At 42.0% G+C, this 270,504-nt stretch overlaps 6 protein-coding genes across 12 annotated transcripts; 4 read left to right on the forward strand and 2 right to left on the reverse strand.

Annotated features, from left to right (window-relative positions):
- The first annotated feature begins 872 nt into the window (after positions 1–872).
- Positions 873–23,414, forward strand: LOC149307254 (sodium/nucleoside cotransporter 1-like). Of its 2 annotated transcripts, XM_089538750.1 has the most exons (18): positions 873–932; positions 1,991–2,100; positions 2,189–2,277; positions 2,557–2,654; positions 3,718–3,907; positions 5,313–5,454; positions 6,104–6,217; positions 7,972–8,049; positions 8,437–8,517; positions 10,508–10,588; positions 11,096–11,221; positions 11,815–11,945; positions 12,909–13,077; positions 13,803–14,000; positions 16,336–16,417; positions 17,243–17,341; positions 18,150–18,264; positions 21,632–23,414. In XM_089538750.1, exons 2-18 carry the CDS (start codon positions 2,032–2,034, stop codon positions 21,753–21,755), a joined length of 1,986 nt encoding a protein of 661 aa, XP_089394876.1. In that variant the 5' UTR covers positions 873–932; positions 1,991–2,031; the 3' UTR covers positions 21,756–23,414. The 2 variants fall into 2 exon arrangements, with proteins under 2 accessions (XP_089394876.1, XP_089394877.1); XM_089538751.1 differs by lacking the exon at positions 21,632–23,414 and having other exon boundaries at positions 17,793–18,241.
- A 32-nt stretch (positions 23,415–23,446) lies between these two features.
- ALPK3 (alpha kinase 3) lies at positions 23,447–75,610 on the reverse strand. Of its 2 annotated transcripts, XM_089538747.1 has the most exons (14): positions 75,358–75,610; positions 65,553–65,591; positions 61,172–61,293; positions 52,984–53,101; positions 49,285–50,731; positions 38,262–40,077; positions 35,902–36,049; positions 33,057–33,184; positions 32,600–32,635; positions 30,165–30,439; positions 29,392–29,480; positions 28,853–29,073; positions 26,856–26,904; positions 23,447–25,262 (listed from the first exon to the last, which is right to left on the reverse strand). In XM_089538747.1, the coding sequence occupies exons 1-14, from the start codon at positions 75,531–75,533 to the stop codon at positions 24,914–24,916; spliced, it is 5,013 nt and encodes a 1,670-aa protein (XP_089394873.1). In that variant the 5' UTR covers positions 75,534–75,610; the 3' UTR covers positions 23,447–24,913. The 2 variants fall into 2 exon arrangements, with proteins under 2 accessions (XP_089394873.1, XP_089394874.1); XM_089538748.1 differs by lacking the exon at positions 65,553–65,591.
- Positions 75,611–98,803: 23,193 nt separating this feature from the next.
- ZNF592 (zinc finger protein 592) lies at positions 98,804–150,943 on the forward strand. Of its 2 annotated transcripts, XM_089538752.1 has the most exons (9): positions 98,804–98,888; positions 112,852–115,232; positions 137,648–137,826; positions 139,732–139,908; positions 141,114–141,273; positions 142,660–142,923; positions 143,853–143,965; positions 147,244–147,379; positions 148,521–150,943. In XM_089538752.1, the coding sequence occupies exons 2-9, from the start codon at positions 112,860–112,862 to the stop codon at positions 149,025–149,027; spliced, it is 3,909 nt and encodes a 1,302-aa protein (XP_089394878.1). In that variant the 5' UTR covers positions 98,804–98,888; positions 112,852–112,859; the 3' UTR covers positions 149,028–150,943. The 2 variants fall into 2 exon arrangements, with proteins under 2 accessions (XP_089394878.1, XP_089394879.1); XM_089538753.1 differs by lacking the exon at positions 147,244–147,379 and having other exon boundaries at positions 98,819–98,888; positions 148,521–148,700.
- A 5,866-nt stretch (positions 150,944–156,809) lies between these two features.
- On the forward strand, positions 156,810–164,730 carry LOC149307257 (signal peptidase complex catalytic subunit SEC11A-like). 2 transcript variants are annotated; one of them, XM_089538754.1, is made up of 6 exons: positions 156,810–156,942; positions 160,248–160,357; positions 161,489–161,638; positions 162,475–162,594; positions 163,912–163,969; positions 164,454–164,730. In XM_089538754.1, the coding sequence occupies exons 1-6, from the start codon at positions 156,892–156,894 to the stop codon at positions 164,502–164,504; spliced, it is 540 nt and encodes a 179-aa protein (XP_089394880.1). In that variant the 5' UTR covers positions 156,810–156,891; the 3' UTR covers positions 164,505–164,730. The 2 variants fall into 2 exon arrangements, with proteins under 2 accessions (XP_089394880.1, XP_089394881.1); XM_089538755.1 differs by lacking the exon at positions 156,810–156,942 and adding an exon at positions 159,776–159,836.
- Positions 164,731–181,463: 16,733 nt separating this feature from the next.
- On the reverse strand, positions 181,464–191,722 carry LOC149307258 (dual oxidase maturation factor 2-like). Its single transcript, XM_089537676.1, has 7 exons — positions 191,695–191,722; positions 190,441–190,602; positions 188,784–188,841; positions 187,218–187,352; positions 186,533–186,746; positions 185,362–185,576; positions 181,464–183,365 (listed from the first exon to the last, which is right to left on the reverse strand). The coding sequence occupies exons 2-7, from the start codon at positions 190,585–190,587 to the stop codon at positions 183,163–183,165; spliced, it is 972 nt and encodes a 323-aa protein (XP_089393802.1). The 5' UTR covers positions 190,588–190,602; positions 191,695–191,722; the 3' UTR covers positions 181,464–183,162.
- A 150-nt stretch (positions 191,723–191,872) lies between these two features.
- Positions 191,873–261,060, forward strand: LOC149307259 (dual oxidase 2-like). Of its 3 annotated transcripts, XM_089538756.1 has the most exons (35): positions 191,873–191,911; positions 208,529–208,629; positions 209,400–209,483; positions 210,132–210,296; positions 213,720–213,907; positions 215,085–215,286; positions 217,636–217,802; positions 218,841–218,904; positions 220,188–220,284; positions 221,711–221,801; positions 223,078–223,180; positions 224,345–224,505; positions 225,576–225,742; positions 226,964–227,082; positions 228,647–228,784; positions 229,248–229,361; positions 229,981–230,183; positions 230,950–231,135; positions 232,205–232,430; positions 233,086–233,179; positions 234,625–234,800; positions 236,813–236,876; positions 238,706–238,783; positions 239,375–239,467; positions 242,785–242,963; positions 243,636–243,866; positions 245,588–245,687; positions 248,341–248,390; positions 248,490–248,617; positions 249,432–249,585; positions 250,757–250,989; positions 251,256–251,414; positions 253,218–253,373; positions 254,693–254,821; positions 259,140–261,060. In XM_089538756.1, the coding sequence occupies exons 2-35, from the start codon at positions 208,545–208,547 to the stop codon at positions 259,260–259,262; spliced, it is 4,707 nt and encodes a 1,568-aa protein (XP_089394882.1). In that variant the 5' UTR covers positions 191,873–191,911; positions 208,529–208,544; the 3' UTR covers positions 259,263–261,060. The 3 variants fall into 3 exon arrangements, with proteins under 3 accessions (XP_089394882.1, XP_089394883.1, XP_089394885.1); XM_089538757.1 differs by lacking the exon at positions 238,706–238,783; XM_089538759.1 differs by lacking the exons at positions 238,706–238,783; positions 239,375–239,467.
- The last annotated feature ends 9,444 nt before the right edge of the window (positions 261,061–270,504 follow it).

The following is a 270,504-nucleotide window of genomic DNA, read 5'->3' on the forward strand; positions in this document are numbered from 1 at the left end:
GGTTCACATTCCATAAACTGGCATGACACAACAATGAATGAGAGACCTCCAAGTGCACCAGTGATGAACTGCCCTACTCAGGCCTTGCAATCACAGAACAGTGGCTTCCTCGATTGAACCAACCCACCTGTACTATGATCGCCCTCTTTTCCCACTGCCTTCCACTTTACATTTTTCTCAATGAAGAGAAAAGAGTTAAGGCTTGATTTTTCCATACCTTGTCTCAATAATCAATAATCACTATAGTCAAGAAATCTGAAGAAGATAGACTTGGAAGGGCAGCTATGAAGGAACTAGATAAGATCCTGAATTGTAAAGATCTATTATTAAATACTACAGTTAGGATTGTTCTTGCCATCGTATTTCCAATTTTTGTTTATCATTGTGACAGCAAAGAAAACAAACTGATTTGAAATGTGGTAGTGTAGAACTTTTCTATGGATACCGTGGACTGCTAAAAAGACCAATATATGGGTCCTTGAGCAAATCAAGTCTGAACGTTCCCTAGATGCCAAGACGACTAAACTGAGACAATCTCATGAGAAGACATGATTCACTAGAAAAAACAACGTTTGGTAAGGTAGAAGGATATAAGAAGAGAGGAAGACTGCATTTCAGGTGGACAGACTCACTCAAGGAAGTGCTGTCCTGAGTCTGCAAGATCTGAGCAGGGCTGTTGATAACAGAGTGACTAGGAGGTCTCTCATTCAAGGGGTCAATTTGATGGCAGTTAACAACAAAGATAAAAGATTCTGACTCAGGAGTTAACAATCCTCAGGTGTACGTGTGGGGAGGAGCAGGATCCGGCTGGAGTTCTGCCTCCAGGTCTTTGGACTGTGCTGTTAACTGATAACTGATCCATTGCTGAGCATGCATGAGCGGCGATGAGAAGGAAGCCTCTGTGAGGGAGCTGGACAGAACGTGATTCTGCTGTGAGTTTATTTGCCAGTCTCTCGGGGTTAGATCATAAATGCGATCATAGTGGGCAGCACTTGAAAGAGGGGCAAGGCACTGTGGTGCCATGCAGGAAGGATGGGAGGGGTTGACATACGAACCTGTGTGCAAAGATTTAAAGGCAACCTAGTGTAATCATATGTTATGGCTGTTTTGGAAGCATTTTTTTTCTTGGGCAAGAAAGAATTAGAGCGTGCAAAAGTTGTAGGAATTTTTGGACTTCAAAGTCAGTGGCTATGCTGGCTGAGAGAAAAGTAGTTTTAAAAATTACCTCTAAAGCATGGCAAGAATGTGCAGCATGTAATTTTAGGGCCAGTCCAAAGCTGGGCAGAGAGAGGGAACTGCATATGGTAGTAGATGCTGGCTGGCAGCTATTGAGGGAAGATTCATCTGTCAGTTCAGACAGCTTCAATACATGGAATGGAGAGATGCTATCTTGTCATTAGCCAGCAAAGTGTCTTACACTAGCCTTGCAAAAGAGTCAAGATGGGGAAATCACTTTCCTTTGAGAATGATAGTATCCAAGGTTCTGAACAGATTGCTAGCCAGTGTGCTTGCCTGCTCCTGGATGGTTCAAAACATCTCTGCCTCTGTTCATTTGCTATTTCTTTCTCCTGCTCAGAGCTCTGGGCCTTATCATCTCTCTGCTCAAAGCTGGAACTACACACAGTCTGGCCCTAGCATTAGTTAGAGCGAGGCACCTGCCTCAGGAAGCAGATGCCGAGGGAGCACAGAGAGACCTATGAGAGCCACATAAACCACCCTGTGCCTCCTAATCTATACTCTTGTTTCCTGGTATTAGTAGACCTTCATTAGTATTGAAGTAGGATTTAAGGCCAATTCGGTCAGCATGTGGCTGAGGTGAGGGAGGTGGCATTGTAGCCTTCATCTTAGGTTGCAAAAGAGTCTGGGCTGGCCCCAGATCTAGGAGTGCATGACTAGACAAAAGAATGAAGGCATGATTGTGCATCCCTGAGACTGAGAAGGTACTGAAGCCACCATCACTTCCAGACTGATCACGCATCATGTCTTCCAGTGAATGTTAGGGCTGTATACCAGCTACACAGCACCAGGGAGATGGGAGAAATTCGGATTTCGATGGAAGATGGTGACCATGGATTGGAGAACCCAGGCTTAGAGCTCACGGTAAATTCCACCATCACTCTTCCATTCTTGTTATCTTAACCCTTTGCACTTCTTTCAAAGATAACAACCGTACTTGTACTGTTGGCAGGAATCAGATGGAAATTCAAGAGCAACAAAGAATTATCACTCTTCTGAGATTCTGGGACAAAACAGCACTCAAGATGCTCCTGTCTGGAGGTCAGAGAAACCTCTTGTAAAGGAAGGGGTAGGAGGTAATCTCCTCTAGACTCTCCCACTGGCTTTAGGGTTGGGAAGGACAGGGTAATCCATACCCAGCATCCCTCTTCTCCATCCCTGGGCCACATAAGCCTCTTCCCACATTGCATAGCACAAATATGGAATTGTCAGCAACCCACAGGCCAGATGTGACTTCTCAAATAGCCATCCCTTTTCAGCCTTGCCTTTTCTGCATTTCCGTTTTTGCCAAGCTTATCTTCTTGATGTAATCCTTCTCAGGAATAAGACTGTGGCTCGGCCCTTTTCTAATGCAAGGCGCTTTTGCAAGTTGAACATCAAGTTACTACAGAAGATCATCTGGTGCATCTTGTATGCAGGTGAGATTCTCGCACACATACAAACAATCGACAAAATATTTGGGGGAGTGAAGAGCGAAGTAGCGACATGGTGATCAGTTTTGAAGTGCAGAAACGTATCATGAGTATGTGTCTCCGCAAACACATACACACCAAACCACAATGCAGCAATACATAGCATCATAGCCAGTGTATTAAGATCAGTATGAAGTGTTTGGAAATTATGTGGGTTTTGGACTACAATTCCCAGGATTCCTAGCATGGCTACTGGGGAATTCTGGGATTTGTAGTCCAAGCTTTCTAAGCACTGCATGATATCAATCATAAACACTCTTTCCGGGGAAACTTATCAATTTATTATCTGTGCAATATGCTCAGCCAGCTTGAACAATTTATCCTAATCCATGATAAAGGCATCCATGGTAAAAGTGATAGCAAGGACAAAGGTTCTTGGTTTTCTATCTGGTGATAAGCTACATACAAACCTGCTGATCAGCTGATTTACGTCTTTGCTAATGACCCATGGAAATTTACAAGGACTATGTAATTTTCTGTTTTGATTGACTGACTGAAGTTATTTGTTTAACACTCTCAAGCCACCAGATCCCATCAAGGTGAAGTACAATAGATTAAAAACATTTAAAACATTAAGTACATGACATGCTACTTTTTTAAAAAAATAGTTGTAAAACCACAGTCAATTAAAAATAACTAAGACAACTAGAGCAACTGACCTTTACTTTTGAGGAACCAAAGCAAATTTTATGGAACCCACCAGAGCAGCTGACCTATAATTTTATGAACCAAAATGCAAATGAAACAGAATGATCTTTGCTGCCCACGGGAAAATTTAAAAAGGAGGGACCCAAGTCTTTAAACAGAGGCTGGATGGCCATCTGTCGGGTATGCTTTGATTGAGAGTTCCTGCATGGCAGAATGGGGTTGGACTGGATGGCCCTTGTGGTCTCTTCCAACTCTACGATTCTATGGTTTCCCCTTAGAAAGGAGTTCTGCGACAGGAGCAGTGGGGCTGCTCCAAAGAAAGCTTGTACAACTCACGGATTTTTATGTCTCCTTTCTCTAGCCTACCTAGCCTACTTCATTGCAGCCTGTTGGCTGGATTTTGATCGAGCCTTGGCTTTGGTCATTCTCACCGGCCTGGCGATTGGTCTCATGGCCTACAGCTTGGTGAAGAAATGGTGGGGGTCTGCAGCTGTCAGAATGTTGAGCCCTTGTGGGAAATACTGCCGGAGGGCCTGGCCATGGCTGAAGTGGTGAGTGAAGGATTAGCCTCCTTCAAGATGATTTGCATGGCAGCTAAGAGGAACTATTTTCCCCCTGCCACCATTTAAATAGTTGGGCGTGGATGGGAACAAAGGTTCCTCCCCGACACATGTACATTTATACAATCGACTCTCCCCTTCCACAGGCTTGCCATCTGCAGATTAGAGCATCTGCAGATGGACCTGCCCTGATCTCCTCAGTGGTGGTGCATGCATGCGGCCGTGCGCCATTGGGAACAATGGGACTTGAGGTCTCATAGATTTTGCTATCCACGGGGGGATGAGGTGGTAGTGGTCCAGAAGAGAACATGGATACAAAGAACTGACTGTATATGCTTGTGACAATAGTCAGTATATAGACCCATCCATTATTGCCAGAGGTGTGGCCATGGAGTGATGTATCTGCTCTGGATTTTAGTCTGACCTCTAAAGAAACTATTAAACTGTGGGGATAGGGTTTTCATATAAAGTTCAGACTTTAACTTCAGAAACCTGCAGCAGATTGACCAAGCACCACTCCTTATTATGCGGGTCCTCTAAAAAAAATTTAAATATACCAAAATGTACAAAATTTGGAGTGTTACATGGCATGTCCCACCCAGAATCCTCCTAAATATCTAAAGTGCTGTCACAGAGAGGAAGGTGAAGATTTGTTCTCTGCTACTGCAGAAAGTAGGACTGGGTCTAATGGTTTTCAATTACAGGAGGCTAGATTTCAATGGAACATTAGAAGGAACTGCTTGATAGTAAGAGTGGTTCAGCAGTGGAACCAGTTACTTAGAGACATGGTGGAGTTTCTTTCTCTGGGCAACTTCAAAAAGAGGCTGAAAAGCTACCTGCAGAGAGGGTTCTGGCTGAAGTTCCTGTATTGAGAGGAGACTCAATGGTTTATGACAGCCCTTCTGGCTCTATTATTCTATAGAATCATAGAGTTGGAGGAGACCGCAAGGGCCATCCAATCCAACCCCTGCCATGCAGGAAATTTAAATCAAAGCATCTCCAACAGATGGCCATCCAGCCTCTGCTTAAAGACCTCCAAGGAAGGAGACTCCACTACACTCCGAGGGAGTGGACTTTATCACATGGGGAAATCAGAGGAAAATCAGGGGTTTAAACAGTGATTATCCCATAAAAATTGCACAATCACGATTAAGATGTTCACACAACGTCGCAATTAAAACACCATTATCCCAGGAATAACCAGCAAATAAACAGCAACAAATGATTCCCTGGATAATGATGCTTTAATCATGATGTGTGTGAAAATCTTACTTCACAGGATAATCACTGTTTAAACCCCCGATTTTCCCCCGTGTGATAATAAACTCCTATGTTTCTGGGTCTCAAATGTGTCTTGGTGTACCTCCATTATAACAGCAGTCTGCTTCCCTTGCAGGGTTTTGTGTGCCCTGATTTTGATTGGGCTGATCACGTGGCTGGTTCTTGACATGTCCCAGAGGCGAGAGCAGTTGGTGTCCCTGGGAGGCTTTGCTGTCTTGGTGTTGATACTTTTTGCTTGCTCCAAGCACCACAGGGCTGTAAGTGGCAGCATTTCCTTCTTTTGGGGCCTTCCAACATGAAGGGGATGAGAAGGACCATCAGTTTTCTCTTTCTCTTTCCACTCCTTTTGCCGTCCCTCCTATCACATTGTCTACTTCTGCACACTGCAATTGATATAGATTTCAATCCTACCTAAACTTCCCTGGGAGTAGCCCCTAGGCTTAGGATTGAGCTGTTATTCTTTTGTAACTCAATTGCAGTCAATAAAAATTGGCAGCTGAACCAGAAAATATAAGAACATTTTATTGACAAGTTGATTGGCGCTCTATATATATATATATATATATATGATATTTGCTAGAAAGCCAGCATGTGGTTTGAATGCTGGGACACTGGAAGACCAGGGTTCTAATCTCCATTCAGCCACAGAAACCCCCTGGATGGCTTTGATCAAGTCACAGCCTCAGAGAAAGTCAATGGCAAATCTCTGAATAAATATTGCCCAAAGACACCTGTGATAGGGTTTTCTTAAGGTTGCCTTGAAGTCATTTCAACAACAACAACAAACCTGTGTACTGGCAGTGGCCATACTGGTAGGACAATTCTTGAAATCGTAGCTCAAAATCCGCAGTTCTCTAACTATTTGTACTCACAATATTGCCTCTTGTATGTGCCCTGGGTTTCCAGGTGTCTTGGAGAGCTGTGTTTTGGGGACTTGGCCTGCAGTTTGTTTTTGGAGTCTTCATCATCCGGACGGAGCCTGGATTTCAAGCTTTCCAGTGGCTTGGTGCACAGATTCAGGTATGGAACCTACTGGTGGGAAAAGGCTGTACCTCTGTGACTGAGCTCACAGTCGGCATGAAGAAGGTCCCAGATTCAGTCTCAAGATATCTCCAGACAGGGCTGGATGGAGAGCTGTTTGTTAGTCAGATAATGTTGAGTTAGAGGGACCAGTGGTCTGACTGGGAGTAAGACAGAAGATTAATGATGTAGCAGGAATTCTTTATAGGAAAGGAGATGGCCATTGGCATGCAGCCTTTTGTATCTCCAGAGTCACAAAATGGCTTACATTCCCGCCCAGCATAGATCCTTTCCATTTAATTTTATGTATATATCAGTCTCCAGTTCGAATTGCTAGGTTTTGGACAGGCTACATCTATTGCCATGAGAGTGGTGAGTATGGATTTAATTCTTCACTAAATTTTTTCTCATAGACAGCAGTGAGTGATTACAATAATTTTCTTCCCATTTCAAGAAAGTCTTCAAAAACCTCATTTTTTAAAAAGACTATTCGCAATTCAGGATTTCTTCTGTGCAAAATTTGCATGTGGTTGCTTTGGGTAGAAAAGAGCAAGATTTTTTGGTGTCAAAAATAATATTTCAATGCAGAAATATTAATTCCCATGCAGAAAATGTTGTTTGCTCCACAGAAAACACTGTTAGATACACAGAAAACACTGTTTTCTATGTAAATCAACCATATGCAAATTTTATGCAAAATAAATCCCCAATTATAGCATTTTTCATGCAAAAAACAGCATTTTCTATATAGAAGTTAATATTTCTGCATTGAAATATTTTTGCAGAAGATGCTATTTCCTGCACAGAAAATGCTGTTTCTGTGAAGAACAACCATGTGCAAATTTTATGCAGAATAAGTTCCAAACTGTGAAGATTTTTGTCAGTTCAGGTTTCTTCTCATCAGGATTTCTCAAAACTTGAAAAGCATGTTTTATAACCATTTTTCTGGATATCTTCAAATATTCTTTCCATCCCTAGTAGTAGATCTGCTCTTGGTTTTACTGCTTCTCCTCCCACAACTGCTCTATGTTCTACAGCCATCCATGCGCTGGACCTTTTTTCCGCACCAGAAGTTCAGCACTTGGGAGAGCTCCTCAACTCTAGAGTAGCTGTTGGGGGAAGTAGCCATAAAGGGCAGATTTGCATTCCTGTGGCAATTCCTGTTTTGGACATCAGCTCTAGTAATTCCCCAACTTGTATGACCTTAATGGTTGAGAGTTTCTGGGAGTTGTAGTCCAAAGAAGGAAATTTGCTCAGCTGTGTTACAGCCAAGATACTCGAAAAAATCTGTACAAGATCTTGTCTGATGTAATCAGGGAGCTGGGGATGTTTAGCCTGGAGCCAAGAAGGTTAAGTGGTGATATGATAGCCCTGTTTAAATATTTGAAGGGATGTCATATTGAGGAGAGAGCAAGCTTGTTTTCTGCTGCTCCAGAGAACAGGACACAGAGCAATGGATGCAAGCTCCAGGGAAAGAGATTCCAGCTCAACATTAGGAGGACCTTCCTGACAGTAAGGGCTGTTCGACTGTGGAACACACTACTTCCTCGGAGTGTAGTGGAGTCTCCTTCCTTAGATGTCTTTAAACAGAGGCTGGGTGGCCATCTGTTGGGATGCTTTGACTGAGTTCCTGCATGGCAGAATGGGGTTGGACTGGATGGCCCTTGTGGTCTCTTCCAACTCTATGATTCTATGATTCTAATCAGGCAAAGACTCATCCAGATTCATTCTCTCCACAATCTTTTTCCTTATAGACTTTCCTGAATTACACCATTGCTGGTTCCAGATTTGTATTTGGGGACATATTGATCCAGGAAGTATTTGCCTTTCAGGTGAGCATTAGGATCAAGATGGGGACCATCTCATAAGCCCTGGGTTGAATTCAGTTTCAAGGGGCATGGGCACACAGGCAAAATGATAGCACCAAAAATAGCAATATATTTTAGCTTAGATCTTACTGCCAACGACTGATAGGAGAGGCAAGCATGGGAGGAGAGAGAAAACTGCCAAAAAAAAAGTTGGTGATTACAAAATGATGGTGTCATGGAGAAGGAGGCATGGTCAGCACTAGAAGCCCAGCAGGTCAGATTCAAGCCCAGGAGCGGGGTTCCATCCCTTGCTCTGGCATCCCCTGCTATGCTTCAGATCACCAGCAGCAATGTGAGTTCTTGGCTGGCACTTGCTAAAAATCAACATGTGCTGTATTGTCCTGTGTCTAGGTATTGCCCATCATTGTCTTCTTCAGTTGTGTGATGTCCATTCTCTACTACCTGGGAGTCATGCAGTTTATTATAATTAAGGTAATGCAACACACTAAGTTCTAGATACTGAAGGAGATGCCATTGAGTTCCCATTATGGAACCAACTGATATATTGTTATTGTTGTTGTGTGCCTTCAAGTTGTTTCTGACATATGGCAATTCTAAGGCGATCTTATCCTGTGGTTTTCTTGGCAGGTTTCTTCAAAAGGGGTTTGCCCTTGCCATTCTCTGAGACTGAGAGAGTGTGAGACATGCCCAAGATCACCCAAGTGGGTTTCCATGTCCTAGAAGGGATTTGAACCCCGATCTCCAGAGTTATAGTCTAATGCTCAAACTAGTACACCATGCTGGTCCCCAGTCAATAGGCCAGTCCTTTAACTTTACCACACATCCGCTTGTAAGAGGTTTCCAAATCCTCAGTGGCTTCCCAGAACTGGAAACCTCTGGATTTTAATCTGAATTTTAAAGAAATTAAACAAGATCCAGAACCCTATTTTCTACCACCAATACCACCCAGTAGTTTCAGCATCTTGGATAGCTTCTTTAAATTTGGACTAAAACCCGGAAACAGAGTCAGTACCTCGAACTCCTATTGACACAGAAGCTCCAAACACCCCTGAATGGCTCCAAATCAGAACTTTCTATGTTTGCAGCCCACGTGTCCTACTTTACAAAGAACAGTCCTCTTTCAGTAGATGTCATCTGTTGGAAGGAGTCCTCAAACCAAGTCCAGGTTTAAAAAAATGTTGAAAGGGAGAGCAGGAGCCTTGAAATTGCCTACCTCAGCGTGTAGATAGCAATCCAAGTATCAACTTATGGGTTACCAGCAATATTTCAGCACTACACAGTTATTGTAATTTGATACTACTTTGACTGCCATGGCTTCATACTATAGAATCCTAGGATTTGTAAAATGGTGGGAGGCATTGAAATATTTTGAATTCTATCTTGGAGACCTCTAGAGCTCCCAAGACATCTTTAGATCGAGCCAGGGCAGTTATAGTGACATCATACTGTTACAGCTGTATAGTCTAAATACACTCCAGGTTACTATGATCTGTACTATGTTGAAATGCATTGTATTTCTGCTTTGACAGTACACTCGTCCCTCCACGTTCACTGGGGCATAGGACCCCCGTGAATGTGGAAAAACCATAACTAACTAAAACACTATGGCCTGTTACAGACAGGCCAAAATAAAGCTGCTTCGAGTCACTTTGGAGGTATGGTATTTCAATGATGCATGCATCCTAAGAGTCCAAATGCCGCACCAAAGCCACGCTCTGGTCCTAAGGATTGGAGTGCAGCTTTGGTGTGGCTTTTGGACTCTTAGGACTCATGCATCATTGAAATACCATACCTCCAAAGTGACTCGAAGCAGCTTTATTTTGGCCTGTCTGTAACAGGCCTATGTTTTGACCTGAGAGGACACCTCTCTAGGAATCTCTAGATCCTCCAGTGCAACTCTGTAGTCAACATCTGCCAGACATTGACCATAGAATTGCACTAGAGGAACTACAAATGCCTAGTGGAGTGTTCTCTCTAGGGAGTTTATCAAATGGGAGGAACGCATTCACTTAAAGTTACTAGTTTAGCACAATTACGTGAATGCGCATTGTGTTTGAACTGGCTTCCCATTGCCCGAAAATAGCATGCCATTGCCCGAATTTGTGTGTGGCAGTCTATCACACAATAATGTGAAACCACATGATTGCGTATGGACTGACTTCCCATTGCCCAAATTTGCGTGTAGTGTGTTATCGCACAATAACGTGACACCTCATGATTGCGTTCAGATTGCCATTGGATTCTACTTCCAATTTCCCTTGTCTGATAAACTTAGGAGTCTCTAGGTTCTTCAGTGCAACTCTTGGTTTGCACTCAGTAAATTCTGAAAGAAGGGAGAGGGGGCAAAGTCTTGCTGTCAGAGCTTGAGAGGGGGCTCTGAGTAGTAACTGTAACTAGTTACTTTTTCCAAGTAACTTTCCAAGTTGTGCTGTAACTGACCATCTCTAATTCATTCTTACAGTTGTCCTGGCTCTTGCAAATCACGATGGGCACGGCACCCACAGAAACTCTGAGTGTGGTGGGGAATGTATTTGTGGGGATGGTAAGCTGGCACTTTTTCTTGCCCCTAGTAACCCTGGCAAACTGTACCCTTATTAATTGCAGCAAAACTCTGATCGGAACACAATCTATGCCAAAGATTGGTAAAGTTAAATAAAAAATTGGACTGCAGCTTCCCAAATCCCTCAGCTGGTGTTGGAGTTGTCCTAAAATACAGCATTTATTGTACTTTTCTCTTTGTCTGCTTGGGTGTTTTAGTCTACTGAGTTGTGTGTGCCAAGGATACAAAATCATTCTCAGTATTCCTTGTTCTTAAAACTTTGGAGAGCTAGGTCCTGGGAAATCCTTGGCAAAATTCTAGAACAGGGGACAGGTCAGCTCCCATCAACTTTTGGCTTCCAAATGTTGTTCGACTGGAAGTCCTATCCTCCTCAGTTTTGGCTTGGCTGAGTAAGTCTGAAGATGACAATTGCAGTCCATTTATATACTGAGAGAACCGCACATTGGCCTTCCTCTGCTCAACTGTATGTGTCTTTCTTTTGTTCTCCAGACAGAAGCCCCACTACTCATCCGTCCATACCTGAAAGACATGACAGTGTCAGAGGTTCATGCGGTAATGACGGGAGGCTTTGCCACCATTGCTGGCAGCGTGATGGGAGCATACATTTCATTTGGGGTGAGTATGTCGCACCAAGAAAGAAAAAATGATCAAATGCGGATGCTAGCAGTGAAGGAAACTCTTATAGAAAGAAGGATTATCTCTTGCCAATACAATAGGAAGCAATGAGCTGCCCCAGGGGTGCTTTGATTCTGTGTTCTTGCCTGGCAGAGGGTTCAGCAAAGGAATGAATTGCCCAGAGAGGTAGTGGGCTCTCCTTCTCTGGACATCTTCAGAAAGAGGTTAGGCCACTAACTGCTGGCGATGCTCTAGCTGGAGTTCCTGCACAGATGGGATTATTTCAGCAGACTGTTTTGGACCATAGTAACCCAATTTTTGTACTGAATGCTAATGTCGTGGATCAGTGATCAATAAGAATGGCTAACAATCCACTGTGCAGTTGCAATGCACAATGCACAGAGGCAAGGCATACAGGCCACATGCATTTGCGTACTACCTTGTCTACTTCAATGTGCTGCCACACATGCAACAGCCCGGCATGCGCAACTCTGCTTAAGCTGCCAGCAGCTCGATATAACTGTTATGCATTGTCCAGAGGTTCAGTACAACTTACATCTGTGCAAATCACTAACATGATGCTCTTGCTGCAGATTGAAGCCTCCTCCTTGATTGCTGCGTCAGTGATGGCTGCACCATGTGCTTTAGCGATGGCTAAACTTGTCTACCCAGAAGTGGAAGAGTCCAAGTTCCAGAGACGGGAGGATGTGAAAATTGCCTGTGGGTGAGTTGGAACACCTGAGACTGTATAGTCTATATAGCCTGTCCTGAATCCCAGAACTGCTATCCAGGTATGGTTGAGGACCCCTTCCTATTGTCAGCACTGAAGGAATTTCAGTCCAGCCAGCTTCTGTATATGGAATGAAGGGGGGGGGGGGTGCCATTTTGTCCTTGGCATTAGGCAGCCAAATATCTGGGACTGATTTTTTGTGAGTTTTTCAGGCGATGAGGCCATGTGCTAGTCTAGAGTTTATTCCTGATGTTTCGCCAGCAGTTGTGGCTGATATCTTCAGAGAATCCTCTGGGTCTGTATAATATACAACCTTCCCATTCACTAACAAGATGAGGAATCTTTTTCCTCTGAGAGCACTGGTATTCAAGTTAAGTGTTAACTGCCTTTACAGTTGATTTCTATATATGAAACGGGAGGAGACACACACACACACACACACACACACACACAATTTCTATATCCTTAAGCAAGAATCAAGAAGTCAGTAAGTTATGGTTTATGTTTTACAAGAAATCAAAGTCCAACTCAGGTGCTAAGTAGATGGTGTATTATTAGTAGTAGTATTAGTACTAGTATTAGTATTATTAGAATTCAAAGATATAGCCATGTTAGTCTATAGAATCAGTACATAGAGAGATCTTGTAGCACCTTTGAGAATAACAGTCTCAAAGCGTTAGTCTCAAAGGTGCTACAAGATCTCTCTACGTATTATTATTATTATTATTATTATTATTATTATTAATATCCTGCTCTTTTCCCAGAACTGGGACCCAGAGCGACTCGCAACATTAAAAGAACAATACAATTAAAAACATATTTTAGTATAGTCATCAGCCACATAAAGCAGTTAGAGATTTACTTTAAATCAATTCTCCTTTTAAAAAGTATATAGAATTTGGCACCAGGCTCCAGGCAAACCTTTCAGTTTTGTTCTCCCTTTGTATATTGCCACAGGGAAGAGAAGAATATCCTGGAAGCTGCTGGAAATGGAGCAGCCATCTCCGTGGGGCTGGTTGCAAACATCGCAGCCAACCTCATTGCCTTCCTGGCAGTGCTCGAATTCATCAATGCCACGCTCTCTTGGCTGGGGGCTATGGTCAACCTGCCAGAACTCTCTTTCCAGGTACTACCCGTAAGGCAACCACCCTCGCTGTGAATCTGCCAGGCAGGATTCTGTTTCCTCATCTCCTCTCTGTCTCCCAGGTTATCTGAATATGAACAGTGAAGTCAAAGGCTTTCATGGCCAGCATCCATAGTTTTTTTGTGAGTTTTTTTGGGCTATGTGGCCATGTTCTAGAAGAGTTTATTCCTGACGTTTTGCCTGCATCTGTGGCTGGCATCTTCAGAGAATGCCAAAACATCAGGAATAAACTCTTCTAGAACATGGCCACATAACCCAAAAAACTCATTAAAAAACTTTGAATATGAACTACTTGTGCAGTTTGAATTCAGTTTCCAGCAGTTGGAGTAAGGTGATGAGGGGGAAGAGGAAATGTGTTAGAAGGTATAAATGGGAAATTTTAAAAGCATCTGAACAAGTGTGGCAACAAAGCACTAAGCAGTACCGTGTCTGTCAAAACAGGACAGTTGGAGAGCATTTACTCCTCAGCTTCCAACCATATCCTGTCTAAGACTTTCTGCAGAGCCTTGTTGTTCCCGATGCTTTAATTATCTAGTAACTCTGAAAGACATGGAAACTGGAAGAAGTGAGTTAGTGTGGAAGAAGTAGGGGTGATCATGGGTGCCAGTTGAGGTAGATGGGGAAACTGGAACAAAAGTTCTCAGTAGCCAGAGTGGTTACAGATTTGCCCCTTGAGTTTATTTACCAACTCTTCTTCTTGCTTCCAGTTGATCTGCTCCTATGTCCTGGTTCCTTTCGCCTTCTTGCTAGGAGCAAGCTGGGAGGATGCGCCCCTTGTTGCTCAGATGCTGGGAACAAAGATCTTCTTAAATGAGTTTGTAGCCTATCAGCAACTGTCAACCTACAAGCAGAGGCGACTGGATGGACTGCCCGAGTGGGATGGCGATCACAAGCAATGGGTTTCGGCAAGTGTCCCAGATACGTCAATTAGGAATCATAAAGGGTGTGATACTGCATCAGGAGGCAAAGCTAGAGATGCAACTATGGGCGCCTCCTGTCTGTCCCTCTATTTACAGTTGCAGCCTCCCAAACCTGGCCATTTCCAGATTCGTGGAGAGCAGGTGGAACAGCCAACCAGCCTCCAGCTCATTTCCTATAACTGGACACACATCTTTAATCTGTGTCCAGCTATCAGAAAATAGCTGGGTACTTGTTTTCTGCTTCTCCTACTCTCCACCAACTAGGAAATGGCAGGGTTTGGGAGTGGGGGCTTTAAATGAGAAAATGGGCCAGTATGGTGTAGTGATTTGAGTGTTGCATCGTGGTCCATAATTGCTTGATTTTACATGATTCCCAGAAACGTTACTTATACCAAACTCTATCTAGCCCAGCATATCTGCTATGACTGGCCACTATTCTCCAGGATTGTTTCCCACCCCTGCTACTTGCTCCCTCTAACTCAATGGTTCTCAACCTTTGGTCCTCTGGATTTTTGAGACTTTGACTCCCAGAATTCCTGAACAATGAGCATACTGACTGGGACTCCTGGGAATTGAAGTCCAAAACATTTGGAGGCCCAAAGGCTGAAAACCACTGCTCTTCATGGAGATGTCTGGGATTGGTTTACTGATAATGTTTATTGATAATGTTTAAATAACTTCGGGATACTTTAGTCAAAGACCATAAATGAATGAATGAATGTCTGGGATTGAACTTGGGACCTTCTGCATATGAAGCAGGTCCTCTATGGCTGCTTCCCAAAATCATGAGCCACTTCTCAAGTCCAGCATGAATACCCTCTTAGTGTCTGCTTGAGCACTGGCTGATGCTCAGCTCCAGACTGTGTTACCGTTCATGATCTTCTCCATCATTAGGTTGCATAACATGATCTTGTGAGCTTGCATATCCCTCAGAAGCACCAGTCAATATGGCCAATGGCAAACACTGGCCAGAGTTCCCCACACTATATAGTTTTCAAACTATGGAAAAGTGTTTGACTTTTTTTTAACTACTTGGTATTTGTTGTCAGCTGAGGAATTGTTATAGTTACAATAGTAACTTTTCTAAGCTCAAACAGTTTTCGGATAAATTTCATTTCACCAAGTCAATATAAAACGGTGGTGAAATCCACTTTCCGCAGCTCTTTTCCCCAGCCATTACTCTTGAATCCAGTTCATAGTAAAACAAGCACAACATTTATTCAGGAAAGTCTGGAAAGTAATACAGAATAGGTGACATTTGAGAGAAACTAGAAAGAACTGTACAGAAACAAACAATAATGAGAAAGCAGTGTCCACCAGAGCATTTAGACTTCAACCTCAGTTCACACGGCTTATCCCTAGGTTTCAGGGTTTGGCCCTGAAATTTCAGGCCCTGGGATAGTCCTTATCATGCAGCCCTGCTTATTGGAAGCATGTTATCTGTCTGCTAAATCCAATGTGTTGTGAGCCACACTGGAATGAAATGGCCTAGCATTTGCCAGACATAGAACCAACAAAGCAAAATGTAATGCTTTCTCAAAGAACTAGGCCCTTCATACTCTAGCTCATTGGGTATGACAGAATTTGGAGGTATTAAATGAGCTAGTACTGAGTCACACTAGGAAACAAAGACTTTGCCTAGAGCCGAGTCCGTTGAGCCAAAAGGCAGTTATGCAATAGCTTTATTAGGACTAACCAAAATGCCATAAAAAGTTGCATGCCTTTGTTTTATCCAGAACACTTCATCAGGCCACTCATTATACAAAAAAGGGGAGGGCAAGGGGTGGAGGAAAAGAAACCAAACAGTCAAGAAATTAGGCCAGAATGATATTGCGGTCATAGTTTTTGGCTGTTTTAAGCCTAGTTTCACAATGGAAATTTACTGACATCTGCTAGAATCCTGGTGGAGATATACGCAGGCATCATCCTCTGCATTACTCTATTTTTTTTAATACTGCAGAAGCAAATACCCTGTACCTCCTTTTAAAATGCCTGTACAGCTGCTGCTTTTTCCCTAGGTGTGCGTCTCAGATCTGACTTCTCCCTTCCACAAATCATACAGCTTCGAGTCCCCCTGGTCAGCAGCCATGTTAACTGAATGATTCTGCAATTTGTTGTTCCCAAAATGCTTATCTTTTTTCCAAGCTCTTTCTTGAAATGCTCATTTGCAACTGAGTTCTTATGCTTCTCTTCCCCAAACATCCCTGCTGTGCTCATCGACAAGGAAAGGCACAGAGAGATACCAGCTATTACTAGAATGGGTGAAGAGGGATTGGTTGTAGTTTTCTTTACACTGATCACCTTGTCTCTTATTCCCCAGGCCAGGGCTGAAACCATCACTACCTTTGCCCTGTGTGGATTTGCCAACCTGAGCTCCATCGGGATTATGCTGGGTGGCTTGAGTGAGTTGTCAGGCCACTGGGAGGATTGCGCAGGGCTTGAGGTTGGGAGGAAACATAAGCTGAGGGAGAATACCTTGATGCCTTGCAAAGTAAAGCTGGTTTCCTTCCTGGTCCAGAGTTCACCAGTGCTGGCCCTACCATCAGGCAGAGTGAGGCAACCACCATAGGCAATAGATATTAGAGGCAGTAGTGGCAGCTACCAAGCTGTTCATTCTGAGCTCCCTGGCCTTTCCCCATTCTTGGAGGGCAGGACTGCCTGTCCTGCATCACCTAAACCAGTCTAGTGCCCGCAAGCTGTGCTGGAAGGCCATCCCATGACCCAATTTGAACAAAGGTCCAACTGCCTGTCCAGTCAGACATAGAATCATAGAATCATAGAGTTGGAAGAGACCACACGGGCCATCCAGTCCAACCCCCTGCCATGCAGGAAATCCAAATCAAAGCATCCCCAACAGATGGCCATCCAGCCTCTGCTTAAAGACTTCCAAGGAAGGAGACTGGAATAGAGGTGGTGCTATGTTGTCCATTGCCTCAGGCAGCATACTGTCGTAGGCTGCCTCTTGAGCTAGGTCCCACACTGCATGAAATTCCCTGACTAAAAAGGCTTGAAAAATTCATTTTTGGACCACAGACTCCCCCAACCAGCATGGCCAATGATGTGATCCAAAAAAAGAACGTTTCCAGCTCTTTTTAAATATCCTCAGCAAGGGCATTGCAGATATCCAGAAAGATCTGCTTGATAAGTGTGTGGAAGAAAATCTACACCTAGCACTGCATTCCTATCCATCCTGCTCATCCACCTCTACCTTGCTTTTTTATTCTCAGCATCCATGGCACCGCAGCGCAAAAGCGAATTTTCCAGCATTGTCCTGAGGGCTTTGTTCACTGGGGCCTGCGTCTCCCTGATCAATGCATGCCTTGCAGGTACAGTCTGGGTGTTTTCTATGGAGCTGGGGGAGCAGCAGAGGTTACAAAGGTTAATGGAAAGACATGTCAAGTTTAAGAACAGAGGTGACAGGAGAGGGGAGCCCTGAGCGAGCAAACTGAGGAGCAAACAGCATGGCTGAGTAAGGACTAGAACCTGGATTTCCCAAGTCCCAATCCAACTTTCTAGCCATTGGTACTTCAGAAAGTAAGGATTGGTCCATGCAGCAAACAAATCTTTCCTATAGAGGGCTTTCATCCCTCTGTAAAGGGTCTTTCTAGGGGAATAGAATGAAGGGCAAACCTGCTGGCCTTTCAGGAGAGATGTGCAGAAAGAAAGAAAAGAAGAAATCTTTAACAAAATTAGCAAAGGAGATTGCTGGTAAGTCATAGAATCTTAAGAGTTGGAAGGGACCTCAAGGGCTATCTAATCTAACCTTCTGCCATGCAGGAATACACAACATGCTGCAGACAGCAAAGCCGTGCTAGAGCCCAGCAGGTGGAGTTACCCATTCAGCAGTACTAGCATAGCCCACAGACATAAGTACAGGCCCCATGAAGAAACACAAGCCCCTTGGAAAGGTGTCGCTGATCCTGCAGAACAATCCACCACAATGTCAACCAGCAAGAAAAGGTGTGAGCAGACCTGAGAAATGTTATTTATTGATTTGGGATAACAATTTCCCTATTCCAGCAGCTGACATGCCTATATGCTAGTCAGGAGAGTTCTGGGAGTCCTGATCCCAAAATAGAGACCTTCCAAGCTCTGAGGGTGAGCCTGTTTCACAGCCTTTGCAACTTCTCCCAGGTATCCTCTATGTACCCAGAGGAGAAGTGATTGATTGTCTAGACTTCTTCAGCAGAACTGACCTCAACTCGACCAGTTATTCTGCCTACATTTGCTGCAAAGACTTGTTTTCCAGGTGAGCAAGCAGCCCCTTTTGAAACTCTTGGTTGTACTGATATTGGCAAAGGGTACAGTGCCACCTCCGGGCATCAGAGAGAGAATGAAGGATGAGGTGAAAGCAAACCATGGAATAGAGCTGTAGTAGAAGACAAGCGTGTTATGGCTTATCACATCCAATTCTGCTATGATAATTCTGTACCTTCATTCAGTAGCAGCTGGTGGTTTTCATGGCAGTGGAGTGAAAAATCCACTCCAGGTTTTAGTCTGAACTAAAGGAGTTGTCCAAGTTGCTGAACACTTTCCCTCATAGATCTTTGGCACCTTAAATGCCTCCTTTAAAGTTTAGTCTAAAAGCCATTGTGTATTTGCCACCCCTTGACATCTCAGTTGCCTCTTGGTTGGCATTAAACCATCATGGCATCACAGACATGTGGATCTTCTTTTTTCTTTTTTAAAAAAGAAAAGGTCAAATTCAGTGGTTCATTTTAAGTTTACATTTAACCAGGCCTCAGAAAGTACGAGTTGCAAGTAGCATAATTACGTGTGCTACTTACTTTCTGGCGTGTACTGAGAGTGTAACCAAGTTTTATGTGAAGAGTATTGCAATGAATGAGATGGACTGGTGTAACAAGTTAATGGTTTCTATTTACTTTCAAACGTTATTTTCAAGGGCATCTTTGGAAACATTTTAACACAAAATTTTCAAGTCTTATGCCATTCTCTTATTACAGTAGTCCTAATGCATTTTCTTTCCAAAAAAACAATCAATCGATAGAAAAAGAATAAGCAGTGCAACAAGTAACACAATTGTTTCGTGACATAACAATGGCCATGGGAATTACAAGCAAGTCTCAATTGACATTTGTGTTCCTGGATTTGTGATGTAAATTGATATTGACTTAAATGGGTGGGAGCCAGTTCCATAGGGAACCACTGGAGATTAGGAGGATGTGAAGTAGCCACAAAGTTAGCAGTTTTACTTAATCCACTATCAGTTTTAAAGAGGTTTTAAAAGATAAAAGATCAGAGTTGACCTTTTCCAGGTTAGAGATCCCAAGACTCCACTTGCTTAGCCTCTCCCACCAAAGGAAGCAAATGACTCCCTTCCAGCTACACCAAAACCTGAAAGATTCCAGTTTCTTCTTCCCCCTTACAATTCCCCTCTCAGCAAGCAAAGGAAGCTCCTTCCTTGCAGCAATGCCAAGACTGCCGTTGCTTTGTTCCCCTACTCACACCCACAACCTTGACATAAAAGAAACTCCATTCAGTAAGCTTTGCTTACTGCTCACCTCCACACAACCTTCCTCAACTACACAAGTGCACTGGGAGAGCTATGCAATGTGGGTGAGGTTTTCATTTATTTTCTGGAGAAGTGTGGCAAATTTGAAATGCTGAAAACTGAGGCACCACAAGTTGTGACCAGACAATTCCCTGTTGCTCCGTTTTTCAGTTTCCCTGAAATTCTTCCTCGGAGACATGAGAGCGGCCACCAGATGGCACCTATGCTCCTTGGAATAACTTTTACTCACACTTCTCCTTGTATTTAGCTACTACAGGTTTGACAGCTTTTGGAGAAAGTTGCTTTTTGGACAACAGCACCTAGAATTCCCATCAGCATGGATATTGGTCATTATGGCTTGGAGATGCTGGCAAGTCTAGTCTAAAAATGTAACTTTCCCAAGCTCTGGATTCAAAAAGCTCATACGAAGTCATTAATTTCCCAGAAAGTATAACATTTGCCAAAGGAGTGTGGCGTAATGATTTTAGTGTTGGACAAGGTCTCCAGGAAAAGGATCTAAATCCTCACAGTTATGGAAACCCAGTGGGTAAATCTGGCACGTTGCACCCTCTCACCATGAGGAAGGCAAGGGCAAATCTCCTCAGAAGAAATCTTCCCAACAAAAGCCTAGAAGAGGGTTGCCATAAACCAAACTCAGCTTGAAGGCCCATAAGGTGCTAAGCACTGGTTAAGAATGCTGCTGGTGATCTTCTGGATAGTACTGATTCTACTTCTTATTAGATCTACAACCTGCTTGAAGAGTTGTTTTTCCCCCCAACTTACTCCTTCCTTCCACTGTGCTAACATCAACCAAGCAATATTGGAAGGTTTCAGAGTTTCCAGGCCAAACCACTATAGAAACTGAAGAAGTTATTTCAATGATTGAATCCAGTCAATAAAAAGCAGCCAAAGAAGTAAAAGGAGAAGATATATGGTCATAACAAAACAGGCACAAAGAAAGCTATAAACCAAATCAGGCCATTGGTTGAACTAGCTCAGTTTTGTCCAATACAGACTTAGCAGTTTCAAGCAGCAGTCTTTCCAGACCTACCTGGAGATGCCAGGACTGAATCTGGGACACTCTGCCAGTAAGACAGGTATTCTACCATTCTTCGCCTCTCCAAAATAACCAGTTGTGACCCATGACACAAGACAAGGATTGGATGATGCCTCCCTTTCTTCTTACTCCTAGCTTCTTATTCTTATCTTTGGCTTTTGAATCAACACCAAGAACACCTTTTTATTATAGCTGGTGTTCAAGAGATGACTAACTGCTTTCCTGAGATACTTCCATGTGGAAAAGTGGATGCATTTATGATCTCAAATATGCTTCCAATGATAGAGGGCTAGAAACCAGGACTCAACATTCCTACAGTGACAATGTCCATCAATAGCGCCAAAGGGAATGCAGAACTGTACTCACAAGATTACCATACCTAGAAGAATCCCACTTGCCATCCTATACCAAATGTTCTCACAGGGATGCCTTTATTTTTAATGTTAGAAGCAGCCCATGCCTTCAAACATTCAAGCTCTCTGCCTTGACCGTGAACAAGTAACTTGTCTTTTAAAACAATGCTTAGATTCACAGGACTTTAAAAAGGACACTATACATACTATAAATCCCTTTAAACACACTGGCATTTACTTCCAAGTAAACATGCACAGGGTTGAAGTAGAAAGGTACCAGAATTCCCATCAAAGTCAAATAGCCCTGTATTGACAATGTAGGTTTCTGATCCCTTCAGCACTGGGGTTGCACGTCTCGTATTCTACTTTATTGGTCCTTATTCCAGCACACCTTACTTAGAACAACATTACAACTTCCAGACTCCAACCTACAGAACAGGGGTGCTCCTTATCAAAATTTTCATTGGGGATAGTAAGCAAAATGCTTAGCAGTTGTAGTCATACAAGAGGACAGCTAGGTATGTCTCTCTGATTATGTGTGACTAGGTCAAGAGTACAAAATTGTCAGATACCCTTTGCTGAAACATTAAGTTGCACGTCAAACACTAGGCAGAAATATTAGAGAGCCACGTTGATGCTTGGAAACTGTAGAGTTTGCGGCCCTTATTTTCTTGTCTTTTCCTCTCTTTCACAGCACTTTGACAACATCCAACGGGTCGCTCTCTTTCTCTGGTGTCTGGGAAAGTTTGCACTTCAGCACATCAGTCACTTATCTTCAGAAGTGCTGTGGCCACTACAATGCTACAGTCTGTACTTAGCAAACTGTCACTGCCACAGGAGCAAGTACAGTGCAAAAAAGACACCCCACTTGAATGATGAGAAACCACCAAGTTATCTTTAGTAGAAGAAGGCGCATGTAGTTATCCCTGTATATATAAAACACTGCAATATGGATCCAGTAGGGGCCAAACTCCAACTTCAAATGTAACCGTGAGGTATAAACCAAGAATACAAGAACTCTAAGGGTACACCTGCGCAGGCAAGACCTTCCTAGAACGATCAGTGCAGCCACTGTGGTTTGCTTATCTTGGTTTTGTGATACAGAAATATCTGGAAGGACAACAACAGTTTCCTGGTGAGAAGTTGAGCAGGGACCTATCAGGTGGGTTCCCAGTCATCAAGTGCCTTTCCTTGCATGGTAATGAGTCCTAAATTCCTTTTCACTCTTGGTTCAACCAGAAGGCTGTGTTTCTTTTCATGTCTTTAGATTCCTGATTCATGTTTGCCCTTCCATTAATTATACACATCACAACCATGCCTTTTCAGATGCAAATTCCATTCAGAAACAGGCTTACCACCAGGGAAATGGGTATTGGTATAAAGCTTTAGGGTACAGCACACTGTTGGCCCTTAACTTTCACAGTTAAGGGTGCAACCCCTGCCCCAGCAAAAGTGGAAAAACCATGACTATAGGATCATTTAACCCACAAATGTGGAAGGAAGACTATATTCTCACTTCTCTCAGAGTAAGAGCCATTGAGTTCACAAGGACTTAACACCTGAATAAATCTTCATGCAATTCTAAAGGGTTAGTTAGCTGGATAGAAAGTAGGTTCTAAATGTTATAGATAGGGTGAATCAATACAATTTACTGATGTACCAACTCATCCTTCAACAACCAATTGAACAGGTTTTAGTTGGGACTAAACAACAGTATTTCAGCCTAGTGTGGTCATCTGTGTTTTTTCAGGGGACATGCAAGAGTTCAGATCTAGTTACCAGTTTTACCACAACTTTGGGAAGAGGTCAGATTTCAGATGTGCGTTAACACCCCAACGCCTGAAAAGCCATTCACAGTGTTTCCACAGGTTGTGCCCTGCCCTGTTCTCTTGACCCTTGATCACTATATCTTGGTTTACACACCTGACTCTGCTGCCCCTCTGGTTCCAGATGACACATCCCATTCCATACGTTTATCTCCAGGGAACCTAATCTTTAATCCAGGAGTCAGCAAATTGTATGCAACTCCCAGATGTTGTTGGACTGCAACTCCCACCTTCCTTCACCAGTGAATGTGCTGACAGAGGTTGTAGCACACAATCTGAAGGGCCACATGTTGTTCACCAGTATTTAAGATGTTTTGTTAGAATACATGGCTCAAAGGGATAGGGCCTGCAGACAGAGTACTGTATGCTGTAGATCAACCTAGGTTTGTAACCCAAGATATGCTGATTAAGGATGTTCTGACAGTAGAAAGTGAGACCCTACATGTCTTGTTATATGATGTTCCAAAACAGAGTCTTCTCCACAGCCTGATTTAAGCCTTTGTAACCATCAAGATTTAAGACAGAACAGGAGTATTTATGTCAAATCATCATCCAAACTCTCAAAATGTACTAAACCACACAGAAAATGCTACTAACTGGAAGAAAAGTCAATTCCTGTATCCTTACTAACTCCTTGTTCATAAAAAGTGCTCAGTGTATGAAAATGATAGTGACAATGAACAGAAGAGAAACATATTATTTACTTACTAGTGTGGCAGTTTGAATAAAGCGAGGACTTCTGCCCAACCCCACATAGGCATTACAATTTACAATGATCAAGCTGTCTGGTGGGATTCTGGAAGCTGAAGTCCCCAAAAGTAACTTTTCTAAGCTCTGGAATAGTGCTATTTGATGATAGCCACCATGGCTCCAGGAAAGTCTTGGTTGTGGGGTGCATACTATAAATAGGAGGGTGTATACAAGCATGCAGGGGGGGGGGGGGACAGGGAAGCATGTGCAAAGTTTGATCCTGGACTAAGCAAGAAATTAGTCCAACCAGCACAATGACAAAGAGAGATGACACTGTGTGAGGTCATGAGCAGGTTAGGAACACATGAAAATGAATTATCTTGCAGGTACTGTAAGTAGCAGCAGTTTCTCAGGTGGAGGAGGCATTAGCCAGCACTCACTCTCTGTTTGAACCAGAGGTAACACAGAGGAGGCTTGGACCCCTCTGCATGCAGAACAGGGGCTTCACCTCAATCCCTTTTGTAGCACTATGGGAAGAAAAGTCAGGTCTATGTTGGGGTAAGCAACTGTGGCCCTCCAGATGGCTTTGGCCTATGACTCACACCAGCTCCAGACAGCACCACCAAGGGTCAGGATTGTGGCAGCTGAGGTCAAAAACATCTGGGTGGGCCAGAGCTGCCCATCCTGCTCTAACCCTCCATGAAGCTCAACTGCCCAGGCTTAACAATTTTAATTGTCCTGAAATACAGATGCAGACAGACACCATCCCAGCCTCCTCAGATGTAGTTATATCGTGAAAGCAGAGGTGGGTGGATGAAACATTCTCTTGTTGCAAATGCCAATGGGAGGGATGCCAGTTAACGGGGTTGAGCAGACAATGGTGAAAAGGCCTCACAGGGGTTGTGGCTGACACAATCAAAGGGAAAACAAATGAAGGACAAGACTTTGGTGAGGAAAGAGCTCAGCATCAGAGTCATGTGTGCACAGAAGTCCAAAACAGAGTGCTATTTGCACTTGTCAGTCCAGTTGTCTGGCCTTCAGCATCATCCCACTGAAAAGCCACAGGGGTGGCCTGTGGCATTTGTCAAAATACATCTACTGCACATAGAGAAGGTGTGCACACAGGCGCACAAAGAAAGGGCCAGGCTCCTGCCTAATATGCCATCACTGCTGGCATGCGAATACCATTCTGTGAGGCAGTATGGATTAGACAAAAGACAAAATGGCTGCCTTCTCACAGTCTTTTGTTTTTTCCCACATCCCGAAGACCTTTTTCCAAGTTTCCCAAAGAGCAGTGTGTCAGCAGGGCCTTCTCCCAAGGCACAACACAGCCCTTCCCTTCTTCAAACACAACAAAACAGACCTCACACTTAGAGAGGGGGAGCCACAGGAGGGCAGGCATGACTAGGGCATCCCCTCCCCCATGCAATACACGTTGGCATGAAGACTCCCCAAGCCCATTAATGCAGCTGGCTAGCCTTGCCATTGTCTCCTCCTTTGAGTGGCCTCACTCCCAACTGTGACTCCAATGCCCCATTGTCAGGGCTTTTACGGGCACTTTTGGGGCTCACAGAACCTTTCCTGAAGGCCTGGGGGCTGGCCAGGCCTTTCTTCGGGAGCTGTGGGCTGGACTGAGTCGAGGAGGTCTTTCTGCCGATGATGGGGCTCCGAGAGCCCTTTCCTTTTGGTGGCGGCTGAGGGATTTCCAGGCGCTGGAGAGCTAGGAGCTCGCAATAGTGGTTACACTGGTGAGAAGCAGCAAAGTGGTCGAGCAAGTTGGGACTGCAGCTCTCCTTCAGGCCTTGGTACCTGGCAACAGAGAAAGGGTTAGTACCTGGGCGACCCGCCCCTACTGCACTTTTACACAGAATTTGGAAACAGTTTATTTTTGGAGAACAGCTTCCAGAATCCTCTGGCCAACATGGACAATGATCATGCTAGCTGGGAGATTCTGAGAGATGCCATCCAAAAATTAACTTTTCTAAGCTTAGGTTCTACATACATACATTATATATATGTGTGTAGAACCTAAGCTTAGAAAAGTTAATTTTTGGATGGCATCTCTCAGAATCTCCCAGCTAGCATGATCATTGTCCATGTTGGCCAGAGGATTCTGGGAGCTGTTCTCTTATATATATATATATATATATATATATATATATATATATATTCAAAAGTTCCATGTATCCTTTCCCCACTTTGTCCCATGCACACACCTAAAACATAGAGTACTATACAGGGAGCACAGATCAAGTTGGAAGACAGTTCAGTGGTCCCTGTTCTTTGGCTCAGTGACTACAGCCAAGTACTCCAGGCCATTACAATGTTAAGACCTCACAGCCTTACCTCAACTACATCCAAGTCTTCTACAGCAAGGGCAGACAGCCTGAAGCCTTCCATGTGGTCTAGGACAATTTTCATAATGCCCACCAGGAGTGGAGTATGGGGTGCCACCTACCCCATAGAGCAGGTGGCACCCACCTTGCTCCTACCAGACAGATAAGGGGTGCCTGGGGAGCAGAAGGGGGCACAGGGCAGCTGGTAGGGCAGTCGGCAGAATTGGGGGTGCCAAGCCGGATGCCACCTGCTCCATGAGGGACAGGGGGGGAGGCAGCCCCACAACCAGGTCAGCTGGGAGTACCATTGCAGTAGCACAGCCTCCGCCAAGGCCACCACAGGCACCCCACACCCCTCTCCTGGCTGGCACCCTCGCCTCCAGTGCCCAGCAAAATCTCCCTTGGGGCAACAGGCGCTCCTAGCTGGTCTGGGGCTGCCTGCTGGTCCTCCTCCCTCTGCAGGCGCAACCGCGAATGCGATCCCTAATGGCGGTATGGCGGCATACACGTGCCACCATTACTAATACTATAATTATTAATAATAGGGGGCTTGCTATCCATGGATGCTCTTCACTACACACCAAAGTCATGAAGGCTGCAGCCTCAGGGCCCAGACAAAAGGTCACAATTTTACATTGCCCAGTGTACATGTTCCACAGGTAAAACTCTACTATGGCTCTCCATTCACACCCCCAGGACTCAAGGCTTTGCTTAAAAGGTCATTCTCAACTGATGGAGAGTGAAGAAGGCCAAAGACATGTCTGCCTATGGGCTGCTGGGGCCTCTGTGGATGATGCCATCAGTCTGCATCTGGCTATGGAGCCTAGCAATAATGTTATATATTCTTCACCAGCCATGGAATGGCCAAGGGGGGTGGGGGCTATTGCAGAATCTCTGAGTGCTGGGGAGGCCTTGGTTATTGTGCAGTGTAAAAGAGAATACCAACCTCTACAGTGAGCAAAGAAAAATATATGCAGCTATAAGTGGGACCTATGTTGACGTATGTCACTAATAGAATGCTGACAAGAATCTCTAAAGTGTTGCTTGTGGCCAGATGATCACTCACCCCTTTGTTTTGGTAGCAATCCTCACATTGGTGACCTTCCATCCAACACCTATAAAAATATTGGAACATTTAAATTTAAAATGAGCTAGGTTGTTCTTGTGATTAGTTGTGCAAATCTGCCTCAGCATGTTGAGATTGTTCATCCAACCACAAGGGCTTCTGCCATGTTCCATGAGGGAAAGGAGCCCCCCCAGCAATGCTTGGCTCAATGAGTAGCTCAGGCATATGAAAGGGGAGCGGGATTGTATCCACTGTCTCTGTCCTCTGCATCTTCAGCCGCAGGAGAAAATGCAGTCTATTAGATACACTGGTCTGTGAATAGGGACGGAGTCCACAATGAGAAGCAGCAGCTGCTTCAGGGCTCCAGTTCACAAAACTCCCCACACATGCCCAGTTCTACACACATAGACTCTGTTAACATCAGCTGAGTGCACAGAGAGCAAAACCAAGCACTAATGCAGGGTGTAAAATCTGTAGTTCTCCAAATGTTGTTTACTGCAGCTCCCATCATCCTTCACCACCAACTATGCTGGCTGGGGTTGGTGGAAGGTACAGCCTAAAAACAGGTAGAGGGCCACATGTTCTCCACCTCAGAGAATTCTCATTCTGAGAAACAGAGAAAGAAGCCTTGGCATACGTGTTATAGAGCCAAAGTGATGAAGGATCATACCTTCATCCCAAAGCATTCTGGGAACCCCCCAAAGCAACTCAACATCTGATTCCTTACAAATTCATTCATTAGCTGGTATCTTTCTCTGAGGCCCTTTCCCATGTTCTTCAGAAGCCAAAAGGAGTGGCTACTAAACAGAAGGTTTTTCTGTGGGACTGCCCAAGACACAGAGCTCTCTCCCTGAACATTCACTTTACCTCCCACAAACCCTTTATTATGTGGAGTCAAAGGCTTTCATGGCTGCCATCCATAGATTTTTGTGGGGGTTTTTTGGCTATAAACCCCACAAAAAACTATAAACCCTTTATTACTTTGTGAAGATCAGTATGGTGTTGTCCTGCTTGCCAGAGCTGCTGGCAGAATTTAAAACTGAGTTACTGTGCCTGCTCTTTATCTGTACAGTACATATTTTGCCATTTCATTTACTTCTTTTTTAGGTAATATAACTGTTTTAACTGTGCTCTTCTTTGGAGCTTGTACTGAATTTCTCAGGGGGTTTTCTGAGATGATTAATTAAGGCCTCATTCTAGCCTTAGTTCCCTTCCACTGTGGGTGAATGATCAGAGGATAACTGGAAAAAGTAAAAGCACAGTCCCTTTTAATGCTTAAAAAAAAAACCAAACACCCTGACCACTGGATTTTCTACAGAGGCCAGCAAAAGTGTAATAGGCTTGGGCATACTCCTGAACTCAGATCTGAGCCGGGATACCTAGATTTCCACAGTGGCCAGTAATGTATTTGAACAGATAAACTCGGTGCACTAGCTGTGCCTGTTCCTTGAGAAGTCAGAACTGGCTATAGTGACACATGCCTTGATTACATCCCATTTGGATTACTGTCATGTGTTCTATGTGGGGAGGCCCTTTGAAATTGTTCAGAAACTTCAGCAGATCTAACATGCTGAAGCCAGAAAGCTAAGGCTGGTTATAGGGGGCATATAACTCCCACTGACTACTGGTCTGTTTCTGGACAGAATGCAAAGTCCTATAGAGCTCGGGTCTAAACTACATAAAAGAGCATATCTTTCTATACATGCCTGCTCAAGTTTTAAGGACTTTGTCTCAGTCCCATGACCATCATAGGTATATTCCATGTGGCAGAGAGCATTGTCAGTAGCTGCTCCCAAGTTGTGGACCTCCCTCCCAAGGAAGGCTGCTGTCTTTCTGCGAGCAGAAAAAGACCTTTTGATTTAGGCAGGCCTTTGGTTTTTAAATTTGTTACAACAGATGAAGTGTTCAATGGAATGTGGTGCTTCTGAGTTTAAATCACAATAAAACACAGACACAAAGAGTAAAGAGAGGTGATAGCTTCCTCTGGAGAATCTCACCTTCCAAGTCTGTCACCAAGATGTTGCCGTTTGTCCATTGGTAAAGCCAATGCTGGAAAGTGCAGCACTTCTGCCCAACCTCAGAGGGGTTGGCTGGGGCCACGCTGCCATCATCTGGCTCTCGTCTGCAGTAGCGCTCAAACTGGCCAGGCAGATCCTCTTCCATGGTTGCGTAAGGGATATTGTTGGCTGGGCGGTAGATCAGGTAGAGAGGGATGATTCTGTGTGCAAATGTAGATGGTAACTTCAGTGCAGGATAACTGATTATTTGAAAAGCTGCTTCACACAGGGAACATTGTTCCAATAAAATTATGTGTCCAAGCTAGAGCTTAGAAAGGTTACTTGTTTTTTTGTTTGTTTGTTTTTTGTTTTGCGGAGGGTTTTTTTTTTGTTTTGTTTTTTTGAACTGCTACTCCCACAGGCCTTTTTTAAAACATGAAGTGGATTGTGAACATTTCCTTTGGTTAAAAAAGGTATCTCTTAAAGCTAAAATTACCCAGGAGGAAAAACCCTAGCTGAAGCAAAGACATAGAACTTACTCAGGCACTTGCCCAAAGTCCGGGACAGCTCGTGCTTCTGCAGCAAAGATCTTGCAGTACTCTCGACTTGAATTCTGGATCTTACACTCCTGTAGAACACACACACAAAAAAAACCCCCACAAAATCCTTCTTGACCCTTCATAGCCAAGCAGGTGGAGAGGAGGAGCACTCAAGTATGGCACCCATGCAGAATGGTGTAATGGTTACAGTATCAGATTACTGGGGAATCCTAGGTTCAAATCGTCACCTGGCCATAAAGCCCAGTGAGTGGACAGGGAGTAAGTCACTCTCTCTTAGACTGACCTACTTTGTAGAAATATTGCAATGAGAAAGATGAGGAGGACCACCATGTGTTCTGTCTTGATGTTCATGAAAATAAATTTAACAGATAATCAGAGACTGGAAAAGCTTTTTGGACTATAACCTCTTGGAATCCAGCTGTGGCCATGACAGCTGGGGGATTCTACAGGTCATACATCAAAAAAATTAATTCTTCCATGCTCTGCAGATAACAATAGCACATGTTGATGCCCAAGTCCAGAGGCAAAGAGAGCCAAAGCAAAAGGCCCAGTGATAAAGCTTCTGTTCTTCAACACAGAGGCTTATGGGCCACAAATTCATAACATAATGGATTTTTTTCAAGAAAGAAATACATAAACAAACCAGAAACGCTAGGGATCAAACCTGGGATCTTTTGCTAAACATATGCTCTATTTCCATACCACCATGTCCAACTGGGCACAGGCAGGGTGCCAAATCTCCTTTGACCCACCTGGATGGTGATGTCATAGTTCCTCTCCATCACCGTGTTCTCGCTGCGTCCGCCAAAAGCAATGAAGTTGCGGACTTTGATGATGCCTGTGTGACCTGACTCAAAGACTGGCTCAAGGCCATAAATGGCCCGGGCTCGGCATGCCTTGCGTAGGAAACTTTGGCCTGCATCCAGGTCCTCCACCATGATCCGGCCAAAGAGCTTATCACCCCAAAAACCAGAATCAGCCAGGCCTTTGGCAAACACCATGGGAGTCATTTCAATCTCTTCACCGGCTGCAAGAGAGAACAAACAAACAAACAAACAAAAAATATATGGAGACAAGGCCAAGCAAGAAATGGGGGTCATGATGGGAAGAAAAATGTGCAATGCAGGAAACTCTGTTTGTGAGACAGGAACCCTCTTCCAAGTGTTTCTCAGCTCTAGTTCATCAGATATTTTAACTTACAAATCCCAGAATCCATGACCTTTGGCCATGCTGGTTGGTGTGCCTAGAAGCTGAAGTCTAAAACATCTGAAGGCCAAACGATTAAATAAACAATAATCTAGTGGGCATGAATTTTGCTGAAGCAACAAATGAGAGAGACATATTTCCTGGTACATCAACTCTGGATGGAAATGAGTGTGGGCATGGTCTTATTATCCTGAGGACTCAGTGTTTTTTATTTGTGTTAGATTAACATAAAATAACAGAATATAGCAATAGCAAGTACATTTCTATTCCGCTTATCAGTGCACTTAAGCACTCCCTAAGCGATTTACAACTGTAAGATAATTGCCCCCAACAATCTGGGTACTCATTTTAGCAACCTCGGAAGGATGCAAGCCTGAGTTAAACTTGAGCCCTTTTGCTGGTATTGAACTCACAACATTATGGTTTGTGAGTGAGTGGCTGCAGTATAGGCATTTAACCACTGCGCCACCAAGGATTCAGATCAATTACATTTCAGTTGAATTCTGTTTTAATGTGTGTTCTATATATACCAAAGCTGGGAAAGGTCACCTTTTATGCTAAAGCTTCCAGAATCCCCCTGATACTATGGTCACTGATAACTTTTCCAAGCTCTGGAAAAAATGTATAGTAGTTTGTATTTGTATACATATTTCAGGCAATTCTAACAACAGTAACTAGGGATTAATAGATTGACTGATTTCAGCTTCTGGCCACTTCAGCTTCTGGTTATGTTGGCTGCAGAATTCTTGCGAGTTAAGTTCTGTTCATAAAGGTAACTTCACCATGTTCTGGTGTATATTCAGCAAGCATTTAAAATCTACAGAAGAATGCCTGCTCAGATTTTCTTGTTATATGTTTGCTCTTTTTGCCTCTTGGACTGAATACTGAATAATAGTTGCAAAATGTTACAGTGGAACAGAATGTGTTTGGTTACATTTCTAAATTGGTGATCAGTCTGCTTTGATAAAGTACAGGCAAGTAAATTGTTTCATGGCAAGGAGAGCTGGGTGCATCATCTTTCAGCATCCTGCTCTCAATCATCACAGAACTCCTTTGGTTGATGCAGCTGCCTAGCTTTAAAGTGGGTTTCAGGTGTATTTGCAGTCATTACAATGGTGCCAAGATCATAAATGTAAACAGCAAAATTTACAAGGTCATAAGTCTAATTTATTACTTCATAAATACCGAAAAGGATGCCAGCCACGTGTTTATATATCATATTCACTGTAGGTCTGGAGTGGGAGAGGACTCTTCCTTCTTGCTGATTAGCAGGTAGGAAAACAGGTGGCCCTCTGAGGCTGGACTGTAGCTCCCATTAGTTATAGCCAGCACTGCTAATGGGATCTAATCTAATCATCTAATAATCATGAGCTACTGTCCAGAACTATTTGGGAGGACCACACTTTCCTCACCCATGATCCTGAATTAGAAATCCATCCCTAATACCACCATCACACTGCATGATACTTAGTTGGAGAGTCTGGGGAAAAGAGGGCTGAGGACAGGAGGAGACAAAGGAAAACCAGGGAAAGAAGAGACAACTAGTGATACTGTCCAGGATGTTCAAGTGATCCAATTGCCAGATGGACAAGATGTACTGCATCAAGACCCAGAGAGAATAGAGTGAGTAAGAGAGAGATCCCAGCAAGGACCATATACCTGGAATAGTTATGGGAATTTTGGGAAAGGGCCATCTTCAGAAGATGAAGGAAGATCACTAACCTGGTAGATGAAGGATGGTCAGTCAGAGAGACTACAAGGATGACAGAGAAGGTCTGCCCAAAACAGAAATAAGCAAAGCATATTTGTCTCCCAGGCCTGAAAGAGAAGCCTGTCTTACACATCTCTCCCACCTTCTTCCTGACAAGTGTTGCATCAGACATCAACTGCACTGGAGGAGCATGTGGGGTTCAGGTGTGGGATGGGACTGTGTTACCTGGGGGGCACAGGCTCACCATATCATCTCCTAGGCACACTTTACCTTCTACTTCTTCTTTGAAGATAAATCCCGACAGAACTAAAAAAAGAAACACACACATTATCAGTTATGGACTTCCACTTACTCGGCCCAAACAGCCATTCCATGCTTCATGACAAGCAGACAGGGTTGGAAAAGTGTTGGGCATGAACTGATGAAATCAGCACGGAAATCTGCTTGGGTCCTCAAGGGGTCTGAGTTGTGCTTATATCATTATGCATCCAGCTAAGGGGACATGGCCAGATGCTTCTCTGATCCTGCCTGATTGCCACGAAGTACGGAATAGCTATGCGAGGCAACTTTGGAGGTTTACAGTGTTCAGGAGGGTATATGTAGTATATAGGTTTACATTCATATATTTACACTATGCTGAGGGGATGGATGTTGGACTGTAGGGGCATTGCTCTGCTGCACAGAAATCACTGGATGAGAGTATCTCCGAGGAGAACCTGAGCCTCACCTTCAGCACTCAGCAGGAAGTCAGTGGAGTCCGTACCATATTCATTCTGGATGGTACACTGGTAGACGCCACAGTCCTTCTGGGAGACCTGCACAATGGCCAAGGCTGCCTGTCCTTCATCCCCTGAACTGGAAGAGAGTCACATGAATTTAAGACTAGACCCACCAGATAAGACCAAAGGCTTTTCTCATCCTCCATTCTTTTCACACAGTGGCCAGCTTCAATGTGAAGTTCATAAGCAGGACCTGAGTGTAACAGCAATATGGGCCCACAGCCATTGATTTCTGTTCACCTTCATAACTTGGAAAAGTTGCTTCTTGAGCTACCACTCTTAAAATTCCCAAGCCAACAAGACCAATAGCCATGCTGGCTGGTAGATTCTGGAAGTTGTAGTTCAAGAAAGTCAGAGCTCAGGTCCAAGTTATTTGATGGATCACATACTTTCAAACAAATGTGCCCAAACAAACAAACAAACAGCTTCATTTATATACCACTTCATACTAAACTAACAGTGTCTAAGCGGTTTACAACTATAAGCTAATTGTCCCCAACAATCTGGGTACTCATTTTAGCGACCTCAGAGGGATGCAAGCCTGAGTCAAGCTTGAGCCCTTTTGCTAGTATTGAACTCGCAACCTTATGGTTTTGAGTGAGTGGCTCCAGTACAGATATTTAACCACTGTGCCACTGATGTTCTGGGGAGGCTCTGCTCTATCCTTCCACCTTGACTGGTGCACATGGTGGGAACACAGGAGACGACCTTCTCAGTGGCAACTCCGAGGGAATTTACACTGGCATCCTCCTTACTATCTTTCCACCAGCAGGTGACAATCTTTTTATTCTAGCAGGCCTTTGAAAATTGAATTTTAGGGGAAACAGGCTTGTATAATATGCTGGAATTTTACTTGCTATTGTTTCTAATTGTTTATATTTTAACTGGGTTTTTTAAAAAGTTTAATGGCTTTTTAACTTTGCCTGATGCAAATTTTTAACTATGTTTGTTTGCTGTAAGAAGATGATGATGATTGTTGTTGTTCCAGAATCACTAGTCCTGAGAGGAGGGAAAAACACTTTACTATGGAAGATTCCACCTGTCTTACTTGGAACAGGGAAAGATTATGTGAAGGAAGATTCTCAAAAAATAAATCTGTCAGCTGTCTTGTCTGGCCCTCAAGAAGTTTTCCTCCAGTCTATTATGTCTTCTCTGAACACTAAATACATTTATATGGATAACTGAGCAGCCAGTGGCGCAATCACTTGCTTAAGGCTTTATGTTAATAACCCAGTTATGTTCCATTTCCCAGTTCTTACATGAAAACAGCTAACAGCCAATTCTCTCAATTTCACACATTCTGTTGGTCCTCCTGACAAAACAGCACTTTGATGCAGTTTCTATGTTTCTGTTTCTCTTGACAGATCAAGATACAGTAAGTTGTTTCAGACTGGAGCTTTTCTTTTGCTAACAGCTTGGGTCTGTGTGCTTGTGCTGTGACAAGCTTCTTCCATAGCTGGGAATAATTCACAAGCAGGGCCTCCAAGAGAAATTTTGCACTGGAAGGGGAGGGGCTGCTCTCAGAATAGCTGAAGAACTTGAAGAAAACACCTAAGGAGCTACATGTTTGCTAACTTTTGCAAAGTAATGCAAAGGAAGGGGGCTGTGAGGTTGGGAATTTTTTAGGAGGGGACTGTCAAAAATTAATGGGCCCCTCTTTGGCTCTCTGGGCCCCAGACCGATATATCAGTTGAATCCTGCTCTTATAGCCCTGTTCACAAGGCCAGGCTGGCTGGGGTATTCTGGGAGTTGACATCCAAAACAGTGGCTTTTCCATGCTCATGATTCCCAGAAACTGAAATAGAGAGGCATAATGTCCCTGCTACTGGAGGATGTGTATATCTGTGGGTGTGTCTCCATCCATCATGACTAGCCTCATGCTCCTAGTCCCCTAAGAGAACAGAACAGAGTGAATGTGCCCTCACATCAAACCAAGCTGAGACAGGAGAGAGGGAGTAGGGTCTGCTCCAGATCTTGGGGGCTCTTGATAAGAGAGGGATTGGATAGGGCATGCCACACTACGATGCTGTCACCCACCATGGCCATTCTTCCTCCCGACTTCTTTTGGGGCTTTACCGGACTTCTCCTTTATGCCACATTAAGCCTCTCGAGCCATTTGCAGTAGAGATGCTGAATTCTGAATCTGTTCACTTTGCTCACTATTCCAAACAGTCTCAGATGATACCTTTATCTTTCAGTCACCTCAGATTAATCTTTTTAATAACCCAGATTTCTTCTATGGCTTCCTGCCACAGAGAGGAGAAGGAGTGCAGTTTCCGGGCTGCCATTTTGAGTGGCTGAGTGTTTGATTTTTTTAAAAAACCCTTGGGAGAGTGTGTCTGTTGCTGAGGGGGTGGACCTTCTGTGAGTCACATCTGTGAGTCACTAGGGGTGGAGCTAGGAGTCTAACTCTATATAACTCCTCCCAGAGCCTTTCCAGTTTAGTTCCTGCCAGAAAGAGGAGAAGGAGAGAAGTTTCTGGGCAGAGGAAAGGTGTCTATAAATCAGAAGTAGGTAAGTTGTTGGTTGTGGCAGATTGTGACCCATGTGCAACACTTTTGTGGCCCCTGAATCTCCTCACCAGTCCCCCAAAGCCACCAATTCCCCCGCCCCATTGTTCACCTGCAAATACATTTTTAATTAATTCAAATAATCTTAACAGGGACTTACATGAGGAAAAAGAAAATTGGGTACATGATAGTTAAGAACAAGATGGCATGGTAAGAGACCCTTTATTTGCTCACCAGAAACCCCACCGTGACTAGTCAGAAGAATGGTTTGTACATGACTAACCTCCTTTTGACTTCTGCCATAGGGACCTCGTCCTTGTACCATGTCAGCTTTGAGTCACTCAAAATATTGAAGAATTGGCACCAAAGCTTCAGGTTTCCAGAGGCATCTGAGAACTGCTCAGCTCGGATCTTTCGGATCACCTGTGGAGCTACAGAAAAAATGAGTGTCAATGGAGAAGTGGGGATCAATATACATCATGGAAACTGTCTATGTTTCTTCAGCGTCCCTGTCAAAATGGTGAGTAGAAGTGACATCACATAACTTCCAATCATCATTTTGAGACGGACTCCAATGTAAATAAAGATATATGAGGGTGGTGGGAGGTTCTCTTAAGAGATTAGTAGTCGGTGGGCTTTTTGTAAGACTGAGGCTCTTTCTGTGCAGTTTTCATGAATGGATGTGGTCCATGGGCCACATTTTCTCCATCCCGACTTAATAGTCCCCAACTCCTACTCCATCTTCTAGTTTGGCAAAATGGAAGAGAGGATGTTTCAGTGAGGACAGCCCCTCACCTGAGGTGAGGAAAGAGATCCGGACTCCTCAAGACACTCTGCTTTTCTTACTAATCCCTGGTGGTGCTCTTAGCCCCCTAACATCCCTGAGGGCCATCTCCCAAAACGTGGAGGTTCTTCTTCCAACACTTACCCCACCTCTGGCTAAATCTGGTAATACTATAGGAAAGGGAAAGGGTGAGGTTTCTGGTACTACTAAAGCAAAGATGGAGAACTTACCACCCTCCAGATGTCTGTGGATTGCAACTCTCATCATCCCTAGGCACCAATTATGGAAGATTAGGGGAATTTAAGTCCATGAACAACGACTAGGGACCCATATGTTTCCCATCTCTGTGCTAATGATCCATTTCGCTAGGAGGCCTTTGAGAGGGCAGTTAAGACGGATCTCTTCCGGAAAGCTTACCCACCTGAACTCTTATAAGACATATTCTTCTACCTCTTTGACCTAGATTGAAACATCTCTCTCCTCTTTCGCTTTGATAGTATCGTTTTTAATTGTTATCTATTTTTATATTCTATATTTTATATTCTATTGCTGTTTTTATTGTTGTGATTTGTATTTGCATATTGTATTGGGTTGTACTCCTGCCTCGATCCACCTGGGGGAGATGGGAAAATACAAATAAAGATGTTGTTGTTGTTGTTGTTGTTGTTGTTGTTGTTGTTATTGGAAGGCTCATGTCCCATTCTGAAAACTAGGAGCTCAAAGAAACACTGCCAGTTGCTGAAGAAGAGGCAGATCTGCCTTCCCCATTCCACCAGATTTGGTACATTTCCTCAACCCCAGAGCATAAGGTGGAAGCTGAGGAGCTCATGGTATGCAGATGCCCATGAAGACCTCCTCTGTGGTCTCAGAGACCATTCTGCTTTTTAAAAAAACAGGCAAGCAAGACATGGAGAATCACTGATTTCTATTTAAGCTTGGGTGGGGAAAGTGCAGCCTTATGGCCACGTGCAAACCTGATATTACTTCTGTTGCCTATGAAACACCCCATGCCATTTTTTTTAAAAAGGCACTATTTTAAGACAATTTTTTACCTGAAAACTGCACAGAAAAGCCCCCCAAATATATGTGTGAACAAAATGCCTACATTTTACTCTCAAAATGGGTACAGTAAGTGATATGATGGCACTTCTGCTCGCCATTTTGAGAAGGAATGCAGACAAAATGAGGTATTTGGGCTTGCTGTAGGGAGGATGCAGCCCACTGAGCAATCCAAGGAACGAATTGGCCCTTGCTCCCCACTCTTTATTTAAATGCTACACCAGCCCCCACCCACATTTTCATCTTTTAAAGATCCAAAACAGCATTTTTAGAAAAATCCAGTCAAATCTTGTTTTGAAAAAGATGAGGAGTTGTTGCTTTTAAAAGGAGCAGGAGTGGAGTGGGGAATGGTATGGGGAAAGGCAACTGTTGGCTTCCACATCATGGGATGCAGAATCCCACTTTGAGTCCAAACTTTAAAGGAACTATCCAAAGTGCTACACCTAGCTTGGAGGTACTGTTCAGTACCTTAGACAGATCCTTCAAAGTTTTGAGTAGAAGTAAAATTTATCATTACCTAGAAAAATTTAATCATGACTTAATATGTCTTCAAGAGACAAAAATAAAAAAAGGAGAAGAAAGAATATTCAAAAATACAAAATTGGGGAAATAATTTGTGTCAGTCTCACAAAAAAGTAGAACTAAGAATGGATCTGCTGCCTCACCAATATGGAAGCCACCAAATGTTACAAGGGGTAGGAGTGGACCCTCCAACGCTACTCATTCCTCCTTGAGAGGAAGGTCATCCTTTGATCTTTAAATTTTTTTAACCCCTTTTAGGAAGAGGGATTCTTTCTCACCTTTAAATCGATCATTAACTTTCCTGGATTCTCCTACTTGCATTTCCATTATGTTCTCTTGAAGACTTTCCGGGGGTGTTAAGCAGCTGTCTGACACACTCTTGGTTTCTTCTGCAGGTTCCTCATATATTTTGGGCACCTCTAATGTTGCCATCTTCCTGGAAAGGGTTGGCGAGCGCCTCTCCCCAGGAGGGGAAGCTGGGGTCGGAGTTTGCAGGAGAGTGGTGCTTCTGCGACTTTGTTGTGGAGACACAGTAGGGCTGTCCCTTTTGCCCCGGGGCATCTGGCTCTCTGGGGCCAATCCTTCCATCTCATCAGCCTGTTTGGTTTTGGGCAGGAATATTTTACGACGTGCCCCAGATGCCAACTCCTGTGGCGTAGCACTAGGCAAAGCTACAGGTGCTTCGCTGGAAACCTCGGGAGACAGATCTGAGGGACCCTCTGGTTCACTGGGAGCACTCCCCACAATAATAGATGGCACACAGGGCAAAGGGACTACCTCTGGTTCATCCATGAGGGTCTCTTTGCAAGCAAGCAGCTCTTCGTTGATCATTCCTGTAAGCCTTCTAGAAGTCTTGGGTGTCAGCTGCAAGCTCTCTGCGCTTTGGAAAAGCTGATTGTTCTCAACCCGCTCAAAAATCTTCCTTGATGTCCTGGGAGTTAGCCCAGCAACACCCACATCTGCCACATGCTTTGGAATTAGGGTAGGTGGGCTCTTCTGCTCCACCATCTTAGTTTCTTGCTTCATCTTGCTTTTGCTTTTATCCTTCTCTGTGGTCATCTTCAAGAGGAGAAGTAAATAATTTTTCAAGGAAGACACAAGGTTTTTGTGCTGTGACTTTTCCACTGCTTCATCCTCCTCCATTGCAGTCTCTGGTTGCTGCAAATCCTGGATTACATTGTCCTCTGAGGTGGTCTCCCTTTCTCCAGCTTGAACCTCAAGTTTCTTGCTAAGAGGGTAAGCCTTTTGCTCAGTCGCAACAACCTCTGGAGGCATTGAGAATTCTTCTTCATCTTGGATCTCCTCTGCAGCAGTGCTGTGGACTTGTTGCTCTGTGGCTTGTGGCCAGGTTTCTATTTCTCTCTTAACATCCCTCAGCAAATGGGTCACAGATTGGTTTCTTTCAATGGGACTGGCTGGAGAAAGCAGAGCTGGCTCTTGGGGTTCACAAGGCACTGGGGACATCACCACTACTGGAAGTTGCTGAGGTTTCTCTGGAACATTTTGGTGAAGAGTTGGGGCTTTTAGGGCAACCTCTGAGACAAGTAATGGTCTGGGTGTTACTTTTAGCAGCCTCTCATCCTCAAGCCTCGAATCCATTTGTGGGCTAGGCCTATTGTCCCCCAGTGACTCAAATGTTTTTGCTGCTTCGGTCTGAGGGACAACTTGACCCAACTGGTCTGTAGGTCTTGCTTCAAACCTAGCATTCTGGGTTGGTGATCTGGAACCAGCCAGTGCCTCGTTCCCATGACTTGGAGCTTGTCTGTGCTGAATTTCCTGCCTCCTCAAACCTTCTTCCAAAAGCAGATGCTTCTTCTCAGTTGGCTGTGTGAAATCAAAGGAAACTGATGGATGATTCTGGGAAGTCTCTGAGAAATACTGGTTGACTTCCTGGCTTGGCACTACCACGTTTGGCTCTTGCAGCTGTGTATTGGGGAGAGCTTCCTTTTTAGACTGCTTGATCTCTATTTCTCTAGGGACACTTTTTCTTATTGCAAAGTACGTAGAATCCTGATTTCTTTCTGTTCTAATGTCTGAATCTGGAGTTTGCAGATTGGAGGCAGTGGATGAGACTGGCATTACATCTTCAGCAGCCTAGGAGCAAACAGGATTGTTGGAAGTGTATTAGTAGCTAAAACAGTTGTAGGCAAAGTATGGTTCCATGGGTCTGCATGCAGCCTCTAAGGCTGTTTGTTCTTCCTTCAGATTCTTCAAACCACACTCTTTCTTACCAAAAATAAGATGAAGAACTGCCTCTCCTGGAAGCCTCCTGGAGTAGCATCTATTTATTTATTCATTTAATATCCTACCTTTGTCCAATGGAATTCAATACAGCTTACAACCATTACAAAACTAAACTAAAAAATATCTATTAATACAAAACTTAAAACACAAATAAAACAATTCTGTTTAAAAAACACACGTTAATAACACTTTTAAAGCATATTTAAAAAGGTAAAGGGCTCCCCTTTGACGTGATTGTCTAGTTATGTTCGACTGTAAGCTGCGGTGCTCATCTCCATTATTTAGCCTAGGGAGCCAGTGTTGACAGAGACAACTCCGTGATCATGTGGCCAGCATGACTACACAGAGCGCTGTTACTTTACCACCAAAGTGGTACCTATTTATCTACTTGCATTTTAAATGCTTTCAAACTGCTAGGTTGGCAGAAGCTGGAACTAGCGATGGGAGATCACTCCATCATGTGGTGATGGCCAGATGACGATTTGGCTATTTTAATGACTGTGCCTGTATCTTTGTGTGCTTTTATTGATATTTTGTAATTGTATTGTTTGATTTTATCTGTTGTAATCCCACCCCAATCCGCAGGGAGAGGCGGGAAATATAAATACATTTTATTATTTATTATTATTAACCTCCATTAAAAATAATTCTGGCCCAGATCTCTGAATCATGCTAGTTATGGCTGATTCAAGGAGCAGTCTAACACACTAGGAAGATGTAGTGGTTAGAGGAAGGGTATTTATAGTCAAAGCTCAATTCCTGACCCATATTTTCTCAGTCCCCTTAACTGGTGAGAATCATGTGAGCCTTTTGATGTTGTTGGATTGTAATTCCCAGCAGTCACCACCAGTGCCTATACTAGCTAGGGCTGCTGGGACTTGTATACTAGAATAATAAAATCATAGAGTTGGAAGAGACCACAAGGGCCATCTGCCATGTAGGAACTCACCCAACAGATAGCCATCCAGCCTCTGTTTAAAAACCTCCAAAGAAGGAGACTCCTCCACTCTCTGAGGCAGTGTATTTCCTTGTCGAACAGCTCTTATTCTCAGGAAGTTCTTCATAATGTTGAGCTGGAATCACTTTTCTTCTAGTTTTGAATCCATTACTCCTGGTCCTATTCTCTGGAGCAGCAGAAAACAAGCTTGCTCCCTCCTCAATATGACACCCCTTCGAATATTTAAACAAGGCTATGGTATCACCTCTTAACTGTCTCTTCTCCAGGCTAAACATCCCCAGCTAGCTAAAGCATTCCTCATAGGGCATGGTTTTCAGACCCTTCTCCATTTTGGTCACCCTCCTTTGGACACACTTCAGCTTGTCAACATCCTTTTTGAATTGTGGTGCCCAAAACTGGACACAGTATTCCAGGTGAGGCCTGACCAAAGCAGAATAGAGTGGCATATTACGTCCCTTGATCTAGACACTATACTTCTATTAATGTAGCCTAAAATTGCATCGACCTTTTTGGCGGCTGTATCTCACTGTTGACTCATGTTCAACTTGTGGTCTACTTGGACTCCTAGATCCCTTTCACATGTCATCCTAAGTGCAGAAATTACATTTTTCCCTGTTGAAATTCAATTTCTTAGTTTTGACCCAGTTTTTTAATCTATTAATGCCATTTTGAATTTTGATTCTCTCCTCTGGGGTATTAGCTACTCCTAATTTGGTGTCATCTGCAAATCTGATAAATATGCCTTCTATTGAATCAACAAAGTAATTTATAAAGCTGTTGAACAGCACTAGGCCTAGGAGAGAACCTCATTACACTCCACTAGTCAAGTCTCTCCAGGATGAAGAGAAGCCATTGCTGAACACCCTTTGGGTTTGACCAGTCAACCAATTACAAATCCACCTAACAGCTGCATTGTCTATGCCACATTTTACTAGCTTGTTTGCAAGAATATCATGGGGGACCTTGTCAAAAGCCTGACTGAAATCAAAATACGCTATATCCACAGTCCAACAACATCTGGAGGACTGCTCGATTCCCACTGTTGGCCTTTACCCTCATAACAGTCCAATGTTTCTTCAAAAGTCCCTTGATCATGTCTCTCTGAGCCCCAAACTCATCAAATTGCATTTTGGATAACTATCATCATCACCACCACCACCACATTGTTATTATTGTTGTTATTTACACACACACACTTTTCCCCAAGATTGGGATTCAAGATGGCTTACAAATTAAAATAACTACAGTACAATGAGAGTTAAAACATACAAAAAAACCAACAATAAAACCTGTGTGAATTAAGCTCATGATTCATTCCTGGAGGTGGAATATAGACCCCTTTAAACAAAACTATTCTTAAACAATACTATTTGGAACAGAATATGACCAACTTTTCATATATGGTTGCCATTCAGACTCAGAAGTCCATGACTACTGTGGGGCCCAGAAATAATAGTTGGAGCAGGAATAGCAGCCTTGAACATAGGCAACAGCTTCCAAAACAACACCAACAGGCTGAAAGGAGCATCAAGATCAGGTGGCTGGAAGAACTGACGTCTGGAGAAGATTAAAAGAGCTATATCTGTCCAGCTTGGCTAAGCAAGGACTGGAGGAGAGGGAGGGCAGAGAGGGGTCTGAACATGTGGGGAGTGAGAGCGAGACAGGGGGATGAAAATAGAGACAATCTGTACAGAGAAAGCAACTGAAAGGAGAATAATACAAAGAAGGAGGTGGTAGTTGAGGTAGTTTTGTATATTTGAAATCAGTTTCTGCAAGGTCATTTTGATAAATGGGCAGAGAACAGAGTTCTTCAAAGTTTTTTAGATAACAACCTAGAAGCCCCCATCTAGCATGGTCATGGTAAGAAGTAACTTTTCCAGTCTGCTGGGGAAAAGCCAAAAAGTCAATCTCCATAGGCAGTCAACTAATACCGAAATGATCCCTTTGTCTGTAGTATGATCCTGTCTGGCTTTGCACATCTTGCTACACTTCTAATGTGTTGGGTTACAACTTCCACACAGTATACTCATGGTAGCTGAGGATGATTGTAACTGTGGTCCAACCAATAATGAAGTGGAGCCAGAGATCACAGAAAGGGATGGGATTTTGTGATTAGTATAGACAAAGACTATGTGTGTAGTTAACCCTATAGAATCATAGAATCGTAGAGTTGGAAGAGACCACAAGGGCCATCCAGTCCAACCCCCTGCCATGCAGGAACTCTCAAACAAAGCATCCCCGATAGATGGCCATCCACCCTCTGTTTAAAGACTTCCAAGGAGGGAGATTCCACCACTCTCCGCAGGAGTTGTTCCACTGTCAAACAGTCCTTACTGTCAGGCAGTTCCTCTGAATGTTGAGGTGGAATCTCTTTCCTGGAGTTTGCATCCATTGTTCTGGGTCCTGTTCTCTGGAGCAGCAGAAAACAAGCTTGCTCCCTCCTCAATATGACATCCCTTCCAATATTTAAACAGGGCTATTATATCACCTCTTAACCTTCTCTTCTCCAGACTAAACATACCCAGCTCCCTAAGGAGTTACTCCTAGGGCATGGTTTCCAGACCCTTCTCCATTTTAGTTGCGCGCCTTTGGAGATGCTCCAGTTTCTCCACGTCCTTTTTAAATTGTGCTGCCCAAAACTGGACACAATATTCCAGGTGTGGCCTAACCAGAGCAGAATAGCGTAGCACTATTACTTCCCTTAATCTAGACACTATACTTCTATAGATGCAGCCTAAAATCACATTGGCCTTGTTAGCTGTCGCATCACACCGTTGATTCATGTTCAACTTGTGGTCTACTTGGACTCTCAGATCCCTTTCACATGTAGTCTCATTCAGCCAGGTGTCGCCCATCCTATATCTGTGCATTTCATTTTTCCATCCTGTGCAGGACCTTACATTTCTTTGTGTTGAAATTCATTTTGTTAGCTTTGGCCCAGCTTTCTAATCTATTAAGGTCATTTTGAGTTTTGATGCTTTCCTCTGGGGTATTAGCTACTCCTCCTAGTTTGGTGTTATCTGCAAATTTTATAAGTATGCCCCCAATTCTGTCATCCAAGTCACTGATAAAGATGTTGAATGGCACTCGGCCCAGGACAGACCCCTAGGACGCCACTGGTCATTTCTCTCCAGGATGAAAAGGAGCCATTGTTGAGCACCCTTTGGGTTCAGCCAGTCAACCAATTACAAATCCATGCAACAGTTACTTTGTCAAGCCCACATTTCACTAGCTTGTTTGCAAGAATGTCATGGGGAACCCTGTCTGCATATGCTTAGTTTTAGTTACTATGGATGTTAATATTCCCTTCCTCTATAGCCACTCCACACCAACCTACCACAGAGTCACTGATGCTCCCCCCATCCATGGCCATTCATGCCTAGAAGAGAATGGGGGAGATAACAGAAGTGTCTGGCTATGTCTTTGTAGCCAGGCATAAAGTGATTTTACATCAGATGTTGAAATCTCATAGATCTGGGGATGTTAAATGGCTCAGTGTAGTCTAGTTCCTCATGCAGAATTATTGCTCTATGCTGAGCCATGCAGGATTGCATCCCAAATGATTTAGACTACAATACATCCAATACGAGGATGATGGGAGCTGTGGCCCCACCAATATTGTAGCAGAGCCAGATCTCACAGGGTCAAAAGGGTAGCATTTGGTGATTAGCAGAGATAAAGACATTGTCTGCCACTCCACTCAGTCTTCAGACCTCTCCACTCTCTCCAAGCTTAACTGCAGCCTTTGCAGTAGCTGGGAACAGATTTTCCCAAACTCTCCCCCCACTGTTGTCAGTTATTACTGTTGTAATCCTGTGTGTGTGTGTGTGTGTGTGTGTGTGCATGCGCGTGCACAAAATATACACACATATAGAGAGATGGATCAGTCCATCTGTCTGCATGTTTATCTAGTGTTTCAGAGTACACCTATTTTACAGGTGACAGATTCCAAGATGAAAGAAGGTGCATCTACCTCTATTGGCAAGGGACTATATCTAGACCATTCCTTGGCTTCTTCCCTCTCATTGATTCCATAATTCTGCAAATGCTTTGGGGGACATTTCCACCTGCTCTGTTGTTTTTTCTCCCAACATGGATTCACACTGGAAATAGATATCTGGAGAAAGGATAGCAACCATGCAGCTTTGTGTGAACAGCTGCTCCTGCATTTTGTGGGTCAGGTTGCAACACACACAGCTCGGGCTGTTCCATGGACTGCAGTCGGAAGTGTAAAGCACCCAGATCAAATGCAGCTTCAGAGGAAAAGCTCACAACTTTGATCAGGTATAGCTATTTGGCAATTGCTATCAACTCCATGCATGGCACAATGATGCAATGTCCACAATGGAGTCTTCCTGCAACCTACTCAAGATCAGGGTCCAAGAGTTTGGCAGACAGATAAACGCATCCAAGGGATTTTCCTGATCAAAGAGCAGGAAAATGCAGAAACCTGCCTTATTCTTGTTTGTCATGGATCATATAGGTCTTCCACATCACAACTGTTTTGATTCTGCAAACCTGCAGAAGGGAGCAAACACTCAAGTGTTTGCTTGGGTTAGCTGCCTTGAATTCCATTTTGGGAGAAAGGCAGGATATAAATCCAATAAATAAATAAATAAGAGATAAATAAGTAGTCACCACCAGGTGTGAGATCCGTAAGCACACCAGGACATCAGCAGCCATTCTTGTTCCCATTATTAGCTCAGAGAGTCTCTTCCTTGCTGACGGCCAAGACTCTTTTGCATCTCCTAAAATGGTGACACACACAGCAAATTCCAACAAGATTGCAACGTCATCACCAACACAGCCTCAAGTGCTGAAAGGCACTTTGAGAGACTGATAAGGAACTTCAAAGGGAAGGAAGTCAACTGGCATGTTCCTCAGCAGCAACAGAGGCTCCCTCCTTAATGAAGAACTTGGAAAGTTACTTTTAAGAGTACAATGGCATACTGAAACCATACATAACTGAGCAGTGACAGAGTATGGAGGAGCAGTTCTCTCTAGGTGAAGTGCACTGGGTCCATGGCTTCACCCTGCTACTCCTCAGTGATGCACAGTTTCAGAACATCATTGCATTCTTGAAAGTAACTTTCCCAGCATCAGTCCTAACAAACCTGCATATCACTGTATCATTATATTCAGTCTTCATGACATGGAGGACTGAAGTGACATGGATCAAGCAGGCTGGAAGGGACAGCAGTTATTCTAACATATCTGGAGGCACCAGGTTGGGGACCAACCATGTTAGATTAACTATACTATGGAACAAAACAGATATCGGACCTTGTTTTTCATTAAAGTGTTGGAGCGTTGAATACAACTGCTTCCCCCCAAGGGACCTTCAGCATTGTTGAGGTATTTCTTTACTGCAAGTAACTGGGGGAGAAAATGATCGATAATATATTATCCACCAGGAGTTGTTCTCTGGTCAAACATCTAATAGAGCTGAAGTCCCTTACAACTTTAAATGGAAGTTTCTTTTTTGCAGCTTCTGCTTCCTTAATTGTTCAGCAGATACATAGTATTAATTAATTTCCCTTTATGATCATTATTCTGAGGGGAAGAATTTTAATTATTCCTTTCCTCTCACTTTTTTTTTCATTTTAACAATGCTGTTCCACAATTTTAAAAGAAAAAGAAAGGGGGGAAATTAATGAGAGAAAGCTAGTAATTATTCCCTCTCCCTTTGTTTTTAGTAATGTTACAGCCTTGCTGAAAGGAAACAAATATAAGGAGTTTATCTCACGTGGGAAAAATTGGGGGTTTAAACGGCCACTATCCAGTGATATTCGCACGATCGCAGTGAAGATTGTCACATGCATTGCGATTAAAGATGACTTATCCTGGGAATAACCAGCAACAAATCATTCATGGAGAAGTCCCATGAATGATTTGCTGCTGGTTATTCCCAGGTTAAGTCATCTTTAATTGCAATCATGTGTGAAAATCTTTACCGCAATCGCACAAATATCACTGGATAATGCCCGTTTAAACCCTCCTGGAAAAGCCTCAATAGCTCTTTCCCTGTCCATATTAGATGAATTTGAACTATAATTATATTTTAAATGGTGATGGAAAAAGGTAAAGGAATTCCCTGTTGACAAGGTTCCTCCCAACATGGTGAATTTTTAACAGTTCTACACATTTTCCCATTTATTTATTTATTTTGCATTTCTGAAAATTTTCTAGTGAAAATTTGATGCAAAAAACTAACAACACTGGCTTTTGTGTAAAAACATGGTGTTTTGTTTAGAAAACAAAAGGTTGTTTTTGTGTGTGTGCATAAAATACAATCTTAACTGGGGGAAGCTTTGAAAGCAAAAACGTTTCTGTGAAAAAAACTCAGCAAAAGATAATTTGTGTATATATACGCTACATCCTTCATGTACAGTAGATACCTGCTGAATTAAACGTGACAATTCCCAATGAAGAGACAATTCAATAAAGCTATTTCAGATATAATTATTGCAAATGTTTCTTACAGTAAAATCCATTAAAGGTTTTTGTAAAAAAAAAATCTTTGCACACTACAGGTTAGTTTCAAATTAAGGGGACTCTATAAATGAGAGACCTACAAGGCACCTTGTTATTAACAGCACTGCTAAGATCTGGCAAACCCATGGCCATGACTTCTGGGATTAAACCTATTCATTTGTAATGGAGTCTTTCTTTTTTCCTACTGCCTTCTGCTTTGCCGAGCATTATTGTCTTTTCTAATGAATCATGTCATTTAATGATATGTCCAATGTACAATAGTTTCAGTTTAATTATGTTGGCTTCTAGGGACAGTACAGGCTTGATTTGTCCTCACACCCATTTATCTTTTTGGCAGTCTATGATATCCACAGATATCATAGACTCTAGCACCACCTTTCAGAGTGGGATTGATTTAACTCTTGCATAATCTGAGAGCTGGCTTCATCCACATGCTGGTCATCCTACCCTATATCATTAAAGGAGTTAAAGGGAGATCTCAGAGAGGAATCTCCTTCATACCTGTGTATGTTTCTTTTTGTGTGTATCCAGGCATAAAAAGTTATTTAAAATGGAATGCAGTGGGTTGGAACAGCTTGACAATGTTACTTTTAGATGACAACTCCCACAATCCTCAGTGGTAATGAAAGGCTATTTTTGAAGAACAAAGACAAAGAGTGCCTGCAGCCTGTCCTACCTCACAGGATTGGAAGCATAGACAACCTGGTGGTGTGTCATAAGCTTGTCAATCTCTGGAGAACATGATAGCAGGGAGAAAATGATACCTAGATGGGCCAATGATCTGACTCAGTACAAGTCAGCTTCCTAAATTCGCATTCCCAAAGTCTGCCTCAGTGTCACCCCCACCCATCCACCCCACCGCAAGCTAAGCCCTGGAGTTCCCAGGCAGGGCAAGCCTGCATCCTCGGGAAACCTGAGCCAGAAGGCCTTCACAGCTGCTCAGGCTGGGAAGCTGCTTGAGCTCTTCAGTCCAGTCAAGTCTTATGCTGAAAGACCCACCTACGCAATTCTCACAAGTCCCACCTACTCCCCACTCCTACGCAGAGATTGTTTGGATGCCAATCAAGTGAGGAACACAAATTTCCAATCATGGGGTCCTGGATGAGGAAATCCTGTTAAAAGCAGAAACACACAGAGTCTCTTTTCCTACTGCAGAATTATATGGAAAACACTGCAGAACAAATGACAGAAATAGACACCTTCCCAAACCCAGAGAATGAGTGTCAGGGACAGCTGCAGCCAGGCAACACAATGACACCTCTTGGAGGTAGGAGAACAGTTAACCTAGGAGTCCAGGTGCTCTGCATCACCCTGTAAGCAAACTCAAAGTTTTGCCTGGATCTCCCAATGCATTTGACACCTTCATTAAGATCTGCAAAGAAGGAGGGGTGCAAATGGGGAAATGGGTGCCTGGTTCATAGCCAGAGGTCACTGTTAGCCTTATAAGTGACCATCCAGTTTCTTGCTGGTGGTGCACATCCCTGCAGATCGCAGCTATAAATAGCCAACACAGCTTTGGCAGTTGCTGCTAAACTGATTTGGAAATGTTTTGTATGAGGTCAGCCTCAGCAAAAAAAATAAAATAAAATAGAACCTTACAGTACCTTGCAAAGCCCTCGGGTGTGCAGCTGCTCTTCCAAGACGTCCTTCTGCAAGTTTTGCCTGGCCTCCTGCAAGGATGAGGATATGTCCGTATCCCCTGGCTCCCTGGACTGACTCTGGGGTTGTGGGGCTGGTTCGACTTCAATGGGGAGGGAGTCCAGCAAGTCCGTTTCACGGATATGTCCATCAAGGATCCTTGTTTCAGTCTCCTTTGAAAAGGAAGGCTGTACACTAAAGCCAGTCTCTGAGGCTTGACTTGGATGCTGAAGATCCCTTTCAAAAGCATTCTTATTGGACATCTCTGACACAGTTCCCATTTTCAGGGAAGGCTGCACCTCTGTCTTGGGCTCCATTGACCAGATGGGATGCTGGAATAATGTTGTATTGAGATCTCTGACCGTTTCAGTGACTGCCATTTTGGCATTCTCTGTCTTTATGGCCTCATTTTCCTCCATTTTCTGCTCTGTATATGCCCTGGTTATGGGAAGGGACTCTTCCAAAATGGAAGCATCCCCAGCTGGTTGGCCTACACCAGTTCTACCTGCCTTTGGTTCTGGTGTCTGCTGTTCAGCTTCAGCTTTTGTTCCAATATCCAAATACATGTCCTTCAGAGAAAAGTATACATCTGATTTTGAAGGCATAGAGGATGGCAGGGATGTGGTCTTTTCTGTACTGTGGCTTGGGAAGTCTTTGGGCTCTGCTTCTGTTAGGCCCCTGTTTGCTAGTGATGATACACTTTTGGACAAGGAACTGCTGGGCCTTGTATCTTTCTGGGCCAAGGCATTTATCCTTGACTGTGTTCTCTCCTCTTGCTGGGAAATGTCCTGATTTGCACTGGGCAGAGTGTTTGTGTTCTCCTCTTTCTTCTTCTTCTTAGCAGCAAAGTCTTTGGTTGCTGGTTTGGCTTTCATAATCTCCACCGTCTCATAGATATACGTGAGAAATCCATTAGTGTTTTCTTCCCCATTTTCCTCTCCACTCTCAAGAGAAGAGTCCCCATTGGTCTTCACATCTCCTTCTAGCTGTCCTGTTATGAAATTATTTGAGAACAGGGAGGTAGTGTTTAAAGGAGACTCTTTGTTCTTGGCTTTATCTGCCTCACCAAATCGTGGTTTCCCATCGGGAATGCGCACCTTTGCTTTCTCCTCTTTATCCCACAGGGAGGTGCCTGAGTGCATCCCAATCTCCCCGGTCAGGCGGCGTTTCCGCTGGAATCTGTCTGGGCTCACTCTCCTCAGCTGGTCTATTTCCACATTCTCCTTCCCTCGCTTCCTGCTCTGCTCAATCTCACGCAGCTTGGCTTCAGCATTCCGCTTAAGCTTGGCAAACCACCGCTGGTGAATTTTATACTCCGTCATTTTCCCAACCTCCAGGACACCAGAACAGGACACAATGCCCTTGCTGTTCCTTGCTGAGGCCTGGTAAATGGCTGCATCTTCTTCTGTGCACCTGCCAGTAAAGAGAGACATCCCTATGAACAACCATGGAGAAAGAAAATCATCCCTTACAACCTTTCCTGACCCACCACTCTGCCACTATGTTGGACTACACAGTAGCAACTAAGCATGACGAGCTGTAGTCCATCATATCTGGTGAGTGGCAGATTGGGGAAGGCAGCACACCACATCTTGCAGGAGGTGCAGGAATACATATCCATCTTTCTCTCAAACACCGTTATCCATCAGTCAGGTTAGGTCAGAACAAACATCATGATACCATTGCTATTTGTATATGATAAGGATGATCAGAATGCAGTAAAATTAAAAATGGTATACAGGAGAGGGAATAAACAGGACACATTTTAACAACAAAAACAAAAAACACCTGCTTTTTTCATTACTGCATGTAGACCTGTGACCATTTCTAATTTGGGGGGGGGGGAGAGTGGGGGAGGCACTGGTGTTTCACAAAACTACAAATCCCAGGATTCTGTAGAATGGAGCCATGGCAGTTAAAGTAGTTGCTTTATTTCTGCAGTGCAGATGCACCCCCAGTGAGCATAACTGGTTATAATGTTGCTGTCTATATATATAGAAAAGAAATTTGGCAAAGTAATTTTCTATATGGCGAAAAAATGGAAAAGTAAAGACATTCCAACGTTAAATGAATGGATTAGTAAATTATATGACATGATAACTTCTGATAAATTAACATATATGTTAAGAGATGGAATGGAAAATAAATGTGAAAAAGAATGGGCACCAGTTATGGCATCTCTTGATAAGAGGAAGGAGAATAAAAAGGAATTTTAAATATGTAAACATTATTAACGTAACGGACAGAGAACTTAAAGCGAAAATAAAAAGGTATGATGGGTTTAGGGCAAAGAATATATATATATATATATATATATATATATATATAAAAATGATAGTGTTGAAAAAATACAGTGTGAATTAATAAAAAGGACTATTAGTAGAAAGGAAATGTGAATAAAAAAGATAGTAAGTAATAATAAATTGTAAGATAAGATAAGAAAGAAGTTAAGATGTATATAATTATGGATATAAAAGAATATATACAGAAAGTGTAAAAAAAACCCACAAATATTCAGTTTAAAGGATGGGAAGTTTTTTATTTTTGTAAAGTGATGTCAATGTAGGTTGTAAATGTAAATGTATTGTCTGTCTTGTTTGACTGTCTGTTTTTAATCAATAAAGTTTTATTTTTTTAAAAAAAACCAATTTAATCAATAAATCACATGATTTTCACACACACACACACACCCAAAAAATGAAATGACACCCTTCACTGCCTGGCTGCAGGAGATTCCTAGATATCAGCACTCTCTACTGCTGGAATAGGCAGAGGATAGATCTGAATCTACTGGTAACATTTGCAAAGTTTTCAGTAATTTCTGACTCTCAGTAGTTTTAACAAGGCTTTAAAAAGGCTGTTAAGACGAATCTCTTCCGGCAGGCCTTCCCAGAATAGAGAACCCGGCCTCAGAAAAAACGTCTGGGAATAAGATACTGCCGCTCCCATTGATGGTTTGCTGATGTGATGTTGTTGACCTTTTGGTCAGTTATTAATTTGTATGTTTTTCATTGTTTTTTGCTTGTTTTTAATTCTGCATTGGATTTAATACTTTTTTATGGAGGGGAGGGCACCAGGGATTTTATATGTGCTGTATTTTTAACTTTGTTAGCCGCCCCGATTGTTCTCAGAGGGGCGGGATAAAATAAATTTTATTATTATTATTATTATTATTATTATTAACAACAGCAGCAACAAAATGATTCTACTTTAAGAGCCATCATTTCCTCCTTTGGGATCCAGGGTTTTGTACTTTAGGCAGAGGTATGTAGCATTCTTAGCCAGAGACCTGTAGTGCTTTCCCAAATACTAACACCAGGTTTCCATAGATCTACATAGTCATAACAATTAAAGTGAAACCACAACATTTTAATTATACAGCATGGAAAAGCATGAAGACAGCTAAACACAGAACTCAGAAACTCACTTTTTTATTACTGTGACTTCCAGTGTCCCCAGGGCAGTAAGGACACTGCCTATACTGGCTAGGGAATTATATATGAAACTGTAGAGTCCTAGAATCCAGGTAGCATATTTCAAGAAGCTGTATTTTTATTTTTTGGTCCGGCTGAAAAATATCTTGTCTGCGCATACATCCTCATTCAAACCAATAACAGTTAGTAAACCAATATCTGCAGGACACAGATACACTTCCATTTCCTTACCTGTACAACTGTAGTGTGTGTCGGTTCCCATGACGGAAGATCTCGTATTTGGGCAAGCCACAGTATCTGTCCATCTCTTCATCATCTTTGTACCAGGTCACTTCTGGCTGTGGGTATCCTGATTAGGACATGACACATTAGCTGCCATTGGTGGTATAAATCCCATCAGCATCCCAGCCAGTCCCACACATCTAGAGGGCATCATGTTGGAAAAGACAGCCTTAGAACCATAAAGAAAACTCCTGCATGTGTCAAACATCTGAAGATTCCAAGTGTGGGATGAAACAGCCGCAACAACAAAAATGTCTTACTGGAATGGCTGGAATTTATCTCCCTCTTTTCTGACAACTTTAAATCAGAAAGAACTACTTTTTTTGGTACTGCTGTAAAACCGGTAGTAACTCAAAACCTGGGGGCGAGGGGGGGAGGATTGGAGCACTTTAGTGATGCCTAATATAAAAGAATCTAAGGGGTCATCTACACCAGCCAGAATACTCCAACTGTCCCCAGATATCTCCACACTCCATAGTTGACACCAGACAGCTGTCTACACTCACATCCCACTGTGCTGCTTGGTGCCACTGCAAAGTTTTTAAAAGTCCTTTTAAGGGAGTGAACAGGCGGAGTTGGTGAGGGAACTTACATCATGAAGACAGTCCACACTCAAACTGGGGATGTAAGCCTATGTCATTAAAATTGAGGACAGAGGGGAGGATTCATTTAATTGGCCTGTGTAGACATGTCCTAGGAAACAGCTTATGGAAAAACTAACAGCTACTATACGAGGTTTTTTGTGGGTTTTTCAGGCTATGTGGCCATGTTCTAGAAGATTTTCTTCCTGACGTTTCACCAGCATCTGTGGCTGGCATCTTCAGAGAATGCTTGCCTGGAAAAATTAGGCCTATATATACTGTGTGAGCCTGGGAATGCAGGAGTGATTTGCATGTGTATTGTTCTGTGCTGATGGCAGGCCTCAGGCTGGGAGGCTAATGCAAACGAGGATTAATGTCTGCTAATTGGTGATCATTGTCTGCTGGGAAAGCCCCTGACTCAGAATGGTTTCCCATTTGCATTTGCTGAGTCCTTATTTTGCTATTCCTCAGGATTGGTAGCCAAATTTTGTTCACTTTAAAGGTTTCTTCTTTCCAGTTGAAATTATCCAGATGTTTGTGGATTTCAATGGTTTCCCTGTGCATCCTGACATGGTAGTGGTTGGCATGATCCAGAATTCCAGTGTTTTCAAACAGTGTTTCCAGGCAAGCATTCTTTGAAGATGCCAGCCACAGATGCTGGCAAAATGTCAGGAAGAAAATCTTCTAGAACATGGCCACATAGCCCGAAAAACCCACAAAAAACCATGGATGCCAGCCATGAAAGCCTTCGACTTCACAGCTATTATACAACATAACAGAAATGACCACCCAAACTTAAACTTCTCCTTAACCAGTTTTTGTTTTTTATTATTATTATTATTATTATTATTATTATTATTATTATTATTATTATATCATCATTCATTGTGATGAATTTACACATCTCTTACAGTCCCATCTGGATGTATGGAGAGATGATTTAATGAATGGTAAAGAGCTCTTCATTTATTAATCTTTGGTACTTTCCCATTCTGTAAATCTGCAGACCAAAGAATTCACAGTTTTGTTTTGTTTTTGAGAAATAATATATAAGGTCTGGTGTGTTTATTTTTTTCTTCTGTTAAAAAAAATGGTTATATCATGCCACTATGTCATATTGTTAACAACTGAATTTTTAAAATAAAATTAAAAAATCACAGAAAAGGAGAGAAAATTATTTGCAGGAACAGAAAAGGTTTCTAGAGATACAGGATGGACATGGACAACATGTCACGTAGTGTTCCCCCATTTCTGTAGCCCCAAGAAGACTCCTGAAAAGAAAAGTGGTCAAAATATCATTTCAAGAAAAAGCGGAATGTAAATAATAATAATAATAATAATAATAAGTATTATTACAGAGAATCACATAAAATGCAATTCTCCATCAAACCAAGAGTGATAGTCCCCACTTGTTTTGCTTTCAGAAAATCAGAAAATAAGGTCTTTTGAAGAAGGGAGTGAGCTTCTAACCACTTCTCATTCCCAGTGAATGTCGTAGTGCAGCCCAAGAAACTAAAAGGCAAGCCACAATCTCACTAATGCCTGATGATGTTGATGCCAAAATAAGTGCAACAGGGCCAGCTGGGTCTCCAATGGGAAGGCATTCCAGAAGCAGCAGGATGCTATATCTAGGAAAATCTTTTTCCATATCTCCATCAAAGCTTTGGAATCTTTAGCCCACATTAGAGTGCTAGTTTCTAAAAAATAGTAACATATCTCTTTCAAGGCAACCATCACTGCACCTCTCTCAATAGCACAATTAGGGCTCCTTGCTTTCTTCCTGACCTCTCCCTTAACCTCACTTCCCCGTTTTATGCTCTACCCAACATGCCTTTAGGGAGGTTTTTTTTTTTGGGGGGGGGGTTCTCCCACATTTTTGCATATAGTTCCAGAGCTCTGCTGCTGCAATTGAAACCTTAAAAAGTAAAAAAGAGTGAAAGAAAAGAAAAGAAATAGAAAAATAAAGGTAATCAGGGTGCTTGGGAGTGGGGATGGGGGAAAGATGAGACACTGACACCATGTGACTGGCAATGACACAACTGCCCCAGGAGCAATATTTCACACCCAGGGACTTGAACAATTGCCAGGTCATATACAGGTTTTCCTCACCACTGAAAAGGGACAGGGCAGCTACAGGTTGGTGGCATCATCATGAAATAAATATCACCAAAACGACTACTTTACTGGTGTAATCACAGTTTAAAAGCTGCATATAGTAATGTCCTTCGTATTCTACAGCCACATTCAACTCTACTGAGAAAGGGCAGTGTCATCACACACAGAAACATGCCCCCCCCATACCCGGGTGGATATTGGTGTTGTTAGCAAAATGATGCCAATGTATATGTGCATGGCATTTTACAAAGTAAATCAGGTTCCTGTATTCAGTGAGGCTGAAATGAAAATTTCAGCCAAGCAGAGACTGCTAAGGAAGGGGGTTGAAATGCAACATGGGGAAAAAAAGAGGAAGGATAGTTTAGTTACAAAGTACATAGGCTTGGTTACAGTGGGGTATGTTGACCTGGAACTGATGCCCACTTCATCAAGGCCTGAAATACTGTATCTTCCAAACGTGGGTTAAACCAGGACATGCTATGGCTGTACACAGAGAGAGGAGGAGGAGAGAAAGAAAGAGAGAATGAGCCCCCTCTGCCAGCTTCTGCTGGACTTATCCAACCTTTCTGCAGGTTTTTAAAAAACCACTGCACAAATTCTGAGGAATGTTCTGACTCTGATCATAATTCAAGTGTAAAGATATATCACTCAATCTATCACTGGATCCAAGACTACTTATGCCACAGTATTTCTGATTTCTATGTACGGATGTGAAACCTGTATAGTGAAGAAAGCAGACAGAGGAAAACAAACAAGTCGTGTGAAATTCAGTGCTGGAGGAGATTTCTGTAGATACAACAGGTCACAAAAAAGACAACAAAAAGAGGTTCAAGAAGAGATCAAGCCTGAATTCTCACTAGAAGCCAAAATGACTAAACAGAGGTTGTTGTACTTTGGACACATCACAAGACAACAAGAACCACTGGAAAACACAATAGTGTTTGGTAAAGTGGAAAGTGGAACCAGTGTGATGTACTGGTTTGAGTGTTTGACTCTGGAGACCAGGGTTCGAATCCTGTCTCAGCCATGTAAACCCACTGGATGACCTTGGGCAAGTCTCACTCTCAGCCTCAGAGGATCGCAATGGCAACTCCCTTGTGAGGAAACTTGCCAAGAAAATCCCATGATAGGTGTGTCTTAGGGTTACCATAAGTCAGAAACAACCTGAAGGCACACAACAACAATAACAACAACAACATGGAAAGCAGTCAGAAAAGAGGAAGATCACATTACATATGGACCACCTCAACCAGGGAAGCCACAGGCCTGAGTCTGAAAGGGTATCTTAGGCCTGTTACAGACTGCCAAAATAAAGCTGCTTCGGGTCTCTTTGGAGCTATGCTATTTAAATGATGCATGGGTCCTAAGAGTCCGGAGGTCGCGCCAAAGCCACACTCCATTCCTAAGCACTGGAGTGCAGCTTTGGTGCAGCTTCCGGATTCTTAGGATGCATGCATCATTTAAACAGCACACCTCCAAAGAGACCTGAAGCAGCTTTATTTTGGCAGTCTGTAACAGGCCTTGGAGATCTTTCATTCATAGAATCTCCAGAATTCAAAGCCAGCTGATTCCACCTAACAACAACAGTCAGAACTCTCCAGTGTAATGGAGCTATAAAAATAAATTACAAAAAGCGTACACTTGTTATACTGAGAGGCATTTCAAGTATAAATTCCTACATGCCTTTCTGCACCAACTAAAGAAATGTTCATTTTTCCCAAACAAGGTCTACCTATTGGCAACCACTTCTATTTCATTGTATCACCATTTCCGCAAAAAAGAGCATTTGTTGCAACCCATTCCAATAAAGAGATTTGTTGGGACATGGGTTTTTGACTGCAAGGTGCAGGCCTCCAGATATTGTTGGACTTCAACTTCTAACATTCTTCAACAGTGGCTACTAGGACTGATGTGAGCCAGCATCATTTGAGGGCCACACTTTGCCCATCCCAGACTGCTGCCACACTGCAGAATTAATGCAGTTTGACACTACTTTAACTTTCAGGGCTTCATCCTATGGAATCCTTGGATTTGCAGTTTGTTGTGGTACCAGAGCTCTCTTATAGAGATGCCTCAATATCTCACAAAAGTCAAGGCAGCTAAAGTGGTGTCAAACTGCATTAATTCTACAGTGCAGCTGCAACCTGACATAAATCCTATTGTTAGCCACAAACATGAAGTAATTGGATCAATGATAATTTGGTAAGTCAACACATACTTAAATACCATTGATTCAATGGATATATCCTAGTTGGAACTGGCAAAAGAATTTAGACCTGTGTTTCTAAAGGAGAAAATATGCATAGCAAGTTATTGGCTTTTGTGGGCACTTTTTATAACTGCAATCACAATGTCTTAGAATTCTGGTGTTGTAGTCTAGTTTTTTATGGATCGTACAAAAAATATTCCACCTTAATGCATGAAGGCTAAAACAGCAACAACAGCTCCCAAAACATCACCATTTCCACATTACCCGTAATTCCGAGAGAATGGACAAAATGCCAGTTTTGTATCACGAAACAGGGAAAACAGATTGTTTGTAAGCACTCACTAGCCAAGCTGCCAGTGCAGATCAGGTGAACTTTCCTAGTGAATTCCACATAGATGGGTGATGAGAACATCCCTGCTGTTCCAGGAAGTGAGCCTGCTTTGGTGGACTGAAGCTTAAGGTTAAAAAACAGACACTTAGCTGAGAGCCAGGAGCTCCATGGAGAACCAAGCATCACAGCCTGTAAACTGAACCCAAAGTTTCCATTGGGCAGAAGCAAAAAGGCATTGCATCATAGCCTACTTGTGTCCTCTAAATGCCATTGGACAACAGATGTCAGCCTTTTCAGCGCAATGACATCATGATATATGTGTGACCGGCTGCTTCTAAACCAAACAGGCAATATTCTTCCAAGGATCAGCTATGTGCACATGGGACTGTCTCCAAACTTTCCTGTAATACCCCCCCCCCCCCGGCTGGGAGCAAACTAAAGTAAACCCATGTCTTCTAATGCAGCTTCTACAAATATGAATGGTCAAGTCAGGAGGGCAATAGCCTCTGAAGTCTGGATTTTTCATTCTGCTCTCATCCCACCTCAGTCTAAATGTCCACAGCAAGAGATCAGGAAGGATCTGAGTTCAGTAGGGTATGTACAATGGAGAAAGGGGCTTGGCTGGTGTTGGTTGAGTTTGAATTTGGACAAGCCAGGTAAGAAAATAGTTCCATTCATTTCCAAGTCCATCTAAATTGGACAGAATGAAGAGGTCACCCATCACTGTTTTCTCCCATCAGCAGTCTGCCAGCAATTACTGCCTCCTCCCTCTCCTTGCTAAAAGAAAAGAAGTCCTCCCTCATCCGCTCACCCATCAATGGATTTGAGAAAGTCTGCTTTAATTTCTTGCATCCATCCAACAAAAGCTGCCAAGCTGATTCCAGTTTAGCCCTTCAATGGCCTTCCAAGAGCTCAGTTCTGGGAACTGTGGATAAACTTATATCATGTCCTTGTGAAACAAATGCAGCACTACTTCTCAGCTTTAAGGCTGTTTGCATGGTGATAATTATGGCTTTAAACTCTGAGGTATTAACATAAGACTCATTTCCTAAAACCATTCCTACTGATTTACACACTGTGCTCAGTTACAGAAGGCAGCATGTCCTGGTAGCAGTGTGCCTTTCACTGGCTTCATGTTGCCTCTGATGTAGCCCTTTTCCAGCTTGTTCTGCTTGACAAGAGCAAGGATTATACTTTGGCCTTGAACACACACACACACACACACACACCAGTGACAACTTCTTGTGAGACAAGAACAGACAAGAAAAACTTAACAGTTTTCAACATTCATTGGCACTGGTCAAGAATGAAAACCACAAGGATAGAAATGAAGAGAGGAGATCCCAGCCCTAGAAAACTACTCAGTGGTATCCCAAGTCCAGCAGGGGGTCCAAGGGTAGAAAAGCACAGATGAGGGCACTAGGCAGAAGGATTACATCAAGCACTTCCACAATCCGAAGATGGTTTGTAGTAAAATCAGATTAAACCCAGCATGACTCATCTCTGTGCCAAAAGAAATTAAATAAAGATAAAAACACATCTCAGCATGAGGAAATCCCAGTACTGCAGACTGAATAATAGTCTTGAGCAAACTCTTTTTCTATTCAAGAGAACAGGATCCTAACCAATGGATTAAAATTACACTACAAGAAAGGAGATTCCGACTAAACATCCAGAGGAACTTCCTCATAGTAAGAGCTGTTCAGCAGTGGAATGGTCTGTGTCAGAAGGTGGCAAGCCCTCTTTCACTGGAGCTATTTAAACAGAGATTGGATGGCCATCTCTCAGGGTACTTTAACTGTAGATTCCTGCATGAGCAGAGAAGAATGGTAAAACAAGCTGTGTATTATTACTGTTGATCAGAGTTCAAAACAAGCCAAATCACTATCCAAAGAAAAGTCAAGCCAAAACATGGTCAAAAGCAAAAGTAAAGGAAGGAGCGAATTCCAAGTGGGGTTCCCTGTGCTGCTCATGCGGCAAACAAAAAGAACTGAGAAAGGGCAGGAAGACACCAAGCCTATCTAGAGGGTGGGTAGAGCTACCTCCAAAAAGTCTTCCCTAGCAATACCAGTAGGATCCAAAATTGCTGTGCAGGTGTAGAATAACCCATTTGTGTGCTTCGCAGAGACCATGAAGAAGAACCTATAGTTCTGGGTACAGATGCAACAAGCCATGATTTAAGCAAGCCAGAATTGAGAAGCCAACAATAGATAGGGCTTCTAATTGTGGCTTGCAGCTGGCTAGCCAATTAAGGGGTTTTTTTTTTGGGGGGGGGGGAGGTTGTTTTTGCAAGATGGGTCCAGACACAACAGAAAACAAACAAAAAAAATACTGAAGTAAACATGCTGCTTTGGATATCCAGAAACCTCTTACTTATAACTCTGTATCAGGCACTGTTTCAAACATGGTTCACATTTCTATCTGTCTGCTGCAATAAAGGAGACTGAACGCTCTATCAGTGCAATCCTATACATGTTCACTCAGAAATCAGTCCTAATGAGTTCAATGGGATGTATTCCTAGGTAAGTGTATATCAAATTGTATTTCCTGTCATTATTAAAAGTTTAGATATGCAAGCAAAATGTTACTATCATTAGCTCCTAATGAGCAACATCTAAGGGCCCAGAGTCCATTGTTGTCATCCTCTCATACTCCCCTCTAATCCATTCCCCAAAATTCATATCAAATCATTTGGAGGCTTCTATGGGCTCGATTTATCATTGTTGGGGGAGTTTGGAGGCATAAGGGGTTGTGATACGAGTTGAAAGGAGTGCTTGTGGACTGTACTGTCTTTCTTGTGCTTCAGTGAAAGAGAAACCCATCCTCCCCTCTGCACATTATCTGGACACATTTGTCCTGCTGCCAGAAAAGAACCAATGCACTCCCATTTTACTCATTTACCTGTCACAATGCATGTGAATTTGGCATCCGCATCCTCAGACACTGCGTATGATTTGAGCGTGATTTCGAAGATAGGCTGTGTCTCCTCAGTCAGCTGAGCAATGATTGCACAGAAGGTGCTCCTAAGACAAATTCAAGCAGGGAAATTAGAATGGAAAAAGAAAGGCAGAAATAGTTCTCCTACTTGCCCTACCTCTCACTACTCACAGGGATCCAGCTTATACAATTGAATTACCTCCCAGCTTGGCTCCTGTAGCTGGGAAACTGCTGGAGAAATTCAGAAGCAATCTGCAATCAACTGATTGTAAGATATATCACAAGGACTGCTTCAGAAGAGTCACCAAAAGACCATTAGAATTGTCATTACCCTCCCCATCACCAAGTTCATCCCCATGGAAAGAGATAGTGCAAATGACAAAAATTATTATTATTATTGTTATTATTATTATTATTATTATTATTAAAAACTGACACTGATTTTCAGGACATGGGGAAGTAACCTCATTAGACTACAACTCTCAGAATCTCCCAACTACCATGGCCAATACTTGGGGATTCTGGATGTTGCAGTCAAAAAAGCAACTTTTCCATGCTCTGCTACTTTCCATGGTTGCTTATATTCAGAATTCCCCTGCCAAACAACTGATCAAATGTATGCACACATCCAACACACATCCATGTCTCCTTGATCTGCACCCACAAAGGGTTTTCTGCACACCAGTTTTTAATCTTTGGATCGCATTTTTGTCTCAAGAGATCCAGAGAATATTCACATGTTTCTATATACAGTATGATGCACAAAGACACACAGATGTACTACATACAGATGTCTGTATTTTAGATGTCTGGTGATTAATTTTAGTGGTACTTTTACCTATACTTAACCTGTAGTTTTGCAGAAATATAGGGAAATATATCAAAATACCAGTAAGTCACCAGTGTAATGCCACCCAAATTAAATCAAAGTTGGAACTTCTTGCTAATCAGAAAAGTGGTGTAGCAGCTATAGTTCAGTTGTACATACAAAATATATCAAGTTTCCTTATTTGCAATTATCAGTGTGTTCAATAAATGTTAGGAGATGGAGATCAAAGCTTGGGAAAGATACTGGGTTTTTTAGACTGTAAATCATGGAATTTTAATCTAAAAGAAGAGGCAGTTTTCTAAACTCTGGCACAGGCACAAATGAAGCGTACAGACAAAAAACCTGTAGCAAACTGTGTATGGAAGGTACATCAGCCCCGGGATTGCCTCCTGAACTGACCACCAGCAGCATCTTTCCAGGAAATCTCGGGGGGAATAGCATAATGGAGATTCCCTGACTGCAAATTATCTTGGCCTGTTTTTGAAGTCAATGTTTACAGAGGAGAAAGTGGGATGCAGAGATATTCAGGAATGTATCTTTCTATGCTTCACCTATTTCTTTTTTAAATCCCTGCAGGGCTAAAAGACTTAAATTTGTAATATAATGTGTGTATTCAAAGTCTTGGTTGCATCCAGAAATGTAGACAGGTCTGCTTCTACGTTGTATCAAACATAAAACAGTACAACATGCACACATATGCACAGCTATATCAATTGCTTGTTCAAATATGCATACAGACATACTTCCATGTGTACATAAGTGTGTGCGTGCACACACACAAACACACACATCCATATATCCAAATTTACATAAGTGCACATACAAACACACACATGGGCATACAAGCTGAAGCTATTTCCCAAGAACCCCATATCTATTACTACATGTACAATGTGAGTATTTATTGATGGATTGATATACTGATCTACATTTTTGTATCCTACTTTTCCACTAAAAATAGCATTGAAGGAGGCTAACATCAATTAAAAAAACTGAACAATAAAACAGTTATAATTGTCACTAAAACAAATTAGAGAATAGAAACATTACAATCTATAATCAATATTAGCATCTGCATTATACATTAATGTATACAGTATGTACATTTTATGCAGATTTGTCACATATCAGCCTGGGGACTCATATATCTTAAGTTCTTAGCAAAGCCTCTGTACATATATCCTAACCATTAACGTAATCATCATCATCACCACCACCACCACCACTCTAGTACGGAAATTATGTGTCAAATCAAAATGCACAACATAAGCACACAAGTGCTTGCTGCACAGCAGAAAAACATTCTGAACTCTGTATTCGAGATTTTCTGGTAAGACACATTGCAGGGATTCTACAAACAGATGCATATAAATGAAAAGCTTGTGGAACAAAACAGCCACAAGAGCTTTGCTTGATGATAAGAATGCAAACCTTCCACTACCACCACACTTGGAAAAATCCAGCCCCTTAGAAATCTAATTCTAGTAGCTAGGAATGTGAAATGGTTTTGTCTCTACAACTGCAAGCTTGAGAGCCAAACATTTGCTTTAAGGGGGAAGAGATAAACCCAGATTCTCAGGAATCCAAATTCTTTACCCAGTATCAGATTCCCATACAGTTTGGAATGCACAGCATGGCAGATATGAAGAACATCACCAATGGAGAATTGTCTAACAAAGGGACATCACAATAGCACTTTTAATACATTCCATTTTGCTTTGCTTTTGTCCCCCTCATTTTCCTTCTAAACCATGCATTTTCCCCAATTATAACTCTTCCTTCAGGAATTATGTCCAGACTTTTGCTTGGGGGTCACATTTTACCGAGTTGCATTATTGGTATTGTGCACTTACAAACAGACCATAATCAATTTGCTGAGTATGAAGAAAAAATGGGAGGGGGTTTGAAGTGGGATCATGGAGGAGAAGGATGCACATATGCTACAATAATATAAGGAATAAGTCAATTGTGAATAGATATAATAGCATAAATGAAATATAGGCAGGTGAGAAAAGAAAATGTAACACTGGATATGATCCAGATCAATTGTATTGGTCGAGGTCAATTCTGCAAAAACATATATCCATTTAATAAGTTACAGGATTCTGTGCAAAAAGATAGCACATATATATGTAAAAACAGATGTAAAAGGAGGGCAAATCATGATAGGTCAGATCATGGGATGCAGCGTGGACTGCCAAAGTTCACTTTTGTGCAATGACCTACATTCAAAAGCTTCCTAGCAGGGTCACTGTTTGGCAGAGTTATTTATTCTAGTTTAGCTAGAGGATTCCGGGAGATATTATCCAAATAAGTATCTTTTCCTAATTCTGATCTGAGTGGAATCAAAAGAGCCAAATTTTAATGTTAGCCATTGCTTTTCTTTTGTAAAGAAGAAGGAGTGGGATCATAGGAAAGTGATAAAGGTGAGCATGTCCTTTACATATAAAAGGTCCCAAGTTCAAGCTTTGGTATCTCCACTTAAAAAGATCAGGTATCAGGTGCTAAGGAAGATCTTGGCCTGAGACCCTGGAAAGCTGATGATAGTCCCAAGGGTGAGATGGATGGTTTGCCAGACCCAGTACAAGACAGCATGCTTCCTGAAGTGGGCACTGAAGAAGGGAGGGTGTGCTCAACTCTTTTCCTACCTGTCTATTGACACTCTGAATCTCTCAGCTATTTCCACACTCTTCCATTAGTCTCCAGTCTCATGTATATATTGAAAACACTAGTCTGGACCCTCCTGGGGGAGGGAAGAGGAGCCAGCAGAGAACGATGTTACTGTAAGCCTTCACTGTTTTATTTCTCTCCAAATCTGAATCTTCCTCCAGGTCCTTTGCAAAGAAGAGGCAACTCACTAGTGTACATGCAGCTTTGTTTCATCATCATTTGTTTTGGCCTTTACTTACCAGTGCAAACTCACAACTTTCTGGAGGCCCAGAGTAGGAGAACCTTTATCCACCCAGATGCTTTGGACTACCTCTCCCATAATCCTTTGATATTAGCCTTGCTGGCAGGGAGTTAAAGTCCAAAATATTTGGAGGGCCAAATGTTCCCCATTCTTTGATTAGAAGAGAATGAAAAATAGCTCCTTGCCCATATAAAAATAAAACTATACAATTCCTTCCCTCCCTTCTTCCAGTCCAGAAACACCGTGAGGACAGAATATTCAGAAAATGCAATACTTGCCTCTCAACAGGCGACAGATGTCGAAAGACACAATGGCTATTTTATTTTCGTCAAGCAAAAGCAATTTCAAACAAGAGCATCCTTGCAACGTGAGCTAGATGTGTATGAAGAAGTGACTAGATTCCTTCTTCTGCAGCAATGTCTTGTGCCCCACACGTGTTTGAAGTGAGCAAGAAAGACACTTTTCTCCATTACAAGCAAGCATATGCATGCAATGTCACAGCAGCATGGTGAGTGCAGTTAGTACCCCTTGATGACAGGTAAGTGGTACAGACATCTTGATCCCACTGATGTGCAGTCAAACAAGACTAAGACAATATGATTTACCTTCCAAAGTTGGAGGGAGATAATCGGTTGGTTGGTAAGCTAAGCAGAGATAGCAAATAAAATAATTAGGATGTTTTAATTTTATTTTTAAAGAAAGCATAAAAAGTGATTAAACGACAGCGATTAGGATGTATTAAATGAGTTCTCTAGCACAGGTCAGAGATTCTATTAATATAACTCAGTTGCCTTTCATGGCCTGCCAGTAAAAGCGAATGATGCTGTAAATTGTAACCAAAGGCTGCGAATGAAAACACCAGTTAACAACAGGGGATTAATGTTGGCCGGGGGGGGGGGGGGGTGACAAAAAGGAAGGTAGGGGAGTGAGAGAGTCCTTAGAGCTACATTTCCCTGAAAAACTCACTTGAAATGGAAAGGCCCATATTGCAATAACAGGTGCAAAGCTGGTAATTGAATTAGCTAAATTTTTGGAACAAGAAATAAGAAGAGCCTGAGAATGTTGTCTCACCTCAGTGATTCTGGGAGTTGTAATCCTCCAAAACCTAACTTTTCCAAGCATTCTGCTCCCCACTACCCCCTTGCAGACAACAAGGTCAACACTGAAACTGTGTCACCTATGACTGCACCCACAGGTAGTTTTCATCCTTTCCTTGGCATTACTTGATAGCCGTGGGTGGAATTAACACACATGAAAGCCCCCTCAGAGTTGTTGCAGCCATTCAGGACATGTGACCCCAGCATCAGTCAACCCACAGGTGTCAACATGCCTCTCAGGGCAACCGGAGAGCTCTTCCAGCAGTATCTGGTAGTAGGGCTCCAGGCTTGAGCACGCACCACATTCCAGAAAACGGCCCTATAAATAGCCCAAGAGCACGCAGCCTTTCCTTAGCCAGCTATTCCCCTTCTTTCTTCTAACAGCCCTACTTGAGAGGGCTTTCCAGACAATGCCCGGCTCAAACAATGTGTGCCATAGTTGGAAAGTCAACAGATCCTTGCCAGAGAGAGCATGGGAAAAGTTACTTTTTTGGACTACAACTCCCTAGTCCAAAAGAGTAACTTCCCTGTCCCCTCAGCTCTTCCTCTTAGAAGGGATCCGCTGGCCTGCTGGCCTTTGTTCTTTTTCTTCCTATTGCCGTGTTGTTGGTTCCAAGAGACTTGGGTTTGAATCCCTGTTCATCCATAGAAACCCACTGAGAGATCCTGGGCAAGTCATACTCTCTCAGCAACAGCAAATCTCATCTGAAAAAATCTTGCCAAGAAAATCCTAGGATAGAGTAGCTATAAATCAGTGTCAGTGTAAATGTTCATAAAAACAACACATCATAAAGGGTGTTTTGCAGGGAAGCTATTCTTGCAGGGGACCCATTCAACCAAAAGGGCTTTACCTTGCCCTATGGTATCACACAATCACAAATGCCCAGTCTGGTCTTTTCCAAATGTGATAGACTACAACTCCCATAATTCTCAGATATTGGTGTGATGAGAGCTGTAGTGCAGCACATCCTAAGAGCTCCAGTTTGCCCAGAGCTCCAACACTTCTAATTCTGCCCTTGCCCCCAAAAATTCAGACTGAACCATCCATTAGTCAGATGGAACAGTTCTCCTATGTCTACCCCATTTTGGAGACATCTGGATTCAAATCCTCACTCAGCTGTGAAGTTCACTGTTTGACTATGGGCCAGTCACTGTCTCTCAGCACAACCACACAAAAGGGTTGTTGTGTAGACGGCAAGGGAAGAAGCACCGTATGTGCCACCTAGGGCTCCTTGGAGGAGAGCTGCTATAGGAAAGTAGTACAGTAATAGTAACAGAGGCTCATTGCTGATGTCTCTAGCCCGATTCAACCATAATGTTACATAGAATTTGCACAATGCTTGCATCCACAAGTTTCTTTTTGAGGTACACAGTTCAAATATGTTTGCCTCTTATTTCATTTTGTAAACTGGTGGATGATCCAGTCTAAAATTATTAAGAGCTTTTGGCCATTTAGCCAGAGGCTGGCGGCTCCCAACTCAATAGGCTGATGAATCTGTTCAAACTCTATCAGGAAATATCCAAATTTCTGAGCCTATTTTGTGGGCATGATTCAGTACATTGGATAGTTCCTTAAAAGTTCATATGGAAACCCAAAACAGATCCACTGCCTCACTGACATGGAAGCCAGCAGCTGCCATCCCAATTGTGTATAAAATTAAGGTTTCTTCCTCCAAATAATCTCCCACAACAATTCCAGTCCAAAAATCTAAAATCCTGTTACGCATAGGAAGATGCTCTCTCAAATCAAAAACAAAGCCATGCCCTACCCAGACCACCAAGAAGAGTAAGCTAACATTTTCTACTGTTCAAAGGTATTGATTCACATTATACAAGACATTTCTTCAATCTGGAAAGAGCCAGGTGGGGGTGAATGGACTCTTAACTCTTTCACCACCTGACATTTCCTTCCCCTCACACTTACCACAGTGTATGAGCTGTCCTTCCCTGGCCTATAAATTCTGTAAATTGGCCTATAAATACTTTAAATAAATCCTTCCCTTCCACCAACTGTGTTTAGCCTGACCAGGCTCTAAGACCGGGTGTAAACTGTATGGCTTTCCAAATGTAACTCCCAGAAGTCCTTATCCAGCATAGCCAATGATAAGGAATTTTAGAAGCTACAGTCCAACAATTTCTAGAAGACTACACAGTTCTCACTATTACTGTTATTCTGACCTGGAATTAAAGCCTGACTAGGAGATCCCAGAACATGAATAACTCAGTTTTTGGACTATAGCTCCCAGAATTCCCCTATGCTGGCTGGCTAGCTGGCTGGCTGGCTGGAGGATCCTGGGAATTGTAGTCTGGGAAATGAATGTTTCTAAGCTCTCGAGAAGCCAAGCTTCAAAAGCCAGCTAAGACTCTGGGAGACCAAGATTCAAACCATGGAAATTCACTGGGTGACTTTATGCAAACCACACTCTCTCAGCCTCAAAGGAAGGCAATAACAAACCATCTCTGAATAAATCTTGCCAAGAAAACCCCATGATAGGGTCACTGTAAGTCAGAAATGACACAAAGACACATAACAACAACAAAGCTGTGAAAGAAATTCCACCAATCTTCCCTTGCAACACACTTCTTCAAAAACACACTCTGTACCCCTGCTTTCTTAATAAACAAATCTGTTTTTCAAACCTAGGGAAAGGGCGGGGGAGAGAGCACAACCCACCAGATATTGTTGGCCTACAATTTCTAGCATTTTTCACCATTGGCTATGCTTTTTAGTACGGTCGATGAGAGTTACAATCCAACATCATCTGGAGAGACACACTCCTTTCTACTCCATTTTAATATTTTCAGAAAGGAACACTTGGGGTCCATCTCCACTGCAGAAATAATGCAGTTTGACACCACTTTAAGTGCTGTACTTCCATCTCAAGGAGTCCTGGGATTTGTAGCCTTGGCCTTTAGCCTTCCCTAACAAAGAGTGCTGATACCTCACAAAACTATAAATCCCCGGATTCTGCTCAATGGAGTCATGGCAGTTAAAGTGGTGTCAAACTGCATTACTTCTATGGTGCCCCCTGGACACCAAGCCATCTAAGTCAAAGCTCTTTCTATTGCAAACCAACTAACCAGAGACCCCAAGAGCAGCCTCTTGAAGAAGCTATGAGGCAGAGAGATGATGTAAGGGAAATACTGCACAACCCTGGAGCATTGCCCATCACACGTGGTAAAGCTTAAAGTGGATCTTGGTCAAGCAGCTTGCAATGCACTTGTGAAAAAAGGAAAACACCTGCACTGGCCAAAATGCCCATCTTCATTACAAATGCCTCCCTTCCAAATTATCAGTCTGAAAGAGAAGCTCACATCAGAAAATGGCCTGTTAACGATGGTGTCATTATAAGGGCCTGTAAACTCAACCTCACAAAGCAAACAAAAATCTTCTCGAACACAATGTGCTCGTGATATACTTAGACTATGACTCCCACCATCCCCAACACAGTCACTGATCATGCTAGCTAAGAACACTAGGGCTCTTACGGCCACAAACATGGAGAAGGAAAAGTGTTAGAGAATTAGAGTTGTGTTTTCACAGTATGAAGTTTATCACATGGAGGGTGAATTGGTAAAATCCCATGCAGAAACAGGATTTAAAAATCCGGGTGTTGTTTGTCAAATGCATTGGTGTGAAAGAGAAATAGCACGAAAATAATCCAAACGGAAAGCTCCTTTGTACTTTTGGAATATAGCAAAAGTTAAGAGGACAACTTTGCATTTGGGTTATTTTCGCATTATTTCTGTTTCACTCAAACGTCCTCTGAAAAAAATCCCACAAATGTGGGTTTTTTCAACTTTCTGTTCAGGTTAACCCTGAATGTCGTCTGAAAAACAACCTGCAAATGTGGGTTGTTTTCCATTTAAATTTAGCTTCTGTATGGGATTTGTCCCATGTGATAAACTCCTATGTTCACCTTTTTCAGTAATGTCTGAACAGCAAGATTCAAATCATAGGTTCGAATATCCCAGAAGTATGCCAACCATGTGAGAATCATGTAATCAAAGAGCTGCAACTGGACAAGGCTCCTCAGCATATGGTTTGGCATAGCTTTTGCTCTACCTTGAGCAATACAGTTGTTGTTGTGCACCTTCAAGTCGTTTCCGACATATGGCGACCCTAAAGTGAACCTATCACAGGTTCTTGACACGATTTGTTCAGAAGGTGTTTGCCTTTGCCTTCCTCTCAGGCTGAGAGTTGACTTGCCTAAGGTTTTCCTGGATTTCCATGGCCAAGCAGGGATTCAAATCCTGGTCTCCAGAACTGCAGTCCCAGCCTGCAAACCAAGACACCACCCTGGCTTATTTTGAGGCACTGACATAAAATGAATCAGACCAGAGGGAATTCTGGAAGCTGTAGTTCAAAATAGAAACCTTTCCCAAACTCTGAATCAGACTATTGGTCCAGAACTGCCTGCAAAAAGCTCTCTTAGGACTCCTAAACATAGTGCTTCCATGTACCTCCATACCCATTCCATGTACCTCCATAGTACGATGGAAGTGTGGAGGCCTGTGCTTTTGTTTTTTTAACACAGGATAGAAAAACTGCAAACCCCAACCCTTTTATTGTTCTCCCTCAAGACCCCCAAGAAACCCTCAAAGCAGAGATGTCCTCCCAATTTACATTCTTTCATATGGGCAGCCCGACACTCCAAAAAAGTTTCAATTTTCTTAGTGGCTTTAGATGAAAAGAGAAAACACTTTCAATATTATGTAACTCCATGTGTGTTGTTTTAAAATCCCGTACTGTCTCCAACTAACTCAGAGCGGTGTGTGTGATTTTGTTCTCTTCTTATTACAGGCTTTCAATAACCCTGTAAGGAAGGCTAGGCTGAGATATAGCAACCAACCCAAGGTAATCCTCTGGGCTTCATCTAATGCAAAGAATGAATTAGCTACACACAAACATATCAATTACAAGCTTAATAAAATTGATACATTAAGACAACCTTTGTAACTAGCTTTATCATTTGCAGCCCCTCAAATCTGATACCAAATCCCAAAGCTACTCAAGATTTTGCGTTCCACTGAAATGTTCAAGTAATGTCTGAACATATTGACTTACTGTACGAGCCTGTGAATGTTTACTGAGATGTATTGTTGTTGTTGTGTGCCTTCAAGTAGTCATTTCCGACTTATGGCAACCCAAAGGTGACTCTATCACAGCATTTTCTTCCCAACGTTTATTCACAGGGGGCTTGCCATTGCCCACTGTCACCCTGTGGCTGAGGGGGATTCAAACCCCGGTCTCCACAATCACAGTCCAATGTTCAAACCACTCCATCATGCCCCCGCACAAAAAATATACCCATTAACTAGGAAGTAATTCCCAATGAAATTAGTAAACACTCAACTTTATGTGTCTACCAAATATCACAGCCTTGCAGACAAATTCAATGCATTTCTATTCAGCATAAGATCCCTTGTGTTCAAGGTGTGTTACTCCCAGGTAAATTAATCCAAAGTGTTTCTTAAACCAGGACTGGGGAACTTTTGGCTTCCTGGATGTTTTGGGCTATATTTCTGAACTTTTACCACTGGCCAAAGTAGCTGGGGTTTCAAGGAGCTAAGGTACAAAACACCAGGAAGGTCTAAACACCAACACCTTAAACAGCCTTTTCAAGAAGTGATCCAAGATGCAAGGCAGCATGATTCCCTTTCTTTTGCTAGCAAGAACATCTGTACTATGCCACTTTGCACATGCCCAGAAATACTTGTCACTACTAGCCCTGAACCAGGCTTTTGTGGCTACTAGGGAGCATAACATTTCCACATTCTCAGAGTCTCAAAAACAGAGTCTCTGTGGTCTTCAAGATTGTGAGGATTGTGGTGACTGGTCAGCTCCCACGTTGTATTTCTTTATTATAACAGGAGATGATAAAGGCCCATGTGAATAAGAACCATGCCAATGTCTGAATCTGTTCTTTTAGCTCTGTTTGAGCCACAGCTCAGGAAGGTTACTGCTTAGGGGGTACAATTCCCACAATCCCTTTGGGTTAGGGGATTCTGGGAGCTGTGGTCCAAAAGCAGTACCTTTGGCTTCATCCACACTGCAGAAATAATCCAGTTTCACACCACTTTAACTACAACAGCTCAATACTGTGAAAGTCTGGGAATTGTAGTTTTGTGAGGTATTTAGCCTTCTCTGTCGGAGAGCTCCGGTACCAGAACAAAATACAACTTCCACATTTCCACAGCATTGAGCCATGCCAGCTAAGTGTCAAACTGGATTATTTCTGCAGTGAGCATGCAGCCTTTTGAGTTCTCCCTTGAGCAGACTTGCCTTGTGCCCAAAACTTTTGATGGCCACAAGGCAGCTGAGACAACAACAACAACCCAGACGGTTGCAGCACGACACATCTGCCAACGCAAGTCTCAACTTGACGCTGCCACAGTTTCATATCTGTTCTCAAAGTATGTTTTTCTCTTCTTTCCAGTATCTCTCAGGGCTATTTCTACTGCCACAAATGATTTTCTTGCTAGCAGAAGGAGAGAAATCTCTCCAGGGGACCACTAGTACTGTTTTCTCCCTACCTGGCTAAATACATCTGTTCATACCCTAGTCCTGGAAAGTACTGAATCGCCTCAGCATCTTCCCAAAGTACTACTAAGTACTACTAGCATCCAGGCTTCTAGCCCATGGGAGACGAGCGTCTAGGCAGGATCATAGATCTCTCTGATCTAGTGTTCCCCTATTATGTGGGATCTAGTTCTGCTAGACTCAATCAGAGAGGTCAGAGGCATGATCTACAAGACTTACGCATAGTGGAAGACAGAGGTCTTGGAAATGTCTCAACCAGAGGGTCACCATGAGTCAAGTCTACTTGAGGACAAATAACAACAACAACAACAAAAAGGCTGTGCTTACTCAAGAACACAAGACCAACAACATTCTAAACATGCTCAGAGGCACCCTTTCCCCTTTGTAAAGTCTCCCCATGTTCCAAGCTGAGGTCTCACACTGGAAACACTAAACCAGTTCCAGGGGAAAGCATTCCTCAAGTCAAATAGCTCAGGCAACACTGACGCAGAGTCTCTTATCAATGTTAAACATTGTGGGAGAGTGGTTAGTGTGCTGAATGACATGCGAGATCCTCGTTCCAGTCCACACTGAGCCATGAAACCCCCTAATCCTGAATCAGTCATTCTTGCCCAGACTGACCTACTTTGCAGGGTTGTGGTGAAGCTCGGAGAAGGAGACATTATGGACTCTATCCTTAATCAATAATAAGACAGAAATGCCAGCCTTGTTGCATTTTAAAAGTTTTGAAAGTTTCACCTATTAGAACCTTCTCTTTCCAGCAGTGGCCCTGGCCCAGTCACACTACTCATAGTGTGATATGGGGCAAGTCACACTCTCTCAGCCTCAGAGGATGACCATGGTAAACCCCTCTGAAGAAACTTGCCAAGGAAAACCCATGATAGGGTGGCCTTAGGGTTAATATAAATCGGATTGAAAGCACCCAACAAACAACAAATAAATGAATATAATAATATTATGTATGAGAGGGCGCAGGCTTCTTAGGGTGAATCTATACTGTAGAAATCATGCAGTTTGACACCATATTAACTGCCATGGCACCGTCCCAGAGAACCCGGGGATTTGTAGTTTTGTGAGGCACCAGCCCTCTTTAGCAGAGAAGACCAAAACCCTTGTAAAAATACAAATCCCAGGAGTCTATAGGATGGTACTACAAAGTGGTTTAAAATGGCATTATTTCTACACTGTTGATGTAGATTGCTTATGAATTTGAAGTCCTCAGGTAGCTGTGGGTGCATCTACACTATAGAAATAGCACAGTTCGCTACCACTTTAGGTGCTGCATCTCCATCTTATGGCATCCTGGGATTTACAGTTTTGTAAGGTCTTTGGCCTCTGATTCCCAGAATTCCATAGCATTGAGACATGGCAGTTAAAGTGCAATGCCACCCAACCAACTACAACTCCCACAATTCCATAGCACTGAGCCATGGCAGTTAAAAGTGCTGTGGTGCTACAAACAACTACAACTCCCAGAATGCCACACAACACTGAGCTGTGCTGCCCCAACCAACTACAATTCCCAGAGTTCAATAGCATTGAGCCAAGGCAGTTAAAGCGGTGTCAAACCGGATTATTTCAGCAGTGGAGTTGTAGCCCAAAACACTGCAGAAATCATCCGTTTTGAGACTGCTTTAACTGCCCTGGATCAATTCCAGGGAATTCTGGGAAAGCTGTAGTTTTGTGAGACATTTAGCCTTCTCTGTCAGAGAGCTCTAGAGCCACAACAAACTACAATTCCCAGGATACCCTAGCACTGAGCCAGAGCAATTAAAGTGGTACCAAACTGGATTATTTCTGTAATGCTGGTGCAGCCTTGGAGATGGGACTCAAGTCTAAACATGAAATCCATGTGTGTTTTGTATACAGCTTATACACAAAGCCTGAAGGCAATTTTATACACAATGTTTTCAAATGATTTTGTGCGTGAAGCAAAGTTTGCATACAATGAACCATCAGAAAGCCAAGGTGCCACTCTCTCAGCCATTTATGTGGACAATTTTGGATTATGAAGTCTTTCGAATTTCAGAATTCCAGGTAAAGGATACTCAACCTGTAAAATGCAAAGATACAGCTGTGTTAGTCTGTAGAATCAGTATATCTTGGAGCACCTTTGAGACTAACTGAAAGAAAGCAGTTGGCAGCACCAGGGTCCCTAAACTTCAGCCTACCTCCTCTGACAACATTTACTATACTGCATACTGAAGTATACTATAATATACTCTAGCATATTTAGATATACGTAGCTGTGTTAATCTGTAAAATCATAGAGTTGGAAGAGACCCCAAGAAGGGCCCTGATCCAGTCCAACCCCATTCTGCCATGCAGGAACTCTCAATCAAAGCATCCCCATTGACAGATGGCCATCCAGCCTTTGCTTAAAGACCTCCAAGGAAGGAGACTCCAAATATTATATATCCCACTGTTAGGAAGGTCCTCCTAATGTTGAGCTGGAACCTCTTTTCCTGCAGCTTGGATCCATTGCTCCATTGTCTCCTATTCTCTGGAGCAGCAGAAAACAAGCTTGCTCCCTCCTCGATATGACACCCCTTCAAGTATTTAAACAGGGCTCTCATATCCCCTCTTAGCCTTCTCTTCTCCAGGCTAAATCAATAACCCGGTTTGGCAGCTACTCAAAGGCTATGGAATCCTGGGAGTCGGCCACAAGGAACTCCAACTCCCAGAGTCTCTCCCAGAGCCTATATAGCGAGTTAAAGCGGCGCGAAAGCGGGTTATTCAGTGCGTCCGCATGGCGACTGGGGGCGCTACCTGTTCTCGGGCCTGACGCTGAGGAGGTAGCTCCGTCTGTCGGGGCGGCTCTCGGCCAGGGGCCCGTTGTCTTCTCCGTCGCTGCCTTGGCCTCCTGCTGCTGCTGCGAAGGGCGAGCGGGGCCCGTTGTTGCCCGAGTAGGAGCGGCCCAGAGGCCTCCGCCTGGAGCCCATCATCCTGAGGGAGAAAGAGAGGGAGACTTTCCCCGGAGGAGGAGAAGGCAGTGGGTCTCGGCCGGCCCTCCGTCCTCCGCCTCAGGCCCAGCAGCCAGGCGGCCGTCAATCACCGGGAGCCCGCAGCCACCTGGCTATTTATAGTGGCCCACAGCCGGGGCTGTCAGTCAAGAGAGGGCCCTGCTCCCGAAGGCCTCGCCTCGCCTCCATTTCTCTCCCTCCCTCAGGACTAGGCCTCCTCAGAGCGGCCTACAGTTGGAAAGAACCAAGAACCGCACACAAAAAAGTCCCACAAAAACACATGAAAGCAGAATTAAACCGTTTTTAATGGCGTTGTTTCTGACTGAGGGGGGTTTTAAACACTTCATTCTATGCCACACTTTCTTTCCCCTCAGGACTGGGACTCTGAGGTGGGAAAGAACCTCCACAGAAAGTCCCACAGAAGCACTTTAAACCATTTAATGGAGGTGGAATTGCAAGACATAGCCGTGTTAGTCTCTAGGAGCAGGGTTTGAATCCCAGCTTGGCCATGGAAACCCACTTTGGGCAAGTCACACTCTCTCAGCCTCAGGGAAAGGCAATGGCAAGCCCCGTCTGAAGAAAACTTGCTAAGAAAACCCCACGATAGGTTTGCCATAAGTCAGAAATGGCTTGAAGGCACACAAAAGCAACAACAACAATAACAATAAAGACTTTGGATTTAGGTCCAAAACACACTGCAGAAATAATCCAGTTTAACTGCCCTGGCTCAATGCTAGAGAATTCTGGGAACTGTAGTTTAGTGAGACATTCAGCCTTCTCTGTCAGAGGGCTCTGGTGCCACAATAAACTACAGTTCCCATGGTTCACTAGTACTGAGCCAGGGCAGTTCAAGCGATCTCAAAGTGGATTATTTCTGCAGTGTGTTTTGGATTGGTGATGTTTTATGTTTCCACTTTCAGTCAATAATACAAAGTCCATTGTCTTTTGCTTTGTTTAGGAGAAAACAGCTGAGATACATAAAAATTGGGGGGGGGGGCTTGAAATGAGGGCCAATGTGGGGGGCATGAGGCAGCCTAGACTCCCCAGAGCAATTGTGGCTCACTTTGGACGAATTAGCATATGCTGACCTCAGGTGGCTGTTGCAGGAATGGCAACATCTCTTGTCATCAGGACCCTGTTGTCACTGGTGTGATTTTTGTACTTTGCTGTTTACACACACACACATGCAAAATTTCATTGATTCTGGGCTACTGGAAATTTGAGATATGTCCACAACTTGACACACTTTGCTTTTATTGATAACTCATATAGCTTCAAACATGCAATTTAGCAATAGCAAGTTCATTTCTATATCACTTACTAGTGCACTTAAGCACTTCCTAAGAGGATTACAAAGTGTAAACTAATCGCCCCCAACAAGCTGGGTACTCGTTTTAGTGACCTAGGGAAGGATGCCAGGCTGAGTTGAGCCGGAGCCCCTGGCTGGGACTGAACTCACAACCTTGTGGTTTGTGAGTGAGTGGCTGCAGTACAGGCACTTGCTCCCTGTGAACTTACAGGAAGCACAGATATCATAGAATCATGGAGTTGGAAGAGACCAGCCCCTGGCCATGCAGGAATACACAATCAAAGCACTCCAAGACAGATGTCCATCCAGCCTCTGCTTAAAGACCTCCAAAGGAGACTCTACTGCACTCCGAGGAAGGAGTGTGTTCCACTGTTGAACAGCTCTTACTGTCAGGAAGTTCTTCCTAATATTTAGAAGGAATCTCCATTCCTGTCATTTCAATCCATTGCTGCAGATCCTAGTTGTGGAGCAACAGAAAACAAGTTAGCTCCATTCTCAATATTACACCTTTTCAAATACTTAAACAAGGCTATCAAATCACCCTGAATGTTCTCTTCTCCAGGCTAAACATCCCCATCTCCCTAAGCCACACCTGGGAGTTTATCAGACGCGAGTTTTTGGCGATTTTTCCTGCCTATCGCGCAATGTTAGCGTCACCAACGTTGCGCAATAACGTGGAAGCGCGATGTTCTTCCAGACGCCATTCATTTCTATGGGAGCCCGTTGCGCAACGCTCCCGTAGTTTAAGCGTCATTCCTCCCCTTTTTGGGCATTGCGGGCAGAAGTGGAAGCCAGGCCATGGTCTCCCGTTATCTTGAGAAATGTGTTGCGAAATGGTTTGGTGTGGTAGGCAGCAGCGCAACGCAACGCTAAAGTTACTGATTGCAAAGTTCCCATGATGCTGGGCTGCTTTTTGACCCCATTGCCTTCTGGTGGCCTTCCTTTTTCAGGACAAACCCTTGGAGGGGGGGTTGCCTTGTCTTGCATGTAAGGAAACCCTTGGGGTCATCCATCCCTGCCCCATTCCTCTGTCCTGCATGGACACCTGGGGGACTGCACATGCAAGGGGTCCCTAGGGGTCATCCATTCCAGCCCCATTTCTCTGTCCTGCATGGACACCAAGTAGGCTGTAAATGAAAGGGGCCCCAAGGGGTCATCCATCCCAGCCCCATTCCTCGGTACTGCATGGACACCTAGGAGGCGGCAAATGAAAGGGGCCCCAAGGGTCATCCATTCCAGCCCCATTCCTCTGTCCTGCAAGGACACATAGCAGGCAGCAAATGAAAGGGTCCCCTAGGGGTCATCTATCCCAGCCCCATTCCTCAGTCCTGCATGGACACCTGGGGGGGGGGGGTTTGCAAATGAAAAGGTCCCCTAGGGGTCATCCATTCCAGCCCCATTCCTCCATCCTGCAAGGACACCTAGGAGGCGGCAAATGAAAGGGGCCCCTAGGGGTCATCCATCCCAGCCCCATTCCTCTGTCCTGCATGGACACCTGGGGGGTTGCACATGCAAGGGGCCCCTAGGGGTCATCCATTCCAGCCCCATTCCTCAGTCCTGCATGGACACCTGGGGGGGTTGCAAATGAAAGGGGCCCCTAGGGGTCATCCATTCCAACCCCATTCCTCCATCCTGCAAGGACACCTAGGAGGTGGCAAATGAAAGGGGCCCCTAGGGGTCATCTATCCCAGCCCCATTCCTCCATCCTGCAAGGACACCTAGGAGGAGGCAAATGAAAGGGGCCCCAAGGGGTCATCCATCCCAGCCCCATTCCTCGGTCCTGCATGGACACCTAGGAGGCTGCAAATGAAAGGGACCCTTAAGGGTCATCCATTCCAGCCCCATTCCTCTGTCCTGCAAGGACACCTAGGAGGCGGCAAATGAAAGGGGCCCCTAGGGGTCATCCATCCCAGCCCCATTCCTCTGCCCTGCATGAACACCGAGGAGGCTGCAAATGTCAGGGACCCCAAAGGGTCATCCAAAGAGCGGCAGCGCTGAGAGAAAAAGGGAACCTCCAAGCCGCGAGGTTATTTATTTGAAAAAATAACTAAAAATCAAGACAGAGGTGTATATATTTAATAATAAAAATAATGCATCCTGTATCCCCCACTCATTGCCACCCCAGAATGCCTCTTGCACATAATAATAATAATAATAATAATAATAATAATAAATTCATCACCATAAATGCCAGAAAAGGATGCGATTGTCATGCATTTTTTTATGACTTTTAAAAGCAATTCAGAGCTGTCCCTGAATTCCTTGCAAAAGCATGTATCGTTTTGCCAATTGCCTAATTGACAAAAGCAACAAATGTAACATTCGATTGTAACATTCGCATTTTAGCATGGATTCTCCAAGGAAAAAAGTGCCCTTTTATTGTTCCCTTTCACTTTTATTAGCTGACTTCCAGCAAAGGGATACTGTTGCAAAGGGCAAATACACACACACACACACACACACACACACACACACACACACACACATTCCTCAGGAAAAAATACAACAAAACATGCGCTCATTTTGCCAAAAATAGTTTAATTAAAAAGGGAGGAAAGTGCCTGATGGGAGCTCTGTTCATGCCCTGCCTTTGACCTGACCTGAACTGCCCCCTTTCCTCCTGCTTACACTTTGCCATTGCCTTCCACTGAGGCTGAGACAGAGTGACCTGTCAGTACTGACCCATGGAATCAGTTGGGAATAAAATGGAAATGCAGTGCAGGCATTCTGACTGTAGCACCCACATATAACACTAATAATAATAATAATAATAATAATAATAATAATAATAATGGCGCTTAAGGTCCAGGAGCAAGAAGAAAGCAAGCACCCCAAAAATCATGTGCATAAATTGTCAAAAGAGGCTGCTCCTGCTTCATCCATTTCCCTACATCCCCAGCTTCTCTCCACAGCCCTATTTCCCTGGGCAATCCTCCTCCTCCTCCTCTTCCTTCCTTCCTTCCGACCCTCACCTCCCTCTGAGCTGCCCTGGGTCCTTCATCCTCCTCCTCCTGCTCCATTATAGGATGCCCTCCGTAGCTCCCTTCTTCCCACGGCTCCTTCCTCCTCCTCCTCCTCCTCCTCCTCATCCTCCTCCATCACTTTCTCCACTCCCCCTCCCCCACCAAAAGCCACCCTGATTTCCACTTTTGCCTTCTGTCACTCTTTGCATCCAGATTCCCCTTTTTCCTTCGGCTCTTTCCTTCTCCCCCTCCCCTCCGCTAAATAGGACCCTAAAGATGGGGGGGGACCCCCTCGCTCCCCCGGAAGCACAAAGGTCATGATGCCACCAAAGCCTCCAAAGGGCATGCGCAAGGATTTTGATGAGAAATGCTCGACAGAAACGGAGGGCGCTGGTGTAGTAGACAGTTCCGCTATGCATGGTTTCGCATCATGCAAATCGCAACTTTCGCGCAATTGTAGCGCTAACATAACGTTATGGGGGAATGACGGAAAAGCAAGCAATGTGGTAAGACATCGCGCGAAACAGTCATTTCGCAACGTTTTTTACATTTCCTTAGCGCAATTGCAGGGTCCAGAACTTGAGTCTGATAAACTCCCTGGTCAGGCATGGTTTCTAAACCTTTCACCATTTTGGTCGTTCTCTGGACACACTCCAGATTGTCAATATCCCTTTTGAACTGTGGTGTCCAGAAGTGGACACAGTATTTCAGGTGAGGTCTGACCTCACTCTCGAAACTTTTGCATGATCCTGAGAAATACCATCATCCTTATATTAATATATCGTTGTAATGAAAAAGCACATAGCATAAAAGCTGCCAGAAATTTTTTTAGAATGTGCACACTCTATAAAGAAATCGTCAAAACATCATCAGTATTAAAAGACATATTGCAAAGAGCAGATTAAATTGCAGGAGCTGGGCCAGAGTCCATTATTAACTGTTCATTTATACTCCGGGCAAATGTCAATTATCCCCTCTGCCACAGCCGATATTTTTATGGCACTTTTTTATAACGAATTCGTAGCCATAATGTTTCTATTGCAGCAAAGAAACTTGTGGCCGTTTTGATGTTTAAGCTATTCAACAACAATTTGACCTGATATAGACCTTTGCACTGTAGACTTAACCATGTTTACTCTCAAGAAAACTCACTAGAGTCAATGAAGTTTACTTCCCAGCACGTATTGTAGCAGCCATCAAATGTGCCCATGAGAATGGCAGGACTGAAAGAAGGACCTCACCTGAAAGCTTTAAGATCCAGGCAGAGTTATATGGAGAAATAAGGTGCTTTCAAAAATCAGCCAGTACTCCATAGGCCATTATCATATGAGGGAAATGTACCCCCATCCCAAAGGAAAGGGAAAGCAGACCCAATTCGAAAATAAGCCAATTCACATGATTATCGCACGCAAAGAGCGAAATTGTGGTCATTCCAAAGGCAAAGCAGAGCGACGGCAAAATAAGTTACCACACCAGTAGATACCATGCGGATTCGACAATTCGAATTGGCACCCTTGCGCATGCTCAGTGGGGCTCTGAACGCATCGTGAACCTTTGCATTTCCAGGGTGAAGAAGGGGGCCACTTCCTGTTTCACATGAATGCTAGCTTCACGTGAATGATTGCTTCACGTTTCTAGTTCTCCATGCATACAGTATATATATGGGCACATGGAAGCACACGCATACACACACATATATTTGAGTGCACACATACATATACATGCACACATACCCCCCCCCATAGGCAAGCCATGGACATGGGTGGGCATATACATATATGGAAATATAAACATCTATATATATGTATCTGTGTGTAGATATATATATATATATATATATATATATATATATGCACACATGCATATGTATGTGCACTTGTGTATGCACACACACATATGTGTATGCTCCCTTTTTGCATCCAAGCAAGCTGCCTTTCTATGGGTCTCTGCGCCCTTTCCCCAGCAGCTTCGGGGAAACACAAACCATGCACTGCTCTGTCCACATTAAAACATGAATATATTCATTCCGCAGTAGCCCTTTCCCCAGCAGCTTCGGAAACAGCCACTTTCCCCCTCCTCGCCAGCACTGGAAGCGGAAGGACTACCGGAAGCAAAAGGTGCAAAATTGCAGCCCTGCACCATGGGATATGTGGTACCTTTGAAGTTGGGGACGGGATACCAGGGCCGATGTAAACTTGCATTCCACACCAGCACCACATCAAATTGACTGCAATTAACCTTGGAATAAGATTTGTGAATTCACTAGTTCACCAAATTTACCTATTTTTGTATTGACCCAGGATCGGCCCCAAAATGACTGAGCAATCACAGCAATTGTGTGAGATAATCTCTTGTGAATTAACATGAATATGCATGATTGGACTTGGGATGGCATTAGATTGGCATTGGTTTGACTGGAAGTTTTCGTCGTGTGATAACGGCCGTATTGTGTCAGGAAGTGCACTGGAAACCAGTAAAGCTAGATGTAATGAGGAACATGTATGCTCCTTGTAATTTGCCTGGTTTACAGTCTGACTGCAGTGTTTTGAGTATGCTAAATTTTCAAACAATTTCCATTGTCAATTCCCACAGAGAGCCTCTTACACTAATACAAATGGGATATAACTAAGGTATGCATCACTGTGGTCAGATCAGACATCTCCTGGAACAGACAAAGCTGGTGCACTAGCTTTAACTGTCCAAATACACCTCCACATTCCTTTTGAATGTCAGTGTCATTCAGTCTGATTTACAAATGTCTTTTAACTTAACTAATACTTACTGAGTTCAGATACACTTCTGAAAAGCCATATATATGACTAAGGCCAATTATTTTATGGAGTTGAGTGTGTTTGAAAGAAGAAATATCCTTTCTTTGGGGCCGCAGAGGGGGCGGTATACAAGGCTGAAGAGTGTTGGTGCATAGCTAGAAGGAAAATCTGAGTTCCAGGCGCTTTCAGCTGTTATTCCGCATTTATTAGTTACATTATCTTGATCAAGAACACTCTCTACTGTCTCTTTTGCCATTCCAGTTTTACTCCACCAGTCATTCTGCCATTTGGAATTAATGCCCACAATAATAACTCTGCCAAAGCACTGGATGTCACCTTTTATCTTTTAAAGAACCCCAAAGACACATTTGTGTTATCAGTGAAGTTTTCACTATAAGGGCCTTTTCACATCTTCATAAGGAGTCAAGACATCATCTGGGCTTATCAGTCAGACGTTGCACAAACATAAACACAGCTCTGCGATCACAGATGGCAGTTTTAAAAAGCTGAACACCCCTTTGATAGCTGTGGCATCATTGTGATTCATTCTTTTGTTCCTTGGTGTCAAACTGATGAAACAGACAAGCGATTAAATCTTACAGTTAAAAGAGACGGTATGCATATGTGAGTGATTTCTACTAGGATATTCTCAAAGCATGCATTAAAATACATATATATTATAATTACTTTCATTTCCAGCATTGGGAAAAAAAACAGGCAAGATAAATCTTTATACAGCTGCTATGCCACTCTGGAATTTTCTCCACCATGCAGAGGTCTTATATTCAGTTCTTCAGTCCTTACTATGGCAATGAAGTAATTCTGGATCCATATGAGTAAGGACTGTAGACTTCCTGAGTAAAATATGTACTTAAGTCCCTAAGTTGGGAAGTCCATCAGACAATGGAGAAACAGATGCTTTGCATGCATAGGGTTCAGGCCCTGTTAGGGGTTCCATTGTAATGGGTCCTCCACCCCCAACAGGATGGACTGTGGCTCTTAGTTCAGCCTTGACCAGGAAATGATCCATCCACGACAGTGCGGTGGTACTAATTACCATCCGCCCACGGATATTCCTGTTCCGTACTGAAGGCCGCATCAAGAGTATGACCTGCGCAATGCATTGGCCCAGTGACCAGTTAGAATAGGCCCATGTCTGTCCTGGATTCCATGAACTCCTGAGCCACGCCTGTTAAGCTGGTCTCGAGTGGGATGTTGAAGTCGCCTGGAATTAAAAGTCTGGGCGACTCTAATAGTAACTCTGAGACCAGCTGGGTAAGCTCAGATAGGGAGTCTGTTAAGCAACTGGGTGGATGGTATACCAACAAAATCCCTATACTATCCCTGGTCTTCAGGCTTAGGTACATACAGTGGACCCTTGTTATCCGCTAGGTTTTGGTTTCAAGATTCCCCGTGTAAAACAAAATCCGTAGATGGTCAAGTCCCATTAAATATAATGATATAGCAAAATGGTGTCCCTTATTAAAAAAAATGGAAAATCAAGGTTTGATATTTGAAATTTATACTTTTTTTAACATTTTCAAACCGTGGATGCTTGAATCCGTGTATAAAATATCCGTGTATAAGAAAGGCCGACTGTACATTTGAAGTGATCTATTTTCTGGATAGTTATCCTGGTCAAGGTAAGAATATCTCTATAGACCAGAGCCACACCGCCCCCTTTCCCTTCCCTGCTCTCTGACAGAGTACCCGGCTGGGAGGGCTTGATTCCACGTGATGGTACTATTATTTTAATTTATTATTATTATTATTATTATTATTATTATTATTATTGAAAGAAAAAAATAGGCTGCATGAGCTTTCCTAGACTTTAGTCTACTTCCTCAGATGCTTTTGAAGTCTACAAAAGCTCATGCTGCTAACATCTTTGTTTCAGTTAGTCTCAGAGGTGCTACAAGATCTCTCTACATACTGATTCTACAGACTAACATGGCTATATCTTTGAACTCTACCACTCTGGAGACCAGGGTTTGATTCCCCGGCTCGGCCATGAAACCCACTGGCTGACCTTAGGCAAGTCACATACCCTCAGCCTCAAGGGAATAGCAAACCTCCTCTGAATATATCTTGTCAAGAAACCCCCAATTAGAGGTTTGCTTTCCAGTTTCCATAAGTTGGAAATGACTTGAAGGCACACAACAACAACAAACAGACAAACAAAAAGGTCTTTATATGTGGGAAAAGGAGAACAAGGAAAGAGGTAGCCTAGCTTTGTATAGAAGAGAATTCCATAGGATGGGAATGGCCACTGAGAAGGCTGTCTTCCATGTCCTCACTCAAGGAGACTGAGATGGAGGTAGGAACAAGAGACAGCCCTCCTGTGTGGATCGGAAGACTCTGGCAAAAAATGAGGACTGATGGTCACCATCTTTTGTTTGAAGAACTGTAATAGTATGTGTATTGCATCACATACTTGTGAGTGGGAATCATTCATCTCTCCAGCTGTTGTTGGATTCCCAGCAGCCCTGTCCAGCATAACCAATTGTTATACTGGGAATTGCAGTCCAACAACATATGGAAGCCCATTATGCCCATCCTTGATCTACGTTCACAAATATCTGATGTACACATCATACCTTAAGCACAGCAGTGCGACAACAGAAAATTATTTGGGGTTCTGCCCCGTCTTTCCACTTTGTCTTGCTGGTAGGTACCAGCAGAATTAACACATTATTAGTGATTAAGGAATCGAAAGCTATCTCCCCTGACTGGGCAAGGGAGTGGGTAGTATTTGCCTGGCATGCTCATTAAAATCCATTACATCTTTCCCAAAACGAATTGATAAGTTATAGGGAGATGCTTGAAGCAAGGCTCATCTTCTTGAGTACCAAAGATGCCAAGCCTTCATACAAAGGCTGAGGCCCTTGGAGATGAAAAGAAAGCATTAACAAGACACAAACAAAGGGCATCCCAATCATGTCAAAGTGCCTCTCTTCTGAAATGAATGAAATAACCTTTTACATAATCCCATTAGCATTTTCAGGGGAAATGGTGGCATTTGAGCAGATACTTAAAAGAAAACCTCTTCTTTCTCTTGCAGAAAGGCCACAGGTATTTAATCTGATTTGATATTTTACAATTGATATTAAACAATAGAGAAGACAAGAGCATGCAGAGAGCTGTGTGAGTCACCTATGGATCATCCAGTTTTTGCAAGGTGTCCCTGCTGTAGGAGGTAGAGCATGCAACTTTCCTACAGGAGAGAAAATTGTTCATTTCCTTTCAATGCCCTATGGAACATCTGTTGCACAGCATGATTCTGCTAAAATCTAGGCAATTAAAATAGTTGCCTGTTTATCTCAACCTTTCCCTTTTAATATTATGAAGATCACAATAATAAGAATTTCCCCTTGAAGCAAACTCTAGTGACTGAATGCCAACAGCTAAGGCAAAGCTACTGGGAAACATGGGAGGTGTCACTGTATTTGGGTTAAATCTAACTAGGTTGCACCCTGACACATCAAATACACTCATCCCTCCACATTTGCGGCTTTGATGTTTGCAAATTTGATTATTCACATATTTTATTAATATGTTCTCTCTAGGACTATCTAGGTCCTCCAGCGCATCTCTATGGTCAACCAAATGTCGCACTGAAGGGCCTAGAGATTCCTAGAGAGAACACTCCACTAGGCATTTGTCGCTCCTTCAGTGCAATTCTGTGCTCAGTGTCTAACAGATGTTGGCCACAGAGTTGCACTGGAGGATCTAGAGAGATTCCTAGAGAGGTATTCTCTCAGGTAAAAACATAGTGTGTTTGTTATTGTGGTTTTTCCACATTCATGGGGGTCCTGTGCCTCTAACCCCAGGGAATGTGGAAGGATGAGTTCATTTGTGTTTCACAACCTTGATTTCATCACCTTCCCAATGCTAATGCTGTTAAAAATGTTTCAGCTAGATGGAAGAGGGAGAGGAGGAGAAAGAGGAGAAAGAGACAACTGGGAGAGTGGGGAAAACCTTTGTAGAAAGGAGGGTTTTGTTAACAGAGGCATGACTATGCTGGTATGTGCAGTGCTGTGGACTTTGACCATTCCTCCAGCATTCAAGGAAACATGTGCCATGCCTCTGTGATATTTGGAAAGAGGCTTCTTTTGATTTGTCTCGCATCCCTACATGGTGATATTGTTGTTAGTTGCCATCAAGTCACTCACAGCGACCCTGTGGGTGAGATATCTCCAAGACTCCTTGTCCTCCACTGCTGTGCTTAAGTCTTGCAAATTCATACTTGTATGCCCTCCCCAATGAGTCTATCCATCTAGTGTGTGCTCTTCCTCTCTTTCCTCTCTTTCTCTCCACCTTTCCTAGCATTATTGTCTTTTCTAATGAGTCATGCCTTTTCATGATGTGGCCAAAGCATGACAACCTCAACTTTATCATCTTGACTTGCAGGGAGAGTTCAGGCTTGATCAGGCTAGGGACCATTTGTTTGTCTTTTTGGCCATCCACAGTATCCTCAGCACTCTTCTCCAGCACCACATCTCAAATGAATTTTTCTTCTTGTCTGCTTTCTTCGTTGTCCAGCTCTCACATCCCTACATGGTGATGGGGAATACAATGGCATGAACAATTCTAACTTTAGTGCTCAGCTGTATATCTGCTCTTTAGGATCTTTTCTAGTTCTTTCATAGCTGCCCTCCCCCTTCCTAGCCTTCTTCTAATTTCTTTACTGCAGACTCCTTCCTGATTTATGTTTAAGGCCCTGGCTCAATGCTAGGGAATTCTGAAAACTGTAGTTTTGGGAGACACTTAGCCTTCTCTGTCAGAGCTCTGGTCTTATAATGTATTACCATTGAGAAGAGAGACAGATCAGGAGAAAATTAATGCATGCATTTTTTTTTCTAAGCAAATTCTTTTTCGATTTAAATGGACCGTGAAGACAGTTTTAACTTTGTTTTTTAAAAAATCCTTTGCCCTTAAATAGTCTTAACTAAAAGAAAAATGTCAACATACATACACTGTGCTTAATTCAAAAAAACTAAACTATTTTGATTTCCTCATTGTTTAAGTTGAATATATTTAGGTCTTCCGTCGTCATTATTTTTGATTGTTTTATGTTTACTATACTCCTGGGCAGTAAAATAAAGGATTGCTAATAAACAGCAACCTATCTTGTGTGTGTGTGTGTGTCTTGTCTTCACATGAGATTGTGAAGGAAAAGTTGGTAGGGGGAGGATCCATGTTTGCAAGGGCCAGGGCAATGATTGCTAAATATAATAAGACGGAATGGCCAGGCATAAATGCAGAGTTAAGCAACAGTCAGCAGAGTTACTGCCTGGATGGATACACAACTGAATGACAAGGGAAGACCTGGAAGAAGCAGGGTCATATTCTGCAGAATCCAGGACCACACAGCAACAGAGAAAAAATCCTGTCTGTTAAGCAAGGATTCAACCACCCCATAGCAATGCCATGTTTCATTTAACACGACCCCAACATTTCTAAGTATCTCGCTTGTCACATAATATGATATTTAATTTTATTTTAAAATCCTTTCAAGGTGGCTACCGAAAACTGGAAAGTTTTACTTGAGCTCTCAAAACACTTTGTATTCAACAGCCTTATAAGGTATACCACTATTGTGAGGGCTGTATATTGCAGACTGGGGAAGGGAGGGTTGTTTGACTGAAGCAACAGGGAAATGGTTTGACTTAAGCGGCTGGGGGGGAAATAACTTAAAAACGAACATATAACAAAAGAGTGCAAACAAAATAACAATATTACTAATGGTAACAATATTGAGCTCAGCATCATAATAAGAAGAGCCAGAAGAGTGTACAGTGGGTCCTTGTTATCTGCTGGGGTTTGGTTCCAGGACCCTCCATGGCTAACAAAATCCATGGATGGTCAAGTCCCATTCAATCCAATGGCATTGCAAAATGGTGTCCCTTAAATAAAATGGAAAATCAAAGTTTGCTGTTTAGAATTTATAATTTTTAAAAATGTTTTATGGATGCTTGAATCTATGGATAAAAATCCGTGGGTAAGGAGAACTGACTGTATTGGTTAGAACAGAATAGGCAAATTTGACAGGTTCAGGAGACAATTCCATCAACATCCTAAGACCTGCTGTTGGCTGCCCCAAACTTCCAAACTCAAAGTGGAAAGAAGCATACATCTATTAGAAATGTTGGGCTGGGATTTGGGGGAAGCAGGTTCTTCTAGTCCTCAGTGAGCCACAAAACTCACTTGGTAAGCTGTTCTCTTGGGCCAGCTGCTCTCTGAGTCTGATCTAGTTCACAGGGTTGTTGTGAGGATAAGGTGGGCAGGAAGAGAACCATGTACCTTGATCTCATTGGAGAAAATATAGGCTATACAGTAATTGTAACAAGATTGAATGTACAAGCATTCAAATAATTACAGCACCATATCTAAAGGGTAATTCAGACAATGAAAACAATCCAGATATAATGTGGGTTGAATCTTTTGTTGTTCACATGCATTTTGTTTGATCCAATTCAAGGTTTTCCTAAAAGATTCACATTGCTGACTGTGTGAAAAACCGACATGAATAGACCCAGGAGAATACTGGGATAAACTCTGCATGCCTTGAACATGTTTTAAATACATCCAGATCATTGACTGCATCTTTGTTCAAGTGCTGACACGTGTGAGCAACAGAACTCGAAGAGATGTGCATAGATGTGATTCCGACAAAACAAAATTGTGCGAACGACAAAACCAGAATGCATGAGTGAGATTATTTGGATAGTTGTGCTAAAAAATACAGCGGCTGAATAACTCCCTAAATGACACAGTAATACAGCAGGAAGGAACCTTAAAAAGCATGCAGTCCAACTCACATTTGTATTGGCAGCAAGAGTATCCCAGGCCATGAGTGGCACATTGAAAAACCACATATACCATTTTCAGTCAACAAATTCCTTTGTCTCAAAATCCCGTGGGCCAAAGCAGAGGTGTTAAAATGTGTCTGCATTTCTGTATTTTTATATTGTCTTTAAAGTGGGGGGGGGGGGGCTCTTTAACTGCACCCATTTTAAAATATGCAAAGTGTAGAGTTTCTGGGCAGGAGGGGTTAATGAATGGGATCAGAGCAGATATGATGGGCTGCGTGGGGGAGTTTAATTCTCTCCTTCTCCATCGCTTCTCTAATGAAAACAACACCTCCAAAGCTCTTCTGTACATTGGGAGGAGATCCCACATCAATTTAATGTTCCCCCTCCTGCTTGTTATGATCCTGATAATTAGCAACCCTAGCTACGGCCTGCTTTTTGTATTTTTTAAAAAACGTTGATTGCAAAAATACATTCTGCATTCTTTATGGCTACCATGTTGATTAATTATTTCAATCAATTAATTGGGAAACATTACATGTCCTTGATAAATCACAAGGCAGAACACGTGTGTGTGTGTGTGTTATTGTTTTAAGTAGAAGGGCTTATTAAAACAGCAGATGGCAAGCACCATCTTAGAAGAGGAATTCTTCTTTCACACATGAGAGGAAGGGCTCCTCTAAGATTATGTGTGACATGGCACATGGGTTCACAAGCTTAAAGGCTCAGAAAATATATTTCTGCTTTCAGAAATACTGTTTTGCAGTCATGAAAATATATGCCCATCTAATTTTGTCCCCTTTACTGACTTTAGATCGACTTGATTAACCAATTCTAAGTTTCTTTATGGTACAATCATATGCATGGCTACTCAGAAGGAAATGCTATTCAGCTTTATGGGACTTACTTTCCAGGATCAATCCTCAGCTTCTCCAAGTAGGAGAAAACCCCTATCTGAAATCTTTCTGCTGGTCAGTAGAGGCCATACATCTAAATCCTTGTGTCATGCGGGTTTTGTTGTTGTTGCATGTCATCACGTCCTTTCTGACTTTTGCGAAGCATAAGCTCAGAGGAGCATTGCCTTTGCCTTCTCCTGAGGCTGAGAGCATGTCACTTGCCCAAGATCACCCAGTGGGTTTCATGGCCAATCTGGGAATTGAACCCTGGTCTCCAGAGTTGTACTCCAGCATTCAAATCACTACATTGCACTGGTGTGCAGAGCTACAGATTTAATCAGCAGTGGCCATAGCATTTGTGGATGACAGGTGCTGTAGTCCGACACATTTGAAGGGCCTCAGGCTGCAGAAAATATTGTAGACCAGAGTAGAAAACTGGTTGTAAGAGCTCAGGGCCTTAAAATTGCACACTGCAGCCATCCCAAAATCGACTATTATGTGGATGAAAGTTAAACTGGAAATCAGTTCCAGTTTCTGTTTTCAACTACTCGAGGCCAATTTTTGCAGGTTTGGGAGAAGGGTTCTGGAAAGATATTTGCAGTTTGATGTCACTCCTGGATGCCTCTAGCAATGACAAGTCACTGTTTAGAGGCCAAAAATGGGTGTGGTGATGGTCAGGGGATTTGAGGGAGTCTGACAAGGATTGGAGGCTTGCAGCAATGCCCGGGGGGCACACATATACCGCCAACACTTCACAGGTGGAAGCAGGACAAGTGTGGCCAAGAAAGCACATCAGAGTGGGGTTTTTTGGGCTATGTGGCTGTGTTCTGGAAGAGTTTATTCCTGATGTTTTGCCAGCATCTGTGGCTGGTATCTTCAGGGAATGCTGAACTCTTCCAGAACATAGCCCCAAAACCCCCCACAAAAAACTATGCATGCCAGTGTGCTCAAGATGGCAATATTTATTAATGAGGAAGATCACACAAACTATGGCACGCTGCAGCAATTTGCTTTTGCCTGAGCCCTGAATGAGACTCCTCTCCCCAACCGGACTCAATTAACCTAGTACAAACTACATTTGCACTTTGAACTCAGTTTGCAGCAACTGAAGTAAGCTGAGGACAAAGAGGGAAAGTGCAAGGAAGAGAGACAAACTGAGACATTTTCATAGCAGCTTTAAAATGAGACAACAGATGATTAATGGGGACTGTGCCTACCAAATCAAGACAGTTGAAAGATATGCATGTCTCCTTCCCCCTACAGCTTCCCCAGCCCATGATGCAGCATAAAGCAGCTCTCTTATGTTCCTAGTATGAAGAACCATGTTGGTTTAAATTCAGTATTATAAATGAGCAGGAATACTAAGGCAACCCACCGTTTATGGACTGCCTTTTTGCCCATTGCAGCTTCTGAGATATGAACTTTTAATGATGACATACTGGAGGCCAATTATGTCATTCTAGTATCACTTTAACCAAAAGGATCATCTTGTCTTGTCTTTTAAATCAGTGGAGGACAAGGCTTTTGCCAAGTAAATGAATACATAGCAGGCAGGCAGCAGTGAAGACTCTTTGTTAATGTATAATATGGGGGAGGTGGAGCTCACAAAGTGATATTTGATACGAATGGAGTCAAACCAGGAAAATAGGGACATTACATGTCCCTCTTTTTTTTGTCTGTAAAATGTGGGAAATTATGTAACCTTGATCTCAGACAATGTGAAATATCCATATATACCTGTCAGTAATCATTTCCAATTCTGCTTGGTAACACAACTTGGGCAGTTGGTCATAACTATTTCTTACTTGATCCAGCCCCATATGTAGAAAATGGGGGAGGGAGGGTGGATTCTGATCTTCTCCTTTTGCCACTTATTTTAGCTCAGCATTCTTCTCTGGTTTTCCTTTTTTTGTGTACTTTGGACTGCTCTGATCAACATTGGCACTTTGTTTTTTGGGCATAGGATTTGGTTTATTGATGTCACCTTCTTGTGAAATCTTTTTTTGTGGGAACAATCTGTTCTGTTGAAAATGACTGTTGACATGCCGAGGTGCTGCTCCTCATCTGTTTGGTTTTATCAGCAATTTCTCTTATTCAGGCCCAGAACTTCCAAAGGAAAGGAGAAGAAACTAATTCTTAACAGAAAGAAGGCATATTTAAATAGACTTTTAAAACTACAAAACCTATGATGGGTGAGGTGCCAGACAAGTGGAGATGGCGGGGGGGGGGGGGGGATAAAAAAGAAACATCAAAGAGAACACAGATCAGTCAGCCAGACTTCAATACCAGGAAAAATATTAGAATGAATTACACAGGAGTCCATCTGCAAGTATCTTGATGACAATGTAGTGATCAGTAGGTCCCAGCATGAGTTTGTGGAGAACAAATCCTGCCAGACTAATCTTATTCCTTACTTGGACCAAGTAGAGGGAGAAATGCTATGGATGCCATTTATATAGATTTCAGCAAAGCATTGTCTAAGGTTCCCCATAATATTTTGTTTAGCAAATATGAAATAAACAGAACCATAAATGATTGGAAAACCATGCTCAAAGAGTCATGATCAGTGGTTGTGCTTCAAACTGGAAGGAGGTTCTGAGTGGAGTGCCTCAGGGTTCTGTCCTGGGGCTAGTCCACTTCAATATTTTTATCCATGACTTAGATGATGGAGTGGAGAGACTTTGCAGATGATACAAAACCCTAGAGAAGTGGCTAACGCATGTGAAGATAGGAACAAAATGCAAAAAGACATAGGAAAACTAGAAAAATTGGGCAGAAATTAATAAAATAAAATTCAGTAGAGACATATGCAAAATTCCACGTTTAGGCCACACAGAAGAACGTACAGGCAAAGGATGGGAAAAACATGGCTCAGCAGTACTACATGAAAAAGGACCTTGGGGTTATTGTTGATCATAAATTGAACACTAGCCAGCAGTCTAATGCTGCAGCAAAGAAGCTGAATACTATTTTAGCCTTCACTAGTGCAAGCATAGTCTCCACATCAAGGCAAGTAATAGTCCTACTATAGGCCTCATCTGAAATTTTATCACAACCAGTAATATGCAGCTAGAACCTGATGATATGTTATCTATGGCAACTACACTTTCCATTAAGGCTTTCAAAGTAGGAAACAAATGGCGAACAAATAAGGCCACAACTGAAATCAAACATAGTTTAACCCTTTCCAGCTCTAGTTCCATATTTTAAATTATTTCATTTTTAGCAAAACCATTAATTTCCCTGCTGGCAACTCCAGAGAGGTCTCCTTCCTCCACCTAACAATAACTCAGTGAATAACCACAATAACATGTATACTATACAAACATTATTCAGATCATTCTCTGCTATGGCAAACCATGCGATTGATGCTGGTAAAATTCAAGAATACGTTTAGGAAATTAGCATTCCAAGAGAGGAGTAACTTTGGCTGAACTTTCTCATAACATCTCTTCATATTTTTATTGTCAAATGATGGCATTATCAGATGAGATCCATGTGGCTTTGAATCTCAGGAGAGTGCTGTCCTGTTGTTGAATGTACTGATAAAAACATGTCTGGAACAGCTTATCAAAGCCTTTTTGTTTGATCCTGGGTTTTTTATGATATGTGTGGCTTATCTGAAATAGTTGATCATGTATTTGGGATTTGCTTTATACTTTTGGGAGATACAGGGAGCATTTTTATTTATTTTTTTGCTTGCAGCGCCCCACAGACTGCCAAAGATGCCAAAATAAAACCCCACATGAAACAAAAGAAAGAGTCCAATTCTGTTTTTTTAAAAAAACAGGTATTTGGGGGGGGGGTGCTAAAGAGTGAGGGGGTGTTGCTATTTATTCAAATGGCAAATTAAGCCTTTTTTGGAGGTTATTGGTTCACTCTTTTTGCCAGAAAAAAAGGACAGTCCAGGGGATTGGACCTCAAAAACAACCTTGGGGCTGCATGCAACCACAGGGCTATACTTTACCCACTTCCACTTTATGCTATGGATAGGGTTTCTTTGTCCATGGATGCCAGAATTTGGGGGTTGCAGGGATGTCGTTTTAATCTTTCCTCTACAGCAAGAATTTAGGAAGGGAGATTTTGAAACTGTTATGGGATTTTCTTAAACAGAGACTGGTCTTACTGAAGGACTCACATGCAGTCTGACGTCAGCATTCTGGGCTGCATTCACATTATGATTTAAAGTGAATTGCTGATCGGGTTATATGACCGTCATTCCCATTTGAAACTGGTTTCAATCCTACTGTGATTGGTTTCAATTGTGATGAAGCAAGGCAAACGCACCCTCCCCCCAGTGCCGCCTTTGTGCTTGTGCTATGACCTATGGGCGCATGATTTACTTTTTTAAATAAAATGGATAGAAAATTTGATTCACTGATTTTGCAACTACTTGAAATCAGTGAGACAAGTAGTTGCAGAACCAATGTGTCATGCCCAGCCTGGAGGACAACTTGGAGGACTCAGAGGATAAGCCAGAGCCCCTGGGACCTGAACCTGTAATTGGAGAGCTGAGGCTGACCCTAGCTCTGCTGGAGCAGAGTCTGTGGCCCCTCCAGAGGTTCAGCAGCCAAGTTTGCCTGGGGTCGAAGCTGTGGACATAGAGGACCTGGGAAGTGTGCCTACTTTCAGGGAGCATCGAGCTAAAAGAAAGAGCCTTTGAAGATCACTGAGGCCCATTACAGACCACCCAAAAGGGGCGGTCTCGGGCCGCTGCCGGTTGCAGCGTGGAGGAGTCGCAGCAGCCAAACCGCGTGACTCCTCCGCGCTGCAAAGGAGCGCGAAAATCGCGCTCCTTCTGGCAACCCGGAAGAGACGCCACAAGTGCCAAAGCGCACACTCGCGATGTCACTTCCGGGCTGCGACGGGCGGACGCAGAGCGTCCGTTACGTCAAAATGGCAGTGGCCATGTGGTACGGCTGCTGCCATTTGTTACAGACTCTGTCCGTAACAGGGTAAGGGGTGTCTGGAAGAGACACCCCTTTTTCAAAATGGGACGTCCTAAGGACGTCCCTTATGGCGGTCTGTAACCCACCTGAGGCTTTATCAGAAACCTGTTCATAATCAGACACACCTGAATGCCTGCTGCCTGCCTATTTAGGCAGCTAGAGCAGGTATGTCCCTTTGCCAGTGATTATCTGACTTTCTTGGAAGAAAGACTTTGTTTCTGGCTCCCGTGGCTTCTTGGAACAAACCCTTGCTTCTTAGACTGCTGACTATTTTGATTATCTGGAACCCTTGCTTTATCGACCTGCCTATCTGATACCTTTTATCTCGGACCGTCTGACAAATGATACTGCCTTTATTCTCCAAGATTGTGTTGCTTACACTGACTGCTATCTGGGTGTTTTGTTTTTTTTAAGAACTAGCTGGCTTATCAGCCATTTGGCTGCTTTCCTGTACACAATTAATCGAATCTACAATCCATTTATTTAAATATAGTTACCCCTCCTAATTTGCAGCTCTGAATTCGGCAACCTCAAATATCCTCGGAGAGGCGACCCACGCGATTTCCAATGGCATGCGCCCTGGCATGCACACCCAGGACACACACAAGGGGCACGCCCCATTCAAGCCTATGAAGCTTGAATATGCTCGAGCCTCTGTTTTTGCAGCGGGGGGCTGGAATGGATCCCCCATGAAAATGGAGGGCCAAGCCAGGCTGTTCCCAAGCCGGGCTGCCACTTACGTCACCAATGACGCACAGACATGCATTTTGAAATGGCACAAACTAGTGGGGACGACAATTGTACCAAAAAAGAAGCTATTACAAGGGGATAATGAAAAGATCTGCTTTCACAGTGGTAATGATGAACCTTTTGGAATCGATTTACCAACACGGAGCGAAGGCGAATCACAAACCGATTTAAATGTAAGTGGGAATGAGCCCAGGAAGTTTTTGAACATTTCAAAGGCAAAGAGCATATTAATTTGAACAGAATGTAACTAAGGCAAATTAAAATAATTACTAAGGTAATTAAAGTGATCTGAACAGAATGGTTTGGCATCATTAGGAATGGGTGCAGCCAAGATACCTTCCTTAACTAAAATGTAGCCCTGGTGACTATTTAAACCTGGCATCCAAGTTTAAGACTGAACTTGAGGTAGAATCATAGAATCGTAGAGTTGGAAGAGACCACAAGGGCCATCCAGTCCAACCCCATTCTGCCATACAGGAACTCTCAATCAAAGCATCCCTGACAGATGGCCATCCAGCCTCTGCTTAAAGACTTCCAAGGAGGGAGAGTCCATCACTCTCCAAGATTATATATTCCATTGTCAAACAGCCCTTACTGTCGGGAAGTTCTGCCCTAAGTGCAGTACCTTACTTTTTTCTGTGTTGAATATCATTTTGTTTACTTTGGCCTAGCTTTCCAGTTTATTCAGGTCATTTTGAATGCTGATGCTAGCTACTCCTCCTAGTTTGGTGTCATCTGCAAATCTGATAAGTATGCCCCCAATTCTCTCATCCAAGTAATTAATAAAGATGTTGAATAGCACTGGGCCCAGGACAGACCCATGTGGGACCCCACTGGTCCCTTCTCTCCAGGATGAAAAGGAGCCATTGTTGTGCACCCTTTGGCTTCGGCCGGTCAACCAATTACAAATCCATGTAAGAGGTGCCTTGTCTAGCCCACATTTTACAAGCTTGTTTGCAAGAATGTCATGGGAAACCTTGTCAAAGGCCTTACTGAAATCAAGACATACTATATCCGCAGCATTCCCTTCATCTACCAAGCTGGTAATTTTATAATAAAAGAGAGAGATCAGATTTGTCTGGCATGACTTGTTTCCCTGAAACCCGTGTTGACTTTTTGTGATTATGGCATTGCTTTCTAGATGTTCACAGACTCTCTGTTTAACGATCTGCTCCAGAATCTTTCCTGGTATTGATGTCAGACTAACTGGATGATAATTGTTTGGATCTTCTTTTTTCTTCTTTTTGAAGATGGGGACAACGTTTGTCCTCCTCCAGTCTGCTGGGACTTCTCCTGTTCTCCAGGAGTTCTCAAAGACTTTTGCCAATGGCTCTGATATTACATTTGCCAGTTCTTTTAATACCCTTGGATGTAGTTCATCTGGTCCTGGAGACTTAAATTCATTTAGGTTAACCAGGTATTCCTCTACTATCTCTTTACTTATTCTGTGCTGAAATTCCCCAATTCTGCCCTCTGCTCCATTATCCTCAGGTTGAGCTCCCTTTGCCTTTTCTGAGAAGACTGAGGCAAAAAATGTGTTGAGTAATTCTGCCTTTTCTCTGTCCCCTGTTAGCGTTTTGCCATCTTCTGCATGCATTGTCCCTATCCTTTCCTTCTTCTTCCTTTTGCTGCGGACATATCCAAAAGAGCCCTTTTTATTGTTCTTAACCTCCCTAGCAAGCCTGAGTCCATTCTGTGCTTTAGCTTTTCTGACTTTACCCCTACACATGCCTGCTATTTCTTTGAATTCCTTTTTGGTGATTTCCCCCCCCGTTTTCCATTTCTTATACATGTTCCGTTTAAAACTTTGTTCAGATGAAAGTTCCTTAGTCATCCATCCTGGTTTCTTGAGACATCTCCCATTTTTCTTCCTCACTGGAACTGTTTGAAATTGTGCCTTCAGTATCTCCCTTCTGATAAACTCCCATCCATTCTGAACTCGGCTTCTCTTTTAGTATTCCTGACCACAGAATCACCCCTAGTATTTCCCTAAGTTTACTGAAATCAGCTTCCCTCAAGTCTAGACTCTAGAATATGTGTCTGACTTTGCTTGGCTTCTCCTTTCCACTGTATAACAAATTCAGGGAGAACATGGTCCCTTCCAGCTAAGGATCCCACCACTTGCACTTCATTAACCAAGTCATCCTTGTTGGTTAGGATCAGAACTAAAGTAGGTGAGGATGTAATTCTTCACTAAACTGCATCTGCACTTCAAGAATAAACCAGTTTGACCCCACTTGAGCTGCCATGGCCCAGTGCTTTGGAATTCTAGGAACTGTAGTTTTGTGAGACATTTAGCCTTTTCTGTCAGAGAGGTGCAACAACAACAACAAAAAGTATTGTTCCCAGAATTCCATAGCATTGGACCATGGCAGTTAAAGCAGTGCCACCATGTTGGATTATTCATGCAGGCTATGCATTAGGCGAACTATAATGGGGTTTCCTTGGAGGGGCTCCTCTGAGGCCGAGAGAGTGTGACCTAGAGCCTCGTTGAGTCTGGCGCTGCTATTGTCAGCCAGGGAGCCAATGGAGGCTGGAGGGCGGCTGAGCCAGGGGCGCTGAAGGGGGGAAGGCAGGGCCTGGGTCTGAGGGGAGCTGGTAAGCAAGGGCCTCCTAGTCATAGCGGGGCGAAGGCTGCTCTGGCGCCCGAGTCGGGCGACCTGCTGCCCAGCCGCCTTCCTGAGGAGGCCTGAGGCGGCGACGGAGAGAGAGGCCTAGAGTAGGCCCTGCTGCTGCTTCTTCTCTCCGCCCTTGGCCCCGCCCCCTGGCCCTTGGCCCCGCCCCCTGCGCCGCCATGTTGAGGCGGTCGCTGCCCGGCGCTGGGTGAGGCCTTGCCTGAGCCTTGGGCCCGGATGCCCGCGGAGACCCCGAGGAGCCCCAGGCGGCGGTAAGTGCGGACCCCGGCAGCAGAAGCGAGGAGGCCGTAACGCCCAGGCAGGCGGGCAAGGCAGCGCCGGGCCCCAAGCTCTGCCTGGCACGGCGGCGGGCCTCAGGCGGCCTCTGCCCCGCTTGTGGGGCGCCTCCCAGGCCTTTCGGTGGGGCAGCCAGGGAGAGGAGGGCCCGCCTCCGCCCGGCCCCAGCGCCCCAGCCCCAGCCCCAGCCCAGGCCGATCAGGAGGGAGACAGCAGCAGCCAAACAGGGCCGGCCCCTGGGAGGGAAGCAAGCGCAGGTCGAGAATGCAAGGCACCCAAGGCTCCCCTCCTCCCCAGGAATTGCCTCGGCTGGACTCCCCCTGTCACCCCCTGGACACCTCTCTCTCTCTCTCTCTCTCTCTCAAGATAGCCATATGTACCTATAGGCATACATATATATCTTTACGTACATACATACATATATATGTATCTTTGTGTGTGTATATATTATTTGATTTTCTTACATCCCACCTTTCTCCCAACATAAGCACTATACAGTATAGATTATCTATCTATCTATCTATCTATCTAATCTATCTTTACATAGATAGATAGATAGATAGATATGGTTAACTTCACATTCCCCCCTTTTCATACCGAACCCCATTAAAAAAGATTACCACTCTCTATATGTGTATAAAGATATCTATCTGTCTATATAGATATCTTTACATACATATATGTATATAATAATAATAATAATATGTTTTATTTATAGACCGCTATTCCGCGATGATCATAGCGGTGTACAGTAAAATCGTAATACAATACAATATACAATATATTGTATATCTTTACACACACACACATATATATATAATTTTCTTATATCCTGCTTTTCTCCCAAGACTATATAGATATATATATCTTTATAGGTATGTAAAGATATATAGGTATGTGAAGAAGTATATATCTTTGTATATATGTGAAGGTATACATATCTTTATAAGTATATAAAGATATATATATATATATATATATATATTATATAATACACACAATTTGTGTATCACTCTCTTAAAAAGAGAGAGAAAGAGAAAAGGATGGAGGGTGCCACTGCCAAAGAGTGACAAAAAGGTGTATTTAGGGCCCAAACAGACAGGCGGAAATATAAGCTGCTTTGGGTCGTTTTGGAGGCATGCTGTTTAAATGATGCATGCGTCTTAAGAGGCCATAAGCTGCGCCAAAGCTGCGCTCCAGTCCTTAGACTGCTTTGGCGTGGCTTCTGGACTCTTAGGACGCACACAGCATTTAAACAGCATGCCTCCAAAATGACACGAAGCACCTTTATTTTGGCCTGTCTGTTTGAGCCCATAGGGCCTGAACAGACAGGCGAAAATAAAGCTCCTTCAGGTCAGTTTGGAGGTATGCTGTTTAAATAACACACGCATCTTAAGAGGCCAGAAGCTGCGCCAAAGCTGTGTCCAGTCCTTAGGACTAGAGCGTGGCTTTGGCATGGCTTCCAGACTCTTAGGACGCATGCAACATTTAAACAGCATACCTCCAAAGTGACCCGAAGCAGCTTTATTTTGGCCTGTCTGTTTGAGCCCATAGTTATTTATTTTATTCAATAAATAAATAAATCACACATAGAGTTAGGTGGACAAGAGTCCTTGGTCCAAAACATGCGGCAGAAATAACTCAGTTTGAGACCACTTGAGCTGACCTGGCTCACTACAGTCGGCCCTCCTTATCCACGGATTTTTTATTCATGAATCCAAGCATCAACGGCTTGAAAATGTTTTTTTAAAGTATAAATTCCAAATAGCAAACCTTGATTTTTGCCATTTTATATAAGGGGCCCATTCTGCAATGCCGTTTTATTTAATGGGACTTGAGCACCCACGGATTTTGTTACCCACGGGGGTTCCTGGAACCAAACCCAAGGGCCCACTGTACTAGGGAATCCTGGGAATTGTGGTTTATTGGGGACCCAGAGCTCTCTGACAGAGAAGGCTAAATGTCTCCCAAAACTACGGTTCCCAGAATTCCCTAGCATTGAGCCAGGGCAGTTAAAGCAATCTCAAACCGGATTGTTTTCACAGTGTGTTTTGGATCCTTGTCTCCTTAGGCCAAAGGGAAAAGAGTCTGGAAGGGAGCCCTGGAGACCAGCCAGGCAAAAGGGTGCATGGCTTATGGCAGCAGCAAGACTTCCCCAGTAGCCCTGCCCCAGAGGTCAGTCAAGATGCAGCCTTGTATTGGGTTATCCCTTCCAGGGGGATGATATAGACATGCTGATGGCCAGTGCATCCCTCGGGAGGGGCAACCAGAAGCCCAGCCCAGGTGAATGGCATGTGTGGCTCCCTCTTTTCCTCTGTGGCATGAATAATTTGGTTGCAACCCGATTCCCAGTGCTTAATCTTCTTTTTCTGTTTGTGCAGTTGGCCCTCTGTAGCCACCAATTTTTTTATCCACAGATTTAACCATTCATGGCGTGATAGTATTCAGTCTGCTCTCCATTTTCATGGGGGGATCCGTTCCAGACACACACACCCTGCGAAAACAGAGACTCACCAATATTCAAGCCCTTATAGGCTTGAATGGGGCGCATGCCTGCGAGTGTGCATGGGGCACCGCCGCAAGGGCACACCCCATTAAAAATAACAGAGGTTGCCCCTTCAAAGACCGCAGACCACAAGTCCATGAGAGGGGAGGGACAAATCGTCTCTCCCAATTCACGGGGGATCTGTTTCATCCCCCTGCGAATTGAAAATATCACAGATATTCAAGCCCCATTGGTTATAATGGGGGTATGCTCCTGGGTGTGCACCTCATTTTGTCCCTCCTTGCTTGCCATCTGCGAAGGACAAATAATGCAGATCCCAAGTCCGTGAATGGGGAGGGACGAGTGTGTATATGCACATGCACACACACACACACACACATATATATATTCCGTTAAGCAAACCTTGATTTTTCCATTTTATATAAGGGACAGCATTTTACTATGGCATTGTATTTAGTGGGACTTGAGCATCCATGAGAGGTCTTGGAACCAAACCCCGGGGGATAGCAAAGGCTCACTGAGGGACTTGAGAGCTACTTTGGAGTTCATGTATTTGTTTGCTGCTTGTGTGTGTACATTTGGGCAAGGGAGCCTGCAAGGGCTACTGTTTATGATGGCAACATATCACTAGCTTCAGAGATTGTGTACCAGTTGCCCGGAAGCAGAACTGGGAGGGTGTTGCTCATGGCCTACTTGTGGGCTTCCCATAGGCCACTGAGGAAGTTGAGTGCTGGACCCAGATAGGCTTTGGTTGTGATCCACAATGGTTCTTCTTATGTTCCCTGCCACATGGAGCTGCATAATTCAAGCTTCTGTGCTACCTCATTGTCATGTGTATCCATTTTATGTGCACACAGAAACATAGTACTGTTTATGCAGTGCTAAGCTTGAGGAGAGGGAACTATCTTAAATTCCACATCTAAGACAGAAATCCTAGCAGAGAGCTGTCCACTTTGCCCTGTTATTCTTTTGATCCTGTTTCTGTTTGAATCTTTTTCATGAAATGATGCTTGCTAAAGTTCATTGTATCTGTCTACCCTCTACTTCTGGCTAGGCTTAATGAATTTTCTTCCTTTCTCCCTCTTTGCAACATTTATGAGTATTTATTAAAAGGACTAGAGGCCACGATAGGATGAATTCTGTCTTCCTGAAGTTAGTAGTGATGTGAATGGAGAAATGTTATAGGCACAGCTTTATATCTACTCTTCATATCTACTCTTTGTAGATGCCAAAACCCATAAGAACTGTAATGCAGCTCAATTTTCACATTTTCCCCAGAAAAAAAATGACCACTTATGAAATGTTTGCAGCCCAAATAACTAAGTCCATGTTATTTGATGTTCAAGGAAATTTATTTGCCACTTACCTCCTTTCAAAATTGAAAGGAAGATCTCACCATCCCAGACCTGCTTAGTCTCAGTAAATTTATTGCATATACAGCTGCTGAAAGGCTGTTGAAGGTACACTGACATTCTCCACATATTTCATACATCTATGACTGAGTTATGATTTTATTTGGGAAGTCATCATATTCATTATACACAGCATCAGCTCACAATCTGGAGTAAGGCCCAATCTGGTCAGTGAGGATTATTCACAGATAAGCATGGATAGGCTTGTAGCCACAACTACATACGTTTGTATTCTTCCTTCCATGGAGCTCAAGATGGCACAGGTAGTTTTCCTGGGTGGTTTTCCATCCATATGTCAAAAGAAAAAAGAGCATTTCCACTATTGATAGCAATTATGCTAAAAGACTCCTCTAAATGATGGTAAATTAATTGTCTGTGGCTCAAAACACACTGCAGAAATAATCCAGTGTGATATCGCTTTAACTGCCCTGGCCCAATGCTAGGGATTTCTGAGAATGTAGTTTTGTGAGCCATTTAGCTTTCTCTGTAAGAGAGCTCTGGTGCCACAATAAACTACCATTCCCAGGATTCCCTAGCACTGAGCCAGGGCAGTTAAGGCAGTCTCAACCTGGATTATTTCTGCAGTGTGATTTGGACCTGTGTAAAACAGTGCTTTTCAACATGGTGCATTTGGAGTGGGTAGTAGAGGACTCCAGTAAGGGATGCGCATGTATAAACAATTTCATAAATGTTATTGACAGCAGCTCATCAATTCCCAAAAGCTAGTTTTTGGAAAAGACAACACTGTTATTGGAGGGTGATGAGTTATTGATGAGTGTGGAGTTACCCAATGAGTCATTTAGATTGGGGATGGAAGATGAAATCAAGTTTAATTTCATAGTTAGATGGGCATTCAGAATGTCTTGGGAATTGTAGTTAAGTGGACTAGAGCTTTCTATGGCCCTTTAGAGACAGGCCAAAATAAGGCTGCTTCGGGTAACTTTGGAGGTATGTTGTTTAAATGATGCATGCGTACTAAAATTCCAGAAGCTGCACCAAAGCTGCGCTCCAGTCCTTAGGACAGGATTGTGGCTTTGGCACAGCTTCCGGACTCTTAGTATGCATGCATCATTTAAACAGCATACCTCCAAAGTGACGCAAAGCAGCTTTATTTTGGCCAGTCTGTATGGGGCCTATGAGAGAATGGCAAATACCAAATTTACAGTCCCACACTTCTGTAGAATGGCTCCATCACAAGCAAAGTTATGTGAAATTCATGCAGCTGTGTGGTGCAAGTACACCTGCACCCAGACTAGCTGTGGTTAGGTACGATGATAGTCACAGTCCAGCCACCTGGAGGACCATAAGCGCCCCACTCTTAAGCTCAGAGGTGTCATGAAGATGCAGTACATGCACTTTCCTGTGTAACTATAAAAATCAGCAGGGAAGAGAAAATGGTGGGGTAGTAGAAGGTAATATGAAGACATGTTCAGCTTTGTTACATGTATGTAGTGTACAGGGAGCTGCTTGTTCAGTTACCTTTTGTCCAAACTGATTTTTCCCCCTGTGACCTCTTCTCTTCAGATATCTAATAATAAACATATATTTCATCACCACCACCCCAAAGTTCTTCATTTGGTGGTATTTTTGTGTTTTCAACCTGTGTGGTGACATTTTTGTGTTTTCTGCTTGCTTGGTGGCATTTTTAGCGTCTTCCAAAATGCCCTCTAGTTAAGTTTTGCCATTGCATACTTTTTTTCCCTCCATCTGGCTTATTCTCTTGACTATTGCTGGGAAAATTTGGCAAACTGACAGCAAGCGAGGATGGCTGTACTCAGTGGAACAGTCGTTGCAGTGTTATCTGTATCATCTTCATTCTTGGCACTTTCCTTCCATCCGTAATTAAAGTATTAAACACCTGCTTTTTCAGTCGCATTAAGATTTTTCTAAAAGTGACCAAACAGATCTGTGAGAGAAGTTAAATTATTGATCAGGCTATTTGAAATAAATGTGCAAACCTGAAACTGTAACTCCCATTTTTACTTGGTTTTATGAGGGAGGGTATTTGACCTTTTCAGATCCGGTTAAACCTTTACCCACTAGTCTGCATTTACTATGGTTGCTAGTGTTACTTTTTGGAGAAGCTCCTTTTGGGGACTATAAAACAGTACTTTGGGGGGTTCATTGGCCCAGCAGTAACTTTCCCAAGCTTTTCTTCTGCTGCTGTTATTGTAATCGCTAATACAGTCGGCCCTCCATGTTTGCGGCTTTGACTTTTGCGGATTTGATTAGTATGTTCTCTCTAGGAATTTCTAGGTCCTCCAATGCAACTCTGCTGGAAATTGACAATGGTGTTTCGCCGGAGTACTTGGAGATTACTAGAGAAAGCACTTCTCTAGGCATTTGTAAGTCCTCCAGCATGATTCTGTGGTCAACCTCTGCAAGATATTGACCATAGTGTTGCGCTGGAAGCTCTAGAGATTCCTAGAGAGGTGTTCTTTCAAGCAAAAACAGTATTTATTTGCAGGTTTTTAACACTTTCACGGGGGACCTATGCCCCTAACCTCAATGAATGTGGAGGGCCCACTGTAGTTCTACTATATGCTCCTTAAAACATGATACTAGACTAGCACGTGAACCAATGTTTTCAAGTTACAAACAGAAAAACGCCTCCTGAATCTTGGGAAGAACTTTCTGATGGTAAAAGCTTTTCAACAGTAGACTACACTGCCTTGGAAGACAGGGATTCTCTTCCTTTGAAGGTTGTTAAACGGGTTGGATGGTGAGCTTTTGACAGTTCTTTAATAGTATATTCCTTCATGGCAGAGGGTTGCACTAGATGGCCCTTGGGGTCTATTCCAGTCTTATGATTCTATTAAGTACAATTGATTTCACTGAGTTTTCTTTTATGTGTTTCTCAACCTGTTTCCCACATTTTATGTTTGTGTGGAAGATTCTAGATTATGAAAGACATACATAAACTGCTTCAGACATGATTTTCTAAACTAAAACAAGAGAGCGGAATTATTTGAATATGCAGGAGATTATTAAAATGGCCTAAGCCCCATGATTTCATTCACACAACCATGATTTTGCTCACACAAGTTCACACAAGTAGTGAACTTGCCTAATTTTTATATTTAGTATGGACAAATTAAGTGTTCATAGTGCCCAAGGAAAGGCAATGGCAAACCTCTGAAAAAATCTTGCCAAGAAAACCCCATGATCAGGTCGCCATAAATTGGAAACAACTTGAAGACACACAACAACAACAAATTGCTCTGTTTGCATATTTTAACAACATTAAGATGAGGTCAGTCTAGATTTAGGGCAAGGTTTCACAACCAAGGAACCATAAATCAATACATAAATCTGAGCTAAGATAGAATTATTATGCAGGGGTTCACTGAGACCTGAAAATTAATTCAAGGGTTCCTCCAGGTTAAAAAATTGAGAAAGGCTTGTCTAGAGTCCTAGGAATAAGGGAGAACATTAAGATAAGCCACTGGTCCATCTATCTTAATATCATCAACTTTGAGTGGCAGTAGTTTTCCAGGATTTTAGTCTTGGGTCTTTCATACTATCTGCTACCAAATCCTTTTAAGTGGATAGATATGTCAGCTATTAGACCTAAAACATTTTGCTTGTGTTCAGTTGGGAATGTCCAGCATGTGTTCTATATCTTCCAATTGTTTTTTTAAATACATACACAATTACATTGCACAGCACAAATTTCTAGTATGTTTAGAACTACAGTGACTAATTCCTCCCGCCACCCAAATATTTTCAGTTCTGCTTTATGAGAGTTTAGATAGCTTTCTCTTTTGGGATGGAGGGAAGGACAACTAATAGTAGACAGAGCCATGGAGGTCAGAAGGACCAAGGTAGCAAAACTGCACAAAAAGGGAAACTGAAGCAAAATAACTAAGAACATGTTTGCAAAGAAAAAGGTTGAAGGAAGATGTTCATACAGCAAGATCAGGCCTGTCTTTCAGACTTGCATTTTACTCCTCCGACATTATCCCCCAGAGACAAACATAGGATGCATATACATTGTAGAAATAATGCCATTTGACACCACTTTAAGTGCTGCAGCTCCGTCCTATGGAGACATGGGATTTCTAGTATTGCAAGGTCTTTAGCCTTCTCTGTCAAAGAGTGCTGGTACCTCACAAAACTACAAATCCTATGATTTTGTAGAATGAAGCCATGTTAGTTAAAGTGATGTCAAATTGCAGCTTGGGGGTGCTCCTCGACTCATCTCTTCACCTGACAGCTCAGGTGGATGCGACAGTCAGGAGCACTTGTTATCAGCTTTGGCTGATACGCCAGCTGCGCCACTTCCTGGAACCGAGAGACCTTGAAACAGTAGTACATGTGCATGTCACCTCTCGATTGGACTTCTGTAATGTGCTCTACATGGGGCTACCCTCGTGCCAAGTTCGGAAACTTCAACTTGTACAAAATATGCCAGGCAGGGTGATTACAGGTACTTCTCGTAATGATCACAACACCGGTTTTGAAATCCCTTCACTGGCTGCCAATTAGATTCCAGGCAAGGTACAAGGTGTTGGTGATTACCTTTAAAGCCCTACATGGCTTGGGTCCAGAATACTTAAGAGAACCCCTTCTTCCGTGCTGTCCGTCCTGCACTCTAAGGTCCTCGGGGAAGAATCTACTTCAGCCAAAAAAATCTAGACTAACCTCAGAGGGCCTTCTCCATCACTGCTCCAAAACTATGGAATGACCTGTCGAAGGAGATCCGCCACATTTCTACTCTTACAGCCTTTAAGAAGGCTCCTAAGACGGATCTCTTCTGGCAGGCCTTCCCTACCTAATTCCTCTCCCCATTTACTGTGACTTACGTCGCTCTGTCCACCAATTCTTTTCTTAAATTTAATGAGAAAAATTAAATTAAAATTAATTAAAATAAAATTCTTGCCTCAAGAAGAAAAACCTTCCCTCTGTACCTACTGTCATCATCAGACTTGGGAGGGAGTGAAAAAGAGAGGCCCAGTTCCATCAAGTCTAGCTGTGAATTCTGTGACTTAGGTCACTCTCTTTTATCTTATTTTATTGTATTCTCTGTATTTTTATTGCTGTAACCCGCCCGGATTCCTTGTGATTGGGCAGGCTATAACATTATTATTATTATTATTATCATCATCATCATCATCATCATCATCATCATCATTTCTGCAATGCAGATGCACTCTTAGAAAGCTAAGCAATAGAAGATGGAACGGAATGGTTTACTGTGGCGGAAGCAAATAAAGGCAGAATGGCCATACTAGCCAGAAGGGGAAATATTTGTAGGCTACAGAAAGGGGAAATGCCTTCTATTTTTGTATAGAAAAAGGAGCCCCCAAACAACATAGGCTCTTTTTCTGTGAGCCTCCTGGGTTTTAAAGCACGTCTTAATTATTATAATAATCTTTTCCCCACTTTCTGTTTTAAATGTGACCCATTCACATGGATACAGAAACCAGTCAGGACTCCTTAGGTTCTCTTCTTATAATGTATTACCATTGGGAAGAGAGAGAGATCAAGAGAAAGTGAATGCATGCATTTGTCTAAGCAATTTCTCTTTCTATTGAAAGGACCTTAGTACAGTTTTATCTTTGTTTTTAAAAATCCTTTGGACCTGCCCTTAAACCAAAAGAAAAATGCAAACATACATACACTGTGCTTAAGTGCAAAAACTTAAGTTTCAGTCTTGGAACCACTTCCCTCCTCCAGTCTTTCACATACATAGACCACTTTAACAACTTGATTGTTCTCAACTTACTACTGATAAGGTGGTGACAAGAACTGACTTACACCAATGAACAAATAATGTAAACAAAAAACATTCTCCAGCCAATGAAAATATTATTTTGGTCACCTACTCATCTTTAGGTTTTCACTCTTTATTTCTGTTTCAGCACAAATATTATGTATCTCAGATGCTGTCAGTACAGACAACACTATGGCTTGAATCCTATTGTTAGTTTCAACTAGTATAGATCCATTAAATCAGTAGAATTGTCTCACTGGTTGACTCACAACTTAACAATTGATTCAGTGGGTCTATATCTGAGACTAACAAATAGGATTCAAGCCTGGATATTTGTGACCGTCCTTATCTTGCCTTTGAGCTTCCAAGTAGTAGCTGGTTAACTAATTTTGGAGTCAAAACACTGAACATATCTTTAGTCTTCTACACTGGCAGCAGTCCTTAAGCAGATGAATTTTTTAAAAGAATGAAAATGCATACAACTGTGTCTGCTAAGTTTATACAGTCCTGCAAACCATCATTTATTGATTTGAAAAGAACTTGTTCTTCCACTCCAACTGATGGCTTTTCTTTGCATTTACTATTTTAATGCAAACCATTATTTGCTGTGAGGTATGAATCAGCAAGCTGTGGTTTGTGCTTGCTGTCCAAACCTGTATTGAAATTGTCTGACCATGGTATTTCCCTGCCACTGCCAGTTCAAAATTTGGTGCTCACTTGGGATGATATTCCATGTCTCTCAAAGTATTTTTCCTGCTGCAAGGTGATGTTTTCCTCTCCAATCATTTTGTGGTATATATATATGTACATCCAGGTCTAGTGAAAAAATGGTACCTGTGTAGAAATCGGGTTGGGGCATTTCTCAGGCATCAGGATTTCCATTTTAGGTATCTACCACAAAGCAATTGCAAAAAAAAATCAGCTGCTAGACTTTGTTACTTTGTGTTAACTTTGCTAGGCAAAATTACGTAATGCCATTATGATCGAATGTGGCAGCACTGGCGCTCCCTTTTGGGGAGGGGGACCCAGCTGCCCAAGACTTTGTTCAGCATGTGATTTTTTTGTTTTGCTTAATATTTAATGGTTTCTTAGAATGCTCAAGGGAAAGAAACAGAAATATTATTTGGCTGCACAGTTGGCACAGAGCCTAGTCAATACCTTTGCCTTCCATTAATTTTGAGAACCTACTATTGTGTTTCTCAGCAAGAGGTTTTTGACAGTGGATGATCTGTGGCCTATTCTTGCTGGTTCAGTGGGTGACAGTATCACCTTGAAGTGGGAGAACTAAGGTTCAGAGTCCCATAAAGCTAGCAGTATGCTCTTTAATCAAGCATCCTCTCTTAACCTAACCCAGCCTTCCCCAAACCAGTGACGTCTGGGTATGTGTTAGATTACAATCTCCATCCCATCCAGCCAGCATGTCAGTGGACCATTGTAGCTTGGATGATGTAGCAGTTGTCCAACACATAGGAGGGCACTAAGCCGGAGAAGACTGATTTCACCTACCTTCCATGATTGTTGTGAGGATAAGCTACAATAACCCCCATTTATAACAGGTATACTACCCTAAGCTACTTGCAGAATGACAAGTCCCTTTCAGTTGGGTTTATCAAAATGAAGACATATTTATCACAGACAGGCTGATGAAGCTCCCATTGAAGGTTTTGAGTTGATGTGGTCGTCAAGGGAAAAGAGCAGAGAATGCTTCTTTTAGAAGACATTCTGGTTTTCCATAGTGGAAAGGCCTAATAGCAGTGCTGCTAATGTGACCAGCATTTTTTCTTTCTTTCTAAAAGAAATGCCAGACATGGATGGAGGAATGAGGTGTGTGTGTGTGTGTGTGTGTCATTGGCACTGGAGTGTATAAGGAAGAGTGTTTTAAGCCTTACTTCTCAGCTGCAATCTTAGTAAAAAAAAAAAATCTCTGTTCACTGCCTGGGCGGTTAGTATGGGGGAGTGCAGAAACTCCCATCTGTGCCAATTTTTTTTAACTTAAGAGAATTTTTACTTAAGAGTTTAACACACACACTCCTCCATCTCTGTGCTACAGTGCTGGTTACTTATGCCCACCTGCACCTAGCCTTCTATTATTATTGCTGGTCACAAAAAACAGAGCTTGGAAAATTACTTTATACACTGGCTGGGGGACATTGTTTTACTTTATGCAGCAAAGGAAGGAAAGAGTCTCCCTGTTACTGCCTGAATTGTCACACTTGACAACTAGAGGATACATAGTAAGGATTGAAAATGGTTCTTTCTGACCTTTGCGTCATGTAAAGCCACAGAAATCTTCCTTTGGCTACCCCTATGCCTGCAGCTCAGAGACATGTGTGGTAAAGAAAACCCGTCATCTTATTCCTTTCAGGCAGCCAGGAAGAGAAGGCTCTAATGCATGTTTTGGCAGCGTTTTCACAGTGGGAGTAGACCAACTGTGAATATGTCCCTCACACTTTAGTTCTTTCTCTCCTTGGCTCAGCTGAAGCTGTTGCAAGAAATGTAGCGACAACAAAAACAAGGGAGAAAAGAAAGAGCAGCACCCAGTAATCCAGAAGCAGTAATGCACAGGAGAAAAAATGAAAAAAGAAAAGAGTGCAGGAAATGCAATCTTTATTGTATTTTATCACAAGAGACAAGTGTTGTAGTATGTTGTTGTTGTTAATTGCCCTCAAGTCAACTTCTACTCATGGTACCCCTGTGACTGAGGCATCTCCAAGACCCCCTGTCCTCAACCTCTCTGCTCAGGTCCTGCAGCCCCAGGCCCATGTCACTGATTCTCTCCATTTGGCATGCGGTCTTCCTCTCTTTTTTTACTGCCCTCCACCTTTCCTGGCATCATTGCCTTTTCTAATGATTCATTTACATCATGTGGCCAATGCACAACAGTCTCAATTTAGGTATCTTGGCTTCCAGAGAGTGTTCAGGCTTCATCAATTCTAGAATTAATTTGTTTGTCTTCTTGGCCCTCCATGGTATTAGTATTTTTCTCCAGCACCACATCTTAAATGGGTTGACTTTCTTCCTACTGGCTTTTTTTTTTTTTATTACTGTCCAGCTCTCATATCTGTACATGGTAATGGGAAATACAATGGCTTATAGTATATCTCAGGGCCCTAATGAGAAATTTTCCATTCAGGGCTTCTGGCAGTATGAAACAAGAGCCTTGTGGTGCTATGACAAGTGTGTTATGGAAGCTTCGGGGAAGGAAAAGCAGCACCTCATTTCCCTCTCCTCCTCCCACTGTGGTGAACCTGATCACTTTATTGCTGTTCATAGTCTGAGGGAGAAAAGGAAAGGAGCAAATAGGATCCTTTTTCCTTCCCAAGCTACTGAAACTACTTTGTGTGCTAGCTGAACTTTACAGCATGCATTGCCTCCCACCAGGATATGATAAGCAGCTAACAACTTCCAGGGGATGGTCAGAGGCAACAAGAACAACAAAGAGTCTTATGACGCTTTGAACAGATTTATGGTAGTGTAGGATTTAATATACTGCAACCCACGGAGTAGACTTGAGCCAGTGAAAGCTTAGGTAACTTTTTTTTAAAAAAAAGTCCTTACAACTGATGTACATTTTCTCCGATTTGTATTCTGTGTGTTTTTCCTTTTCCTTTTAATTTAGAAAATTATACAGCGTTTCCCCATCTCTTGAGGATGTGTGAATCACTTTGTTGCCATACTGACAGCACTGGACTGCCATGGTCAATAACAGAAGGGATAGTGATGCACACTGCTGTGTTTCTTTCATCCCTGGATTGTCTTCTTTTTCCCCTTTATACCACACAAGATCTGAGATGGAGGACCATAGGCTTTGGACGCAGCTGTGACTGTTAGAGTGGAATCATAGTGCTATAATTGTGTAGAGTGAAAGTGGCCCTAGAAACAGTTTAAAAAATCTGTGTGCCCCCCCATTCCCCATAGCTGCATGCACTACATAGGAAAGAACAAAATACTTTGAAAAGTTCATTTTGTTTGATTATCCCTATGTCTTTAATTCTTCTGCTAGAAAGTGTGGGCAGTGTGTCTGTCTAAAAACAATGGAAGTGCTATAGAAAGGGTTCACCACTGTGACCCTTCAGATGTTTTTGGACTGTAATTCCCATAATCCCTCAGTGCTTAACTATGCTGGCTACAGCTAATTGGACAGTTGTGGGCAAAAACCATCTGGAGTTGCCAAACCTGTTCTAGAGTTTGGAAACTAGTGGCACAGCAGTTCACTTGTCTTCTTTTTTGTCACTTACTAGAACTCATATCTGTTCTCAAATCTACAGAGATCATGTTTTTAACAGTGTGCTCTTGCTTTGTAGTTTTCATCATGGGGGACATGAAGACTCCAGATTTTGATGACTTGCTGGCTGCTTTTGACATTCCTGATCCAACCAGCCTTGATGCAAAGGAAGCCATTCAGACAGCTGGGGAGGAGAATGAAAACCATCTCAAGCAGTCAGGAATTTGTATTGATGAAAATGCATCCTTGTCCCACACAACATCAGCTTCTGATGTCCCTGTCGTCAGCGTTATTGTGAAGAATACATGTCGTCAAGAGTCGTTTGAAGCAGAGAAGGAAGGCAACCACCTTGGCCCAGGCCTGTTACACAATGGATTCCGTGGCTCCGATCTGCCTCTTGAGACCCATAACTATGGGAAATTTGATTCTGCCTTCATCAATGGTGATGGCTTGAGGAACTATCCTGAAAAATTGGAACAGTCAAAGCCAGAGCCATTACCAACATTCAGTCAGTTCAGCCCTATCTCTAGCCCAGAACCAGAAGATGCATTGAAAGAGAACAGTATTGTAGATAAGCCTAAACTTGCCCAAACCTCATATTTCCCACCACATCCAATGTATATTCCATCTGGGTCATCGGTGTTAGATCTCCTTAGTAGGACCCTGCCAGAGCCAGAGTTTAGTAGATTTATGTCAACTGGACCATCACTGCTAGATCTCCTTAGTAAGAAACTACCAGAACCAGAATTAAGTATGTTTGATCAATACTGTAAAAGAGACCCAAAGATAGATGTGCATGGACTGCAAGAAACTAGATTGGATGTGGGCAGGAGGGAACGTGACAAGAGCCCAGAGAAACGTGAAACATCCAGCAAAGATCTTGCAGACACGAACAATTTCCTTGGTGAAGGTTTGCCACTTGGCAACTTCCATAGCAATAACTTAGAAGGTAAAGGAGCTGTGCCTGAGATGAACTTGTCTTCATCAGTCCCACCTCGCCAGCGCATCAAACCTGCTCACTCTAAATTGTCATCCTGCGTGGCTGCACTTGTAGCCCTTCAGGCCAAAAAAGTGGCAGGTTTCTCAAAAGAGGATCAGACAAATGTGACAAAAGAGCCTGCTGGTCCCTTTAAAGATGGCATTAAGGGAAGTCCCAAAATGCCAAAGTCACCAAAAAGTCCAAAGAGCCCCCTCGAGATTGTGAGAAAAGTCAATAAGCAGCCGGAGTCTCCAAGGAGCGTGTGCAGTGACACTAGTAGCAAAGGCTCTCCTTCAGTAGCAACTGGTTCTCCCCCAGCAATCCCCAAAGTCAGGATCAAGACTATTAAAACCTCTTCTGGAGAAATCAAAAGAACAGTAACAAGAATCTTGCCAGAAGCAGATGATTTTGGCAAATCCCCCCAAGAATCGCCGGCAGAAAATTTAGTAACGGAAGAATTTGTTAAAGTCTTTCCTTCACCAGATCAAAGTGCATCCATGGAGATGGAGTCAAGCAAGGGGTTTGCTAAAGCCACTACTCCAGAGGCAAACCTAGCAAGCCCGCAAGCAGAAGGCATGATTCCAGACATTCCGGTAAACAGCATCCCTGGTGTGTCTCTGCTGGCAAACAGTAGCAGTGGAACAATAAAAGTAGGGAGTGGAGGACAGCAGTCAGGCAAGAAGCAACACCCAGGTGTAGCAACCCAGGCCTCTAACCCTGCCAGCCTCCTTCCTAAAGCTGTGCACTTGGCCAATCTCAATTTAGTTCCCCACAGTGTTGCTGCTTCTGTGGCCGCAAAATCATCTGTGCAGCGCCGTGGTCAGTCCCAACTAACCCAAATGTCAGTGCCACTTGTGCACCAAGTCAAGAAAGCTGCTCCTCTTGTTGTGGAGGCATTCAACAAAGTGTTGCATGGTGCCAATCCTGTGCCAATCTATACTCCAAACCTCAGCCCTCCTCTTGACAGCAGTATTCATGTTCCGGCCTCCGGATATTGTTGCCTGGAATGTGGTGACTCGTTTGCCTTAGAAAAAAGTCTCACCCAGCACTATAGCAGGAGGAGCGTCCATATTGAGGTCATGTGCACTCAGTGTTCAGCAACATTGCTTTTCTTCAACAAGTGTAGCTTGCTCAAACATGCAAGGGATCACAAGAGCAAAGGCTTCATCATGCAGTGTTCTCAGCTGTTCATGAAACCCATTTCCTTAGACCAAATGTTTTCACCTTCTCCAACAACAAGCTCATTGACATCTTCAACCTCTCAGAGTGCGCGTTTGCCTTCCCTCCCACATAAGACTTGCACTACACCAGGTAGTGGGACTGGGGGTTCAACAAACAGCCAGCCAGCTCTGCCTCTGTACACGGACCCATTGAGGTTAATTCGTCATGGATTAAAGTGTTTTGAATGTAATAAGCAGGCACTAGACTATATAGCCCTAGCAGCACATTATCAGAGAACCTCAGAAGACAACGAGGGACTGGTAAGTAATTTTCTCCAGATCTCAGCTGTTTTTGGTGGGCTGCATTAAAATTAAAAATAGAAGAACCTCAAATATACATTACGCTGAGAATGAGATATAAGTTTCTACTTCTTGCCATATTTTGATGAGATGCACATGTTGTCAGATCTTAGGTGGGAAATAAAAAGGTAATGGAAATGGTAATCACTGTGGGTTGGATGGAGATAGACATACCTAAAGTAGCCTTACTGAAATCAGTGGAACCTAAGCTTGTCATGATTAATTTAAAGGCCAATAACTTAAGTCAGCTTTATTTCAGCAGGTCTACACCAAGCATGACTAAATATATGTCCAGTCCTGTGTGTGGGTTTATGATGATTGAATCTAAAACATGAATGTCATGCCACCCCTTTGTGGGCTGGATCAGGGCAGAAAGCCACTCCTTTTTTGCGCTGCAGAAAGGACACCCCCTTTCACAACTGCCGCAGCTCTTCTCTGCTCCTGCAGCATGTGGCGTCTAATTGTTGTGCCGCAGGAGCATTCCCATGCTGCCTGTCTTCTGGGAGGGCAAGCAGCATGACTCTGGCTTGGGGGCAGAGCCGGGGCATGGGACATGCGGTCACCAGGCCCTCACGCCACCCCCAAGCCGGCCCTTGTAGCCAATCTGTTTTGCCCCTAAGTTAATACCTCAGAGAAGCAAAACAGCACCATTTTGGCAACCAAAAATATTTTTTTCAACCAACAACAACAACAAAAACTGTATCCTGTCCCAGTCCTTTCTTTGAGCCCCAGTAGGGACCAGATCATTCCATTTTTAAAAGGTTTGGGGTGAATGAAAAAAACCAAAACACTATCTAGATTATTTCAGTATTATACATTAAAGCAGCCCCCATTCCTCTTACTGACCCCTGGAACTTAAAGTGCAAGCATCATCTAAAAGCTGTTCATTTATTTTACAATAATAACTAAAAGCTGGTTGAAAAAAGCATGGAAGTGCAAACTGGAAGTCATTTCTTGTCATTTCCAGATTGCCTTTTGGGCTGGTGTTCAGCCCAGAATTTGCTATAGGGGCATGGGAGCAAATATTGGCTCCTGTCCCTGACTTAGCAGGCTGCAGTCCTTGACATGCTTACTTGGAGGTAAGTTGGATTGAAATTGGTGTGACTTGTTTCTGAGTAAAAGTGGTCGGGATTGTTTAAGCTCACAAGCCAGTGCAGCCTTTTGAAACCATATGTTTAAACAAGCTCCAGTCTTGCCACAGTGATGTAACACACTATCAGATATTTTTACCAATCATTTGTCTCTGTCATTATGCTACCTGCTTTCCATTGGCCTGATAGCTTCTGAAATTCACAAAGCAATCTTGGAATACTTAGAGTGGGCCTTAGAACCACTTAGAGTTAGTGCATCTGATTTCAACTGCAACATTTTTGTTTTTGCATTAAACCATTCTTTTTATTAGAGTGGTGCAGTAGTTTAAATTTTGGACTAGGATCTTAGGGACCAAAGTTTGAATCCTTGGTCAACCATGGAAATTCACTGGGTGACTTTGGGCAAGTCACATTCTCTCAGCCTCAGAGAAAGGCAGTGACGAGTCCTCTGAATAAGTCTTGTAAAGAAAAACCTGATTATTTCACTACATCAGAGTTCACATAAGAACAACTGTGCTTATTAGCAAATTGGCAATAAGTAAGAAAAGGAAAATTAAAAGACAGAGAAATTAAACTTTTCAGTAGCAGTCTTTCTGCCAAGTAGTTCAACCAACTATGTCTTTTGTACCATTTTATAGCTTTGCAGTCACCTTAAGCAGTAATGGCCTATGGTATTATAACAATCTTTGTGTTCTAAGTCCCTCATTTCATTTTGTATACTGCTTATTTGGAAATCATTTTGAATATATTGAAGATTTCATTGGTGCAGGTAGTCCCCCACTGATGCAGATAGCAACTGTTTCATACTGTTCATAGTTGTTGTAGCCAGTTCACCAGCCCCAGTCAGCTTTCTGGTGATGAGCCTTGTCATATGTAAGTAGGCTGCTCCTTGGATAGCAGACTTGCAGTCCGCTGGTAGGGCCATACTTGAAGCCTTACCAACTTGGTAGAATCTGCCAATGCTTATATTCACTGGCATAGCTTTCTGAAGTGTATGGTCACTTCTACTCCATGATGAGGAAACAGAGTAGGGCTTAGTAGAGGTATATGGTATACGGTGTGCCATTAATATTAAAATAGGTCAACCATTAAAGATAATAAACATGATCTGCTATTGTCACAATTCATTTGGTGAACTGAGAAACCATGTATTTGATAAGCAATGCAGAGGCCAATCGCCAGGGTTTCAGTTAGAAGCTGACAGCGGATCATTCAGAAGACTAGTTTGGATTCAAGAACAGGCCACAGTCTCTGAGCTAGCTTGGTTGTCATTCACATAATAGATGATGGACATTGTTTCCAGCGGCCCTGCCTTATCTAAGAAGGCAAATTGTTCTTTGCAAATAGCTGGAGTTGTACAAGCTGAACTGCAGGTATGCCAAGCCTCTCCTCAAGCACTCCATTCCTGCTAGTATCTCTATGGAAGACCCAATAGCTATTTCATCTCAGTTGGTGTCTGCAGTAAGATTTCTGATTTCATGGTTTGTTTTCTAATCCTTGCAAATATGTCTGATACCTGATCACGTATAGTGGCCTCTGGGTTTAATTTGCATCACTGTTCTCATTTTAGTAGAGTATACTTCTGCTCATAGCATAAGTATGCTGACTGAAAAAGAAGCCTTAAACATCTGTAAAAGTTGATGTAAAGTTCCAGGGAGAAATGTGGCATTTTTATTGATGTGAGTGATTTTAATTTTGTTTTTGAAGCTCCCTAGATGTATTTATGCATCTGCTTAATCACACAATGCTGGCCATTCTCCCCTGGAAACCATTGCAAAAGAAACACCTATACCCAATAGGAACAAATAATAACACTGGTCCTTGGCATGTTGGGTGAAAAAACCCGTCAGTCCACCTCATTGGATGGCTTAAGAGTCACTGTAATAGGCGACTTCTGAAGAACCTTTTTCATTTTAGGAGAACCTTCCCCAGCCTGGTGCTCTCCTAATATGTTGGAATACAAGTTCCATAATCCCACAGCCTTCACACAGCAATCTTCCTTATATACTTGTTGCATAAATGATGTCTGTTCTACACATGTTGATAGATCTGTGGGCACTGGTACAATTAACATCCTCGCATAGCCTTTCCATATCCATATCTCACCACTCTTGTGGCTGGTAGTAGCATTCAGATTTTCCACCTAGGATTCAGGGGGTGATTTACACTGGCCATTTCACTTGCAACCTGGAAACCACATCATTCCATGTAAGCTGTTTTAGCTGGCTTTCATGTGGCTGGTGAGAGCTGTGGTTTAATTTAGCAGCAGAGTGCAGATTATTTCAGAGTAGCTTCTGTGTGTGTGTGTGTGTGTGTGCAACATGAGGCCTCTGTCGACATAATATTTTCCTTTCTGTGTGCATGTTCTTCAAAGTAGTCCTGTGGAAGCCTACATTTGGAAAATGGTAGGTTGGAGTTGAGACTTATGCTTGGAATAAACCCAATGGGATGAAATTCAGTTCTGCCTTCCAGTTTGTGCCACTGTCTCTATACATTGCTGGCTTTTGGTCAGATTAGCTGTACTCCTTAGATTTTTGTTGTTGTAAACATTTAATTCCCTTAAGGGCAGAGTGTTGAGCAAGTTCACACAGGGGAAGAGTTCAGCCTGACATTATAGATTTGCAACACCAAGTAGAGAGAGTCACATATTCCAGATTTGCTGTTATGAAATAGTTCACACTCAGCCAACCCTGACTTGTAACTCCACATTGGTACAGATAGCAGCGACATATCTCACAACAGTAGAGAGGTTTTCTGTAATATGCTTAACACTGCCTTTGATCCTCCAACATCTCACTTGGCAATTATTTTGATGTTTGGGCCTGATCTGATACCATAATGTGCTGCTTTTGGACCTTTTAAAAACCACTTCCTTTGCTGTTTATTGCCTTTGCTGTCTCCTCATCAGTACTGGAATGCTTTTCTGGCTGTTTAGCAGTTTATGCAGAGATCAGAGAAACACCAAAACTGTTCCAGGTAATGCTTTTTTAATATCCTCTTGGTACTTTTTTTTGGTTAAAGTAATAGGACAGATGTCACAAATCCAATTACTTAACCATGATTAAAGGCCAGAGAGCAGTTCACAGTATTGTGCACTCCATTCTTTAGTGATTCCCTCTTCCTCCCTTGTGCTGATTTAAAACATACAGTAGTTATTCACTGAGATTTGAAACTAAGCTTGGAAACTGTTTTTGAAAGCACAGCTGAGTAAAACTGTGATTTTAGAATGAACCTTGGTTAAACCTGGTTGCTGACATAAATCTTAAAACATGTTGAAGACTAGATGAAGTTGTGATTTGTGCCAAGGTGAGGAGGAGCATCACTAAAAATACTGTACATTTTTAGTGTGTATTCAGGCGTAGCTGTGTTGGCCATATAGCAAAGTACAGTAACATCTGAAATGCACAAAACAGTGATACCTTTAATCAGCCAACCAAAATGCAGAAAATACATTATGCAAGAAGGTATTACTGTTTTGTGAATGTTGGATGTACTTTGCCAACACGTCTACCCTAGAATATGGATGTGAAGAAACTGCATTTCAGTTGCTACAAGGAATTCCTAAAAAGGGAAGCCTCAGTAAGAAGCACCTTTTTGTATTGCTAATGGAATTCAAATTTTATCTTCTGGACTTTGGAATGCTTTGTTCCCAGTGATATATGGCCAGAAGGAGGAAGGGCCTGCTTATGTCCGTACCCCTCCATACTATCTCAATACAGGACACTGCACCAACAACATCTTGGGGAAATGCAGGCCTGTGACTAACTTTTGTCACTTTAAAAAAATCTATCTATTATCTATCTATCTATCTATCTATCTATCTATCTATCTATCTATCTATCTGTCTATCTATCTAGTTTTATTGGACAATTTAAACAACAAACATCTATATAACGTACATACCCCCAACAAACATCACAGCTTCTATGCTTACTGTCTATTAAATTCTTCTATCATTCTATCATTCTCTTTCTACCTAAAACTTCCTTTCTTCTTCTGTTCCAACCTTTTCTTTCCATCTTCTCTGTCCTTCTTCATCCCAACTTACTCTCCTCTTTCTCTTCCAACACCTACTCTTACCCTCTACAACCTACTTATCTCTCTCTCAGTATTATCCTTCCATTCAATAATTATTACTCTAACCCCTACATTCACCACTCAGCCTTGTGTTTCCTACCTTCTCATCTATCGATCTTATTTTACTCCTTTCATATAATTCCTACTGTTCAGTCTAAATCTTATTTATATATACCTCTTTTCTCCTATTGATTTACCACCTTAGCTACTTTTCTATAAGTTCAACTTATTTCACTAAATTATCATTGTTTTCCTATAGTCTTATCATATACTATGTTTGTTATCTTATCTTTATATAACAAGCCTTATTCTCTTAGTTTTAACTTTCTAGCAGTAACCTTAAATCATAGTACAGTACTATTTCACCCATTGTTCCTTCAAATTTACAAATACTAAATCCCAGTCTTTATTGAATTTTTCTAGTGAGTCATCTATTAACAATTGTGTTAATTTATCTATTTCTATACATTCTAGTAGCTTCTTCGTGCAATCGTCTACTCTTGGAATATTCTGTGTTTTTCATTCTTGTGCATAAAGCAATCTGGCACTGGTTGTCATATAAAATACCTTCCTCCATTCTGTTCAGTTTCGTCCTCAAACATACGTAGAAGAAAGTATTCGGGTTTCAAATCTAATTTAATATGTAGGATTTTACAGATTAATGATTTTATATTTTCCCAATATTGCCTTGCATGTTTGCAGCTCCACCAGCCATGGAAGAACGTTCCTTTTATTTCTTTGCATTTCCAACAATTATCATCATGCTGTTGATAAATTTTGGCTGTTTTGTCTGGAGTGAGGTACCACCTATAAAACATCTTGCACCAATTTTGTCTCAAATTATATGATGCTGTATATTTAATACCTTTATTCCAAATATGTCCCCATTGTTCTAATTGAATGGAGTGGCCCACACACTTTGCCCAATTAATAATTGTGTCTTTTATTAATTATTCTTCCATTTTTATTTCTAATAATTTTTCATACATTTTAGCTATCATTTTTGTATTTGGCCTGCTTAATATTTTCTCCAGTTCTGGCTTTTTCGCCTCTGATCCAAATGTTTTTTGATCCAATATCAATCTTTCCCTGATCTCTCTATAAGCAAACCAGCCTAGATTGAATCCTAATTTGAGTAACTCCTCTTGTGTTTTAAGTTTAATTTCCCCATCTTCTTTCATTGTTACCTCCTTATAGGTAAACCATTTCCCATGTGGTCAATAGGAGTTTCCTTATAACAATGATTATTTATCTTTTGATCGGCTTTTTCTTTTTCATATAACAAACATGCGTGCAAACCAAATTTTAAACCTTCCCCTTCCAACTCCAAATTTCTTTTATTTTCTAATCTTATCCAATCTTTAATACATACAATGCAACTTGCCTCAAAGTATAATTGTAGATTGGGAACAGCAAGGCCTCCTCTTTCTTTAGCATCCTGTAAAATTTTTAATCTGATTCTAGGGCGTTTCCCCTGCCAAATGAATCTTTAAATCTCCCTATTCCAATCATATTGATCATTGAGATCCTTCCAAGAAGAGACAGATGCATTTTGTTCCGATTTGCTTTTAAAAAATCTTGTATGATTTTTAATACCTTTGTTTGATGAAGAAGCCAGTGGAGCTTCAAAAGCTTGCATCGTGTATTTTGTAGTATTTGATTGGTTGGTCAAATAAAGGGGTCGTTGTTTTGTGGGCTTTGGATGTTACTGCATTTTGTGTGTTATTAAGAAAGCAAGAGCATTATGTTTATAGCAGAACTCAAATAAGAGAGAGCATTTGGAGGGGAAGCAGCAGAACCGGGGATGGTGTACCAAACTGGAATTGTTCGGAACTAACAATCTTGAGTTTATTTTATGCTGCTGTCCTTTGTGGTGAAGATTCATTTAAAAAAAAAATTGAGGTCATGAGACTCAAAGATTTAAGGTTTTGACCAGTTTCCTGTTCAGGTTCAGTTTTCTTCAACTCTCTGAAAGCTTTCAAACGTGTCTCTTTCTGCTGATGAAGCCTGAAGGGAGTTATAGAAAAAGTTCAAAAACGCAAATAGTACTTCATGTTAGTATATGATTTATTTTTAGAAGTATCTAAAAAGAACTTTGTTGATTACATCTCAGCTGCCATTTTAGTGTCATGAATCAATTTCAGAAGCTGTCTGGACTGCAGGAGAGCAGATCAACAAACTTCATAACTTATAACAAGTATGGCTGCCAAGTGGTACCTGGTATAGCCGGGATAAATACAACATTCCTGCATTCCTGGGATTAGCCATGTTTTGTGTTTGTTGCCTTTGTTATTAAATTTGAGAATCATATCCATAATTATACTGTGCAGTTAAAACTTTGTAGACTTGCTGAATACATAAGAAGCTCTATCTTGAATCTTTCTCTGCCGCTACTAAGACAGCAAGCAGAGTTATCAAACCGTTCTGTTTGGAAACTCTTTCCAGATTTACTTTCAGTCTTGCTCGCAGACATGAAGATAATCTTAACCTGAATTCCTGTTCCTTATGCAGACTAGCAGCATCTCATAGTTTGGGATAACAGTGATAGAAATTATTGGTTTTGGACTGGATAGGGTATCTCTTGGGTTCTAAGCACTAGAAACATAAGACATCTTAAATCAGGAAGGCAAAGGCAAACCTCTGAACAAATTCTGCCACAAAAAAAAAACATGACAGGTTCACTTTGGGGTTACCATAAGTCTGAAATGACTTGAAGGCGGCACACAAGAGCAACAAAGAGATCAATATGACTAAAAGCATCTGTTGTTGTGTACCTTAATGGAGACATTAAGGAGAAGCCTAAAAGGTTTAAAATAAAGTTTAAAAGCACAGCAATGAAAAAAAGGAACAGCATTCACCTAATTCTGTACTGTGTTGGAATGTTTTAAATTTTCTTGTTTAATTTCTTTTTAGGGATTGATTAATGTTTTTATAATTTGGGGGAAGGCTGGGGGCTCTGGGGCTTTTAATTGTATTTCTTAAATTGTATGTTATTTTATTGCTGTAATCAGCTTTGATTTCTTTGAGATAAAGCAGAATATAAATACTACTACTACTACTATTATTATTATTATTATTAATTCCACAGCAAGTAAGGTCAGTTGCCAGAAAGTTCAAAAAGGTCTATGTTCGACGGTGGAAAGACGACAGGAAGGAAGGAGGTCTTGCCTGTGTGTGTGTGTGTGTGTGTGTGTGTACGCACATGTGCATGTACTTGCCTTCAAGTTGCCTATTGACTTATGGCAACCCCATGAGTTTCAAAGAGCTTTCTTAGACAAGGAATACTCAGAGGTGGTTTTGCCAGTTCCTTCCTCTGAAATATAGCAAACATCACCTGGTATTACCATATATACTCAACAATAAGTTGACCTCATGTATAAGTTGAGAGCAGGTTTTGACTTTGATAGGACCTGTGGATAACTCAAGGGTAAAACTTAGGGGCATGTAACAAAGAAGCTAAAGGATTAAGCAAAGGAAAACAATGCCAAAGAACTTACAAAATTCTAGCAGACATAACTGTTTGTGTTCAACCTAAAAGCTGGATGGATGAGAGAGTAGAGAGGGGTCAGTGTTTCCAGAACAGATTACACTCTTGTCTTTGACCAGGAGATGCTTCCTTTTTCAAAATAAGTGTTAAAGGGGGGCAGTTTTTTGACTAAAATATCTAGACTTATATATGAATTTATAAGTACATTTGCTGGTGGTCTCCCACCTAAGTACTAACCAGAACTGACCCTGCTTGGCTTCCAAGATGTGGGATTCCAGTAAGAGTAACTGGGACCCGGTACAGAACTCCCCAAAGGGGTGGCCTGCACTCGCCCCTTTTTGCGCTGGATTGGGGCCAGGGCAACCTCACCGGCAGCCCTGTGGCCCCAATCCGGTGTTTTCCGGGCCATGAACAAGTGGCAAAATGTTGCTTCTCCATGGCCTGGAAAAGAGGTGTCCTTGGGGCTTCAAGCCTCCAGACACCCCAGCCCTAGAGAGGAGAAAGGGGCAGCCCCTTCCTCCTCTGGATTGTTGGTGGGGCCATGTAGTTGCCATGCCAATGATCCACTGCCTTATGACATTTCTTCTTGTCGCGGATGTGCGGACAAGTACAAAATTCAAACAATTTGTTATAAATGCACAAATATTTAACATCACACAATCCTGTACAGGTGAAGGTCATTTGATAGAAATGTATATACAGTAGAAGACTGACAACAAATAGTTTGAACAAACTAACTTTCTTTTACAAAAGTCAGATGCATTTCAACATATTCCCATTTACTTTAGTGGCCAGTTCAGAAATCATTCATTTCAGTCTTCCCATTCTTTTCACAAACCCAAACCTGAAATATTAATTATAATAGCTTACATAATCATGCTGACATAAGTACAAGAATTAAAACTACTTCACTTCAGAATTCACCAAAACATCAGTGTAAAAAGTCCTCCCATATTAAGAAACGCCTCCCATCTTCACCAGCCACAACCTGATACTGGAGCTAAAAGCTTCTATATAGCTAGCTTTTTACCACAGCTACAATAAATCAGATGTCATCAATGAACACATTGAGGTTTAAAAGAACCTAAGTTAAGGCTAAAATCCTGCATGTACTTAAAAATGAGGAACACACACATGGAACATCAAGAGCAAAACATGAGTATGTTTCCTTTAAAATCCTGAGTATACTTTCTGAACATTTATAGCATAGCATATGTGTGTTTTATGTGCTTTCAAATTGTTTCCAACTTACGACAACCCTAAGGTGAACCTGTCATGGGTTTTTCTTGGCAAGATTTGTTCAGAGGAGGTTTGCCATGGCCTTCTTCTGAGGCTGAGAGCATGCGACTTGCCCAAGGTCACCCAGTGGGTTTCATGGCCCAGTGGGAATTCAACAACGGTAACCAGAGTTGTAGTCTAGTGCTCGAACCACTGCACCACGCTGGCAAAATAGCATAGCATAAATATTCTGATTTGCAAAAAGCTGTCATAAACATGAACTGTTTAAGATACTATAAAATTTATTTTGTGATTATGGAAGGCTGCAGTTTTCCAGTACAGTATCCATGTGCACATGCGACAGAACAGAAGTGTGCAGTCATCACTCATATTAGAAAACTACATATAGAAAGCATGTACACTTTACATGTAATGCCTGTTTCAGATATCAGTTGCATGTGAAGCAGCCTTTCCTATTTTATTTATTTATGCTGATTTATGTATACTTTATTAATTTTTACACTAATGTTTTGGTTACTCCTGAAGCAGTTTTTCAAAAACGTTTATTTATTTCAGTTCCACAAAGTTCCATAAGTCATCAGTTCCTGAAAGTGATCTGGGCAAATGTGAGGTAGTGGTAACATAATCATTAAGAGTTGACCAATGTGATTAATTTTGTTCATTACAAGAACTGATAGTGTAAGAAAGCTTTTCAAGTAACCATGTATTCCAAACTCTGTAGTCTTTCCTATTTTAAAATGGAAGCTAGGTTTAATGGAGAAGTAAGATGGAGAGATCATCCTTCAAAGGGTACTAGGCTCATGTATGCAGAGAAATGTAATCACAAGATCTTTCCATTGCTGTACAGCACATCATGTGTAAGTAGGCATCAGTCATCTGGACACAGTATGGGTGGCAAAGTTACTTTTTTGGACTACAGCTCTTCAGCCAGAGTGACTAGTGGTTGGACTGGCTGAGAGATTCTGGGAATTATAATGCAAAAATAATTTCTCCATGTTCTACTCCCAGGTTCCCACTGTCTGTGAGGAACTACTAGTTTTCTGTTACCTGGCATGCACAGAGCACTTGAAAAGAGGCAGGGAAAATGTCAGCACTTGATCCCATAAAACTCTGGTATCAGTCACAACAAAGGAAACTCTTACAGTTTCAGTAATAAATGAATAAGCTCTGGAACTCCTGGTTTAGTTAGTGAATGTTTGCCAGCAAATAATGGGGCCATATGTTTTTCTTCTGACTGTCTCACAGGTAGATTAAGAAGAAATAATGCATCGAGCATTTCTCTCATTGGCAAAGGATTTTTTGTTGGCCTAATTAAGAAAAGCAGTGACTAAGTGTGATTGAGCTTTTTGTAGCTGCCTGGAGTTACTGACTCAGCAGAAAGCTGCTTTTCTCTAGAAGGGAAACAGGAATATGTTACCATGCTAAAAAAAAATTCAGGTGAAAGATTATTAGAGAATGCAGACAAAGAGAAAATTCAGAAGCCTGGATCAAGTAGTTGTATTGCACTAGCACACGATCCTTTGTACATTTGTAGAACTAGCCACAAGGGAAGGGTCCAACAGTTTCTTGTTGCAGTTGTACAGTGGACTGCTTGTGTACACAATCTCTTGTCCTGCTGCTTCTGTGCCTATAAAACATGATGCAATTACACAAGCAGTGTTTTCTGTTTTTTAGTGATATGTTGCATCTAGGCCAAAACCCACAAGTGGGTAGTATATTTATTGAGACATACTAAAATGTCACATAATAGTCACCAAGCCTCTGAGTTCATCAGGGATCTTCATCAGGCAGGATGTTAAAATGGAGGTGAAGGTCAAAAGATGGGGGGGGGAGCTGAATACATGAGCATGCCCCGTAGTATCCTGCTTGTGGTTCCAGGTCCCCAGCATATACCTGGTCCAGCATGGTGCCTGCCATGGAGATGCTGGTGTCACAGGCCTGATTGAGGCCTGCATGGAGAAAGGAGGCAGCAGTAGCATGTAAGGGGCCATGAGGCCACCTACACTGCTGTTTGTTGTAGTAGTTTCTGGAAAACTTCACTGCAAACAGCTGGAGTTTTTAGACTGGGCTACGGTCTGGTTGGGCTGGGTTGGCCCAGATCTGCCAGAATCTTATCTAGGGACTCTGTTCTCAGCCTGAAGCTGTTGACCTGCATCATCTAAACAGGATTGTGTCCAGAGAGCGCTTGTTTTCTACTGCTCCAAGAGAATAGGGCCTGGAGCAATGGTTTCAAACTACAGGAAGGGAGATTCTACCTAAACATTGGGAGGAACATCGTGTCAGTGAGAGCTGTTCAACAGTGGAACACACTCCTTCCTCAGAAAGTGGTGGAGTCTCCTCCTTTGGAGATTTTTAAACAGAGGCTGGATGGCCATCTGTTAGGGGTGCTTTTATTGTGAGTTCCTGCATGGCAGGCGGTTGGACTGGATGGCCCTTGGGGTCTCTTCTATAATTCTAGGACTCTAGGATTATGCCAGGCTGGGGATGGAGAATGGGTCTTCCGGCCTGTGTGTAGAGCCCATGAGACTAAGAGGTACAGGTAGATTTCCATGTCGAGCTTGGCTGCAGAAGGAATTTTGCACACAAAACTGGACTGAGACGGAAGTAACTCCTACATAGTTTTAAAAATAGAGGCATATTCATTTCTGTTTTTTTCTCTCTCTCTCAAAAACCTAAAATACATTTAAGTGATAATCAATCAGTCTTGTGCTTTGAGAGGTTTATTCAGTATATCTTCAAAATTCCTGCATTCCACGTCATTACAAGCTGCTGACAAGTATGGTAACTTTTTCTGTTGTCTGCATTTACCTCCTCCCCCATCTTGTCACATTGGTAAAAAGGTTATTTAGTACAAATAAGGGTATGTCTTACTGTGGATTCTGAGGTTTTTCCCCAGTGGGCCAGCCTAGCTGCATCTACTTTTAGTGTTTTAAATAAAGGGAGTAAAGGAATTTCATCCTATGGATTTTCTAAAGACATATAACAATAGAGAGTATTTATATAACATTAAAAGAATCATTATATAACAGTATAGAGTCTTCATTGCTATGGAATTGGGCTAGGATCAGATGTTTCATTTTTGAAAGATACTTGGCCAGTTAGAAGCATGAGTGGGGCATTCTGGGAATTGTAGATCAAAAAGATATCCTTTTCAGACTCTGGTCAGATCTAATGACAAACCATGTTATGCCATTATGGGCCTGTGCCAGCTTCAGCCAGGCAGGCAAACCATTCTTTTTCTGCAAGTCCAGGGATAGAAAGCAGGATATGCTAAAGAGAGGACAAAATGACACACTTGTGCACACAGTGTCATTCCATAGTTGACTGATCTTATATTACCTCACGTCACCTCACTGGTGTTTTTAGTTTCAGGGACTGTTTAACAAATGTGTGTGTTGTGTTTACGTATGTATATAGTGGGCCCTTGGTAGCTGTTGGGGTTTGGTTCCAGGATTCCCCATGGATACCAAAATCTGTGGATGCTCAAGTGCCATTAAATACAGTAGTATAGTAAAATCGGGACCCTTGTATAAAATGGCAAAATCGGGATTTTTAAAATTTATTATTTAAAAAAAACATTTTCAAGCTGCGGATGGTTGAATCCATGGATAAAAAATCTGTGGCTATGGAGGGCCTACTGTTTCACTTTCTGCTATGTCTGTAATCCATTTTGGTGCCTTCCAGGGTTGTTGGACTAAAAACTCTTATCATCTCCATCCTACATGACCATGCTGGGTACGGGTGAACAGAGTTGTAGATCAGTACTTCTGGAGAACACAGATTGGACAAGGGTGGTGTAACTAAATCTAGTTAGTTAAGCAGAAGCAGCAGCTGTGTGTGTGTGTGTGCCTTCAGGTTGCCTGCTGACTTACGGGACCCTATGAATTTCATAGGCAAGAAATACTCAGAGGTGGTTTGCCAGTTCTTTCAGTGTCCAATCTAAGTACTAACCAGGGCTGACTCTGCTTAGCTTCTAAGATCACACAGGATCTGGTGCCTTTAGAATATTTAGGTCTAGGCAGCAGCTACAAACTTACATATAATCATAGCCGCAAAAGAGAAAACCATGCATGTATAGTTGAAAGGATGTTTCATAATTTGGTACTAAAAAGAAACCCACACAGTAGTGCTGAAAAATCTAATGTTTAACTATTGACTGACAGTATTTTGCTACATTTTGCCGAGATTGTAATACATCCACTGTGTAGTCATGTCCAAATGAAACCTAAATATTTGATTACACTGCAAAACTGCTGCAATGACATACTTTTCTAAGATGAGATATGCAAAGTGGCATGTAAGAGTATGCTTATGGGATGGGCAGCTGTCTCAATGGCAGCATTTTCTTGAGAAAGGAAAGCTTCACATTAGAAATGCAAAATCTGTCTAATCCTACATGATGAACACACACTTCCGTTCTGTTTTTTAACAAATGCCTCAAAGTCTGAAGTGTTGTTTCCTGGTAATGTTCCCTATGGAGTGCAACCTTGGGTTTTGACTGAGGATTTTTGTTACCAGTTTCCTGTCATTTATTTATTTATTTAAGTTATGTCCTGCACTTTTCCTGAATGGGACTCAAGCCGGCTTAAAACATGAATGAAAACAAGTTATGAATTAAAAACTAGTAATAAACAAGTAAAAAAAAGCAACTGCCTTAAAATACCAGTAAAATTCTATAAAATCATTTTGAAACATGGCTAGAACAATAAAAAAGCAGCCCACAGAACCTGTTAAAGACCTTTCTGTGCAACCACTTAGCCATCAAATGATTGTTTAAATAAAAAGGTTTTACTAGTCAACAGAAGAAAAACAGGAAGAGTACCAGATTAGTTTCCCATGGCAGAGAGTTCTAATGGCAGAGTTGCTAGACATTGTTTATAGTTTACTATCTTCCTTGTTTTTGAAAGAATGGTAAAATAGTAAAATCTTTTTCAACCAATGTCTTCTCTGAAATGAGCTTTTCCCCCTTCCTGGAAGGATACCCAACCTATCTGAGATTTCACAGGATGCTCAGGAGTCTTGGAAAGTCAAGGCAGTTATTACCCCATGGACTGGAAACAACACAGATCAGTAGGTGCTGCTTCCTACTGGTCATCAGTAGGTGACCAGTAGGTGGTCAAGGAGCAGGAGATGTTTGCCATGCAGACTTCCTTATCCTTGTACCCCATAAATCTCTGCTTCTCTTCCTTCCATCCTAATATGTTTCAGATTATTTTGACCTCTGCGACAACAAACATTGGAATCAAAATGGTAGCACATTGTTGGAAAAGCAGATGGTGCATATTTTTGATGCACAGGGTTTTGTTTTGTGTTTTTTTAAAGGAAGAAAAATAAGCAAATATAAGAATTTTGGAAGAAGAAGATACTTTGAAATTTTGATTGTTCATAGTTACATTTGATAAACTCAAATCCCATTCTATATGTTGGAATAGCTGCCTATAAAGTTAGGCTAGTACCAGAGGATCATTTCAAGGGCAGTGAGAGGATGTCATAGTGCTGTCATTGCCCTGTCATTAACTGTCTGTTCCATGCTATGCGATTTTGAAAGGGAAAGAAAATTACATTAGGCAGAATCTGCCCTTTAAACAACTCAGGAGGGTTTCTCTTTTGCACAAAAGAGAAAATGGAGCAGACAGACTTTTGCTGGTTGAGATTCCTTTGTCACAATGTGCTGCTTGTTGGGAGACATAGGACAGAAGTATACATTACTTATATCTTTGTGAGTGTTTTTCTTCTTCGTTTGAGGTGACAATTGCATTTTAAAGCAAAAGGTCACAAAAAGAACAACTTAAACATTTCTCCTTAGGCCAGCAATTGTTCTCTTTCCTCCCTTGCTCCTTTTTAAAAATTGCCTTTGGAGAAAGGATACTGTAGTTCTGGTTTCCGTGTTCACCAGCCTGGCCAACAGTGAGGAATTCTGGGAGCTGAAGCCCAAAACATCTGGAACACCAGAGTTTGGGAACCACTGGTCTAGACCCAGACTGGAATGGTTTCTTAATCCTATAATAAATAAATAAGAATGTATTTTCACTATCAGTATGAGCTCTTAAGACCTCAAAGCTGGGTTCGGTCAGCCTTCTCCAACCTGATTCCCTCCAGATGTTTTGAAGAACAACCCCTATGAGCTCTAGCTAACATAGCCAACACAAAATTTGTCAAGTAGGTTGAAAGCCAAAACATTCAGGAAGCAGCAGCATGGGGAAGGCTGGACTATATGATTTTGATGGAACTTTGGCAAGATGACCTAGGTTCATCCTGCAAGTCAAACATCTGCTCTGGTGGAAGAATCTAAGACTAAATCACAGCCAGTTTAAACATCCAGTAATAGAACATCATACAACTCTGTACTAGTACAATGGTAGGTGGGGTGGTATTTTTTTTAATATGTTAAAAACTTGCACCTTGTTTAAAAAACCACCCTGCACATTCAAAGTTAGCATACGAAGAAGTTTATTCATCCCTCTATATGCAGTATATTTTTTGATGGGGACATGAGGATCGGGTATAGTGCAGATGATTACTTAACTGTAGTAGCTGCCTGTTTTGCAAGACAGACATTGATACAGAAATAGAGAAGTGTGAAGACTATGGGAAGTCTAATTTGCTCTTTTTACATGTTTTAGTTTGAGATTTGATGGTTTACTGTGTCCTGGGGCTCAGATTCTCTAATATGCTGTGTGTGTGTTGGTGGAGGAATTGGTTATTGTAACCCAAGCCTCCATGAAAGCACAGGCTGACTATCTAAATAGGTAACTATTTTTTTTAAAACCCAGTGAAATTATTAACAGAAACATATGTGCACAAGTGGAACAATATGTAGGGAAGGAATACATTTTCAGTACTTCAACTGAGAGTTCTTTGGAAAGGGCAATTCCTCTTTGAAATTGCTGCAACTTATCAAGTTCTTTCACAATAAAAACAGAAGTATACCTTAGTAAACAGAGTAATTGGACAGTAGCAGGAATTGAATTGTACTGTTGGGCACAAATCATTGTCAAATTCAAGATGTCTGCCTTGGTACCAAGCCACAGTTTGGGTTTCAAGAAAAGCATAAATGTTTTTAGAGTTCAAAAGCAGAGGCAGAAAAGACATTCACAGAATGATCAGACCACAGCAGGCCAAAGAAGCAAACTTTTGCTAACATGGCTTATTGTCTGGTCTGAGGAGTGAGTTGGCTTCAGTCTTACTTAAATGTGTTAAATTTTCAAAGCAAGAGAGTACAGTATGTTTGAGATCAGCTCTTAAGCTCTATCTTGTCCCTGTTAAGAGATTTTGAATGTGCTTTCATTTAGAAATAAAATGTGCCTTGCTGAATTAAACTAATGTCCAATTAATCCAGAGTCATAGAATAAAAAATACATATATGTTCATATCTTAGACAACTAGATCATAAATGTTCCATTATGTAATTAAGTTGGGAAGGTTCACAATATATTTAAAATATAACTTTAACATATTTGTTTATAAGCATAATCCTTTAGTAACCATCTCCTACACCATTGTCATCCTAGGGAGGATGATCAGTTTAACAAGGGTATAAAACATTTCCTATGTAATATAGATAGGATGTTAATGATTGTATCTCAATCATCAAGTAAAAACTAAAACTACTTCATGTGAAGCCAGGGAACAGACCAAATATAATACAGACAATGTATTATCCAGTCAACAAGTAAAATCAAATTAGCTATGCTGTAGAGTTTGATTATAAGATCATTTTTTTAAACAGAGGCTGGATGGCCATCTGTCAGGAGTGCTTTGTCTGTGTATTCCTGTATGGCAGGCGGTTGGCGCTTGAGGTCTCTTCCAACTCTACAATTCTAGAGTCATTAAAAACCTTCAAAGAAGGAAATTCCACCACTCTCCCAAGGCAGTGTATTCCACTGTCAAAGAGCCCTTACTGTCAGGAAGTTCTCCTAATGTTGAGGTGGAATCTCTTTTCCTGTACTTTGAATCCATTGCTCCAAGTCCTGTTCTGTGGAGCTGCAGAAAATAAACTTGCTGCAAACAACAAACAGATTTCTTTGCAAGAATCTCTACAACCTGCAGGTATAATTTCATCTAGTACAAAGTGGTCACAGGATCCACAGATGGGTCAAAATCTACTTTTTGCTTGGTCGTTGAATGGGCCAAATACTGCCCTGGAAGTGAAAATCCAACTGGCGTTAATGCCAGTTAAATGGTTCTGCCTGAAGTGCAGATCTTTAGCTGGCTGCCCCTTAGTTGTCCTCTGGCTACCCCTGTGGGTGGTACACTGGCCTTGGCCCAGGGTCACTTCCTGCAAACCTGTTCAGTTGCTGTTTGCCCTTGCTTAGCCAAACTGATTGAAAATAGGCATATGGCCTGAGTGGTTTCAGAAGAGGTTTCTGGAGCAACCAGCTCTAGAAAGCTTTGGTGGGGCTTGCGCTCTGAATTTCTGTGGTGTTTCATCTAGAGCAGTAGTGGCGAACCTATGGTATGGGTGCCAGAGGGGGCACTCAGAGCCCTCTCTATGGGCATATGTGCCGTCTCCCAAGCACAGAATTCACCAGAGTTCGTTACTAGAAAGCCAGAGGAACACAGCACTTTGTGATAAATAAGTGGGTTTTGGGTTGCAGTTTGGGCACTCGGTCTCTAAAAGGTTCGCCATCACTGATCTAGAGGGTGATAACAGCTAGTTTGTTAATGTTCATACACATTTGTATTGCACTACTTCTAGAGTTTTCAAGTTGCAGTTTGAAGTGCTGCAATGTTTCAAAGATAACAATCTGGTAATTGAGAACTTGAATTTGAAATACAGCTGTGTTGATCCACAATTCTGCCTTACCTGCCTGGGGGTTGCGTCTGGAAAGCAATACTTACCACTTCACACACCTGCACTCTTAAAATCTCACCTTTCTCTGTTAGTGATCCTGAGTTCATGTTTAAAAATGTAAAGTGCATTATTGAATTAGATTTGTTGCAGGGCTTAGCTGTGTGGCCCAGGACAGTTGGGGAAACACAGTCTATTACTGCTTTTGCCTGGCTTAGTGTATATGCCATCTTTTTCCTGGTATGGAACCCAAGGTGGCTTACTAAAAGGCTAAAACTAGGTAAACTAAAAACCTGATTATAAAACATTAAAATACAGTTACACAACTTGTATTAAAATACAACAGCCCTCCCTCCCAACAGACTCGCTGCAATCAATTAATCATTAAAAGCCTTTTTGAATAAAAAGGTCTGTGTCTGCTGGTGAAAGGAGAGCAAATGAGTGGGGGGCAACCTAGGCTCCCTTGGAAGGGTGTTCCACAGCCTGAGTAGCCACCAAGAATGCTGTCTCTAGTACCTAACAGTCTATAAACTTTGCAAGCCTATGTCTGAAGACTGTGGAAGAATCAGAGGACTCAAATATACATTGCAGGCAGGCAGACTACCTTTTAGGCTCTTCCTAGTAGGCAGTTAGCATAAGAAACAAAAAAAAAGTGAGGGTTGGGAAGATGGCTCATTCCACAAGCCTGCAAGAAGAGCCTAGTGTACTTACCAATCTAAAAGGGAGTCACTCTCTCAAAGTTTATCTCAGGAGACTTCATTGGCCCCCACTCTGCTCTCTTTTCTCCATCAAGCAAATTCTTTTTAATTTAAATAGCACTTGGCTGTTTACTGTTTGTGGCAAAAGGATTTTTCAGTGGAGTGTACTATACTTTTATCTTCATTACTATTTAAGATGTTTCGAATTAGAGTTTTTAATAGGATTGCCTCTTTAATGGTTTTTAAACTTCTTTATTAGGTTTTTAGCTGTACTTTGTTTTTGTCAATATTGTAAGCTTCCTTGGATCCCATGCTGAGAGAAAGTCAGAAAGGAGAGAAATTAATTAATTAATTAATTAATTAAGATCCTTATTTGTCAATCCCATAAGGAAATAAAGGAAACCTGTCCAGACCATCAGAAGAAACTAGGTTTAGATGATAGTGCACAGGGCTGAGAACAAGCTTTTCTTAGAATACAGGGAGAAGGTCAGACTCTAAGATTTCTTGCAAACATTTTTCAAAAAGTAAAGCACTTCTCAGCCAGAGTTTCTAAAATTCTTTTGGGAAGACTCCACAGTAACCACCTGGATTGTCCCTGCACCTAGCATAGTGAGGTTGCAAAGAGCCATGGTGGTGTTCTTCAGATGCAGAATAAAGTTGGGATTGTTGGAAGCCCTTTTCCTCATGTCCTGTTTCATGAATGACACTGCTCTCAAAGCCTTTCCTAAGCCAGTGAGGCTGTTGTTTGCTTGCTACACAAAGTAAGAAGGTGTTACCTTGAAGAGAGTCAGCTGCTGTTTTCTTGCTTTTGGGCCCCCTGAACCATATCACTGGCTGTGGTCCAGAGGACCATCTCTGGTGAAGGGCAATTAAATTATATTTCCATGATGCCAGAAAACATAGTGCCAAATCTGCATCGAATAGAAACAGGTACTTGGCCTATCTTCATCACCAGCACTCTGTTGGTGGCAGAAGAATATTCACATTCTCCTACAGACTCCCAAGTCAGAGGGAGGAATTGGATGATGCCTTTCTAGAACAGATGACCACATACTCAAAAAGAAGAGATGTAGTAGTGATGGGTGATTTCAACTATCCTGATACTTGCTGGAAGTCAAACTCAGCCAAATCCTCAAGGTTTAGCAAATTCCTCACTTGCCTTGAAGACAATTTCATTGTACAAAAGGTGGAAGAGGCAACGAGGGGATCAGCTATTTTAGACCTGATCCTAACCAACAGGGATGACTTGGTTAATGGAGTGCAAGTGGTGGGATCATTAGGTGGAGGTGACCATGTTCTCCTGGAATTTATTATACAATGGAAAGGAGAAGCCAGGCATAGACAGGCATTCTAAACTTTAGGAGAGTGGATTTCAGTAAACTCATAGAAGTATTGGGGGTGATTCCATGGTGAGGAATACTAAAAGAGAAGAGAGTTCAGATGGATGGGAGTTTCTCAAAAGGGAGATACTGAAGGCCTTTGACAAGGTTTCCCATGCCATTCTTGGAAACAGGCTTGTAAAATGTGGGCTAGATAAGGCAACTGTTACGTGGATTTGTAATTGGTTGTCTGGCCGAACACAAAGGATGCTCAACAATGGCTCCTTTTCATCCTGGAGAGGAGTGACTAGTGGGATCCCACAGGGCTCTGTCCTGGGCCCAGTGCTGTTCAACATCTTTATTAATGACTTGGATGTCAAAGTTAGGGGCATACTTATCAAATTTGCAGATGACACCAAATTAGGAGGAGTAGCTAACACCCCAGAAGACAGGATCAAACTTCAAAATGACCTGAATAAACTGGAAAGCTGAACCAAAGCTAACAAAATGATATTCAACACAGAAAAGTGTAAGGTACTGCACTTAGGGCAGAAAAAACAAAATGCATACATGCAGGATGGGGGACACCTGGCTTAAGGAGACTACATGTGAAAGGGATCTAGGAGTCCAAGTAGAGCATAAGTTGAACATGAGTTAACAGTGTGATGAGGCAGCTAAAAGGGCCTATGCAATTTTAGGCTGCATCAATAGAAGTATAGTGTCTAGATCAAGGGAAGTAATAGTGCCACTCTATTCTGCTTTGGTCAGGCCCCACCAGGAATACTGTGTCCAGTTCTGGGCACCACAAGTCAAAAAGAATGTTGAGAAACTGGAATGTGTCCAAAGGAGGGCGACTAAAATGGTGAAGGGTCTGGAAACCATGCCCTATGAGGAACGCCTTAGGGAGCTGGGGATGTTTAGCCTGGATAAAAGAAGGTTAAGAGGTGATATGAATAGCCCTGTTTAAATATTTGAAGGGATGTCATGTTGAGGAGGGAGCAAGCTTGTTTTCTGCTGCTCCAGAGACTAGAATGCGGAACAATGGATGCAAACTACAGGAAAAGAGATTCCAGCTCAACATTAGGAGGAACTTCCCAACAGTAAGGGCTGTTCGACAGTGGAACACACTTCCTGGGAGAGTGGTGGCGTCTCCTTCCTTGGAGTTCCTTAAGCAGAGGCTGGATGGCCATCTGTTGGGATGATTATTATTTGATCGAGAGTTCCTGCATGGCAGGGGGTTGGACTGGATGGTCCTTGTGGGTCTCTTCCAACTCTACGAGTCTATGATTCTATATCTTTTCTTTGCATCAAATGTTGTGCTTGCTCTCTGCTGTTTAAGGAATAGAATAGGGGTTGTGCTAGACATCTTTTTTTACTGCAGATTCCTCTTTGGAAGAAAGCAGAGTCATTCCATATAAAGTGTGTACTACTTATCAGTACTGAATGCCAGCAACATTTGAGCAATGCACAGAAATATAGAAATGACATGGACCCTTCCAAAAGAGCCTAAAATAGACAGGTAAAGAGAGGACAGGGTTGGAAAAGAGTAGTAAGGATAGGAGGAAATTGTTTAGAGCTAAAAATGCAGGAAAGATGAGAGGGCTGAGGAAATGTGAAAAATGCAGATGTCTTTGTAAGATGGTGTGGCTAATTGTAACCTTTTTTACTCCTTAGACATGTCAAGTGTGCCAGATGCTGTTGCCTAACAAGTGCAGTTACTGTGCTCATCAAAGAATCCACGCTCACAAATCCCCTTATTGCTGCCCAGAGTGTGGTGCCATTTGCCGGTCGGCATATTTCCAAACCCATGTCAAAGAGAATTGCCTGCATTATTCACGCAAAGTTGGCTACAGGTTTGTACTAAATACAGAGATTGGGAAAAATGCTTCACAACATTTAATACACATTGAGAGGAAAGGGCAGTGGAGGGGAGGGGGTAAATGAACTTCAGATCATTTTTTTAATCAAAGGAAGCTTTGCCACAGGCTTCTTTTGTGATCAGACAGGGTAACAGTTTTAGACCTGCAGATGCTGATAAGGTTTTATCCTCCTCCTACACATTCTCTTCTGCAGTGCCTTCAGGAAGCACATGCTTTATAGAGAATTTGAAGATGAACGTTCTGTGTCAAAGTTGCAAAGAAATGAGCTTGGATAGAAAAATTACAAAAATCTGTGGATTTTAGCTGGACAATGGGGCCATGCTGACTGGGAGATTCTGGGAGTTGTAGTTGCGGGGGGAGTAACTGGGTAAAACTTGTTTGGTAGATTTCTAAGTGATGGTAGGCTTGCAAGAGAGCATTGTTTCATGCGGGGCATGAATAATGATTATTTAACTATCTTTATGGCTAATAATAGTTACATTTTAATTTGAACACACTTTAAATTGAAGAAATTTTGTTCGGTATCCATCATAATGCTGAAAGTTTTGTAAATCTTAATACATTTGAAAGAGAGCCTTTTTTTCCCCCTTATGCCTCTTATATGTGTATCTGGCTTCTTTATAGATGGTTGCTTTTACATTGCATTAAATATACGTAGGTTGCTTTTTGCTTCTAACCTACTTCTCTCTCCAGTGTAGAATTTTGATCAATCATCCATGATTGCCTATTTATAATTTCAACAAATTGAGGTTCTCTTTTCTGATATAGAGGTAGCCTGAAAAATGAAAGAGGGGTAGCCCACATGTTGCCAAATTGAGTCTCGGCAAAAGGAAAGCAAGAAAGACACCAAGTTTGGCTGTGAATAAATGGTTGCACTTTTTATTTTACATTCATAATAATTTTTAATGAATCCCAGACCTCCTGTTGATCTCATAAGCACTTGAAGGTAGAGTGTGCAGTAAAACATTACTGATCACTACATTCTATTTTGTTGTTGCATTCCCAAAGCACAGAAGCTGCTAAAATAGCCTTGAGCCGGATTTAATCTATTCCAGCAGAAGGGAAATATTTAACAATAATTATAGCCTCAGGCTCTTGCTTTGGAAACAGTATATTGGGTGAATTATTCTAAGAATGTATACACAATGCTGCATTTCCCCCTTATATTGAACAACTGGAGATGATTGGTAATTAAAAGAGGAAAGATAGGAAAGACACACACACACACCGCTGCTGACATACTCTGAGTCACCAGTCCATCCAACATATTGTGACCTGCTCTGACCAACAGGGTCTCAAGCAGAGATATGTTTTCTCCAACTCTTCTACCCACTAGAGGTGTTCCTTGTCCATGGGAACTCTGTTTCTATACAGTTTATATACAGTGTTAGGCAAAAAGAGAGGGGTTCCATGAAATCCAGTGCACACGTGTCTTACTAATCCAGTGTTTTAATAAGCCAGTAGTTTTCATTATTGCTTGAATTGTAGTGTCAACCAATTAAACTTCTTTTTTTTCCTTTCTTTTTATGTAGAGTGGTCGCAAGCTAGAAGCTTTAGCAACCTTTTCATTCTGATTGTTTAACTGCAGTTGGAGACAGAATGTTGCTCTGTCCGATTTAATTTTTTCATTCTCTTTTATACCGAGTGACAGTATTGCATCCTCAGAGTTCAGTCCTGCATTTCTTTCTCCCACTGAACAGCCAGACTTGACGGGTATTGTGCAATATATGAATTTCCCTACTTTGCTGTTCACTATTCCCTCCATGCCACTACCAAAGGATTCACTGAAGAAATCTGGGAAATCTCAAGGTTGCTTGTTTGTGCAGTGTTTAGCTTAACAGCCTCTTTCTCTTTGTTTCCTGTTCTCTCTCTCTCTAGGTGCACTCACTGTGGGGTTGTCTTCATGTCACAAGCAATGCTGAAAGTGCACATTCATGAGAAACACTGTGAAGTTTTCCACAAGTGTTCATTCTGTCCCATGGCCTTCAAGTCTGCAGATAGCACCACTGCTCACATCACTAGCCAGCACCCTGCAGAACCTCACAAGACATCTCAGTAAGTGTCTTTCTGGGTAAATATTCACACTGTCCACAGTAGTTTGGTAGTTTCCCTTCCTTACCCAGTTTGCCATCTACATGTGCTCTGTTGTTTAGGCCCTTTTGTGCAAGATTATCTATCTCTGTATTACACACACACACCTAGAAAACCTCTCTTTTTGGAAGAGCAATTTGAGAGCAAATATATTGGTTGACTTGCCTTATAGAGGAATGTTAGTAATTGGATCTGCACCCATTTTCTTTGAAAGAAATCGAGGGTTACATAAAAGTCTTATATGCTAATTATTGCTAAGATTAAATTGTGCAGCCATCTGTTCTTAAAACTCTGTTCACACTTTTATTTAAGCAAAGAGCAGTTCATCATAATGTGTTTGTTAACATACATCTTGAGAATCAGCTCCCTATACAATACCGTAATAATTTAATTTCTTTTTAATGTACTTTTTTTAATTGTACTGTTTTTAATGCTGTCAAGCCACTCTGAGTCCCAGTCCTGAGAAAAGAACGGGATACAAATAAATATAATAATAAATATAATAATAATAATATATAGCAAAGTGATTAATCACAAACAAACCTGATTACAATACCTCAAGATGGTTTAGAAACTGCACCCAATTATATCTGTACACATCTGCTGGTGGATCTGAACGCAGTGAGGTTTTTTATTTATTTGTATTCTGGTTTTCAGGTCGGATGTCTCTTATTGTTGTCCTGTTATTATTAGCACTGTTTTTTATTTATTCTAACATTCATTGTTTTCGTATTGCATGTTGCCCTTAAGAGTGGTTTATGGTATAAGAGAGCCAAATATTATTTTAAATAATTAAAAGAAATACATTGAAAGCAGTAATTCAAGCTCTAGGAGTTCTGGGTCCAGGAAGTGTGGCTGCATTAAAGCCACAAATTGTGAAAGCTCCTTTCTATAAGAAATTTGGTTTTATATGTAATGCCCCTTAAAGCCATGATTTAGGGATTGTCATTGTCTCTGTTGTCAAAAACACTTGCCACTGGCCTCACTGACTGAAGATTTATGGGAGCTGTATGTATTGGTTTCCAGGGGAACATGTTTTATTTATTTCTTGACAGTGCAGAACATTATTTCTTCTTAAATAACATTGATTTCTGAAATGGGAGTTTTGTTTTGTTTCACTGGTCTGTTTGGGGGAAGCAGAATCTTATTGTGAATTTAATTTGTTCCAGGGTGATCTACAAATGCTCTTGTGAGACTGTCTTTAACAAGAAGAGGCTTCTGCAAGAGCACTTCCAACAAAATGCCAATAGACTGATGGTAGGAGTGTTCAAGTGTCCGCACTGTCAGCTGGTATATATGCAGAAACTTCAGTTAATGCAACATGTCAAGGTTGGTTGCCAAAGATTATTCCTTGCCTGCACAGAACAAGTAATCTATATTTTGAGCAAGCTCTCCAAACAACGATGAGACCATGATTTTCAGTCCCATTTGGAGACCCTCCTTATGGTTTACTACCGTATATACTTGTCTATAAGTCAAAAAAAAATTATGCTAAAATGTTGGTCCAAAAATCCTGGATAGACTTATAGACGGGTAATGTGGCTCAGAAAAATGGCGTCCGCAGCTCTTTTAGATTTCTTTGCAGCCGAGGGAAAAGCACTTTAACTGATTTGGCTGCCTTGTGTTGCATTCTGGGACTTGTAGTTTAGAAAGGGGAATTGAGAATATTCAGCCAGAGAGCTCAAGCAGTGGCTGGGAGGAGGAGGGGATTCTTTTTATCTGCTGTTTTTAAACCTAAGACTCACTGGAGCTGGAGAGTCTGACTGAGAGGGAGGGAGCCTCTCTTCAACTCTTTTTTTCTCCAAAATAAGAAAATGGCACCTCCTTGAGCTAGATTGCCCAAATGGAGAATCAAAGGGATGAGAGAGAGAGAGAGAGAGAGAGAGAACTGTGGGGATGTAGCAGCAGTGATGGCTTTTTGAGCACCTCACAGAGCACCAAGAGCCAGGGAGACCATGGCAGCAGCAGAGGGGACAGGAAAAGAGATTCCACCTCAACATTAGGAGGAACTCCTGACAGTAAGAGCTGTTCCACAGTGGAACACACTCCCTTGGAGAGTGGTGGAGTCTCCTTCCTTGGAGGTCTTTTGCTGGATGGCCATCTGTCGGGGATGTTTTGATTGACTTCCTGCATGGCAGAATGGGGTTGGGCTGGATGGCCCTTGTGGTCTCTTCCAACTCTATTATTCTATGATGCAGAGGTGGTGGGTCCACGGGTCATATTAAAATCCATAATTTTTGGCCCCCAAACCTACCCTCGACTTATACTTGAAGTCAACTCATACATGAGTATATACAGTAGTCTGAACGTAACTATAAGCTGCAGTTTCATCAAACCAGAAAATGATGACATAAGCCATCACAATAGCACACAAAAGATAAGAGTGACTGCCTCAGCAGTTCCCAATTCAGACTCCTCCAGACCATAAAGTCAGTTTTATGTTTTCTGCAGCAAGTACAACAAACATATTATTCTGACAGAATCTTAAACTAAACATGTTTTTTATGTTGTGGTGGAATAGAATGTGATGTGTGAAATATATCATGTTGAGTTTAATCCTGGCTATGTTAAGTTGAAAAAACTTCCTAAGTACTGTAGAATGGTTTCTTGCTCTTTTAAAAATAAAGCTGGCCAACTTCTCTTTTCCTTGGTATTTGTCTTGAGGAATGTTACTTTTGAAAGCTGACACTCAGTTACTTGAATTTTATTCATTAGAGCGTCCACGGAGTCCCTGATAATCCTGAGGACCTTACTAGCATCCGACAGAAGGCAGAGACAACAGCTAACAGTAATATCCTCCCAATTTCAAAGGAGCTGTCAGTAATCAATGGTACTTCCCAGACTTCTTTGGCCACAAAAGATATGAGTCCAGAATCAAAGCCCAAGCAAAAACCTTGCAATTGGACTTGTCGGGAGTGTTCACAATTGATCCCTGATCGAGAAACCTATGTGTCTCATATGAAGAAAAGCCATGGAAAGGTAAGGTTTCCATAAAAACTTGAACTCTGTGTTTTTATCACTCTTCCCACAAGCTTTATTTAAAGTACCAGTAGCCCTTCAGCAGTCTCATAATAGTATGAGAGCATAGGTAGAAAGAAGAGAATTGAGGGGTTTTCCCTCCTCAGGTTGCCACAGAAGCATGAGATTCAGAGATAACTTTAGAAAGTAGGGATGGGGAATCTGTGACCCACCAGATGACTACAGCACCCATGTCCCTCAGGTAGCTATAGCACCCATGTCCTTAAGGTAGCACAAACTACAGCCAGTCACAGTGTAGTTATAGTCCTGCTGATGTGGAGGGAAACATGTTCCCTCACTTCCACTTTAGCATATCATTTTGCTTCTTTCTCTGTATGTGGTGCTATTTAAAAAAAAAAGGTTTTCAATTCTGAGAAACTGAAAAAACACAAACATTTTCTGATTTTTCTCCACCACAGAACTGTAAGATTGATCATTTTACAGGTGGGCAACTTTGTGGTTGAGAAACCTTGACTATCTCAAGGCAGGTGGTAAACGGATGTCTGAAGTTTGCTTCATGGCATACAAAAGAGACATATTTATAGCCTGTCTGTTTCACCTGATAAGCATAGGGATGTTAGAAGAGGGGGAAAGTGACCCTTGGGAAATATGCACACCTGAGAGTTTTGATTGGCCCAGACTCTCAGGTAGGTATGTTTGCCATATGTCTACAAAGATACATCTCATGAATTAGACAGATGTAGCCAATACTTTGTAAGAGCATGTATCTTCTTAGATTGCATGAAGTGACATTTGGCCTAGGTTATGACCCAGATTGTGTAGATCCAGGCCAGTTGCTGTTCCCAGGACTACCGTTTTACAGAAATCAAGCCAAAATTCAGAGACAACTTCATTTTCACTTCAGAACTAAGTCTCTGTTTCTTTCTTAGAATGTGAAGCGATATCCCTGTCGACAGTGTGATCAGTCGTTCAATGCCACCAATAGTCTACGCAGACATATTCGCAATAATCACGATACAGCAAAGAAAGTTTACACCTGTTGGTAAGTATGCTACATTTTAAAAATGGCACTGTGTGTCTTTCAAGCTACAAAAGCGTTATATGTAGTGGGTTACTTGTTGCTTCCTGATTTGAGATGTACAAAACTGAGGGACTGTGTGCTAGCTGAAGTAGAACTTTAGCTTTTCCAGCTAGATTCCCTGATAAGAATGTAGTATGTCAGGCATTAATAATGAAAGCATCAGATTGTATCTATTTCAGTTTGTGCTAACCTTGTTTGGAGCAGGAGTGGAGTACCGGAGGCCTCCAGCTGAATGCCTTTATCAGCAGCCTTTAGGGAGCAGAATGCAGAGAAAAGCTTTGTGTCAAAAAGAGGAGTGCTGGAACCATGGTCGAATGCTGGTTGGGGGGACCTACTTGGAGGTGGGAGACTTGCATTCAAGTCATAAAACTAGCCTTTGGCATTTCACTTGCTTACTCACAGGCTCGTTGTGAGAATAAAATGACTTAAGAGCACATTTGCTATTCTGACATTGGAGAAAAGTTAGAATATGAATGAGACAAGGCATTTCCTGGAGGTCTACTGGTGTCTGTTAATTGCTAAAATGGAGATTCAGCTGTACAGGAGCTTTTGACCTCTGATTAATAATAAAGTGCCAAGCAAACTTTTGATCAAGTAACCAGTTTAGATGATGGCTGTAAAACCTACGAATTGGCATAAAGATACTTAAGTGTTAGATTTTTAAAAACTCTCCGTGCTACTTTTTAAAAAGAAAGCTTTCTTCTTCTTTGTGGTCTCTGCAAAGCATACAAAATTGCTGCGCAGGTGCAGTATAACCCATTTGTGTGGAATCGCAGATGACCACTCGAAGAACTACAGTTACAGGTAAGCAACCTGTCCTTTAAACCTAGGATATGGAAAGTATGGCTCCTTAGATGTGGTTGGGCTCCCACTAACCCTCCTCATATATTGGCTAGAAGTGTTGGGAAGTGGCAGTCCAGCAATATCTTGAGTGCAGTACATTATCCCCATGGGAGTTCCACTGGTTTAAAGTTTGAAGAAGAAAATGCTCCTCTCCCCTTTTTACTAAAGTACAGCTTTAGGAATGAGCCAGACTGAGTAATGTTGAGCAGGAAAGTGAATTTTGCTGTTTGCAACGCAATGTACTGGAGCAACACAATGTACCTTGAATCAGATGGTTTAGTCTTCAGTTTCAACTCCTACACTTCACAGACAACATGATGGTTGCAATTCCCACCAAGAGAAAGACAAAACAGATCCTTGTCCCCTGTAATCTCTTACCTTTTCTCTAGAAGGGAAACATTGTGTCCCATTGTACAGATAAGATCTAGGGCTAAGGTCGCCTTTGTTGTCTCTGGAACAGAATATTCTTTGCTACTCATCCGTGGCTCTTGGCAATGAATCCTATAAATGTGTATATTTGACATGCAGATTTTTGTCACAGTGGTTCAGCTGTTCTTAAATATTGCTTAAAGACTATCCCATGAACCATATCTTTTTCTGGAAGCCTACGTCAACTCACAGGTTCATATTTAGAGCCAACTGTGTTGATTTGAAACCTGGAATTTTTTGGGAGAGCCACTGCTGGATAGAATCAAAATATAGCATGTGAACTGGGCCACTAGGAACAAGGGAATAATGGGGTGTGTGGGCAGAATTAGATAATGGATAAGCAGTTGTGTCCCAGACTGTGTTAGCTGCCTGCTATGAAATTGGCTTTTTTTTTAATTGAAGTGCTTTGAAATGACTTTTCATTTAGTTGGATTTAATGTCATACGTTATTTCATAGAATCATAGATAATGACTTTTTATCATGTGTTTTTATCTGCACCTTTTAAAAATGTTTTTAATCTTGCTCTGAGCTGCCCTGAGTAACAGTTTTGGGGGGAAAGCAAGCTATAAAACAGAAAACAAATTGATTTGACCATCAAGTGGAGGTCTGAAGGCAAGAACTGAAGGACAGGGTGGGCTTTTATTGAAGAGAGTTAGACAACAGGGTTGCTTAGCTCTTCTCCTGGCCACTGATTTTCTTGCAGCTTCCCACTCCCCAATCTGGGTTTATTTCTACATTGGGCTATCTGGATAAGTAATGAGAGAAATAACAACAACAACTTATTTATATGCCCCCCTCCCTGTAGGATTTCCCCATAGCGGGGGGGGGGGGGGGTGTAGAGAGGAAGGACTGAAAAATGAAAGGGTTAAATTTTGGACAAGTGTAAGTTGATACTGTTTGTTTTCACCATGCAACTAGCCTTTTCCCAAACCTCACCCAACATGGATACCCAACATGGAAATTATAGTCCAAAATTAATTTGTCTGGGTTCTGAGCCGCCTTACTTATTCTTGGTCTTGTTTCCTTCCTGGAAGATCTTTTTTTCTTTTACATTCTCTTTCTGGGAAATGAAGAGTAAACATATTTTTAAAAATTCCACAAGGACAAAAGAATATAATTAGGATATAATTTAATTATTAGATTTTTTTTTCCCCACTTGATAATTTTTTCTGGGTTTGTTTGTTTTTGAAACATTTAAGTTTTAGTTGCAATTATTATTCTTCATCTGTAGATAATGTATAATATTAATAAATACTGATAATAGAGAATTATTTTTAAAATAACATCTAGTTAGTCATCAAGTTGAGAGGTGACACATTTTTCATAAAGTATAGTTGATTTCTTTTACAAAAAAATTAGTGGCTCTGAAACAAGGCACAGGTTTGCAAGGTCCTTTGCTTTTGTTTGTGGCTTCACTCTTGCTTAGCACTTTAGTACTAATCGAGTTTGGCTGTAACTTCTGAATTGGCAAACTGAAGCTAGCAGTTCCCATGGTTTCCAGTTGTGTTTTGGAGGATTAATATTAACCATACTTAACTGTTTCTGACATTACAGCAAAAGCTGGTTGAACAGCAACCAGTAACTTAAAATGAAACTGAGCATGAAGGAAGAATGTGGGCACGAGGGAGGAATTCTGATGATTTGCAAGTTTGAAAAGCTAGTTCTGGTGTATGAAAAGTTACTTTTGAATTAGCTCTTCCCCCCACAGAATCCCATAGCCACCATAGCTGGGGAGAACTTGGGAGTTAGTATGCAAAAAAGAAGCTTTCCCATACGCAGAAGAATCAGTCAAATTGAACCTAATGGTCTTCTGATTTCACAGAGTTGCCTAAGCAAAAAGACAACCCCTCTCAGTCTTAACATTCAAAATGCTGATAGTGAAGAAGGCAGAAGATGGAATGAGTGCTAACAAAGAATGAGAGCAAGAATCTACTAATTGCATTATCTTGCTTTGTATTTCTTTAAGGTACTGCACAGATGAAGTTCAGACATTTCCGCAGCCATCTATGCTGGAGAGCCACATCAGCCTCATGCATGGCATCAAAAACCCAGACCTTTCCCAGATAGCCAAAGCCAAAGCTCCGGCGGAAGACTTGACAAAAGTAATCTGCAGTGCTTTCTTTAAAATATTGAGGCGTGTTAGCTAAATTGCTTTCTTTATGGCTTTGCCAACCTTGTTTTGCATCTGCTTCTCCTACTTGTGTGGATTGTGGAATTAATTTCCAGTTTTCTTTTCCCATGAGGACTAAATCCTTTTTAGATACAAATTAAATACAAAGCTGGCTCCTGAGTTTCGAAGGAACTCTATGACCCCCTGTGAAAAAAAAGTGTTTCTTCATTTGCCGTGAAATTTCCACTATGTTCTTTCTAAATTTTCTGGACATATGGCTCCTCTAAATTAACTATGGCCCTCACCAATCCCTTACTATCATTCACAAAAGCCTTTAATTATAGGTTGTCACAAGAAACACTTTAGATATTAGATCCCAGATAAGCCTGTTTGAAACAAATGTATAATTTGAACTTGCCTGTTGTTGAGAATGCAGCTCTTTGTAAAGATGACTACAGTTGCCCCTCTGTTTTCGCAAGAGTTCAGTTCTGGGGACCTCCTGCCGCATAAACGAAAACCGCCAATATTCAAGACCCATTGGCTTGAATGGTGGTGGGTGCCCACAGTCACACACCACAGGCACATGCCCCATTTTATCCCCTTCCATTTGCCGCTCACACATAAGCAAGGAACGCGGATCCTAAGTTTTCAAAAATGGAGGGGCAACTGTTGTACCAAAACTGTCCAAGTTAAATGAAATCCTAGGCACTGATATCAACAAGAGGCACAAGAAAGGTTGCTGAGGAAACCAAGTTTATCTTGACAGTAAAGTCATTTAAGTAGAAAATGGCCAGGCACATTTTAAGAAATGATAAATGGCTTTATCATTGTAAATGTAAATGTAAAATAAAGGATAGGGAATTTGGAGGTGGAATGTCTTTTCCATAGGGTATGGCAGAGCCCCCATTTTATCCCTCCCCTCAAACAAATGCACAGGCTATGTAAAAATATGTTCCTTAACCACATTACAGGCTATGTGTGTTTCATGACAAAGGGAGGGGAAGGCTGGACAATGAATGATGCACACATCCTCCCCATATAAAGAGTACATGGTTGTCGAGCATGATGGGCATCTCTTTGTACTGCACCTTTGATGTAGATCAGTGCAATAAGGCCATGTCTTGGTTTCACAGGCAAAATCTCCAAAGAGAGTATCTGCAGATGGCTTGGATCAGATGGAAGCTACACCATCAGGATCTGGAGATCCACCAGCAAAAAAGCTGAAAACGGCATGTTGGAAGTGTGCAAAGTGTGGGTTCACAACAGCAGCTGAGACTGAATTCCTGGAACACATACCTCGGCACAAGTCAGACAGCTCCACTTACCAGTGCCTGCTCTGTGGTCTGTGTTACACATCTCACATCTCTCTGAATAGGCACCTCTTTATCGTTCATAAAATAAAGGATCCAGAGGAGGAGGAGGAGGAAGAAGAGGAGGAGGAGGAACTGGAGCAGAGAGATGGCAAAGAGGATGTAGAAATGGAGACAAGTGAGAATAGACTTGTAGAACATAATGGTGAGACAAACATTGTGGAAGAAGGAGACAGTTCAAAGAGCAAAGACTCTAGGGGTAATTCTGTGTCCTGTAGCATAGAGAAACCCAGCTCTCAGAACAAACATTCAAAATCTCCAAATATTTAAGAGTGTATTTTTCCTCCTCAAGGTATTGAATGGAGGAGTGGGTGGGGTGGTCTTAAATGTGCTTTTGATTTCACAGAATGGCCACTACATTCTGTTCACATCAGTTAGTAAGGGAAATCAGAAGCAAAACAAACTGTCACCATCTCCATAGCTCTGGTTATGTAACAGATGTGCGAGGGGGGAAACGAATGTCTCAAGAGGATGTTCTGTTGAATCATGTTTGAACCTCCAGAGTAAGGAGCACTTTTCTGTATCCCCCCCTTATCCCACCTCCCCAAATGGCAGGAGCACACACCTACCGCTCAAGAGCCCCACCCAGCAGCTCATCCACGTTTCCCCCCTTTTTCATAAAAAAAGCTTTGCCTTCGGGTTTTGTTGTGTGTGTTTGTTTTTCTCTTCATGGTTCCTTGTCCAGATCTGCCCGTTACTCTGTCTGGATCACATAGGCCTGTGTTAACTCTTCTTGTCACATATATCTCCTGAGCCTAACCTCCACCCCACTCTCCCCACTTCACAACCAGGACACTCTTCAGCTTTCAGACACTCCACAAATACAGTCAAATTACTTTTAAAATAGTATCTTCATAGAGAAGATTCTTTTGACAACGGTATATGCCATTCTTTTTTTTCTCTCTCCTTTTTTTGGCAAGGAAGGGGGTTTGTTTTTTAAGTTTTGCACAAATGAATTTTATGTTCCTTTCATGTATACATAGTCTGTCTTAGTGTCAACCCATATAGTAGCTGCACCATGGCAACAAAACCCCATCAGCTTTCTGGGTTTGGAAGTGGATTGGGTTGGGTTGGAACCTTTTTCCAAGCAAAAGCAAAGGTTGGTCTGCTTGAGTAGTTGCCACACGGCATAGAGAGAGACTGAAAATGTCTTATCTGTGTGATGACTGTAGGATGCCCTTCTCTACTGAGTATATATATATATTTAGTAAGAATGGAGGCACGGATGTATCCAATGGCTACAAGAGGAGTAGGCAACTGTGTACCTCAGGTTTTTTTTGTGACTGCAACTCTCATAATTCCTCATAATTCCTAATGGGAGTTGCAAGCCAGAACAGTCTGGAAGGCCACAGTTTCCCACCCCCTGGTCTATACGAAGGAAGTGGGGAAGGTGCTCCTGTAGCTTTTCTATTTTCTACTAGGCTTTGCATATTGTTCTTTATATCTCAGTCTGTTCTCTTGCTGTATCAGCAAGATTCACCCTGTAAAACTTTCATTCATGAAAAGGCACCACAGTGTTCTGGGATGAAACATCTCTCTCTTTTTCAACACAGCCCCCATGTACAGCAAAATCAGCCTTCTGTTGTGCTTTCAGCAGAAAAGGTTTGAGGATAAGAGAGCAGCCAGTCCTGAAGAATTTTGCTCCAGGAAAGAAAAAATCACTGCTCCATCCTCTTCCAAATGGACCTGCTTTTCTAATAGCACATCCCTTCCCTCCCTGCCTCTAGTCTTACTCATTTGACTGAACTGACTTCTGAGATTTCCTCCCACAGTCTTGCATTGCATCATGCTCCCCATCTGTGCATTCTCCCCCCTCGTGTGTGCTTCTCTCATGCTTCGTGTAACATTTGCTTTTTTTATACAGTTTTTATGTTTTGAATCGGAACCCTGCTCATTGTTTACTATAAATAATTTTAAAAGAAAAAAAACCTATTTATCTTATTGCATATGAATTGCTCACTTTCTCGTCTGAACGTGTTTTGATAAAACCCTTTGTATTTTTTGATACTGTGTACATTTTAGTCTAGGGAATGTTTTACAAGGTAGCCTAGCTATAGTAACAATAGCAGGGGTGGGAAGGGGGGCGTCCCTCCCAAGCCATCACATATCTATTTAATCTGCAGTGGCATTTGTGCCTTGCTATAATGTTTACTTCAAAGTATTTCAAATAAAACCATCTAACAATGTGTGGCTGCTGGGCTCCATTCTCTAATACTGTGCTTCTCCCCAATGCAAAGGGGCAAACCTTCCTTAGGAGGCACCAACAAAAACAAAAGGTAGGGGCCTCATAACACAAGAAATAATACAGAACAAGACCTTAACGTTAAAACTACCTAATAGTTAAAAAACAAACAAGCCAGCATGTGTCTAAAATACTGTGTCCAGATTTCATGGTACCAGTTTATAGAAATATGTAAACACCAATGGAACTATATGAAAATTATGCATAATACACGAACAAGCTTGTAAATACAATGTGAAATTTTAATAGACAATCATCTTAACATGTAATCTGTAATTATAAACTGTGTACAGATTTACAAAAGGATTTTGTTGCACCTGTCAGACTGAAAGGTTGTAGCATAAGCTTTCATGGACAGATTGCATGTACACTGTAGAAATAATTCAGTTTAAGTGATGTAGCTCCATCCCATGGCATCCTGGGATGTATAGTTTTACAAGGTCTTTAGCCTTCTTTAAGTGTTGGTGCCTCACAAATCTTAGGATTCTGTAGGATGGAGCCATGGCAGTTCAGTGTCAAATTGCATTGTTTTTACAACACAAATGCACCCTGAGTCTACTTCATCAGATTCACTGAGTGAAGCCCTTATGGACAGACATTGATAACCATATGTGAGCAGTTGTGTGTGTGAATAGGAATAAAAATACAAACCTGCGTGAATAGCGATGGGTTCAGTTTTAACTGTGGTCATTGAAGGACAAAGTTGAGAAGAAAGATATTGCCTAAAGCCAAGATGAACAGGTAAACAACCATATGAAATGATAGAAGGAGTTCATGGAATGTAATATGATGCTGAGAACCAGAAGTTGTGATAAAATAGGCAAAAGAGTCCTCATGAGGCTGGGGTGTTTACTAGTATTATAATATATGTATCGTACTGGGAAACAATAGTCTTTGTTTAACCCACTGTTGATAGACTGGAGTTTGTGACTATATTCCAATTCTGCTATTTCACTTTCCAATCTCCCTTTGAAGGTTTTTTTTTTTTTTTGGTTCAAGGACCACTATTCTGAGATCTGAGATGGAATGTCCAAGAAGACTGATGTGTTCTGCGACTGGTTTTTGTGTATTCCGATTCCTAATGTCTGAGTTATGTCCACGTATGTACAGTCTGATGTGTACAGACTTGTCATTGTACAAGTCTGTACATAGTTATTAATACAGATTATATTACAGTATAAGTGTAATTTTCATATAGTTCCACTGAGAATGTTTGCATTATTCATATTCTGATGTCACTAAATCTGGGGGCTATGTTTTAGACATATATTCTTTCTTAAGAAGCAAAAGGTCCTTCCTCGGCCAACATTTTGAAAGGCAGAGTCATGACTTAGGTCACAGGCAGGCACTGTATGTTGACGAGAGCAGTATCAAAAGCCTGCATTACATAGATTCCCACTCCCAGTGAGCATCTTTATATTGCCACCAAGAATTCTGAAAATGTTATATGTCCCATTGCCTTTTCTTTCTTCCAGCTGCCCATTCTCATTCCCTCAGTCGTGACTGAAGTGGATCTGTTTTCTTGCCATGCCTTGTTTTAAAGAAACTTGCTCCTACAACACACGTATACACACGCACACATATGAAAAATCTTGGATGGACTTGTCTAGTAGCACATAAAGTGTGTGCTGGACTAGTCACTCCTGTGGCTTGCTTTCATGCAACAGTTTCCAGTGCCTCTTTCACTCTTTTAACAGCATGATCCTATGCATTTACTCTCAAAAAACACTGTTTCAATACAAGCACAGGGTTGCAGCCAGCCAGAATATGTAACTGGAGAAGCCCCAGATAGATTGCATTCTCACCGGCTATATTCAGATTATAAATCCTGTGCAATGAAATCAGAAACTTAATGAAAGTGGGGACATGACCAGTAGTCAGTGCCAGCAGGTGACAAACCTTATGTTTTGCTAGCACAGTGATGCCCAAACAAAAGCTTTGGACTTCAACTCCCAGCAGCCCTAGCCTGCTTAGTTAGCAGTTAGGAATTCTGGGAGCTAAAGTCCAAAACATCTGGAAGGCCAAAGTTTGGGAACCATTGTGCTAGCATAATGATGATTCTGATCCTAAATAACAGTATAGCCACGCCTGCCCAGTAATAATAATAAAATAATAAAATCTCTACAAGATGCAATCGGGGCAGCTTACAAAGATTAAAAAACATGCAATCCAAATCCCTCTACCCCCCTACTTAAAATACAATTAAACAATGTAAGAATTAAAACATACTTAAAATGATATAATAAACAATAAATTGTGACTAGTGAGGTTGGATTTCAACGGTTAGATTTTCCTTCTAGTGGCTGGGGAACTATTCAGGAAAGGCCTGCCAGAAGAGATCCGTCTTTATAGCTTTTTAAAAGCTAGTTAAGGTGGTAATATGACGGATCCACAATCTGGGAGGTCGAGGACAGCCTTGTTTTATAAGGCTGTAACAAATTTTCCCCTGATGATCTAAGTGTGCAGAGAGGATTATATGGAAGGAGGTGGTCCCGAAGATAGGTTGGACCCAAGCCATTTAGGGCTTTAAAGGTAATCACTGACATCTTGTACTGGACCTGGAAACTAATAGGCAGACAGTGGCGTGATCTTAAGATCTGTGTTATATGGTGTCTTCTGGATGTACCAGAGACCAGTCTGGCTGCCATGTTCTGAACTAATTGAAGTTTCCAGATCAAGCACAAGGGTTGCTCCATGTAGAGCACATTGCAGAAATCAAGGTGTGAGGTTACCAGCGCATGTACTATGGTCTCAAGGTCCCTCACTTCCAGGAAAGGGCACAGCTGGCGTATCAGCCAAAGCTGATAACAGGCACTCCTGACTATTGCATTTACCTGATTTGTCATTTGAAGCAACGGATCTAGGAGCACCCCCAGACTGCAAACACAGTCCTTTGAGGAGAGTGTGACCCCTTCTAGGACTGGAGGTTGTATCCCAATACCTGGGTTTGGAACCGATACCGTAAGTACCTCTGTTTTGTCTGGATTCAGCTTCAATTTGTTTTCCCTCATCCAGTCCATTACTGCCTTAAGACAGTCACTGAGAGGAGAGATGCCATTTGAAGTCAAAGCTGGTGACATAAACTTGGAGAAACATATCTGGGTGTCATCAGCGTACTGATAACCCCCCACCCCATGCCTCCGGATGGTCTCTCCCAGTGGCTTCATGTATATGTTAAAAAGCATCAGGGACAGGATGGCGCCTTGTGGGTAAAGATTAAAAAAATGTGAGCCCTTGATATCCTCTTGGGTTTGGTTCCAGGAACACCAGTCTATACCAAAATCCGTGGATGATCAAGTCCCATTAAATACAGTGGCTGAGTAAAATGGTGCCTTTTACATAAACTGACAAAATCAAGGCTTGCCTTTTGGAATATATTTACTGTATGTATGTATGTACGTACACTCATCCCTCCACATTCACTGGGTTAGAGGCACAGGACCCCCTTGAATGTGGAAAAACCAAAACAAAAACACTATGTTTTTACCTGAGAGAACATCTCTCTAGGAATCTCTAGGTCTTCCAGTGCAACTTTGTGCTCAGCATCTGCCAGACATTGAACATAGAATTGCTCGAGCCCCATTAAATATAATGCCATAGCAAAATAGTCTCCCTTGTATGAAATGGAAAATCGCGCTTTGCTATCTGTAATGTATACTTTTATGAGTATTTTCAAACTGGATGCTTGAATTTGGATTTAAAAAATCTGTGGATAAGGAGGGCTGACTGGATAAGGAGCCCTAGTGGCACAGTGGTTAAATGCCTGTACTGCAGCCACTCACTCAAAACCACAAGGTTGCGAGTTAAATACTAGCAAAAGGACTCAAGCTTGACTCAGGCTTACATCCCTCTGAAGTCGCTAAAATGAATACCCAGATTGTTGGGGGCAATTAGCTTACAGTTGTAAACCGCTTAGACACTGTTAGTTCAATAGAAAGCTGTATATAAATGAAACTGTATAGTGTAATGTACTGTAATATACAAAGATATAGCTGTGTTAGTCTGTAGAATCAGTACACAGAGAGATCTTGTAGCACCTTTGAGACTAAATGAAAGAAAGAAATTGGCAGCATGAACTTTCATAGACTTCAGCCTACTTCCTCAGATGCATTTGGTGGAATGGAAGCTTTCTCAACAAATGCAAGTAACAGGATACTAATGGCATATATATTTCTGTCCCTGGCTTCCACTCCACCAAATGCATCTTAAGAATCAGAACCAGAAGAGACCACAAGGGCCATCCAGTTCAAGCCCATTCTGCCATGCAGGAACTCCCAATCAAATCATCCCATCCAGCCTCTGCTTAAAGACCTCCAAAGAAGGAGACTCCACTATACTCCAAGGGAGTATGTTCCTCTGTCAAACAGCCTTTACTGTCAGGAAGTTCCTCCTAATGTTGAGGTGGAATCTCTTTCCCTGGAGCTTGCATCCATTGTTCCAGTTCCTGTTCTCTGGAGCAGCAGAAAACAATCATGCTCCCTCCTCAATATGACATCCCTTCAAATATTTAAACAGGGCTATCATATCTATCACCTCTTAACCTTCTCTTCTCCAGGCTAAACATCCCCAGCTCCCTAATTCGTTCCTCAGAGGGCATGGTTTCCAGACCTTTCACCATTTTAGTTGCCCTCCTTTGGACACACTCCAGTTTTTCAATGTCCTTTTTAAATTGTGGTGCCCAGAACTGGACACAATATTCCAGGTGGGGCCAGACCAGAGCAGAATAGAGTGGCACTATTACTTCTCTTCATCTAGACACTATACTTCTATTGATGCAGCCTAAAATCGCATTGGCCTTGTTAGCTGCCGCATCACACTGTTGACTCATGTTCAACTTATTGTCTACTTGGACTCCTAGATCCCTTTCACACATAGTTTCATTCAGCCATGTGTCTCCCATCCTATATCTGTGCATTTCATTTTTCTGCCCTAAGTGCAGTACCTTACATTTCTTCATGTTGAATTTCATTTTGTTAGCTTTGGCCCAGCTTTCTAGTCTATTCAGGTCATTTTGAATCTTGATCCTGTCCTCTGGAGTATTAGCTACTCCCCCTAATTTGGTGTCATCTGCAAATTTGATGAGTATGCTCCCAATTCTGTCATCCAAGTCATTAATTAGACTGAAGTCTATGAAAGCACATGCTGCCAACTTCTTTCTTTCAGTTAGCCTCACAGCTGCTGCAAGGCCTCTCTAGGAACTGCTTCTACAGACGAACATGGCTATATCTTTGAATTCAACCTCAAGTGTTTTCAAGACAGCAATACTCTCCAACCTCCGGAGAGTTGGCTGTTAGCCTGCTGCCTGCAGCAAAAACAATTTGTGTGCTGTGTTTGGAATCGTAACAGATTCAGTAAAGTCTAAACATAATTCGGTTTGAATCCGAATCGGGAAGGGAAGGAAAGCGGCCTCGGAGTCTTGAAATGCCCCTGTCTGGCAAGGCAATCTCTATGGTCTTTACCAAGGTCTAAATGGAAGCCGGAAGTGCGCTCCTCGGGAGGGACAGGGAAATCCTGGCAGGTCTAGCAATTCAACCTCTATGATCTTTAGCCGACCGGAAGTGGCTCTCAAAAAGAGGGATACATTGGGGCAGGTCTAGCAACTCAACCTCTCTGGTCTTTAGCCGACCGGAAGTGGCTCTCAGAAAAAGGGATAAATTGGGGCAGGTCTAGGAACTCAACCTCTCTGGTCTTTAGCCGACCGGAAGTTGCTCTCAGAAAGAGGTATAAATTGGGGCAGGTCTGGCGAGGCAACCTCTATGGTCTTTAGGCTCTTGCTTGGCGGAAATGGCTACCGGAAGCGGAAGTGAAGAGTGCTCTTTCCCCCCTCCCCCTCCTCCTGGCGGCGGCGGCGGTGGCGGCTTTTCGGCTGCCTTCGGCTGTTCGTTCCTCGCGATGTTTTCCTTCGACTTCCTGGACGATGTTCGGCGGATGAACAAGCGGCAGGTGCGGGGAGAGAGGCCCGGCCCAGGTCCCCCGACCGGGGCTTAGTTCCCCCTTTGGGGCGTCGGCGGGGGGTGGCGGGGGTCTCCTTTCCACCGTATGACGGGGCCTTGTCGCAGCCCTGGCCTCTCTTCCAGGCTGCGTCCACACTGGAGAGATAACCCGGTTTGGCACCGCTTTAACCCCTTTGTGGCTCAAGGCTGTGGGATTCTGGGAGTTGGAGTTTGTTGTGGGCCCCGATCGGAGCCAGAGCAGGGAATCATGGGAAGAATGCTTTTCCAAAGAGGATAATAGGAGAATACTTGTCCATAGGGAATCATTGGGAAACACTTGCCCTGATAGAGAGCGAGAGGAGAATAGTTGCCTATAGAAAAGGATAGCATAATGCTGTACTTGCCCTTAGAGAATATTTGCCCATAGAGAATGATAGGAGAATACAGTACTTGCCCATAGAGAATCGTTGGAGAATAATACAATAGCTGCCCATAGAGAATCATTAGTAAAGAGTAGCCCATAGAGAATGACAGGAGAATAGTTGCCTATAGAAAAGGATAGCATAATGCTGTACTTGCCCTTAGAGAATAATAGAATACTTGCCCATAAAGAATATTTGCCCATAGAGAATAATAGAATACAGTACTTGCTCATAGAGGGTCATTAGAAAAGAGTAGCCCATAGAGAATAATAGGAGAATAGTTGCCCATAGAGAATAATAGACTATTTGCCCACAGAGAGTATAGAAATGATTCTCTTATGGGCAAGTATTCTCCAATGGTTAAGTATGGTTTCCCTATAGGCAAGTACTGTCTTTTGTTTTGGTAGCTGCCATTGCCACAATGTTGTGTATTTTGTATTAAACAAGGTGGCCAGGCATGTCCTACATTTGCACTTAATGTCCAGGAAGAATTTCAGAATGCCCTCCATTTTTAAGTGTGAATTCATATTCATGTTGGTGTTTTTAGCTTCTTCTTCTTCTTCTTCTTTTGTAATGCCCTCCATTTCAAAGCGCCTTGTCCTCCTTTGTGGTTATGGCAGCTGGTCACTCTCTATGTAGAAGAAGGTGTAGCATAAGCTTTCATAGACTTTGACTATTTCCTGCATCTGGGAAAGTAGACCAAGTCTACAAAAGCTTATGCTAAAACTTCTACATAGCTGGTTTCAATAGGTGCCAGAAGAGCCCCTTGTGCATTGCTAGGATTGCCAGAGTGAGAGTCCCTGTATTTGATAGTGGTTATGTAGAAGAGGAAGTTTCAGCAGGTGTTGCTTGTTACCTGGTTGAGTGAAAAGCAACACCTAGAATCATGGAGTTGGAAGAGACCGCAAGGGCCCTGATCCAGTCCAACCCCATTCTGCCATGCAGGAACTCTCAATCAAAGCATCCCCATTGACAGATGGCCATCCAGCCTCTGATTGAAGACCTCCAAGGAAGGAGACTCCACTACACTCTGAGGAAGGAGTTTGTTCCACTGTCGATCAGCCCTTACTGTCAGGAAGGTCCTAACATTGAGGTGGAATCTCTTATCCTGTAGCTTGCATCCATTGTTCTGGGTCCTGTTCTTTGGAGCAGCAGAAAACAAGCTTGTTCCCTCCTCAATATGACATCCCTATCATATCACCTCTTAACCTTCTCTTCTCCAGGCTAAACATCCCCAGATCCCTAAGTCATTCCTCATAGGGCTTCATGGTTTCCAGACCCTTCTCCATTTTAGTCAACCTCCTTTGGACACATGTCTCCAGTTTTTCAACATCTGCTGAAATTCCCTCTTCTACACAGCCATTAAAAAGATCTTGTAGCACCTTTGAGCAAAAGACGTTGTAGCATAAGCTTTCGTAGGCTTTGTCTACTTCCTCAGATGCTTCAGTTAGTCTAAAAAGTGGTACAAGATATCTTTGTGTACAGATATTCTAGACTAACACAGAAATTACTCTGAATTGTACAACTATTAACAGTATGGGATTCCTCTCTAGTTTTCATTCTGGCAACACTAACTACTACCCCCTAGTAGTATAGGGCTGTAGTTACAGCTTCTTCTACACAGTCTCAAAGGTGGCACAAGATTCCTTTGCGTACTGATACTCCACAAAAACACAGCTACGTCTCAGAATACTAGCTCCTACTCTCTCACATGCATAACAGACTCCACCTCAAAGTCCCATTCTAACTTTGAAAATGCTGCACCACAACAGCAGCATTAAAAACTGTGCATGAAGTGTGGTAAGTGAGCGCTCCCAGAGACGGTCAAGTGTCCAAACCGTTACATCACACACTGTGCTGAACTGGGAAGGGATTGTAGAAGAACAGGAAGAAAACAAGTCCTCCATTCCCTCTCCTAAACTTGCCAAATGCTAGAATTTTGGGAAGGAGAGTTGCCCAACAAAAGCTGGTAGTAGGTCTGGGGCTGGCAGAATGAAGGGCTTCTTTGCATAGTGTGTAATTAAAGACCAGAAGGTGCTGCCTGATACCAAGTCTGCCCATCTTGTCTTGCAGCAGATGTACATGATGAATGGTTTTGAGAGGGGACTGGAGTACCTCTGGTTGGAAAGAAGGGTGCAGGAACTGAGGCATCTCTAACTTCCTCATTTTATATTTCTGTAGCACTACATTTATCATAGAAATTCCTCCCTAAGGGAGGGTTGTTAGGTAGGAACATGCCAAAAGTGAGTTTGGATTTACTTTGGAGTATTCAGGTAGCCAACATGGCTACCCCTGAATATATTTTCTGGCTTCAAGAGAGCTCCGTTTGGTTCACTAGAATGGGCTATCATTTGGCTCTTCTCTGTTAGGGAACAGCGCTGTGTAAATTTACAGCGCTTTATAAATAAAGGTTAATAATAATAATAATAATGGCAACAACATGTGGACTTCCAGAGGTGATTGGATTGCAAACTTACCAAAGGTAAATTGGACGGCAAATTTACCAAAGGTATATATTAGTTTATATATTGTTGAGGAATTCCCATTTTGAGGTGTGTTGTTCTCCAGGCAACATATTTCAAATCTCATGTAATTTAAAGCTGTTAGCTTAAACTACATATTTAGAACTTCTGATGTTCATTCCAGCAATGCTCAAACATTCAAATATATCTGTGGGTATGCTGTGCTGGCTGCAGTCTAATATACTCCCAAACAGTCCTGTTGGTTGTGATGAGTCTTACAGAGTAAACTGGAGTTGTAAAGTTATTGGCTTGCAGGTTTGTCTTTGGGGATATCTGCGTTTAAGGGAAGGTACTGCATGCTTGTCAGTTATGGGGGAAGGCTGTTTTATTTCCAGTGTCGCCCTCATCCTTGTCCCCTCACCCCCTCCCAGCTGTATTACCAGGTGCTGAACTTTGGGATGATCGTTTCCTCAGCGCTGATGATCTGGAAGGGGCTGATGGTGGCAACGGGCAGTGAGAGCCCCATCGTGGTCGTACTTAGGTAAAACTATGCTGAAATGAGCTAAGTTGCAGTGGGAAACCTCAGAGGAAAAATGCAGCTCAAATTCATTTCTGTAATGGTGCTTTCAGGCTTGAAGCCTCTATTGGACATGGCTTCTACCATCACCTAGCACCATCCTTTTGACATAGACATTGGTTGGATGGAAGGCTATACAAACTGATAAGTGGCTTGCCCAGTACATGGGCCTTAGAATTTCTGTGATAGACTCAAGGGAGGTGATACTGGTTTGGTCACACGTGATACTAATATTAAAACAATTGTCAAAGGGTAGGTGATACAGTCCACTGTCATAGTTCTAGAGTGATTACTCCCCCTCTAATTAACCAGCATGCCTTGTTACCATTTATGTACCACAATGTTGAGAGTGCAGACACAGATTTCACCTCATTTGGAAGAACTCAGCACACTAAGGATTCCTGTTTGGAACAATTCTTTTTGCTTAAGGATGACAACCATTGCAAAATAATATCAGGAAATGGTCTGTCTTAAACATTTCTGCAAGATATTAAAATAAAACAAATGTCTACAGCAAAGCAAAGTGCCAGACTGACAAAAAAGTTTTTGGCTACCAAATATAAAAGAGTCAAATGAGTTTTTTGGCATATGATCAATTTTTGGCAAGATTGGTTTGCCATGAGCTATCATGGACTGCAGTCTGTTCAGCGACTCACAAAATGGGCTTCATTCTATGAAAATCTATACTAAATAAAACTGGCTAGTTTTTTAAGCTTCTGTTTTGCTGCAGCAGACAAAATGCATCTCTCCAGTCCTTCCAGTAGCCAAAGTGTATGTGTATGTATGTTGTGTGCCTTCAAGTTATTTCTGACTTAACAGCAATCCTAAAGTGAACTTAATGGAGGATTTTTGGGCAGAATTGCCTGAGTGTGACTTGCCTGAGGTCATCTAGTGAGTTTCCATGGCCAAATGTGGATTCAAACCCTGGTCTCCCAGAGTCATAGTCCAATAATCAAACCACTACACCATAATGGCTCTCACTAGGAATTAGTATGCATTGATATATATGTACACGCGCACACAGTCTGGCTGATAATCATCTCAAGGCAAACACCATAATGTGGATTACAATTAATCAAGATCTTTATCTTCTAGTGGCAGTATGGAACCTGCATTCCACAGAGGAGACCTTCTCTTCTTAACCAATCGCATTGAAGAGCCAATCAGAGTGGGTGAAATTGTGGTCTTCAGGATAGAAGGAAGGGAAATTCCAATAGTGCACCGAGTTTTGAAAATTCATGAAAAGTACGTTTCCAAGGTTGGATGATGATTTATTGTCAAAATCTGCTGTTATGTCACCTTACATGGGGTCCTTTTGCAGCCAAAGGCTGCACTGAGATGTCATATCACCATGGTTTAGAGAATCAAGAGGATGCTCTGCTCATGAATCCCTTTCTGCCCTTATGTGCTTATATAGTCAGACTTGTATTCCAACACCCCTGGAAGGCAGTAAGCTTAATAATAATTGTAAGCTGCCCTGAGAGCCTTTAGGGCTGAAGGGCGTGGTATAAATACTGTAAATAATAATAAGCTGGATAAGGCTCCAGTAACCATATTGTCTTTCATAGATTGATTGATTGATTGATTGATTTTCAGCTTGACTGTCTCTGGTTGAAAGATGTGATACAAAGATGTAGAACCGCCTCTATCCCTTGGCCCTCGTTTCTGAGACAAGAATGCATGTTATACATGTGAACACTTTTGCATTGATCAGGTGTAGGCAAAATGTGGTCCTCCAGATGTTGGACTGCAATTCGCATCAGACTTAACCAGTTTAATTGATAATGAAGAATGCTGGGAACTGCAGTTCAGGAGTATCTGTAAGACTACTTTGACTGCTACTGAATAGATCAAAGGAAATTGTGGTAATTTCCTTTTATCTATTCCGTAGCAGTCAAAGTAGAGTCTTACAGATACTTCTGAACCACAGTTCCTAGCCATCTTCATATACATATCTACATGTTATCTACATATTTTCAGAGTAAAGGGAGATGCTGCCTTAGAAATTGTGGTTTACTTTCTGCCATGAATATTCTTTTGCAACTGCTCTAATTCTTAGTGGTTCTTCTCTTTTTTGGTAGACAAAACGGAGACATCAAGTTTTTGACAAAGGGTGACAATAATGCTGTTGATGACAGAGGCTTGTACAAGCAAGGGCAGCACTGGTTGGAGAAGAAGGATGTGGTGGGAAGAGCGAGAGGGTAAGACACGCACCAGCAGAAAGGAATTGCTTTGCTTTCTATTATGTTCACTTTCCATTGAGTCTTGGTTTTTTTCCGTGTCACAGCTTAAAACTCTATATTTGTGCTTCTGTTTTCTATAACCAGGCCTAAATACCCATCTGCTCTTGGAAGCTAAGCAGCATAAGCTCTGGTTAGTGCTTGGATGGGAGAGCACCAACAAATACCAGGCTATATTTCAGGGAAAGGAACTAGCAAAACCATTTCTGAGAATTATTTGCCTAAGAGAATCCTGTGAAATGAATGGGTTTGCCATAAGTCAACAGGTGACTTGAAGGCACACACACATACATTTGTGTCATCAGATTTCAAAGGGAACAGTCTCAATGGAGTGTTACATTCACTCCTTCTTTACCACAAAATCTCTCTTTCTTTTCCATCTCAGGCATTTTGCCCCTGACAAACCAGGTAGCTGATTTTAAAAGCATATTGGTTGGTGTTCATGTAGTGCTCAGTTTCAAAGTGAGGCCTGCTGGGTTTGTGGCCTTGAAGTCACATTCTCTAGGGGCTATATTTTCAGGCAACCACAAGGTTGTAAGTTCAGTACCAACCAGGGTTGACTTAGCCTACATCCTTCCATAGGTTACTAAAATGAGTACCCAGCTTGTTGGGGGAAATTTAGCTTACACTTTGTAAACCGCTTACTACGTCGGTAAATGGTACAGAAATGTACTTGTTATTGCTATGGTTGAATGTCATGTCTGTTTTGCCCCATGCCAATTGGCATTTCCTGACATGACTTTATCTAACAGTTGCTACTGAGTTTTGGAGGAAATGATAAAAGCTTCCCTAGGTTAGCATCTACTGATGTTACTGGACTTGCAGAAGCTTCATAGGCTTTGTCTCAAATTCTCAAGAAAGACTGAAAAGGCTGAATTAAATCACTGGTTGGATCAGTATCCTATTCTGTGAGGTGGCTCCCAAACCATCTTGAAAGTTAATTAAATTCTACCAACTGAGAGAGAACAACAGATTTGTGTGTTCCCATCTGTAAAGTACTCACTACAAGTAGAAAGCTAAACAAAAAAGAAAGAGACTTGATCAGAGGTTCTACCACTGATACGCTGACTGTTGATTAACAGTTTATTCTACATAAAGCTATATTTTCACCTGCAATCTGAAACGGAACCATCTTGGGATTCTATCACCTTATTTTCCTATATGTATAGTCTAAGCCGAAGTTTTGTCCTAGCCATCACACACATTCAAAACCTACATTCAGCCTCATCGTATGCCAAGATGATGTCTCAAATGGGTGATTTTGTTTTTCCATTTTAGATTTGTGCCATATATTGGAATTGTAACCATCCTAATGAATGACTATCCCAAATTCAAGGTATGACTTCTGGTTCATTCTATCTCTTGTACAGTTAAATTCTTGGTTCAAAGTTTTACATAGAAAAATGATTGCATGTGTAGTTCTTCATAGAGTCCCAGCTGAGTATTTTAAAAAGCCATTGAAGTGATTCAGCACCCCTAAAACATTAAGCCATTTGAATCTGCATGTAATGATTTGAGTACAAAGTTTTACCCTAATATTCCCTGGCAGAGCTTGGATTTCTGCTTAGTTCAGGGGTGGGGGGCCTTTCATCCTATTGAAGGTTTGGATTATAATTTCCATAACTGCTTATTAGTGGCCATATTGAATTGGGATCATGGGTGTTGCAGGCCAGAGGTGCTTCCCCCTTACTGCACTAGAGTTATTTGAACCTAAAATTTGGGAAACCTGAGATTCTGTGTTGCAAACCATATTAACTGTGCAAATCGTTTCAGGTGTGTGTCTAACAGTAGAAATGTTATCTTTTTTTCCCCACTGACAGTACACTGTCCTCTTTCTACTGGGCTTGTTCGTTCTAGTCCATCGAGAATAGTTTGCTGCCAAGAAGGCCAACTGAAGGCACCAGTCGTGCTGAATAGTGGGATGTGATGGCGTGTACATTTCACTGCTTCCTAACTGAGTTGGGTTTGGCTCTTTGGTTTTATTTTCTACTACAGCTGTGTAACAGGAAAGTTGATCCCAGTATTTTGAACAGTTTGTCACATTTTAGCATTTTTGTACATCAGTGAATTTTTTATATTAAAAGTTTTCAGCCAAAACGTCCTGTCTCGTCTTTCTGTCAGTTCTTTTCCCCTTCCTCAAGCACATATATTCAGACATAGAGGGAAAGTGGAGGTGGAAGAGAGAAATCACTGATACTGTAGGTTTTATATACCAGTTCTTTCAATGTTTCCACAGCAGTGGACAGAGGCTGTTTCTTAGTCGCAGCGAGGAAGCACCAAAGAGCCCCAGTTGCAGCCATTTTTTTCCTTGGGGTGAGATTAAACAGAGATGCCCTCTGCCCCTTCAATCCCGCCAAGAAATCTACTTCTACAGTAGACTCTCCCCAGAATGGAAGCTCTTTACTGCTGGCCCATCCACAGCTGTCTGCAACAGCTGACTTGTCTTCTCACAGAGGTTGAGGACGTGGAGGAGAGTGTGCATATGTGTGCATGCATGCATGCTGGACTAGGGAAAGTGGGGAGGAAAGTGTATGTGTGTTTGTGACTGGATCAGCTGTTGCTCCCATAGAAATGAAAATCATCCTGAACGCTCTGCTTCCAGCAACCCATTCTCAGGCATGGAGGGAAGGTGGGGAGGAAGGTGTGTGTGTGTTTGTGACATCAACTATTGTGGTTGTGGATCAACTGTTTCTCCCTGAGAAATAAAAATCACCCTTCACTCTCTTTGCTTTCAGCGGCCCATTCCCAGGCAGGGAGGGAAAATGGGGAGGAAGGTGTATGTGTATGTGTGTTTGCCACTGAATGAACTGCCATCATCAGCATTACCATATTGACTGGTATATAAGTCAGCCCAAGATTTTGGGGTCAACTTTCGGGCATAGGTTTCTCGACTTACAGACAAATATATATGGTAAGTTCAAATTCCTATTCAGGAGTTTAGTTCACCAAATGATCTCAAGCTAGTCATCTTCTTTCTGCTAAATCTACTTTGCAAGGTGGTAGTGGTTGTCTTTATGTTCTGACTTAGGTGGCCCTAAAGCAAACTGATCATGGAGTTTTCTTGGCAACATTTGTTTAGAAGGTGTTTGCCCTCAGATAGTAACTAAAAATAAAAATCAAATAATAATGAGACAAGTTGTGGAATAGATGATGAGATGAAGTCATCTTGAAATTAGTCTCTGCTAGCCTTTCTCAGTCTAAGGTCCTTGAGATGTCTTGAACTACACATTCTATTATGCCAGTGCTATCCCAAGGCCTACGTGTTCCCACTTGAATCTGTTCACCTGTTCAAATCAATAGTGGGAGACTGGTACTCTTTTGTGGCCTCCCGCTGCTTAACTATGGCAGATAGAGGTACCTAAGGCTGGTCTTAAAACCTAAACTTTAGGTGTTCTCCCTTAGAATGGGCCAATTTGCTACCTTCTCTATTGACCTTGCAGTGGATGGCAAAAACCATGATGCTCAACAAGGCTTTATATTAATTCTGATCGGTTTCCCATTGCTAAACTATTAAATGTATATGTTTATATGTTGTGGGTTTAACTTGTTTTAGTTTTAAGAGCTTTATATTGTTCACAGCCTTTAGGAAGGAAGGGTGTCAGCTTGGCTGAAAGCTGCAATAGAGGTTTGCTCGTTTTTAATGAGCTCCCTGTGTATTTTTCTCTTGACTTTCGTAGATCAGCTTGCCACTACAACCTCCTTAGAACCAAAGACATGTCTCTGCCATGTCCTTGTGCATTTTTCTTTTCTCCGCTGATGAAAGGATTGCTAATTAACACCTTAGTTACACTACAAATGCTGAGTTTTCTATACACAGGCACAAGTCAGTAGCTGTGAAATAAGCCTTTTTTAATAATGAAAGATTTAACTTATAATGAGAAGTATAGAGCAGATTCTCCATGCAAAAAGAAGGGAGAAGGAGAAATGCAGTGCATCTTTTCTCTGTCTGCCAACCTTACAACTTCTCCCCAGGATCTTAAAAACCTAAGAAATGTGCTGCTGGATCAGACCAAAGGCCTATGTAGTTCCAACAGTGAACTTTCTATTTGTTATTGTATGCCTTCATGTTGTTACTGACTTTTGGCAACCCTAAGGCAAACCTATCATGTAGTTTTCTTGGCAAGACTTGTTCAGAGAGGGTTTACCTTTGCCTTCTGAGGTTGAGAGGATGTGACTCCCAAGGTCTCCCAGTGAGTTTCCATGGCTGAGTGGAGATTCAGACCCTGAATTTTATATATATATATATATATATATATATATATATATATATATATATAATCAGAGGGCATAGAGAGCTGAAGAGTGTTTGAACATGGGACTACAACTCTGGAGACCAGGGTCTGAATCTCCACTCAGCCATGGAAACTCACTGGGAGACCTTGTATATATAACCAGGTCCTGCAATAAGCACAAAATTATGTGATTCATGCAGACAGCTTAACTGCAAAAATGCAGATTTTTATAGTAAGTTGCTTGCTTTGCTGGCTTCATCCACCAAGAACTGAAAAAATGGGTGTTTGATGATTTCTGGTTATTATTGGTCTTGCTTGGCAACAGAGTCAGTTTAAACAGAATGCCAAACTGGATTACGTCTTTATTATGCAGGGGTTGGAAGATGGGTGTGGAATCTATCAAAACCTGTGGTCATGTCTATTGCCGATCTGATGCAGAGCTGCAAAACATTGTGGACAAAGAATGAAAGGGGAGTTTGGTATTGGCAACCAGTTAGAAAGAACAATTCAAAAGTCTGAACCCTCTTTAAAAAACAAAATTAGCACTAGTGAATTAGAACACTACTATGTGTGATGTTTTATTTAAGGTGCTGGTTATAGCTTGAAGCTTCAGCCCTTCCTATCTCCCTACATAAAGCCCAAGATGTTCCTTTGCAGCTGGGTCGGGGAAACAGGCTCTAGGGCCACATGCAGCCTCCTCAGACTCCTCCAAGCCCTGTGCCCCTTCCAAAGAACAGAGAGACAAAACCCATGCAAAATTTTAAACTGGCACTTGCAGGAGAAGCAGATAGCAAAACGCACCTCTGCCATCCTTTCAACAAGCAAACTGTACGTGGATCTCTGTTGTGTGCCTGTGAATCATTTCTGTCTTACAGAAACCCTATTAGGGGGTTTACTTGGCTGAATTTGTTCAGAGGAGGTTTGCCCTTGCCTTCCTCTGAGGCTGAGAGAATGTGATTTGTTCAAGGTCACTCAATGGGTTTCTATTGCCAAGTGGGGATCGGGATACTGCTCTTCCAGTGTCCAGCTCTCAAGCTATCCTAGTTTTCAGTAGCCAAAGACAACCCAGAAATGAAAGTAGCATACAACATAATTTCTCTGAAGATGCCTGCCACAGATGCTGCCGAAACGTCAGGAATAAACTCTTCTAGAACATGGCCACAGAGCCCGAAAAACCCACAAAAAACTAGAATTTGCATTGTTTTAAAATATGTAAGCTACTTTGAGTCCATTATTGGGAGAAAGGCAGGATATGAATGAATGAGATGAACAAGGAACCTTTGGGTTTTGCTTTTTTATGGGAGGAAGGGGAGCAGTAAGAACAGAAGGACAATCAACATTAGCAAAACCAAGAAAATTATTTTATCTCCTATACTCCTCCATAGGGTCAAGAAGCTGTAAAGTACTCATTCCCATAAAAACTAAGAAACCAGGACTTGGAATTATAATGAGCTGATACTGTGTATATCAATACTCTCCTGACTATTTGATGCTGGGGAAATGGCTCCCTGCCGCCGCCACCAAGTGCAAGAAACTTGTTCCATGTTTGACCATTGCCTACAACTGTTTGCATCCCACCCCTTCAAAAAATACGGGTTAAGAAAACAAAATTGTTGGAGTCGAAGGGTTTTGTGGCCGGCATCCATCTTTTTTTGTGTATTTTTCAGCCTATGTGGCCATGATCTGGAAGGATTTATTCCTGATGTTTTATTTTACCTGCATCTGTGGCTAGCATCTCCAGAGTCTCCAGCATCTCCAGCAAGGACCAAGCTGAAACCTTGGAGAACTGCTTAAGAGTTGTGAAGATGCCAGCCACAGATGCAGGCGAAACGTCAGGAATAAATTCTTCCAGAACACAGCCACATAGTCCAAAAACCCCACCAAAAAAATTAAGTTGTTGGGGTCCCCCCCCCAAATTGTTTCCCTTTTCTCCTGGGACTTTACATCTCTTAAGCAGTTTGCCAAGGTTTCAGCTTGGTCCTTGCTGGAGATGCTGGAGACTAAATCTGGGATTTCTTTGCATGCGAAATCAGACACTGCTTTTGGGCTACAGTCCTCCTCCTATTCAAGCAAATCCGCCCCAAATTTGCCACTGTGTAGGACTGTTTCAGTTCTCCGCGTTATTTAATGTAACAGGGTCTCTTGTTTTCCTCCCAGGTAATCTTACTGTGCCACCCGGCTGCATCTCATTAGAAATGCTTGGATGCGTCCAATAATTGCCCCTGGGAATAGAAGGCTGCCTGCTGCCTCCTTTAGGCATCCTGTAATTGGTACCAGTTAATCCCACTCTCTGCACATCTTTGCTATGAACTTTTCTACAGCTTTGGCCCTTTCACGAAACAACAGGACAACAGCAACCAAAAATCCACCTACGAGTAAGTGCTTAGCAAAGGCCCAGACTTGGCACATCCTCAAATCTTGGACCTTAATCCCCAGATGTTGACAGTCCTTTTTGCTTGCAGAACAAGATGTAAGAATGTATAATGCAACCTTGGTTTTTCTTTTCTGTCTTCACAGTGTCTAGCAGCTTTTGACTCTGCAGCTGGTGAGTGTATTCCTTCAGACAATTCCATTTACCAGAAGGCAAAGCATATAAAGAATACGACACTGAATTTAGTTCCTTGGAAATTTCAGCTTGGTTTTGAAGCAACTCACATTTCTATCTCTCCACATCTGTACACTTTTTAAGTAGGGATATGAAGTCTTTTAAAAAAAAATATCATTTTTTGCCTTTTTAAAATTTAGAAAATTACATTGTTTAGAAAAATTAAGAAAGAACCTTCCTACCCATCTTCTTGCCCAATATCCAGGACATTAGCTACATTTACAAGTGAATTTGGAAGCTACTATCTGTTTTGTTACCATGAGATACAGTAAACATTGCACAATGCATGGCAGCCAGGATGGTCACTGGAAGATCTAGAGGTGACCATATTACACCGATATTTAAAATCCCTTCACTGGCTGCCTATTAATTTCTGGGCTCAGTACAAGGTGTTGGTTATAACCTATGGAGTTTATCACACGGGAGGAATTTCTCTTAATTTCGAATGAAAAGAAAGTGGGGTCAGAACGCATTCACGTGAATTTGCTAGTTCAGCGAATTTATGTGAATTCGAATTGCGTTCGAACTGACTTCCCATTGCCCGAAAATAGCTGCCATTGCCCAGAATTGTTTGTGGTAGTCTATCACGCAATAACGTTAAACCCCATGATTGTGTTCACACTGACTTCCCATTGCCTGAAATTGCGTATGGTAGTCTATCATGCAATAACGTTAAACCCCATGATTGTGTTCGTATTGCCATTGGATTATACTTCCAGTTTCCCTTGTCTGATAAACTCCTATGAAGCCCTTCATGGCTTGGGTCCACTCTACCTAGACTGAGGATCGCCTTCTCCCATACAATCCTCCCTGCACACTGAGGTCCTCAAATTAAAACCTACTGCAATCAGCTAAGACTAGGCTGGCTGCAGTTACTCAGAGGACCTTCTCACCTGCCGCTCCCAAAATATGGCATGGGCTGCCGGAGGAGATGCAATGTATCACTAGTCTGGATTGCGTCAAAAAGGCAGTCAAGACACCTCTCTTCTGGCAGGCCTTTCCAGAGTAAGATCAATACCCTAACAATCTGTGACTGATAGTTGACAATTGCCGAGTTGCCTCTGCTATGGTTATTGTTATTAATTGTTAAGTATTTATTTTTTAAAAATAATTGATAATTTAATTGTATTTTTATTATTGATGGGAGGGGTAGGGTTATAATGTTATTATATGATATTTTATTGATATTGTATTTTATTGGTTTATTTTAATGTAAGTTGCTTCGATCGTCCAGAGGAGCAGGATAAAAATTATTATTATTATAATATTATTATTATTATTATTATTATTATTATTATTATTATTATTCATAGATGCATGGCAGAGCTGTTAAATATGGTAGCCCTTGCATTAGAGCTGGTCCTCTGCCATTGGCTTTCTCTTCCTGGTACGTTTCCAAGAAGGAAAGAAACCATAGTAGCCACAGGAAACATGGCTCCAGCCCAAGACACATTAATGGGAAAGGAATATTAGCAAGTCTGAGAAGCACTGATGTATGAAACTGTTGTTGTGTGCCTTCAAGTCATTTCTGACTTATGGTGACCTGAAGGCGAACCTATCATGGGGTCTTCTGGGCAAAAATGTGTTCTCTCAGCCTCAGAGAGTGGACCCCTATGAACACACTTGCCAAGAAATCCCTATGATCAACATCCAGGAGTAGCCGTCTTGGCCCTATAGCAATTCCAGTAACAGCAAAAATCCACCAAAAGGGCATTTAACACCTGCAAAACTGGCTAGGATTAAAAATGGAACTAATGGAAATAAATGGTGGAGATACAAAGGTCTTCACAGCTATATCTTTGAATTCAACATCTTTAGTTAGTCTCAAAGTGCTACAAGATCTCTCTGCTTACTGATTCTACAGACCAACAGGGCTATATCTAAATATACCACAGTATATTACAGTATAGTACAGTATACAGTATACTAAATCTGAGGAAGTAGACTAAAGTCTACAAAAGCTCATGCTACCACCTTCTTTCTTTCAGTTCATCTCAAGGGTGCTACAAGATCTCTCTGTGTACTGATTATAGAGACTAGCACAGCTATATCTTTGAATTCAGCTTCTTTCTTTCAGTCTCAAAGGTGCTCAACTATCTCTCTGTGTACTGGTTCTACAGACTAACACAGCTATGTCTTTGAAATTGCCTTTTAGTATTTTACACTGAAGTGTTTATCGATGTTTTACTATAGTTGCAAAGTGCCATGTACATTGGTGGCACTATATAAATAAATCATCATCATCACCATCATCTGGGTGGTCTCTTTGTAAAGACGTCTGTCCAGGAGGGGGTCCCGATTGGACCATGACACCCACCCCCAAAAAAACCCTCCCAAAATCTGGGCTACTTAAGGCAGAGGACTAGAAGGGAAGGAAGGTGATACAAGGCAAGGGCTTGGAGTAGAGGTGGGGAGCGGCGCCCTCTGGTGGCCACACGAGGTAAAGCAGGGAGCATCTTTCTGACAGTGGAGCATCCTCAAACCAGCGGACCCGAAGGAAGCCATGGCCAGGGGTGTCCAGTCCTCCAAGATCCTCCAGATCGCCAGCCTGGCTTACCTGATCCTCTTCAGCACCACCACCAGCATCCCCTCACCCTCCCTTGGCGACAAGAGGAATGGACCCATCCGTCTCAGGGAAAACCTCTGGGCAACAGGTACTTTGGAAGCCACTCCAGGGCTGCATCCACACTGCAAAGTTAATCCACTTTGACACCAGGTCAAAGATCATAACCACCAAGAGGGACAAGGCTCTGCAAAAATGTAGGATATTTAAAGGGGGAATGGTTAGCCTTGACCAAATAATAGCTACAAACACTCCGAGAGGTGTAAACTGTTTAATGTGTCTTAAACATTTTAATTTTTTTTATTAGTTTATTTCATTAAAATTATAAACGTACATTCATGCATAGTTCTTATCCTAGCTTACATTCAATTCTTAAAAATCTTTATATTACTTGTACTTTGTGTATTAGTTATTCTTAGACTTCCATTTGCTTTCTTAGTCTAAAGGAAATTAAAAAAAAACCCAGATCTATCCTTTTTACAATTCCTAATATATGTCTATTTAGTCTTAAGAACAAAGCAACATTTTTATCTTTTTAAAAGTGTTTGCTGTTTTAATCTGTCATTTGTTTGAATTATTGTAGTAATTTAATTCTGCAAATGATCGACTGTGACCAAATAATAGCTAAAAACACTCCTAGAGGTGTCAATTCTTTTAATGCATTTTAATCATTTTTATATTATTATTATTATTATTATTATTATTTAAAGTATTTGCTACTGTAATACGTAAAAATGAATTATTGTAATAATTTAGTTCTATTTTAATGTACTATTTTTGTACACTTTTAATTGTACTGGTTTTTTAATGTAAGCCACCTGGAGTCCCAGTGTTGGGAGAAGGGTGGGATAATAATAATAATAATAATAATAATACATAAATAATAGTTAATAATAATAATAGTTAATAAATAATAATACATCCATGCTGCTTAGTCCTGCTCCAAATGGAGGATGCATTGGAATTCCTCCTGGACAGAAGGTGGGAATGAGGACATGTCTATGAAAAGGAGGACATGTGGTCACCCTGAGCCTGACACCACTTTCACATGCCACTCAATGCTATTGATTCTAGGGATCTGTAGTTTTGCGAGACATTTAGCCACCTCTGTCAGAAAAGTCTGGTGCCACCACAAGCTACAAATCCCAGGATTCCCTAGTATGGAGCCAAGGCAGTCCAACAAGTGGGGTCAAACTGGGTTATTTCTGCAGTGCAGATGCAGCCTAGGACAGGGGTTCCCAATGCAAGATGATATCTCAGGGGTGTGTGACAGAGTGACAAGTCAGGAGTCATCACTCCATTTATTTTCTGGACAAATTAGAATCTAATTAGATTTGCATGTTATGCAATGAGTTAAAAGCTTATTTTGTAAAGTTCTGTTTGCTCACGGTTCCATGTGTGGTTCGAAAATTAGAAAATCAGTCTTCTTCCTCTTCAAATGTGGCGTTGCTTTTGTAGCGGTGCAAACAGTAATCAAACATTTCTTAGAAAACAGAAAATTTGGGAACCACTACTCTAGGAAAATGTCTTATTTCAAGTCTCTTGGCAGAGAGCTCAGTGTTGTTGGGTGATGGGTTCTCCACGATTTCAGACAGATATCTTCCCAAGTCCCAGGAATTGAACTTGGCACCTTCTGCATTTGAGGCATTTGAAGCCCTTCCCTTGAAAATAAGCTAAGAGTTCATATGGTTGTGAATAAAGAGCAGTTTTAAACAGAACTAATGAGAGCCAACATGGTTTGAGGGTTGGACTTCAACTCTGGAGAACAGGGTTTGAATCTCCACTCAGCCATGAAACCCACTGGGTTTGCCCAGGGTGCAAGTCACACTCTCTCGGCCTTAGAGGATGGCAATGGCAAACCGCCTCTGAAGAAATTTGCCTAGAAAACCCTATGATAGACTGGATTTCCCAAATCAGAATGTATCTGGAGCTGTCCTCTCTCCCAGTGCTGAAGGCACCACAGTGTTTGCCATTCAATGAATGGCTTTAAAAACCTCCAAACAGGAAAAGAAAAATGGACCAGGGACTGCATTTAAGATTTTTGAAACATATAATAATGCATTTGTTTGCAGTTTAGGTAAAGGGTAATAATCCACGACTGTAAGGGAAAAGAATGGCGACCATTTGAGGTTATCATTTAATGGGGTAAAATATAATGTTAACAAATAGTGGTTTGAAAGAAAACCAGTAAGAAAAGAAATGTAGGTATTATCAGCTGGACAAAAAAGTTAAAATAAGGCTAGACTACAAGATGTGTAAGATTAGAAAAACAAATTCAATAAGAGACATATATAAAAAATTATTCATTGTATTCGTCATCTCTTCCGTATCCTTTCCTCGGTTTGTAAAATTAAGACGAGAAGAAGTAAATGTGTTGTAGTTTACAAAGGAATCTTTTGTAGGGAGGCAAAGAGTACCATAAGTAAATGTTCTAGGAAAGCAAAGGAGAGATCTGCAAGGAGCATGAAGCATCACATTTAGAGGCATGTTAGAGAAAGTGTCAGCTACACACTGAATCTGGTATTACTTTTTGCTTTTAAGAATTTAAAGCGAGATTCATTAATATAACAAAATAATCCCTCCTTGATTGAAGCGAACACTATATATAAGGAAGTCTTTTATTTGTACCTTTATTCTGTGAAAGCGACAAGCTTACTCAATACACATATCATTGTGATTTATTTTGTATTTGTATTTTTAAATGAATGAATGAATGAATAAATGAATAATCCACTAAAGTAAATCCACTATTACCCCTTTCTCCCATAGATTCAAAAGGGACTGGTTCGGTTGGCACACGCTTTCTGACACTTTTTACCCAACAGATTGACCCCCAGCCATTAAAACTATCTGAGCATTTGGTGGCATTAAGACCTGGAGCTGGTCATTCCCATCTCAGTGGTGAATCCACTATGCCTTTCAATCCAGTTTTCAGTGGTCATTTCCAATGCATGGCGACCCCAAGGTGGATGTATCACAGGATTTTCTGGGCACGTTTCTTCCAATGGGTCTTGCCATTGCCATCCTCTGAGGCTGAGAGAGTGTGACTTGCCTAAGGACACCCAATAAGGTTTCATGGTCAAGTGGGGATTCTATCCCTGGTCTCCAGAGTCATAGTCTGATGTTCAAACCACTACACCATGCTACCTCTCTCTCTCTCTAATATATAGAATTATATAACATGTATATCTAGTCATTATTCATTCTTCCATATGCTCACAAATAATAAAATAAGCAGGAAAGCATGAATTAAAAAAATAGGGGGAAAGAGAACATACAGGAGGAAAAAAGAGATAAATGATACTGTATGTAAGAGAGAGAAAGAGCAAAGAAAATAAAACCATCAAATGATCTTTATTTCCAGGCATCTGTAGTAATATATATTTGAATTAAAACTGTTGAAGGAGATATTTTTTAACATGTTAAAATTCAGGAGCGGAGTCTGAAAGTAGACTGAATGCAGCAGTTTATTTAATGTTTTAATATGAACATTAAAGGGATTATGGAAACCCGCTGAGTGACCATGGGCAAATCGCACACTTTCAGCCTCAGAAAACTCTGTCATAGGTTCTCCTTAGTGTCGCCATAGGTCAGCAATGACTTGAAGGCACACAACAACAACAACAACAACAACGATGATGATGATGAACCTATTTGGGGTAGAGTACGAGAAGTTGGATAGTTCCTTGAAAGTTTGGACTAATGCCTGGAATAGATTTAGCAATAACTATTAGCCACCATTAGATGTGATTTTTATGCTCAGCCTTTTCTAGCAATACACTTGGCATGGTCTCTAGGGAAATGTATGGTCCAAAACCATGTTTTAGGATGCAGTATTCATTCGCTATATGTGTGTCAAAAGCATATCTAATGCAGCAATTGCATCTTCTAGATTAGACATTTAGCACTAGAGTTGAAATGAATTCAGATGGGAACTGTTGGAGGGGAGTTTTGCTATCAAATTCTGGTTTGCAAATCCTCTGTCATATGTTTCCCTAATGTCACTCACTGCCAATCCAATTATGGGTAATGTTTAACATACAGGTTCAAGAAGCAGGTTATAGCTCTAGTTAGTTTTGCAAAGATATACTCTACTTAATTTGTATGCCTTAGCCTACTCTGGAAAATTAATGTTTTATTATTTGCAGTAAATAATTATTTTACCAAGGACTTATCAATTATTTACCAAGAACTGCCATTTTGTCTCGGTTCTAAGATTCTGAAATGCCTAAAAAAAAAAAGAATGCCTAATAATAGTCCAGATCAAAGAATGTAAATGTATTATGTTTGTTTCCTTGATTTCTTTTGTAGCAGCACTTCCTTGACCATGCTAAGGTTGGCCACACTTCAGTTTCCTCCTTCTGCCCTTCACCTTATCAGAAAGAAGCCATTTTATTACTCACATTGCCCCTATTTAAACAATTCCTTTGATTTCCTTCAGAGTGATTTGAAAATTGTGTCTAAATCTCTTATTTTTCTGGACAGGCAGTTCATCGATTTCATCAGATTTTCAGAAGTTCATGACCCATAAAAAGATGAAGCGTGGCTTGGATTTGATAGGCATTCTAGTTCAGAGTGTGGGATTAATATTTGGAATTCTGTTAGCAACATATGCCAGTGTAATGTAAAATTACACCAGTATATGTTCTTTTATAGTTATTATAGATGGAAATATCCAGCACCTTCATGGCAACTTGGCTACATTACCTCCTTCCCTGCCACTTGGGCACTGTTCCAAAGCCATTTAATGGCTGGGAGAGGGCAGAAGAAGCTGTTTTTGCAGCTGGATACTCAAAGAAGCAGGTATCCATTTGGATCTTTCAGGCGCTCTCCAGAAGCCAAGGAAGATGATTCATCCATGCATCCAGCTGAAGAAACATAGCCAGACAGTGTCTAGGCACCTCTACCCACAGCCACAGCCTGGAGACAATTTATGACCACTAGCACCCAAGTGAATAGGAGGCAGGTGATGTGCACGGGGAAAGGGTAGAGTTACACCTGGTAGAGCTTTACACTTTATGGTCCATTAGGTTGATACAGGTTTTTGGCCAATGAGTCACATGTGAATGGACCTCAGTGACATCAACGTGGAAGATCTAGTGTCAAGTTCAGGCTTAGCAAGAAGGAGTTCAGCAGAGCTGGAGAGATCTCCAAATGAAGGAGCTTAACAGCACCTCGCTCCGCCAACATCCAGGTCTACACTAAGGCCTTCTCTTCCATTTTGCAATGACTGTTCTTCCCAGGCTTCACCTACTAGTACTCCTCTTTCTCTTAAGGAGTACCCATTGAGTATGCGGCCAGTATGGGTATACAGATTTTAGAGATCTTGAAGGAAGATGTGCTGTCCCAGTGTTGATCTGTGCTTAAACTATCAGGATCTGAGGTCTCTGGTTCTCTAGTTGTCCTTGGACCTGTTCTGCTGGCATTGCTGGTCCCTCAGCCCACAGAGGTCTCTTCCAGACTGGCCTAAAGCCTCAATATTTGGTTGGAGTTATTGCTGCAGTATTCATTTTCTTTCTGATATCTATAACCTTCTTTCATTTTCAGTATATTTCTTGAGAATGTCCAGTACTAGCCACAACTTTTTAAACCCACTTCAGGGTTTTTCTTCCCCTGTATTGGGAATCTGATACAAGGTGGATTAAATACCACACACTATACAACCGAACACAAGAGAATGAGAATTTAATTGCTAACAATAAGCCCGAGCTTCAAAAACACTTTGTGGAAACAGTAGCAGGCACATTATTATTATTATTATTATTATTATTATTATTATTTCTTATCCACCTCTCCTCACAGTCAAGGCGGGTTACAACATTGAAAGGATAAGACCACAACAAACTGTACAAATGCATAGTTTAGAGGGAGTTACAGGCTTGTTGTGGCTCTTTCATAGTAAGTATCACACATCCATATCTATTGTCTCAGTTCTTCCTGCTGTACTTTTGGATGGAAGACATTTGAAAAAGGGATATGACCTTTGTCGCAATCGTTTTTCACTGATCTTCATTCCTTCATTACATTTCTGGTTACTACACTCAAACGTTCTCTCCCCTTCCCTCCTTTGGTTTTTTTTGGTTTTACACCTATGACACTAAAATGTTACGTTTACGTGCTTTAAGATTATTGTAACAAAAATGTGTGAAAGCGTGAACACAGATTCTGGAGAAGGAAGATGGAGATGGGAGGTGTTGAGTTCATGAAGAGAATGGCAGAGGATGGGGAAAACCATGCTCACACCAGATCAAGTGGGAGAAAAGAGGGATTGAAAACACATGTGAATATTGGGGGTACCGCTAAACTCCACCACAACCAGAAACATAACATGGCCAATCCTCTTGTATATTTAGGGCATGACAGGATGTGGGAGCAAAAATACCAGTCACAGGGTGTGAAATCCTGAAACAGAAAGCCCTGCCATTTACTGGTACTGTTGTACAGTCTGGGGGAACCCTGAATCTCTGTTCCATCTGCTTCTAGACTTCTAGGTTATGATACGTGGGCTTCCTTGGATGCCTTGCTCTGAAGTTGCTCAACAGCTACAAGCCAGTCTGTGTTGCCTTGTCATCACACTCTCCTACTCTCCCAATGTCATTTCAGGGCACTTTATGGGGAAGAAGAGCACCCTGGGCTCTTCTCATTTGCTGCCTTCATCGCCAGAGAGTGCAGAGTCCGATAATATCCCCGAGGCCTTGAACCCAGTGGTCACAGCAGTCTTGGAAGATATGAAGGAACTAATGATGAGAGAACTTCTTAATATTCTCCTGCAGTGGAGACTGCTAGAAGGGAACCAAGGGAAAAGTGAACCCAAGGATCAGGTGAGAGCCCTACAAAAGATAATGTGCTCAGTATGTATTTCGTTCTCATGTTCCACAATTTTCCCTTCACACAATATTCCTTTTGGATTCTCAGAGCACCAACCATACCTTCTCTCCAATCACTGGCTATGAAGTGTTGTGAGATGGAGGTATCACAATATCACGTTACTCCTCTTCTGATTGAGGGCACTGTATGATTGAAAGGGGAGGTGGAGAAGCAATGCACAAAGGTTAAAATGTGTTCCTGGATTGCTTTGAATGAATGAAAGGCACTGAGATAGCTTGGAGGAGAAGCCAGCATCTCTGAGTGATATCCTCTTACAGATGCTGAAGGTTGAGAGGTCAAAAGGACATGTTTTCTCTCTATTCCAACAGCAGTAGTTGATATTTCCTACCAAGCTGTCAAAATGGTACCCTCCCATTTGCATGAACTCACTTTTACTCAGTCTCATCACATATATGTGTGCATGCCTGCACATGCATGTACACATTTACACCAACTACTCCAAGACAAAATCACCATGTGATGGCCAAGCCAGATGTAACAAACAGTTTTTCTGTAGAAAGTAGAACTAGGATCATGGGTGGGGGAGATAGCATTAACTCTTCCACCTGATCAGAATCAGCTTTCCTTCCAGTGAAAACAGCAGGATTGTGTGTTTTGTGTGACTTTCCAACTGAGGTTTCAACAAGGATAAAGAGGTAGCATCTCCTATTCCACATCCCACACAGTCTTCTTCCTGTTTGGGTGAGATTATAATCCAAGAATATGAATATGCCCCTCATCCCATGCTTGGATCCAGGAGCTATTCCAGGTCTTTTGTTACCTGAGCTCTGATCACCTGCCTACTCTCAGTGGTCATCTATGTATCCTGTGCTTATTGCTTGTCACTGTCTGGGCTAAGCAGGTTTATTGCACAAATACAGGCAAATGTGGAAATATTGACATAAGCAACATGAGGTCAGTCTTATAACATGAGGCAGCCCATCTCCCCAAAGGCCTTGGAAGGGTGATCATCTATTTGCTGACCAAATACATTGCTCCAAAGCCTTGGCCTGTTCCTGTTACTTCTATCTAGAGCTTAGAAGTGTCCAGGGGATTCTGAGTGCTGCAGTCCAAAGAGGGACTATCACAACTCTGATGCCATCCACAGGAGGAGATAAGTAGATCTGAGATGAAGAAAAGCTGACAGATCCTAGCCAGGTGATGGTGAGAGCCCATCAGATGTCTACTTCAGAAGGATCCAGTTTGTTTTTGGCTGTTCCAGAGACCAGAACACAAACCAGTGGGTTCAAATCACAAGAAAAGAGATTCCACTAAACATTGGGAAGAACTTTTTACTATAAGAGCTTTTCATTAGTATAATAGATTGCCTTGAAGACTGGTGGATTCTCTACCTTTGTAGATCTTTAAATAGAGGTTGGATGGGCATCTCTCTGAAGTGTTTTAATTGAGTTGCATGGCAGGGGATTGGATTAGTTGGCCCTTGTGGTCTCTTCCAATTCTAGGATTCTATGATTCTCTATCCAGAGGAGTGGTGGGATAGCTACATAGGCATTTACCTTATATTGAGTTAGATCCTTGGTCCACCTAACCCAGGATTGTCAAGTCTGACTTCCAGTAGATCTCTATTGCTTCAGAAAGGATTCTTTCCTAGTCTTACCTGGAGATCCCTGATATTCCCTGGTGGTCTTTCATCCAAATGTTAACCAGGCCCAATCCAGCTTGGCTTCCAAAATCAGATGGAATCAGGTATGTTCAGAATGGCATGACATTTCATCTCTCACCAGTGGCAGAGACTGGTTCACTCCCTCTCTCAATGATTTGCAAACGCTGCTGTGTGTCTTTTTCATTGCAGGAAATGCCTTCGTTAAGGAAGTTGCTGGCAAAATACATTTAAAGAGAATGAACTGAAGATGACATCATACACTGTTGGAAATAGGGGAGAGGAGCTTTTGAAGGCCCTTCCCATTGAAAAGATGACAAATGCAAGAACTGTGCTGTCAAATATCAAATTGGTAACGGTAATCCTAATATTGATCACTTCTCCAAAGGACCAAGTACTGACTGTACAGAAAACTCTTCCTGCTTCCTTGTGCTGTGGCTGCTGTTGGGGGTGGCATTATGAATAAATGTCTCCACTTTGCACAGCTGAGAGCAGTCTTTTTGGCTGGTGATGCATTGCTGAGTAAGGTGGAAGAAAAATGAGGGAGAAAGAAAGAAAGAGGGGTATCCATCCTATCTTGCACTATCCATGGATGCAGTAGAAGGTATTCATCTGCTATGTCATAATAATTACTTTCACACCAGGCAGTGCCCTGACTGTTCCTGAAGCACAAGGGATTGGAGTCCTGGGAAATTCAGCAAGGATGATATTGTAAGGTGGATCTAACTATTCAGCAAGTATTATATTGTAAGGTGAATATAACTGGGGCGGGCAGAGCCAGGCTTGCTGTATAATGAAAGATACTGCACTAAGCCAATCATGCATAAAACATCCCAGGAAACCAGTGCATCAAAACAAATGAAAATAGCATTTTTATGCTGCTTCACCACCAGACAGGCCTTATCATATTAAGCCCAGACAGAGTGATGTGGACACAATTAATGGTTTTCAAGATTTTATTAGCAAATCAGATGCTTCAGTGGCTTGCATTGCTATGCAAAAATACAAAATGATAATACAAAATATAAATATATAGAAGAATAACCAGCTCAAAAATCACATTTGCCAAGTTACAAATACACACATTCTTACTGCTTCAGAAATGCCATATGCAGGTGCCACTAAACATGAATGGTGCCCAGCCCACCAAGGCAGACAAGGATAACTGGGACCTAGGAAGTGATTGTATCTTTTGAAAGAATTGCAAACCATTTCTGACATTCTGTTTGCACTGATAGCCACTGGCTCCTTTGTTAGTGGATGGTGAATCCATGCTGGGTTTTAGAACAGATGTCAATGGGACCAGCCAAAGTGCTAAACCTGTTTTGAGGCTGAGTTTCAGCACACCATGTATAGTGACTTTAAAGTTTGCACTGAAACCCAGATTGTATTCACTGCCCAGTCACCCTGCACCCACCACTGATGAAATGGCACCATGCAGTCCTTAAAGGATTCTCTTGGGTAACAAAACTATGGAAGCAGCACTTTACTCTGGAAGAACCCTTGAAATAATTTCCAGACCTCAGGAAACCCCTGTATTTATATTATTGCATCAACAGCTTTTTTAAAAGTTTCAACCACAATCTCTCACACAACCCCTAGCAACTTTGGCCGAGAAGCTCTGTTTGAGAAACCTTGCTTAAAAGCTAGATTTCTCAGTGTTTCATGGTAATCACTAGCAACAGAAAGGACATCGTATGAGAGCCGATCCCCATGGGCGAACTGGCAATCCCACAGTGAGCAACCCACTGGTGTCCACTAAATGATCCAGTTGTCCTCACTTACCATACAAAATAGAAGCTACTCTGGGTATGGTGCAGGGGCAGATACATTGGGGGGGGGGGAGGAGTTGCATTCTTCTCAAATAAGCTTACTAGAAAAACAGCTTTAGGGCAGAGGAAAGTCCTGGTCTAGTAAGACTATAAATTCTTCCTATAATGGTGGGTCCCAGATAAGAACATCCCCTTAATCTTGGTCATGGGAGTGCTGTAGATGGAACCTACCTCTGGAGGTTGCCAATTGTGTAATACTGCCTCCTTAGTGAATTGTGGCATTGTTCAGTTGAATGTACAGCCAATGTGCCTATGTGTCTGCATGTACAATGTTCATCCCTGTGCAACATATGCATGCACAGCACACATATGCATCAATGTAAAACTATGTGTAATGACACCATATGCTCATCTCTGCTTCTCCAACTTTGAGCTGAAACAGCCATTCTGCATCAGAAACTGCTTCCATAGAAGAACTTACACATGTGTAAGCCATCAGTATTCCAGCCCATGGCCTCTTCCTTCATAGGGATCCAGGGGGAAGACATATAGACAGGCTCACTGAGCTCTCATGCTGCCATCTTGTCTTGCAGAGCTGCAGAAGGCCTCTTGTGGCTGAAAGCCCAGGGGCAATGCCTTCTCAGTTCAATGTTAACTATCCCTCTGGTTTTCTTCCTACAGTTGGTGGCATTACAACACCCAGAGAAGTGTCTTATGACCAGACTCAGCACAAATAATGAGGCTTGGACCTCAGCTACCTAAGGTTACAGTGGCAAGAAAAGTCCAATTTGGGATGTCATGCCATTCTCTGGCTTGGCCAGGACAGACTGCAGTCACTATTCAAAAGAGTCCCAGGCCAGGTTTGTGCTCTAACTGTTCTTGACAGTCAGTCTAAAATTGGGCTGTGAAGAGATGTTCTGAAGTTGAGGGAAGTGGGGATTGACGAAGACCTCTCCTAGCACCGCTTTGTCTTCCTCCTCATCCTCATCCAGGTCAAAGAATGCTTTCAGGAGGTTCGGGCAGGCATAGTTCATTGCGATCACCACTGCTCCAATCAGGAAACAGAGCAGCCCTGGAAGAGAAAATCAGAGAAGGGCCAGTCAGCAGGTAACTCAGTCAGAACAAAACCTGGCTCCCTTGCAAGCAAGGAAGAGAACATACACTTGTAAAACACTTCTGTGTTTGCTTTCAAGCATTTATGGTTCAGGAGAGCATTCTCCACTTATCAACAGAAGAGGTCCATTTAACCCAGTTGTTTATCCATCCCTTTCACTGCAGAAGCATGTGGCCCAACCACAAAACATTCCCGTTTTCTGAACGAGGGAACATTAAATTCTTAAGGAGGGCCAAAAGCCTTCAGATACATATTTCAGAGAGGGAGAGAGGCTCGGCTTCTTAATCGAGGCCAAACCCGATGGAGCTACATAACTATAGCAGTCGAACACCACTTTATCTGCCTTGGCTTCTGATACTTTGGAATTCTGTTAGTTTGAGGCGCACACCTCAAACTGCACAACTAGAGCTCTCTAACCCAATTCTAGGTAGCTCACCAAACTTCAAGTCCCACACTCCCAGAATCCCAGTAGCACCAAAAGATAATAAATGGGAAGTGTAGATACTTCTTTGAGGCAGATCTTGGCCCAATGGTTTGACAGCACCAAAAGGAGGATCCCTTAAGATGGCCACCATAGAATGCGGCAACTTCAGGAAAGCTCCACAACAGGGATAAGGAAGCCAAAACTGCAATTCCTATCAGCTAACTAGTTCACAGGTCACACAAGCAATTCAAATGCAATTGTCGTCTTTGACAAAATGGCTGCTACCCTCCATCTCCATATAAGCATTTGTTCAACTATGCAGGTATGAGTAGGGGACCTTTGGCTCTTCATACGTTTCCAGCTTCCACACCCAACAATGCATTCCCATTGCCCTTGCTGTGTGGGCTCATAGCAGTTGCAGGCCAAAACATCTGGGCAGCCAAAGTCCCCCATCCCTGGGATAGATGAAAGCCATCGTATTAGACAAGCCATGGATGACATGGACAAAGCATGGCTCCTTTCTTTACCTAGAAATACCTTCTTTGTGTATTTCAGACTACACTAATATAGTGGTATGATTCCACTTTAATTGCCATGGCTACATCCTCAAGAATGCTGAGGCACCGGAGCTCTCTACATGTGAGAGCTGGCATGGTGTAGTAGTTCGAGCGTTGGACTATAACCCTGGATACCAGGGTGCAATTTCCTGCTTAGCCATGGAAACCCATTGGGTGAGTCACACACTCTCAGCCTCAGAAAACCCTGTGATTAGTTCGCCTTAGGGTCACCATAAATCAGAAATGACTTGAAGGTACACAACAACAAACTACTTATCCCAGGATTCCACAGCCTTGACAGTTTAAAGCAGAATCAAAGAGCTATAATGGTGTAATGTGAACAGGCCCTCAACCCAAGCTTGGGAAACCCACTTACTACGAGGTGTCAGAGGCCAGGCACTCTCACTTCTTTGTAACGTGTCTTATACATTTCCTCCCAGAATCTCCTGCTTCTCCCATACACTTGGAAGTGATACATGAGGTTTGCCTTAGGGTTGCCATAAGTCAGAAACAACTTGAAAGCCCACAACAACAATTCAGCTCCTATTATCTTCAGCAACTATGACCTGGTGGGAGTCATTCCACAAACAAACAGCTTCATTTATATACTGCTTCATACTGAACTAGCGGTTTACAAGTGTAAGCTAATTGCCCCCAACAATCTGGGTACTCATTTTAGCGATCTCCTCGGAAGAATGTAAGCCTGAGTCAAGCTTGAGCCCTTTCGCTGGTATTGAACTCACAACCTTATGGTTTTGAGTGAGTGGCTGCAGTACAAGCATTTAACCACTGCGCCACCAGGGCTGAAGGAGTTGTTGGACCCAAGTCCCTGGCACTGTCTCAAGCTATGGCACCAGTGAGAAGGTCCTTAGGGCTTCTTAGCCTACCTCACAAGGCTATTGAGAGGGCAAATGGGCAGAACAACATACACTACTTGAGATCTTGGAGGAAAGGCAAATTGAATTATCCTAACCTGTGACAAGCGTTAACCAGAAAGATGCTCCGTAGGCAGCCTGCAGAGAAGCATGGCCAAACTGGATGATGCATGTTGGAGAGTTCCTCACTGTGGAGAAGGAGAGCAGTGCAAAGATCAGAAAGGCCCCTGTGACGAGGATCATGTAGCCACCATACACCGGAACCGGCATTGAGAAAAGCATGTTGGAGACGAGCCAAGCACAGAATGCAACCCTGGAATAAAGAAAGAACAGAAAATATCCACCTTAGCACAATGGCAAAACTCATTGTGTGTTCTTGCAGAGTTCAAGTACCTCGTCCTCATGAATGCAGACGGGGGGGGGGGGGGGGGGAGAGGAATCCCTGCCTGAAATCCTGAAGAGCTGCAGCTAGTCAGAACAGAAAATACTGGCGTGGATCATGGGGTATCCTTGGCAAGATTTGCTTATAGCAGATTTGCCATTGCCTTCCCCTGAAGCTGAGAGCATGTGACTTGCCTAAAGTCACCCAGCAGGTTTCATTACAGAGTCGGGAATCGAACCTTGGTCTCCAGAGTCATAGTCCAACACTCAAGCCACCACTGGCTTGGATAGAGAAGGGCAAAACCATGCTGAAATTGCCTCCTACACCTTTTAGAGAGAATTTGAGGACAAAGCATTCCTGGAGGCTGCATACTTTCTGCAGGCCACACTTTCTCACACCTGCCATTCAGGGACATGTTCAGAGGGGGTCAACCAAGATGGTAAGGGGTCTGGAAAGTACTCTGAGGAACGGCTTACAGAACTGGGAGTGTTTATTTTGGACATGACTGAGAGGTGATTAGTCATTTTTAAATATTTGAAAGGATGCCATGTTGAAGATGGACCAAGCTTGAGCTGCTCCAAAGGCTAGATCACAAACCAATGGATTCAAACTTCAAGAAAGGAGATGTCGCCTAACACTAGGAAGAGCTTCCTGACAGTAAGAGCTGTTCCATAACAGAATGGAGGGTGGTAAGTTCTCCTTCTTTGGGGTTCTTTAAACAGAGCTAAGATAACTAGCTCTCGGGAGAATTTTGATGGTGTGTCCTGCATGGCAGGAGCTGAACTAGATGGCTTTTTGGTCCTTTCCAAGCTATGATTCTATCCCCTGGAACTTAATTGTCCTAGTCTCTGATGGTCCCTTTTTGAAGAGTAGGAGGTTTCATTCACCATAAAGTAGCAGATGCATAATGCCCAGCAATCCTGTAGAGATTATGCAAGCCACAGGGGCTGTTTCCACTGAACTTCTCTGCCACATAGAGGATAGGATTCGGCAAGCCCCGATGCAAGCCCTCATTGTATTCTTGGTCATAGTTGGCCCCAAACCACCAGGGGAAATACTCGTTGTAGTTGATGGTTTCGTTGAGTTGATCCACAGGGTTTCCTGCAAGAGACAAGGATGTCAACTCACTATCAAAGGAAGAGAAGAATTCAGGAAAGAAGAGGGAGATGCCCAAGAACAAGGCTAAATGAATGACCATTTATCAGATGGCATAACTCAAGGGTGGGCAAAATGTGTGCCCCAATGGCTCCTTTTTGCAATCCTCAAACCTTCCCAACTCCCCAGATCTCCCAGACCACCTTTTGTCTTGCCAGAAAAGCACCCCTAATGAGGCTTGTTCCATCTTGTGCACATCACATTGACCAATGGTTTGGTCCAATTTAACATTGACCCTACAGATGAGTTGGGCACCAGCTTCTAGCTTCCCAAGCCAGTCATAGTCTTTGATAATGTTGCAGGCCAACACATCTGTTGGAAACTGAACTAGGAAAAGACTGCTTTAGCATGACATCTAAAAACACCCAAGACTCATTGCTGGGCCTTTTCTTCCTCACTTTAGCATCACAGACTCACCAACCAGTGTGATGTTGACTCCCTTCAAGCCAATGTGGAGCCCAATATCTACATCCACCAGGGCAGGACTGAAGGACTTGTAGGTAGTGTTGGCCTTCACCTTCCCCCTCTCCCAGTCAGAGGTGAAGTGAACAGCTGAAAGATGGAGAAATTCTCAGTGAGTATTGAGTCACCTTGCCAGCCCTTCTTTGAGACAGTGTTTCCCCAGAATAATAGAATAATTCACTCTTTAATGGGGACAGCCCATATCATTTGCTCCTGATATAGACCCACCACTTTCCCTTCCCATTGACACTACAACTCCTATCCTTCTAAAAATATAAGTAATCAGCTAGGACCCTATCTCCCTACTTGAACATGCCTGAGTTCAGTGGTATTATTCTTTGGTGTCACCCAGTGTGGGAGCTCAGAAAGAGCTGGGAGAGCAGTAGACTGACCCTCCCTCCCTTGCATCCCAGGCTGGTCACCTACTACCCAGCCAAACCGCTGCTATGGGGGGGGGCAGGGTGCTGTGGCCTCTGGAGGTCCCCATTCAGGGTCCAGTATAGCTGATGCACCAAACTCTGAACAGAAGACACTGAGGAGGTTGGTATTATGGCCTCTGGAGGTCCTGTTCAGGGTATAGTGCATCTGCTGGGCAAGCAAGAAAAGAAGAAGACCCTCCTTCTCATTCATCCAGCAGCGGCCAGTCCTACTGGGTGTAACATCCCACCAGATGTACACCCCCTCCTCTGGGTGTCACCCAGCAGAATCCACACACCCCTAATGACACCTCTGCTTGAGTCTTGAGAACTGGTGAGGCCCTGCTCACTGTCCCACCATCTTCATAGGTACACCTGGTGGGGACACAGGAAAGGACCTTCTTGATGGTTGCTCCCAAGCTTGCCAGGATGAAAGGTTAGATTGGCACCCTCCTTGCTATCCTTTCATAGGCAACAGGAGACCTTTTTGTTTGTTTCAGCAGGCCTTTGAGGGCTAACTACTGAGAGAGAAAAAGTTTTTCAGGTACTATATTGCTATATTTGTTGCTATATTTAATGGTTTGTTTTAAACTGCTTTTAATTTTATTGATAGTGCCCTTGAGGCTCAGATTGGGGAAAGGGAAGGATAACAACGGTATTACCAACAGCAACAATAGCTGCAACAATACGGGCAGAGAAAGGCGGGATGTTATATCTCCAGCAGCCCACCCCACTGTGTTGCAGTGCCAACCCTCCTTTTAGGCAACCTGGCACATATCAGGGCATGAATGGGCAGCAAATTAATAAATTATATAATATGTTGCTGTACTGTTTTTGCTGCCAAGGATGGTGCTGGAGGGATTTTCTGCCTCTTATGCCAAAGTAACTTGGCTGACTTTGGACACTATGCATATATGCCTTAACATGACCAGGAGGAAGTGCTGTTTACTACTCTGCCTCAGGCAGCAGAATGTTTCGGGCCATCCCTGTTGCTCAGGCTGATTTGTTTCAGCCAAAGCATGCCCTGTATGTGGCAAGCAGCAACTCAGAAGTGGCTTAAAGCTCCCTGCGGGCTGAATGAGGACAGAAGGAAAAAGCTACTCACCAACAATCACTCCTCCAATAAAAAGGCTGATGATGACCCGGAAAAGCCAGTAGAGCCTCTGTCAACAAGAAAGATCAGAAAGTTACAACCAGAAGAGAACTTGGCAATGGCTTTTGGACACCCTGTGCTAATGGTTTCTGGCTATTTTTTTTAACTTGAAGGAAGGAACCCAAATGATGGCAAGGCTCATATCATAGAGGCAGTACCAAAAATGGATCCAAGTTTGGAAAGTACAACAAGTCCAAGAATCCCCAGGTAAGCATGGTGCCTGGTAGTTGTAAGCTTTGGGAGGAATGCATATTCTGAAGGACAATGGCAAGTGCAATCCATTCCATTAAATGCCATTCTCTCCTATGAGTCCTGCAAAGATGCCAGTTCTAGTTCGGCTTTACCTTTTCTTCAACAGGCTGGATAACACAGGGCTCTTTGAAATTGGTTTAAAGAAGTTCTTGCACTATGGCTCCATGGGATTTGCCAGGTTTTGCTGGCTGTTGTCACCTCTTTATCCATTCCTTCCATTCTTTTAGGGAGCTGTTTGTAGTGATTTCTTGGCCCTGTACTAGGGTTCTATGAGGGTTCTTTTTGTTTAAACCAAGACATTGTTTGCTGGTGGTCCTATGGTCTGAAAGGCAATTTTTCTTCTCTGGATTTCTTTTACATTTAAAAAAAGAGCTACAGAGTTGAAAGTACCATTTCAGTAATGCACTACAGCAGTGCTTCTTAAGGTATCTGATGCTTAATCTGAAATATTACTTTTTCTCCAGTAAACCAGGGATTAACACCATATTTGTGCCTTCTGGCTAGAACTACTTCTTTCTTTCGCAGAGCAGCAGCCAATGGCTCCAAAACTGGTACTAGATTACGACTTGAGTAACACTTCATTAAAGTACTATACTTCTTTTCTTTGAAAGAAAATAGTGCTCTCACATGTTTTCATATTCTTCTCATATGTTTCAAAACGTTTGAAAATATTGCTTGCAATGGTAATAAAATGTTGCACCTGGGGCCAAGCCTTGCAAAGAATAATAACCTGGGTTATCAGATAACAAATGTTATTTGGGCTGCATCTGCACTGCAGAAATAATCCAGTTTGACAAGGCTTTAATTGCCATGTCTCCATACTATGGAATTCTGGAATTTATAGTTTTGTAAGCTATTTGGCCTTCACTATCAGGGAGCTCTGGTGCCAGAACAAACCGCACATCCCAGAATGCCAGAGCACTGAGCCATGGCAGTTAAAATAGTGTCAAACTGGATTATTTCCGCAATGCAGATGCAGACAAACCCACTGAACTGCAGCAACAAATATCACAACCTCTCAGCACATTTTGCCATCTGGAGAAGTCCTTATGTAGTCATGCTGGAGGGTTGTTGTTTTTTGTTTCCCTTACCCTCCGCTCTTCCTTTTGAGTTCTTCCTTTTCCTTTTCAAAGATTGTAAGGCTGAGAGCGGAGACAACCTTGTCTTTAAGTGTGAGAAAACACCCCAAAGAGCATTTCTAGCAGTAGAGAAGGGACTAAATGCAACAACCAAACCATTTCTCACATGCTGAAACTCACAGCTCCTCCTGCCCTGCTGGTGTTTATTTTAAAAACACAAAGCTACCGTATTTGGAAAGGGGATTTTGGGAACGACAGGTAACAGTAGTACTCCTTACCGCTCTGCCACGAATGCCAGGCAAAATGAGTAGGAAGCTGAAGGCGATCACCAGGAAGACCACAATGACAATGATGGTGTTGATGTCAAACACGAAGGGCTTCCTTGGCTGCGGGTAGAAGGGGTAGACTCCATCGAAGAGTGTCATTTTGAGGCAGGGTGGCTACAAGGCAGAGCAGAAAAGTCATGAGCCACTGGGTCACTGGGCATCATTTCCACAGGCAGAAATTAAAAATAAGAGGACAAACAGTGGCCATAACAAATAAAATGAAGGAAAGGAATGAACTTGCTCCAACTTTCCTGGCCTAGGTTTGAAAATAAAGTCTTCTAGCTTTTCCTAGTCTGGCACGTGTCACATTACAGCTCTCATCATCCCTAGCCATCTGGGGATGATAGAGTCAGTAGTCAAAACCCTGTGGAAGGCGAGATGATACCAATCTTTGCTTTCTGCAAAGATTGACTGTAATAGGAACAGATAGTTTTGTTTTGGACCACAATTCCCAGATTCCTGCAGCCTCTGACTATGTTGGCTGGAGGATTCTAGGAGCTGTAGCCCCTCAAAAGGGAAACATCATGGTAACACCACCATCATCATCATCTTTAAAAATATGGTAACAATACAAAAAGACTATGCATCAAGGGGAAGGTGCATCTATACTGTAGAAATAACACAGTTTGACATGACTTTAACGGCCATGGTTCTCTCCTACAGAATTCTGGGATTTATTGTTTTCTGAGGCACTAGAACTCTTTGGCAGAATAGGCTAAAGACTTTGTAAAACTACAAATTCCAGGATTCCATAGGATGAAGCCACAGCTCTTAAAGTACTGTGAAACGGTATAATTTCTACAGTGTAGATGCACCCTCAGGCAAGTAAGTTCTCAATAGAAAGAACTGTATAAACAATCCCTGGAGTCCCATCTGATTTGTTACTTTAGGTGGGTTTATATATACTTAACTACGCAGCAATGAGTCTCAAAGGTGCTGCAAGATCTCTCTGTGTACTGATTCTACTACAGACTAACACAGCTATATCTTTGTCTACTACAGTATATTAAATATTAGCTGAGGAAGTAGACTGCAGCCTAGGAAAGCTCATGCTACCCCCCTTCTTTCCAAGAGTCTTAAAGATGCTGCAAGACCTGTCCCTCCAGACTGTTGTCTCCTCAAGCATGGTCCAACTGGAAGGCCTTTTGGAAAAGGAGGACGCCCGCCCGGATCCCCTGCAACAAGGAGGCACCGAAGCAGACTTACCGCTGGCAGAAGCTTTGCAAGAGGCACACCTTGCAACCTGGAGCGAAGTGATGCGAGAGGCAGTGGCGGGCTCGTCCTTTTATAGGGCAGGTGGCATGCAAATGAGGTCCCCTTGGCCACGCCCACCCGGTGGAATCTTCCTCCGCACCTGGACGCCAGGCATTTGGCCCGAAGGAGCCCAGCGAGAAGGAGGCAGCGCAGAGGAGCATCGCAGCAGGTGGGACATGTGGCAGCCCTGGGCAGGGGGACTCTGGGAAGGGGGAGCCCTCTCTTGCCCACCCAGGGACTGGAGGGATCTATAGGGTCCAGGGATTTATGGCTGTGGCTCTCTGGTTTATGATATGGATCTCCATATATATATATATATATATACCATAAAGAAGGGTTCTGCTTCATTTCAGCTCTTTCTGGACCCATAGAGAGGAAGGATCTATATGGTCCATAGAGTTATGGATATGCAGCTCTGGTTTATGGTATGGATCTCTATATGTACTCCCTAAGAAAGCAGTCTGCTTCTTTTCAGGTCTTTATTTTCAGCTACAGATAGGAAGGATCTATATGGTTTATAGATGGGAATAAACTCATATCTTTGCATCCTATGGCCCAGAGAGTTATGGATATGGATGGGTCTCTGGTTTATGGCATGGATCTCAACATACTGTACTCCATAAGAAAGGGGTCTGCTTCTGTTCAGCTCTTTATGCTTAACTATAGACAGGAAGGATCGATATGGTCCATAGAGCTATGGATATGGGTCTCTGACTTATGGTAGGGATCTCTATATATACTGTCTAAGAAGGAGGTCTGCTTCTTTCAACTAGGAAGGATCCCTATTGTGTGTGTGTGTGTGTTGTGTGCCTTTGTTTCTGACTTATGGGGTCAGTCAGCAAAGGAATAGGAGACTCTCTCTCATTTTCAGCCTGGAGAATAAGAAAGGGGTCTGTTTCTTTATGCACTTTATTGACCATAGATGGGAAGGATCTCTGTATGGATCTCTATGTACAGTTCTATAGGGATCTCTGGGATCAGGCCAGGATCAGGAAGGTAAGACTCTTTCTTGTCTGGCTGCTTCAAAATTGCCTGAAGCGTTTCCTTGTCAGCTTTATAACTTACTGCCAAGAAATGAAAGAAAACAGCATTCTTTCTAGAGAGTTTTCTAGAGCAGGGGTTCCCAAACTTTGGCCTTCCTGATGTTTTGGAACTTCAGCTCCCAGCATCCCTGACTGTTGGCCAAGTTGGATGGTGCTGGGATGGTGCTGAAGTTCAAAACATCTGGAGGAGCAAAGTTTGGCAAGCGCTGCTCTAGAGAATGTGGGATGTGTCCAATTCCACTTTCCTCCTCTCTATAATCCATCTACATTTTATCATTTGGTTCAGAACCATGCATCTACCAGGGAAACCTTGGGCCTTTCAGGGGCTTTGGACTTCAGCTCCTAAAAGTCCCAGGCAACACAAGCAATGGGAAGGGATGATGGGAGCTGCATTCCAAAAAAATATCCATAGGCCCCAAAGTTGCCCAGCTTTGATGTAATGCTTCATGCAGGCATAGGGTGCTTTTTGAAAGACCGTTTGTATTGTGTCCTGAGCCAGTGTGGCGTAGTGGTTTGAACATTGGGCTATGGCTCTGGAGACTCAGGTTCAAATCCCCGCTCAGCCATGGGTACTCACTGGGTTACCTTGGGCAAATCACATGCTCTCCGCCTCAGAGCTGCCTTGCCACCCCAAGAACCATCACCTGCCTCTCCCAGAAACACCTGGGACCAGCAGAGAGACTCTGGAGACACAGCAGCCCAGCTGTCCCCCCCCCCCCATGGTCCTAGATTGTAATATGTTAAGATTGTGTATCGTTTATATTGTTTTTAGGATTGGGATGGGGGATTGAAAATGGGGATTATTTTACTTGTTTTGTTCGTTTATTGCTATGTAAATTGCTTTGTTAATTTTATTGCTGCTGTGAATTGATATGTATTTTGCTATTTATTGCTAGTGTGAATTGCTTTGTTATTTTATTGTTATTTGCTTATTTGCTTTGTACTTTCTTTATTGTTGTAAACCGCCCTGATTCCTTGTGATTGGGCGAGCTATAAATAAATCCTTATTATTATTATTATTATTATTATTATTAGTGAACCCCCTCTGAAGACACTTGTCAGGAAAACCCCATGATGGGTCACCTTAGGTTTGCCATAATCAGACATGATTTCAAGGCACACAACAACAACAACAACAACAACAACAACAAGCCTCATTCACAGAACTTTACTGTGGGCCCAAATGTTCTTATCTTCCATTTGTTACTCTCCTCTGTTTTCTTGCTGCTGCGTCTCTCTTTTTCTTTTCTTAATTCCAAGAAACCTGTTATGGAGAAAGAATAACTGCATAATGTCTATAGACAGGTAGCCCTGGGACCACCTTAAAACTAGGACTACTTGTCCAGAAGCGCTCCTTTAGGGCTCAGATGCTGCATGGCAATCATATTCCAGGATGTACTTTTGCTCTGGTGCCACAACAAAATACAGCTCCCAGAATTCCATAGCACTGAGCCATGGCAGTTAAAGTGCTGTCAAACCAGACTATTTCTGCAGTGTGGATGCAGATGAACACGAGCCAGCCATGTGATGCTGCAGCAAAGAAGGCAAATGCTATCTTAGCCCACATTAATAAGCGTAGTTTCCAAGCTGAGTGAACAAACAGTTCCACTATATTCTGTGCTGGTGAGGCCACCTTTGCATTCAGTTCTCAGCACCCCATTTTAAGAAGGATGTAGACAAGTTGGAATGAGTTCAGAGACAGGCAATGAGGATAATAAGAGGTATGGGGAAAGGTTGATGGAGGAAAGGTTGATGGAGCTGGGCATATTCAGTCTGGTGAAGAGAAGAGTGAGGGGTGACATGATCACACTCTTTAAATGGCTCAAAGGCCATCACAGAGAGGAGGGGGCAGGCATGTTATCTGTTTCTCAAAGGTTAGAACTAGGTCTAATGGTTTTACGTTACAGGAGGGCAGATTTCCGTTGAACATTAAAAGGAGCTTCTGGACAGTGAGAGCGGTTTGGCAATGGAACCAATTGCCTAGAGCGGTGGCAGGGTTTCCTTCTCTGGACGTCTCCAAGAAGAGGCTGGACAGATACCTGTTGGGGATGCACTTGCTGGAGGCCCTGCATCAAGCAGGATATCACATAACATTGGAAGTGAGCAACTTGTGGCCCTCCAGATGTTACTGAATTCCAATTTCTACTAATCCTACCTAACATAGCTGATGGTAAAAGGACGATGGCCCATAGATTCCCTCCCAATGCTATGATTCTATAGTGCTCTACCTCGGGCAGCAAAATGACTTGCACCAGCCCTGGTGATGGGAGTACCTGCTTTCCATGCAAAATGTCTCATGTTTGGTCCTTGGCATCTCCCCATGTAGGACTCCTGCTTGAAATCACTGAGAACAGTTGTTAGTATTGATCTCCCTTCCCAATCTGTAGCTGTCTAGGAACCTTGGACTACACTTCCCATAATTCATGAGGGTGGGGCAGGTGAAAGATGTAGGTTCATGTAGATGGAGAGCATGGACAGACTCCAGCTACTGGAATAATGTTCTTGTTTAGTATAAAACTACTTACAATGCATGCTGTTTTTAACACATGACTTCACATCGGAGGTGAGCAACTTGTGGCCCTCCAAATCTTATTGGACTGCAGCTTCTAACCCTACCTAACATAGGTCTGAAACACAGGGCAGAAAGAATCCAGTTTGAGACTGCTTTAACTGTCCTGATGTTCTGGGAAATGTAGCTTTGTGAGATATTTAGTATTCTCTAGTGCCACAATAAACTACAGTTTCCAGGATTCCCTAGCACTGAGCCAGGGCAGTTACAGCAGTCTCAAACTGGGGCCTGTTACAGACAGCCAAAATAAAGCTGCTTCGAGTCAAAGTGGAGGTATGGTGTTTCAATGATGCATGCGTCCTAAGAGTCCAGAAGCCACACCAAAGCCATGCTCCAGCCCTAAGGACTGGACCGTGGCTTTGGTGTGGCTTCTGGACTCTTAGGATGCATGCATCATTGAAACACCATACCTCCACTGTGACTCGAAGCAGCTTTATTTTGGCTGTCTGTAACAGGCCCGGATTATCTCTGCAGTGTGTTTTGGGCCTTAGTCACTGGTAAAAAGATGATTTGAGTGGTAGTCCAACAGTATCTGAAGGGCCATCTTTTGGTCAGGGTATGAAGCAGCTCCAGAGAGCACTTCACTCCAGAACTTGGAAAAATGTGTTTTTGGACTACAACTTCCAGACGTTGCCAGCATGGGGATTTGGGGAGCTGAAGTCCAGAAAGTAATGTTTTCAAACTCTTTTTCACACTGTGCAGTTTCCTGATCTGCCTCTCACCAAAGGATTATTTAAAATGTCTTGGTTTACGCCAAACGTTTGAGAAGTTTGACTTTATATGATTTTGTTTGTAGAAGATCTATCATAGGACCTGTCAAGAGTGAACTGGGTGGAAAATCCAGATTGCACAACCAGTGAATGATTCCTGAGTTGCAGCAGCCCAAAGCTAGGGTCACACACATACCATACACGCAATGAGTTTTGTGGGTCTCGGCTCCATTAAGCCGTTGTGCGTAATCAGATAAAATAACTTTGACAGAATGTCCTGCATGTCTGTGATTTTTGTTGCAGTGTTTGTTAAATGTACACACTCACCTATGAATGACTCAGGGCTGGTGGTGAATATTTACCCAGCACAAAGAGAGTTGTTTGTGTCCTCTCCACTTTCTATTGATATCCTTTCAGATTCTTTTGTGAACAGTGTGAATTCAGGGTGCATTTGTGGTGATGAAAACTCACTCCTTTTGTAGAAGAATTATGGGAAAGGAAACGGAACGGTTTATTTTAAAATGTGAAGCTTCTGCTAGCTGCTCATTAGAAGCATAATCTAGAATCCTGGCTCCGTTTTCAACACAGAGAAATGTAAGGTACTGCACTTAGGGCGGAAAAATGAAATGCACAGATATAGGATGGGGGGGACACCTGGCTGAATGAAACTACATGTGAAAGAGATCTGGGAGTCCAAGTAGACCACAAATTGAACATGAGTCAACAGTACGATGCGGCAGCTAAAAAGGCCAATGCAATTTTAGGCTGCATCAATAAAAGTATAGTGTCTAGATCAAGAGAAGTAATAGTGCCATTCAATTCTGCTTTGGTCAGGCCCACATGGAATACTGTGTCCAGTTCTGGGCACCACAATTCAAAAAGGACATTGAGAAACTGGAGCGTGTCCAAAGGAGGGCGACTAAACTGGTGAAAGGTCTGGAAACTTTGCCCTATGAGGGAGCTGGGGATGTTTAGCCTGGAGAAGAGAAGGTTAAGAGGTGATATGATAGCCCTATTTAAATACTTGAAGGGATGTCATATTGAGGAGGGAGCAAGCTTGTTTTCTGCTGCTCCAGAGAACAGGACCCGGTGCAATGGATGCAAGCTGCAGGAAAAGAGATTCCACCTCAACATTAGGAGGAATTTCCTGACAGTAAGGGCTGTTCGACAGTGGAACACACTTCCTCGGAGTGTAGTGGAGTCTCCCTCCTTGGAGGTCTTCAAACGGAGGCTGGATGGCCATCTGTCGGCGATGCTTTGATCTGGATTTCCTGCATGGCAGGGGGTTGGACTGGATGGCCCTTGTGGTCTCTTCCAACTCTATGATTCTATGATTCTCATGTGCAAGGGTTGCTGGGGGGCAGAGCAACCACACAGCCAGCAACCCTAGCATGTGATGAGGTCATAACAATGGCGGTGCCGTGTATACACGGGCGCCACCACTGTTACATAAGTGCTGTGTGGCATCTGCATGGCGCTTATATAATGAGTGAGCCAGTGGCTCTTTGAGGGTTCTTTTTCCGCCAGTGGGAAGCTGCATGGTTTGGTGGCTGCAGCTTCCCTCTGGCAGAAAAACAGGCGCCGGCAGGCCGCTTATGTTTTGACTCAGAGGCAAACTAAGAAAAATAGGCCAAAGACTTGTTCCAAACAAAAAGAGGCACATAACAAGGTTGTCTGTGTTTTGTATGTGTGTGAGTGTAAGCAGACAAATATCCTTACTGGAAAACTTTACAGGTGGCCAAAGATGGCAGAAAAGAAAACGTTGTTAATGGTAGTCTCTGAGAGGAATATCCAAGAAAATCTTTACTTCCCAGAGACATCCTGCCAGTGGGCCATCAGATCAGGAACTTAAACCGCTACTTATACAATTCAGAATTAATTTTGATTATTGAATACTGATTTCAAAATGAACAAAGCTTGCAATTATTTTAACATATAATAGACATTAAAATACATTCCATAAAGTACAAAGATACAGCCATGTGAGTCTGTAGAATCAGTACATAGAGAGATTTTGTAGCACCTTTGAGACTAAGTGAAATAAATAAATTGGCAGCATGAGCTTTCATAGACTTCAACGCACTTCCTCAAATGCATCCAAGGAAGCAGACTGAACTCTAGGAAAGCTCATGCTACCAATTTTTTTCTTTCAGCTAGTCTCAAAGGTACTACAAGATCTCTCTGCATATTCATTCCTGTAAAGTAGTGCAGTAATGGGGACCAGCGTGGTGTAACAGTTTGAGTGTTGGACAAACTCAGCCATGGAAACGATACATGCCAAGAAAACCCCATGATTAGGGTTGCCCTAAGTCAGAAGTGACTTGAAGGCACACAACAACAATCACTGGAGGAGTATGGAAAGGAAGTTGTCTTTGTAAAAGAAAACTCCAAAGTATCTCTAAGAAAAGAGCTTTAAAACATTGGCAATGTTGCTTTGGTACTTATGGTCATGCTGGGGGTCAGACTCTGGGGCTTGCAAGTCCCTGAAAGTATCCTTTGCAAATCCTCCTTTCAAGAGAGGCCAAGTGCGATCATCAAAATTTAAAAACACCTTTGTAGAAATCTCTTTGTAGCAGTGCTAGTTCCTTCTTTAGATTTGTCTCGGAGCACTACCCACCCAACAAATTAATGGTCAATTACTGAACTGAACATGAAAAATCAGCCTGGAAGCATTTGTGTTTGGAAATGAAGCTACAGTGGCTGCACAGGGTGGACATGTCATTAGGAAACCCCAGCTCTTTCCCCCCGCTATGCAGCATCACCCATGATGCCTGTGGAATTTTGTATGTATGATATGGATCAAGATCTTGCAGATAGCAGGATGAATCATTGCTTTCTAGCCACCTTTAGAGAATTTTCACAAGTGCTTGCTATATAGCCTTTGGACAAAACCTGGATAAATAACCTTTTGGACTACAAGCCCTAGAACCCCCAGCCAGCACTGAACTGGGGACCTTCTACAGTGGACCCTTGTTATACACTGGGGTTTGGTTTCAAGATCCCCCGTGGATAACAAAACCCGTGGATGTTCAAGTCCCATTAAATATAATGACATAGCAAAATGGTGTCCCTTATAAAAAATGGAAAATCAAGGTTTGATATTTGAAATTTTTTTGAACATTTTCAAACCATGGATGCTTGAATCCGTGTATAAGATGGGCCGAATGTACATGCTTTTTCACTAAGCCACAGGGCTTCCTCCAAGTAGAACTTGGAAGAATAGGCTGTAATTCAATATGGGACTTATTTCTATGGCTGCATCTGCATTGTAGAAATAACCCGGTTGGACATCATTTTAATTGTCATGGCTTAATGCTATGGAATTCTGGGAATTGGAGTTTGGTGAGACATTTAGCTTTCTCTGTCAGAGAGCTCTGCTGCCACAACAAACTACATTTCCCAGTATTCCATAGCATTGAGCCATGGCAGTTAAAGTGGTGTCAAACTGGATTATTTCTGCGTCCATATGCAGCCTATGTAAGGGGAAGTATTTAAGAACATAAAATCAAGCATTTTTGCAATGTCAGCATTCAACAAGGGGCTGTCATGACATTACTACACAGGGGAGCCAGAAAAATGCCAGATCAGCTAGGGAGTACTGTACTGATGTGCGTTGGCCGAGCCAAATACACATCGGGACACCAGTTCCGGAGTGCTGATGCACATCTGTAGAAACCAGTGCACATTGGGACAATCCTACATAGCTGAGTATGCATTAAGCTATACAGCGTAAACCATGATATAGAATTGTGGCCATGATTTTTAGAGACCGCTCCCATAACCTCCATGCTGGCTAGAGAATTCTGGTTATTACAACCCACAAAGTGAGGCTGCTTACTCTTTCTGTTTTATGTTCTCTTTTAGTCTAAAACAGGGAACTGGTCAGCCGAGGAGAATGTTTAGTCTCTGGATGCTCAAAACTTTCTGCTTTGCTCCTGAAGGGTTTGTGTGTATCACTTGGATTTCAAGGGCCATTTCAAGGGATTTGCTAGGTTGTTCAGAGTGCTTTGGTTGCGTTTTTCTGCCTGGTGGGATTGGACTGGTTGGCTCTTGTGGTCTCTTCCAACTCTATGATTCTGTGATTCCTCTGTCGTGCGGAAGCTAAATGCTTCATTTGGGTGGCTTTTCATGCTCTCACTTATGCCAACATTGCTGGGAAGATCTTCTTTCTGGGGCAATGTACCCAGCATTTTCTGGGTTGATGGTGACGATTTTGCTTCTGATTTGAGTGAAACAAATTTGTAAATGCAAAATAGACCCAAACCTATAGTTTTCTAACAAAAAAAACAAAGCAGAAGTTTGAACTTTGACAGAAATTAACAGGATGATATGGACTAACTCTAACATTAAGTTTCGTGAAATTCAGTTTATAACTGTGCATTCCAGGGCAGGTGATGAAGAAGAAGAAATCCAGAGTGTTCATTCACCCAATTAGTTGATAAATTGGGTTCAAACCTTTATTATGGCCTTTGTTTAGCTTCCATTAGATAGCACACCAGTTTGGTGGTCCTGTGATCAAAATTTGTGTCGCATAACAGACAGACTGGCAGACAGACACTGTAATGGTAATACGGATCCTTCTTTCTTTCCCTTGTCCCTAAGAACATGTGCTCTCATGTTTACCTTCAGAATACCCCTGTGAGGTAGACTTTGCTCAGAGAGAGCAATTGGCTGAAGGTAACCCAGTATGCTGCATGGATGCTGGGGCATTTGAACGTGGATCTCCCAGTGGCATAGTGGTTTGAGTGTTGGACTGGGAATCTGGAGACCAGGGTTTGATTCTCTGCTTAGCCATGAAACCCACTGGGTAACCTTAGGTGACTCACACTCTCACAGCCTCAGGGAAAGGCAATGGCAAACCTTCTCTGAACAAATCTTGCCAAGAAAAACCCATGATAGGTTTGCCTTAGGCGTCCGTAAAATGGAAATGACTTGAAGACACACAACAACAACTCCGCTCAAAGAATAACTCTCTGGCCAGAGGGCATAGGGAACTCAAGCCATTTCCATCCTGAGGTCCCAATCTGACCTTTTGGGATTCCCCAGATGGCCACACCTCCTTCCTTTTTGCACCATCATTTGGCGATGGTTTCCCAGCTCCCGTACCATTTCCCGCATTCTCAGTGTTGAAATGCCTCTCCTAAGGCTTAGTTACTGGCAGTTACAGATTTAAACTAAACTGTACTGGTACTTTTGGTTCCATCTTTTTGCCCTGGCCTTGTCAACCAAAGCAGCGTGCCTTGTGCAACCTGTACTCTAATTGATTTTAGCCCTCAGGCTGAGAGTTCCCCTTTCTTTTCCTCACCACTAAACTACCTATTTGTATTTGACAATGTCAAAATGATATATGAACTTGACCACAGCTTTGAAACATCCATTTTTGGATCACAATACTAGCAGCCAATGGCTCCCATGTCAGTAGGGCAATGAATCCATTTGAGTTTGGGCTAGCCTTACATGACCTATCCAAGGTGTTGAACCTATGTAGAAATAGGGCTCAGCAACTGGTGAGTTCAGGATTAAAATCTGGATTTGCCACTCCAGTGACATGGAAGCTAGCACTGGACTATATCTTCCAGAATCTCCAACCGTCTCAAAGAAGAGAGGTGTAATCTCCCAAAACTAGTTTTCCCAAGTTTCCAATATGATGGTCCTTGTGCAACTCACCACAGTGTAAACTGGTAAATTCAGTTTAGCAGAACCTAAAATTATCTCCTGAAATGGAAGTACATTGAGCATTTGATATCAGCTGGGGTTTAATTCCAGGGACTCTTGTGGATACCAGAATCCATGGATGCAATAGCAATAGCATTTACATTTCTATACCACTTCATTCTGAACTAAGTGGTCTCTAAACGGTTTACAATCTGTAAGCCAATTGCCCCCAATAAACTGGGTATTCATTTTACCAACCTCCAAAAGTATGGAAGGCTGAGTCAACTTTAGAGCCCTTCAGGATCAAACTCACAACGTTGTGGCGGCAGGACCAGCATTTAAACACTGCGCCACCAGGGTTCAGACAGAGGATGCTCAAGTCACATTAAATATAATATAATATAATATATATAAAATGGCAAAATTAAGGTTTGCTTTTGGGGATTTATATATGTTTTAAAAAATATTTTCAAGCCATGGATGGTTGAATCCGTGGATAAAGAATCTGTGGATACAGAGAGCCAACTGTAGATAACTTCACACATGATCTCAGGCAACTTGGAATCTCACTTTCAAATGAATTGTATTAACTCTTCCTAACTAGGCTTGTAAATAGCAGTTCACCAGCTCCATTATGCCAAGGGAGAATGTTATAAAGGGAAAGGCTTGTATGATCTTGGCTAGTTTGTTTTTTAAAGTGTGCTAGTGACAATTCTGGACTTGATTTGTCAGCAGGTAACATTTCCTGATTTTGTTTGAATAGCTGTACTGCACTGTTTTCTAATGCATTTTGGAGTTGTTGCTGTTGCTGTTTAAGTAGACTGCCCTTCTTCTTTTGCCCCATCAACTTACATAAAACACAGTGCAGCACATACCCCTACTCAAATTATTATTGCAGGAAGATAGCTAACAATAATAATAATAATAATAAACAATAAACCCAAATCAGTTCTGTATTTACAATGGCCTTTTCTGTTTTCAAAATGGAGTCTCACACATTTCTGCTCTTCCTGTTCCAAGCAAGCCTAGGGGTTACTCTCTGTGAAGATTAATACTTCACCTGGCCAATGCCATTTGATAGTCTGCAAAGCTTCTTCCCATTACATCTCAAGATAACAGCATGCAGATAACATGATTTTTAGAAAGTTCCTCCCCATAGTTGATTATGATGTAATGCCTGAGAAAAAGATCTGGAGATCTCAAAAGCTTGCACACATGTTGATGGTGTTGTTGTTGTTGTGTTGTTGTTGCGCTAATAAATGTATGATGGACACCACATGATGTAGTGGTTTGAGTGTTGAACTAGGACTCCAAAAGGTCAGGGTTCAAATCCCCGCTCAGCCATGGAAACTCTCTCAGTGATCTTGGGCAAGTTACACTCACTCAGCTTTGGAGGGAGGCAATGGCAAACCTTCTATGAATCAATCTTGCCAAGAAAACACTATGATAGGGTTGCCATAAGTGGAGCCAGCATGATGTAGTGGTTTGAGTGTTGGGCCATATCTTTGGAAGATCAGAGTTTAAATCCATGTTCAGCCACAGAAAACTATTGGGTGATCCTGGGCAAGCCACACTCTTTCAACCTAAAAGGAAGGCAGTGGCAGAACTCCTTGGAATAAATTTTTCCAAGGTAACCCTGTGATAGTGTCCCTATAAAGTTGGAGTCAATGTAAAGGCACATAACAACAAAGGAAAGATATTACTATGAGAGCTACGTGGTGTAGTGGTTTGAGCGGAGCTCAAATTCTGGCTCAGCCATAAAAACCCATTGGGTGACCTTGGACAAGTCACTCTCTCAGCTTCAGGGGAAGGCAAAGGCAACCCCCACAAGAAACATGTCAAGGAAACCCTATGATAGGTTCACCTTAGGATTACCATAAGTCATAAATGACTTGACGTCACACAACACACACAAAGATATTACTGCAATACAGATTTTGGAAGCTGTCTTACAACCACCATAGCTGTCTCTGCTTTTAACTAAACAGCTGCTGCCTAAAGGAAAACAGTGAAGGGGACAATACGTTTTCCACAGGGTGGGAGTTCCACAGCCAGAACTATTAGGCCATTATCACACAATGAAAACTTCCAGTCTATTCCAAAGTCAACCCGGAGTCAATCATGGATATTCACGTTAATGCGAGAGAGATTGTCACAAGCAATTGCTGTCATTGTGGAGTCGCTCCGAGGCCGATCCAAAGTCAACCCTGGAATAGCTAAATTCGGTGAACTACTGAATTCACAAATCCTTCACCCAGGCTGATTCGCATTCAGTATGAAGTTGTGTTGCTGTGGAATGCATGTTTGTTTTGGTCCTGGTATTCCCCCCTGCCCAACCTAGAAAGGTACTACAATTCTCATGAAGCTTCACTGCAATCTTGCTTCTATTTTGCTTCCAGTAGTCCTTCCACTTCTAGTTCTGGCGAAGGGGAAAAGCAGACGTTTCCAATGGTATGGGCGGAGAGCTAGTGGAAAATGCATATGTGCTCATTTTAACCTGAACAGAGCAGTGTATGGTTTTTGACTCCCACCTCTCCAAGATCTGCAAATGGGGTTTTCCTTTGGGTAGTCATATTCTGAACTCCCCGGGCGCATTGCCCAGCTGATGTGATGAGGAGGGAGGTGTCTTATTTTGCCAACACGTTTGCGCTATATATATATATATATATATGGAGCAATGTATGCATGTGCATGCGTGCACACACACACATACACATATATACGTGTACATATGCATATACATATTCGTATATATACATGCATATACATACAGATATAAATATGTATATAAATGTGTATACTGTATGGGCAAAGTAATGTGTATGTGTATATATATATAAGTGTGCGTACATATATACATTGTTGTGTATATGTATATATGTATATGTATACATATATGCGCCTTGAGGAGCTTAAGTACACACATTCTATTTACAACTACATGTGCTTGGAGCATATAGTGACATACCTGCTGACACTTTTCCTGGTGGCACATCTGTGCATATAGATGGATGCACCTATATATATATATATATATATATATGGGTGCGTCCATCTATATGTGCAGATATACATGTATAAAGTGTACTAGACCAAGTGCCTGCGCCCACTCATATATATATATATATATATATATATATATGGCCACATCTATATTTCACATGGAGCCTGCATTCATGCGAAATAGGGGAGGCGGCTCCCTTCTTTATCCCAGAAGCCTTAAAGTTCACGACGCGTTCAGAGCCCCACTGGGCATACGCAAGGATCCAAATTCAAATTGGAGACTCCGCATGGTATGTGCTGTTGTGATAATTTATTTTGCACTTTGCCTTGAAAATGACCACAATTTCGGTCTTCACGTGTGATAATTAATCACATAACTTGACTTCTTTCAAATTGGCCCTGCTTGGCATTTCCCTGGATGGGGGCACATATCCCACGTATCATAACGGCCTATGGAGTTTTTATAGTTGTGACCCCTTGTTAGAGGCACTGCATATAGCTTCACCATTGTGTTGCCTCTCCTCTTTTTTTTTTTTCCTGATGTAACTGGGTGTGACTTTCCCAAAGAGCTCAGAGGATGAGATATTTTTGCATGCTATTCTGTGCTCTTTCAGGGAAATATTGTTGCCTGTTTCCTTGTAGTTTGGACCTTGAAGTTGGCGAGGAAGAGATTGCTCAAGGCAACTGAACTTGGCTGGAAAATCCCAGTGTCCCTTCCTTTCCCACCCTGCAGATATCTCTGCAACTTGCAAACAAGCCATGGCTCCAATGTGTCACACAAATGGGGGGAAGTCCCAGTTTTTCATCCACCTGTCTATTTCTTCCTGCTCTGAAAAAGACCAGTTTTTCTCCTTTTGCATTCCCTTCTTCTTCCCTCATCTCTCACCCCCTTTCTAATAACTTAGATTATTAAAAGGAGCTTGGAAAAGTTTCTTTTTGGACGACAACTTCCCGAATCCCCAAGACATCATGGTCATGCTGCCTGGGGAATTATGAGCATTGTAATTTTAAAAAGTAACATCCCCAAGCATAGCTTGGCTTATTGCTCAGATGGGGGCCTCCTATATTTTTCATAGCCACTGGTCCCAGATATTAGTTTGGAACTGTAACTATGGAAAAGTGTCTCCAGAGGGAGCTGTGCTGCCATCAAGGACTAGGATTCATCCAGCCACAAAATTAATGCAGACTGTCTCCGGCATAACTTGATTTTTCTAGCATACACTCTTGTCTCTCCTGGCCAATATTGTGTCATTCTAAACTTTGCTAAACAATTGAACAGTTGTGCATTTTGGGGGGAGGGGATTTTGGCTGATTGAGTTGGAAGAGACCACAAGGGCCATCCAGTCCAACCCCATTCTGCCATGCAGGAACTCTCAATCACAGCATCCCCGACAGATGGCCATCCAGCCTCTGCTTAAAGATTTCAAAGAAGGAGACTTCACCAAACTCCAATATTATATATTTCACTGTCGAACAGCCCTTACTGTCAGGAAGCTAATGAAAGGTAGTTGTTGATCTTATTGTAAGTCGTTCCCAACTTATGGCAACCCTAAGCAACCCTATCATGGGGTGTTGTTGGCAAGATTTGTTCAGAGGAGGTTTGCCGTTGCCTTTCCCTGAGGCCGAGAGAGTGTGACTTGACCAAGGCCACCCAATGGGTTTCATAGCCAAGGTGGAAATCGAACCCTGGTCTCCAGAGTTGCATGCTGATACTCAAACCACTGCTCCATTATGGCTCTCCCAATATAAATGACCTAGAGGAGCCTGTTTAACAAGGTGAGGCCAAGGGCAGGAGTGGCCCATGGCTTTCATGTGATGCTCCATGCATTAAAGACTTCAACTTCCTCATCTTAAAAAAGCCGTTTTCTCTTGCATCAGCATAAGCAAGATAAGAGCCAAGGGGAAATAGCTGGCTAATATGCGAAGCTTAGGGATTTGGACTGCTCTGTAATTTGAAACAAACTGGATTTCTGTTTTCTTGGACCATTGCATGGGTCAGAATACCACTTTGCCATATTTGCAGACAGTTCTCAGTGTTGTTTTTTTAAAAAAAAAGAACCAAGTGTGTGAAATATACATATTTATGGTTTAAATGTATATAGGCAATACATGTTTAAGGTTAAAATATGTATTTTTTCAGTAAGAGGTATACAAAAAGTGTATTTTGTGAAAAGCAATGTTCCAAGGAAAGTAAAGAAAAAGCATTTTAAAATCATGCCAGTGTGGCTTTTATATGGTGTGTGTGCGCGCTTTTGTATGTTTTAATGTTAATTTTATACGGTTTTAACTGGATTATTTTAATATTTTTTTTTAAAATTGTAAAGTTTTAAAAAGTGTTTTTATCTTGTGAGTCGCCTTCTGTCCCTTTTTGAGGGAAAGGTGGCATAAAAATGAAATAAATGAATCGGAAAAAAAAGCAGTTTAGAGAAATCATTTTTATTTCAAGAGCATTTAGGATGTTCAGGGATTTATGCAGACAGAAGACTTTTTGACCTGCCTTTCCTCCACCTTAACTACATATCATATTCACATGAAGAGCAAAAACAAGTCACACTCTCATCTTACTCCTTTTGAGCATCCCATTTCAAGAACCTTTTAAAGAGGCCTTTTAAGGTTACAGGAACACTAAGTGAGCAGTCAGCCATAATACTGCTCCAGATGAAGAGTTTCTGTAGCCTTTTTAGTTTGGACACTAAGAAAACAAACCCATTAAAAAACAGCAATGCTACCTTTTTCTCTTTCTCCAGTAAATCTCATGCACTGTAAAACATGACCATGTCTCCTTCCCACATGCACACATTCCTTTCCCCCTTCATTTTCCTATTTCCCTGCAATACATTTCAGCAGTGGATTTCCATCCAGGGCCATCTGCACCATAATTGATTGAGATTTCCTGCATGGCAGGGAGTTGGACTGGATGGCCCTTGCAGTCTCTTCCAACTATATGATTCTATGAATGAGGGAACACCCTGAAACAAAAGAAAAGGATGTCACAAAAAGGCAGAAAGTTGTGAATTATACAATTTGTTACAGTCGGCCTTCCATATCCACAGATTCTGCACCCACAAATTCTACCAGCCATGGTTAAAAAATATTTGCACACAAAAATTCCAGAAGCAAACCTTGATTTTGCCATTTTAGATAAGGAATGCCATTTTATTATGCTACTGTTTATAACAGGACTTGAGCATCCATGGATTTTCGTATCCACAGGGGATTCTGGAGCCACCCCCCAGTGGATGCGAAGGGCTTGTGAGAACAAGCATAGTGTAGTGGTTTGAGCTTTGGACAACAAATCTGGAGACCAGGGTTCAAGTTCCTGCTCAGTCATGGAAACTCACAGGGTGATTTTAGGCAAGTCACACACTCTCAACTTCAGAGAAAGGCAATCACACACACACCCTGAACAAATCTTGCGAAGAAAACCCAGTGATCGGGTCACCTTCAGGTCGCCATATGTTGATAAGGACTTGCAGGCATACAACAACACTGGACCAACCTATGTGTTGGCTCACCATTCAGCAATGGATTCAGTGGGTCTAATCTAGTTAGGACTAAGCAACAGGATTCCATCCCTGTTTAGTTAATTCATGAGGCAAGTCTCATATGCAAAATTGCACTGACAGAATTAAATCATGGTTACACTGAGTGTACAATAAATATTCTTATATTCATTTGATGAAAAATTTTGGGGACACATAGACCCCAGCCTATCCTGATTTGATCTATATTCAGTACTAGAATGTGTGTGTATTTGTTCTGCATTGTTGCTGTTTTTTTGTTAGTTTTTGTTTTATGGCTTTCAGGAAAAAATCCAAAGAAATGTGGACCAACCCTGTGACTGAAACTAAAATTTGCCTCTGTGGTTTGCTTTGGCTTGTCCTGGCAGCTTTATGGCCCTCTACTGGTAAGTCCACATGCCTCTGTATTTACCTTCAAGTCACCTGTCAACTTATCCATGATTTGGCTCGGTTTTCTTAAGCAAGGAATATTCAGAGGTGGCTTTGCCAGTTCCTTCCTCTGAAATATAGCCAGTAGCACCTGGTATTCATTGGTAGTGTCCCATCTGAGTACTAACCAGGGCTGATCCTGCTCAGCTTCCAAGATCAGATGGGATCTGTTGCCTTTAAGGGTATATTCCAACACTTTAACTATGACTTCCTTAAAGTTTTGTCTTGGAAGTGTAAGTCCATTGGAAAGGTGGCATTGTGTGTTGTAAAATATCAGAGCAGCCTTGCTGGATCAGACCAAAGTGGGAAGTCCAGGGCTTATGCTACACAGCGAAAGCATCCCCAATGGATGGCCATCCAGCCTCTGTTTAAAAACCTCAAAAGAAGAAGACTCCATCATCTTCCAAGGCAGTATATTTCACTGTCAAACGACTTTTACTGTCAGGAGGTTCTTCCTAATATTTAGGTGGAATCTCTTTTCCATTTTAACAGAGCTATCCATGGTACTAAAGCCTAGCCAAATAGATTCAGCATTATGGATTGTGCTTTTAAAATCTGTATAAAAACCTAGAGCAGATTCACCACCCCAATCGCCAAGGGAGCCACAGGCCACCACTGTAATGTTATTTTACTCCTTTAGCCCCAGGGTAAGAACTGCTCTTCATTTTTTTAACCGAAACATCAGTTTGTTTTCTTATTGTCTGTCCCTTGCCTGCTTTATTCTCAGGTGCTCAAGAGAATATTAACTGGGAAATTCAACGTTATGATGGCTGGTACAACAATCTTATGCATCACAGACATAACTCTGCAGGTGAGAGCTTTGAAACAGAGCTTTGGGGTCTTCTGTACTATTGCAAATGCCATCAGCAACCATTGTGTATCCAGGTACTAAAAGCACACACACACATACACACGTGTCTATTCATTGTGCAGCTAAGCAGAAAACCTTGCTCATAGAGGATAGGAGGAGGTCTAGATCAGGATAAGATCTAGATCAAGGATAGGCAAAGTGCAGCCCATCTGCCATATGTGGCCCTAGGGCAATATTTGTGGTTCACAAGACCCTCAAGTAAGAATATTGCCCCAAATGCTTTCAGGAGATATGTCTAGTATTTTCACCATATTTTGGATCCTCCAGACCACCTTAGGCCCAGGATCAGCCTTCCCAGTCACATTCTGTTTCTGAATCCAAAAATGCCCAGGGCTCCAAAAACATAGCAAAATGCCCCCATGCCCTCTAGAGGGTGTATTGAGGGGAGAGGGGCAAAGATCAGATTCTCTTTCTGTGGGATATAGGGGTGGATGCAGCCTTTCAAGGTCTCCTAATGCAACCTCTGGCAGTTCTCCACCTAGATTGTTAACCAATCTTTTACTGCTGCTGCTGCTGCTGCTGCTTCTCCTTCTTCTCCGTTGTATTTGTTGTTAAGACCTCTGATCGATGGTTTCATTTCCTTCCTAGGATCACTTCTGTCACGACTGCTCCCTGCTAACTATGCGGATGGGGTATACCAGGCCCAGCAGGAGCCACTGGTCCCCAGTGCACGAAGACTCAGTGATGTGGTGGCCCAAGGGGACTCCGAATTGCCATCTCAGGGGAACAGAACTGTGCTGGGTGTTTTCTTTGGTAAGCTGACCTGAATTAAAGAAAGTGCATCCCTCTATAGTTGTCTAATCTGGCTGTATTTCAGTGAGAGTCAGAACTTGGGAAATTTGCTTCTTTGGTCTGCTAATCTCAGAATCCCTCAACAAGCATGGCACCCAAGACAGTGACCCATTAGATTAATTCTATTGGCCTGCTGTGACCACTTGCCATTGAGCTGATCTCTCCCCACAATTTTCTTCTGTGTTGCAACTCTTTCACCTTGTCCTATTATGCAACTTATTATGATGGACGTTGGCAACTGCTCGAGTTTGTCTTTCTCAGATATGGTAGTTGGCAACTTCATGAACTTATTCTCCTTTTATGTCCCCATTGCTTTGTCCCTTTGGGACACTAAGCCAATCCCTCCCAAGCTGGTGCTTTTCAGGCGTACTCTCATGTTAGACTGCAATTCTCATCAAAATCTGTATTATATATTATGTTAGACTGCAATGCTCATCATCCCACACTGGCCAGAGTTGATGCATTTTGTGGGCCAAATGTTCTGCAGGATACCAGTCTGGAGAAAAGCAGATGAAGGGTATTCTTATAAAATGTAAACTGGTTGGGTTCTTTCCACAGAAGGATTAGGGTTCCCAGATGTCAAGGTGTGACCCTGAATCTCAGGGTTTCGCTCTTGTTCCCTGGGCATCAGTACATGGGGAGAGATATCAGGGTGAGAGTGCTGCTTGGAGAAGAATATATGTGTGGCACTGCTCCAGGATTTACATGGGTTATTGAATGTGATATGATAGGAATGTTGCTTTGTAGCTCTTCCTTTCCTGTTAACTGTACAGTTTTTCTGCCCATCTTCACCTCCCTGCCTAAATGACTGAAGCCACAGTAATTTTTTGTTCTTAATCCAAGGCACACATGGGTCACACCATCATCCAAAGGGTAGTATTAATGGCTTTGTTCTCCAGCTCTGCCTAGGAACTTGACTCACGGCTCTTTCAATTCTATATTTAACTTCTCTCTCTCTCTCCCTCTCTCCCTCTCTCCCTCTCTCCCTCTCTCTCTCTCTCTCTCTCTCTCACACACACACACACCCCTTTCCCCACATTTACAATGACTGGCCAATTGTCTTCTCCTTCCCTCTTCTTTGTCTCCTGCCCCCACTACCACCCAACTTCTACCTACACACACAAAAAGAAAACAGATAACACAATAATTCAGGGCAAAAGTGAGCATAGATTTGCTTAAATATACACAAGTTAATTCATAGGTGTAGATGCACCTTTGAAATACTCAATATCATTGAGATTGGGATGGCCAAAGTGCAACCTTATATCTCCAGCCTCTGCAGGCTCTCCAATCTGAAGGAGAGAATAGCTCTTCAACCAGAGGACACCTCCAAGAGGAGAACTTCCTCTGAAACTTTTCAAACAGAGCAGCATTCTCCCTAAAGCTTGGCAGATGGTCAGTCTTTACAGGCCAAAACCATGGCCAAAGAGAGTCAAACATGATTTTCAAAGTGGGTATATTGTTTAAATAACTAATATAAGTTTCATAAAAGGGCACAACTCTTTGATCAGGAGCCAACCATAAATGAAGCTAAAAAAATTGTACATAGGTAATTGTTGATGAACTGATACCGCAAAGATACTGCAAGAGCTTAAAAACGTGAGGCATTCCTATTGCAGACCATACCTGTTATCAATTCTTCTAAACTATATTGGCATCCACAGTATTTTTAACAATGTACTAATTTTGAAAAAAACAAAGAACCAAATCCGCATAGGAAGTTTTTTTTTTCACTTTTTGAAAAAGGATTCGGGTCTTTTCGTTTTCATAATTTGTGCACATTTATGTATTAATTGGCCATGGTTAGTAAAATGCCTCCTCAAGAATGATGTTTCTTTCTTGTTCTTGTTTTGTTTCCTTTGCCTTCTCCCCTTGCTTTTTTAGTCTTTATCCCACACAGCCTCCCCAGTGGCTGCATGTAAATGAATTTGGATCAACAAAGTGGCTTTACAGTACTTTAGAGAATATTGGTGTCTTTTTTCACTCAGGAAATTGGAGGAGAGGGTTAACTCCCAAGCAATTATTAGCCCCTTGGATTGCAGGTTTCATGCTGCCGCTCAGCAATGGTGGAGTTTGCTCCTCCCTGTGGGTTTCTACTCTAGACCTCAAAATCATTAGATCACTTAAGACCATTTCTCCATGCATTCATCATGTTCACTGGTATAATTTAGACATCTCTGGCAGCTGGTACTTCTTTCTACTGAATCCTGAGTCATTCGCTTAACCCTTAATCCCATAGAATATGTTCAAACAGGCTGCGGATCACTGAAAGGCCATTAACTCTTTTCTGATCTGGGAGTGGAAAAGAAGGGACTGGGCTGAGCGAGTTATTTCCTATATAATTGCCTCTGATTCACAAATCTTTCCACTTGGGAAGAAGATCCTTGAGCTTTAAAAGCAGGACTTAAAGGCACAAGCAGATTATCCAACATCACTGAAATAGAACTGTTGCCACAACATATCCTAGTCAACTGTTTCCTCAGGGGGCCCGCTGCCATAGATCAACTTGTGCCTGGGTTGGGTTTGGTAAGTAATGACAGAGGTAACTAGGCTCAAGTCTATTTCTGGTCTGTGTTGTGTAGACATGTCAGTCCTAGCATCCCATTTCTGCATTAATATGGAGATTTAAAGCCATGTGACACAATACAGTTTCAGCAGCTTAGATCTTACATCACGGAGACAGAAAGTAACTTTTACATTCACAAACTATGCGGGAGTTGCATAATGCAGTCTCATTAGTGAGCTGGGACATTGCACTAATAAATGTACAGCCACATCTTCATGTATATCTACATGCGCAATGTCATTGCGTGATCGTGCATGATGCAATACGCATTCATGCTCAGTACGGCACATGTGCCCGGCTGCATCCACAACTTTGAACTGAATATGTCAGGTCAAAGGAGTGGCCTTTCTCAATGACTGCTCCCCAGACGTTGGAACTTCTTCATTATGGAGGACAGGCTGTCTATCATTGCTCTCCTTCTGCCACCATGTTTTTTTAAAAAATGCCACCAGACTTTTAGAAAATGACTGGGATGGGCTTTTAATGTTGTGTGCAGCTGCTTTTAAGGTTTGTATATAGTTTTTTTTAATGAATTTTAATGTTTTTAACTTTATACATTTTTGTTTTGTTTTTAAATAACTTTTATATGTATACGTTTAGCGAAGTTTTTGTATGGTTTTTAATCTGTGTTGTTTTAAAATATTCTTTAAAGACTGAAGCATCACCAGAATTATCATCCGGAATGGCAATGACCATAGGCTATTCATTGCAGAATGTGGCTTCAGAGTTGAGGCCATTGAACCAAACCATGTAGATGTTGTAACTCTTTAGATGCTATGTGTAACTCACTCCCTTCTGCATTGCTGTTTTTCTGGCAGGTTTCCATGTTCTGTCGGAGATCTCAGAAGCCATCAAGCCTGGCTGCCCTGCTGAATTCCTAAACTTGCCTATCCCTCAAGGCGATCCCATATTTGACCCGACAGGCTCAGGCGATGTTGTGCTACCCTTCCAGCGCATGCAGTGGGCTCCAGGAACAGGACAAAGCCCCAATAATCCCCGGGAGCAGGTAAAAGCCACAGTGCGGATGGGATTCTTTTCCCTTCTCATATAATTGCATGCTGTGTTTGCAGAAGAGATGGGTCAATATAGGGTATGCATCAGTAGATTCATGCAGCTCAAACTCTCTTGGGAGAATAGGCCTACAAGTATGAGGAAATACTCCAAAAAGCTCAGTTTTCTGCTTAGGATATTTTCAAGAATACAAATTTTGCTCTTGAAAGGGGGAGGCTGTATTAAATTAAGGAAAGAAAATGTTCACATTCGGGGAGGAATGGTCACTGACTAATCTAAAGTCACTTTCAGAAGGAGGTTGGAAGCTTATATTTCCAGTTTCGATTAACCACAATTTAGTTTAAACACCTGAATCTTAAACTTCAGTTAGTTAACCACAGCATATTGGAACAAGCGAATTTAATTAACCACAATTGGATGCTGGGCTATTTCAAACAAGCCATAATATTTATGATTTATTATTTATTTAAGATATTTCTATATTGCTTCATGGCCCACAAGGGTTTCTTGTGGCAATGAAAAATAAAAGCAATTAAAACAGTACAAATATTTAAAAAATTTAAAAAACCATTAATAACCTGTTTCATTTTTTAAAAAAACAGCCTAAAAACAATCCTAAAATACAATTCGAAATCAGAACAATTTCAAACATTAAAGGCTATGCAGAACATCAGTGTTTTTTAGCTGCCTGCAAAAAAGATAGAGCCAGCCTAACATCCTCTGGTAGGGAGTTAAGACCGTTGCTTCGAAAGTCCCTTTTTTGGATTACAACTCTCCTGCTTCCCCATTTTCCAGGAGAAGTTAATTTGGGACTAAAAGTTGCTATTTGAAAAGTTACTTTTAGAAAAGTTGCTTGGGAAGTTATTTTTTGAAAACATTTTGGAACAACACTTTTGAGGAAAGCTGCTTATGAAGGCTATAGCTCTTTTACATGTTACTTTTTGTGTTCATCTCATTATAGAACATAAAACGGGAACCCAGAATTTCCGTATTGCAGATTCAAATATCCTAGCTATTCACCACCCTTTGAAAAGTTAGTACCTCCCCAAGCACCAACAGTGGAACTGATCTGATCCTAACTGTTCAGAGACTGACAAAGAACCAACTTAACAGCTTTCTTTCTTTCTTTCTTTCTTTCTTTCTTTCTTTCTTCTCCTTCCTTCCCTCAATAGATCAACGGTGTCACAGGTTGGTTGGATGGCAGTGCCATCTATGGCCCATCCCATTCTTGGAGTGATTCTCTGAGGAGCTTCTCAAGAGGAATGCTGCTTTCTGGAGCACATCCAAGTTTCCCAAAGCAGACCGAGGCAAACAGCTTAATGTGGAAGGCTTTGGATTCATCCACAGGACAGAGTGGGACTCAAGGGATATTTGGTAAGGATGGCTCAGGATTCAACTTCTCTTTCACCTTGTACTGAGAGCCTGTGAAGAAGCAGACAAAGCAGGAGAATGATAGATGCCCAGGAAGATGCTGGAAAATTACTCCACTGCTCATTATAGTAGGGATGAGTACCATAATTTTGTTAAGTTGGGAAGCTACCGTATATAGTCAACTATACGTTGACTTCATATATAAGTCAAGGGCAAGTTTTGGGGCCAAAATTATGGATTTTGATATGAGCCATGGAAAAGTTAAGTGTAAAACTTAGGCGCATGTAATGGAGGATGTAATGGACAAAGTAAAGGAAAACAATGCCAAAGAGCTTACAAAAACCCAGCAGGCATAACTTTTTGTGCTCATACGAAAGGCTGGATGGCTGAGAGAGTAGAAGGGGGTCAGTGCTTCCAGGGCAGATTAAACTCTTGCCTTTCACCTTCCTTATCCAAAAAGGAAAACTTATCACAGATAATTGCGTAACTTGCAACTGTTTACTTCTAAACTCTGTTCCCTGGGAACATCTTTTTTTAAGAGCTGTAATCTGTTTTCTTGACAAAATAATGCTTTGTTAAACAATTAAAAAAAAGAAATTCTGAGTGTCCTTAAGGCTTTTGAAGGTTGTCTTCCTCATGAGGAGAGCAATGGAAACTGCATCTGGCAAGGGAGAGAACTAGGGTTTCCAGACTGAAAACTGAAGAAGACTCCTATTCTTTCAATGGTTGTGTAGAAGAGGGAAATTCAGCAGGTGCTGCTTGTCACACAACCAGATAACAAACAACACTTGCTGAAATTTCTTCATCTACACAACCATTAAAGTTACGGAAGCTATCTGCAGGTATGTCTCTAGCAGTCCTAGGGAGAACTGTGCTCCCTTCAAATATGTTGGATGGCACCAGGCCAGTCCTACCATTGGATAGATAAGGCAACCACATCAAACAGAAAATCCAAAGAGGCTTGATAATAGCAGAACCAGTGCTTTTCTTCCTTGGCTTCTTAGCCATCCTCTTCTCTGGGAGGACAAAGCAATATGTGCCACACATGCTCTCTGCTCCCACTAAAATCCTGCTGCAAAATCCTGCAAAGATCCCATGGCCAGTGTTGAAGTTAAATTTAGCTGCCTGTCCATTTGGTTTCTATTTATGGAATGGGCAGGTGGAGCCTACCTTAATTCACTACCTACCTTTTATTGACTGGTAAGTGCAAACTGGGGTCAAATGGAAAGTATAACAACTACAGGAATCTTTTCATTTTCCCTCAGGAGCCAAACAGTGCAGTTTTAGGAAGGCAGAACCTTTGACCTTCTGCTGGTTTTGGTAAACTGAAAAAGCGTTATAAAGTTTAATGTGCAGTTTTTGGATTTTATATGGACGTGACATGCCACCATATTCACTTCTAGTGCTTCTGGTAAATCCAAGTGTTTTATTGCTTTATATATGTTTATGATGCCTCATCTGTTTTATTTGTTGACCAGAAGACACTATTTAGCCCCGGCCATTCTCCTTATGGCATTCATTCAGTACCAATTCAAAGATGCAAAACAAACAAACAAACTCCTAAACAAAGAGCTGCCATGTGGTACTGTCTTATTCTTGGGAAAATGCACTCTTGCTTTGCTGATGAAGAGCTACAAAACAACACTGTATTTGCTTATCAAAGTAGATAGACTTTACCTGGGCTCACTAACTTTCTATAGACCATGTTTTTTGACATGAAGGGTCTTCCCCATCTGAGTTCTGGAGCAGTAGAATCTCACTGTGCTATAGTGGTTTACATGTTGGACTATGACTTTGGAGACCAGGGTTCGATTTCCACGTGGCCATGAAACCCAATGGCAAACTGCCTCGGAACAAAACGTGCCAAGAAAACCCCATGATAGGCCCACCTTAGGGTCGCCATAAGTCAGAAACAACTTAAAGGCATGCAGAACACACTGTATTGTCCAAGTAAATGTAATACAACACTGGGTAGCCCTCTAAGATCCCAATCCTACCACAGAAGTTTAGTGCTATTATTCCACTTTCATAGCACTATTATTGCAGAGCAGGGTTCTGTCCTGTGGAATCCTGGCTTTTGCAATTTGGTGAGGCATTGGAGGGCACTGGCTGGGAATGGTAAATGCCCTTTTCTAAACTATCAGTCCCAGGATTCCATAGGACAGAACCATGCATCAATTAAAGTGGAATAATAGGACTATGATTCTGTTATATGAATGGGCCCTAAGTCATGTACCTTCCAAAGTGGTGCAAAGAGATCATTTTCATCTCCTCTTGAGTATCTGGATGCAAGGATGCATTTCAGTTTTTTTACCTCTCACACCTTGGCTTCTGTTCCTCAAACCACCCCAGACTTTGGAAATGCTAAAGGAAATGAAAACCCATTCCTGCAAGCAATAGGCATTGTTTGGTTCCGCTACCACAACTACTGGGCAGGAAAACTTGCCACTCAGAACCCCAGCTGGTCAGATGAAGATCTGTTCCAACACGCACGCAAGCGGGTAATTGCCACTTACCAGGTGAGTAAGGCACATGAGAAAGAGAAAAGCCTTTCCAAAAATTAAAATTGTTCTCAAATGATTAACCTCTCTCTGAGCTGTATTTGTGTCCTCCAGATATCTTTAAATATTGAACTACAGTTTAGCACCTGTGTACTGTGTGCAGAAAATATAGAGTTGCCAGGTTTTCAGAACAGTGAGAAGAGATAGACAAAATTCATGACAGGCTGGAGTAAAAAAGTAGCTATGAATGTGTTCATGGTTTACCTAAATACCAAATGAAAATATTGACTTTGGCTAACTTAGCCATGTATTTCTCAGAAAGTAAATATCCTGTCCAGATTAATAAATTATATGGCACACACATGCCTGCCTTTAGAAAGACCACATCCTAAAATATGAGATTTTGGAGGGCATTTTATTCAGTCTATATCGAAAGAAAAGATTTTCAGCCTTCAAATAAGAGACATCCCTTATAATAATGAACACCCAGCAATGCTAAGAAGTTTCGGTCTTGTGTGTATTTTGAAACAGGTAATAGCTGGTGGGAGAAAGAAACCCTTTTTGAAACCCTGGAGGGCTGTCGAAGAAAACTTAAGTGTTAAGAGTGCAGAAGGTCAAATTTTCAATCCTAGGCATTAAGGATTAGGTAGCATGACAAGAAAAACCTCTGAGATAAGACTTCAAAAATATTCTCTCAGTCAGAGCAGCAAGTTAGGTCAGATGGGCAAATAGTTTGTCTTTTGTCTTTCTATGTACATTTCTTTTCATTTTTTTAAAAGAGAGATCTATAGTTTTGTGTAAAAGGACGTGATTTGCATACAGAAAATCAATGCCACCTCCAGGCTTTGGGGGAAGGAGTTTAGGGGGGAACAACCTCAATAGATCTCCCTCTGAATTCACTCAGTTTCCAGTCTCCAATCAGCATAACTGATGAACATGTTGGATGAGGATGATGAAAGTTGTGGTCCAGTGCTTCTGCAGGCATCTGACTGAGGGATACTAGGCTTGACAGCTCCGCATGTGCATGTGTGTCACAACCACCTTCTTTTTTTCTAGAACATTGTGCTGTATGAATGGCTGCCAACATTTCTGAGGAAGGAAAAGATCACACGTTACGACGGTGAGGAGCAGGAGTTGTGTGGTAGAACCAGGGTGCTATGGGAAGGGCAGCTGTGGTGCACCACTGGCTGCCAGAAGAAATGTGTAATGTTCAATGGGAAGGGAAAGGATGATACGCTGATGTATGTGCGAACAATATAGCACAGGGCACACTTATTTCGTGATTGATTGATTGCAGGGAAAAAGCTGTTACCCAATATAAGTACATTGTCTCAATTCAGACATTTCCAAAAGACCAAATTTTGCAAGCATTACTTTTTGGATTGCAAATCCAAAAAAAAAAAGGATGGTGGGTTCTGAGAACTGTAGTTTAAAACAGATTTTATTTCACAGTTTTAATGAAACTCATGAATGGCTCATGACACTCATTTCCCCTAAATACTGATTGGTTGTCCCCATGCCCGTTCTCTGTGCATAGAAGTGCATAATAAGTTGGCCCTCCATATCCATGGATTCTTTATCCATGGGTTTAACCATCCACGGCTTGAAAATGTTGGAAAAACATACACAACTTCCAAAAGGCAACCCTTGATTTTAGTGTTTTAAATTAGGGACACTATTTCACTGTGGCATTGTATTTAATGGGACGTGAGCATCCACAGACTTTGGTATCTATGGGGAATACTAGTGGATACTAAGGGCCCACTGTATGTGGAGAAAAGTCCCTTTCCTCCAAATGCTTGCATTGCATGCACAGATAATAGAAGCAGGAGACTCCATAGCCATCCATGCCCTGCTTATGTCTATATCAGCCTGCCTATGACTAAGATCATCAAAATAACCTTAGGCTCGGTATGTATCAGCAAGGAGGAGAGACTTCTCTATTGGAATACCCTCTTTTTCTGGAGGTTCTCCGGGTCCTAGTATTGCAATAGTTTTAGCACCAGATAAAAAACTTTGGATTAGTTAAAAACTACCTCTGCATGTTTGTGTTGCTTTTCTTTTTCTTGACAACCTCTTTGGAATTTTAAAAAGAATTTTATTGCTTCATTTAAATGTAGTTTAGAGATATTATATGACATTAAAAAACAGTTTGCATCCTGTCTGCCTTCCATTGCTCAAGGCAAGATGTCATTCATGAAGTTCCTGTGAAATCTTCCATCCGACTTTGACCTGCACCAAACTTGCTCATTTTCAGCAAAGCTGGTGATATCATGGGCTTTCACACCATGGCATGGTGGATAGTTTAAGATCTGAAAGAGGCCCTTTGGTAGTTTATTGAAATTTGGGGTTGACTGATCTCAACATCAGCCATTTTGGCATCCCTTGCTCTCTGTGTTGTAGATTACAAGCAGCATGTGGATTCCAGGATCTCTCCCGATTTCCTGGTGGCTTCAACCATCTTCTTGGGTACCATGGTCCCTTCGGGGATCTACATGAGGTAAGGAGGGAATGTGTTTTATTTCCAGTCATCTTCAGCATTTAATAGTATACCAACTGGACAATTGCTTGGGAGAGTTTTCACCAGCAGGCATTTTACTTAAGCAGGCATTTGGTTTGTAATATGTTGTAACAAGCAGAGCTTTTAATGGGGGGGGTGCTGTTTCTGTTTTTAATCAAGTTTTGTGTGTCTTTTGAAAACTATTTTTAACTTGTGTTTTGAAAACTGCTTTTAAAACACAAGTTTAATTTAATTGTGTTTTAACTTTTGTATTACTATATATACTCGACTGTAAGTATAAGTCGAGGGCAGGTTTTGGTGCCAAAACTAAGGATTTTTATATGGCCCATGAAATGTCAAGGGTAAAATTTAGGGGCATGTAATAAAGGGTGTAAAGGATGAAGCAATGGAAAATGATGCCGAAGAACTTACAAAATTCCAGGAGACATAACTGTTTGTGCTCATCCCAAAACCTGGCTGGATGAGAAAATCGAAGGGGCTGTGATTCCTGAACAGATTACACTTTTGACTTTCACCAGGGGATGGTTCCTTTTTAAATAAGAGTTTAAGTGACCCATGGATAAGTCGACTTAGGTTTTTTGGGTCTATCTTTTTACAAAAATTCCTAGACTTATACATGAGTATATACAGTAAGAGCTTTTTGGTTGTACTGTGTTACTTAAAAGGTTGTACGCTACCTTGGATCTCATTGTTGGGAGAAAGGTAGGATATAAATGAATAAATAGCTCAAAAGTAATTTCTCCAAACCCTGCTTTATACCAGAGATGTTGAACTCAGTGGCATCACTATGGAGGTGCGCGGGATGCAGACCGCACCAGGTGACACCCTAAGGAGGGTGACACCACTGCTCCTCAAACACCTACTTTTTGGCAGACATGGGTTGTGGTATTCATCTGCTTCCTTTAAAATGCATTAAGAGATGGTGGGAGTGGAGTGAAGCTCAGAGGGAAGAGAAAGGAGAGGCCACGGAATTTTTTTAAAATTTGAATTTCAGATTTCAAAATTTTTAATTTTTTAATTTAAAAAAATGTTGAAAAAATTATTCTTATTAAAACTTCTTTAAAAACATCACATTTTAACCAAATCTTCACTATACATATGTAAACAACATTTAGGTTGTGCACATGATATTGTAATTTGAAGGTATCATTTTGATTTTGCTAGTTGTTTATGTCACATCTCTTAGCATTACACTCAGTGGTATATGGGAATGATGACTGATGACTAGCATTAGTGCAAAAAAGGATTCAGTATGGCGTGAAACAGGAAGAGGTCAATGGGGGTTGTGACACCTTGAGTGAACGCATTGCGTGACTCCTACCCTAGGAATGCCACTGGTTAGACTTTCTACTCATCCTGAGTAAGCATTCTTGAAAACTCGTTTTTCTTTTCTTTTTCCCTTTAGGGACACCAAGTGTACTCTCCGAGATGTGACTAACACCGGGGGAAATCATTCTACCGCACTCCGCCTGTGCAACAATTACTGGACCCGAGGGGTAGGGGCTTTGTTTCTTCTGGGCTATCTAAGAACAATTAAGCACACATTTCTAGCAAAAGGCACATATTCCAATACTGGAAGAATCCGAAATAAAAGTTGTTCCCACTGTGTGTGTAGGAAGGAACAGAAAACTCAGTGGCAGAGCACATACTTTGAACGCTGAAGTACCCAGATCCAATCCCTGGTATTTCCATGTAGGACAAAGAAAAGCCTTTGTCTGAAACACTGGAGAACCACTGCAAGTCAGTGTACAAACCAGTCTTCCAGAGCGTAATTCCCTTGCTGTACTGCCTAGGGGTGAGAATACTACCATCTCATGCCCTCCAACATTTCACAGATGAAAATGGGGATGTGTGTAGCAAAGGAACACCAGAATGTGGTCCAGATGGGGAAAGTTGCTATTGAGGAGGAACATGCAAGCTAGGATACAGTGCAGCAGTTTGCTTTTGCTGAACCTACTGGGAAGGCTTCCCCTTTCTTATCTCCTCTCTACTTCTCCTGCCAAGTTGAATACATACTACTTTTTCACTACAAACTCATATTTCAGCAATTGAAATAAACTGAGGACAAAGGGGAAATGTTGGAGGATGAGTAAGAAATTGGGACATTTAAAAAGCAGATGGAAATTGGTACAGCAGAGGATTAATTAGGAGGGTCTCTGTCAAATCTGAACAGTTGTAGGGCATGATGCTGACTAGGAGTGGCTTTCCAGGGTTTCAGGTATGGTTCTTTCCAGTGCTTGAAAAAGTTCCTTTTTGGACTACATTGGGTGAGTGGGGGGGGCAAGTTGTTTCTGTGTCCTCCCAAGAAGACCTAACACTAAAAAAAATCCCCCCATGATACCTGCAGCATCTTCTAAGAATGTTTCATCAAGTTTTGCCCCACTTTTCAGCCATTTTTTTTCAATAGGAAGCAAACCAGTTAAAAGGCAGTATTCCCTTCTAAGACCCAGAGGATCCAAAACAGAGCAAAAACAGAGCTTCCCCAGATGGCCTCTTTCCCCATGAAACCAATGTTGGATGATTTCCTAGCTTTTGTTCTCCCTTCCCTCCTTTCTAAAAGTTGAAATTAATCTCCTAAGGTTTAGTTACTAACTGAAAGAACTATAGGCTAGAATACCCCGATATTTTTGGTCTCATTGTTTTGCCTTGGTTCTCCCCACTGCTGGAATACAGCCCCTGGGCACCTTTTTGGAACTGAATATCACCCTTGGCCTGAAAGAGGACCCATATCTTGTTTACACTGAGTCTTGGGGTCTTTTCTCTCCTGGTCAGAATCCCAATCTCCAGACATCTAAGGATGTGGATGATCTACTGCTGGGGATGAGCTCTCAACTCGCTGAGAGGGAAGACAACATTGTGGTTGAAGATCTCCGAGGTAGAGCTTTCATTCTTTTTCCTTTAAACAGCAATAAATCATATTAATATCTATTCCTTGTTTGATGGTTGAAAGGAACAGTTCTGTCTTTACTGCAAACCTGAGAAAGGGTCATTAAGAAATGATCACACCGGCAAAAAAGACGGGAGAATAGTGGTATGCTCCCATCAATGTCACACGATAATGAGATAATGATCACACATTGTGATTATCCTGAGATTATCCCATGAATGAAGAGGAATTTTAGGGGTGATTTTTTTTACAGGGATTTTCCATGAATAAAAAGCGGTGCTAGAATTCCTCTTTATTCATGGGATAATCGCGATGTTGCGCCACATCGTGTGATAATCATTGCATTATCGCACAATATTGACCAGAGTTTACCACTATGCTCTCATCTTTTTTTGCTGGTGTGATAATCTCCTTAAAGAACAAGAATTGGTTTGCCCAGGGGTTGTTATGGAGGAATGACTGTTGTTTGGAACTAGTAGACTTTTGAAATGACTTGTCCTGTTACCCACATTCATATTTCCACCCAACTGCCCACACTCATATGCATCTTCCTAGGTCTTACAATCAGCATTAGAGGTCCTATGTGGTTGGCTGCCATTAAGATTAAAAAGGCTGGCAAGAAATAAGGACACGGCCTTCTCCATAATGCTCCCTAAATCCCATACCACAGAAGCTCTCCTGAGCAGCTGGGCCTATGTCTTGCTTCCAAGACCCCACTAAATTCATATGGGTCACACTGAGCTTCCTGTTGATAAGGCATTAGGTATGAGGAAGCCACAGATGCTTGCCATGTTGCAATGCTACAAGCAGTTTGACATATTACCCACAAGATTTTACTCCAAGGAATGACTTCTACAAGTGAGACACTGAGGTGGGCAAGAATGAGAGAAGCAGTACCACTTGCTTCATGTGGCAGACCATGTTGCACCATCCATGGTTGCAGATGTTGGAAATTAGCATCATTGCCTTTAGTCTGCTGAATGTGGTTAATCTGGTCCCTTAATGAAGTTTGCTAGACAGGTTGTCTTTTAAGTTAGGAGATGCAAGTATGAAAGGGTGATCTGCAAAGGCCAAGACTCCTAATCTCCTTGGGAATTCTCCTCTTTTGGTATGCCTTTGACAACCTGTATTTGCTTTTGTTCTCCTTTCTAGATTACTGGTATGGAACGGTGAAGTACTCCCGCATGGACTTCGTGGCCAGCTGGATTCAGCGTGGACGGGACCTTGGATTATCCACCTATAATAAAGCCAGAGAGTTCTTCAAACTCCCCACTGCTAAGAAGTGGCAGGAGATCCCTCAGGAGAACCAAACGGTACTTCATATGCACCAACTGTCATAATTTGGCAGGGACAATCTCAATTAATCCTTTGTTGTACTATTTTTTCCTCTGCTTTTAAAATATCCCACTTTCTCTCTCTTCCTCCCCCTTTCCCCCTTCATCCTTGTCTTACCATATATATTTGACTATAAATTGACCTCATGTATAAGTCGAGGGCAGGTTTGAAGGCAAAAATTATGGATTTAGATATTACCCGTGGATAAGTGAGGGTGAAATTTAGGGACATGTAACAAAGGATCTAAAGGATGAAGGAAAGTAAAACAATGCCAAAGAAATTACAAAATTCCAGCAGGCATAACTGTTTGTTCTCATCATGAAAGCTGGATGGATAAGAGAACTGAGTAGAGGTTAGTGCTTTCAGGACAGATTATGGTTTTGCCTTTCACCAGGGGATGGTTCCTTTTTTAAAATTTGAATTTCTGTGTCCAGATGACGCAGTGCCAAAAGGAGTGCCAGGAAGTGCCGCCTTGGTGGCAAAGGCACCCTTTCCCTGGTGTGAAAAGGAGCATCATTTTGCTATTCTTTTAAGCTTCAGGGGAAAGCCAGATTGGGACTGTGGCATGTAGTTACCACAGCCTTGATCTGGTGCTGAAAGAGGTGGCAGCAGGCCACTCCAAAGGGGCAGTCTGTTTAACCCCTGTAACATTTAGATGCTACGCTTTAACTGCTGTGACTCCATCCTATGGAATGAAATTCCTATGGGATTTGGAGATTTGTAGTTCTGTGTAACATTTACAGAAATATTAAATAATCAGTCTTGGAAATGTACACCCTCTTCCCAGGACTAAAGTATCGCTGCTTCTTGATGAAGAGAAAAATTCTCATATCTCGTTTATTGCTTGAGAACTAACCACCTTGGGGTTTTTGTCCCTATCTCAGACAGAGGGATAGGTTCTTGGATTTTCTCCTCCTGCTTCCTCCCATGCAACATAGATATTCCTTGGTGACTTCCTCCCAGAGGTTGGAATTGCATCCAAGGGGAAAGGGGCAATCCTACCCCTTTGGAGCTGATAGCTGAACCTAAACTTATGACTTGTTCCTAGCTTCTTGAAGAGGTAGCAGCCATTTATAACAACAACCTGGACCGCCTGGAGCTGCTGATTGGGGTCCTTTTGGAAACAAATGGAACGCTTGTTCATGCTATAATTGAGGATCAGTTTCTCCGCCTGCGGGATGGTGACCGCTTCTGGTTCGAAAACATCAAGAATGGGTATGACAGCTGAGTGACTTTTTGAAAACCATTGTAGGAGTTTGATCACACGGGGGAAATCCCGTGCAGAAACGGGATTTAAAAGCTAGAAAAAAACCCACAAAAGCAGGTTGATTTTCACACACGTCGTTGTTAAACTTGTGTTAACCCGAATGGAAAGTAAACAAAAGCCACTCCTTTTTACTTTTGGGATTTCCCCATAATAAAAAGGAGTGGCTTTTGTCTACTTTCTGTCCACTTTCCATTGGGGTTAACACAAGTTTAACAATGACGTTGTGTGAAATCAACCTGATTTTGTAGGCCTTTTCTAGTTTAACCCCCCATTTCTGCATGGGATTTCCCCCGCGTGATCCACTGAATTTTGTGCCTTGACGGCGACTAGAACCTGGTTCTCTCATATCTCAGTTCAATACTCTAACCTAGTCATTCTCTAACTTTGGCCCTCCAGATGTTTTGGATTTCATCTCCCAGAAATCCCAGCCCATGTGTCCCGTGGTCAGAAATTTTGGGAGTTGAAGTCCAAACCATCTGGATCACAAAAGGTAAAAGGACAACATGCTGGCTTTTACACCACAGAGCTAATTCGTTCTCCAGGATCTCCACTTAATAGGTTGTTGTTGTTGTGTGCTTTCAAGTTGTGTCTGACTTATGGCAACCCAAAGATGAAGCTATCATAGGGTGTTCTTGACAAGTTTCTTCAGAGGGGGTTTGCCATTGCCATCCTCTGAGGCTGAGAGAGTGTGACTTGCCAGGGTGACCCTGTGGGTTTTCATGGCCAACCCACTTAATAGAACTGGGTTGCAAATGGTAGGAAAACCATTTCTCTCTTGAGACCCTGGGGAGCTTATGCTAGTCAGGATAGATGAAGCTGAGCTAGAAGGATAAATAATCCCATTTGTTATTAGGTAGTTCCTTACAATTGAAATATATATCCCGCAAAGTCTCCAAAGCAGAATGTATGTCTGAGAATGATAGGTATTGTAGTCTAACACATGTGGAGGGTGCCAGGTTGGAGGAGGCAAACCTGAAATCCTGCAATGTAGTAAAGGAGAGGGGACAGAATAGAAGGAGGTTCCTAAGAATGTGCAAATGCTGCACTGAGAAACAATGTCAGTTTGGGAAAGGCTTTTCAGCAAGATACTCCAAGACAAGGTCTCTCATTTTGAAAATGGGATGCTAACAGGCTAGGATTTCACCAGGTTTTTTTAAACATTTCTGTAGGTTATTCTCTGCTGAAGAGATTAAAGAAATCCAAGATACTACATTCCATGATGTCCTTACTGCTGTGACTTATGCAGATTCAAAAGATATTCAAGTGAATGTTTTTCAAAGGAGTGACGGTGAGTGTTCATGGTCTCAGCTCTTGTAACATCCCAAAAAGAACCATCCCATGGACCTTTGCCCAAATGTACTGAAATTGTTGGAAGACTGATCTTCCCCCAGAGAGAGAAGAATGGACTGTAGCTCAGTGGCAAAGGGCACACTTGGCATATAGAAGGCCCCAGTTTCAGTCCTTGGCAAACATGATTGTTTTTCTGTTTGAAACCAGAGCGATCCACTGCCTGTCACTATAGACAGTATTGAGCTAAATGGGCCGATTGCGTGACTCAGAATAAAGATGTTTTCTTGAGTTCTATCATCGTGGTCATTACCCATCATTATCATACAATCCAAGTTGGAAGAGACCCCAAGGGCCATCCAGTCCAACCCCATTCTGCCATGAATCCAAAGGGACAACACTAAATTATGAGTTGCAAATAAAATTTGTGTATTACTGCAGACAGTGTTCCTTTTAATTTACAGAAGCAATTTTTATTTCTTGTAATCTTATCTTTTTGTTGTCTTTCCACAGTTTGCATTATTTTTCTGGTGTGTGTGTGTGTGTTCTCTGTGAAACTATTGAGTAGTTATGTAATCTTTATATATGTATTATAAAGATTTTAATTGAAATGCATTGGGCCTAACAAAGTATAGTTTAATGTATTTATAGATGTCTTCTCCTTACAGGAGTTGGGGTTACATTGGAAGAAGTCTGGTGTTTTTAACCACTTGACTTGAATGTAACATTAAGGCTAATCCATAATTTAACTGTATGTTTCCAAGCATGGTCTTCTGGCATAGTTGCAAGAAGACTAGAAGTATGCACTTCCATTTGCAACTAACTGCAGTATGTGATTTCATCCAAATTAGAAAGTGTAGTTAGTTTTTAGTACAGTTTGTCCCCAGGGGTAGGCCATTTGTGCTCCATTCTAATGTTTTTATGTTTCGGATGTGAACACTTCCAGTGAGGATGTATCAGTAAGATGAGTCAAAAAGCCTGGAGCCAGGTTTGGATGGAAGACAAAGACCAAGAGCAAAGAAAGTTCATTCTGCACTGGTTTTTCTCCCATACCCTGCCCTGTGATGTTTCCTTCGGGAGCATTTTTATGATGTTCCTCCCTTCCAACTTGGTGCAAGAGCAGTTTTATTGAGTCTATTGAGCAGTTTTATTATGTTCATGTTGGAATGCTAACCTCTTTCCATTGTTACAGTATGGTGTAATTTCCAGAATTACAACACACACCATCCCTTTTGCTTACCCACACCTGCAAATCCAGATCACATGAAACATTGTTTGTCTGCTGGAGGGAGAAAGAGAGAAAGAGAAGGCAGTAAACACGCAACTGTCCAAGCAAACTCTATCTCTGTGGGCCAAAGCTCCAGGGGCAGGTTTTGGCATTTTGCCCTGATAGGAGCAGACATCAAGTCAAGTCATTGAAACGTTTGGTTTGTTTGGGTGCAAATTCCAACTGTAGTGGGAGCAAAAAGTTTGCTGGTTTGTTTATAGTTTTAAGGAATTGTTCTTAGGGATGGGCAAATTATCAGGTTGGGTTAACATTCCCTGTATTTTATGTTTCTTTTCAGAAGCTCCATGTCCTCTTCCCTGGCCAGTGAATAAAGAGCAACTGCCCCCCTGTGTGCGTCTAACCATCCTAGACTATTTCAAAGGAAGCGGAGCTGGATTTGGCATTCTTATCACAGCGCTCTGCTGCTTGCCTTTAGGTTTGTTTTGGTCCAGGTTTTAATGGTTCCTTCATACCCCAAGGAACAGTCAGACTGCATTGATATGTAGCGGATGCTAAGTAGCTGTCTTAAACGTTGTGGATGTGTTTCTACTATGAGTTGATCATAGTTAATTCTGAGTTTTGATATCATTAGTAACTGTCCTGTAGCAGTTCAAATGCCAAGTGGAGACCCAAGCTTAGAAAAGATATCATTTTTTAGACTACAGCTGCTAAAATCTTCAGGAAGCATGAATATGAGATGTGGCCACCTAAGGTTTGAGAGGGCAAGTAAACAGGGAGCAACAGCAAGAAAGAGAAAACTAATATCTCTTACTGCAAGGGTGTGGACCTTGGCTAATGCCCAGTGATGCCAACTTTATGCCAAGCCTGGTAAAGGTAGACAAATGTGGCTGTGATGCCTTAACCTATCACTTAGGCTTGCCTTCTCTGTATCTTTGCAGTGAGTTTGTTTATTGCCTGGATTGTTGCCGCCTTCCGGAGGAGAAATTTCAAGAAGCTGCAGAAAAAGCAAAACCCTTCTGACCAAACAGAAGTAAACGCAGAAGGAATACAGGGTGAGGCACTTCTCAAAATGGAATCAATATTATTACATGCACCCCACCTCCCTGCTCTGTCCCCTGAGACTACACTGTTGCGTTTAGATGGTTTTGAATGGGAGAACCATGGAGACGACAGCTGTGTTTTCATTTAATGGTTGTTCTACAAATATATGAGCAGAGCATAAGTGCAAGCAAATAGAAGGCAGTTCTGGGAAGCAGCCAATCTGCTTAAGAATATAAGAAACTGCCTGTAATGAATCAGAACATTGGTCATCTAGCCATGTATAACAGAGAGAAGTTTACTTCCAGCTTTATTTAGAGATGCTGGAAATTGAAATTGAGATCTTCTACTGTCACAAGCATAGGCTATACTATACAGCTGCAGTTCTTTCATGATAATATAATGTTTCCACACTCTGTAGCATATTTCTCTTTTCAAGAGGTTTTCTGATGAAATATGTTTTAAAAGCATTCTTCACTCCTCTTCGGAGTTTATCGCACAAGAGGCTAAGTGCCCAAATCCCATGCAGAAACAGAATTTAAATCCTGGAAAAATCCTGCCAAAGTGAATTGTAAATACTGCAAATCTCAGTATTCCATAGAATGAAGCCATGGCATGTTTCTTTTTCCCCAGCTTTCGAATGGCAAGATACCAAGACTCCCAGTTGTCCTGTCTACCTGCAGCTGCACGAAGGCAGGTTGATCAAAGTCCTCGACAGCAAGTTGTCTGTGCTTCGAACCATCACTCTAAAAAGCCAACAGCCAGTTGAGACTGTCTTATCTAACAATAAAGGAAACAAGTCTTTGCTTCTCAAGATCCCTAAAGAATATGACCTGGTATGCAATGTGTCTAATGTTAGATATGCTGAAAATGTTTGTATCTTGCCTTTTCATCGCTACAGGCCCTTGCAAGTTTACAGATCCTTGCAAGCAGAAGAACTGAAATAAGGGGATGAAGAGAATGGAATAGAGGCCCCATACAGACAGGCCAAAATAAAACTGCTTCAGGTCACTTTGGAGGTATGCTATTTAATTGATGCATGCGCCCTAAGAGTCCAGAAGCCGTGCCAAAGCCACAATCCAGTCCTGGAGCACAACTTTAGAGCAGCTTCCGGACTCTTAGGACACTTGCATCAATTAAACAGCATACCTCCAAAGTGACCCAAAGCAGCTTTATTTTGGCAGTCTGTATGGGGCCAGAGTTTCCTAAAAGAGGGCATTGCTGGCTGGAACCTTGAACAGAAGCGCACATGTTGCAGCATTTTGTTGCAGCAGTTCCCACTTAGAAACTAGGTGTTGCAGGCTTACAGCTGACAAGACTCCTCAACTGAACTGAGACCTTCTTCCCCTCATTGGCTGAGATCCTACATTTCTTCAATGTAGCTTAAATATCTGCTTGTGGAGTTATGTTACACCAAATATTAACATAGCACAATTTTATGTGGGTCAGTGTGCCTGGCTGACGACAGCCCATGGTGCAACTGGAATGCACAATGTGCAAAGGCAGTACATGCTGTCAATGCAATTTCCATACTGTTCCATGTGTATAGCGTGACGTATACTTGCATGTGTCACTAACAAGATGCTGGCCATTGCCTTATAGGTATTGATGTTTAATGGCGAGGCAGAGCGCAAGGACTTCCTTGGGCAGCTGAAAGCCTATCTGGAAAGAAATGGGCTTTCTCTCCACGTATCTGAGATGAAACAACAGCAGCTGCTGCAGAAAGCAGTTACCAAGCAGCAGAGGAAAAACATCTTGGAAATTTTCTTCAGGCAGTCATTTGCCCAGGTATGTGAAGAAACCTTTTACACAGAGATGGAACAAGCAACTCCATTTTCTTCAGCCACCCCTAGACTGTGGAATTACCTGCCTGAAGAGATTTGACAGCTAAATATGCTGTCTAAGTTAGAAAGATTATTAAAGACCAGTCTCTGCAGGCTATGCAGATGATTTTTAAATTGTGAATGTTAAATAATGAATTTTAAATGGTGATTGATTTACTATGTGTATGTCTTGTCCTTTCAAATGGGATGTATGTCCTTTTCAGTTGATGTATATTTTAACTGATGTGGTGTGTCTGCTAATTATGGTTGTTCTCCTCAATCCATGGGGAGAGGCAGGTCAGAAATATTTATTGTTGTTATTGTTATATCACACCCTCTCCTAAGCACCTTGAAGTGACAGACCCCATTGGGAAAAGGTGAGGAGAGAAAGTATAGTAAATCCTTCAGATGTTACCATTCCAAGACAACCTGGAGTAATGGTTCCCAGTACTGTTACCTTCTCTTGCTCCTTGGTTTTCCAGTTTGGAAAAGGATGAGCCAAGTTCTAGATATCTGGAGATGCCAACTTCCAAACTGAGCCAGCTTACCTCTCCCTTCACTGAGGGATAGGGCTTGGGGAGGGAGAGAAGCTGCAACTGGGGAGAGCCTCAGCAAGCTGGATTGCCAAACCAGCAGACTGCCTCCCCAGCACTGAAATATGCTGAAATGCAGAGCTCACCAAGCAGGATGGTGACGGTGAGGCAGTGATGTGAAAGGAAACCTCTATCTCTTTACATGGTTACTCATTCTTCCTCATTCTCCCACTGTGAGAAGTAGATGCTTTTATTTGCTGGGGATTCCTTGCATATTCTTTTGTTAAATATCAAATAAAGACAGTTATGCAATGCTACCTCAAATGGTCATATAGATGTTCCAAACTATTGAGATGTTGGCTGAGTCTTTGTTGAAAATTACTGTAAATGTTAACCAATAAGTGAAAGCCATCTTGTTTTGTTTAGATTTCTGTGGCTCTATTATAGAAGCGTTCAGGAGTGCAGTTCCAGGAACCTAAACTGCCAATCTTGCTTTTTCAGGTTCTAGACATTGACAGATTAGATGCTGGAGAACTCAGCTTGGAGGGTTCGCAGAAGGCCAAGGAAGCACTGAAGTCAGAGCTGAGCCGGGCAGAGTTTGCAGATGCTCTGGGCCTAAAGCCCCAGTCCGTATTTGTGGATTCAATGTTTTCTCTTGCTGACAAAGATGGCAATGGATATCTCTCCTTCAGGGAATTTATGGACATCTTAGTGATCTTTATGAAAGGTGATTTGAAAATGGATCATAATTAAGAAACGCAGAATTTGGATTTGGCACAGAATTTAACATACAGTACTAGAATTTTCCCATTACACCACTGCAATATTTCGATTCCCTGCTCAGCCACGAAACCCACTGGGTGTCCCTGGGCAAGTTACATGCTCTTAGCCTCAGGGGAAGACAATTGCAAACTCCCTCTGAACAAATCTTGCCAAGAAAACCTTATGATAGGTTCACCTTAGGATCACCATAAGTCAGAAATGACTTGAAGGCACATAGCACACACACGTAAGTCATTCCACAATTATCAGTTTGGGCCTGAGCAGTGGCAGCTGGTATTTTTTGTGTTAGTGGGATGGTGAATTTGCTCTGGGTTTTTAAAGAAGTTACCCAATGTGATTTTTAAAGAAGCTACCCAAGGTGCTATTTTGTGGAGATAGACATCAGCATATTGGATAGCTCCTTTAGGGCTCAGGCAGAAATCCAGAATGGATTCACTGACCTGGAAGCCACCATATTCCACTTGAGCCTGTTGTAACTTTGTCTCTGAAATATTCATGTTGATGGGGGATTAATGAAACCTCCATATAACTGGTGTTCTATCATGGCCAGCATTTATGTTGAGTGCTGTATGTTCTCTCTCTTTTTCTCTCTTTCTCAGGATCGCCACAAGAAAAGTCCAAGCTGATGTTCCAAATGTATGACATAGATGGGAATGGTTTTCTTTCCAAGGATGAATTCTTTAGGATGTTGAGGTACCTGTTATTGTTTTAGCAACAAGATGTTGGGTTTTGCAGCTTTGCAACTGGCCTCTTCGGGGTGAAGACTGAAATTTCTGAACAACCTTCCAGTCTTTGACACTGGCTTCAGTCATCCTCACCTGAAAATCTGTTCTTTGTCATGCCAATTCTGGTTCCAAACCAGGCAATTCTATATATTTAAGTAATTTTAGTGTCTGGGCTTCAGAGTCTCTCTTCAGTTGGTAATGTGCATCTCTTCACTTACTCCAATATTTTTAAGCCAAGCCTGTTGCGTTTGGGAGCCCTCCTGCTCATTCTTCTGAATGGAGGCATGGATTTCATACCCCAAAGTCCTTTCCTACAGGCACCACAGAAAACCCAGCCTTTATTTTCATTGCTACTGTGTCATAGGATAATCTTAGTCTTCTGCAGCCAATGGGTCAAAATTACTCTTGCAATATCATCACTGTTCATATTGATGGAGGGGAGAAAATCTCAGAGAAGAACCAAAAACAGTCATCTCTACATTTTTATACCTACTGCTATAGAAAAGGTGGTGGTCAGATTTAATTTCAGAGATCTTTTCAGGAGTCACATTCCAGTGGTGGGTGAGTCCAAAGCTAAAAGGATGGGAAAGCCATCATACTTTACTTTAAAGGTCTTACTACCAGTAACCAAGCCCTAGGCATCTCAGCCTGACTTTTGGTGAAAGGAGATATGGAAATAAAACTGTACAAAAGGCAAGAAACCTTGAAAGTGTGATGGCATGGGGAAGGAGTGTGGCCAGCTGAGGCAGGCAAGATAAGGACTGCAGCAGGGCCAGATTTTGAATCCAGGATCCTGAACTTCCCTGTACTTGGAAAGGAACTAAAGCCCAGAGGTAGTGGACATGCTTTAAATACTACAGGTGTCTGAGCTTCTATATCTAGCCAGATGATCTGATATGCTTTTAAATTGGACCAGGGAGGCCTGGGCAAAAATTACCTCCAATGGTCATACTAACTGAGTATGATAGGACTTGAAATTCAAGATATCTAGAGGAAAGGAAGGAAAGATTGGAATAAGGATCCAGACTCAGCATGTAGTAATGTCAATTAGCTTAGCAGTCCAGTGAGTTTGCTTGGCTTGTACTAGGCATGAATAGAGCTTGGAAAAGTTACTTTTTTGAATATAATTCCTTGAATCCACAGGTAATTTTTCTGACCTCTGGACATGAATTACAATGCATAACCAACTCAACAGTGCATACAAGAAAAAGGATACAGCTGCAGCTTCTTTTAGCTTGTGTATTCTTCCTCATTATTAACTTTTGTCATCTTGACTACACTTGTTTGGCCACACATGTCCCTGTTTTCATCTGTGAAATGCTGGAGGGCATAGCAGTGACCCTTTGCTTTCTTGGTGCTTTTGTGTCATGCTGTCCATTTTGCTAACCCACATTGAACTCTCTTCTGTTCTAGATCCTTCATCGAGATCTCTAACAACTGCCTCTCTCAAAATAAGACTGAAGAAGTCATTGAGTCTTTGTTCAGGGAGTCTGGGTTCCAAGATAAGGAAGAGCTCACTTGGGAGGATTTTCACTATATGTTGCGGGACCATCACAATGAACTTCAATGCGCTCAACTCATCCCTAAAGGTCAGGAGAAACAAAAGAGAAAGCCCAGGTTAAGCCTCGGAAGGGTGAGCAAGAGGGGAGTCATTCAGACTGGCCCTACCATGAGAGACAGAAAAGAATTACTCCTCCAAATAATAATGCTGCCTCCCAATTAAATTTTCCTTCACTCCCCAAATTTCTAGCATTGCAAAGAGTGAGGGGGCTAAACAGACTGCCCATTTGAAGAGGCCTGCTGCTGCCCCTTTCAGTGCCAGATCAGGCCCACAGCAGCTAAATGCCACGGCCCTGATCCAGCCTTTCCCTGACACTAAAAGGAATGGCAAAATTCCACTCCTTTTCACACCGGGGAAAGGCGCCAAGGCACTTTCCAATGCTTTTTTTGGTGCTGTGTCATTTGGACACAGCACCAAAGGAGTGCTGTGATGCTGCCCTCTGTGCAGTCAGGCACACAGCATGATGGCGTCATCAGGGCAGCATTGGGGCATGAATCATGCAGACGCCATGCCCCCACTCTGCCCCAAGGCCAGCATATAACACCGATATGTACAGCCTCTGAGACATTGAAAATGGTTCACACTTAGATTTCTTGTACAGATATACCTCAGTTAGCAAACTAGATTTGTCCTGGGCATTACTCCTTTAACAGAAGGTTTGGTACCAGAGCCAGAAATATCATGCACTTCAACCATTTTCAGCATTTTTTTTTATCCAGCATTAACTATTTGCACATGGGAAATAAAACAGACAGGTCAAGCAAGTCTTACATAAGTAAACAAATTCATACTGAACCTTCTAGAGACCACTTGAAGGCTTCTCCCAAAATATGTTAAGAGATTTAAAAAAAAATTCCAGCCACTTTTCTTATTTTTTCCATTTTGATGGTTAAACACATAGACTAATGCTTTTTAACATGCTTGGGGGAGCTAGAGAGAAAAATGTATCTACGTCCCTCTTTTCTCTCTGTATTGTTGTTAATGGATGCTCCATAAGGAATGCTGGAGGCAGCTGCTGTTTACTTTTCCTGTTGCAGGGAGGCACACACAGCTACATAGGATCAGCTCACAATGGTTCCCAAACTTTTATGTTCCAGATGTTTTGGACTTCAGCTCCCAGAATTCCTGACTGCTAGTCAAGCTGGATGGGCCTTCTGGGAGTTGAAGTCCAAAACAGCTGGAGGACCAAAGTTTGGGAACCACTGGTTCTTTCCCCATCTCAAATCTTATTGCATGGTTTACTGCAGACATGCTGCAGCAATGCTACGTTTCTCCAGCCTTCCTTTAGCATCCTTTCAGTGCTGATTCTACTTTTAAAAAATCCTTCCATCTAGACAGATGAAGAGAAAGAAAAAGTGTGGGCTGAGTGGGCATAAAAAGACTTTGTATAAAGGAGCTTCTTTGTCAGAGGCTTTGTTAACAGAGGTATGCCTGGTATCTACTGTATTTTCATTCCCTTGGTAATGCTGCCTGTCCCTTTTTTTTGGATACCTAAACTGTACTTCTAAAAGCTCAACTGAAATTTTAAGTTACTTCAGTGCTAGACATTTGAGAATCAAAGGAAACATTTTTTTAACATTTGTTTATTATTTTTAATATTCACATTTCTGTACCATTTACTAGTATGACATTCCTAAGTGGTGCACAATAAAAGTACATACGTAAGCCATGTAAAAGTCACTTAAAGCCTTTTAAAAGTAATAAGAAATTAATTAAATAATAAAAACAATTTAAGTTGTGGTCAGTTTTGAGGATATCTGTTTTATCTCTCTGCCTGCCTTTTTTCCTTCCTTTATTGTATCTTTTGTGGAAACAGGATGATGGATGAGTAAATCTTTGGTTTGAGAAACACGCTCAAGAAGCAGATTTTAGCAAGGTTACTTGGACTACAACTCCCAGAATCCCAGGCCAGCATTATGGGAGTTGTCATTCAAGAAATTATTTTGCCAAGCTCTACCAAACAGACACTCTTTTCTTTCTCTCTTCTCAAACTCTACCAAATCCTTGGTGATAACAGACTTTCCTTTCTGTCATCCAAAGGATTTCCAGACAGATGGAGACAGAATAGAAATATCCAAGGATCCATCTTGCACAGAAACAATGGGTAAGCAATCTGTCCAGATCTCATAATCATTTTTATAACATGTAGGCTACATAGAGCCTGGGTTAATCTAAAGCATTTCCTCCACACCGCACAGTTAACTGATCTGTGAAAACTTCTGTTATGTTTATAGTTTGTTTAACCAGCCATCTCTTACACTTAAGTGAAACAATATTTGTACATGCTGATTTTTGAAACAGATATCCCCATAATGCTATTTAGTGTGCTTTAGTGTTATTCATTTGATGCCAAAGGCATTTTGAATGACCACATTGACGAGCGGATGATGAATTGAACCAAATGGATTTTGTACTTAGGTTGCCATATATCCTTAAATACGAGAAGCAGCTCCCATACTCTGTACTCTCTTTGAACTGAATGGGGGGGAAACAGCACTATTCTCTTCCAAAAATTCCCTACACAATTGTATTTGTCTCAGTTTTTCAAGTGAAGAATGGAACGACAGAGGCTTTTAGGAGAGATCTGAATAAGTGTGACTTTCTGTAGAGGAAAAGAGTGAAAGGTAACATTCTTTAAACTGGACTGGGCTTTCCATTGTATATTAACAGGAAAGAGGAGACCAGGAAAAGAAAAGGTTATTATGGCCTTAGAATTAGTACTGCAGCAATATATTTATAACTTTATCTGGTCTCTTCCTCTGAAAAGTATATCCTTATATTAATCCATGTGTCACTCTTTTTACGTTTTTCTGTTCTATTCATATCCGCCCTTTCTCCCAACATAAGATTCAAAGCAGCTATACACAAGGCTTTATAAAAGAGTCTTTAATGCAGATAAGCAATAGCAGAAAAGGTCAGCCTTGCCCTCCAATAGTATAGCAACAGAGGGGACAAAATGGGAGCATTGCCCCCCAATAAGAATTCTGTCCCCTCCTCAAGTGAAATTTTCCTTTAGTCTCCAAATTTATATCATTGCAATAACTTAAAATTTCAGCTCAACATTTAGAAATACAGTTTAGACATCCAAAGAAAAGGGGCAGCCGTAGGTTCTCAGGGAATGCAAACACATCATGCATGCATGCATGCATGCGCATATATATATATATATATATATATAATGATTTTCAATGTCCCAGTGCCTGCTGTGCTAGAAATTTGGGAACTGGAGGAGAATTTCATGGTGTGGAGAATTCATACTGGTGGCACAATGTCATCATTTTGCCCCCTCCAGCTATACTCCTAGTTGGGCTACAACTCCCATCACCCCCATTGGCTGTGTTACCTGGGGATGATGGGAGTTGCAATGCATCCATGTTGAAGGGTACCCAGCAATGTAAAAATAGGGTTAGAATAAAGGTATCACCATCCACAGCAAGAGAAGTACCAAGCTGAAGTCCATTTCATACTACATGCATACTATGAAAAAAATGAAAATTTCTAGTTTAGGGAGGCACTTAAGTGCTCTTGCAGAGAATGCTAAACACCCCGTGAAACTACAAATCCCAAGATTCCATAGGATGAAGCCCTGGAACTTCCCGTGGCTTCATTCTATGGAATCCTGGGCTGTGTACTATCGCTCGGTGTTTAGCATTCTCTGCAAGAGTGCTTAAACAGTACCAATATGCTGTAGTTGTGTAGTGCAAAAAAGACAGCAATAGAATAAAACAGCAGCTCATTAAAAAAGGGGGGGGAGTCAGGAGTTTGGAATTGTCATTTTTCAGACTTTTGAGTCACAAAAGCAAAGGGACCAAGGATCCCTAAAACAAACACCCTAAGAAATGTGCTTGTTCTCATTTGTGTGTAGCTCAGTTCACAAGTATGTGCTCCTTTTGTGGTGGCTGCTACCAAGCTGTCTCTTTTCACTTGTTACAGAATCAGGGACTGCCACCGCTGCTGTTGTTACACAAAAAGTTTAACGGGAAAGGACACCTGTCCATCAACTTTCCCTAAGTGAGTTTTTTTTCCTGCAAGTCAATCCAGTTCTTCCACAAATTAACAGCCAAACAATCTTAATAGTCACAATGTGTGCTGGCCAAATGGCCATAATAAAGTTATTATTATTATTATTATAGTCACAATGCTATGGAATTGTGGGATTTGCAGTTTTGTGAGATATTAAGTCTTCTCTGTCAGCGAGGGCTGGTGCCACAACAAACTACAAATCCCAAGTTTCCATAGGATGGAGCCTTGACAGTGTCAAACTGCATTATTTCTGCAGTGTAGATGCAGCCTGTCTTATTCACCTGCAGTTGATCAAACTTTTTCTCAAAGACAGTGATAAAGTCCAAGGCCCAGGAGAAATGGCTTAGTTCCAAGTAGTGTCATAGGTAAACCTTTTCTTTGAATGGCAATTATAAGCAGGAGGTTTGCTGCTGTCTTGCTCCTAAATTGGGAGGTTCAGTGTAGTCTAGTCCAGTCCAGTTTAAGGAAATGTTTTTGTGAAGATGATGATGAATCAAAGGCATATGTTTGTTGGTGTGTTTCCAGGCAATGTCACAGATAATCCATTTCTTTGGAAAGTGATAATCTGCTCTCTCACAGGGTTTTAAATCACGAAAAAACCCTGATTCTGGGTGGAGATGTGCTTTCTGGGGAAGGTCTGGGGCAAGATCTACGGAAGAGGCAAGGCAAAAAGTAAGCACTTGAAGTGTATTCTCACACATGCTAATATTTATTTATGTAAAGCATTGCTTTGTCATCTTTCAATAAATTAAGGCTCCTGAAATAGCAAATATTTAAATCTTCCAGATCCTGGAAATGATGCCGATAGTTGTGGTATTTGTTGCTATACTTCTTGGGGTGGGGATAAAAAAAACAACAACCAATGCTTCTTTTGTCCCATACTATTCAATGGCAATTCCTGGCATCAATAGCAACATATTATTCCCTCCCAGAAAGTATTTCCCCATCTTGCCAAATCGGAACAAAAAAGTCATGTGATTTTTGTGGGTCAACATTTGCAGTTCACGGCCGATTTTTTTGGCTACTATGGAGAGGAGGAAGGGGATGCAGTTGGCAGCAGGAACATTCCCTTGCAGTTTACGTAAAGGATTTTAGACTATTATAATAATTTTTTTTGTTTTATTTATATACCGCTATTCCAAAGATCATAGCGGTGAACAGCAAGTAAGCTAATTAGCAAGTAAGCTAATTTGCCCCCAACAGTCTGGGTACTCATTTTAGCGACCTCGGAAGGATGCAAGCCTGAGTCGAGCTTGGGCCCTTTTGCTGGTCTTGAACTCGCAACCTTGTGGTTTTGAGTGAATGGCTGCAGTACAGGCATTTAACCACTGCGCCACCAGTAATATAATTATTATTATATGTATTCGTGTCCTGCTTTTATTCCTGAGAATTGGGACTCAAAATAAAAGCTCAGTACAATTTTAAAAATTACAAAAGTGACAATTGATAAGCAATGAGCCTCCATACACTTTTATCTGGGTGACTTGTCACAATTGGGCATGCATCCATTTTGCGTGTTACTTGGACTACAGTCAGCCCTCCATATCCGTACCAAACCTTGACTTTGCAATGTTATATGTTTTACTATGCCATTGTATTTGAGCACATACTGATTTTAATATCCATGGCGGGTCCTGGAACCAAACCTCAGTGTATACCAAATGCCCAATGCACTCATGGGATGCAACTAGGTCTGCGGTCATCTACAGTTGGCTAGTGGCACTTACTCCGAAGTAGGTATGGGGAGGGTTGTGCTATAGGGCCCTGTGAATATTGTGGATCGGTTCTTTGTCCACAGGGAAAAAGAAACAATGAAATGAAAATGCCAGTGATATATGGATGGCACTGTGTCTTGCCACAGTGATTTAATTTACAATACATGAGGAAAGTGTTGTATGTGGATTCCCTAAACCCAATTTTTGTGGTTTTCCAAGAGCCCTGGGCCACCAGCCCAAAAACTATGGGAAAGATAAATCATTGTTCAAGAAGCTTTCAAGAGTGTCAAATTTGCTTTATTCCAGATTCCAAAATGTCCCTGCAAACCAGATAACCTCTGGAAGGCACAACTGATAGTGACTTCCAGTTGTGATTTAGGACCAATTTTCACCTAAAAATGGATCTGTGTGGCTTGCTACCGAGGTTAAAATTCCCTTCCTCCATTGCCCCATCGCAGTGTAAAAAAACAAAACTATCTCCAGGTTGAGGGTGTGAGGGCTTTTATATAAACCTTAAGGTTTATTTGCATTTTCTGATTTATCTCTGGAATCTCCAGCCTTTGCGTGTCTTCAGAGTCACAATATTTCCCGGTTACTGTTAAGTGTCTACTGACTTCGCAGCTGTGCCTGTGATTCAATATCCTGATGAGGGTTATTATCAGGGCGTATTTCTCGGCAAGCATATCATTTGCCTTGTATACACGATCAAATTGTACTTCTGGAAGTGAATTGTTTGCCTTGAGGTCAACTTCTAGGCCACAGAGCAGAGGCAGGCTGTGAAAGATGTGCAAATTTGGCCTCATTGCCTATGAGAGCCCTAATATAGAAGTATGAATGCTACAGCAGGTTATCCTCCACGCTATGGAGTGGGACAGCGGCAAGGTGATCAGATGTCCTCCTTTTCCAGGACATGTCCACCATTTCAACCTTCTGTTGAGGAGGCATTCCAGAATGTCCTCCATTTTGTTCATGATTCAGAAGCATGAATTTACATTTCTATGAGTGTTTTTAGCTTTTATTTTGTAATGTCCTAATTTTTTCTGGAATGTCCTATATTTTGTAGTATCTTGCCCCCTTTTGCAGTTAGGACATCTGGTCACCCTGGACGACAGCAGCAATCTACCTGGCAGGGTATTTGTAAGGATAATAATGTCAGAGAACATGAACATTAGTCCAAGCTCCTTAGTGGAAAGACAGGACATAAATGTAATGAATATATAGAGCAGCCTCCCCGAACCTGGTGTGCTCCAGGCATGTTGGACTTCAGTTGCCATCATTCCCAGATATCATGGACACTTGTCTTTCAGATGAGATATCACAGTCATAAAATAAAATAACATGAAATATTTAGGCTCGAGAAGAGAAGGTTAAGAGATGATATGATAGCCCTGTTTAAATATTTGAAGGGATGTCATATTGAGGATGGAGCAAACTTGTTTTTTGCTGCTCCACAGACTAAGGAGATTATCACACACAGATGGGATAGGAATGGGATTGCTCCCCCGTCCTTATCCCATCCATGACACTAATCACACAAAAGCTTTTCATAATGCAGCGCTGATCCTGTCATCATCCTGTCATTGAAGTGGCATTGCATTAATGTGAACTCTTGTTAATGCAAAATGCCAAGCAATGCCACTTCAGTGACGGAACAATGACAGGATCAGAGCAATGTCATATGAAAGTCTTTCGCATGATCACTGTCACTCTTGCTTTCCGGATGGGATAATGTCTCGATAAGTGGATCATTGTCTGAAAGTCCTTCTTGCAATCACACGATAAAGACGGAAAGAGATGGGACAATGACATCCCATTCCCCGTGTGATAATCTCCTACATGCAAGCAAAAAACAAGCTTGCTCCATCCTCAGTATGACATTCCTTCAAATATTTACAAAGGGCTATCATATCATCTCTTAATCTTCTCTTCTCCAGCCTAAACATTTCATGTTATTTTAGTTTATGATTGTGGTACCACATCTGAAAGACAAATGGATGCAAACTACAGGAAAAGGGATTCCACCTCAACATTAAGAAGAACATCCTGACAGTAAGAGCTATTCAACAGTGGAATACACTGCCTTGGAAAGCAGTGGAGTCTCCTTCTTTGGAGGTTTTTAAACAGAGGCTGGATGGCCATCTGTCGAAAGTGCTTTGATTGTGTATTTCTGAATGGCATGGGGTTGGACTGGATGGCCCTTGAGCTCTCTTCCAACTCTATGATTCTATGAAACTAAGCATTCTCACATGGACCAACCTTTCCTGTATTTTACAGACTGTCTTTTCCTCAGCCCCATGTCTACACGGAGGCACGGCGTGAGAGGTACCAGAGAAGCAAGGTTCACCAGAAGATCCAGCAGTTCAAGCGCTTCATTGAGAACTACCGACGCCACATCATTTGCGTAGTGATATTCTCAGCCATCACTGCTGGTGTATTTGTGGAGAGGGCTTACTGTGAGTTACCAGCCTACTTAACACCGCCGATCCAGCTGCTAGGCTCAAGCCCTTGCATGGTGGTTCATGAGGGCCAGAACTCCACATCCTCCAACAGTGAGGAAGGAGGAATGTCTGTCTCCAGAGGAGGCAGCAAGTGGCAGTCACGACTAAGAGGGCCACGTATGTATCTGCTTGCAGCACAAACTAACACCCGGCTGAAAACAAGACTGACACCTCCTCACCAGCTGCAAGTAGAGCTTATTAATTGCTAACGAAGGAAGTTTGTTGCTAAACTACCTTTTTAAAATTTATGTTTAGTGGCTGCTTTAGTGACTCAGACCTTTAGGACTGGACTGTAGATTTTAGTCCCAGCATTGTTGCTGTAAAATGAAAAATATGAATAGCCCTGTTGTAACTTGAACCCCACCTTATTAGACACACAGTTGGAAGCAAGAGGAAGACTCTTTCCAAATTGGTATTGATGGAGAGCTATTGTAAAATGTCTATGGGCCACTTAGAATTAGAACATACCTTGCCATGTTTTTTTAATGGGAGTAGCCAAAGGATTGTAAGGCACGTACTTTTGTTTACTATCCAAGCATGACAAGGCTATGAGATCATGTCCAGTGCCCTGTTGTTCCAGGATTTGCAGTTCTCATTCACAACCAAACTGTTCTGCTCTGTTCCTAGATTATGGCTTTGCATCACCACCAACAGGAATTGCAGACACAACCTTTGTTGGCATCCTCATCTCTCGTGGGGCAGGAGCTAGCATCTCTTTCATGTACTCATTTATCCTGCTTACCATGTGTCGGAATCTCATCACTTTTCTGCGAGAAACTTTTTTCAATCACTACATCCCCTTTGATTCTGCTGTGGATTTCCACCGTTGGATTGCAACAGGAGCCCTCATATTTTCAGGTAGAATGAGATGCTGCTCACACATACAAATGTATGCACCAACCTACTGCATTGGAGTTGACACAAACATGACAACATAACTTTTTTGGATAACTGCAAATATTTATTTAGTCTAGATTTTAGAAAAGTTACTTTTCTATACTAAAAGTCCCAGAAATCCTGAGGTACACAGATGTACTACACTTCAATCTAGAAAAAAATTGTACTCACTTTGAACCTGGTGCATTCAGTTCAGATGATGTACAGCCTGTTCTGCAGCAAAACAACTTCTTTCAGCCTTTTAATTCAACTTAAGAAAACTTGCAGGTTACTCTGGAGCTTCCCAGAAACTATGGTGTGATTTCAGTGTTTTTGAAGTGTAGACAGCAGGATCAGGTTAGATTTAGGGCACTCCAATTGTCCACATGTCACAAAATGCTACTGGGACAGATCATTGTGGCAGGCATCGCCATTTTCTATCTCACTGATCAGTGCTGGGAAGCCTCCTTGGGACTGTCACCAGTGCTGCCACCTTGCCAGCCAAATAGCTCTCTGGTACCCTTTTTTCATTGATGTCTGGGCACCCCATTCTGATCTCACCGGAAGTGATGTCACCAGCAAGGCTCTGCCAGAGAGCTTCTTGGATGGTGAGGCAGCAGACGTCCTGGGGAGGACATGACACTGGTGTGCCGTTAGCCCAGCCAACCATCTTGACTGCAAGGCGGCTTCACATCACTTTCATGCCAGTATGTGTGATGCTCATTTAGTGAATCTGGGGCAGCTCTGGAGTGGAATACTCTGGATTGTATCCAGATTATTTTGGCTGGTGTAAACAAGCCCCTACTCTGGGATTCTGTATCTCCAAGCAGCCAGTGAGATGTCTCCTGCAAACCCCAATATGTAGAATATTTTACTGTTATTGTCTAGTTTCTGGAATTCAGAGGCATAATCGTTCTAAAAATGGAGATTTTATCTTGCTATTCTGCCTACTTAGATGCATACATGGAAAGTAAGGAAGCCTCGTCTTGGTTAAGCACAGTTATGACACAATTGCATTATAATCACAAGCAAACTAGCTTAGAGAGAGAAACCAATTGGTTTGTCAGGCAGCCAATGAATTTACTATATCATCTTGCATCCTGAGTTGAGGTAATGACAGGCAAATAAATAAATAAATATGTATCTTCATAATTTTCCAGTACAGAATACAGATTAGAAGCAATACCAAAAAAAAACAACAATAAAAAGCAAACATATGAAAGATCCTTTAAAAATTGTAAAATTAAAACCATTAAAATATGCTCAGAAGACTATATACAAGTCAACAAAATAGCACAGCATCATTAAAAGTGTATCATCATCATCATCATGATCTGATTTTTAATTATATATTACTTTACTTTACTCCCCTGTCAGGAGAAATGTGGGACGTCAGTTAAGTAATTAATTAGTTAACTAGTGTTTTCTAAATTCCCATTGATTTAATGGATCTAAAGTAGTACTGTAGGTGGGACTAATATAAATAAAACCAGGCTCTTCACAGTTTTAGCACATCACTCTTACCACTGCACCACATGGGCTCCTTTTATTACATATCCTAGCTACTTTACAGCTCTCAAACTTCTCATAGTTCATTAAGTGGGCATCATAATTGTTACAGGAGGTTTGAAATTACTTTGGATTTTTAAAATGTTTATTATTTTGGTGTGGATTCATTTTTTCACTGTATTTGCATTCTACAGTTCTGCACACTTTGGGCCACGTTGTGAATGTCTACATCTTCTCAGTCACTCCGCTCAGTATCTTGTCCTGCCTCTTCTCCAATGTCTTTGTGAATGATGGGTGAGTAGTGACAGTGTCTTCTCATTCGCATAAATAAGATCTTGAGAATGCAGCGGAGAGGGGTGAGTTGGTCTCAGTTGGACAACATAAATGGTTGGAGAAAGATACGAAACTGTTGCCTCTGAGCAAGTGTTCAGTTTTGGATTTATGCCATTACTGTGACATGAAGACTCCAAGCTTGATTAATTTTGGCTCATTCAGTCTTTTTTTAAGTGGGATAGATATACTTCCTGGTTCCTCAAAGAAAAGGATGGGAAATTACCATCCGGCATTCAGCTCACGACCAGCTGAAATTTCTGTTAACTGTGTTGTCGAGTCCAAAGGTTTATGTGTATTTATTTTCTAGGAATTGTTTGTGTTGGAAACAATACCTGTTGAACAAGAACAATACAAGCATTGTTCAGATGCTTTATCCCCTTATACTGAGATATCTCTCCTTAAATAAAGACTTTTTTTCATTAAAGATTCCAGGAGGAGTTTGGGTAGGCTGTATGAAAGTCAAGCAGAAAAGCAAATTAATTGCAAACACTTTGAGCTAAGTGCTGATCGTGATCCTCATTAATAAGAATGACAGTGTACCTTTATCAATAGCAACAGCATCTGTTGCATGAAAATAAAAACCTTTAAGATGATGTGGTTAATCATAGTGATCACTGTCTTACCTTAACATGCAATAACATCTACCATCTCCTTAAAAGATCCACCATCGTTCTATGGGGCAATCCCTAACTGTAGAAACTGAAGCGTTGCTGAAATTTCTCATAGGACTTTTTCTTTTTTTTTGAAATTTTTGTTTTTCTCACACAAATCCCCCAAAGAAGGACACTTTGCATAATTTTCTCTGAATATTTTTCATCATTTGTTTTGTGCCAACAACCATTTTTACACTTATCCACATACATATAGAATGGCTAGAAACAATGGTAGATCTGACAAAATGGTGACCAGCCTGCCAGTGAAGTTCTTGCTGTTGCTATTTGCAACTGTGGGGGAATTATTCTTTTATGGTCTTTCCAATCTCAGCCCATAGACAGAGTGGAGAATTACAACATGCTATTTGATGTATAGCTATACTGTGAACTACTTTCTCTTAAAGATCAACAACAAAAATGGCACCAAGAGGAGGGACTTCCCCTCAACTCCCAAACTCTTTGAATTTTGCTTCAGACCTTTTCCTTTTTACTAAAGAGCAGCAACACAACATTTTTTAGTAAGTATTTTGGATTTGGGGTCATGGCTCAATGTGCCTTGACACCAATCCGTAAGAAACTAGATGATCCTGAAAAGGTGGCCTTTTATTCCCATGGCTTAGCTTCCCACAGTGGTTGATTTTGTTTTATTGAATGAGTAATGTAAAATTAAAAAGTTTCTTTCAACACCAAAACCCCACATTTAGTCTGGCATCTCTGAGGGTCATTTTTGACATTCTTGCTTACAATATCTAATAATGGTCTTTGAGTTCTCCAAGCAGCAAGCACAGACTTTTAGTTCAGCCCCTTGCTGATGTAAGGAATCTGCAATGGGTTCAACTAGATTAAATGGAATCTATTGAAATCATAAACTATACTCATCATGTCCTGATCAGTTCACTTATTGCTTGCTTGTTTCTAGTTGTAAATCTGCAGCTCTGCACCATCATGAATATCCTCCATTTTGGCCTGGATGTGCATGACGATCGAAGAAGTTCTGATCATTGGAGACCCCTTTCAAAGACCCTCTATTTTTTTTCCATCCTAGCAAATGTTGCCTTTGGTGTCCTCCCACTCCCCAAATACATTCCCAACTAGAAATGTATTCTTCACCAATAGAAAAACACTACAATTACAAGTTGTTTCATACTATTATTTATCTAGAGGTAGATTTCCTTATAAAAGGAAATCAAAGAGATACAATGGGTTAATATTGCAGAAAGTGGAGGGGAAAGGACAATAAGTACCACATACATTACAAAATAATAATAATATAGAAGTACTTATCAACTTTATTAGAAAACTAGGTTTAAGCTATAGAAGTAATAGTTACAAGACGGCACATAAGTTACAAAGAGGAATCAAATATCATAAATAGAAAATCTACACACTTGAACCTATCAAATGGAAGTGAAAACCCAAAATAATTTGCATCCAAAAATGAAAGTTATTGCTGGAAAAGTATACTTATGTTACAATTCTGTTTTTAATGAAAATAATGAATAAAGATACTAAAAAAAGAAAAGAAAGCAATTTATTCTTTAGAACCACTATTCTTAATAATTCTGTTATAGTAGATTTGATGCTGGAAATATATGTATGTACAGTGATAACTCTTCTGACCAAACCCAGTGGCCAATAGCACTGTCGCCCTAATGGAACCCCCTAATGAGAGCTCCATTCTCTGTTTCTTGTGCCTATCAAGGCCTGTCATCATAGGAAACTGCCTTATACTGAGTCAGGCAATGGTCCCTCTGGCCCAGTACTGTCAACTCAACTGGCAGTGGCTTTATAGTATATCAGGCAGATGTATTTCCTAGTTGCACTTGGAGAGCCATGATGCTTCCTGCTAGTCTTCCACCCAAGTAATAACTAGGACTGACTCTGTTGAGCTTACAAACTCAGAAGAGATCAAGTGTATTCAGGTTGGTCTGCTCATGCCATTAATTTCTTTTTCTTTTCAGATCACAGTTTCCACCCAAATATTACTGGTGGTTTTTCGAAACAGTCCCAGGTAAGTCTAGATGAGACAACAGTGTAAAGGATGCAGGAGCCTTCCTGTGGCTTGGGCCTCTACTTCACCATATCTTCCATCTCACTCTCTCTCACACAGGTATGACTGGGGTGCTGCTGTTAGTCATCCTGGCCATCATGTATGTCTTTGCAACTCACCACTTCAGGCGAATTAGCTTCCAAGGATTCTGGATCACTCATCATCTCTACGTCCTTCTCTATATCTTGGTAACTCACATTCCTCTTAGCTGACATAATTGGAGCAATATGAACAAGACAGACTGCATGAGGATTGTTGGGATAGACTTTTGCCAAATCTGTGGAATAATTAAATGCAGATGATTCTGCATGACTCTTGATTTACTCTGTTTGCAAAGGGTGTGCATGGGAGGTGGGTTATAAAATTGGAAATGTATTATGGTCAGGATTTTTAAAATCAGGAAATGTGGAAGGAAACAGGAGGAAAGGATCCATGAAATGTTAGAAAGTCAAAATGTAGGTAATATCGGTTACAGTCTAGGACAGGAGTGAGCAACTATGGCAGGTGTGGGGGCCACTTTTATGGTTTAGGACCCTAAGGGGCCACAAGGACTACTCAAAAATCAAAACAATCCAAAAGGTTGGATATCCTCCTCTGGTTCTCAAAAATAGGTATTTTGTAATACTAAACACCATGGGGTGGTGGTGGTTTGAAACTGATTTTAAAAACAAATTGTTGCACCTGGGGGCTTCCATTCATCCTCATTTGAGGGGGGCAGAGAAAAGTCTGTGTAGCATTTCCAGAAATGTTTGGGGCCACAAAATATTCTGGAGGGCTGCAGGTGGCCCCAGAGTTGCACAAAGCTCACTCCTCGTCTGGATGTACGTGGTTTAGCCCACTTGCTGAAGCCAGTCTGGATGAGAGGCCTATGTACATTGCTTTCATGCCTGCAGAAAAAAGGTCAGACCTTCAACATGGTCATGAAAGAAGACATTTTGTTTTGTTCTGTGCTCAGTATAATGTGACTGGAAGTTTGGTAAACTTTGGTTATGTGTTCCCTAGGTTATCATTCATGGCAGCTATGCTCTGATCCAGCAGCCCCGCTTCCACATTTACTTCATTGTCCCAGCCCTCCTATATGGAGCAGACAAACTCCTCAGTCTGAGCAGGAAAAAAGTGGAAATCAGTGTGGTGAAGGCTGAACTCCTCCCATCAGGTACATGCTTGGTATCAACTGGTCCTCCTTCCAGTAAAGAGCCTAGGATATGTCATCATCAGCATTATAGTGGAACCAGGGCTTGCTAGGCTGAAGTAATGGCATATTCTGATTAGCCATTGCCACCCAATGGACCCCTGTTCCCTTTGGTTATAATGATTGCAGGAATTGCAATGGAAATGGATATTATTCCCCACCCCCAGCAACAATATATTGTTATCATCTCTCTTTGTTGTAAATTTAAGTATTTGAGAGGTAGAGCTTGGTCTTCAATGTGTAGTTGTGGAGACCCATTGGTTTTATGAAACACATGCATCTTGTGGAGATGAAAAGTTCCAGAACTAGTTTGTTGATGTGGACCAACACAGCTTCTCTTGATTTTGGACTCTGCTTTGGCGGGGACCGTAATGGGACTGTCAGGACAAAGGCTTGTGCTTCAAAAATTGACCACCATCCTTCTGGTCATCAACAGCTTCTAAAATTACATCTTTCCTTCCTCATAAATATACAGCCAACTCGCCACATTTGTGGCTTTGATTAGTTGTGGATTTTATTAATTTCACGGTTTGGATTATTTACATATTTGATTCATATGTCCTCTCTAGGAATCCCTAGGTCCTCCAGAGAGATTCTACTGGAAATTAACCATAGAGTTGCACTGGAGGATCTAGAGAGTACTAGATAAAACACTTCTCTAGGCATTTCTAGGTCCTCCAGCATGATTGAATGGTCTATTTTTGGCAGATGTTGACCATAGAGTCATGCTGGAGGACCCAGAGCCATGGGGGCGAATCTGTGGCATGTGTGCCCTCTCTGACATGAGGGCACATGGAGATGGAAGGGCAGAGGAAGAACAGGTGCCCACCCCCACCCCACCCTGGCACCAGATGACACCCAGTGCAGCAATGCCATTGAGTTGGGCACTTAGTCTCTAAAAGGTTCACCATCACTGACCTAGAGATTCCTAGAGAGGTTGTCTCTCAGATTTAAATAATGTTTTCTTATTTACAGTTTTCCCACTTTCACAGGGGTCTTGTGCCCCTAACTAATCCCAGTGAATGTGGAGGGCTCCCTGTATGCAACTGGCTAATCTGGGCTAGTTGTTGAGGACAGGATGGCTGGCCTGTGCTTTAATGGCAGGCATGTAAGAAGCCTTGTTTCCATTCCACAGGAGTCACTTACCTTCAGTTCCAGAGACCTCAGGACTTTGAATACAGGTCTGGGCAGTGGGTTCGTATTGCTTGCCTGTCCTTGGGGACTACTGAGTACCACCCCTTCACTTTGACCTCTGCCCCTCATGAGGATACCTTGAGCCTTCACATTCGAGCAGCTGGACCCTGGACAACACGCTTGCGGGAACTCTACTCCCCAGAAAGCATAGCAGAAATTGGCCGATATCCCAAGGTGAGAATCTTTTGGTATGGGTATTCTCCTGGTGATTATTAAAAAAACACCAACAATATAAACAAGTAGATAGTTAAAGTACACTGAAGAAGTCCTGCACTTTCTGTTGCCAACTGCTACACTTAACCCCCCCCCCCCCAAACTACCAGTACAGAATATAAAAAGCATTCTTCCTACATCTCCTTTTAGTTGTGGACAGAAGTCATCTCAGTGTGAATCAACTTCCCCTGCCTTCTAAGTAAGAAAGTTTTCATATCTCTTTGCAGCTATATTTGGATGGACCTTTTGGAGAAGGACACCAAGAATGGAACAAATTTGAGGTTTCTGTGCTAGTAGGAGGAGGCATTGGGGTGACACCTTTTGCAGCCATCCTCAAAGATCTTGTCTTCAAGTCTACAGTTGGCTCCAGGATCCTGTGTAAGAAGGTGAGGATAAAAGAATGGGGACACGGGTGTGTTTTCATGTACTTGTCCATCCAAGGCTAAAAGGCACTAAAATGACTAGTGGTTCTAGAAGTATGCCTCCCTATGAGTTAGTAGAGTGCTATTGTCGTATTGTTTATGCAAAGGCCATTGGAAAAAAGCAATAAAATCTGACTGACTGACTGACTGACTGACTGACTGACTGACCAGTCTCCTTGTCAACATTTTAACAAGTAGCAGAAACATAATGGCAGCAATCCTGCATCAGACATGTAGCCATAAAGCATGGCTATGCTCTGTTTCCTAATCTATACTCCAAAACCCACCTTAAAATCCTGGCAGCTCTACAGAGGAACAGAGCACTGGGGTGCTGGCAAGCAGGGCACTGAAGGAAGATGAACCTAACCCCCTCCTTCCAGCAAGCAACAATTCAAAAGCTGGAGCAAGACCCCTGTGTAGTCCTATCACAACTTTTCATCACACCACCATTTGCTGGTAGGAGGAGGTTGGACCTTCAGCATCCTGCTTGCCAGCACTGCAGAACTCCATCCCTGGGCACTGCTGCCTGGACTTCAAGGCAAGTTTAGGGATCATTTCATAGCTGTGGCAATGGTGCCATGATCATAAATGTGAATACCAAACAGTTAGGAGATGGTAAGCCTAGTTTACAACATTGTAACTGCCTAAGAGGATGCCAGACATTACTTTTGAAAAGTAACTTTCTCAGCTCTGATAGCAATGCATATATTAGAAGAAATGTGCATGAAAGCTTTATGAATTTTCATGTTGAGTTCTAATAAAAGACATTCACAGACTGATGCAGGTGTGAAACTGAACAAACGTACCACTTGAAAAGTGAGAAACTAAAGTTGATATATTTGTCCGTCTCCAGTGATACAAACACCACTTTGTTCCCAGAGAAGTTGAACAGGATAGATGATTCATGGGAAATGAGTAACACCACCTTCTGTTCTGCACAGAATTTTCCTTTTGCAAGAGACATTCCCATGGGAATCTTAAAACTATGCTACTAAGCATCTTTATAACCCAGTGTTCTCTTTCTCATTTGCTGTCCTGTCCTTGGGTGTTTCCTTCCTAGAGCTGTGGACAGGGGACATAGCTGAGAATCAGTACATTTGTTTTGCATGAAGAAGGTCTCAGGTTTGAACTCTGGCATTTCTAGTTAAAAATAGATCATTATCAGGTAATGGGAAATATCTTTACCTGAGACCTTGTAACTGATACTTAAAGTAGACCAGTAGTAGGAAATCTTTAGCTGTCTAAATGTTTGGGATTTCAGCTTGCACAATCCCTTGCCATTTAGCAGTGCTGAATGGAGCGGATGGGAATGGAAGTCCAAAACAGCTGGAGGTGGAATAGGTCTCCTCCTCTTAGAAAGAACAATTCTGGGCCAGATAGAAAAATAGGCTGACCTTGTCTTCCTTTCTACTCTGTTGTAGAATTGAGCGATCTTTATGAGGGCTGTCATCCAGTTAAAGAATTCATAGTCAGAGTTGAGTGGAGTTCCATGGATTAATTTAATTAAGCAATGTAATCTGCAAATAATTTGATACCCACCAATATTGTATAGACAAAAACCAGGACATGTGGGGCCATACAATAGCAGGCTGATCAAAACGGCAAAAGCTATTAATGAGGAAGAGCAGACAAGCTAGGAGAGGCTGCAGCAGATTGCTTTTGCCAGAGCCTGCTGGGAAGGAGAAGATGCTGGGAAGGAAAGGCTCAGTCCACAAAATATCAAGAGTGTGTAGAAACGACTGTACCCATTTTCCTCATTTCCTCCAGGTCTATTTCATTTGGGTGACCCGGACACAGCGCCAGTTTGAGTGGATGGCTGATATAATCCGTGAGGTGGAAGAGAACGATAAATGCGATCTGGTCTCTGTGCACATTTATATCACACAGCTGGCTGAGAAATTTGACCTGCGTACCACTATGCTGGTAAGTCGCCACATCCAGAAAACTCAGGACTGCAGGACACTTGGTCCTGCTGACAGCTGCTTTGAGGCAAGGCAGGCTGCTTCCATTACTCCCTTTTGCAGTGGACAGGTTGGGGCAAGGCTCTAGCAAGGAGTGGTGTGCTACAGGAACCCAATGTATGAGATATCCCTGGCCTCACTGCTAAGGTTAAGCTTTTATTTAAAAATTGCACATTGTTAGTCCTATTTATGAGGAGACCCTGCAAAAAACACAGCACCAATGTTCTACCCATTTTTTTTTAATCTCTAGTGAGTACAAACATACCTTTCATGGCTAAGAGAATGAGCACTACATCAGAATGTTCTTGGTTCAGATCTTGCCTTTGCCATGAATTCAGTAAGTGGCCATGGCAGTGTGTCTCTGCCTCTGCCCCCACATCTCACCTGCAATATAGGAAAAAGATAATGCTGAACTACCTTAGATTAATATTTTAAGGATTGGAAGTAGAAAATGCCTGTGTAGTTCCTTGAAAGTTGAATATACTGTATGTCTTAAATATTATTATTAACTATTTAGTCTTTCTATTTAAAAAAAATAAATTAAATGTCCTTTTATTTCTTAACATCCAATAATGTTAGACACATTAACTGAGCTGTTGTTAGGTTCTGGTTATTCTCTATTGACTTCCAAGCCACCCATGAATAAAGACGCTATCTGTCTATTTATTCATTTTATTTGTCACTTTTCCGCTGTACTTTGGACACTCTTAAAGCAGTTCCATAATAATAATAAAAATGCAAACAAAATTGGTTTAAAACCAGTTAAGTAAACAGCATGTCTTAGTAAAATAGCTTTAGTGAATTTTATGAAGACTATCAGGGAAAGGTTAAATAAGGCAGCCAAATGAGAGATCTTCAGAACTGAGACATCACCACCAAAAGGGCCCTGTCTGGCAAGCTCACCAAGACATTGGTGGGACATAGACCCAAACATCCCCAGCAGATCTTGCCAAGTGAGCAAATGTATTTATTATTTATTTGATACATTCATATCTTGCCTTTCTCCAAAAATGGGATTCAAGGCAGCTCATGCAGGAGCATCTGATACTTCAGATATCTGAGATCCTGACCACTTTAAAGGTGAAGGATACTAGTATACCCTTACCACCCCATCACTATAACATTTCTGGCTAGATAAGAAGCCTGCTTATCCTGGCAAACATTTCTGGTTCCATCTGAGGGATCTCTTACTTCAGCTGATGGCTTCATGGTTCCAAGAGAAGCAGAAGATTCCTTCCCTCCTACTGGTTCTGGTCTGACTGCTGTCTTCTCTCTTTCTAGTACATTTGCGAGCGACACTTCCAGAATGTCCTCAACCAGAGCTTGTTCACAGGCCTGCGTTCCATCACCCACTTTGGACGACCACCATTTTTGCCTTTCTTCTGCTCATTGCAAGAGGTCCATCCTGAGGTCAGTACCTGGGATGGGCAGAGGGTTCCTGTGAGCAGCCAGCACACAAAGGAAAGGTGCTGGTGGATTCAGCTGTGTTTGACTTACTACAAATAAATGGAATTTTACATGGAACATTGGGAAGCTCAGGCATGTAATGCGCACTTGCTTAAGACAGCACTGGAAGGTTCCTTTATTCCAGTTTATGCTGTTTGTCCAGTTAATCCATTGCTATGGTGGGTTCTCAAGTTTTGTATGGTATTTTCTTGCTCTAAAAGGTTGAACTGGTTTTGGTAAGGATAGTTTTGCAGAGCCACTCCTTCAAAGCCAGATAAAATATGCTGGCACATATGCTTTTATCTAAAATATGCTGAAGGAATTGGTCTCACCCTTTTCCTATTAACTCTTCTGATTGCTAGAATATCATTTCTGGCAACTTTTCTGAAATCCTGGGCTGAAGGAGGTTCCCCATGTTAGAAATGTTTTCCAAACTATCTGATGTAGAGGAACAGCTAGTATTTATTTTCCCCAGTGTGCTAAGTGCTGGCATCATATTTGTGCCCATTAGCTGCAATTGTTTCTTTCTTTCCTGGAAACTCACCACGAAGCAATGGCCCATGGTTAAGAGACCATCACCAGTCCGTAGACCATCACTTTGGGTATCTCTGGTATAAAGAGATCACATATCTTCTACAAACTGTAGTGATGGCTACCAAACTGTAGAGCTTTTAAAGGCAATTAGACAAATTCATGGAATTCATGTCTAATTATGATTATAGCTACTTTGTTGTTGTTGTTGTTGTTAACTGCTGTCATGACAACTTCAATTTGTGGCAACCTTAGAAATGAGAGACATCCAAGTCACCCTGTTATCAACAAGCCTGCTCAGGTTTTGCAGACTTGGCCTTCCTTGATTGAGTCTATCTACCTGGAATGAGGTCCTCCTTTTTATTTATTGCCTTCCGCCTTGTCTTTTTTAGTGAGTCATGTCTACTCATGATGTGGCCATACAACAGCCTCAGTTTAGTCATCTTGGCTTCTAGAGAGAATTTAGGCTTGCTCTCACTCATTTGCCTTTTTAGCAGTCTATGGAATCCACAGAATTCTTCTCTGGCACTACATTTAAAATGGGTTGATTCTCTTCCTATCAGCTACTACGTAATTAATGCTAGTCATAATTATGGGACGAATAACAATATTGACTGATATCCTACATCGGGGATGTGTGGAATTACGCATTAATTGTGCTATGCAATCTCTGTATTGAAATGACAGTGTTGTGCAACTGAATCAAGACAGCAAATGTGCAACCAGATACACAACCAAATACACATGCACATCCATGTGCAATGTGCAATCAAACATAATGGGACCTAATGCACAACTCCACTTCTGCAACGTTGAACTGAATGTGATTGTTGCACCTCAGACAGATTTTACTCATTATTGGTTAGAGAAATGGCAGGTGGGGGGCTGGGGTGGTGTCAAGCGCCATAAAAACAGCCCTGAAAGACACCAGGGATGGCATTAAGGGGTGTTGGGGTGTGAGATGCACCAGGTGACACCCCAAAAGGGGGTGATGCTCCCCAAACATCTGCCTTTGGCAGAAATAGGTTGTGGTGTTCAACTTCTGCCCTGTAAAATGCTGAAGATGGTGTCAGTGGGGTGAGGCTCAGTGGGAAGAGAAAAGAAAGGCCCTGGGTTTTTAAAAAAAATAAATTTAAAATATTTATTTTTTCTTTAAAATCATCACGTCTTACCAAATGTTCGCTTTAACAGTATGAAACAATGTACAAATACATTTAGGTTGTGTGTATGATATGTGATATATATGATATTGTAATTTAAAGGTATAATTTTAATTTAGCTAGTAGTTTATGTCACAACTATTGCCATTATATTCGGTGATGTACAGGAATTACGATTTCTGGGTAACATTAGTACAAAAAAACATTACTAAGGATTCTGTATGGTGAGGTATGGGCAGTGGCATCACTAGGGCAGTGCGGGGGGTGCAGCCTGCACTGGATGACACCCCAGAAAAGGAATGATGCTCAGTTGGACCCTCTTTCTGCTGCAGGGTGAAGAGGGATGAGTGTGTCCCTCCTGGCTTTGCTGTGGGAGAGGTGCACTCCTCCTAACCTCAGTGCCAAGGTGCTGATCTGTTCATGAGGAGAATGTCACTATGGCAGCAAAGGAGAGGGCTATCTGAGCTCTTCTGACCTCACTGTCATGGTGCCACTCTACTCATGAATAGGTCATCGCCACCGGAGCAGCAAAGGAGAAGGGACGAGCATGCCCTTTTGGCCACTGTCCCTTCCCCCTGGAAACACCGCTACTACCCCCAGAAGTCCCATTTCCCACACTGGTGAACCAGGGGCAGGGATGCCACTGGATACGGGAGGATGGCAATGGGAGGGTGGTTCCATAAGGTAGTGCATCAAGTGATGCCAAGCCTAATGATAGCACTGGTGGGCACACTTTGGACACACGCAGTTTAGGACGACCAGCCTGACCTGTAGAAGAATCTTAAATGATGGAGCTTGATGGTGCTAACATGGCTTTAGGAAGCCTGCCCTAGATAATTCCTAATGCTTCCTTTTCCTTTACGAATGTGTCAGCATAACAAGAGCTCTCCTGGATCAGAACAATGGTCTATTTAGTCAGTATTCTGTTCTCACAGTGGCCAAGAAGTTGTCTTGGGCTGAGGAGTTTTGGGAGATGTTGTCCAGTATGTCTGTATCAAGGAGAGAGAGAGAGAGATAAATAGACATGTAGGAGGCAACAACCCAGGTTGTGCTAGATTTTACAAAAGTATTCAGGGTGTGGAATGTGGACTGTTTACCCTAGAACAGCATGAGATAGCTTTCTCCTTCACTGATAAAGCCTGTCTGTGTATCATGTGAAAAATTAACAGCTGCCATGATGAAATTTTTCACCAGAATTACAGAAAATGACGCCTCCTACAATAGCAATTGAAAACATGCTCATGAGAGGCCAAACTCAGTTGCCTAGCTAGATAACAAACATTGGAGGTCCTCCCTTTCTTTGCATAGTTTCAATACTTAACTCTTATACACAATTAGCTGGAAGTAAATCCCATAAAACACCGTGAGTCATATTTCTGAAGAAGACTAGGGCAAAACTGGGCAGCTTATGTGTTTGCCACAAGGGCAGCAACACATATAATTCAGCAATACTAAGGTTTCCACCTTTTTCTTCTTGGCCCTATTTCTATAAGAACAGCCTGCCATGCAATATGAAGTACGGTAAGTGATACTATTTCTGGCATGGAAGTGTTGTGAAGGAAAAGCCATTTCACTTACTCCATGCCTTCAAGTTTCTGAAAGCACACAACAAGGGGCAGGGTACTTTTCTAAAACCTTCAAGTGCAACCTTACTTGAAAGGGGAGATGAGCATCTATAACAGAGTTATAAGATGTCCCTTATTATTAGGGATGTTCCTCATTTGAGGGTTGGAAAAGTTTTGTTTTGTTTTGTTTTGTTTTCATTTATGTAGGCGGAACAGAATGCCCAAAAAAATCCCATATATTTGGGTGCGGACCATTCATAAAGACAGCTCTGTGTCATCATGCAATTTATGAATGAGGACAATATGTTAATACAGAGAAATATGTGACTGAGTTAACTGAAACTAATACTTTCCTTTGGTATTTAGGTAGGACGTAAGTCTGTTAAAACATACTTCATGATTGTCAGCCCTGCATGTCTTGAATTTTGACAGTCCCATATTGCTATTTTGAAAATTTGGTAATTCGGTAATGATTCTCTGCAGCAATTTATACATTTATATATGTAGAAAACCTGCAGCCTTGTCTATGCATGTCATAGAATGAGATGGGAGAAAGATGAGGTGGTAGAATTAAGTGTACAGTACTACTACTTGCATTTTCAATGCTCCTCTGCATTAAAAAGATTCTTCCATGCATATAGAAAACTAACACATCAGAGCTTTAGAAGCTTCTTCTATCGATGTGCAAGCTTTGGACCAGCATAGGGTTTTTGTTTAGAAAGAGTTAGTGTAGTATAATGATAGAACATCTTTACATATGCAGGGTGCCAGGTTCAATCCCAGTTAAAACAAACCATTAGATAGCAGGTTATACAGCAGGTTTGCAGCTGAAATCCTGCCAGTGGGACTAGACATGACTGGTTGACAAATAATCTGAAACCATATAAAGGCTCTTATTTTTCTGTATGTGTTTTTGTAAATTTGGTATAGCAACCACCCTAAAAGGGTACAATTCTTTTACTTTCATTCCACTATGCGCGCATATCCTTTTTTTTAAAAGCTTTTTATTATTATTTTTGCTTTCAGGTGAGGAAGATTGGTGTCTTCAGTTGTGGCCCACCAGGCATGACTAAGAACGTGGAGAAGGCCTGTCAGAAGATCAATAAACGTGATCAGACCTATTTTGTGCATCACTATGAGAACTTTTAACTCGTTTGCAAACTCTGCTGCAGTTCCATGAGGTCGGGTCAGAGGTGGCTGCTCATGGTTTCTTCATCTCCTAAGCCAGATGCTTGAAAAGTTATGGGCCCTTGGCCATGTTGATATGGACTGGGAACAGGGCTCCAGTACTCTGATTATTACTGGATTCCAATCTGTAAATCCTAGAGTAGCCTGAAAAGTTACACTCTAGAGAGTAGGAAGCATTAATATTGCAAGAGAAACTAGTTCAATATTTGCTTAAATGTCTGGGTTTCCTCCAATAACCTTGGAGATAACAGTTTATGAGGTTATTCACAGAATCAAAGTTTCTACTTTAAGAAATCTTTTGCCCCTCCCTACAACTTAAAGTGTTGAGACTTGTCCTAGTTTTCGTCAGCTTAACTTTATAGTGTGTGGACGTGACCAAACTCTTCCTGCTTGAGCTTTACTTAATGTTAACTTACTGATGACTTTCATTTTACATATGGCTTTACTAAGGAATGGGATAAGTTTGCCGAGGATAGCTATTAACGCTGGGTGCATCTGAACTGGTTGGAAAGTCCCACATTTTATTCCTGTTCTTTGGCAAGCCTGTTCTCTAATGCCCCAGTGGAAAGGACTAGGTCTAATCGTTGTAAGTTACAGGAGAGTAGATTTCTTTGGACATTAGAAGGAACCTCTGACAGTATGAAAGGATCAGCAATGGCACCAATTTCCTTCTCTGGACATCTTCAAAAAGAAGCTAGGCATCTATCTGCTGGGGATGCTTTAGGGTCACCATAAGACAGAAATGTCTTGAAAGCCCACAACAACAACAAAGATGTACCCTATGATAGGTAAATTGCCCTTGGTCCCAATAATGATGACTATTTGTCATGACAGCTAAATAGAAAGTTAAGAACAAAATGAATGAGTTTAATCTTGTACAGAGTTTGTGGGGGTTTTTTCCAAGCACAGTTCATTCTGTCCTGTTTCTATACCAGTCTGCAAATGTTTATAGTTGCCATGAAAATGTACAATTATTTTCATATGCCTTTTTGCACCATATGTACCTTTTGCACTTTCCCGTAATAGATACCTTTTTGCATTTTCCTCAAGGTATGCCTTTTTATATTCTGTTTTCCCCTAATATCTACCTTTTTGTGTGCATATTTAACTGAAAAACTGCATTGCAAAATCTGTAGCAGTACAAATCAAAGTATAATTGCATTCTGGTTCATGAATTCGCTTTTATAGATTGTATGAACATCAGTAGATTGTATTCAGTGAAGAATGATTCCTTTCATCGATGAATAACAATATGCTGCTATACAAAGGAGGCATCCCTTGAGAGTCAAAACACATTCAGCTTTCTTACAGAAAGGTAGAAAGAAAAGGGAAGGGGAAATTTTCAAATGTGGCAGCACCTTTAAGACTAACTGGTTCTTTTATTTTCACTTGAGCTTTTGTGGATATAAGCCCATGTCTTCAGATGTAATACATAGTCTGTACTGTGCCTGGAGAAGTAGGTTTATATCCAGAAAATCTTAGGCAGAATTAAGAACAAATTAGTCTTAAAGGTGCTGCCACATTTCTTTGTCTTCCCCCCTTCCTTTGTCCTTTATATGCTGCAAGAGACTAACACAGCTACTTCTTTGAAAACTATCATCTTACTTACTGGACCAGACTGGACTTGGTAGGGTTTCATTTGTACATCTGTGCTTCAAATATTGCTTAATTTTGGATTTTTTTTCTATCTCACTCAGTTTGTATTTTGTTTTAGCTACAATTTTGTATTTGAAGAGTCAATTAAAGATAGTTAAACTGACATTTTTTGTGTGTGTGAACCATTTCTACAGATTCTGTGGAACCAATTATAAATGAACACTGAAACTATAACCTCAGTGTTGTACTGTATATACTGATGTATATGTCTAAAAATTTAGGTTTAAAAATTGACCCAAAAATCCTGAGTCGATTTATCCGTGGGTCAATGGAAGTACTATATTTTAATGTCTCTAGTCTTCCACAGTTGCCCACTCTTGGTGTAGTGCTTGAAGTATTCGACTAGGGCTCTGGGAGATCAGATCCCCACTCTATGGCATGACTTTGGGCCAATTGCACTTTTTCAGCTTCATCCTGAAATTCCTACTCCTGACTTTTTTCCCTCAGGTAGCTGTCCTAACTGGGCTGCTCCAAACAATCCTCCAAAGAAGATTCCTCCTGTGTAGATAACCAGGCGCTGCTTCACCCTGGCCACATTTCATGGCTGGCATATGTAGGCATAGGTGAACCTTACATCTACACCCGTCTCAGCTACTGAGATCTCTGCAGGACATTGGTGGATACAATGTCTTTGCATCTGGCTACAGGGACATAACCTGATGCAAGATTGAGGTTAGCCAGATGTGAAGCAATCCTCACCCTCACCAGACACAAATTTAGTGGGGAGAGTGGCTTCAGCATCTCTGCAGTAGGTCCAGAGAGTGGTAAATGGCTTGGCATAGTCTAGTTCCACACATGGAGCAATACTACAATACTACACTGATCCATGCAGGATTGCCCCCCATATCCCACCATCAACTATCCCTTGATTTACTTTCCCATACCAGCTTTGGCACTGGAAGGACCAGCCAGCCAGCCTTCTGTGGATTTCCTTTGCCTCAAGATGCTTTTCCTTCTGCTTCCATAATATCAAGATCTAAAGGCTAGCTGACGGCTGCAGCGATCCCCCCCCCCTGACCAGATGAATGACACCATCATGAACGATGCCTGCAATAAATGGGAAATAATTTAATCATACTGTCTTTTGAATCATTCTGAGTGCTAGTCTCCCTTTCTGGGAAGCGATGAAAGAATGATAAACACAAACCAAAACACACACACGATAAGGAAAAACCAAAACTGTCTTACAATTGGATAAAATAATTTATTTTGCTATTTCTTCTTTCTTTGTTCAGACATACTAATTGCTACATGTGGATGGATAGATAGATAGATAGATAGATAGATAGATAGATAGATAGATAGATAGCTGCTGACTTTAATCTGCTATTAATTAATGAGCTGTAATCTATCACGATCTGGAGGGAGCATACACACACACACACACATGGAAATGTAAAGGAAAAAGGCCCTTTTAAAGGTAAAACTACTCAATATTTATATTTTTGGGTAGATCGGGGTGTGTGTGCGCGCGAGCGCGTGTGCGCGTGTGCAGTGTCATCCCTAGGGTTGGTGTCACCCAGTAACTCCTCCCCATTGACATCCTCCCATCCTCATCATGAACTATGATACTGACAGGCTGGAGCATGTCCAGAGGAAGGCAACCACAATGGTGAAAGGTCTGGAAAGCATGTCTTGTGTGTGAGGAGCAGCTTAGGGATCTGGGTAAGTTTAGCCTGTTTTCGAATGTGTGATAGGGAAGAGAGCAACCCTGTTTGCATTGCACCTTCCAAAATAGTGCTATTTACTGGGAGAGGGATCTGTGTCATGAGCCAATATTTGAGCAAGATTTTGCACCCAAATTTTCCAAAGCTGCTGTGCCAACCAATTAAATTGATTGCTTCCCTGGTATGGCCATTTGCTATGGCTTCTTGCCAGGAGAAGCTACTAAGCTTGCCAGCTCATGGTAGCTTTTGATTAATATATATCCCATCTTGGACCAAAGCCAGGTTCGTGGTTTGGTGCAGCAAGGAATGGCTATAATTATTGTCTAGACACCGGACAGCTGGTATTGTTCTCCCAGGAGTTGCTATTGGTTCAGAGTAGCTTAGAGTTTAGCAACTCTTTCCATAAGACTGGGCAGAAGCACACAGGGATCAATGTGTTAATCCTTTCAAATCATGCAGATATAAGGAAACCCAAAGGCTTGAGGAAGAGATTCTGGGTATTTTCACACAGCAGATTTAAAGCGTTCTGCTCCAGTTAGTTTATTCAGCTTTAACTGGTTTGTCAGAAAACTGTAAAAGCTGACATTTGTTGCATTCTTTCTCACAATAAGTGTCACTCTTCTACTTTGAGGCTAACCATAGACACTTTGCAGTGTCAGAGCAGCAAATAGCAACCTCCGTTCACCCAATTCAAGGAACATAGGGTTTGAAGTGAGCCGAGTTATTTTGGCACTTTTTTTTGTGGTGGTGTGTGCTTTCAAGTCATTTCTGATTTATGGCATCCTTCAGGTGAAGCTATTACAAATTGTTCTTGGCAAGACTAACTGACATGTTTGCCTTTGCCTTCCTCCTAGGCTGAGAGGGTGTGACTTGTCCAAAGTCCCAAGGTTACCCAGTGGATTTCCCGATCTCTAGGAGTATTACTCAAAACACTACACTATAAAAGAACATGAGTCACTTAAACATCTCAAACCTGTCTCCAGATAACAAGGAAAGTGAAATAGTCAAAGCATTCCCGTACCTTGGATCAAATATTGATCAGATTGGTGATTGTAGTCAAGAAATAATAAAATGACTAGGATTGGGAAGGGCAACTATGAAAGAACTGAGCAAGATCCTAAAGCGTAAAGATATAACTCTGAAGTGAGGATCATCTAAGCCATTGTATTCCCCATCCCCATGTATGGATGAGAGAACTGGATAGTGAAGAAAGTCAAAAGAATGAAAATCTACTCTTTTGAGAGAAGGTGCTGGAGAAGAATGCTGAAAATACTGTGAATGCTCTGTTGTCCCACTTTTTCAGCTGCCTTTTAAATGTCCCAGTATCTCTCTCCACTTCCCACTTTCCCACTTTTTTCTTGGGTTATTTCAGTTGCTGCAAACTGAATTCAAAGTGTAAAAGTAACTCAACAGGGGGGGAAGAGAACAGGGACCAGTATCTTGCTCTCCCCAGTAGGCTCAAATAATAATAATGGCAATAACAATAACAACAACAATAATAATAATATTTTAAAATTATTTATACCCCGCCTCTCCAATGATATTACAATAATATTACAAAATCTTAAAATACAATAAAATACAATGCCCCATAAACCCACCCACCCACCATAACCATAAGCAAAACCAAATGGATGCAGTATCTCCTAGCTCATCCATTCTTCCTCATTAATAACTTTTGCCATCATGACGACACTCTGATGTTGTTGTCTGTGAAATGTTGGAAGATGTGAGGTTTCAGCTCAGATCCACACAAAGCAGATTATCATGGGCTGCAAGAACCAAGAATGTCTTCTAGCAAATCTGATGCATCCAATTCTGTGAAGCTATGAAGTTCCTGAATATATTAAAGAAGACTGCTTCTATGTAAGAAATCTTTAATATAGAGAAATCATGGAACTGAGGCATCATGGGCATCACATGTGGAAGATGAAAGAAGGCACATGGGCTTCATAGAATCATAGAGCTGGAAGAGACCACAAGGGCTCTGATCCAGTACAACCCCCTTCTGCCATGCAGGAACTCTCAATCAAAGCATCCCCGACAGATGGCCATCCAGCCTCTGTTTAAAGACTTCCAAAGAGGGAGACTCCACCACTCTCTGAGGATGTGTGTTCACTTTCCCTAGCAGAGGCGCAGCATGTGAAGGAGACAAAATTCTCACGAAAAGAACTTAAGTAGAAATGTAAAGACCACCCGTTGTGCCCCTCCCTTGAGATTAGGGAATTTTATGTTAACTGGTTTGCGAAGGGAGATCTTTAGCTTTATTCACCTGCAGTCAGCTGACCTTTTTCTCAAAAGCAATGATAAAACCAAAGGCCTACCTAGGTCAACTGGCTTAGTTCCAAGTGGTGTCATAGATAAAGTTATCCTTTGGATGGTGATTACAGCACCTAGTTTGCTATTGCCTTGTTCTTCAACCAGGAAGAGACCCTGATTTGGGATGGATTTCCCCATCGGGGGGAAAAGTTCAGTGCACGACCTGTGAAGACACCAAGCAAAAAGCAAATGTTTGAAGTGGCTTATCATAGATAGTATCCTAATTATGGGCGTAGCCATTAAAGAGGAAAACGTGAGAAGCAAAGAAGAGACAATGGAAGGACGGCACACAAGCATTTGGAAATAAATTATCTGCAGCTTTATGGGTAACAGTTCTTTGCCACAGCAAGAACTGGATAACCTGCTTATCAACAATCCACACTCTCACCGCATACCTGCTAGGATACACCATTAGGGTACTGGAAATGGGAGTTTACATGGGCATGATCCTCTTTGTGGTTAACCCTAGTATCTAGAAGTGAAATAGGTCCAACAGCCCCTGAGTAAGACATGTCATTAGACATGGAATGGCTATACTCGGTTCAAGACTGTGGAAACAGAGTTGCGCATGAAGAGCCGTTGTGCACGAATGCACATTTTGCATGACTATGTGCTGCGCATGAGTGTGCACTGCATTCTGCATGGATGCACATGTGAATTTGGTTGTGCATTTGGTTGCATCATGGCACAATTCACCAACAAGGCAGCATTGCACAACAGCTACATAACTGAACAAAAAGTTATTCTCCATCTCCTCTCAGAACTTCAGAACATGATTATTTTTTTAGAAACAGCTCCATTTTTAAAAAGTGGCAGTGCTGGCCTAGACCCACTATTTTTGTGGGGCGTCATGTTTCTCTAACTGATTACTGTGAAGTAATGGACCTTTGTAAAAAAATATATTGTTCTGTTTACTAGAGAAATTAAGATAAAATATGTTTATGAATTTCACGTATAAGTATTAAGGGAAGGATCTGTTGAGAGGAAGGGAGAGTATAGATTGTTGGCGATCAAGCAAGCAGAGCTGCCCAAAATAGAGGTATGGAAACTGGATAGAGGAGTTCTAGGGTTGTAAAGGGGACAATACTTACTTGTCTGAAGGAGTAGATCATGGAAAGTGGTAAGTGGTTCAGACAGAGTCTGAGGGAGACATAAACTGTATCGGGGCACCCTGTGTCTGATGCACATGATGTCTCAAGCACATGGTGTCTTGAGCCCATGGAGTCTCGGTGTTTCAAAGAGGCTAGGTTTTGGGACTGATATTTATACCAGAGATCCTAGTTTCAAGGGGTTCTAGGTGCTATCTTGCAAGGTAACAAAGATTTGGTGGCCTTTCCAAGGAATCAGCAATGGGATTCTGGACAGGTTTAATTTCAGAGTTACAAAAACAACAATTGGATTAGGACAGCCCCAGCATGGATGGACAGGGAAGTTGGCTGGGTGCAAGGCAAGGGGTAGGCAGAAGGAGCTGGCTTACTGGTGCAATAAGATCTCCTGTGTCTCATGGTACAAGAAAATATCCAAGAGCTTGGCCAAGGGAAGGAGTGGTTAGTACTGTAAACCCATTCAGAATTTATTGGGTCCTTCTACAGGCCTTCAGGTCTTCCATGACCTTCCCATGGGGAATTCACCTGGTGCTCCAAAGATCACTGTGACCTTTGAAGAACATGCCTGGCCCTTGATAGCAAAAATATGAAAGTAATGCGGGGCATGAAGGGTGTGCTAATGCGGGCTGCAAAAAATATTAGATAGAATTAGATAAAATTGCTATAAATTGACTTTGAGATCCACAGTACTAATCTGAGATAGAGATTCTTGATGGTACGTTTGAAACAGTTTTATATTATCAATGTTTGCCAGGGGTTGTATTTTCCTATACTTTCCTATAGTTTTAATGTATTTGTAATGACCTTTGGCCAGTACAGTAAACTCACTCAGTTGAACTGAAATAACACATTGTTTACCTGGAGAGTTTAGTGGTCCAATCCCAAATTGGGTCCAGTCCAACACATGCTAACTGGGCTTTTGAAGCTGGATTTCTCAATCCATTTTTCCCTCCATCTCCTTGAAAACTGTGTTCATGAGAGCAGAGTATCTTGGTGAAAAGGATGACCTTCAGGGAGAAGTAAGTGTGTGTGTTGTGTGCCTTCAAGTCATTTCCAAAAACAGACAGACACAATTTCTGTATGCAGAACATTTCTATCCATGGAAGGCCAATTCTGAGAGCCAGCATAGTGTAATAGAGTGTTGGACAATCTACACTGTAGAAATAAGGCAGTTTTACACCACTTTAACTGCCATGGCTCCTTCCTACAGAATCATGGGATTTGTAGTTTCTTTGGCAAAGAAGGCGAAAGACCTTGTAAAGCTACAAATCCCAGGATTCAATGGGATGGAGCTACAGCACTTAAAGTGGTGTCAGACTGCATTATTTTTATAGTGCAGATCGAGGTGCCAATCCTTTTTGACTTGCAGTGCCCTTTTTTCTATGGCGGAGCTTCTAAGAGTCCTACCCCACGTCTTACAAGTTAATGGTGTTTAGAAGTATATATAAGAATATATTCTTATTCTTTAATTTAATTCAATTTTCATTTTCCTGGAGTGGCCACAGAACACCTGAGAAGAGCATGCAGATGCCTAAGGACTCCTTGGAGCATAGATTGGGAACGCCTGGTATAGATGCACCCTTGGATACCAGGAGATAGTAATTCCTGCTCTCCTATGGAAAACTAGCTTTGGGCAAGTCACACACTCTCAGACATAGAGGAAGTCAATGGAGAACCTTCTTTGGCTAAATCTTGCCAAGAAATTGATAGGATTGCCATAAATTGAAGTCAATTGTGGAGGCAAATAACAACAAGGTGTAATCCATTATGTGGAGGATTACTATGGAAGTATGCACATTGTGCAGTTTGCCCAACAAACTGCAGGACCTCTAACTAGGGATAGGGGAGAAATAGGATTGGTTTGTATTTTAAGGTAAAATGAACATATTTCACTTTTTTGAACAATAAGCAAAGCAACATTCAGTTATCTTTTTTAAAAATCGTTCTCCAAACAGATGTGTGTACATTATGGGAATGTAGAGGAAAGTAGAAAAATATGTTTAATACTGAAAGCAATGTCCAAAAAAAAAAAAAAGCATTCTGAAAATGCATGCAAAGGTGTGTATAAAACAAAAATATACCCCAAAATTGGGTGATTTGAACACAAATTCATAAAATTTTCATGCCAATGTTGGTTAAAACATTCTGAGAGTTCAGGCAAACCGTATTTATGGTTGGAAAGATCGGGGCAAATTGAACTCAAGACTGAGGAATGAGAAACTGGGAGAAATCAAAACAGACGGATGCATCAAACACTACCTTTGAACAGTCTTGACAGCGCGTTGTTTGGATGACTCTGTGCTACTGTAATGCTTGCTGGGAGTAAGGAAATATTGTCAAGCTATAAAGATGAAACAGGAATCATAGCTGGCTAGTGATAATGGAAAAGGTGTGGCAGGAGCCGAGTTGAGATTTCACCTCTTCTTACACAGTTCTGCAAGAGATGGAATTTCCCCACTCACTGCTTAAAATCTCTCTTCCGCTTTGCCGTTCTGCTCCATGAAGAAAGCAAATATGGAAAGTGTGACTTTATAAGAAGTTACTGATGATGACCAATGATAAAGCAAAACTGAAAAACTCATACACTGGGCATATCCCTTCCCAGAATGAATATTGTAAAGCATTTCCCCTTCCTGATATGAACATGGCTCCCACAAAGCTGTTGTCTACAAGAAAACATACCCATTGGATGCTTGTGTGTAACTCCTGGTCCACCAGAATATACCCCCAATACCAATTTTCAGCACTACAGTTTTAGTCTGGAAGCACACGAAGGAAAAATCAGAAATGGATAGACATGTATGGAAGTGCCTTCCTCTAACCACTGGTTTGAGATTCATGAGTGCAGCACAGTTACATCTCTTGTGCTTATACTCCAAAACACACTACAGAAATAATCCAGTTTGAGACTGCTTTAACTGCCCTGGCTCAATGCTAGGGGATTTTGGGAGATGTAGTTCTGTGCGACATTTAGCCTTCTCTGTCAGAGAGCTCTGCCTCTGGTGCTACAACAAACTGCAATCCTCAGGATTCCCTAGCACTGAGTCAGAGCAGTTAAAGCAGTCTCAAACTGGATTATTCCTGCAGTGTGTTGTGGACCAAACAGAAAAGGCTTCCCACTCTTGTTCTTTTCACTTCTGCACCATTGAAACCTTCGTCTTTTTATGTTCCCAGCTAGGATTGGCCCAAGATATTTAGCAGCCTGAGAAAATGTCTCTTTTTGTCTTTTATACACACACACTTGTCCATGTGCAAATGCCAGTTGGATTAGCAACTGAAACTTACTTCAGCACTGACAAAAAGGAAGGAATGAAAAGACTTGTGGCCAATACCAAGAGAGGAAATGGAAGAACAGCTTGGGAGGGCCATTACTGCTGTCCCCAAAATCTGCTACCTAGCATGGAAATAATAATAATAATAATAATAATAATAATAATAATAATAATAATATTTATAATGTCCTTTCCACCAAAGTACATCAGTACATATACAGTCAAAAACAAACAATAAAACACCATGCTATAAATTGCTAAAATACTAAAATAATATACGAATATGCTAAAAACAAAAACAAACAATACTGTCTAATGGAAGGACTGCCCTATTCACAGATCCCTGGGCTTTCCTTAAAGCCACAAATGGAGATTTCTTCCCCTCTTAGAAACCTGGCAATGAGTTACACACTTGGGTTTCCAGATGAAAACTGGAGGGAGCTGCTATATTTTTAATGGTGATGCAGAAGAGAAGAGTTTCAGCAGGTGCCATTTGTCACACCACCAGGTAACAAGCAACGCCTACTGAAATTCTCTCTCTTCTGAACAGCCTGGCAATTTTAGACCATACATGGTTACTTTAGTGCAATGGTTAGAGTGCTAGACCAGAATCTGGAAGATCCAGGTTCAAGTCTACACTGACCTACGAACTCTCTAGGAGATCTTGGCCCAGTCACTGGTTGTCAGCCTGACCTATTTCATAGGGTTGGTGTAGGCATGAAGTGGAGAAGAGACAGACCATGTATGCCATCTTGAGCTTACTGGAGGAAAGGCAGCTTACAAATGTGACTAAATTAAAATAAATACGTAGTTAAGACTCTCTCCTTTTTGCTGTTGTTGTCGTTGTTGCCGTTGTTGTGTGCCTTCAAGTACTTTTAGACTTACAGTGGCCCTAAAGCAAAACTGTAGTGGGGGTTTCTTGGCAAGATTTGTTCAGAGGTGGATTACCTTTGCCTTTCTTTCTCTGAGGCTGAAAGATCGTGACTTATCAGAGGTCAGCTAGGAGGTTTCCATGACTGGATGGGGATTCAAACCCTGGCCTCCAAGAGACCTAATCCAATGCTCAAACCACTACACCACAATGGCCATTTCAATCTATCAGCATTTAAAAAAAAAACCTTCTAGTTGCAAAAGAAATTTAAACCCTTCTAATTAGGTTTATTTTTCACAATATGGGATACTG

This window comes from Sceloporus occidentalis, unplaced genomic scaffold (genome assembly GCF_023333645.1).
Source record: "Sceloporus occidentalis isolate IW3139 unplaced genomic scaffold, rSceOcc1.0.p SCAF_9, whole genome shotgun sequence".
NCBI lineage: Eukaryota > Metazoa > Chordata > Lepidosauria > Squamata > Phrynosomatidae > Sceloporus > Sceloporus occidentalis.

What these genes read in the sequence shown, in the direction of transcription:
- ZNF592 (XM_089538752.1), top strand. Translation starts at nt 112,860, where the DNA reads ATGGGGGACATGAAGACTCCAGATTTTGATGACTTGCTGGCTGCTTTT. An exon ending in AGTTAATGCAACATGTCAAG is followed by an intron (nt 141,274 to 142,659) that starts GTTGGTTGCCAA and finishes TTTATTCATTAG; the next exon opens with AGCGTCCACGGAGTCCCTGA. An exon ending in AAGAAAGTTTACACCTGTTG is followed by an intron (nt 143,966 to 147,243) that starts GTAAGTATGCTA and finishes TATTTCTTTAAG; the next exon opens with GTACTGCACAGATGAAGTTC.
- LOC149307257 (XM_089538754.1), top strand. Translation starts at nt 156,892, where the DNA reads ATGTTTTCCTTCGACTTCCTGGACGATGTTCGGCGGATGAACAAGCGG. An exon ending in GGCGGATGAACAAGCGGCAG is followed by an intron (nt 156,943 to 160,247) that starts GTGCGGGGAGAG and finishes ACCCCCTCCCAG; the next exon opens with CTGTATTACCAGGTGCTGAA. An exon ending in GTTTTGAAAATTCATGAAAA is followed by an intron (nt 161,639 to 162,474) that starts GTACGTTTCCAA and finishes CTTTTTTGGTAG; the next exon opens with ACAAAACGGAGACATCAAGT.
- LOC149307259 (XM_089538756.1), top strand. Translation starts at nt 208,545, where the DNA reads ATGTGGACCAACCCTGTGACTGAAACTAAAATTTGCCTCTGTGGTTTG. An exon ending in TCCCTAAAGAATATGACCTG is followed by an intron (nt 230,184 to 230,949) that starts GTATGCAATGTG and finishes ATTGCCTTATAG; the next exon opens with GTATTGATGTTTAATGGCGA. An exon ending in ACGTCCTTCTCTATATCTTG is followed by an intron (nt 248,618 to 249,431) that starts GTAACTCACATT and finishes TGTGTTCCCTAG; the next exon opens with GTTATCATTCATGGCAGCTA.
- LOC149307258 (XM_089537676.1), bottom strand. Translation starts at nt 190,587, where the DNA reads ATGACACTCTTCGATGGAGTCTACCCCTTCTACCCGCAGCCAAGGAAG. An exon ending in CTGGCATTCGTGGCAGAGCG is followed by an intron (nt 188,842 to 190,440) that starts GTAAGGAGTACT and finishes TCTTGTTGACAG; the next exon opens with AGGCTCTACTGGCTTTTCCG. An exon ending in TATGCATCTGCTACTTTATG is followed by an intron (nt 185,577 to 186,532) that starts GTGAATGAAACC and finishes TCTTTATTCCAG; the next exon opens with GGTTGCATTCTGTGCTTGGC.
- LOC149307254 (XM_089538750.1), top strand. Translation starts at nt 2,032, where the DNA reads ATGGGAGAAATTCGGATTTCGATGGAAGATGGTGACCATGGATTGGAG. An exon ending in TGCCAGAACTCTCTTTCCAG is followed by an intron (nt 13,078 to 13,802) that starts GTACTACCCGTA and finishes TCTTGCTTCCAG; the next exon opens with TTGATCTGCTCCTATGTCCT. An exon ending in GATCAATGCATGCCTTGCAG is followed by an intron (nt 17,342 to 18,149) that starts GTACAGTCTGGG and finishes AACTTCTCCCAG; the next exon opens with GTATCCTCTATGTACCCAGA.
- ALPK3 (XM_089538747.1), bottom strand. Translation starts at nt 75,533, where the DNA reads ATGATGGGCTCCAGGCGGAGGCCTCTGGGCCGCTCCTACTCGGGCAAC. An exon ending in ACTATGACATCACCATCCAG is followed by an intron (nt 29,481 to 30,164) that starts GTGGGTCAAAGG and finishes TGTGTTCTACAG; the next exon opens with GAGTGTAAGATCCAGAATTC. An exon ending in CTTGGTGACAGACTTGGAAG is followed by an intron (nt 26,905 to 28,852) that starts GTGAGATTCTCC and finishes ATATTTTTATAG; the next exon opens with GTGTTGGATGGAAGGTCACC.